The sequence below is a fragment of the Harmonia axyridis genome, chromosome 2, assembly GCF_914767665.1.
Source record: "Harmonia axyridis chromosome 2, icHarAxyr1.1, whole genome shotgun sequence".
Taxonomy (NCBI): domain Eukaryota; kingdom Metazoa; phylum Arthropoda; class Insecta; order Coleoptera; family Coccinellidae; genus Harmonia; species Harmonia axyridis.
The window spans coordinates 28,560,320-28,795,980 of NC_059502.1; the positions used below are offsets into that span (position 1 = coordinate 28,560,320).

At 34.0% G+C, this 235,661-nt stretch overlaps 14 protein-coding genes and 4 long non-coding RNA genes across 27 annotated transcripts; 8 read left to right on the forward strand and 10 right to left on the reverse strand.

Moving 5' to 3' along the window:
- Positions 1 to 945: 945 nt before the first annotated feature.
- Positions 946 to 8,541, reverse strand: LOC123672836 (probable medium-chain specific acyl-CoA dehydrogenase, mitochondrial). Its single transcript, XM_045607145.1, has 9 exons — positions 8,324 to 8,541; positions 8,187 to 8,268; positions 7,693 to 7,860; positions 7,432 to 7,532; positions 6,001 to 6,081; positions 5,263 to 5,393; positions 4,006 to 4,255; positions 2,285 to 2,474; positions 946 to 1,352 (listed from the first exon to the last, which is right to left on the reverse strand). Exons 1-9 carry the CDS (start codon positions 8,339 to 8,341, stop codon positions 1,120 to 1,122), a joined length of 1,254 nt encoding a protein of 417 aa, XP_045463101.1. The 5' UTR covers positions 8,342 to 8,541; the 3' UTR covers positions 946 to 1,119.
- Positions 8,542 to 15,869: 7,328 nt separating this feature from the next.
- On the reverse strand, positions 15,870 to 16,675 carry LOC123673187. The gene is made up of 2 exons (XR_006746437.1): positions 16,049 to 16,675; positions 15,870 to 15,989 (listed from the first exon to the last, which is right to left on the reverse strand). It is a non-coding gene; the product is annotated as an uncharacterized LOC123673187 (long non-coding RNA).
- Positions 16,676 to 16,804: 129 nt separating this feature from the next.
- LOC123673186 (probable H/ACA ribonucleoprotein complex subunit 1) lies at positions 16,805 to 19,208 on the forward strand. The gene is made up of 3 exons (XM_045607644.1): positions 16,805 to 16,958; positions 17,111 to 17,439; positions 18,648 to 19,208. Exons 2-3 carry the CDS (start codon positions 17,119 to 17,121, stop codon positions 19,017 to 19,019), a joined length of 693 nt encoding a protein of 230 aa, XP_045463600.1. The 5' UTR covers positions 16,805 to 16,958; positions 17,111 to 17,118; the 3' UTR covers positions 19,020 to 19,208.
- A 3,372-nt stretch (positions 19,209 to 22,580) lies between these two features.
- On the reverse strand, positions 22,581 to 32,811 carry LOC123672972 (la-related protein 7). The gene is made up of 4 exons (XM_045607339.1): positions 32,531 to 32,811; positions 31,841 to 32,465; positions 25,687 to 25,930; positions 22,581 to 22,997 (listed from the first exon to the last, which is right to left on the reverse strand). Exons 1-4 carry the CDS (start codon positions 32,682 to 32,684, stop codon positions 22,695 to 22,697), a joined length of 1,326 nt encoding a protein of 441 aa, XP_045463295.1. The 5' UTR covers positions 32,685 to 32,811; the 3' UTR covers positions 22,581 to 22,694.
- Positions 32,812 to 32,817: 6 nt separating this feature from the next.
- LOC123672973 lies at positions 32,818 to 34,656 on the forward strand. 2 transcript variants are annotated; one of them, XR_006746397.1, is made up of 2 exons: positions 32,818 to 32,906; positions 34,224 to 34,656. It is a non-coding gene; the product is annotated as an uncharacterized LOC123672973 (long non-coding RNA). The 2 variants fall into 2 exon arrangements; XR_006746398.1 differs by lacking the exon at positions 32,818 to 32,906 and adding an exon at positions 33,754 to 34,167.
- Positions 34,657 to 35,371: 715 nt separating this feature from the next.
- On the forward strand, positions 35,372 to 60,012 carry LOC123672189 (glutathione S-transferase). 2 transcript variants are annotated; one of them, XM_045606202.1, is made up of 5 exons: positions 35,372 to 35,528; positions 43,446 to 43,583; positions 55,310 to 55,477; positions 57,263 to 57,405; positions 59,729 to 60,012. In XM_045606202.1, the coding sequence occupies exons 2-5, from the start codon at positions 43,448 to 43,450 to the stop codon at positions 59,894 to 59,896; spliced, it is 615 nt and encodes a 204-aa protein (XP_045462158.1). In that variant the 5' UTR covers positions 35,372 to 35,528; positions 43,446 to 43,447; the 3' UTR covers positions 59,897 to 60,012. The 2 variants fall into 2 exon arrangements, with proteins under 2 accessions (XP_045462158.1, XP_045462157.1); XM_045606201.1 differs by lacking the exon at positions 35,372 to 35,528 and adding an exon at positions 35,990 to 36,128.
- A 5,353-nt stretch (positions 60,013 to 65,365) lies between these two features.
- On the forward strand, positions 65,366 to 115,402 carry LOC123673892 (NFX1-type zinc finger-containing protein 1). The gene is made up of 11 exons (XM_045608639.1): positions 65,366 to 65,522; positions 65,922 to 65,993; positions 66,097 to 68,063; positions 72,645 to 72,923; positions 72,978 to 74,000; positions 83,071 to 83,315; positions 85,485 to 85,800; positions 93,605 to 93,877; positions 98,356 to 98,602; positions 112,946 to 113,713; positions 114,371 to 115,402. The coding sequence occupies exons 2-11, from the start codon at positions 65,930 to 65,932 to the stop codon at positions 115,129 to 115,131; spliced, it is 5,943 nt and encodes a 1,980-aa protein (XP_045464595.1). The 5' UTR covers positions 65,366 to 65,522; positions 65,922 to 65,929; the 3' UTR covers positions 115,132 to 115,402.
- Positions 115,403 to 117,546: 2,144 nt separating this feature from the next.
- Positions 117,547 to 118,318, reverse strand: LOC123673893 (mpv17-like protein 2). The gene has a single exon (XM_045608640.1). The coding sequence runs from the start codon at positions 118,242 to 118,244 to the stop codon at positions 117,672 to 117,674; it is 573 nt and encodes a 190-aa protein (XP_045464596.1). The 5' UTR covers positions 118,245 to 118,318; the 3' UTR covers positions 117,547 to 117,671.
- An 816-nt stretch (positions 118,319 to 119,134) lies between these two features.
- On the reverse strand, positions 119,135 to 120,001 carry LOC123672465. The gene is made up of 2 exons (XM_045606561.1): positions 119,945 to 120,001; positions 119,135 to 119,845 (listed from the first exon to the last, which is right to left on the reverse strand). Exons 1-2 carry the CDS (start codon positions 119,999 to 120,001, stop codon positions 119,135 to 119,137), a joined length of 768 nt encoding a protein of 255 aa, XP_045462517.1.
- Positions 120,002 to 120,074: 73 nt separating this feature from the next.
- On the reverse strand, positions 120,075 to 120,527 carry LOC123672466. Its single transcript, XM_045606562.1, has one exon. It carries the CDS (start codon positions 120,525 to 120,527, stop codon positions 120,075 to 120,077), a length of 453 nt encoding a protein of 150 aa, XP_045462518.1.
- An 8,053-nt stretch (positions 120,528 to 128,580) lies between these two features.
- Positions 128,581 to 133,007, reverse strand: LOC123672343 (putative inositol monophosphatase 3). 2 transcript variants are annotated; one of them, XR_006746253.1, is made up of 5 exons: positions 132,311 to 133,007; positions 132,086 to 132,234; positions 131,600 to 131,711; positions 129,374 to 129,577; positions 128,789 to 128,842 (listed from the first exon to the last, which is right to left on the reverse strand). XR_006746253.1 is itself a non-coding variant. In XM_045606419.1 (4 exons), the coding sequence occupies exons 1-4, from the start codon at positions 132,762 to 132,764 to the stop codon at positions 128,613 to 128,615; spliced, it is 945 nt and encodes a 314-aa protein (XP_045462375.1). In that variant the 5' UTR covers positions 132,765 to 133,004; the 3' UTR covers positions 128,581 to 128,612. The 2 variants fall into 2 exon arrangements, 1 of the variants encoding a protein (XP_045462375.1); XM_045606419.1 differs by lacking the exon at positions 129,374 to 129,577 and having other exon boundaries at positions 128,581 to 128,842; positions 132,311 to 133,004.
- A 10,760-nt stretch (positions 133,008 to 143,767) lies between these two features.
- Positions 143,768 to 148,114, forward strand: LOC123674166 (splicing factor YJU2-like). 3 transcript variants are annotated; one of them, XM_045609089.1, is made up of 5 exons: positions 143,768 to 143,859; positions 144,031 to 144,309; positions 144,373 to 144,585; positions 145,274 to 145,629; positions 147,482 to 148,114. In XM_045609089.1, the coding sequence occupies exons 2-5, from the start codon at positions 144,286 to 144,288 to the stop codon at positions 147,798 to 147,800; spliced, it is 912 nt and encodes a 303-aa protein (XP_045465045.1). In that variant the 5' UTR covers positions 143,768 to 143,859; positions 144,031 to 144,285; the 3' UTR covers positions 147,801 to 148,114. The 3 variants fall into 3 exon arrangements, with proteins under 3 accessions (XP_045465045.1, XP_045465044.1, XP_045465043.1); XM_045609088.1 differs by having other exon boundaries at positions 143,770 to 143,961; XM_045609087.1 differs by having other exon boundaries at positions 143,779 to 143,859; positions 144,069 to 144,309.
- A 2,380-nt stretch (positions 148,115 to 150,494) lies between these two features.
- Positions 150,495 to 152,076, reverse strand: LOC123674167. 4 transcript variants are annotated; one of them, XR_006746593.1, is made up of 5 exons: positions 151,789 to 152,076; positions 151,596 to 151,733; positions 151,053 to 151,538; positions 150,822 to 150,993; positions 150,495 to 150,762 (listed from the first exon to the last, which is right to left on the reverse strand). It is a non-coding gene; the product is annotated as an uncharacterized LOC123674167 (long non-coding RNA). The 4 variants fall into 4 exon arrangements; XR_006746594.1 differs by having other exon boundaries at positions 151,053 to 151,181; positions 151,272 to 151,538; positions 151,596 to 152,075; XR_006746592.1 differs by having other exon boundaries at positions 151,053 to 151,181; positions 151,382 to 151,538; positions 151,596 to 152,068.
- Positions 152,077 to 164,514: 12,438 nt separating this feature from the next.
- LOC123674168 (gamma-glutamyl hydrolase-like) lies at positions 164,515 to 172,606 on the forward strand. Its single transcript, XM_045609090.1, has 4 exons — positions 164,515 to 164,987; positions 168,796 to 168,846; positions 171,546 to 171,775; positions 172,048 to 172,606. The coding sequence occupies exons 1-4, from the start codon at positions 164,788 to 164,790 to the stop codon at positions 172,533 to 172,535; spliced, it is 969 nt and encodes a 322-aa protein (XP_045465046.1). The 5' UTR covers positions 164,515 to 164,787; the 3' UTR covers positions 172,536 to 172,606.
- A 1,073-nt stretch (positions 172,607 to 173,679) lies between these two features.
- LOC123674169 (carbonic anhydrase) lies at positions 173,680 to 228,696 on the reverse strand. 2 transcript variants are annotated; one of them, XM_045609092.1, is made up of 7 exons: positions 228,573 to 228,696; positions 196,274 to 196,308; positions 182,177 to 182,368; positions 176,101 to 176,219; positions 175,940 to 176,035; positions 175,210 to 175,428; positions 173,680 to 174,036 (listed from the first exon to the last, which is right to left on the reverse strand). In XM_045609092.1, exons 2-7 carry the CDS (start codon positions 196,305 to 196,307, stop codon positions 173,902 to 173,904), a joined length of 795 nt encoding a protein of 264 aa, XP_045465048.1. In that variant the 5' UTR covers position 196,308; positions 228,573 to 228,696; the 3' UTR covers positions 173,680 to 173,901. The 2 variants fall into 2 exon arrangements, with proteins under 2 accessions (XP_045465048.1, XP_045465047.1); XM_045609091.1 differs by lacking the exon at positions 228,573 to 228,696 and adding an exon at positions 210,804 to 210,987.
- LOC123673254 lies at positions 212,333 to 212,743 on the reverse strand. The gene has a single exon (XM_045607726.1). It carries the CDS (start codon positions 212,741 to 212,743, stop codon positions 212,333 to 212,335), a length of 411 nt encoding a protein of 136 aa, XP_045463682.1.
- Positions 227,382 to 228,066, forward strand: LOC123674170. Its single transcript, XR_006746595.1, has 2 exons — positions 227,382 to 227,801; positions 227,882 to 228,066. It is a non-coding gene; the product is annotated as an uncharacterized LOC123674170 (long non-coding RNA).
- Positions 228,697 to 232,441: 3,745 nt separating the features above from the next.
- LOC123674172 (glycine-rich selenoprotein-like) lies at positions 232,442 to 233,771 on the forward strand. Its single transcript, XM_045609093.1, has 4 exons — positions 232,442 to 232,607; positions 232,713 to 232,797; positions 233,269 to 233,385; positions 233,471 to 233,771. Exons 1-4 carry the CDS (start codon positions 232,589 to 232,591, stop codon positions 233,571 to 233,573), a joined length of 324 nt encoding a protein of 107 aa, XP_045465049.1. The 5' UTR covers positions 232,442 to 232,588; the 3' UTR covers positions 233,574 to 233,771.
- The last annotated feature ends 1,890 nt before the right edge of the window (positions 233,772 to 235,661 follow it).

The window sequence follows — 235,661 nt, forward strand, 5'->3', positions numbered from 1 at the left end:
TTTCAAGATATCATAAAATATCAAAAAAATAAATATTCATAACACAAGTGCAGAAGGCATTAATATTTCACAAGATCAAAATTCAAAAGCAAGCCATGAATTGGCAAATTTTCGAATGAGCCTTCTGTACCAGTATCATACATTATTTTGTCTAATTCACTGAATTTCATTGAAGCTAATGGAATATTTCGATAAGTATTGTTTAGCAGTTTTTTTAATTGAAAAATGTTGGTTGGCAGAACATTTTTCTGTATCACAAACGTGACAGATACTAGATAAATCTGTGACAAGAGAGTTCCTTGTACCAACATATAATAATGTAATGTAACCATGAAATCTGTATTTAATTGAAATACAGATATCTACAAGATATGGCAGATAAAAAGAATTAGGGGGAATGTATTCTGATTCCTATTTGTTTCATCCCAACTCTTTTTTTATCAACTTTCAGCTTCTATAGATTAATAGTTTTGTTGTTTCTAGTTTTGAATATAGTGTTCTTTTTTCAAAGTTATATTTAGAAATAATAAAAATCTGTTCACTATATTTGGTATTTCTTTTATACAAATCTTTCCTGAAAATTACCAAACAATTTATGAATGAGTTGGGTTAGCTCTTGTAAATCGGTATTAATACGGTAGGGTTCTACTACCCAAAGTCATAAGATGTTGAAATGGTTTGATTGTGGAGAGCTACATCTTGTTGTCTATTCTTTGTTGTTCTTAATTATCACTGAATTTATACTGTTATAATATAAATTAAGTGAATAAGATCAAATATTATTACACCAAAAATATTTGTACTTCCCTCAGTTGGTATGATAGTTAAATTCGTTAAAACTATTTGATGTAATACCTATATCTAAATGCAAAATAATTTTTTTCCTATACATCAAAAAAATTCAACAATTACAGCCATTACAGGGAAAATTAAAAAGGCAACAAGTAACATATATAATCATTTATTCAATTTAACAGTTTCACTTGAAATGTATAAAAAGTAGAATATTTTCTGTATATAAAAATTCTTTCAAAAATTATGTTGTAAATGATCATCTATTATTGTATATCAAATTTGTTTTCCAAATATGGAAATCGCAACCCCTCCCCAAATATGTAATTAATTCAATTCTTTAGCTCTGTCGATTATTTGTCTAGATAAAATTATTCTCTGAATTTGAGCAGTTCCCTCATAAATTTGATAAATTTTTGCATCTCTCATCAGTTTTTCAACTGGATATTCGGTGTTAAATCCATTGCCTCCGAAAATTTGTACAGCATCTGTAGCATTCTTGTTGGCAACATCAGCAGCAAAACATTTAGCAATCGAAGCAGAATAAGTGTTCCTCTTACCTGTAAATAAATATCAATCAATATTTTTACTCAACAATGTTTCGATTTATTGAATAATATCATTTTTGTAATATTCTTTAAATTTCTAATTGATCCATCACATAAACCGAAGGACCCCACAAATTCCAAATGGAAGATGGATCTTGGCTAAATTGGCTGAAAATTTCCAAAAAGATAGTATTCAGTATGCTGATCTAAAGCTTTTATGGTCACAATCCTCCATTTTCAACCCCAGACCCCCTATAGCCCCCGAAGTATAAAGGTCTTTATACAAGATGCAGACATTGAACTTTCTAGAGGAATGGTCAAAAGGTCAAATATTCCCAATATAATACAAGCAAAAGTTGAGGCAGGTAGTATAAGTGCATTGTATTTTAATTATTCACCTATTATTTCGATTCCAAGATTTAGTACTACACGATTTGCAGTTGCACAATATACATATAATAATATATTGCTAGTGGTACATTAAGTAGAGAATCATCAGAGTATTTAATATTTTTTTGATGTCTTGCTTTCCCTAGATATCATAAGACACCAGCAACATGCGCACATGTCCCTACTGTGAGGTCTCCACTTGGGCAGATACAATAGTAGACCTAAATTATGTCGTCGTCATTATAGCCACGATTTTAGATATATTCATCATCAACTCTGTATGCTATAAATATGTTATGCTTAGTGGTATTACAAAATCTTGCTCTTGAGAATTCCGGCTCATTTACATGATTATCAAGTTGGAGTTGTTGTCGATATCTATAGAAAAGGCTATAGAATATGAAGAGCCTGCATTTATGTGCCTAATGGACCTATCATTCGAACAACGGAAATGAAAATACTCAGGCTCTTCTACGTAAATTGACTATGTGATAAAGAAGAAATAACCTAAATACAATTTAGGACAATTGAAATTTAATTCAATTCAAACTCACCGTTATCAACTTCCCAAGCAGCTTTCATCCATGCCAATCTTGCTAGTTCAACGCCAATACCCATATCAGCCAAAATGAAAGCTACAGCTTGATGATGTGATATTGGTACTCCAAAAGTTTTACGTTCATTTGCATATTTAGAAGCTTCATCTAAGCATCTTTGTGCTAAGCCTGTAGCTGCTGATGCAACCTGAAATTATTAACTTAATATTAATGTAGAATAGATAGCATTTATAAACAGATTTGTAGATATACCAATTAATTTGAATTCAATTAATATCGAATTAAGTTATCAAAATATCAACTTTTAGTTTCTTTCTATATTTTCCAGAAGTCAAAGACTAATCAACTCGATTAGAAATTGGGGTTTTTCCTTAGTTCATGATCTTCCCATAAACACCCTGTACATTTTTGGTCCAAACCACAAAAAGTCTTATAATACTACATATAGGCAGAATAGAATATGAAAAAGTTTTTTTCAAAAAAATCTTTTTCAGGAGAAATATTCAAAAAAATTCGAGTCCTCATTGCAACCATTTTTTTCATAAGAATCTCATTAACTCATGAACCGTTGAGTTTATACCCAAGTTATGGCATAATACTGAAATTACCATCTAATGATGCAATAATATACTGGGTGTGCCATTTGGAATAAGAAAGTAGTAGTCTGTTTCCAGTGTAACTGGAAGTTGTAGAGATCTGAAAATATTGTAGGGAGAAAGATCATTTTCTCAAACCCCAATATGCAAATTTTCAGCACAAAATTTTGATTCGTATTCCATAATGGTCTAGTAGGCCATTGCGGTGAATCGATGTATTTATCAAAATTTTTATTACCCTGTCCTTTTTTCTGTCGGAGAAAACTACTATGATTTTCCGCTTTTTTCGAATTTAATCTTTGTATCCTTGTGTGTTTCATCTATCGTGATTCTGTCCTTTTTGGATTTTTGCTTGTATGAGGTAGCAGGCTCATCACTCCAATTCTCCTCCTTGACACAGGTTTGAGACTGGCAACGAACAACTTAGCTACTCATTCCACAAAGCAGCACTTAGGCAAAAAAATATCAAAATGCAAGATACTTTGAAAGTATTTATATGCTTTAAAAGATCACTTGTCAAGAACAGGGTCCCAGTGCAGTACTCATTTTTTCATAGCTAATTTTATTCGTCCCTGACTTCAGGTCTTGCTAGTATGAATACTATTATTCAAATATGTGATGGGAGTATTTTTGTCTGTCAGCCATTTGATTTCTTTTATTTCGCTGAAACATCTTGCTACAAGTTATAAGGAATTGGTGAACAACTTGTCATCTAAGCAGTATTTCAATTTTAATCGACAGAACTTGAATTATTTATGAAATATGACTTTGGTGAGAGCTTTTGTAATTACACATTTTTCAACATGAATGTTCAATGGAATGAAGGATCATCAAGAATAGTACTTTGAAAATCCATTTGTTTCTAAAATTTGTATGTCAAAAAGTTCACTCCTAAAAAATAGGGTCCCTAGTGAGTTTTTCAAATTTTTTAACCACAACCAAACACCTCATAACCCTATTTTTGTTGGAAGTTATCCATTTTGCTTATCAATAGAGATTCCACCTCAAAACTGTGAAAGCAAAACATTATTTGATTGAAAATTATCTCTTTCTCCCTGTACAAAAAAATTGGACGGACTCCTCTTAATCCGCCAACAATATAACAAGAGAATAGATACTTACTGGTGGTCTAGTTTTGTCAAAGGTGCCCATAGCAATCTTGAATCCAGCACCTTCTCCAATTAGAACATTTTCCTTTGGAATTCGAACATCTTCAAATGTAATACCTCTCGTATCACTGGCCCTCTGACCCATATTTTGTTCCTTCCTTCCTGGAGTTACTCCAGGCCACTCCCTTTCTACTATGAAACCAGTAAAAGCTTTACTTGCAGGAGCTTTTGGATCTGGATTGGTACGAGCCAATACAAAATACCTGAGAAATCATTTGTAATCAATAGTTACAGATTTAAACCACAATAATCATAGAAAACTATGGGAGAGAGAATAATTGGTAAGTCAATTAATTTTAAAGATTTTATTAGTTTCAGTGAATACAGGGTGTATCAGCTTTAATCGTTAAAAATTTAATGGGATATTCTCCTTGTTTTCCTGATTCGGAAAAATGTATATTATATACCTCTATCTCGATCCCTAAGAAAGATACAGGGTGTTGAAGTTCACAAGAAAAAATCTTTGTTATGTTATAGCTTCCATAAAAAAGCTTGGATTCAAACGAAACTTTGTATGCCTACCCTACTCCCTAAGGGCCATTTTATGAAGATATTTTCGATTTTGGGGGACACCAGATATGCTGTGATATCATATTTAGTTTTCGTTATCTTTTGATTTTTAATAGATTTCCTATTTAATTTGTAGCCAATTTCTAGTCAGCACGTCTTTCAAAAATCTAATTTACTCTGAAACAGAAACTTTGAATTTTGTTTCAGTAAAAATTTCACTCAAAATCAAACCAGCAATTCGAAATAGCCTTATTTATTCCTTAAAAATAACAGTGACAAACTTTTTTCTTCGAAATAATTGAGATGTGACCGAATTGCACGCCACTAGTGTTCCCTCAAAATCGAATGTATCTTCATAAAATGGCCCTTAGGGAGTAGGGTAGGCATACAAAGTTTCGTTTGAATCCAAGCTTTTTTATGGAAGCTATAACATAACAAAGATTTTTTCTTGTGAACTTCAACACCCTGTATCTTTCTTAGGGATCGAGATAGAGGTATATAATATACATTTTTCCAAATGAGGACAACAAGGAGAATATCCCATTAAATTTTTAAAGATTAAAACTGATACACCTTGTATAGAGGTCTCTATAAAAGAGATATAAAAAGGCTTTTAATCTCAGTGATATATATTATCTTAGATAACTATTCTTGTCTTTGATCATCTCGCCATTGAATAAAGTATAAATAAATATCTCACCAGTTTGCAACACCTCCATTTGTAATCCACATTTTTTGTCCATTAAGAATGTATTCATCACCCTTCTTTTCAGCTTTTGTTTTGATACCTGCCACATCTGATCCAGCAACTGGTTCAGTTACACAATAAGCCTGTAAAAAGTAAACTTAGAAGTCTAACTTGAAAATCCAATGAAACATTTTGAATAATAAATAAAAAATATTGGACACGATTTTATTCTATTGTTTAATTTGTAACAACGCCGACGTTTCGAAACAGTTCTTTCTTTTTCAAGGCTAGTTACGACAAACAATATCATACGCTTATTAAAATCATTAAGACAATTTTCAAGGAATCAAAATTCTTTCACAGGGCAGATAATCAACATAAAAAAAAATGTTAAAATCAACATAAACATTTTTTTTATGTTGATTATCTGCGGTGTGAAAGAATTTTGATTCCTTGAAAATTGTCTTAATGATTTTAATAAGCGTATGATATTGTTTGTCGTAACTAGCCTTGAAAAACAAACGAACTGTTTCGAAACGTCGGCGTTGTTACAAATTAAACAACAGAATAAAATCGTGTCCAATATTCCCAATATTTTTTATTTATCAAACAACAATGGATGATAACCAAGTAATAATTTTGAATAATATATATTTTTGAGAACCGAAACTAATTAATAAAACACTTTCCAAGAATCTTGATTCATTTCACTTTTGTACAATAAGTTTCTATATGATTGACAAAACTCACAGCAAGAAGAGGTTCCTCCAGTAGGCGCCCAAGATATTTTTTCTGTTGCTCTTTGTTACCACCAATAATAACAGGTGTTTGCTGTAAATAACATTTATATCACTCTCAAATTCATTGAAATTTAATGGAATAAAATAAATAATATAGTTATAACCTTCAGGATATTGCTGAACAGAGATTAATCAAAAATTGAAATAATAAACATAACAAATTTCTAACTAAGTTTGAAAAAAAGACAGTTCTTTACTTATAACTATAGTATTTTCATTGTTTGAATTTTTAGGTATTGAAATCTTGATAATGTAAAGTTTTGAATTAGGTAAGTGTTTCCTGCCAAAATTATCCAGTGGCGTAGATATAAGGGTGCGATGAGCCTCTTCTTTTTGAAAATCTACACCACTGTCTTTTTCTTGAAAAAATTGTTTCATTTCTGAAATCAAGAGAGCTTCATTGAAAAAAAAGGTCTCTTCAAATTTTTCATAGAATGTACCATATTCGAAAAAATCGAGTATGAAGCAAACACTATCCACAAAAATCTACAAAAATAAATATTTCAAATTTTTCCATAAGTGATCAACGAAAGTACAAAAAAATGTAGTATATCATAAAGCTTTCAGGAGGCATTTAATTCGATTATTTTGAAAAAGGTACAATCTATGAAAAAAATTCAAGAAACCTGTTGATTTCAGAAATGAAACAATTTTTTCGAAAAAAGACTGGTGAGATTTTCAATAAGAAAAGTATCTTGGCAACCCTATATCTACTCCACTGGATAATTTTGACAGGAGACACTTACCTTATTCGAAGCATTACATTATCAAGACTCAAATACCTAAAAATTATAATGAATGTAATAATACTAGTTATAAGTAAAAAACTGGCTTTTCAAATTTTAACACCCTGAATCTCGAAAACGAATCTTGTTAGGATATATGTTCATAGGGAATTTTTTTCCTAAAAAGAGATGTTCCATTTGACGCCAAAGTGTGTACACTAAAATCTGGACTACCCTGTATACTTAATACATATTTAAACTTCTAATGAACCAGGCGGGGAACTGGGGGAACGTTCCCCCCCCAAATTGCCCGGGCACCTCTTAAATTTTGCTGACCCTCCTAGAATTTGACATACTAAGGCTCAAATAATTAATATTTTTCTATGAATACAGTTCTTATACTTTTGCAATGGTGTTTTACCATTCTCCAAAATTCCAGTATCTTTTAGCTTTTGAGTATCTTAAAGTTCCCCCCCCAAAGTGGGGCCTGGATCCGCGCCTGTAATGAACAATATTCAAATAGTTGCAAATAACTAAGATAACAAAAAAGAAAGCTAGAAATTCTTCACTTAAGGATACAGTATAAGAAGAAGTTTGTTTCTGAAAAATGTTTTACTCAATTCAAAATTAAATCTCAACAAAATAAAAAGCATTACCCCTAATCCTGTCGCTTCTAATGCTGTAGCTATACCTGTGCAACCATAACCAAGTTCCTCAGCTACTAAACATCCAGTAAACACACTATTACCCATTCCTCCTGTGAATCAAATGAACTAAATTAAATGAATTCATACAATGAGAAAAAATCAGCTTGTTTAAACATACTGCCTTCAATTCCTTCACAATACACATTCGTTATTGAAATGAAATGAACATATTTTTCTATGTAGAAACACCTCAATTCAAACTCAACTTACCGATATCTTCCGGTATGTGACCATTAATAAGTCCCAAATCCCAAGCTTTCTTGACAATTTGATGAGGGTACTCTCCAGTTTTATCATGTTGAGCAGCAATTGGTAAAATTTCTTCCCGAGCAAATTTTCTCGCAACATCTTGAATTTCTTTTTGAGTATCACTCAAAGCTGGAATATATAATTACATAGGAGTGATTGTTGAATTAATTATTAATTGAAAGTCACATGTATCTTGATTTAGATTATTACTTCAAACATAGCCTTCTAAGCAATTAAAATCATTTTCAGAAAATGTTTTTCAATGAACATAATTTCTAATTAAACAAACAAATAAATTAGCTCTCCTCAATACTATTCAAATAAAATTGTGGAAGTAACTTCCTTTATTACTTTACATTAACTATAAAGAAAATTACGGTATACTTATGTAGGTGCAAGGAAAATTGCATTGAGAAAATCAAAATTTCATGTTTCTAATAATAAATAATACTCACCAAATGAATATCCACTTGAATTATTCAATTTGGAGGACAGAAATAATCTCCTTTGCTTTGAACAAAGTAAATTTCTTGAGAGCTGTAAGAAATAATTTTTTATTATTTTCAAAACTATTAGTTACAACAAGAACTACCTTCTGAAGAGTGGCCATTTTTCGTGAAAATTTGAAAGATATACTCTTACTTGAGTTGCCAGACAAAAAATGATTCTAATTAAAACAACTCAGAAGTTCTGAACTTTGGAGTAACCTTCTATTTGGACTCTCACTCCTCAATCCTTATGATTTAATTTTTTTGAGATTAATTTTAAGATTATATTCATAAAAATAGCGTTATCTCTTAGAACATATTCTCATCTCTTTTATTCTATGATATTTGATGAAATTACTCAAATAATATCTAAATTTAATTTTTATGGATAATCATGTGCTTCATCCACATTGGAAATAAAACAGTTATTATTTTTAATTATAATTATGGATATATGTTATAAATATACATGTATGTGATTCTTCATTCAATGGAAGTGAGGATATTTTAATTTTTATTAATAATTTTAGTTTTAATTAATAATAATAACATTTATTATGATATATAATTCGGTTAAACGAGTTATTTAAATTAAAAATCTAAATTATGGATGAATCATAAAATGTTCTGGAGCTAAACCACAGAATAGAGAGGTATTACCACAGACTAGTAATCTGTGGTATTACACACAGAACACTAAATATATAGAAGCGCATAGACCTAATGGAGAGTTATTGCAACGCACAAATAAGCGATCTTTTATTACAGGATCTCTTATTTTGACATGTACGCATGCGCATAGAGTCAGATATTAAGGATTGTCTAAATCTAAAATACAGGCTAAGATGTCTAAAAACAGAGAGTTATTGCAACGCACAAATAAGCGATCTTTTATTAAAGGATCCTCTATCGTGGACGTTAAAAGTGAACTATTGCAAGGTGCTTTTAACGAAAGTCAGTAAAGTGACAGATCTTTAAATTTGACATATTTATATTTTGTCACCTTTATTTTGTATTCTGATAAATAAAATAATTCATTTGGTAAAAGTTCAAAATCGAAAATGAAAGAACAAATAGCGTTAGCAATTTTAGCTGGGACCATTATTGAGGAATTGATTTTTCATAATAGATACAGTTGGTGTAGAAAATATATCAAAACCAATTCAAACAAATCGACTAGTTGACTTGGAAAATTTTTACTACAAGTATCGCAATCATTATCGAAGTTTATTTTTATAACTGCAATCTTCATTGTGGAAAATCATGGACACTTCTAAGATAATTTGAATGCACTTAAGTGGCTTTATAGAAATAGTTATCAGCTATATGTACAGGTAAGCTATTAGCTGAATTAAACTTAAATTATTATATATTATATTACCTTAATTCGTTTTTAGTCTACCAATTCGTAATATGGAAGGAGCTGTACCAAACTACTGGGGTTTTATCGATGAAACTATTAGAGAAATTTGTTGACGAAGTATCATCAAGTTTGAATGGAAGTCAATCAAGTATTTCTTTTTATTTGAAACCACCAGTATTGGAAGATTATTTTGTTTAACAGAATTATGTTATGTATTTTTGTACTTTTTCCTACAATAATTTTGAAAAAAGTGTACTTAACGTATAATTTTATAATAGCATTACTGATAATTAATTTGGTTCTGCATTGTTATTTGCTTTTTTTATGCTATGTTGATTCAATATATAAAAAAGTACTTAAGTAACAAATTTATTATTTTTCTTCCAAAACAATCCCATTGGTGTGTCCATATTACAGAATGAATTATTTATATTCAATATAAAAAAAATAATATTCAGTATGCAGTAGCATTCTTTAACCATAGTATAAGGAATGCGCTCAACATCAACAAAATCAAAAAAAGCACTACACTGGCTTACTATCCTTTCCTTATACACTATGCTTTAACAATACTACATTACACATAGGTATAGGAAAATTCTTATTTCTAATAAAATTCAGGATTTATCAGTATTATTTTTAATTCTTTTAGTAGGTTCAAATTAAATATGTTTCGTTGAGAATCGTATAAGTTCTTGAAAAATTCGTTATTGAGAGCACATTTTTTTTCTCGAATGAAATGGTTCCCACAGATGCCCAAAATCAAGAAATGAAATGCAAATTTCTCAAAAAGTTTACTTCATTACTTTGTTTACCTAAACAGCTACAAATATTTATAGGTTAGTTCTTGTTGAATAACGACGGCAAATATTCGACATAAACAGATATCTGTCAAAATAAAGGATCCTTAAATAAAAGTTGGTCGCCTGTATTTAAATAAAGTAAGGGAGGCCTGTATTTAGATTTAAACAATCCTTAAGAGTCCGTTCACGCGGCGCAAATTCAGGCGTTTTCTTAACTAATTCGGTCTTGATTTTCTCAGGAACGGTAAACGCTATCGAGATGATTCAAAACAATATTGGAAGGTCTTAATCCCTTGTATGTTCGTTAGGTAATAATTTCACTTTAAGTTGCAAATTAATTGTTTTATTGAAGTAGAAAGTACGATTTTCAATACCAATTTTGAATGATTTATTGTCGCTTCAGTTGACCTAAATTCGAAAATCTAATACAAATTGGTCATAGCCTATTTCTTCTTCTTTCCAATGATACCAATTAGAAATATATTACATCATAGTTACTCAAAATTCTCTGAGACGTTGTAAATCTATTTCGAGTGCCAGAATTGTGAACTAAAAATCGTTGCTCCTCCCTGAGGGGCGTGGCTTGTAGCTATCAGGACCGTCTCTTAGGAAATATATTCTTGAAAACCTGAATTATTTGTCGCGAACAAAAAAAAATATTTTGTCGTTTAAAAAAAGCCATACGACCGATTTTCATGTTACTTTTTCGAATGAAAAAATTTATTCCTCGTGGAAGATTTTAGATCCAATAGTCAACTTATTACTTCGGACCGAAGGTTTCGTAAGTTTGAGAAAAAGGAAATGTTTGTTATTGAAGGAAAGCGATCTGGATTTAATGATGTCAGGCAAATAATCTTGTGTTTACCATATTTCATATAATACAGAATTGAGGTAGTTTTGAACCTCTCTCAGATTAGGTATTGTACTTTGAAAGTAAACAAGAAGTGATTTCGTGTAAATTTATTTGATTTATATCAAGATTTTATTGACCCATTAGATAAACATCAGTTGTAAATAAGGGTTATTCGGTACTCTTTTGTGTACGTATTATTTCAATGCTAGACAATTTGACAGTTTCTAGGTCGGTTCAGCATTGCATAGGTACCTGAAAGAATTCAATTTCGAAGTAAATAAACATCAGTTGTAAATAAAGGTTATTCGGTACTCGGTATTATTTCATTGCTGGACAATTTGACAATTTCTAGGTAGGTTCAGCATTGCATAGGTACCTGAAAGAAGGCCATTTCGGAGTAAAGATTGGTCTATTGTTGTACCGATACATATATTTCTACTTACTCAATGATTTTATGTAGAAATGAAGAATATCAACTATACCTGACATTAAAATAACGCATTTTCAAACTGAAATTTCGAGAATGGTACCTATTTTCAATTTGGGGTTGAGCTATTACTAGAAGTTTTCATATCTATTTGGCCTGTGCAGTTCTTCTTATAATTTTGTTAATGTGTATTGAATCGAACCTTTTTCGCTGGGAAATATCTTTGGATGAATTCCGAATTGTTTATATTCTGCAATTCATAGATTATCTGAAAAAACTTTCTAATCACTCCGTTTTTTTTTAATCAAATTTATCTAATATGCGTTTGGTGAAGGAAATGAAAATTGGGTTTCAGTCGAAATTAGTTTTTATACGTGATATGTGTAAAATTTCGAAAACAATATTTACTTGTCCAGAACATCCAGAAATACTTGATATAAGCACATCCGCCTTCAGTAGTGTCATGAATCCTGGTGATGGTTATGCACAGCTGAAGAAAATAGAAATGATATGAATTTCCCTTGTTTTTCATTTTCACTGTAATAAAGAAAGAAGAAGAAAGAAAGTTCATTCAGAAGTAGGTAACAGAAAATCATTCAAAATTTTTTACAATGATCATAACTATAATAATTTCAAAATAAAAGAGTACACAATGAAGTATGTAATGCCTGGGAACAGATAGCGTTGAAATCCATGGAAGAAGCCGTAGCAGAAGAAGTGAAATAAGCGATCGAATGTGGAAGTATCGACATAAATGGTACACCTTCAATAACGGTATTTTGTGATGGTAGTTGGGCTAAACGATCTTATCGAAACTGGGGAAATTATAATTAACTCCCGGAGTTCCTACAATTGTTGGGATGCAAACTGGAAAAATTTTATACTTGGGTGTGAAAATAGTAATTTACGTAACAAGTCCGGAAAATAGGGTTTTTTTGGACGAATAGACAAAATTCCAGGACGAGCGTAAGCGAGTCCTGGAAGTCTGTGAGTCCAAAAAAACCATTTTCGGGCGTGTTGCGTACAATATTTTTTCGGCAACCATGTAAAATAACACTATCGCTGCTGCTTTCCATATTTTATTGCGATTGCGATCAAAAAACATGCAAATTTTTGACAACTAATTTCATATGAACTGTCAGCCGTTATCTCGGTTGCTATGGATTCTATGATTCTTTTCCGGCCTAGTCCGGGAAGTACGTACTTTCCGGACTAGGCCAGGAAATGCTACTTTCTCAGAGAAAAAGCGTCCGGGAAGTGAGCACTTCTCGGACGGTTTCCGAAAAAAAGTATTGCATAATATGTCAAAGAGTTCAAACTAACAATGACACACCAACAGAGCATACATGCTATAAAAATTGGAATTCATCTTCGACCGCCATGGCAGCTGAAGGATTTTGTTTTTTATTTGTGTAAAATGCCTCCTATGTCAAGTTATTGCTCAACAGTTGAAAGCATTTTATATAAACATTTTTCTGCAAAAGCTATAGATTGGGGAAAAATAATGAAGATCGAGCGAAGCGTCTATTAGAGAATGAATTGTGCTCGAAGATCACAAACAGTGGCCTTTTTATTAATAAAAAAAAGTCTAGGTCCTTCTCGAGATGGCATTTTTGAAAAAAGTAATCATTCAATTAAAATCGAATGCCCTTTTTCAGCAAGAAAAAATATGATAAAAGATGCTATTAAAAGGAAACAAATCACATATTTGGAAAAAATGATGATCAGGAATATCGATTGAAACAAAGTCAGAATTATTATTTTCAAGTTCAGGGACAATTAAATATAGCTGAAAGAGAAAAATGCTTTTGTCGTGTAAACTTTGAAGGACACTTTATTCATCGAAGTCAACATCGATGAAGAGTTTTTCGAAGGAAAATTTCATTAGAACTGTGTTTTACCTGTAATAATTGACCTAAGACATAGAGGCTTAAAAATATGGATCCTCAATACAAACTAGATCTTCAGGATGAGAAAAATTGAAGAAAACAGAAGGCAATTAGAAATATATCATTATGAACCAAGCTGATTTTTTTTTAATTATAACAAAGTACTATTCCTGTAGATATTTATAGAATGAGTTCATCAAAATTCTCAATGAAACTTTTTTATTTCGGATTAGATATTCAAAATTCATTCCATTTAATTCATAAGGGTTTTTAACAATTCAAAAAATGAGGATAATGGTATATCAAAGCGTATTTGAATTCTCAATTCGATATCAAGTAATTATGGAAAGTAGAGTCTTTTTCAAAACCTAAAAGACAGTTCTTGTTTCTAAACTCTGTTCTTATTAACCGTCTTTACAACCATAATCGTAGGTGACCATTTGACAATCATTTCATTTCATCAAAATGTCGAAAATGCGGCTGCATATTCCGACACGCACTAGTAGAACTCGAGAAAGAAACGAGATCATCCCAATGCGTTACAAATTCATTCAAATTGGGCTGAGGGCCTAATACGTTCTCTATATTTTTACTACGATAGACCACGCCCACCCGCTCTTGCCCCTTCACGTTGCGACCCCTGTGCTTCCCAAGCAGTGTGGTGTAAACAGACTCTTAATATCTGACTCAATGCGCATGAGTACATGTCAAAATAAGAGATCCTGTAATAAAAGATCGCTTATTTGTGCGTTGCAATAACTCTCTAACATGGTGAATGCACTCGTCAATTTTTGAATGGAATGACATTCGACCAAATTGAAAATATTAGTTTTAGTTCGTGGCGGCGCCGCAATGTCATACTTGTCATTTCCGTTGATTTTGATTGGATACATTAATTAAAACCCTAACCCGATACTGACCAATCAAAAGCGACGTGTAACCGAGTATGATCGTGCAAAGTCGTGAAACAAAACACGAAACGTTCACTTCACTGGAATGAATTCAAATATTTGTAATAGAGAGAGTTTATTGGTATTTCAATTACAAGAATTACTTCCATAGATCATTTCTATAATGAAAGATATACATATAGGTATATAATGGCACAATTGAATAGGGAAGATGGGGTGAGTGATACCTCATTTGATAGGTATTTTTATACTGATTCCACCACAGTAATTGTTTTTTCATTTCATGCATTAGTTCTCGAAATATTCTTAACTAAGTATTTGAAAATGAAGTGGTGTTTTCATGGCACTTGTAGTGTTTTGTGAAAAATCGACATTTTGAGCTTCAAAACAACCATGACTGTGGCTTCCTTCCTAACTAACTAACGCATGAATATTTCGACAACTAATGCATAAAATGAAAAAACAATTATTGTGCTGAAATCAGTATAAAAATACCTTTAAATTGAGGTATCACTCACCCCATCTTCCCTATTCAAAAATGGGGGGTGGGGGTTGAAGCGCTATGCGTCTGTAACCTACATCTTAAGTTGTCCCCCTCGAAACAGAAATCGACCTGTCCGAGTATTTCTATCGAAGAACTTTATTTCGTCTGTTTCGTTTTCAAATGGCCACCCTGTGTATTTGAAATCCAAATGATACTTTTCGGTGTTTGGCTAATACTAATATGTTATGTTCAGAAAATTGGTTCAATGGTATCGCTAAAAAATTATTAACAATTAAATTCAATTTATTTACAGATAATATACATTTTCAAATATAATAAACAACTCAGATACATTAAATTTTCCATATATCTTACACTATGCACTTTGGTGAAAACACCTGTGTGTGCAATTTCATCAGAAATATACAATAAATCAAAAGAAAAAAAAGGTATTGTTGACATGGTGTTACAAAACAAAAACAATGACATAAGCCACAGCTGTGGAAAATAACCCCAAAAAATCCTCACAATAACACATGAATTTGAATGCTCCCAAAAAAAATCTACAAACAATCTTGATTAACTCGTCTGGTGAAAAGATATTTGAAACCAGATGAATGTGTGACTTGCCACAACTGTTTTATTCCATTTATGGTGATGAGCCAACATTTTAGGCATTTAATTATTGATGTAACATCTTTACCTTGAGTATTAAATACCTATATAGATTTGATAAATACCATAATTTCATTAAGGTATTCAATTTGATGATCTTTCAGGAGTAACACCCAATTTATTGGCCAATTCAATAAAATTACTTACCCTGTCATTCACAGTACCATCCACAATTAAACCAACTTCTTCCAATTTTTCAATAGGAAAAAATGGTTGGAACTGCTTCAGGAAGAAGACGTTTTTTCAAGAAATTAGTATACATGTTGTCCTCGAAATGTGCAGCACATATCCTATATCCTTTCAACTGGACAGAAGATTTTTCAAAGAGATCCTCCCGGGAACAAATGGTTAACCATTGATTAATTCTGGAAAAATAATAGTAATAAGATTTCGAAATCGACCCTAACATGAAAAACCTTCCTACCTTTCAGTTTCCTTTGGTAAATTGAAGAATGACAATTAACCGTCTCTCGTGCGATTCAGACATCCACGTACCAAACAATAAAATCCACCTTTTTTATTTCCACTCATTGTAAAAAGTTTTTGAAACGAATCAAAGAACACAACCGAACAGTACTTGTGTCAAACGGGCAATGAACTCGAACACCGAAACACGTGGAAAGATGTAAACATAAACAAACTACTAAAAATATGGCGGTTGGGTACCATGAAAAAGAGTGTCGCTTCTGTAATACCTCTCTATTCTGTGGCTAAACAAAACAGATAGAAAAATAAAATGTATGATTGACTTATTGTTCAAGGAGAACAAAATATAGAAAAAGAAAATAATCTATGATTGAGTCTATTCATAGAGAAGAGTTACAACCACAGAACACTAAATATATACAACTCAGTGGTAAAATAAATAATCGTGATTGAGGCGCTCTTATGGGCAGGGTATGGAACTAATGATGCTGATTCTGCGCATTTGGTGTCTTAAATTATAATTCGAAACAATTTCCCAATTTGAATGAAAACCTATACTGAAGAAACTGTAATTTCAGTTCATAGAACCATATATTATCTGAAAAAACTCAAAAAATTGGATATTTTTCATGAGCTCAAGTTGAAGAAAACATTGGCAACACTGGTCGTCAGTCTTCTCCTTTCTTTTGTTCAAGTAGAACAAAAGACAGAAAAAGAAGAAAAGTTATATTCAGTTACAATTTGATGGTTGAAGATAAATGAGGTTATAATCATCAACAGAAACAAAATATAAGAAGCATGGTTTATTGAATAGCGATTATTCAAATATACAAGTGCAGTTTATTGTATCGTTCCAGTGACACCAGTGAGTCTTCGTTTCTAGTTTCAGTTTACATTTATTGTATCAGGTAATAACACATTTATTTCGTAAATAACCTCTTATTTATAACATTTAAGGTTAAGTTATACTTAACCGTCTTAACCTTAAATGAATATATTTATTTTAGCTATTTATGTAAGTTAGATACATTATATTTATATTTATCTGTTTGTTTTCTAGCAGTTAAAATGTCTTTCCGAGGAAGAGGTGGCGGCGGTTTTCGTGGGGGTCGTGGTGGACGTGGAGGAGGCGGAGGTGGACGTGACAGATTTCCACAAGGTCCGCCAGAAAGAGTTGTTCCATTTGGATACCTCGATTACACGTGTCAAGATGACTTGGTCGTTAAATCCGAAATAAAGGATATACCATTTTTCAATGCTCCCATTTATTTAGAAAATATGGAACAAATAGGAAAAATCGACGAAATATTTGGAAACACAGAAGATTATTCTGTTACAATACGATTATCAGATAATATATATAGCTCCAGTTTCGAGAAAAATCAGAAGGTAAGGAATTTGTTGTTGTATTGACTTTTAACTTATCATTGGTAAAACAAGAATTCAGTTACAACTTTGAAATTTTATCAATTAAGGACTAGACAGAATGGAAAATTACATTATAGATTCCGTCTTTTTGGAATTCGTATTATCTCTATTGTGAAGATGAACATTTTTGAATATCAATAACAGTGAACAGTTCATAAAACATAGAATTCAATACTGCAGAACATTTAATTTTCTGATTAATTTACTCCAAGTTGTTCCATAACAGATAGTATAATAAATGTAGCAAGTAGAATGAATGGGTGCAATTTTCATGTTAGCTCACTCATTCCAGAGAAACAACAGGCTAATAATTCATAATTTTGATAATAGAATTAGAATTTATTAATTTTGTGGTGAAAAGTAGGAACTTGAAGTCCTTAAATGTTGCTTATTACCAGTTTTTCAAACCAACCTAATTCGTCGATAAAAATCGTTAATGATTGTTAATGCAATGATTTTTATTGTTTATATATTGAACATTTTTCATAATTGAATTGGCTGGTTGTATTTATCAAATTTTGAATTGAGAGTGGTTGAATGATTGGGTTAAATTTGCTGATGAAGAATTGGAGATGAAAATCAAGTAGTCCAGTGTACACAATAACTGTCAAACAAAATATTCTAGAGACTTGTAGTTTTCGGATCAGAATACCTCGATTAGATTAAGACTTCAGATTTATAGTTAGAAAACTGAATGAATTGAATGGTATGTAACTTTTTGCTTCAATATAATGTTCCTCCCTTTTAGTTCGTGGTCAAGAGTGCTGTGGATAAATTAGAGTGGATTTTCTGTGATTACAAGTAACGCTTAGCTTGTACCATATATGGTTCCCAGATTCGAATTATTTGAACACATGTTAGTGACTCATACAAGCTATGTGCTACTTGTAATCGCATAAAATCCACTCTAACTTCTCCGCAGCACTCTTGACCACGAATTGAAATGAACGCTCGTTACTTATTGAAGCAAAAAGATATATACCAAATTTTGTAAAACAATTAAATACATATGAATTTGTACGAGCGCCCTTTATTGCCTTGGTATAGAAAGAGGGAAGAGGCCATTTTTACACTCCAGACAATCTTGATAAAATATGTATTATTATTTATATTAGTTTGGTTTTGTGTAATTTAATTAGTGCTTTGATATTAATGTTTTTTCTTTGCAGTTATTCATTGATCCTGCCAAACTTCTTCCACTTCAAAGGTTCCTTCCAAAACCCCCAGGTGCACCAACTGTCAAAAGATTAGGTGGTGGTCGAGGCGGATTTGGAGGTAGAGGAGGCTCTGGGGGAAGAGGAGGCAGAGGAGGTTTTGGTGGCGGAGGCAGAGGAGGTTTTGGTGGCGGAGGAAGAGGAGGAGGAGGAAGAGGCGGTTTTGGTGGCGGAGGAAGAGGAGGATTTGGCGGCGGAAGAGGAGGTGGTGGTAGAGGAGGTTTCGGAGGTGGTAATAGAGGTTTTGGAGGAGGCGGTAGAGGAAATTTTGGTGGTGGCAGCAATTGGAACAGCTCAGGAGGAGTCAAGAGGAAATTCAATGAATAATTCAAATTGTTTTGAAAATTAGGTGTACAGATTTTTACTTTTAGTTTTAATGATTTCCATGAATACTGACAATATCTTTTTTTATTCCAAATCATTTTATTCTACCAAATGTTGAGTGATATGAAAGTTCTAAACAATTAAATATCTATAATTTATATGGAAGAGATCAAAATAAATAATTGACTTCAATTTCAAAATATTTTATTTGACATTCTTTTTTCCTAATTCCCTTAATTTGGTTCATAAACCTGCAAAATGATAGAAACAAAAGAAATTTTTTAACACTATCATCAAAACCCTAGTGTTTGAAGGAAGTGATTGACGCCATGTTTTATCTTTTTATGATAAAGAGTTCGGAATTTGGACTTCATGCCATCAAAAAAATTATCTAGTGATCAGTTTTGTTCCTGAAATAACGATGGAAAAAAACCTATACGCCTATGTTTGACAAAAATTGATTCACTTCAGCACTAGTTTTCATGAAATGATTTTTTTTTCAAATATTAAAGAAAACTTCCAGTATTAACGTGGGTGAAAGTTCCTAAAATATCATTTTAAGGATAAGTGTTAACATTGAAAAAACTTCAATTAATGTCATATTGTGTTCTTCAAATAGAAACAGCTGTCGAAATGGAAAGCATTTACTTTTTGAGTGCCCTTCCTCCTAACCGATCTTTCAATTAATTCATCCCTACGTTTAAGCCAGAAATAGTCTGAAACGAGTGAATTTTTCAAGATCCTTCAATAAATGATTCATCATCTGCCAACTGCGTAAAAAACTTAGACCCTTGAGAATCAAATCAATATGTAACCTACAGCCGGTTTCTATTACCCATGAATCTGATATAAACATAAATAGATAAAAATATGATGTTTATATATAGTATTTCGAAACCCAAGCATGTATCCATTTTCGCAAACGGCGCGAATGAATATCTGAAGATCATGGATGAATCTACAAGTAATCGAATAAATTTGATTACTCGGGATAGATGGGTTTTAGAAAACGGCAGCTAGTCTTTAGTAAACAAATTTTATTCAGTACTATGTAACATCAGTAACCGATCAAATTAAAAAACATCTAATAGTGAAATTAAGAATTATTAACATTGTCCTAAACTATTTATGGTTTATTGTACAATTCTTTTTGCTAGAAGGAGCAACGATTTTTATACAGGGTGTTCATTGGGAAACGGAAATACTTCACAGATGCATAGGTGGCACCAAGGCGGTTCTGGAGATACCCCATTTATGGGTCTCACTGTCTTCGTAGTCGAGATACAGGGTGTTTTATGAATTTTGCCAGTTTAAATTCATAAAACACCCTGTATCTCTGCTACGGATTCAAACGATTCATAATTTTTTGTTAACCCGGACCTGGATTTTCCAGGACGTAATTTCATGATACGTTTGGGCTCTCAATTAGGAACATATTTGCCAAATATGAAGAAAATATACTGGGTGCTTCGTTTGATATGGCCTCAGAAAGAATTCTATCTAATTATTTTGTTATTATGTTTTTTTGTTCATAATTGTTTCAAAATATACGATATCAACCTAATGCAACTCAATTCTCAATAAATAGAAACTGAAATAGTAAACAGCTATAAAAAGGAAAACCAATGTAAAAATGAATTACAAAGAAATGTTGAAATAATTATGGATTCAATATTTTTGATAATTCATTGTTAAAAGTCACTTCAAACCACTTTCTGGTATACAAGATCTCAAAAACTTCACTTCAGATTTTCAAAATTCCGATGTACAGGGTGTTGTTTCGAGGATTCAAACGATTCATAATTTTTTGTTAACCCGGACCTGGATTTTCAAGGCGGTTATTGCATGATACGTTTGGGCTCTCAATTAGGAATATATTTGGCAAATATGAAGAAAATATACCGGGTGGTTCGTTTGATATGGCATCAGAAAGAAACGGGCAAAATTCATAAAACACCCTGTATCTCGGCTACGAAGACAGTAAGACCCAATAAATGGGGTATCTCCAGAACCGCCTTGGTGCCACCTATGAAGTATTTCCGTTTCCCAATGAAACACCCTGTATAGTCATAGAAATTACAGTGAAATTCTTTTTGTGATAATTTTATATTATCATCTGAAATATTTCGACAAACTAATTTCGAAATTTTTGCCCTCAGCCCAACCAGTTGTTTTATTTCAATTTTGTTAGAGGACCGAAAGAGAAATTTGGGTGGCCATAATGAAGGAACCGTTTGATATTTTTCGATTCTGTTTTCATATTCATGTTAGATATGAAAAAAGTATAATTGAGAAAAATTTCGTCAATTTCAGGTGAAATTTTTATTTCGCTATAGGCATGTAAAAAAAAATTTTATTCGATTTATGAAGAAATTTTTTCACAAAAATTCTTAGACAACTAAGTTCATTCAGAAAATGAATTTCAATTTGCCAACCGAGAAAAAATCTCGAACGATGCAGATTTTCGCGATTTTTATGATCAAATTTTGTAACTTCAAAGGTTATACACAAGCACAACTGACCACACTCGCAATAGAAAATAGCTCAGAAAAGACGTTGCACACCCTGTATCCATAGACATAATAACATTGATCCTTGAAAATCCACATATGTGTTACAATTTCTGTGGAATTCATTTGAAGACTTATCATCTTATAGAATTTGATCCATAAGCCTAACAATGAAAGGATTAAATTAAAATTTGCTGCCAAAGAATGTGGTAATATGCTTCCTCATACTTTGCTGCTGAAAAATCGCTCCCCTTCCCCACACTATTATTATCAGTGTTATAAAATTATTATCTCCAGCAAAGTTAGAATTAACGTATGCATAACTTACATTAGAAAGAGTTATTGGTTCCTATGAAGCTATTAATATCCCAACCCGAATAACCATATCAAATCTCATCGAAATCGGTCAAGTAGAACCCAAAAGAGCAAGGTAATTGAATTTATCCAATGATTGAGGTCCGGATAATCACATTTGCTCATGGAAAAGGCTGAAAAGCTCCAATTTCCCTCACAATCCAATCTGAATATCCAAATTAAATTTAATCAAAATCAGACAACATAGAAGATTGCAAACCAAAAAAGATGTGGGAAGACCAAGGAAAAGGTGCTCGGAAAGCTAAAGCTCCACTTCAACAGAGATACCGTGAAGAAGAACAGGTTATGATCTTAATGAAAGAGGAAGAAGATTTTTTCAAAAATTTGCAGACACATAGATTTACACGAAACCAAAGTTGTTGCAGAATGTTTTGGAATGTATTTTGCAAGCGAAAATGTTGAAATCAGAGGCCAAAAATATTTTGTTTCCCCAAAATGGACTACAAATCTTCTTCTACCTTCAGTAGAGTTGGGAGCAAAATAAGTATCTAAAAGGGAAAAAAATTTAAAAATTTGTATCTGTATTTATATGTATATTTGAAAATGAAACAAAAAAAAATTAATAGTTATGAACTCTGTAGCTTCATGTTTTATAGCTGATTCGAGGATTGAATACATTTTCAAAATAAGGACACCTAGTCTTGATAGTATTCAAGAGGTTAAAAAATGAATAAATCGATATGTATAAACTTTGATGTAATTTTTGACAATTTTCATATATTTTGTTGATTAATGATCATAGGCTACAATTAATTATTATCATTTAGGACAACTGATGATATTTACAAAACATTCATTCATTCTCATCAAATCGTGTATGTTTGGCTAAATGCTTTTCAGTTCTCTTCAATAGTTTGTCTTTTCCTCTCTGTTTCTTTTTTGATTTCTGAAATTTATTAATTCGATCAATTTCTATTTTCTTCCAATACATTTGCTCTTCTTCTCCTTGTAAAATATTCCTAAATGCTCCTATTTCTTCAGTACAGAACTTTTCAGCAGCTTCATTAGATGGAAATCTGACAAAAATTTCTTCACTTCCAGAAGAAAATGGTACATCTACATAAAGAGCATCTTTTGTGATAGCTTTAACTTCCATCTGAAAAATATAAAATTCAATAATAAACATTTTATTACTCGATTGCCTCTGTGAGATGCACATCATTGTTTTGTGTATTTTTGATCAATAAAAAAATAAATAAATAAACATATTATTCATTTTTCTATTTATTTATTCCAGGTCCTGAATAAGTAGTTTGAGTGTTTTTATTCTGAATTTGAGCTATCACTAAATTAAGATATTCTTTAAATAAACATTACGATCCATACAATGTCGCTTTATAACATAGCACATACAGCCATTGGAAGAAAGACTAACAAAATAACATAAAACTTATTCAATTGATTCATCAATAAATCTCAGAACCTGGAATCTATTTCAGCAAGATATTAAACTTGAAACCAGAAAATACCCATTGAAATCACTTGTACAAACACTAAAATTAAAATATGGTGAATAGAAAATGGAACCTGCATAATATGTTAGCGATTTTTTTTTTTTGGTATGCATATTGTTGTGAAATTATTAAGCGGATGAAGGACTTAGGGTCGATGGTCTTTTGTATGTTTATAGATGGGAAACGTAAAAACTTAAAAGGCGAATACAAAGGGCACCGAAGTGGTTCTAGATATATGTACCAAATTTATTGACTCTGGTTGTTTCTTTATTTTTGTAACTGAGTTTTTATCAATTTTACTCATTACTTCCTGGGTCATAAGAAGCGAATCACCCTGTATATTTTTTCATATTTGGCATTCATTTAATGCACAAATTAATAACTCAATAGCCACAAGGAAATCCAGGTCCGAGTTAACAAAAAATTACAAAACGATTGCATCCTTTATATCGGAATTTTGAAAATCCATTTGCATATTTGGAAAGAGCACAAAAACTAAACTGAAATGTGGGCCTCACTATTTACAATAAATACTTCATAAATTATAACTCAAAAGTGGAATTTTTAAAAACGAATATACCAAAAAGTGTTCATAAAAGTGACATCGAATAATAAACTATTGGGACTATTGAATTGTTAGTTTGTCTTGCTATATTTGAGTTTCAATCATAAATATCATCTGAATCTGAGACGATCTCATGTTCAGAGAGACATTTTCTATAATTTGCTGATTGAACTCGTCTCAGGTTCAGAGTGTTTGCGATCGTTTCAAAGAATGTCCTTTTTATAACCAATTATACGGGGTGACTATGGTGACTTAAGGGACAACGGATCATTGGGGATAGAGGACACGTAAATGTTGAGAATATTAAAGTAAATCGATTAGGACACCGCCAGCCTAATTAGTCCACTTAAAGTACGTTTTTTGAGAACTGATTGCGTTCCTCTTATGCTGAAGAACAAAAAGGAACTTGCGAACTATGAAAGATACAAAAATGTAAAAATTCGAGCGCACTTGACTGTACACCAGAGAGAGCATCACCGACAAGTTTGGAATAATTACAAAGTACGATAGAACAATGGAGAACAACATATTATTTTAGGCTTTCTGAATGGTCTTCCTATAATACGTGAAAAAACAAGAACAAAGTATTTGAATGACGGTCTATCTGTGTATTATCAGAACTGTAGGTGACTGAATACTAAGACTCACAAATTGTTTAGCGAACATAAAATTATTGCAGTTTTCGAATCATGGTTAAGAGAAGACTTATTGATTTCAAAACTATTTCCAGAGAATTATTGTGGTAAGGATAGATCATGCAGCTGTCGAGGGGGTGATGGTTTGTTTTACTTGCCATAGAGCATAGACAGTAATTATTATATGAGTATTGAAACTTTGCGACTTTGAATACCCTTCGTAATCCGTTAATGTACTTAATGTTAAGTGAGATTACCACCACGTGGCTTTCAGCGTATCAGTCTAACTTTGTTATCCATTCTTTTCTCCTCTGGCGGCCTGCGTTTTCAGGAAGTCATAGACAACTCTAATCAGTTAGAGATTGCGGTTTTTCCTTAGTTCAAGTACAGGTTCTAATTTGAAATTCATGATCATCTCATAAGCACCCTATAAATTTTTGGTCCGAATCAAAAACAGTCTTATAATACTACATATTGGCAGATTCAAAAAATGAAAAAGTTTTTTTCGAAAAAAACTTTTTCTACAGAAATTTTAAACAAAATGTGAGACTCCTTCGCAACCATTTTTTCATTAGAATCATTAACTCATGAACCGTTGCGTTTATACACAAAGTATAGCATATTGCTCAAATTGTCATCAAGTAAGCTATCTAATCATTTAATCATATACCATGATTTGAATTTTTGAATTATGAAAATATATAGTTTTATTAGGAAAGTTTTTCCTTTTTTTGTTATTATATTTGTATCATTAACACAACTTCATTCCTTTCATTTCACTTCTGCTGTATGTAGTGTGTGAGTAGTGACTTCCATTAAATGAAGCTTATTAATATTACTGGGTGTGCTATTTGAAATAAGAAAGTAGTAGTCTGTTTCCGGTATAACCAGAAAATATTTTATGGAGAACGATCATAATCTCAAAGCCCAGTATGCAAATACATAAAATTATGATTAGTTTTCCATGAACGTCTAATAAGCCATCGCAGTCAATTAAAAAATTGCGAAAAAAAGGTGAATATGTATATGAAATTTAAAATAGTAGTAATCTTATTCGTCTTAGAAAATATGAATAATTAATTTCAATTTTTCATTGACAATGGTGTAGCAATATAGAGATAATTTTCATACCTTAATTTTTTTATCACTTTGACAAGGTTCTGAAAGTTTCACTTTCACAATAGTACCAGGAACATATTCTAACTTTGGAGGAGCCTCCTCCACATTTTCAGAGTCTGAAATTTTAGTATTGCCTTGTTCAATTTTATCTGAGGTTGTTTTTACATTCTTAAAACTATTGAGATGCATTTTAACTTCCTTCATCTTCTTCCTTTGTAAATTCAAATAGCCATTTCGCATCTTCTTCCATTCTTGCCTAAAATTAAGAATAATTCATAATTTATAAAGAGAAACAAGAGCAATGGCATAAAATTTTACTTAACATTTAGAGTTACAACCTAGTACTAGGGTTATTGTAGAATTCGTATTTTTTTGAGCGCTCTGTCATTTCTTCACGATTTTCATTTATTTAACTTATTATTATAAGAATTACTTTTGGGTAGAAATGTATTATAATCACGATGTATCTATTGAATATTATTTTGAATATTATTTGAAACTTGAGAGCGGAAAATACAGAACATACAAAAAAAAATATGAATAACAAATTCGATTAATTACACAGCATGCTCCCATCAGGTAAACCCAGTGTTGTTCAAAATTTAAATTTGAATATTTCGAAAACCAATGGATCAAATTTGAAAAAATGCAATATGCTAAATTCAGGATAGAAAGACCTTTCAAATGAGGTATCACCTACCCATCTCCCTATTCGAAATTTAGGGGTTGGGGTTGTAACACTAAGGGCTGAAACGATATGGATATAAATTTGATCTGAAAAATTGTCTCCTTCGAATCAAAAATCAACGTCTCCGAGCATTTTTTTTTAATCAGTTAATTCCGCTTGTTATCTCTTCTGTTTCGTTTTCAAAAGCTCACCCTGTATAATACATATAACAGTTCTGTGGCTCATGATTGAACGAGCGCTCAAAATCTCCTGACACCAGTGCTATTCTTGAATTTTCATCTCTAGTAGTCAACAATTGAATGAACAGTACCAAAAAACTGCTTCATAGATAGAATAAACATTTTCAGATAACTATATCAATATTAAAAACACCAGGCAGGAATTAAGGTTCAAGAAGTTTAGAAGCCTAAGGCTTAGACCATACAGAAAGGATTATCTAACTCAGGCGGACAGATAGTATTTTAAATATGAATGTGTTGCAAAATATATGATCCCCCTGCCAAACATAATGAGAGATTTCACAGAAAAATTCAATACTGAATTATTTCAAAATAAAACTATAAATACAAAAGCAATAATGACAAAGCTGAAAAAGTACTCAACTAAACAAATCAGAATATGATTTTTTTTGATTTGATTCAACATTTCATTCAGTTATTGAATAATAGTTCATGTTTCACAGCATACAAACATACTTGAAAATAGATCTTCATTGGGGTCCAGTTGGATAGAGAAATAGTAATATTCCCATAATTTATCCCTTCTTTTGATAATATTATAAATAAGACCCCTTCCAACAGATTGCTTTTTGTCTGGCCAGGCTCAAGATATTTGAGTTGATAATCATTAAATGTTTATACAGTTCTAAGTTCGACTGGCTATTAGATGTTTCTGGAGAACTATTTGAAATCTGAAAAATCGGAATATGATATTGTTTGTAATTTCCTATTCTGCGAAAATATTTCCGAAGCTCCGGCAGTTTTCAAAATATCAAAAAAAACTGAAAAAAAAATAGAAATTCCATAGTTTCTATTATGTGAATTATTTTTACTATAAATATCCTATGCATAAACTTGATTCATTTTTCTGAAGTAGAATTATGTAGGAATATCGTGCATCTCTTGAACTTGAGAAATATCATCATTGGGTGTTTCAAATATTGTGCCAAAGATTGTGAAAATAATTTGATCTTAATATTTGATTTTTAAAGTAGAACCCTATTTTTTTATGATTGCAGGGATTCTAGGGAGAAAAATAAGGGTAGTGATAAAACAAGACTGTAACCCTAAATTCAATAATTCAAGAGTTATTCGAAATTTTCTTAATTTATGAATATTTCACCAATCTGTTTTTAGGGTGTATTTCAAAGAAATGTTCTATGAACATAGAAATTAAAATATCTAATCATGTCAGAAAAGTTACAGCACAGCCTGGTGGAGTGACAACTTGAAGAGACAAATTAAAATGAAGAAAATATTATGGCAGGAATATCTAAAGAATAGAAATGCATGTAATTATTGGAAATATAAGGAACAAAGAAAGAGAGTTAAGCAAGTAACATTGGAAGAAAAGGAGAAAAGTTGGAGAAAGAATGGAGAAAAATTACACGGAAAATAGAAAGCTTTTTTACAGTCATGAAAAATATGAGGAAGGGGGAAAAGATTGACAATACATCGATTAAGTGTAAAAGAAACAGATTGCTTGTGGGAGAAAAGAAATAATGAAGAGATGGAAGGACCACTTCATTGAATTACTGAAGGGAAATAAAGTCAAGAATGAAGAAACACAAAAAAGAGATAAGCAATGGGAGGGAGACGTAGAAGACTCGATAAGCATTGAAGAGGTTAAGGCAGCTCTGAGAAGAGTCAAGAATGGAAAAGGTGCAGGATACGATAGAATTACACCGGAAATGATGAAGAACATGGGAGAAAAAGGTGTAAATATATTCAGGAAAATATTTCAGAAAGCATGGAATTCAAAGGAAATACCGCAAGATTGGAAAATGGCGATGATAGTACAAGCCTACAAGAATGGGGACAGAAAGAAATGTGATAATTATAGAGGTATAAACTTGCTAAGTACAGCACTCAAGTATACGAAGCGATATTGGAGAATAAACTAAGAATAAGTATAGAGGACACACTAGATAAAGCTCAGAGTGGGTTTATGAGAGGGAGAAGTGTACAAGACCACATTTTCACCCTGAAACAGACATTTATAAGATCAAAATAGTGGAAGAAAGGCTTATTTTATATTTGTAGATCTGGTGAAAGCTTTTGAAAGAGTTGAGTTGGTAAATCGAAAATGTGGGAGATATTGGAAACAAGAGGGGTAAATAAAAATTTAGTGGAGTCGATTAAAAGTATATATTGTGAAAGCTTGAACTGTGTTATTTTCCGAAATATGAAGTTGGAATTATTTGAGACAAAGGAGGGACTAAGACAGGGTGGAGTGCTAAGTCCGACACTATTTTTGTTTTTGGATGAAATAATCAGAGAGGCAAAGGAGAGAACGGAGAAGCTTACAGTTGGTTAGAAGAACTTGAGAAGAATTGAAATATCAGAATGTGCTTTTGCGGATGACATCGTATTGGTGGCGGGAACAAGGAGGAGTATACAAGGAAATTTGGATATATGGAATGGAGTACTGAGAAAATAGTAGAAAGCAGTAGAAATGAAATTTTTGAGAGGAGTGAAGGATGGACAGATGGAGAAATGAGGACATAAGAAGTGAATTAGGGATAAAATCATTGAAAAGGTTTGTGGGTGAGAGACAGTTGGGATGGTGGGGACACCTACATCGTATGGGGGAGGAGAGGCCAATCAAACCAATATGGGAGGCAAAAGCAAAAAGGGGGAGACCGCAACAAACATGGGAGGATATGGTGGAGGAAGAAATAAAGAAGAGAGGGAAAAGCGTCAGAGAAGCTAAGATGATGACATCAAATAGGCCAGAATGGAAGAAATTTATTAGATCAAATTAGAATTATTCTTAAGTTATTGTTAAGTTAGAGAATGTAGACAATGAAACCCATACACCGAAAGGTAACAAATGGGATACAGATTATATAAATATATATTATTTCACATGTGACAGGTGTATTCCTATTAAAGGTAGTAGAATATAATTTCACAAAATGAATCTCCGCTATTCAAATAATGAAATTTTGGACCTACATATTCCATATGCTTAGTGGATGCAACAAAATTCTTGGTAAACCTCCTAGAAATTATGAAAAGAAGATATATAGTTGATGATGTAGATAACCAGATAAATGTGCGTATTTCGAAAATTCATAGATTCGGTGTTCTGTAATTGAAGTAAATTCGAGCAATCTTCTACAACAAATTTTGGAAAAACACAAAATGCATAATTTTAAATTCGAAAAAGTGCAAGCTCTCGAAGCGAATGACTCCATAATCAGAATTAATGTCTTCAATATCGTTTGCCGAATTGAAATTGACAGAAATTTCTTGGAAAAGATCATTTGGACCTACAAAGCAAAATTTAGCAATGAAGGATTATTCAATAGAAGAAATACTCACGTTTGGAAAAATGAAAATCCCTATTTGATAAGAGAAACCAAATTTCAGAAAATATTCATCAGAAATGTTTTTGCGCTTTTGATTGCTGATAAAGACCGCAAAATTTGAGTTCTAGAAAATATTGAGAGATTTTTAAGAGAAAAAATAATTGATAATGTTTCAATATTTAACAGTAATTTGAAACAAAAAGAAAAACATAATTGTAATTTTTCAATATTTTGTATACCCACCTCTAGCGGAAATAAGTGTACGCAATGGCCGAGATATCGAATTGATAAGAAGAATAATGCAATTATGTGGAATTGCGTCATATGCATATCAAGTGTTTCAGATAGTAAAGGACGACGACGAATGTATTTTTGAATTTCATCCTAGAGATATTCAATCAGATTCAGATCCGGGCTACATACAAGCCATTCTAAGCGTTGGAGATCAACCCATCCATATTGGTTAAAAATATTTGCTACATGTGGTCTTGCATCAAACAAATCCAACAAATGGAGAATAGGGAACTACAGCTTTCTAAAGAACGTCTTGTATGTAACATTGAGTATTTAGAGCTCCATTTTCAATAAATAATAATTTGGTGCGTATCGGTCTTGATATACCGGCCTATACCATAACAAAACCTCCTTGATATAAGACTTATTTTTTGTTCAGCTTGGCGTGATCATAAAATCCCAGGCTTTTATTTGAATACATGTATCTCTGAAAGAAATCGAGATATCAAGGTAAAATAAAAAAGGAGAGATTGCGAGAAGAATGGTACTTGTAATAAACTGAGCGTAAACTTTACAAATTTCCCGAACTGTTCCACTGGGTGTTAAGAAATTGGACTACAAGTACATGTTTTTTTCCCCTGTATAAGTAAGCTATCAACATTTTTGGAAAACTTTTCTGGAGTTTGTTTCAATACCAAAGAATTTATCTTCAATTTGGCGTAAAAACAATTGAAATCGATGAAAAATAGCCGAGTTTTTTTCTGCTGAGTGTATTTTCAATCTGCGACTTTGTTCGCGTGAAATATTGTCTTCAAGAGACTTCTAACTCTTTTTCTCTATTCAATTTCAATTTGTGTGCAGAAACTATATCAATACTTCCATTCATTCAGTTGTTAAAAAAAAATTAATGTGGTTTTGATAATGTATACACCTGTCACATGTGAAGGAATCACAGAGTATTGCTCTATAAGTCTGTCTGGAAACAGATGGAGTGAAATTGACTCTACGTATAACATAAATTCATAAAATCTTGAACAACTCTTGAATTATTGAATTTAGGGTCATAGTCTTGTTTTAACACTACCCTCATTTTTCTCCCTAGAATCCAATGCAATCATAGAAAATAGGGTTCTTAATTGAAAATCAAACATTAAGATTATTATTATTATTAAGATCAAATTTTCTCACAATCTTTGGCACAATATTCAATATATGTACGATATTCCTAAATCATTCTAGTTCGAAAAAGGGAATGGTGTTTATGGATAGGTCATTCCCAGTAAGAATAATTCACATATACCTAAGTGATTATGAGAATTTACTCTTTTTTTTTTCGTTTTTTTTTTGATATTTTGAAAACTATTAGGACTTACGCAATAATTTTAGAAAATAATAATAGAGAATAAACAATTTCACAATAACTAAGGAATAAAATGACAAAAAAAGTTTTTTTTGAATTAAATATTTTTCATTTTTTGGATAACTGCAAAAGCCCGAGCTTCAGAAATATTTCAGCTGAATAGGTAATTGCGAATAGTATCATATTCCGAATTTTCCTATAAACATCTAATAGGCAGTCGAACTTGAAACACTGTATAATGTTCAATTGTTGAAACATTTTTCTAAAAATTAATTATAATGAACATAAAAGTGGTTTCAGTACTTAACTCAATATTGAAAAAAAAAGTGAAAAAATTTACATATTAACTTACTTAGATAAAATCTGTAAGCCTAATTCTTTGATCAACATTTTCTTCTTATGTTCCTTCTTTCTTTTTTTTTTCAGATCTTCTTCAACTGGTATATTTTCATTCTGTTCAATTTCTTTTTTAATCCTCTTACAATCACTGCCTTCATCATCAGATAGTTTCCTTTTAGTTCCCCTATTATCTTCTTCATTTAGTTCATGTTCTTTTACATATGATGATATGCTATACAAATCCTCCGGATTAATATTTGAAGACATTTTACATCCTATACTCTCAAAGTAATTTAGTGCATTCTGAACAGCATCCTCAGAATCAAATTCTACAAAAGCAAACCCTTTATTCATATTATTATGTTTATATTTAGGTATTGACACATATGTTACAAGCCCATAATCAGAGAAAGTATTTGTGAGAAAATCATGAGTACAATCTGCAGCAATCCTTTCTACATAAATAGTGCAATCATCAACATTTTCTTTTACTTTAATTTCTGTCTTTCTTTTTACTTTCTCTAAATCTTCAGATAATTCCAATATGTCTGATTTCTTGATAGCTTTCCTCAGATCATCAATACTTAGGGTCAACTTTCTGATTTTGTTGAATTTCAAAAACTCATTGAGATTCACAACTGCAAAAAAAATGTTAAGACGCTGTTGAGATTAGATAACGTATATTCAGTTATTTTTTTCTTACATGGCTCTTCTTGAATCAATTGTGATAGATATCTATCTTTCGACAAATTGGAATCACTAAAATAAAATTCCATTTGTTGTAGAATGGATTTATATAACTGCTTTTTACGATGCCTTCCTTTTTTAGATATGGAATCTTCATTTGTCACGTCCATTTTATTCAATAAGTTTGTTTTATTTATAATAAATGGGTTTTCGAAATTCGAATCGTTAAACTATTAGAGAAATAAACATACATGCATTATTCTATGGTTCAATTCTATTATTGGAGGTTAAATCATAGAAATATAATATATACATTGACCTATGATTCTCAGTCAAATTTAGCGTTTCGTGCTGTCAAAGTTAACCAACAAATGCCATAGGCGTATCATAGGGTAAGACAAGGATTTCTTTTTGTTATTACATTTTCAGAATTCAGTGGCGTTTATGCACTCTCTTGTTATGGTGGATTTATGCACCAGTCCTAAGAACTAAGACTAAACCTAAGAACTATGAATTGAACGCTAACAAATCAATGAGGGCGTTTATGCACATTTCGAATAGCATAGATAAGCTGCAGAAAATATTGAATCGGGGTATGAGAATGGTTTTGAGGTGTAATAGAAGAACTCCAATTAGGTTGATGTTAGAAGTGTTGAATTTGATGAATGTAAGGCAAAGGATTAGATTCAGAACATTAGAAATGATATATAAGATTGGAAATTCTTTATTCGTGTTTATCGATGAAAAGTATTAGGTGTATTTGAAAAATTAAATTTGATTCTTTCACAATAAATATCAATGTCAAACATCAAAGTATAGAACAAATAGAAAGTAGTTCGAGCACGTGCGCATGCCTTAACTAAGAACTAACTAGAGAGTGCATAAACGCCACTGAATTCTTAGGTTTAGTTCTTAGGTACGGTGCATAAATCCACCATTAGTTATTAGTTAAGGCATGCGTACGTGCTCGAACTACTTTCTATTTGTTCTATACTTTGATGTTTGACATTGATGTTGATTGTGAAAAAATTAAATTAATTTTTTTCAGATACACCTTATACTTTTCATCGATAAACTCGAATAACGAAACATAAAATGAGAGAGCTGGTACTCGTTAATATTGAAATTCTATGAGGTGCACGCGCACTTATATATTTTACCTGAGCCCTTAGTTCTTAGTTGAAAATTGGTCAACTTTCTAGTGCTAGTGTTAGTTCTTAGGTAAAATGCATAAACGCCCTCATTGATTTGTTAGCGTTTAATTCTTAGTTCTTAGGTTAAATCTTAGTTCTTAGGAATGGTGCATAAACCCACCATTAAATGTATACCATAGAGTAATAAACTTATTGCTCTGAGTCTTATATAAAGTATATACATATACATTACATCATACCACATCACGTTGTTATAAAGGATAAAAGGAACGGAAATAAACATTTAATTGTGCTCGATCCCTAACGACCCGAATACAAGAGAGATGGAAGTTTAGTGTCGCCAATCACAATCGAGCTAACTTCGGCTAGCTCGAATTCATAGCCGTGCAGAATCCTGATTTGATCGTTGAATGTTTCATCAGGAATCCTTTTTTCATAACTTCACAATAACCTAATCAATGAACTGAAGAAAACAATGACCTTTTTAATACATCACCCTGTAAACAACTGTTTTTTATTTTAATTTCACCACGTTTATATTTATCTTCATTCCAGATTTCCTGAAGAAGTAAAAAGGAGAAAAGTATGGGTTCAGTTTGCGAATAAACTTGTCTTTGTCCTTGAAATTAATATGTTTCTTATGCTCATCATTTTTCTGAAGATTATTCACCATGTGCACCTTTTTCTGAACGAATTTGTTTTTTTATATTCAACTGAATTTAAATGCTGCAAATGTAATATGCACCCCCACAAAGAATATTATCGTTTTAATATTACACTTACTAACCCCACTATGAACAAAGTGATTCTCAACAAGTGAATTTGAAGAAGTATTAACAAATGCTTTATGCTACTGCTCCTTTCTGAACTGCGCTAAGCGCATGCAAAACCTGTTTGCAGTTCTTGGGATCAGTTGAATGTTCATTAGTTTATCACATTTTAATCAACGATCATTGTAAATTGTTATTTAATATAAAATTGATTATTATCTATGCTTTTCCTTTAAATTTTTCATTTCAATTCCAGTTAAAAGCAGACTTCTGCATGCTAATAAATATACGCCAAAAAAAAGCAAATGCAATAATTGTTCGATATATAAAATTTCATTAACTTAGGGAAAATTTATACAGCCCAAAAATGACAATTTCACGTAAAATAACACGATATGAACTTTCATTCATTCATTTCAAAAATCATTCACAAGTTCAGTGATCGCCAATTCATTCTACTTGTATTTTAATTCATATTATTGATTGTTTTTCTGGACTGTATAAAGTCGCTTTCATTACATCAGCCCAATCTCATCTTCCTTAGCCATTATAAACATGTTGTTGACATTCGTTATTGAAAATGAAGTTTCTCACTTCCCTGCTTACGGAAACTGGAGTCGGCCATATGCGGAAACCTTTTTGGTCCTCTTGTCTTGGTTTTATGCTCCCTCCTGATATTCTATACTCAAAGGCGGTGGTAAGTAATTTTCTTTGACTAAACCTAGACGTTTGTTTAGTTTAGACCATAGATACCAGAAGGTATAATTTGCACATTTGCATTGAAAGAAAATTCCTACGAATTCCCTTTTGGGACGCTTATGTGCATCAATACAAGAGTACCGTTTTTCATTCCAAGGTTCCATTTTCCTTTTTAGTAATTCCTTCTCTTTCTACAACACTGAACAATTTAAAACCTGTGTTATTAGTCTATGGTGTAGATAGATAGACATTCAAAGAAATCAAGGCCAAACTGAGTCACGTGATTAATTTTATCTGTTCTAACATAATCATAAATTTCCATGAGTTGAGATTGAACGTTTACGTTGATATTCAAGTAACAAGTTCAAGTTAGCTGCACTTCTTGGATTTGGTAACAATTATTTTCTCATTTATTGATATTCTGAATAATTGAAACTTTTGTGATAAGTTGTTTTTCAAATAATTAGCCCTTTTCAAGACATTGATCTGAAATATTCAAGAGAATCGAATTTTTCAATGTACTTATTCCGATTTTCAAGTCAGTCTAGAGAAACATGAACTTTATTATGAATTTCTTTCAAATTTCAGTTCAGATCAGAATGAAATTTGAGATTAGACACCTTCATTCCGATTTTTAAAACATTTTTAAAAATATTTCTCTTACAAATGATCATGATTGAAAAAAAATATTTATTCATACTTGTTCTCCTTAACAAAAATTATCGTTTGATATCATTTATTGGATATATTATATATAAGTATGTAGAGCCGTTTGATTCGTCATCAAAAAGTTTCTAGGGAGTATTTATCTGAAACCCGCAAACGGCCACTATTTCTATTTATTTTACTGTACAATTATGTTACAACGTAAACTTGATTATATCTTTCAATTTTATTGACATAATGTCGATGTCATTTGAAGAAATTTCGACTGAAAAAGAGGGAGAAATAAAAAGAATTCCTAAAACTATTGATATATTCAACGTACCAGGTTAGTTTCAGCATACCATTTATTATTCTAAAAAAATTGTAATTGAGCTATTATGTACATTTTTTATGCTTCAAAATGGAAAATATTTTCATTTGAACAGTTTTTCCAATTTAGAAATAATAAATCCGATGTTCACTTCTCTACGAAAGAAAAATCAAATATTGAGCCCAGTAAAAATTCATTATTTTCGATAATAACTTTACTTGCTTTATATAGTTAATAATTCGTGAATATTAGCGAATAGTACTTCGAAAAATTGAGAGATGGGGAGAAAAAATATTAAAAAACCCAGGTATTATAGTTTTATATAAATTCTATGGAAAAAATTCGTAGCACACGGAAAAAAATCGTAATCTACATTCAAGTATAAGGATAATCTTGAACAAATATTCTAAATCTAAGTTGTTTTAATATTGCGTTGAAACTATTTTACTTGAAACAAAAATATCATTCTTTCATTTCAAGAACACACATATACTTGTTTACCAAGATTACAATATATTTAACTGAAGATTTCGTGTTCTCGATTCAACAAGATCACTAGTATAAAAGCAAGAATAGCTATCAAGATCCATTGAAAATCATTTTGTTTCATCTAGAGAAAATGTAATACATGAGTCAAAATTATTAGAAGTCGATCGAAGTCTAGTTTTGATATTGTCTTGAAAGAAAACCATTCTTATAACTAGAATATTAATCCTCAATTGTAGTAAAAATTGTTTTGATGGAAGAGTTGCACTGATTATATTAAGAATAGCTATCTTGGTTGAAATCTTAAATATCTTCCGCGAATTCAACTACTGCTCTTCTGAAGCATACACTATTCTTAATCCAAATACTAATATACGCAAGTCAAATACAGATACGCTCTACTACGGCTGGCCGTTTGTTCCCGCGCAGATTGTGGTTGGTCGGAGCGAATGATAGGGCTTGCGCATGATGCTAGTCTAGACAGTTGGAACTAGTGGAAAGTGGAAAGTTTATTGGCAGACATTTTCGAAGAACAGTCGAAAGAGAGCAGGAACAGTTTTTTATAGTTTAGTGTTCATAATATTTTTAGTGATTTATTATTATGGAGAAAATTCCAGACGAATGGGAATTGGCCGATTTGATTCCAATATTCAAGGGTGAGTACCTATATTTACAGATATTCTGAGAAATTGTTTTATGCACTTCGTTGGTGTGAATGAAAAAATTAACAGATTGATTATTGGCCAGGTATCATTAGATTTTATACTGAAATTCACGCTTTGGGTTTTCAGAGCATGGAATAACACCTGATAATATAACAAAACTAAAAGAAAGCCTAATTAAGGAATTGATCCCTAATATCGGAAAAAGGATGAAATTCACTGAGAAGTGGATTAAGATAGTAGAGTCGTCGGTATGTACTCAAGTATGTTTTCTTTTCATTCATTATTTTTGTGATGTGAAATTTTTTTAATTTTTGTTATACGTTTTTTTTATGATAATATATTATATATTTTTGACCAATGTTATATGTTTATGTTGAGAAAATAAAATGTGTTCAATTTTTTCCCTTGTAAATTCTGTTATCACCCAAAATTCCATTTTCAGGTACCTCATAAGAAAAATATGGAATGTTCAGTGATCCTTCGGAGAAAATAATTATTATTGTTATCCCTCCATCAGCTATCCGTTGTTTAACGATGTGATATTAGACCTTCCATATTTAATCATTAAAAAAAAACTCGATCTTCTCTCCAAAATAATCTGTTACCTGAGAGAGGATGTCATTTATTTCAAAAACCAATATTGAGGGATTATACGATATATGCCCAATATGATTTGTCGAGATAAATAATATCGTGATACCTAATATGTTAACACTATGCCTGAAAGGTACAAGTTTCTCTATATTTGAAGAGATAATAGATGCTTTCCAAAATAAATTCAACTTCATTTCACGTAACTCAAGTATAATACAATTCGAAACTCGGTGGTTTACAATTCTTCGGGTATATTAATCGCTAGAGGTAACATTACCTCCGAGATTTAGGGTACTTCATAATGTACGATTACTGTACCAAGAACCTTATATTCCTTACAATTCGTACAACTCTACAGTAATCGTACACAATGAAGTACCCTAAATCTCGGACGTAATGTTACCTCTAGCGATTAATATACCCAAAGAATTGTAAACCACCGAGTTTTATTTATTCTTATTTGGAAACTAAGAAAGTTCTGCCAGAAGATTGTTCTATGTTCGATCCAAGAAGTCTTATTCTTATTCGAAGTTTTGGGTAGGTTTACTCGAAGAATGTTCTATACTCATTCCAAGAAGCCTTATTCTTAATCGGAAACTAAGAAAGTTTTGCCAGAAGATTGTTCTATGTTCGATCCAAGTGGGCTTATTCTTGGTTGAAGTAATCCTTCATCTTGATATAAAAGTTATTATAGTATTCTCAAGTTTACTTTTCCTCATATGAAGTGTAGTGAACATTTACGTTTAAGAATAACGTGCATCTTGCATTGAGTCAAGTTATGCTTGCGGATATATGAGTCTAATATTGCTTCCAGTCAAGACTACTAGTCTTGGATATAGCATATATTTTTTTCAGTGCATTAGTTACGTAGGAGACAACAGTAGCAGGTCTTGTTCCTCGACAATCGGTTTCAATATAATTTTGTTTATGAAATATGGGCTATGACAGATTTGAAGTTACGACAATTTGCGCTTTAATGTCCATTTAAAAAATTGTGATATTGCCATCCATCATCATCACAATAAATTCGTCAGACAGAACTTAATATAGGAAGGAAATATACCCAGTTGTTGTTTAATAATTTATCAAACAAAATATTTAGATGTATATAAAGAATAATAAGATAATGTACGGCATTAGATGTAACACTTCACTCAGTAAGACCTATGCCTAGCGCACAAATGGCATCCCGTACCATACCACTTTTTTCTCGTTAGTACTAATGATTTTCAAAATGTCGAAACATGGAGTTAAGTCTGGTTCGAGACTTTTGTTGTTTGAAAAATGGGTGAAGACGAGTTTTGTGTATGAATTTAAGAATGCTCCTTGTCACAACCGAAGAAAACCATAGTTGCGCTTAAAACTGCTTGACCACCAAGCTTATTCTCGAAATTTGGTCCCCAGTGATTACTGCCTTTTAAAAAAACTTCGAAAGAATGCTCCATAGAAAGAAATTTGGCTCTAATGAAAACAGAGACGAATCTTTCTACAGTATAAAGGTATTGAAAAGTTGAGGAACTTTGGATTAAGTACATTCATTACTTTTGGAGGTGACTATACAGGGTAATTCATTGGTAAATGGGCGGAAGTTAGGAGTAGTTAGAGGACATCGAGGCGAGTCAGAATAACCTTCATTTGACGGGTCTTTCTCTCTTTATAATCAAGATACAGAGTGTTTTATTGATTTTGTCAATTTTTTCAATTACCCGGCCATAACTTTCGAAGAACCCTATATATTTTTATGATATATGGTACGTTTTTTCTCTGCAACAACTACTTCATACATACATAGCAACTGATTTTTTTTCAGGTCCGCCCTAGGAAAAATTGATGAGATTCATCAAAAAAAACACCCTCTGTAATCAAATTTCTAGAATTCGATAGGCTATTCGAATAAAGGAGAAAAAACTTAAAGGGGCTTGGTATTTCTCGAACTTCCGCATGCGATTTTAATACTCAATAAATCTAGTTGTACTAGGAAAAGTTCAGAAGTAAGAGTTTAGCCATTAAATCGCTCAACTAATTTTCAGGTGGATATTGCGAAATCAAAGAATTTTATACAGATATTTATTCAGCGATGAAGCACAATTTACCAGAGATGGTATTAATTATTTAGAAAAATAACGTCTGCGCCGGACCAAATCATTTTGTTACAGAACAAGCCCATTCCCAATGAGTACAGGTTTTCATTTAATGCTTCAATCATAGATTGATTGTTACGTAAGTGTTACCATCATTTGTAACTGGCGAAGTTTATTTTGATTTTCTTCAAAATATTTCTTATTTGGCTTGAGGCATGTATTTTTAACACGATGGGGCTGCACTTCTTTTCATGGTCATTGTGACTAATTTCTTGAACGAAAATTTTCCGAATTGTTGGATAGTAAGGGCTTGACCTTATAACTGGTCTGCAAGGAGCCCGGACTTGAATCCTATCAATTATGTTGTTTGGGGTTACTTAAAATCAGAATGCAATAATTCTTCGGAGAATCGTGGAAGTTTGAGAAATGCTTTGCTTCTTTTAAATTTTTTCTCCTTCCTTCGAATACGAACGGTTGTTGGCACGAAATCGTGGAGGAAAAACTACTCTTATCAATTAATCTTCAAATTAATTTAAATGAGATATGATAACTTCAAACTTAATATCCTATCAAATTCTGAAATTTTGATATACAGGGTGTTTTTTTTTTGTGAATCTTATTTATCAATTTTACCTAGAACGGATCTGAGAAAGAAATTCAGTTGCTATGTCTGTATGAAGTTGTTGTTACAGAGAATAAACGTACCAAATATCATGAAAATATATAGGATGTTTCGAAAGTGATGGGTAATTGAAGAATTTGACAAAGTCAATAAAACACTCTGTATCTTGATTATAAAGAGAGATAGACCCTTCAAATAAGTTATTCTGATTCGTCTCAGTGTCTTCTTTATACCTACCCTTAGTTTTCGCCCATTTACCAATGAATCATCCAGTATATTGACCAGAAATTCGGATTTAAAAAAAAATGTGTTTTTACTGGTTAGGCCTGTTACATATTGAGAAAAGTGTTATGCTTATTTCGTCTTTCTTCTTCCGATCGAGCAAGAATATCGTTTCCATCAGCGACATCCGAGAGAGAGAGACAGAGCGATTCTATATTTTCTGCAGTTTCAGAGGAAATTCAATAAATTTTCTGCACTTTTAGAGGAAATCCGTGTTTTTCTTCTGAGTTTGCTGCGAGTAAACGACTGACAAATGTAGTTTTTCGTTTTTCTAAACGTATCCGTGAGTGAGTTTATCTTTTCCTTATTGTCAATGGACGAGAAAAAATCGGGGAAAAACGAAAAACCTTTCTATGCCACTTGAGTATTGCCAAGGCAAGAGAGCGGAATTTTCTCTCCTACGCCGATAGACTACAGTTTGGGATAAAAATAAAATGTACGGCATTAGGTACTTATACAAGGTGTTTTATTTTAAACTGGACAAACATATATATAGTCGTCAATATGACACCGGGAGAATCATTTATGCCTTATATCATTTCTAAGCAATAATCGTAGGTAATTGCACAAGTGCATCAAAATTATCTGGTCATTTTGATGCACGAGTGTAATTCGGGGGAATATTTCCCGAATAAACTGTTACATCACTTGTCAAACTGATGTAGAATGGAATTGCCATAGATTCGAACTGTGTAAGATACATAGAAACTATGCATCTATGAACAGAACAATTATCACAGTGCAGTTTCGCTTCCTACAATGCAATTATCGCTGTAATTTTCGATAATTGTTCTCCATATACATAGAATGTTTGACAGGAGGGAAATATTCGCTGTAATTTTCGATAATTGTTCTCCATACACATAGAATTTTTGACAGGAGGGAAATATTCTATTGAAGTGGTCAGTTATACATTACCTTTGAAGTTATATTAAGCATGATCGTTTCGTCATTTACTATAATTTCCACAAATACGGAATATGTATGAAAAAAAATGGTGAAACTTTTCTGTGAAATGAATTTTTCAATAACATACCCCTGATATTATCTTTTCCACAACAATATTTGGAGTAGGTATTTAAAAATTCGATATTGAAAGAACTGATGTACAGCGGTTTGAAACAATTCATTTCTTAATGAAACGTCATAGTTCTCGAAGATAATCATTATAATTCCAATTTCACACTTCCGGATATCATTGAATTTCATTAGGCTCCATATCACCATCAATCAAGAGAACAAATTACTGAATTAGAGAAGGAACGAAGAATCGAGAAAAATTAATATTTCTACTCTTCAGTTTTACTGCGTTGCCGGTGCAACGCAAGTGAATGCACCGTGGCAAGTGTTTTTCAGTCGCACCGTGTATAGAGCCCTACTTTTTTAGTAGTGCTGACTTTTTCAAAGGGGAAAAATGCTAAAAATTATTACATTTTATTATAGGCAAGGATGAATTTATCAACATAAAAAATATAAGGAAAATATTAATAATAATAAAGGGTTTTCGCATTTTCATTTCGAATAGCCAACAAGACGGCGCTTCATACCACGCTAGAAACGAAATAATCGCAATTTCGCTAGAAAAGTCCATAGCCGTGTAATTTCAGTTAGAGGTGATCTTAACTGGTCACCGAGATCTTGTGATTTAACACCTCCATGCTTTTTCTTTTGCGACCACGTGAAGAGAAGTTCTATGCCAATGTTCCACAATCGATTCAAGCCGCAATGGATATGCTGCTGCAACCGTATCCGCGGCGACCATTTTCCTTCGTTAATGGCATACCTTCCTCTTCAAAGGCATACCTTCCTCTTCACAGTGAAATAAACACCCCTCTTACGATTACTCGTTTTTTTTAATATCAAAATGAAACCTCTTATTGATGGAAAAACCCTGTATAATGAAAATGCGATTTGGATAGCTGAGGTTTGAGTTTGAAGAAACAGAAAAAGTTTTTAGAAGAGAAAAATTGTGTAAAAATTCAAATATTACGAAAAGTAAGTCATTTGGTATGCTAATAGGTACGTACATATGTATATTTATTCGGTGTTTTAGATGTTTGTTGGAACTTATAGTTTTAAATAATTTTGTTTTCTCTTACGGTTGATTTAATAATTCTTTCATTTTTGAAATAATTTCATATTATATTGAACATTTTTATCGAGTATAAAACTATTTAAAATTTATAATCGCCGTACTCGTAGGAATTCAGACCTGAACAATAAAGTCTATAAATGACTTGGACCAGAACAATGCTACTGCACTGAGTCAGTGATAACATTATTCGCTGTTTGTTGGAAGTACAAAACTGATTCGTTACCCACTGATTATGTATATAAATAAATAAATGAAAAGCGAGAATGCAAGCTGAAATTATCGTCGTGAATTATTCACATTGATTTGAAATGATCAATAAGGAAATTCTCATGAAAGATTTATATATAGGTATATATAGATTAGAGCTGCTATTAAGCTGGATAACTCATAAAGTGCAATATAGTTTATTTGACCAACTTACTTTGAGCAACTTGCTTATAAAGAATGGTTCTGATCTATTCAATCTCGATAAATACAAAATATTGATCCAACATAAATTTATTTCAGAAATGGCTCCTTCTTATAAAGTAACTTACTTCAATATAACTGCTCTTGGTGAACCAATCAGGTTTTTGCTCAGTTATGGGGGTATAGAATTTGAAGATTGCAGGGTAGAAATGGAACAATGGCCACAAATCAAACCAAGTAAGTTTTCTCATGTAATTGTTCAAAGGAGAATATCTGAATATGTTTTGTAGATTGGAAATAAAAACTTATTTATTCAAATTTGAAGATATATGTTTATACTCCTTCAAATTTGAGTAAATAAATATTATTGTACCTATATATTTATGATTAAAATATTTACATTGATGTTCTATAAAATGTGTGTCATTTTTTCCTAGTATATTTACATAAATCTTCTGCACTTGAGAAATGAAAATTGCAAACTCCTCCATAGTAGATACAAATATCAAAAATATATTTTCCCACAACTGCTATGGAACGTAGCGTAAACTTCATAGCTTACTCAATTTCAAAACTATGTATTGCCATAGTATAAGTAATTCTCTATAGTCTATACTATGGTATTGCTCATACTGCGAGAAATATTATTCCACACGGCACTTTGCCCACACCTCGCTTGGTAGACCAATGAAATTGGGGTTTTGAGAAGTCGTTTTTATGGAAACGCAATAAATAAACAGATACTGTCAACGAAGGCCGTTTTGAATTGAATTAGGTACATTACTTGAATAATTTAAATTTGTGCAGTTGTAGGAAATGTACTTTTCCTACAACTGCTATGAAAAGTAGCGTATTCTGCCTAGTTTACTCAATTGCAAAACTATGTATTGCGCATACAGTGGGAAATATTATTCCCCACGGCACTTTGCCCACACCTCCCTTGGTAGACCAATGAAATTGGGTTTTTGAGTCGTTTCTATGGAAACGCAATAAATTAGCACATACTGTCAACGAACGTCATTTTGATTTAAATCAAGTCCATTACTTGAATTATTGAAATTTGTGCAGTTGTAGGAAAAGTATAGTGTGCAACATGTGGAGAAAGTCCTTTTCTCGCTCGTGTGTTTGCGGCACTCGCCTTTCAGGCTCGTGCCACAAACTTCCACACTCGCGAGAAAAGTGTAATAATAATAATAATTATTATTATTATTAAAAGTTGGACTTTCCCCACTTGTTGCACAATACAGGGTGAGTCTTTGACTTGTACATATTTTTTAACCGAAGATTCTTGAGGTCAAAAGAAACACTTTTTTCATTTACCATTTTTTCCGATTCGGCCCTGTTAAAAAGATATAGCCATTTTAAAATTTCATAATGAGCTAATTCACCCCTGGTAACCGGAACACTGAAGTTTTCGCAAGTATAAGATATACAATTTGAACCTTGGAAATAAGCTACTATATTGGAAAAGCATCATAAACTCACTTTAACATTCCATTTGTTGAACAAAGTAGTATTTATAATACAATAAACGAGTTATCCCAATTTCATTGACGATAAAGATTAAATGTTTTTCTATTGATCTTCTATTTCATTTTCGATAATCACAACGAATTGAGCTCGCTACCACCCATATTTGCTTAGCTCTGATATTCATAATTTATATCCATTCATTTATTATATCGCATTTATAATATATCGTTGTATTCATTTCGTACAATTTAACCTCACATTCTCAAATAAATAATATTCATCTGAGTTCTAACACAGACTAACTAGTATAGTCTGTGCTAGTAGTCTGTGGTTTTAAGTTTGAACCTCAAATTTCGAGTGTTGCAAATTTAAACACAGCAGTTCGAATAATCTATGTTCTAACCTAAAATATTTATTTACAGTGAGATTACACTGTTGTTGTTATTATGATATTTGATATTACAAAAAAAAAATATGTTATCATGAAATGAAAATCATCGAAGATTTGAAGAATCCCAACAGAATATTGAAGTTCCATACATATTTTCGAGAAATTTAAAAACAATTTCCAAAATAATTGTGTGGATACAAAATAAATAAGTGTGCATTCTGATAGAAAGTAATTCCTTTATGAAATGAAGCATTTGATTTGCTCCAACTATCTCATAAAAATAAAAATAATGATCTGCTTCAATATTTTTGGAGCCATCAGTGTGAAAATATGGAAATGAAGTTTTATGGCTCTGTAATCAATGGAAAATGTTAGACTCCACTTGTAATAATAATAATAATAATAATAATATATACTTTATTTCCAACAATACTTTTCATAACAATAATCATACAAAAATACATTATATATAAACAGCTGTTGGAAATTGGTGAGAATATCGAAGAGAGTTTTGAAACAAAACTCCCACCGGTTTTCAATTCCGACCAAACAAAAAAAATAGTAAAATAACTAGTCTACAATACCAAATTGGGAAAAATATATCCAACAAAAATAATCCCTGTAATAATCTTTCATTATAAACATTTCATGGGGAGGTGCATAAAATGAAAACTCAACAGTCCAGTACAACCCTGATAATCAAAAATAAAGTAAAATGAAGTGTAATGGGAATAATCTATATCTTATAATTGAAATAAAACAAACAAAAATAAATAAGTAAATATGTATATAAATATACGGATATCTAAACAGGGTGAAAAAATCTTACATAATCTGCTTTGAAACGATGAATGGATGTGCTCTTCAGGAAATTTGGCAAGTTGTTGTATACCTTAGATATTTTATATGAAAACCCCTTTTTGAAAAATTGAGTACGATGTGACGGAATCATCACCACCCCTCTATGTCTCAGGTTCAAATTATGAACGTCAGTCCTAAATGTTATCTTGTTATATAGATATGCAGGGGTTTTATTAAGTACTACCTTATGGAACATGCACGCACAGTGGAGCTTTCTGCGAGCATCCATGTCCAACCAGCCAATCTCTTTTATTCTATGAGAGATCCGTTCTCGTCTTCTGATACCACAAATAAAACGAAGACACGAATTTTGAACCATTTGAATTCTTTTTACATTTCTATATGATAAAAATGAGCCATATAATACGTCACAAAAGTTGAATTGAGATAACACTAATGTATCACATAAGAGAGTCTTCGTTTTGGTAGTAAGAAAGTGTCTATTCCTATAAATCAACTTCAACGCACTGAAAGAACGTCGGAGCAATAGTCTCACATGATCATCAAATGAGAGACGATCATCGAGCATCACACCAAGGTTTCTAGCCACATGAACAAATTCCAAACGATCACCATCAATAAATAAATCAAGGCAGGGAAGACTCGTTCGAAGATGGTTTGGTGCAAATAACATAGCCTTTGATTTTTTGGCATTCAAGTATAAAGAATGGTTCCTAGCAAATTCATGTATTGAAGATAGGTCATCATTGATTTTCTCAACTGCACATTGAAAATCAGAGACCGGAAAGGAGAAGTATAACTGGGTATCATCAGCATAAAGGTGAACTTTACAGGATTTTAAAAGTGATGGCAACCTCGCAGTGTAAAGAGAATAGAGCAGGGGCCCCAAGATGCTACCCTGGGGCACGCCAGAAGTGATTGGTAGTGGTGCAGAGGTCGTGCCATCGAACGAAACAAGCTGAGATCTATTGAATAGATACTGACAAATCAACGAAAGTGAACCAGAACCGAAACCTGTATACCGCAGAACAGAAAGTAATGTCTGATGATTTATAGAATCGAACGCTTTAGAGTAATCTAATAAAATCAAGATGGTCACATGGTTTTTATCTAGAGCAGAAACGATATCATCTACAACATGCAAAAGCGCAGTCTCACAACTATGCCGTGGGCGAAATGCAGATTGAACAACCGGAATCAATGAAAATTTGTTGATAAATTCATTTATTTGATCCTTCAGGATCTTCTCGAGGAGCTTGGATAGAACACAAAGAACACTGATCGGACGCAGATCACCCTTATGTTTGGGAACTTTCACCTTAGGAATAGGAGTTACCAAAGCCTTCCTCCACTCAGATGGAAATACAGAGTTTTCAATACAAAAGTTGATTATATGAGATACATAAGGAATGATATGGGGATAACAATATTCGAGCATTCTGTAACTCAAACCATCAGAACCGGCTGAACTGCCCCTCAAACTCCTAAAGGCTTTATCAATGATATCTTGCGATACACAGTAGAAGGAAAACTGTTCATCATCCAATACCCTACAGTTACCGTTGTAAAATGCTAGTGTATCAAGATCAGGATCCAATCTTGGCACAGACTTCACAAAGTAGTCGTTAATATCATCTGCGTCCGCCAAGTAGTTAGGAATCCCAGTAGTTCTTCCCACCACACCAAGCCGCCTCAACCGGGTCCAAACATTTCCACCATCTGCACCCACCCCATGCGCACCATTCAAATATGCTCGCTTTTCCGTCTTAATAACCCGAGCTGTGAAATTTCTTAAGTTCTTGTACTCATCATAGTCAATCGGGCTCCTTGAACATTTCCACTTCACTCTTGCTTCATCGCGAATGGACATTAATAATCTGGTGTTTGAAGTTAACCAGGGTGAAAACTTTTTTCGAGATCTTACTTTTTTAAACGGTGCATGAACTTCGAATAGATATAATATATGTTTAGTGAAGAAGTCAACCTTGGTATCAACATCATTGAAATAAAACAGCTTATGAAACGGAACAGCGAAAAAATCCGACAAGAACAAGTCTATATCAAAATTTCTGAAGTCCCGTATTATTTTGAAAGTCTCCTTATCCGAAATTGGGCGCAGATTGAGGTTACAAAAAATCAATTCATGATCAGAAACATTGTCAGCATTCATTGTGTCCCAATCAGCAACTAGATCAGTATTTGTAGTTAAAATGAGATCTATTGCAGTCGCAGAACTTCGGGTCAGCCGAGTCGGCTTATCCACTATTTGCTTTATAGAATAAGCATCGCACATTTCAGAAAATCTGGCACAACTTCCGCTGGCCAAATCGAGTACATCTATGTTAAAATCGCCTAAACAGAATAATTCATCACAGACTGGCAAATATTGTGAAAAATCCATCTCAAGGTCATCAATGAAGTCAGCCACGCTAGTACTCGGTGGTCTATAAGCAACCCCTACCACAACACACAATCCATTTAATTTAACATTTACCCATAGTCTTTCACCAACACTCAAACTTGGAACAATTTTACAACACAAATTCTCCCTCAAATAGAAAGCTACCCCTCCTCCCCGGGACCCACGATCCTTTCTCAACAAGACATAACCATCAATGTGTAAATCAGCATCATCAACATCTTCATTCAGCCACGTTTCTGTTAGAGCTAATATTGTGAAGTTATGTTGATTCAAGAGATCTCTAACATCATCGAAGCTAGGAAGCAAAGAACGGCAATTCAGATGCGCAAAAACGTACCGCATAGTTTTATTAAAAATTTAAATCAATGTAAATAAAACAAAACATCAAAAAAAAAATAATAAAATAAAAACGAAACTTACCAAGGTTGTACTTAAGGACAGAAAAAAAAAAAAATCCTCTATTTTCAATCCTCTAAGAGCTCTATAAAGCAAATTATCAGGCTAATAGGATTTACTCTGAAAACAATAATATATCCACATATACAAGTTTATACTCAAGATATTCTGAGGAAAGACAACTTTTTTTACATATACCCAGAGAAAAAAAACAAGACTGCTCCCTCAACCTCACTTCCACCTATCCCACCTTTTCAATACTAACAACCAGAAATATTTTGTGAACAGAGAATATTTCCCTATTTTAAAACAAGAAAAAAATGAATGAACAAAAAATGAACAATAAATAATAAAATATAATAACAACAATAAAAGAAAATAATATAAAGTATGCAGCAAGGCCCCTTAATTACTTTAGGTATGAGTATGTACCATTTGCAAGCCGATCCTCGACATAATCATAACATTATCCACCCTTTTGACTTACAGATGTTTGAGATCTAGTTACCTTCTTCAAATTTGGTTGTGTATTCCTCAAATTTAACTCCTTCAATTGATCCATGAACTGAACTTTAACAACCTTTCCATTCTTCATTCTCACAAAAATATTACAATCAAAGGTCCAAGTATTTGGCACACCAAACGTCAGTCTAGCCTCCTTGAAGACCATCAAACGAATCCTTGAAAGTGACTCAGTAATCATAACCTTGGTACCCTTCAAGTTTTTCTTAAATTTCCATATCTCCCGTTTCGAATTATACATTACAAACCTAACAATAATAGGTCGATTTCTATGTTCATCGCTCCTTTGCTTACCCAATCGGTGACACCAATCGATCAAGTGATCTTTAGCCTCCCAATTTGGGATTTTCAATTTCTCAATTTCATCTAAGATCTTATCTTTCACCTCATCAACATTTTCATTTTCAGTCTCAACAATCCCATGAAATAAGAGGCAATTTCTTCTAGAATAGTTTTCGAGATTATCTATCTGCTTAGAATTATTTTCAACCATTCTTTTTAAATTCTCCACAAATAACAGTGTATCTGATCTAAACTTACTGAACTGTTCAGATATTGTCTCCAGAGATGATTTTCCTGTAGAATTGGATCGCGATTTATTCATTTTTATCGCCTCGTCCAGACGAACATTGAAATCAGAAATCGCCTGATTAATATGTTCCGACTTCAACAACAACAAGTTATAATCGTTGCTCGCCATATTTGTTTACAAACAAAACAAACACCAAATATAGTTATTTATTCAGAACAAACCGCCGAATCACACTCAGATCGATCACTGCACAGTGGCAAATAACAACAAATTGCAGTTTATAATTTCTTGGCGAATTTTTATACAAGAATTTCAAATTTTTAGAGGACCGACCGAATAACACGTCAGGCGTACATGCGTACAGGAATATCGATCAAAGTTGTTCTATAATATGTACCTACATTATAGTCAACTCTACTACTTGATTCATCTTGATTTTGCCATTGAAAATAAATGAGAACTATTCAATATAAATATCCACAGTTGAATATCCTGTTTCTTTAAACTCACCTATTTGTTTTCATATTAAAACAATTATGGCACTCTTGGAAGTATGTCAATCATATGCTCTAGGATGAATTTATGGAATAGCAAAAGAATAAAAGTATTTAATCTCAATCACATGAAAATTTGTCTAGTATGTACTTAGTGGTATGTTTCGGTGTGAGTTTGAATGACCCTCGAAGAATACAGTATTGTTCGATAGCAGCAGTCTTTAGTGGGATATTGACTGTTGTCATTATAATGGGACTATTTTGTGAAAACTCTTTTAAACATGGGCTTTATGGGAAATCTGGACTTTTCAAAATAGAATGTTGATTTTAATGAAGTATCTTCTTATTATAAGAGCTGTGTCAAAGCTCAGTAATTTGTAATCAAATAGAAGAGTTGAGGTGAGCTCATTCAAATAACTTCATTTTCAAACTAAGTTGGCTAGTACTTCAATTCTAAAATCTGAGACATGACATCATAGTAAATTCATTTCTGTGGATTTTTTCCACAACAGAACAGAGTTGCATTTAGCCAAAGTACCCAATTTTTCGAATTTCACAGATAATTTTTTTTTTTTAAGATCAAGTTACTCGAAAACGGCGCTTTGTAGGAGAAAATATGAAGAATACTTTTATTTTTCAAATTAGCCAAATATTGTTCAATGAACGTTCAAATTGTTTTTAAGAGTTGGGTTCTTCGAATTTCTGGTATTTTTATGTGATATAATGTTCATAATGAAGAAACTGAAAGATGTGTAGGGAATCTTGTGTTTGGAGAAGATGTATCACATCAAGGAAAAGCTATATTCCAAAAATCATTTCCTTCAATAGAACCATTTACGAGATATAGCTGAAAATCACATTTTTTTATCGATTTTCAACAGCCTGTATCTTTGTAACCGGGCCGAATCGGAAAAAACTGTAAAGGAAAAAAGTGTTTCTTTTGACCTCAGGAATCTTCGGTTGAAATATATGTACAAGTCAAAGACTCACCCTGTATACTATTGTGGCAACAAGTGGGGAAAGTCCAACTTTTCTCACGAGTGTGCAAGTGTGAGAAAAGGACTTTCTCTAATTCTGTGGTTATTCCGTTCATTCTTTCACATCTTGTAGAACAAAATCGTGCGAGAATATATCAGAAACGCACAGTTTTCATGGTTATATTTTATTATTCTATGTTGGCATTCCAAACTTTCCGCCACGGCTTTATCTGTCAATTCATCAATTTTCCTTAAAGAAATCAGTTCTGCCAACCAACATTTTTCAATGCAAAAATCACTAAATTATATTTATGGAAATATTTCATTAATTTCAATGAAAATGCAATGAATTAGAGAAAATAATGTATAATACTCGTACAGAAGGCTCATTCTACCACTCGTTCATTCCAAAACTCGCCACTTCGTGGCTCGTTTTTGAATTTTGAACACGTGGAAGAATATCAATGCCTTCTGCACTTGTATTATAAATAACTATTCTCCACATGTTGTACACTATACTTTTCCTACAACTGCATGTACCTAATTTGATTGAAAATGACCTTCGTTGACAGTATATATTCATTTCTTGCGTTTCCACAGAAACGACTTCAAAAGTCCAATTTCATTGGTCTACCTAGCAAGGTGTGGGCAAAGTGCCGTGTGGAATAATATTTCTCACATTATGAGCAATACATAGCTTTAAAATTGAGTAAGCTATGAATAATACCCTACTTTCCATAGCAGTTGTAGGAAAAGTATAGTGTGCAACATGTGGAGAAAGTCCTTTACTCACTCGTGTGTTTGCTGTTCCACACTCGTGAGAAAAATTGTAATTTCCCCACTTGTTGCATAATATACTATTGCAGAAGAGAAGGAGTCCTTTGTTTTGGAGAGTTATTAAAGGATTTCCTCTTATTTCAGATAACATGTGTATAATACTGAAGAATTCCAAAAATTATAAAGTTTATTTTTTTCACATGTCCAAATCTGACATTTTGGTGGTAAAAGCAATGCATTATTCTAGCCAATCACTCAGGATTATACTGATAACACTGCTTCCTCATCGATAATACCTTGTTAACATTGAAACTTCGAGGTTTATTGAAAAATGAACACAAACCGATTCAGTGCCATCACATAAGAGAATATTGAACATTTAAATTGTTGAAAAAATAGTTCCCAAATACAACTCGTTCTTCAAATTTTATCAGATAATTTTTTATTTATATCACTCAAACTTATTTATTCCAGGCGAAAACATTCAAACGAACCGAATTTAGATAAAATCACTCGTCCTAATAACGGACTCGTGATTTTATCAATCGGTTTGTTTCATATTTTTGCCAAATAAACAAGTTTTCGTGGTAAAGGAAAAATTATCGATAAAATTTCAAGCACTTGTGTTATTACCTCTCGAAATTCTGCATAATCATTGTTTCCCTTTCGTAACTTTGAAATGGAGGAGCACTTCTTGCTTCTATTTCTGTCTAATGCTACGAATTACTGGTCAACGCATCTACAGGGTGTTCCGTAAAAACCACGTCAAACCGAGGGAGCAAAGGATAACCCACCTGCTGTACCCATGCTTGGTACAGGGAGACTCTTCGCTCCAAATGATCTTATTGAAAAAATCTGGATCTGCATGATGTTTTCGCAAAATTTGCCGGCAAAATTGAATTTCGTTGAGGTGAATAATTATGCGAGTAATATTTTCGCACGTAAACAATTGCCATTGTTCACTAAGTAATGCAATATCGAAGATTTCTTAACAGAATTGACAAACTTGATTCTGTTAGAAACGTACCCATTTGGATAAAAACAGCCATATCTTTTTTCTTTGAATAACAAATGATTTGTGTGATACCTCTTTGAAATCGCCATAAAATAGACAATTTATTGGTCTAATGTGCAGCAGTAGCTCGGTACATTTTTTTTCACTACGTTGGGCTAAACTTCATAAACAAAATAATCCACTACCAAAATTTCCAATAAAAATATTTCTCATAGCCCCCCTTCAAAATGTTCGGAGGATGTTTTTTAACGTAAACGTTAAAATCATTCTTCAGCAATATTTTACTGAAAAAATTAACCAAAAAGATGTAAAATTGTACCAAACGTAAGGACAAAACTATTGAAAGGGGCAAACATTCATTATTTTCAAAAAAAAAAATATCTCGAAAACGGTAAGACTTTTATAATGGGAATTTTGTCATAGCAGGTGGGTTATCCTTTGATCTACATTTTCCCTCGGTTTGACGTGGTCTTTACGGGACACCCTGTATAAGTTTTATCAAACTTGATTATGTCCATGTCGTACATATGTATACACGAAAATTTTCGGAAAGCACCTTATAAACTTGAAATTTGCAGGATAGGTTCGGATCTCGAATGTCCAGGTTAAGTTCATTAATGAGCAAAATCTGACTATAGAGGTTCCACAAAAATGTTGGTTCGAAATTTTGTATATCTGTAAATTTCAAAACTGCAAATTAGGTCGATGAAAATTCGTATTTGGATGTAAAATATCAATTTAAAGCCTTGTGCAAAATTTCATTTTGATCACATAACTAAAACTCAATGAAATTGAAAAAAAAAAAAGTTCAATATCTTCCTTACCACGAAACAGCGCTAGTTTATATTTTGGATTATCACATGAAATAACAATTTCAAGCTCCGCACATAATTTCAAACTGTTCAAATCATCAGAAAATTCAAAAAGAATATTTGAAAATAAATACCCAATCTTTCCGTGATCAATTCCGATCAGGTTAACATTTTGCTTGTAGGAATATAAAGAATAATCATTTCAGGCTTCTTGCGAAATTTCGTGTTGATAGCGACATTAGAACCATAGCAAACTCAAGTAGAATAAAAAAAAATAACCAATAGTTCCGTAACAAAATATCCCGATCAAGCTGAGATTTTGCAACTAGATAGAATCATAGAAAATAAGAAGAATATCGGGAAAAATACCCAATATTTCTGTGATTATAGATCCGATCGGGTTGCGAGTTTGTATGCCTATATGGAATAATCATTTCAAGGTTCGTGTAAAATTTCGTGTTGATAGTCTTTAGAACCATAGCGGCATATCGAATATCTAGAAAAAAGAGGAAAGCACTGACGTGAGGTCCGGAGCTATTAAGCGCTCGTTAATTCATGCGCCAATTGCACCTTTAAGGCTACTAACATGCACAGAATCCGTGGTGTGTGTACTGATTCGATTTTGTTTCAGAATTTTTGAGATATCCACCTATTGCTTTGGTGTTCTGCTTCACCAGAGTTTTGTAATGTGGCGCTCTTCAGAAATTTTGCATGGAGTTTTAATCAAGTATACAATTTAACTGAAAAATTAAATGGAACTACAAGTTAAATAACAAATTAACTTATCTTGAACAACAAGCGCAGCTTCACCTCAAGAGTTACTGTTCGGCACTCAGTTCGGACTCGACCCGTAGTTCGGACTCGACCCGTTTGAGTCATTCGAGATATCTACCTTTTTTTCTAACATACGAAAATCTTAGTGTCCGCCATTACCCGCCGTCCGTGATTACCCCACTCTCCCCTATAGAAGATTGTTACGAGCATAGAATATAAAATATTATTGTTCTATACACAAAGGTCACGAGAGCCGAGAATCAAGAGAAATGTCAAATATAAACGATGTATGCGCCATCTGAAACAGACGCGATCCCTCGCAATCAAGTAGGTATAAATCTGAAAAATCTACCGTTTTGTCTGAAAGTTTTACAGGTAGACACACCAGGTTTTCTATGCATCTTAGAGGCTACACATATACCTAAATATACTGCCTTCACGTCAGTGCTTCCCTCATTTTTTGTACATAGTAGTAGATCTTATTATTTCATATATATTCCAAATTATAAAAACAAAGCAGATAAAAGTTAAAATACTTTCAAATTTAATTTTACAGACATGCCCTTTGGCCAACTTCCTATTCTGGAACACAATGGAAAAAAGATACCTCAAAGTTTAGCCATTTGTAGATATCTGGCTAAGCAGGTAAAATTGGCTGGAAACGATGACTGGGAAAATTTAGAAATTGATTCTATTGTTGAAACCATAAATGATTTACGTCAGTGTAAGTACCAGGCTTCATTCAAATTAATAAATGCAGCAGGAATATCTTTGTTTTTCGTCATAGCATATGCTTCTGAAAAAGAAGTACATGAGATAACAGACGAAATAAATTTATTTCGAAAAAATACTCGGACACGTCGATTTTTTATTCAAGGCAGATGATACCTCATTTGGAAGGTCTTTGTATCCTGATTTCAGCATCTACATTTTTTCATTTAATCCATTTGTCTTTGAGATATTCAAATTCAATAGTCAGAGCCAGTGCACGGCAGACCACACATATTTTAGGAAAGCCTAACATTTCTTCAATGAGTCTGTTGTACCTACGGGCCATGCTAAGCGCGGTTGCGGTGGCCTCCAGCTACCATCAGGAGCGACAGGTGTGAAAATTTTATAAACTAAAAAAGTATTATAGGAAAGTGCCTATTTTATATGTCAAAATACACTCTCATAGCTTTTCAAAAACGAAACGGCAGACGATTATCGCGGTAGTGAAGTGGTGGCAGAAATTTTCAAAATTAAAGAAAAATTTATGTATTTTGACATATAAAATCGGCAGCTTTCCTAAAATACTTTTTTAGTTCATAAAATTTCCAAGATCAAGAGATCAAGATAATTTGTTATGCCGATGATGCAGTGATTGTAGCTGAGAGCGAGGACGATTTACAACGGCTCCTATTTAAATTTTACACAAAAGCCAAAACATTGAACATGGAAATATCGACTGCGAAAACGAAATCACTCGTGGCTTCAAAAGAACCAATAAGATGTAAACTTGTGTTGGAGGGTCGACCAATTGAACAGGTGATGTCGGTTGCTTACTTGGGCGTGCAAATAACAGCTAATCAGGACAGAACCAAAGAAATTAAAGACCAAACAAACAAGGCGGCAAGGATATCAGGTGCTCTCAGAGACATTGTATGGAACAACAAACACATGCGGAAAGATTCTAAATCCAGAATATATAAAACTATTTCATAAAATTTTCACCTGATGTCGCTCCTGATGGTAGCTGAGGCCAACGCAACCGCGCTTAGCTAGCCCAAATATCATGGCCGGTAGGTACAACAGACTCGCTGAGGAAATTTTAGGCTTTCCTAAAATATGTGTGGTCTGCCGTCCACTGGCTCTCAGACTATAAATTTTGTACCGTTACTGGTCATTCCGTTAAGCACACGTGAATTTTCATTAATTTATTCTGTCATACATTAGACACCAGAATAATTACTATTTATAACTTTCATCAACAATTAAGGTAAAATTAGTACATTCCTTAGCAGAAAGACTTGAAAGGATTTATTTATTTTGAAAAAAAAATGAATGTTTAAATCGTACAGTAGATTTATAAACGATGAGCACCCAGAAAAGCACGTCAATAGAAATTACGTTCAAGATCTTGTACAAAAATTTCACCGCTCAATTTTTCCTCTAAAGTCATCTAAAGGGCAGAATCTACGTTATGCAACTAGTATCATTGGAATAGTTGAGGCGAAGAATTGTAGAAAACTTATTGTGAATCTGCATGGTTCAAATCGAACATTTTTGAAATCAGTTCATGAAGTTTTCGTTAGTTAGTAAACTTTAAAATTCTTTTTTTTTTTCGAAATCGACTTTGAGTCAATGACGGGGTTCATCATATATTTTTTATGATGACAAACCAATGCGACTTTCAACGGATCGACAGTCAAGAAACGAAAAAAAAATAATGCAAATCTCTGTTCTGCTCATCTAAACATAATAATAAGATTGTGTATATAAGATGTGTATTAATTTTCACTATATTTAGGTATTGGTAAATATCATTATGAGTCAGACGAAAAAGTGAAAGAGAGAGAGCGGGCTATTCTCTTCAATGAAAAAATGCCATTCCTATTAGACCGACTGGAAAATGTAGCAAAAGATAACAATGGACATTTTGCTTTGGGACGTGTAAGTATTTTTAAAAAAACTTTTATATGGATTGAAAATTGGTTGAAATCAGCTGAATAAAATATTATCCTCTCTCTATCGACGATGCTATTTACATTCTGAAAATTTTTTCCCCATTTTATATCATACATCGTTTTCACAGAAGTTGAGGATACTGTAGTATGAATTGTCAGTTGAATTGCTTCAAATTTATTAATTGTGGAGTTTATAAGGAAAAGTTCTGAAAGTAGCAAAGATAAAGGTGGCTAGAGTGTGGCAAAAGTGGGTACGATTTTTCAAAATGTATCGTTATTATGAATTTCCCGAAGTTAACCTTTTATTTTACAGTTGTATTAAAGCTTAGTTGTTAATTATAAGTGGTGTATGTGAATAGGGCAATGAAAATTTTGCACAATGACTCAGTGACATTATTCAGGTTTATGTTGCAAAGCCATGTTAATAATAATGCAATTAGTGTTCTTCTTCATTGAAGCCATCCAACATTTTAGTATAAAAGCTACCGGTTCATCCGTTTTCCATAAAGCGACAATATTTTCAAATGATGTTTTATTGATCAATTTGCAGGCATCTCGCGGTTGCGTCATCATCTCATAAAGTTTAGAAAAAAATTAGATTTGCATTCAAAATTAGGATATTATATGATGAAAACTTCAAATTGGAATATCTATGCCAATTCAAGTTGAATATCTTGTGAAGGGAAGGTGCTATGAGAGAAAAACTAGAACTTTAACACCTGTATCACAAAAACAAAGCATTTGTGGACTCATGTTATTGGACTTTTTTTCTTTAAAAGATCCGAGAATTCTGTCATTTTCATTTGTACCTCCAATTTAGGAACACCCTGTAGATATGGTCAATTCAAAACTGATGACTTCACAAATAAATTGAAATTTGAATGAAACACAATAAATTGTACAACACAGCCCAGACAATTTTTCGATGCTAATTACTCAGTTCAGTTCTTTTATAACTACATACTGAAATTTTGTGACGAGAATGATACAAAAAAACCGAAAACAACGGGTAAATGTATAACGATGACGAATACAAAAATCACAGATGCCAAATAAGGGGCGATGCCGAGAAAGTGGATAGATAAAGGAAAATAATAAGCCTCGGACAAAGACGAGCTCGTAGTGCAAGTACTCATCAAGAAAGCGATAATAAACTCCTAAACCGTAAAGGGGTCCGATTTTTTACTAACGTGTCGATTTCAAAGGATAGTAAAATGATTATTATTGGTTCATTTTATGGAGAAATTTTCGTTCTTCGTCTTTGCGAGATTTATTAAATTTTATATTTTGAAAACCTTGGAGGGGGGGGCTAATTACCCCCAGTAACCCCTATTTCTACGCCCTTGGAGCAATCGTATAGCAACTGTTTTTTTTTACCAAATTTCATTCGAATAGCCCCAAATATATTTTTTGAATGAACAGATTCTAAAGTCAACCCTCATTGTAATACCAGTGAAAAATATATTGTAAATAATACTATTAAAAATTACCAGTGGATTTTATTGAACGATCCACGGAACAATTTAAAACATTTTTTTTAATAGAAAAACTCTTTATTTGAAATTGGTAAGGTGTTCTGAACATGTTCAATATTTTATTCTATATTTTGTTCGCCCTGTATTAATCAAATAATCTTTTTTAATAAGCAACATTGGTGAAAGAAACATCTTAACCTACCATCAGTTTAATAAAATCTAAACACAAATTCGTAAAAAAAATGAACATTAGTGGAAAACAAGGTCAATAAAATGTAGGAAGACCTTAAAATGTAGGGTAAACCATGTAGAGCCGAAATTGGTAATTGAAATATGATTATTTCGATAATTCTTTTCATATTGAACCATTATATTGGGCATTAGTAAAATTACATACATACATAAATTCAAAGAAGGAGAGAATGTTCAGGGATAAATTCTTAGTTTGATATAATTTGTGTTAACGTTAAATTTATGATTAGATGGGTACTTTTTTCAGTTCTTTTTAATTTAGTAATATAGTTCATACTAGAACTTCAAATTAGTACATGTAATATTGAATTTTTTGTAAACTAAGAATGCTTTTTGGGCTTCGACATGTTGCATTCCATTTTTCTTTTAAATAAATTCAAAATGGTGATTGAGCACTTTATTGGATAATGCCCCATTTACTTGGTTCATATAATAGGTTTGTCTCATAATTTTCCAAAAATTGGCATCACACATGATGTCTGAATGTTTCACAACATATCTTGGTTTATTTAGTTAGTATGTTATTTTGATTACCCTATACTGCCTTATGAATATTTAAAGGAACTTATATTCTTGTTTCAGCTCACCTGGGCAGATTTGTACTTTGTATCTCTGCTAGAGTACATAAATTTCATGCTCAAAAAAGATCTCATTGAAAATCGTCCAAATTTGATTGCAGTGAAAAACAACGTCTTGAATGTGCCTGCTATAAAGGAATGGATAGAAAAGCGTCCAAAAACCAATATGTAATATGTGTTATTTCAGCATGTAATATTCTTATTTGTTTGATGAATTTGTTATTGAACTGCATCAAAGTCTTTGTCAACATTGGAGTATAATAATATCTTTTTTCTGTTCTTATCTTATTGGCCTTTTTTGTTTTCAATAGTATTCAATTGCTGTATATTTCATTTTGAATATACACAACTTTCCATACAAGAAGGTTTTCAAGTTAATATAGGTATAAAATCCTTCCTATTTCCCATATGAATAAATATTTTTGAAGAGGAAGAAAATTTACCCCAAAAAATCGGATTCTAAATAGAAGAGTGTTTAACCTCAACACTAGTATTTTATTCATTATCATCACACATTCTTGACATGTTGGAAGTTTAAAGAATTATTTGAGATTAACCCATAGAGCTAATGATTCAACAGAAGAACATAAGAGTGACCAATGACCATGAAGTAGGTAATGAGGTCGGAAGAGCTTAGTGAGGTTCATAGCCTCCTCAAAGTAATCCGGCACATCCCTCCAAAAGTCCAGCATATATACCGCCTATACTGGAAAAAGATTCGGCCTTGCAAGCACATCGAAGCAAGGAATGATTCCTTCAAACCTCAGCTGACATCTATCACAAGTGTTCGTTTCACTTAAGTGACATTTTAGTATTTACAGTTTTTCTTGCGCTGATTATGATCGTTAATTTATTGAAATAGTCATATTCATCTAAGAAAATATTCTTTCTTCTTCGTCAGGAACCATTAAAGTTCTATATCGTCATCTTATATAGACCAAGTATAAAGACATTGTGAGTGAATTTTTGTTCGGAGCATTTTATCATCTTCTGAATTGGATCAGAAGTAATATTCTTATCCTTTAACCCTTCATCCCTGATAGGTATTACTTCTGAAGCATCATCTGCAACATCGAAGAGCACCAGGGGCGGATACAGGGGGAGGGGGGGGCATGCCCCCCCCTCGCGGACCTTATAAATATAAAAATGTATCCTGAAAAATCGAAAAATATGCGTGGGCACTCACAAGGGTGAAAGATTGCATATGAACTAGAATGGTTGAAGACAGGTTGAATGTATTGGCATTAATGCATATACATAGAACCATTTGCAGCAGTCTTAATGTTGAAAGATACGATAGTCAAAAAAATACGAGACTAGAATTTGTTATTAAATTTTTAATATTTGATCATATGTCTTAATTTAATAGGTGTAGTAAAAAGGAATTCATTATTTGTCCAATAGATCTGTATCTTGCGTTGTACAAGTCCGATCGGGTTGCACTATATGTCGTTAAAAAGGTGAGATTTCGTATTACAAAAACATTCTGACAGTTTTGTGATGAGTTGACTCAGTTAAGTTTGAGCGCGCCACAATGATGGACACTAGTAAAAAGAAAATATACCCTATATTTTATAATTTTTCTTAGATAAAGACAAAAATACCAGTCAGGCGGGTGAAAATGTAAATAGTGTTTTTGCCCTTATACTGTAATAGGCAATCACGTGCAGTTTTGGTTTCGTCGATTCCGTTCCAGTAATTTCGATATCAAAGATGCACCACGCACTGAAAGGCCACTGACCAATTGTCGAAAATATCGATAAAAGCATGGATATTGTCGAGTCCTGTTTCGATTGCTCAAGAGTCCACAATAAACCGTTTGGAACACTATTTGCATAAGGCTGATCTCAAGAAGGTGCTTGATGTATGGATATCACATGAGCTAACCAAAAAATCGCATGGACCGAATTTCCACTGCGAATCACTGGAGAATCGCAACAAAATCGTACCTGGCGATGAAAAGTGGATCATTTATGACAACGTCAAGCAAAAACGGTAGTGGTCGAAACGCGGTGAGCCTTCGGAAACGGGCAGGAAGGTTTTGCTGTGTGTTTAGTGAGATTGGCAGGGAATTATCTACCAAGAGCTGTTCACCTAAAGCACAACTGTGTTAACTATGGTAATTGAAGCCTTGTTCTTTATTCAATAATAATGGTTTTCTTTTTACTACATCTTATACTTTCTTGCGCCCTGGGTTTTCTTATGAAATAAATTTACGGAATATATTTATAGAATATGTGAAATTTTTCCTTGTTTTTGTCCTACAAAAATTTTGGAAACTGAAATATGATATGATTTACTAAAATCCATTTTTCTATAAGAAAACACTTGACCCGGTAGGTACCAACAAAAAATTCCGCTATTTTGCTAACCTATATGAGCCGTGACTTTCTATGGCCCCCCCTCAAACATCGTTTGGATCCGCCCCTGAAGAGCACAACATTAAGGTAGGAATTTCCAAACAACTGTTTCTTTGTCTAATTAAATCTTATTGTAAATCATCATCATTTTCATTTCCTGAAAAAGATTAGTGGTGAAAATCCGATCACGGATTTTCATTCTGGTCCATCACTTCCTTTGATCAGTGATGTAATTTTAGTCAAAATTTCTTATTATTGGAGGGCACACTCTTAATATCGAATAGTATTTTGGCATCATCAAACCTGTTGACAGATGGTTGGAGTATCTTTGTGAGTGAAAATGTTGAGGCAGTGAGTAAATGGACTTTAAAGTGTCGACAAAGGCATAATTAGACCTAATATATATTTTATTTACTTAAGAATCCTAAAAAATTGGAGAAATTGCTATCAGGGGTGCCGCCGATTCAATTCGAGTAGTTCGGAACTTTTACTCGATTGTTTATCATCAAATTGGCATTTAGATATTATAGCCAGTATGTAAATAATGATTGTTCCGACGACAGTTGGATCAGTACGAGCCCTTTGATATATCGGGTGTCCCAAGGTGAGTGGCCTATTAGATTATTATAGAAACTATTGATGGTAAAGATTTCAAATTTTGTGGATAGATATTTGGCCATGTAAGGTACATTTTTGAAATAATTTCACATTTCCAGTGTTGCCGGATGTACAACAATTTGGCAACAACTTTGTTATTTTGAATGGGACATCCGGTATTTCTATTTTTTTTATGATACTCCATAAGATATTAAATCTATTCACTCTTACTTTTCCATCCCTATCTTTGACGGTTTTTGAGTTATTAATTATTTTTCTAAATTTTAGGTCAAATTGGCGTATTACGAAAATGACTCTAGCTCGCTCAATATTTGAGATTTAAGTCAGAAATTTTGCAAGTCGTTAGATATTGATCTGATCTGTGTCACTGCTTTTGAATTATGGTTGTCAATAATACAGGACGCACCAAAAAAAATCATCAATTGCCAAGTTACAAAATTGTAAAAAAGTCTATTTTTTCAAATTAGACCCCTAGTATATTTTTCAATTTTTGGAATCAGTTCAACACATTCTACAATTCTTCTATTCACTTACACAGACTTTTTTACAATTTTGTGACTTGGCAAATGATGATTTTTTTTGGTCCGTCCTGTATTATTGACAACCATAATTCAGAAGCAGTGACACAGATCAGATCAATATCTAACGACATACAAAATTTCTGACTTAAATCTCAAATATTGAGCGAACTAGGGTCATTTTCGTAATACGCCAATTTGACCTAAAATTTCGAAAAATAATTAATAACTCAAAAACCGTTGAAGATAGAGATGAAAAAGTAAGAGTGAATAGATTCAATATTTTATGGAGTATCATAAAAAAAATAGAAATACCGGATGTCTCATTCAAAATAACAAAGTTGTTGCCAAATTGTCGTACATCCGGCAACACTGGAAATGTGAAATTATTTTAAAAATGTACCTTACATGGCCAAATATCTATCCACAAAATTTGAAATCTTTACCATCAATAGTTTCCATAATAATCTAATAGGCCACTCACCTTGGGACACCCGATATAACCGCTGGTTGATGAATTCGTGGATTCAATTTTTGCACGATTAAATGAATGAGCGTTGTGAGTTGTGACTTACAATGGATATTCCTCTTGGGAGGTTTTATCCCCCCTCTTGAGTAAGCCACTGGCCACGAATACCCTACACTATTTCTGTTTGCAAGCTTAAGATATTCAAAAAAGCAGAATCACCAACACATGCACGTGAGCAGTAAATGCAAATATAAATAATCTAGGCTAGGATGAGTGACGATATATGTAAGAAGTTAAAATGGTGTATGTTATTACTACTATTCCGTTTTAAACCGGATGATTTTTTAAGTTGAATCAAATCTCGAAAAAATACGAAATAAATTAATTCGAATAAAAATTTGATGGTTTTGATGAGGAAGTCCACTTATGCTACAACCTTTTCCATTTCCTTCACCCTTGGGTGAAGGGGGGCAACAACTCTGAAATTTCAAATGGGAACCCCTGTTTTTTATTGCAGATTCGTATTCTACGACAAAAAAAAAACAAGAGTTTAGTACGAAGAATTTTTCACGATTCGTCACAAATCGCTCTGTAATCTTATTTCAATTTTCAGTCTGAATAACCTCTGTATCCGTTCCAAAATAAATAAATCTGACTATGTTGAAATTTAGTTTCTCTATTTCAGTATCGTAATGAGCATAGACAAACTAATCTTAGTATCTAGTTTATATATGGTAATTACATAATAAAAACAGTGCTGTAATTAACTAATTACAGCATTGTTTTCAGTTATATTTTTCGTTTTGTGGTTGTCTGTATTGACTTCCGATCCTATCAAATTTCAACACACTTCAATTGTCAATATAATATAATTTGGACATGGTGAAATGATTTGCAACTTCTCTTTGATTCTCTTGATTCTGGTGGTGTTAAATCGATTTCGTCAGACATAATTGACGAATTTAATGCGTTATTATAAATTATTTCAAAATTCGAAACGTACGATCCAAATTTCGTAATCTGTCAATTTTCCTAACAGTCACACCAACTGCCAAGATACAATACAAAAGTCACTAGGATGTACAATCTGAATTTTTCATTGAATTTCGACCATATTTGACAAAACTCGACTGAAATAGAGAAAATATCGTCTAATACTCGTTGCAGAAGGCAATTCCAACACTCATGCGCATTTCGCATTCGTGTTGGAATAGAAGTCCATTCTGCAACTTGTTTTAGAATATACTATTACTGAACTATAAACAAGTGGAGCACCATCAACGATGTTCTCTATTTCCACAAAGAAATCCCTTTTTTGGCCAAAATATGGAGTACGAAACTTTTGAATGCTGTTATTTCATCATGTTAGCTGTGATTGCGCTTGTCACATGATGAAAAATACTTATTGTGGGCAGCACAGAACACTATAAATAGCTGACAGTGTGTCCAACACAAACTTCATTAATCTAGGGGCAAAAAGTGTATGAGTGAGATAGGGCAATGTGGGCAGTGTACAACAATTGTTCAATTGTTAACTTCAAGTATCCAAAGATGTTTCACTACAACATCTTTGGTTGTCTATGATATTATATTGATTCACTGATATTCAGTTTTTCATGATTTGTAGACAGTTGGCATTTTTGTGGTTAGGAAATTCTGTAGTCTTCTATTTAACCAGAAATAATTCTGGCTAATCTATGTTTGGGTAAATTACCGAAGGTAATAATATATAAATTGGTATGCTGCAAAATATTTTTTAATTGAAAAATAACCAAGGTTTTTCAAACCTTTGATTTTACAATAGTGAAGCTTGTTTGTGGTGTTATATTGAATGTAAGTTCTTATATTCAAATTAAATTGTTTTCCCTATGAATTAATATTAATACTCCAGGAAAATAAGAAATTTCATACATCTTAACTCAAGCGTATTAGGATTCATTACATTAATAGTGTAACTTTGGGATTAATAATTCAGCTTTCTGTAAAACTAATATCTCTAAACTGTTGTAATTTGGAACTACCTATGAAAGCAGAAAAAACATTTTTAGTGTCAGATAATCGTTAAATCTTGCATTTGAAAATATTGCTCATTTAAAATATAGACAATTTTTTCTTTTCCTGTACTTTAAATGCTGCGTAGCCTTAAGCTCTAATAATGAAATTTATCATTTGAATTTTTCAATAATTTTATGTAGCCAAAATTTCAAGACATTCAAATTCTGATTCTGCTAGGTACAAATATGCAGGGGAACAATAACACAAGGAAGAAATTCAGAACTTCTTCGGTCAATGCAAAAAGTCATGGTAAGCTAAATATTATTTGATTATTTTCAAGATATACTAAATCTTAGAGTATACCAATCTTGGAAGCCAGGTATCTCCAATTAAGAAAACAAATTCTTTTTAGATTTTAGATTTTTAGACCCTTCTACTAGTTCAAGACCAAAAAGATCACAATCACAATTAGAAGGTGGCAGAAAAAACAACCCACTTCAAAATCAACCAAAAAAAAACATTTCAAATAGAAGTAGGGAATTATCCCATTTTTCCTTCAAATATCTGGAATCTTTGTTAGAGAAGCCATTAGAAGAGGTCATCCAAAAATTAACACAAAACGAACACTTTTTCAGGTACATTGGAAATGAATTAAGTCCAGATAATACTGTGCTGATTGTGAGATTATTGAGCAAATTTTGTGATTGTTGTTTTTCTAAAATTAGAATAGAACTCTTACATAAAAGTTTGACTTCTGGGTTTGCAAATCGTTTACAGAATTACATTGTGTCTATTGCTGTTCAAAATCATGTGGAGAAGAAAATGAATTCATATTACTGGAAAGATCCAGATCATTTCTGGAATTCATTTTTGAAACTTTGTACTGTTTCCTTGAATGAAAGCCCCCATTTTTTTATAGATAATTTATTGAGAGTAGTTAAAATTTCTCAATTGCAAATAACAGTAATTGAAACTGAACATGAAGTACATATTTGTGATGAAATTAAGAATAACTTAAAGTATATTATTGATAGAGCTCAGGACATTAAATCTCGGTCTGAGTTAAAGCAGTCTTCACAAAAAAAAGATATTATAAATGATGTTGAAGAGGACCCACCTGAAGATTTTCATGAAATCAGCATTTTCCCTACAACAGATGAATTAGTGGATATGAAAAAACCTTTTCTCAGAAAAAATGTTGTTATTGGTTCATACAAGGATGTTAATCATTATCTAGATGTCCAATTCAGATTATTACGGGAGGATTTTGTGGGACCTTTAAGACTGGGAATACAAGGATTTTTATCTGGAAAAGAGCTTCGCGATATACAAGATATCAAGATACATCGTAGGGTCCAGTTTTTGAATCCTGTAACAGCCACAGAAGATTTTTGTGTCTTACTTAGGTTTCACTTTGGCGGTAAAAAAAGTAGCTTCAAATATGAAGAATCTAAAAAATTTATGTTTGGCTCTTTGGTGTGTTTCACAAGGGATAATTTTCAGTCCATTCTATTTGGTAGGATTGCAGACCGTAAAATGGAATATTTGAAAAATGGGCAATTTGTAGTAGGGTTCAACGATAAAACTGAAGTGCTTTACAACACTGACTATACAATGGTTGAATGCAGCATTTATTTTGAACCATATTATCATGTGTTAAAAGTATTGCAACAAATTAATGAAGACAACTTCCCAATGAAGAATTACATAGTAGATGTTGAAAAAAATGTATTGCACCCTAATTATGGAGATCGCCTAACTCCATATAAGATAAAAAGCAATGAGATAGTTAAATTATATTATCCTTTTCATCCAGAAGTTAGCCTTACTTTTGATGACCTGAATGAATCCCAAAATGAAGCATTTTTAGCTGCTTTGACAAGAAAATTTTCTATAATTCAAGGACCTCCTGGAACCGGTAAAACCTATGTGGGTTTGAAAGTAGCAAAAACATTGCTTGACAACTACAGAAATTGGTGGAGAAATTCACCTATGTTGGTTATTTGTTTCACAAATCATGCTCTTGATCAATTTCTGGAAGGATTAATTGGCACTACTGATAAGATTATAAGAATTGGAGGTCAATCAAAAAATGAGAAACTAGGAGGATTCAATTTAAAAGAATATGCAAGAAAAATAAATCCTGGTGTGTGGAGGGCAAGAGATCAACTTAATAGTTATTTAATGAAAATTAATAATATATCTAAGACTTTAAAAAACATCACAGGTTTTGTTTGTATCCTAGATTTCAGAAAGTTTGACAGTGTTATTCCACATTTTCATGATAGCTGGCTTGCTGCTGCTACAAATGAAGATTTACTCAATTGGTTATTACCAGAAAGATTTCCTGATTATGAAGAGGAGTTTTCACTTATTCAGGTGAATTTTATTTTTTGGTTTTTCAAGTTTGAACATCTATCAAAGGATCACGCATTGCATCAAAGGGTAATTGACTCTCCGTTCATTTTCTCTAATTTTTTATATGTTGCAGATCTCTTGATGCTGATCAAATGTTTTCATTGCATCACCATTCTAAAATCAACCAGATTATATGGGGTGCAAAAAATAACTTTTCTAAAATTACAAATGGCAATTGTGAAGATTCGTTTTGGAATATTTAAACCAAATCAAGTTTGCATTGATTGATCATCCATCTGATCAAAGTCCACTATAGGGAAGAATGATTTCTGCATGCACAGAAGATGTACAGGGTGGGCAAATTTCGATGTTTAATCACTACAACTTTTAAACCAGAGGAGATAGACAAAATCTGATACCCCATTCTCGTTCCCTTTTTCTGAGGAACTTAGAAGAGTAGTATTAATTTTTGGCCACCTTTTTTTGTTTTCGAGTTATAAGCGAAAATTGGAAAAATTGCGATATCGAAAAACATTTATATATTCGCTAATACTGATGATAAAGCTCTGAAATTAAAACATCATACAGGCACTTTACGTAGAATCCAGTAGCTTGCTCTTCTTTTTTACAGGGTTTTTAATTACAAAGCTAGGATTCAAAGTTATGTTTTTTCTAACAGGAACACTAGATTTCTGTGCCATTTTTTGAAAGCTTAATTTTTCCTGATTTCAAGAATATTTCATCAAAAATATATAACATCGTATGGTTTGAATCAGATTTTGTCTATCTCTGGTTTAAATTTACCCACCCTGTACAGGATAAGTCCACAGATATCAAGTTCTACGGTGATTTCCAAAAAATTTAGCGGTGGAATTTAATTCATTTTCAGATATTTTGTGGATATCAATATCAATTGCAATTGATGATGTTAACTTCTCGTGTATTAAATATAAAAAAATTCAAGCAAATCCACCCAAAGCCAATTTTCCTTTAATCTGGTGCGTGATCCATCATTTCTGTAATTTTCGAATTTTTAAACAATAATGATCTCAAACAATTGGTTTTGGATCACTCATGAACAATTTGAGGTCAAAATAAATTTTTTCTGTTCGCCCGCCGTGTACACAATAACTCTCGAACAGAATATACTTGAGTTTTGAAAATATCAGTATAGGTTCAAGGTCCAAATCTCCACTAAGTTCGTTAATGGGCAATATTTGTTCATTGCTTCTGGAGTTATACCCATATGGAAATTTTTTTCTCAATAATTGATTGAACACTTGTCCAATCAAACTAAAGTTTTGAAATCAGTTGCATAGTGAAGATAATTTTCATGTGAAATTCATCTTAAGATCTCTGTCTGATTTCACTGATATTTTGTTTTCATATGAAGTTCATTGATGAATTGAGGTACCAGAAATTTTCTCTACTCTATAATTATTTAACAATAGGGTGGGGTGCTATTCTTCTGCATATACATACATGCAAAATTTCAAATCAGTCGGATATGTTATTAATGAAATATTAGGTTTTTGTTTTTCGATATTCTGCTTGTGTTTCCTATGGTTTTGATGGCACTATCCACACAAAATTTTGCACGAAGCTTGAAATAGTTAATATTTATTATAATCGCAGAATTTAACCCGATTGGATCTGTTATCGAGGAAATATTGGGAATTTATTCTCCGATATTGGTAGGGGAGTAGGGTATGTAGTCCAATATGATTTTGAGAGGAAATCTTCTTCTTTGGGGGTATCAGTCATACTCTGGGGGGGGGGGGATAATACCCTCCGGGCACACCCTGAATTCAAAACAGTGATCAGCGTAACATTTCACCCGCAACTTGAAATCGATTTTCATATCAATACCCCAACTTCTTTGGTTTTGTGATCCCAGAAAGTAATTTTTTCTCTATATTTTTCTTGAATTTTTTACGTTTTTGATATGATCAGCTTGAAATTTTGCACGGAGTTTGCAATCGTCAGAAATGGTTTGGGTTTGCAATCAAAATCTTCTCCTTCAATCGCCTGTTTGCATCCACTCCTGGTCATTGGCCTCCCCTTGAATTCTCAAATTGATACAATCTTGAGCCAACTGGTGCCAAGCTCGTCCGACCCTAGCTTTGATATCATCTAACCAGCGGTTTGGTGTTCTTTCTACACCTCGTTTATATTGTCTTGGTCCCCATTGTACAGGGTGGGCAAATAAGCGAGGTAAGCGGCCATATCTCAGGATCCACTCATCGTAGAAACTTGCGGTAAATTTTTTTACCACTAAATAGTACAAGAAAACACACTGGAAATTTTTTTGAAATTCATACCTCTTCCGCTAGGGGCGTAATAGCTATCGTCGAGTAGAAAAATAAATTTTACTCGAAAATGTTTCATATGAAGTTGAAGAAATAATATCATCACTGTAATCCTTGGAAAATTCTCTATCTTTTTGAATTGTCACTTTCGATTTTACGACATTAAATAAGGGTAGGTGAAAGGGAGAAATCTGACTGATTGAAATGCCTGTAACTTCAGTTTGGCTCAACATTTTTGAGCAAACTAGATCTCGTCTGAAAGATAATATCTTGTTGATTGAGGACAAAATATACTCATGATAAATTTGTTTTTGCTAGTTTCGATAGGGAGCGCTAAGTCAGAAGTTCATTGTTTTGTTTATTTTACTCCGAAATTTCAAATGTAATGATAGGATTTTCTCAGCAGAAACAGAAATTCCATCAAATTTGCATGAAAAAACCTGAAGTTCGCAAAGCGATAGTTTCAGGCGTTATGAAGTTATGGCCGAAAGAAGATATTCTTCACCTGATGCACTGCAAAAAACCAAATTGTGTCTTTAAGTTCTAACAGAAACAGAAATCCTATCAAATTTGTATGAAAAACCAAAAGGTCGCAAAGCGATAGCTTCAGGCGTTCTGGAGTTATGGCCGAAAGAAGACACAATTTAGTTTCTCAGTGCATCAGTTGAAGAATATCTTTTCTCTAATTCTGTGGTTATTCCGTTCATTCTTCCACGTCTTGTAGAACAAAATCGTGCGAGAATATATCAGAAACGCACAGTTTTCATGGTTATATTTTATTATTCTATGTTGGTACTCCGAACTTTCCGCGACGGCTTTATCTGTCAATTCATCAATTTGCCTTGAAGAAATCAGTTCTGCCAACCAACATTTTTCAATGCAAAAATCACTAAAATATATTTATGGAAATATTTCATTAATTTCAATGAAAATGCAATGAATTAGAGAAAATAATGTATAATACTCGTACAGAAGGCTCATTCTACCACTCGTTCATTCCAAAACTCGCCACTTCGTGGCTCGTTTTTGAATTTTGAACTCGTGGAAGAATATCAATGCCTTCTGCACTTGTATCATAAATAACTATTTTCGGTCATAACTCCAGAAAGCTATCGCTTTGCAAACTTTTGGTTTTTTCATACAAAAATGATTGGATTTCTGTTTCTGTCAGAATTTAAAGACACAATTTGGTTTTTCGCAGTGCATCAGTTGAAGAATATCTTCTTTCGGCCATAACTTCAGAACGCCTGAAACTATCTCTTTGCGAACTTCAGGTTTTTTCATGAAAATTTGATGGAATTTCTGTTTCTGTTAAGAAAATCCTATCATTACATTTGAAATTTCGGAGTAAAATGAACAAAACAATGAACTTCTGACTTAGCGCCCCCTATCGAAACCAGCAAAAACAAATTTATCATGAGTATATTATGTCCTCAATCAACAAGATATTTTCTTTCAGACGAGATCTAATTCGCTCAAAAATGTTGAGCCAAATTGAAGTTACAGGCATTTCAATCAGTCAGATTTCTCCCTTTCACCTATCCTTATTTGATGTCGTAAAATCGAAAGTGACAATTCAAAATGATAGAAAATTTTCCAAGGATTACAGTGATGATATTTTTTCTTTAACTTCATTTGACACATTTTCGAGTAAAATTCATTTTTCTACCCGACGGTATCTATTACGCCCCCTAGCGGAAGAGGTATGAACTTAAGAACAATTTCCAGTGTGTTTTCTTGAATACTTTAGTGGTGAAATTTTTAACCGCAAGTCTCTACGATGAGTGGATCCTGAGATAAAGCCGCTTACCTCGCTTATTTGCCCACCCTGTACAATTCATCTAGTCCGCGAGCAACATGCATACATTCAAATGCAAATTTTTGTCTCTATTGAATCTGCAGTTTTTAAATTTACAGAAAAACTAAATTTCGAACGCTATATTGTAAGAACCTCTAGTCGGTTTTTTCCCATTAACGAAATTAACGGCGTCATTCGAAATCTGAACCTACCCTATGAATTTTAAGTTTCTAGGTCTTCCTAGAATACTACTACTAGAATAATAGTGTATACGACCAGACAGAGGGATATAAACTAATTTAAGGATGGATTTGTCATCAGTTAGAGAGTTAGAACTTATCCTTTGAGACTATTCCGGGCTCAAAATTCGAAAATTATAGACAGTAAGAGAAAATGGTAGAACAATCAGTTCGAAGAACAAGCTATCAAAAATGGATAGTGCATCTTTTACATAAATCGAATTTAAATTTGAACAATGTTGAATTTTTTTGATAGGGATTCAAAAAAGTCACTTTGGATGACTCTGAAACAGAAGATTCTGATGTGGACAATGAAGCAGCAGAAGTGAACAAATTAGATGAATTTTTAACAGCTATAAATTCGAGTCACACTCAAGATTCATTACTCGATTTAAAAACATTGAAGGAACATATTTTTAACAATGATCAATATTTGATAGATTTGGAATCCAAAATGGAGGAGGAATTATATTTTGAATTTATAACTCTAAAAATGAAAAATGAGAAGTTAAAAGCTGCATATGAATTTGTGAGGGTGAGTTAGTTTTCTTTTGTCAGTCACTGAAAAATATCAATTTCACTATTTCAGGAACAATTATCGATGGCTTCTACAAGGATAGCCGAAGAGGAGCTGATTGATGTTAGAACCAGTCAATATATTTCTTTAGAAGATAGGTGGAAATTATATTTCTGTTGGTTGGACTTATATAAAAAACATTTGTTGGAGCAGTATGACCAAAACTATCTTGCATATAGAAGAAGATTTGAAATATACAATGAGTTGAAGGAAATGGCAAATATTGAAATTCTGAAAGATATGAAAGTAATTGGAATGACTACCACTGGTGCTGCACGTCTCCATTCAACCCTGCAAGTACTGAAATGTCCTATTGTTATAGTGGAGGAGGCAGCTGAAGTTTTGGAAGCACATATTGTTTCTGCTTTAACTCAAAATTGCCAACAGCTGATACTGATTGGAGATCATCAACAATTGAGGCCCAGTACAGCCAATTATAAAATAGAAACATTTTATAAATTGGGTATTAGTTTATTTGAAAGGATGATAATGAATAAAGTTCAATGTTTTACTCTTGATATTCAACACAGAATGAGGCCAGAAATTTCGGCATTAATAAAACCAACCATATACCCAAATTTGAAAGATCATGAATCTGTTAAATTGAGACCACTCATCAAAGGAGTGGATAAATGTTTGTATTTTGTTGATCATAAGATTCGAGAGGAATCACATTCAGATAATTCAAAGAAAAACTTGCATGAAGCAAGATTCTTGATTCAGTTGGCCAGATATCTTATACTTAATGGATATCATTCTGAACAAATTACAATTCTAGCAGCATATTTGGGACAAATGTTTGAACTACAAAAAGAGAAAAAGAAAATGGACCTTCTCAAAAATGTTAGGATTTCCGTACTTGATAATTATCAAGGAGAAGAAAGTGATATTATTTTGTTATCCCTAGTAAGAAATAATGATGAGAACAGTATTGGATTTCTATCTATTGAAAACAGAGTATGTGTAGCCTTGTCTCGTGCCCGCAATGGGTTCTATATTATGGGTAATATGACTCTTCTTTGCAATAAGTCACCGGTGAGTATTTTTCTTCAATATTTTCCTCTTTGACACTCCAAAGCCTTTCAGAATCTCAAAGCTTATTCGGGACAACTGATGTTATTCTGTGTAGGTTCGTTTGTGTTCTTTTAAAATCTTTTAATCTAACTATAAGCAGAAACTAATGCAGTATTAATAATACATATAATGAAACTGAAGCAAACCAAACATGAATTATCTTTTTAAAAACTCTTTCTATTAACTGATGGCTGTATAATTTTATCACTATGTCTATCCTTTTTCAATTTTGAGCTCGGACTTTTTCGACTCTCCGATGGCGAATCTGTTCTCAAATTCAATTTTGTCTGCCCGTCAGTGTACACCAGTGGCGTACCCAAGGGTGGCAATTTCTCCAATTTTATTGGACCCTAAAGTAAATAATCTAATAATCCCCTATGTCGCAAAAAATTTCTTTGTCTGAAGTTTGGATTCCATTAGTCACTGCATTAACATTTTTTCTCACAAAGATAGGTTAGTAGGTTTAGTATATTTTGTTGATTAGTTTGAGGTGGATGACGTGAAATTATTCTATTCTCTATTATATTCTATGTTTAACTTTTAATGTTAACTAATCAAAATCTTATTATGTGCAAGCAAACTTCTTTGTGAGACTTCTTCAAAAGAAGGAAAATTAATGCAGGAGAAGTTTTTCGCGTTTGAATACAACAGCTGACAGGGGAAAATCAATCTCTGGATGTGTTGTAAATTCAAAGGACACTATTCCCCCAAGGCTTATTTATTTCTGGCTCTGTTATCAGTGTACACATTAACTTTCGAACGAAAGGAACTAGAAAATTAAAATTTTCAGGTTAGGTTTGGATCCCGAATGCCGCAGTTAATTGCATTTTTCGTCGAAGTGAAATAAGAAATTTTTTAAATCTGAAATAATCGTTCACTTACTTTTTATTGGAAATGTATTTTTATCCAAGGTCTGCGTAATAATCGAATTTGAATTTCGCGCCAATTGTCATTTCTATGTCGATAATGTAGGATTCCATCAAGGTTTATAGATTTAGACAGGTTGTCTTGTAACTTTCAACCAATCAGCGTCAACCATTCGTGACGTCACTCGGTTTACACATTCAAATAAATAACATTTGATTGTAATGAAATCGTGGGTTTTCACTGATTTTCTTATTAGTATGATCGCGCATATCTTTGTAGCCTCTCCTAAATAGTCTTCAATATCTTCAATCATAAAATAGCTACGATAAAATGTCTGTCAATGATGGCCAATGGCGATGCAGACACTCTATAGACCTTGTCAGACATTGGATGACGCGTTACCCCACTCTTCACTGTTTTATAGAAGTCGCAGACAACTCCATTCAATGAGAAATTGCTGTTTTTCCTTAGTTCAAGTTTATCCTCGATAACTCTTAAAGTTTTTGTTAGATATTTGAGTTGCAATGGATATGAAGAATTATTCAACAGTAAGAACAATTTCATATATTAAAAACTGACAATCAATCAATCAAATGACGAAAGGCAACTATTCAGTTCATACAATAAAATACTTCTGAATTGATGTATTACAATATTTCTTTTCAACACTCTTAATTAGTGATAGAACGATATCACTTTTTTTTGCCGATACGATATATCGGCCGATACCGATATTTACGTGCCGATATACCGATATATCGTATCGGCAAACCTAACTACCGAAGCGAAATCCGGGGAAGTCCCGTTTCATAATACATATAATTCCGTTGCGAGGAAACAGTTGCGATTGCGCCATCTATTCATACACGTCCCAAGGAAAAACCGGGGAAGTCCCGTTTTATGATTCCGTCGCGGGGGAACGTTAGTAATTCGTAGTGAGGGACGTTTCGGATTTCCCCTAACATTCTGTATTCTGATTCTGTAGTGCTAACATGGCGTTTTTAACTGACCTATGTTTGTTAGTATAGTTGTTTAATGTTGATTTGTTTTCCTTTTTTAATAAAAAATATTTCCCTTAGAATGAAAAATCTTATTTTGTTTGATAAAGTATTCCATTTTTGCACTGAGGAGGCAAAAAAAATTTGCCGATATTTTTGCCGATATTCTTTGCCGATACGATACGATACGATATATCGGCAACAACTGCCGATATGCCGATATACCGATATCAATATCGGTATCGTTCTATCCCTACTATTAATACAGCAATCTTGAGAAGTTAACAAATTAAGACAAACTCATAGCTTCAACACAAAACTCCAGTTTTGGTTTTGGTAATGGCTTTGTACAAATGTCAGCTATCATTTTACTGGATGGTAAATATGCTAACTCAACTTCTCCATTGGCTATCTTTTCTCTTATGAAATGAAAACGAACATCAATGTGCTTGGTTCTCCTATTCAAAATGGGATTATTGGAAATCTTTTGTGCACTTTGATTGGCGTTATAAATTTTTATAGGTTTTGAGGAATTCACAAGTTCTGACAGTAATCCTCTTAGATGAACAGCTACTTTAGCAGATTCGCTGAGTGCCATGTATTCTGCTTCACATGAAGACATTGCAATAGTGGTCTGCTTGCGACATTCCCAAGAAACTATTGCAATCGCATATATGAAACAATAACCTGCATACGATTTTCGGCTAGTTGCATCACTGGCATAATCTGCATCAGTATAGCCAGTTATTTCTTCATTTCACTACTGATAAATTAAAGCAGCTCCTTCCATCCTTAACAATAATCCTTCATCATAAACAAATCATTTAAGGAAAGTGTCCTACCAGAATCTTTAAAAATAGCTGTTGTCAGAACGATCTATTAGAAAGGAAATGTCGAGGATCCTAGTAACTATCGGCCAATAAGCCTCCTCACATCATTCTCCAAGATTTTTGAAAAAATATTGGTGAATTGATTTTTAAGTTTTTTCCATAAATCCCAGATTTTTTCCAAATGTCAACATGGATTTGTGAAGTCCAAAAGCACAGAGACGGCGCTTTTTGAGTTGACACGATTAATTCTTGAAGTACTTGAAAGAGGAGAAGTACCAATAGGCCTCTTCATTGATCTCTCCAAGGCCTTTGATAGCGTTGACCACACTAGGTTACTATATAAACTTTTCTGTTGCGCAGTGCGGGGTCAGCAGTTGAACTTAGTGCGGAGTTATCTGGAAAATCGAGTACAACTAGTCAGTATTGAAGTTAATGGGAAGAATTATGTATCTTCCGATATGCAGATACAGGTTGGTGTACCGCAGGGAGGTATTGTCGCACCGATACTTTTTTGGTATATGTCAATGACTTGCCAGATATCGTTCCTGGTCTAGTAGAGGTGTTTATTATTATTATTATTATTATTACAAAATGGATAAGAGAGGAGGCAAACAAGCCTATAACTCTCAGGAAAAAAAATACAGAAAAATTTACATAACACCAATACCCTAAAATAAAGAAAATGCTAAAACGACATTAAAGTGCATCCAACAGATTTTTAAAAGTATTCACACTTGGGGCGTCCGCTATCCAGCCTGGTAATGAATTCCACTTATCAAACACCCTGTTGCAGAGGAAATGTTGCCTTTGAGATGTCCGATAGTTTTCGTGGTACAATTTCAGCTGGTGGCCACGAAGATTGTTGGTATTGAGGGCAAACAAGTTGCTCAGATCACAACCGAACAGACCGTGTAACGCTCTATAGGTCACTATCAAATCGCCACGTTCACGGCGCTCACGGAAAGAACGAAGACCGAACAAGCGCAATCTTTCGCTATAGCTTGGGCGAATCGCACCATACGGCACACGCGTTGCATACCGCTGAACCTTCTCGAGCCTCTCCCGATCACCCGCGAGTGCCGCCGCCCAAACAGGACCGGCGAACTCCATGATGGGCCGCACGTAAGTGGTATACAGAGTCTTAGCTGTACTCACAGAACACCTGGGGAAGGTCCTTCTTATTAGATACACCATTCTCTTCGCCTTTGACACAACACTATCGACATGAGCCGACCAAGATAAATCAGATGACATGATCACTCCTAAATCGCCATGTTGTTCGGCAGATTGAAGTGGAACACCATCAATGTTGTACTGTCTCCTCGGATTATTCCTGCCCAAATGTAAAACCCTGCACTTTTGAACATTCAGGGGAAGAAGCCATTCCTGACACCACTCAGAGATACGATTCAGATCACTCTGGATTGTAGAGGAGAAAGCATTGGCGAACAATTTAAAGTCATCTGCATAAGCTGAACACTCAGAGGATACCAGTTGTGGAAGATCAGCCACATAAATCAGAAATAGCAGTGGGCCGAGCATGTATGCGGATGATGCAAATACTTTGGTCTCTGCCTCCGATATACCCAAGGGAACCAAGATGACACAAAATACCCTGTCTACTATTGCCAACTGGTGTTCACAAAATAAATTATCGATAAACGTGGACAATACTGAATGTGTGTTCTTTTCTACATCGCATTCAAAATGGTCGAAACCTGAAACGATCACTCTTCTTCATAAAAACGTAGATATAGGAGATAATACAAAATTTTTAGGAGTGGTATTGGATCAGCTTCTATGTTGGTCTGATCATATCGAAATATTACAGCGCAGATTGAATTCTGTACTATATACTCTACGAGTTTTATTTCAGCAAACTGACTTGAACCCGTCTAAGACGGTATATTTTTCCAACTTCCACTCTATTCTGTCTTACGGTATTATTATTTGGGGAAATAGCTCTGATATCAAGAGGCTATTTATCATACAAAAACGCGCATTGAGAGTGATGCTCCGACTATCTTTTAGAGCCTCGTGTCGTGGGATGTTCAGAGCTCAGGGAATAGTGAATAGTAATAACAGTGGGACTTTACATATTGAAATGTCTAGTTTTTCTCCGAAAGAATAATCATTACTTCGAACAGTATTAGAACATGAATAACACTAGAAGAATTAATTTCTTTCATCTTCCGAAACATTCTCTCACGCTGTCTCAGAGAAATGTAGAGTATATGTGCCTCAAGCTACAATCTACCAAGAGATATCCAGTTGATATCTGATATGAAGAAGTACAAAGATGCTGTAAGAACTTTCTTGATAAGAATTGAACCATACTGGATAACTGGATATTTTAACTGCGATTTCCAAGTCTGATCGGTCTCTTTTGGTAATTTCTCATTTTCATATCTGTATTTAGTTTGACTTGTTTTCTTTTCGAATTGTATTTAGATTGGGAAAATAAAATTATATTATTATTATTAATATCTAAGAACACGTTTAGCAGCTTGCCAGTGGTCTTCATTATGTTTCGAATTGAACTGACTTAGATAAGAACATGCATACGATATGTCAGGTCTAGAAGTGACACTCAAGTACATTAAACATCCTATTAGTTGCTGGTACGACAATTCTATACATTTTTTGCTTTCTTCTGGTGAAAGTTTTTCTGCATCATTGGCGTAGATAATGGTTTATAGCCGAACATGCCAAATTTGCTTAGAACGTCGTAAATGTACTTTTTTTGTCAAATAGTAGCACCTCCATCTAAATTTTTCTGTATTTTCATGCCCAAACCTTATGTGTTGCTCCGAGATCTTTTATTTTAAAGTGTTGGGATAACTGTTTCTTTAGTTTCGCAATCTCAGTCAAATTGTTGTGAAATAAAAAGAAATCGCCGACGTAAAGAGCAATTATAACAATACTATCCTTCTTTTCTAGAATGTAAATGCAACTTTCATGTTTTGACTGCTTGAAGTTCAGTTCTTTCAACACTTCATCAACCTTTTTATTCCATGATCTTGCAGCTTGTTTAAAACCATATAAGGCTTTGTGAAGAAGGCATACTTTATTTACGATACTTATGGCCATTTTATCACGAAGAAGTCTCATAGTGATACGGTTCAAATATCCAAGTCTTTTGTGCCAAACTTCTTGAGACATTTTTGTGCTTTAAAAAAAGGTTTGCTGAGTGTTGACATCTAGGCAATAGACTCAACCAATTTGAGTTTCTGTAGCCACTGTATCACCTTCAACTACACAGTTTTCAAGCATTTTGCATCCATTTTCATCAAATATATAGCTACTTACCCCTTAGAAACCATTTGACTTACAGATAGTAAGTTAGAGGCTAGGAACATAGGTGACGTCTGATATAAGGTCAATTCCAGAATTTCCTTTTATGTTGACAGGTATATCACCAATCCCTTCACTATATAAAACTTGATTGTTTGCAATGGATACTTCTAAGCCAACATTTCTCTCATTTGAATAATTGATGAGCCATTCCTTATTAGAAGTCATATGCGATGATGCACCAGAATCAATGTACCATTTTTTGTTGATTCACTTGACAGCCTAAGGCAGTCAAAAATGCTTTTTTCTGATTATTTTGCGTATTCTGTTCATTTCTCTCATTTGATTTAGAGAATGAAGGATCACTAGACTTTTTGTTAGGACAATCTTGTTTATAGTGCCCCACAGAACGGCATCCCCAGCACCAAGGCTTCTTACCTCTAGCATTTTTGATATTCTGTTGCTTGGACTATAAAACTTTATTAGAGTTATGTCAGTCGTTTTTCGTCTTTGTGTCTTGGAATAACTTTGATTTGATTAAATCACTCGTAATATTAGCACATGAATGTTCAATTGCCATTATAATCGGATTATATTTTTCTGGTAACCCTTGAAGCATCATCGCTCCTAGCAATTCATCATCAACAGGCTTGCTTATTGCACTTAGCTTTTGTGAGACAGTCATACATTCATTAACATAATCTTCCATTTTCGAAAAAAGTTCTAACCTAATGCTGCATAAGGTTCTTGGTGAAGTAATTCGACGATTAAGTCCTCGTAAGTCGCTTTTAAATTATTCCATGCATCAATAGCATTGTCACACTGTCTTACGTGCGGATAACATCAAGTTTGAATCATATTTTAGTTAATGCCTTTTGGTCTTTCTTGTTCTTTACTGTTTCGGTCGTAGTATCACTTTCGTGATAAGCATCAATTGATAGCCAAAGATCTTCATGACGAAGTAACATCTTCATGGCTAATGACCAATCACAATAATTTTCACTTCCTCTCAGTTTTTCGAATGACGGAGTTGAACTAGAGCTTTCTGAATAACTCAACCCTCGTTTCTTTAGAAATAATTGAATATGAGCTCAAAAATGCCTTTTGGTTCGAAAAAATTTCTTCAATCTGACAGGAAAGATTTTTACAGCTTCATAGTGAAAAATTCTTCTTGTGATTATTCTGGGCCCATAACCATTGTTAGATATTTGAGTTGCAATGGATATGAAGAATTATTCAACAGTAAAAACAATTAGTCCGGGAGCCAGTAACAGATATACATGACCAAGTTCCTCTCCAACGGTAATTAGTAGAATGCGTCAGATAATAGTAATAAAAAGCCTCGTGAACGTCAGCTACGACTCTGCTGGGGGAAAGAGCGGCGGCAGCACCCCAAACACGAAGAAAAAAAAAATACATTCAGTCATTCCCTCCCAACTGAAAATTTGTCAAATTGTAGCTAACCCAATATCTAGACGAAAAAATACAATCAGCTGGCTATAGCATAGTGTATTATACGTCAGCTAGTGCCTCAAACTTAAAAAAAAAAAATTTTCAATGACAGCTCTGACAGCGACTCTGATAATGAATCAGAGAGTGCCACACTCGCGAGAAAAGGACTTTCTCCACATGTCGCACAATAATATTTATTTACTTCCACTCTCTGATTCAGTATCAGAGTCGCTATCATTGAAAATATAATTTTTTTTCATGTTTGAGGCACCAGCTATGCTATAGCCAGCTGATTGTATTTTTTCGTCTAGATATTGGGTTAGCTACAATTTGACAAATTTTCAGTTTGGGGGAAATTACTGAATGTATTTTTTTTTCTTCGTGTTTGGGGGGTTGCCGCCGCTCTCCCCCCCAGCCGAGTCGTAGCTGACGTTCAGGGGGCTTTTTATTACTATTATCTGATGCATCTCACCAAGTATCTCTCGAGAGGAAATAATCAACCAAATTTGCACCTGGCTCCCGGACTAAATTTCAATATTTCAGATATTAAAAACTGACAATCAATCAATCAAAATGACGAAAGGCAACTTTTCAGTTCATACAATCAAATACTTCTGAATTGATGTATTTATTTCAACAGTTTTGAACTGTTTCAGCCTTTACTCTTAAAGTAGGGTTTGCTTGAGATTCCCCCTTTTTATAAGTAAAATTGACTGAAAGAATAAATATATAGGTTTTTTCCAAAAAACCTTTTCATAAGATTTTTTATAAGAATCTCATTAACTCGTAAACCATTTAGCTTATACCCAAATATCAGTCCGGTCAATTTAGACAAAAAATGAGAGTGAAGGTACATAAATTCCCAAGCTGAAAATGAGTAAAATTGTTCAAAACATAATTATAAGCAATACCTGAAAGTTTCCCATCATTCCCGTGTAAGGAAAAAATTTTATTCAAGGAGTAGGCCTAATGGAGTAACCACATTTAAAAAAACGCGCTAAGTACACTTCCTCATAGGTGACGTGAGAACGTGTACATATTATGACGATAACAACTTTCATAACTTTTTGAATTGGTATATCTCAGAAACGGTGGCTCGTAGGAAATAAACTATTGATACATTTTTTATAGATAATAATTTAATCTACAATTTTTGTCTGAGGTATTTTAATGATAAAACTTACCGTTTTGCTGAAAATCGTGAAAAACTCATTTTCAGCTCATTGGGAATTCATGTACCTTCGAATGCCTAAATTGACCGGACAACATACCCTTGGTTGCGCTAGTCCTATAGGAAACGTAAAAATGCCACCAGGACAGACTGCACGAAAGCGGGACGTATGCAGCGCGACCAGAATGGCGGTTGGTAAAACTACTGAATTTGCCTCAGAAATCAATCAACATCGTTCTGAAAACTACCAAATATCTACTGACATACTTTTTGACCAAAGGACCCGACCTTATAGCATCAACTTCGTTCATATACCATACACAGCTCCACATATATTTTAGTAATTCCATTTAAGAAGATTATGTTAATTCATTTGAACAAAATGTATTCAGAAAAAAATCTGGAATTTAATATTTCAGTTGTGGATAAAAATCAATGATACACTCCTCAGTCAAGAAGCTATTGGATCTAGTCTGGTTTTGAAGTGTCAAAACCATAATAAAATGACTAACGTTTCCACTGCAGATCATTTCTCACTGGTATCAGAGGGAGGGTGTGATCAGATTTGCAATTATTTATTAGTGTGCGGTCACAAATGTAAAATGCAATGCCATATTTTAGATCCAGATCATGAAAATTACATTTGTACAGAGAAATGTGAAAAGTGAGTATAATTTATTTTTCAATAAAAAATATTCAGAAATGTAGTAAGTCAAATATAAAAATCGAAATATTCTGGATATTGCAAGATTCCTACCATTTGAGTAGGACCAGTTGGGATTAAAAATATCTTAATAATATTATGAAAATCAAAAAATGTATTGCCTTTTTGAAAAGACTTGAAGAGCAAATTTCACTAGATAGTTATTTGGCTGTTTCCATCATCTGTGCGCTTGGTTGTCTCCGACGTTTCGGCAAGCGTTCGCCTGCCGTCTTCTGGGTGTTGGTCCTGAGAAGGACCGATTGTTTGGCTCTGAGAAGAACCGTTTGTCGGTTTGGACTTGTACGCACCATACTTATTTCGAGCTCATATGAGGGTATCGGAGTTTGAACTTTAAACGTATCGGTTGCAATCCCTTCACTCTCACCACTAGTCTACAGAAGCAGGTAGTAATCTCTACGCATTAAGCTTATGGTGGATTTATGAACCGTACCTAAGAACTAAGGACTAATGGTGGATTTATGCACCAGTCCTAAGAACTAACACTAAACCTAAGAACTTAGAACTAAGAATTGAACGCTAACAAATCAATGGGGTCGTTTATGCTCGTTCCTAAGAACTAACACTAGCAGGCATACTGTTAACTAAGAACTAAGGGCTCAGGTAAATTATAGAAGTGCGCGTGTGCCGCATAGAATTTCAATATTAACGAGTACCAGTTTCTATCATTTTATGTTCTTTATTCGTGTTTATCGATGAAAAGTAATAGGTGTATCTGAAAAAATTGAATTTAATTTTTTCACAATAAATATCAATGTCAAACATCAAAGTACAGAACAAATAGAAAGTAGTTCGAGCACGTGCGTATGCCTTAACTAAGAACTAACAAGAGAGTGCATAAACGCCACTGAATTCTTAGGTTTAGTTCTTAGTTCATAGTTCTTAGGTACGGTGCATAAATCCACCATAAGAACTATGAACCTATGCACTCTCTTGTTAGTTCTTAGTTAAGGCATGCGCTCGTGCTCGAACTACTTTCTATTTGTTCTGTACTTTGATGTTTGACATTGATATTTATTGTGAAAAAATTAAATTAAATTTTTCAAATACACCTATTACTTTTCATCGATAAACATGAATAAATAACATAAAATGATAGAAACTGGTACGCGTTAATTTTGAAATTCTATGCGGCGCACGCGCACTTCTATATTTTACCTGAACCCTTAGTTCTTAGTTAACAGTTGACCTGCTAGTGTTAGTTCTTAGGAAACATGCATAAACGCCCTCATTGATTTGTTAGCGCTCAATTCTTGTTCTTGGGTTTAGTCATAGTTCTTAGGGCTGGTGTATAAATCCACCATTAATATAAGTTACACCTCATTTTCAGTATACGCACAAGTCGAATTTTCGGGTTGCGTGGATGGTGTGCGCAGTTATTCGTTCGAATTCCGACTCCTTTTTTAATTTGGTGGTGTCGAGATGATTCCGACCTGAACAGGGTTCAACTTTGGATTGGATCTTATGATTGGTGCCCAGACTTCCTTGATTTCCTCCAGAGACGGCATGCTTATGGAATTCGGAGTGATGGCCATGAAGGCTGCTTTTTTAAGTTTCCTTTGTTTTGATCTTTCTTCCTTCGATATTATGGAAGCTTCATCCCATTTGATCATATGGTCTTCATCACAAGCATGTTGGACTAGCCTGGATTTATATGTTTCCCATAGTTGAGCTAATTTTTAGTGCTCTTTGACTCTTGTGTTCAGGGGGTGTTCAGTCTCTCTAATGTAAGTTCTGCCGCACTCGCATGGTATTTCGTATACGCAATTCAATATTAAGCTTAATGTATAATAATAAAAGATTACTACCTATTTCTGTAGACTAGTGGTGAGAGTGAAGGGATTGCAACCGATACGACTAAAATTCTTCTCAGAACCAAAAAATCGGTCCTTCTCAGGACCAACACCCTGAAGACGGCAGGCCTAAGCTTGCCGAAACGTCAGGGACAACTAACCGCACAGATGATGGAAATAGCCAAAATAACTATCTAATATCATCATCAATATCGAGACAACAATTAACAAATTTCTAGATATTAATGATCGCAATTTTTAATTCAAAGTGTACAGAAATTAGTGTGTACGTAAATTAATTAATTAATTTTTATTTCAGGCTTTTGTGTGATTCAGATTTGAGACATCTATGTAGGAAGATGTGCAGTGAAGAGTGTGGACCTTGTGATTATCCTAAAAATTTAACTCTGTTGTCATGTGGTCATGATGCTGTAATGCCATGTCATATGGAGCCTGAAGACTATAAATGTGTTAAGGAACTACAAGTTACTCTCCCTTGTGGTCACAATGCAACTAAATTTTGTTACTTGGAGACTGAAAAATGTAAATGTCGAATTCCATGTGATGCTAGACTTGATTGTGGTCATTCTTGTGAGAAATTATGCCATGTTTTTGACGACCCGGATCATTTGAACGTAAGATACATTCTTCTTTAATCGATGTGATATTCAGCAGTTTTTTCTTTGATGAGGTGGACTAACTAATGATAAAATATTTTCTGTCTGCTCTAATCAAAATTTCTCAAATTTTGAGCCATAAATGGCTTGAAATAAGTCGAAAGGTTCGACTCTGATGCCAAATCCGTCCTCTATTCCTCTATTCTGTCTTGTCGTGCGTAAAAACGATAATTTACGAAAGTAGACTTGAAAATTTTTCAGGGTAGGTTCGGTTCTCGCATGCAGCACCTAGGTTCGTTAATGGAAAAAGTCCTTGGGACCACAGAACAGATAGGTATATGTGGTTTCCAAGGGAATGAACGAGCGCTCAAAAGCTCCTTTCTTCACGTCAGTACTTTCCTAATTTTTTTATTTATTTGAGAGTTCCCCGATGTATACAGTGCTGGCAAGTCAGTATCTTGGGCTGTATTTGTTAGAAAGGAATGCCGAAAGTCAAACGCAGAGCGACATCGTTTTTCTTTGTTTCCACAAATAGTGAAAGTTATTACAGCATCATAATATCTTTATTTAAATAAAGGGGTTTCATCCGTTCCTCTATTGGATATCTACGAGAGGAAGACCTATCGTGACCAATACTGTATATTGAAGTAAGTAACGATATGAAAAGGTATCAAAGCCCTATTTTCCATAAAATACTTCTGAAAGCCATTAATTCACTCTTCAATGTATATGTTACCTGCAATGTGTTTAATTCAAAAATTCTATATAATGCGTAGGTAATATGTATATGGAATTCCTGGATCTTCTAGGCAATATATGTCATTGAGAAAAATAATTACCCTGCAGAAATCTATGACATTTTATACAATGCCTAGGCCGAGGCCTAGGCTTTGTATGGAATGCCAGATTATACACATTGCCGGTAACATCTATGTATAATGAGTTCTATTTCAATTGAATCAAAGACTAATTGCGTTTCTCAGTCAAAAATAGAGAGATTTAGTAACAATAACAACATTAATGATACTACAACAAACTTGCAAAAAATAGAGGGAATCTAAAATTTAAAACCTCTAATTCGATTTTCCTCTTCACAATTGTCAAATGCAACCAAATTTATTTTGACAATTCTAAAAATTCTGAGATTCCAGGTAGGTAACTTCAATGAAAAAACTTAAGAAGAGTTGTTGAAAATATTCAGCTATTTGTACTCACCTGAAATGATGCGAGTATATTAGGGGGAGAGAAAATACCGATATAACCGACGGTTCAATCGTTGCGTCAACTACCAAATTCCTTGCTAGAAGTAGAATTTTGTTGTTGACGCACGGCTCGACCATCAGTTATCCTTTTATAATACCGTCCCAAAGCAAGTTGAGGATAATCTCGAAATCCAACAATTCCGATCCCAAAGAATTTGATAATTTATGGCATTCAAATTGTCGAAGTATCAAAACGAATGCCAAAAAGCTCTCGCAGTAAGCTAGCATTCGCATCGAGGATGTGTACGTTTGAAAGTTCACGAGTAAAGAATACCAAAACGTGTGACATTCGGAGAGTACTTCAGAGAAATAAACATAGATAGATGGAGTATATGTCATTTTCAGTAAGCAAATTTTGTCCCCAACATGAACTATCAAATTCGACATGAAGCGCGCGGAAATGAAAACATCAGTGATAAGATATTTCACTCAATTCCATAGACATATACTGCTCCGTAAAAGTTGAGGAAGTTCAGGGTTTTGTGGACTATTTCTGAAGTTTTCAATTTTTTTAACTAATCTCAAGCTCTTTGTAGCTGATCCCAAGCATGTCTAGTGGAATTGAAGTCTGGCGACAGAGAGGGCAAGAAATTTGGCCTTTAATAGTAGCATTAAACAATAAAATAATGTTGTCATCAACTTGGTCTAGGTAAATATGTAAATTTGCACATTTGTGGTAGCATCAATCACCAACAATTCTGTACGTCCATTCAAACAGATGTTTCTCCTAACAGTAACTGTACTATCTCTGGACGAATGAATTTCCTGAACCAATATGCGATTTCTGGGCACCAGAGGATGGGTCCATACCTGAACACGCCGACTACCCAAAAACCGTCCATATCTCGACTTATCTGTGGACAATGCAGACCTCCAATGATTCGTCGTTAATGTAGATTGTCTCGACGAGCTGTTTCAATCGAAAACACAAACATACCAGAAGCGTTCAAAAGTCGTTGTTACTTGATTCGATAAGGCCCTCTACGGCTGGTTTCAGAGTCACGGTGACCGTCGGCGCTGAAGTCTACGCGCGTAGCTCTCAGCTCGTAGCAACTCGTTTCAGAGTCATGCTGAACGTCGCGTCGTGGAGTACAGTCATGCCCAACCAAATGAGTGTTCGAGTTGCTGCCGACCAGTATCAATAGCTGCTTTCCAGTCAGGTGCGTGTCACCCCAGGACTCGGCGCACTAGAGCTTCGAGCCCTTGCTATGAGTGGAACGCGCCAAAACGAAACTGTCAAATTCAACGTAAACAAACCAGCGTTCTACAGCTGTCTCGTACTTTAGCTGCTTTCCAGTCAGGTGTGTGTCACCCCTGGGCTCGGCGCACTAGAGCTTCGAGCCCTTGCTATGAGTGGAACGCGCCAAAACGAAACTGTCAAATTCAACGTAAACAAACCAGCGTTCTACAGCTGTCTCGTACTTTATGCGAAGTAACGGTCTTCTTTCTCTCTCACACCTGTCAGGGCTCGAAGCCCCGTAAATGCGGGGGGTGCTTCAGGGGAAAGGAGAAGGTAACGCGAGGGCTCGACGCCCTGTTTACTGGAACACTACAAGTGCGCTTCGGTACGCTTCGGAACTGTACCGAGGAGCTCCTGACGTTGGCTGGAAAGCACCTTTTATTCGAAGTAACGGTCTTCTTTCTCTCTCACACCTGTCAGGGCTCGAGGTCCCGCAAATGCGGGGGGTGCTTCAGGGGAAAGGGGAAGGTAACGCGAGGGCTCGACGCCCTGTTTACTGGAACACTACAAGTGCGCTTCGGTACGCTTCGGAACTGTACCGTTGGCTGGAAAGCACCTTTTATTCGAAGTAACGGTCTTCTTTCTCTCTCACACCTGTCAGGGCTCGAGGTCCCGCAAATGCGGGGGGTGCTTCAGGGGAAAGGGGAAGGTAACGCGAGGGCTCGACGCCCTGTTTACTGGAACACTACAAGTGCGCTTCGGTACGCTTCGGAACTGTACCGTTGGCTGGAAAGCACCTTTTATTCGAAGTAACGGTCTTCTTTCTCTCTCACACCTGTCAGGGCTCGAGGTCCCGCAAATGCGGGGGGTGCTTCAGGGGAAAGGGGAAGGTAACGCGAGGGCTCGACGCCCTGTTTACTGGAACACTACAAGTGCGCTTCGGTAGGCTTCGGAGCTGTACCTACCGAGGAGCTCCTGACGTTGGCTGGAAAGCACCTTTTATTCGAAGTAACGGTCTTCTTTCTCTCTCACACCTGTCAGGGCTCGAGGTCCCGCAAATGCGGGGGGTGCTTTAGGGCAAAGGGGAAGGTAACGCGAGGGCTCGACGCCCTGTTTACTGGAACACTACAAGTGCGCTTCGGTACGCTTCGGAGCTGTACCTACCGAGGAGCTCCTGACGTTGGCTGGAAAGCACCTAATATCGCGATTCATTGTTGCGCCTGACTGTCCCCGTCAGCGCGCCTAAGTTTCAAGTAACATAGTAACGGTAACTGAGCTCGGTAGCGCGTCGGCGCCGCGTGGTCAGCGGCGCTGACTCGTTTCGGGTACGCGCTCGATGCCTCAGCGCTGACGGTGATCAGCGCTGAGCCGTCGGCGTTATTCTAAAACGCTTCATAAGTAATCATACATAATGGCCTGTCAGCGCCGACGGTCAGCGTGACTCTAAAACCAGCCCACGTGTAGACACAGTCAGAAGCCGATCTTGTGCATGAATGGTAGATCTTGGGCGTCTACTTCTTGGTCTTTCGGTCACGTTTCCAGTTTCTCGATATCGATGGTTGAGTCGGAAAACTACGCTTTCAATAACTTGAAAGAAATTCGCAATATCTCTTAGCCCTATTTGCTTCAACCGCACTGAGTTCAAGTCGAGGCATTATTGCAAAACAAATTTTCAGATTTTAAATCAAAGTTGATTGTAAGAACGTAAAACAACAAATGATCCGTAATAATTTTTAGAAACGCAAACGACAAAAACATGCCTGAAACTGAGAAAATTATCAAACTGGGTGCAAAAAAACTATTCAGATATAAGAAAGTAAATATTTTATTTCTAATAGATGAACATTTCGTGGACAAGAATAGGCAACACTTGAAACGGTCACAAGAGTTGCCAAACCTTTGATTTCAACAGGTTTATACTGAAAATAATAAGTATTCTCCTTACTAAAAATTTGACAATTAGGAAAAATATTGGATTCCAAATATTCAAATTTGCATATATAATCGAGAATCACTCAAACAAATATATTTCATTCAATATAGAATACATTAATAACGATATAGTAAAATTGTGGTTTTGAAAATATATCACAATCCGACAACGTAATCTAACCATGTTGGGGGACATGTAAAAATTGCGTATACTCCCTCTATCTTTGTTAATTACTCTATGGAAAGTACGTATACGTTTTGATAGATTACTTGTCGAGAATAGGGTCCCAGATCTAGGAGTGAAAAACAGTCAGTAAGAGAAAATCCATACAGGGCCCCCGCAACCGCGCGTTCAACGCGTGCACCGCACGCGGGCGCCACTCTATAGGGGCGCCAAAATCTCTTATAGACCACATGAAAAACCGAAAGACCAAAGGTTTTTGAGAATTTTTTTTTATTTTTTCAACAATTTTGAACGTGCAAAGACATCTTTTACACATCCAAACAAGTTCCCGAACGTCGCAATCCCCATAAAATAACCTCGGCCACAGATTGCAATCATACGATTCTTTTCGAGTAAACAAATCATAAATAATCATCTCTTTGTCGGTACGGGATTTTTTTATGGACCACCTGCACCGGACGGCGGGCACCATTTCTTCGATCATCACTAAAACGCATATGGTACACATAAACAATCATAAATACCGAAGCAATAGCTTTTAGCCAGGGGAATTACTGAAACTTTCGCCACCATCTGTAGGAAAAATACTACAGGTTACAGAGAATTTCTGAAACTACCAAAATCTGCTTGCTGTGCTATAACAGCAGAAACCTATCCAAAGAATAGTTATTTTGTTTCGAAACGTTTAGGGGTTGAGGTCAAGACGCAAAAAATTCTACTAGTTTTTCTGATTGGCAACATTTATCCTCAGCCATTACAAGACATGAAACATCAATTGCACATAAAGTTCACATGAATAAATGGATGAATTTAAAAAAAATGTTAAAATTGTCCACAACGGTGAACGATCATCACTTACGGGTTTTAGAAACTGAAAAAAAATATTGGCATTACGTTCTAGGAAGAATTGTTTCAATTGTTAAATGTTTATCCAGACAGTGTCTAGCTTTTCAAGGTTCTTCTAAAAAACTTTTTGAAAATGATAATGGGAACTTCCTCAAAACTGTCGAACTGATTTCATCTTTTGATCCTGTGATGAGAGAGCACATTAGTGCAAAACTCACAAACAAATTCTTGATGACCCATTATTTAGGCTACCAGATACAAAATGAAATTATTGAATTGATGGCTTCTAAAGTAAAAAATAATATTTTGGATATGGTTCGAAGTTCCAAATATTATTCAATAATTTTAGATTGCAAGCCATACAGAGCAAATAAGCCTCGTTTTGCGTTATGTTGTTCTAAATGACAGTTCTAAAATGGTTCAAATACAAGAAAGTTTTATAGCGTTTAGTCCAATATTCGACTCTACAGGGGAAGGGCTATTCAATTTTGTTATGGGATTTTTGGAAAATTTAAATTTAGATATTAAATACATGAGAGGTCAAGGGTATGATAATGGGGCGAATATGCGCGGAAAACATATTGGTTTACAAAAACGCATACTCGATGCTAATTCTAGGGCTTTTTTTGTGCCATGTGCTGCACACAGCTTAAATTTAACTGTAAATGATGCTGCTAAGGTTTCAAATGAAACACTGAATTTTTTTAATATTGTACAAGAACTATATACATTTTTCTCCTCATCCACAAAAAGATGGGATGTTATAAAAAAGCATGTTCCTCAGTTACATCTAAAACCCCTAAGTGTTACTAGATGGTCAAGTAGGATTGATGCTATAAAACCACTAAAATTTCATTTAATTCAAATATGTGATAGCCTTTTAGAATTAGCTGAAAATGATACTTTCACCATAGAAACTAGACATAAAGCAAATTCTCTTTTATCAAATATTCAAACTTTCAAATTTATTTGTAGTGTAATAATTTGGTATGATGTTTTATTCCAAATTAATATTGTAAGCAAAATGATGCAGAGTGTAGCGATTGACATTAAAGTGTGCCAAAACTATTTAAAGAATTTAGTTGATCATTTTAAAAATTATAGAGATGATAATGTTTTTGAGGAAAAACTTTCTGAAGCTGGAAAACTAGCGGCTGCTCTTGAGATAGAGCAAAGTTTTCCTCCATTATATAGTGTAAGACGAAAGTATAAACCAAAATTGTTCGATTATGAACACACAGATGAGGCACCTCAAGATCCAAAAATCGCTTTCAAAATTAATTTCTCTTTGAAAATAATTGATCAAACGCTAAGTTCTTTAAATAGTAGGTTCGATATGATATCTGAATACGATAACGTTTTTGGTTTTATTTGTGATATTCTTAAATTAAATGACGAAGATCTATTAAAATGCTGTCATGCTCTTCAACAAAAGCTTACTGATCAGGAAAAGAAGGAGGCTGACGTGGAAGAAAATTATTTATTCAACGAGATAAAAGCCCTAAGATTGTTTTCATTACCTGAAGCGTCAAATCCTCTCGAAATCCTACAATATATTTTTGAAAATAATCTAACTTCTTCTCTACCGAATCTTAGTATTGCCTTAAGAATCCTTCTGACTTTACCTGTGTCTGTTGCTTCTGGTGAGAGATCATTCTCTAAATTAAAAATAATTAAAAATTATTTGAGGTCTACTATGTCACAAGAAAGATTATCTGGATTGGCCATCTTAGCTATAGAGCAAGAGATACTCGATAAAATTGATTTTGATGATATAATAAAAGAATTCGCAGCAGCCAAATCTAGAAAAACATCCATTTAATTTTATCCTTTAATTGAATATTTTATTTTTTATTCGTTTATTGTTTGGTTTATATATTTATGAATAGATTAAAGAAGAATAAAGCTCAGGTTTTGAAAACTCTGCAGTTTCATTACAAATTTAAAATAAAATGCGGTTTTGATCGAATGCTTGAATAAAATAATGAAAAATTAAAAAAATGTATTATGCAACAACTGACAGCATAAAGTTCTTAAGGCATCCAATAAAGGTTGCTGATAGTTTTTTTAACCCTTCTACAAATAAATTCCTAACGAAAACTGAAACATTTTTTGCCGATTATCCTGCGACGTTTTTCTCCACTTCCCCCCTTTAAGGGGCGCCAAAATATTTTCGGCACGCGGGCGTTGATGACCCTTGCGGGGGCCCTGAATCCATATAGTGACCCAATCTGGTTCGAGATCACTCTGGAATACACGCCAATGAAAAGGGTGATATCTAATAGGGGAATTTGGGTAACACCTCTTTTAATGGGCCAAAACTATTCGGCGATATTAAAAAAAGTATTCGCAATAGTAGTAATCGTTAAATTTTTTCAATTTCAGGATAACCTCATTTAATATTACTTATTTTTTCAGTATAAATGTCTCAAACGTTGTGATAAGTTTAGAGTTGGGTGTACAAATGGTGAAGACGATTCTCACAAGTGTTCAAAGCTGTGTTATGATGAATGTGAACCATGTATGAAACTTGTCAGGAAAGCTAGGACTGTGTGTCCTCATTATTACGATGTACCTTGTTGTGAAAATGTAGATGATATTCAATGCTCCAAACCATGCAAGAAAAAATTCGCTTGTGGACACTCATGTCAAAATATGTGCGGAGTGCAATGCGGCACATGTAAAAAGATGGTAATAAAAATTTTTGATTTTATCATCCAACTGCTATTGTAAAAAAATTATTAAAATCAAAGAATGTGTCTAATGAAACCTTCATTTTACATTGACTGGAGCAGAATACTGATCATCTTGGCTTTTTGTTTTCGAAAATAAAACTGAAGTATTGGTTGAAATGAAATCATTTTAGATATACTAGTGGAATAAATTAAAGGATCAAAATAAAATTCGAGATTTTTAGCGTTTTTTCAAATGGCTGTATTTTCTATAACGAAGTTCGTATCTCAATAAAAAAAAAATTTTTGAAGCTTGAAGTTTATAGTTTAGAGATCTCATGATGAAAAAATTTTTTAAGCAACGTGTACCGCTCAATCCTAATGAATACAGTATCTAAAATTTCTGAGAAAGGACTCCGCACGTTTTATATGGGAAATAGCTTTCCGTGAATTTGGCTAAATTTTCGATATGTTGTAGTTCTTGGTAAACTGATCAGAAGTTTCCATAGCCACAAAGCTCAAAAATGGACAGTTTTTTTATTTTTGGCCTCCAGACTTGGGAATTTTTTCCTAGTTAACCACTATATGGATGAGATAACTTGTTCATTCAGCTTCAATACCCTTCTTTCAAAATTTCGATGCGAGCACTTCTCGCTGAAAAATCGAATTTTGAATTGAAAAGGAACTTTTTGTCTTTTACCATCAATATCTCGCCAATCAATGATTGCACAGAAAATTTGAGGGATATTTTGAAATCTTGAAAGAATTCTCTAAAAGAAGTAGCTATTGGATTTTCGGACAAAAATATTTTACGTTCTCTACATGAATTTGAAAAGTTGATAAAAAAAAGGGCTTTTGAAGGCTTTTTGAATAATTAAGCGCTGAATTGTAAATATCGAAAGAACCATCAATGTTTAGTATGCGTTTAACAGTTCAATATCACCACAAAAATCCCAGAGAATTTCAATTCAATCCATGGAGAAGTTTTTTTGTTTGTACACGTTGCTTGAAAAATGTTTTCATCATGAGATCTTCAAACTATAAACTTCAAGCTTCAAAAAGCTTTTTTTCAGATTGAGATAAGTCCATTGTGCAGCCCTTTGAAAAACCGCTAAAAATTTCGAATTTTATTTTGATCCTTTAATTTATTCCCCTAGTGTATTATTCTGCTTCCGAGTCTACCTGAGACCTAGTGCATATAAACCGCAAAGTAATCAGGAAGCCGCGAAGTTTTCAAGCCAGATACATAGAGATAACTTTGGCAGTAATGGAACGCAGACAGCTATCGGGTACTCACCACGAGAGGATAGATAGCCCAGGAAAATCCAACGTTGCCAAATGTAATCTAATGTAGGTTATGGCGCGAAATACAAATTAATTTGAACTTGAATCAGTTAATTCTGTTTGATAGATGATATCTTAAAATGTCTTATATGTGCATATATTGTGGAAGATTGCTGAATCGATCGTCAAATCAAAATCAACAGCAAAAAATCGAAATATTTTTACTCTCGCCCGGTAAATTAATTTTGATTGTGAAAAATTTCCCATATAAATGTTTTAATTTTTGGGACTAATATATGAATCAATGTTCATTTTGTGAATAAAATGCTTGCATTATCCTTTTTTATTACTTCTCAAAATAATATTTTGGTTATTTTGACTGTTCTTCATGGTTGTAGAAAAATACATAAATGTGATTACATATTGAGGAATAACGCCTACCATAAAATAAGTAATGAATAAAAACAGCAAAATATATTAAAAAAATATGTTTCTGATTGATAGTAGTCATGGACAATTTAATAACAGAGATGTAGGTTATATGAAATTGTTTATAAGTAGTTAAAAAAAAAGGGATGCAAATCACAAATAGTATTTATTTAAAAAAATGTCAGACTGAAAACATTACATATCCAATCCAGTAATTCAACAATATTGATGGTCATTCAATGGTTCTACCGATTTATAGAGAAATTAATCTTCAGAGGCACGGCTTAAATTTTCTGCAATGTTAATAGCTTCCTGTAATGTTGGTCTTTTGAAACTGGTCTTTGATTTTATGCATTATTTTTTGGGGAAGTCAATCTTATATGGGATTCTATTAACCTTTTATTAGATTCATTTCTTAATTGAAACTTGGTATTGTCATTAATGTCATTTGGAAAATTAGAACAACTCGTTATATTTTTTGCAATTATTAGGTGGTGATGAATTTTGTTGATAGTTTCATCATCAAACTTTTCAAAGTCTAAACTCTCAAATTTGGAAGCTAAATCTTTTATATCCTTAATTTTTTTATTAGAGGAATTTGGTTTTTCAGACAACGCTAACAGTTCTGTGGATATATTATCTACTCTGAAGTCAGGAACAGTTTCCAATTTATTTTCAGTTTGAAGCTTATTTATTAGCATATGAATGTGTTTACACATAGTCCTGTTTTCCAAATAAAATTTGCATTCACATGAAAACATGCGAGTACATACTTCACAAAACAAGCATATTTGCTCACAACACTTTATATCTAATAATCGGTAAATAGTATATGAAGTTTGTTCATTTTTCTTAATAGTCCAACTAATATTGTAATTATTTGTTTCAATAATATAATTATCAATGTGTTTGAGAACTTCCTTGTGATTCTGAGATAAAAATCTTGTCTGCTTCGTATGTTCACCTTTAGTCAATCTAATTATTCTTTCAACACTTTTATCTCTCACATACTTCAACACAGCAATCAATCCCTCATCAAGTCGTTTTACTGTCTTCCTTTCCAGGTAAAAGTATTTTATGACTTTATGCATTGACTCCAAGTGCATATTTGTATTGATTTCTGCTTCAACCCTGAAACAATAAGCCCACTTCCTGAAATTATAAGCATAATTCTTTTTAAAATATTCTCCAAAATTTCTCGTTTTTTCATTATTGCAAATGTAAGTTAAAGCATTAGTCAAAGCAGAAGTGAATTGTAACAATGGTGTTTCTCGTTGCAAAGTTTTCAAAATTTTATAAATTTCTGAACGCTTCTCTCTGTCAGAAATTTTAGTTAAATTACTTTGCCATGCACGATCAACATGCCATGAGCAAAACAAATGTTGTGGATAAGATGCATTCCCTTCACCCATCACCTCAAGCCAATCATTAAAAAAGCATTCAGCCATATCTGACATGAAAAACTTACAAAACACAACACCTGAAATAAAATAATGTCAATATTCATACAAAATAATAGAAAGAAGCACCATTCTCATTATAAATAAAACCTAATAAGTGATATATACTTTTGAATATAATGAAAAAATTATATTTCTTCACTCTTAGACAAAATTTTACTCCATTACCAAATAAATCTGAAGCATGCATGTCCTGAATGTTTGCAAAAATTGAATACTGAACTATTATTATACATAGGTATTTAGAATTGTAATTTGAGTTTCAATCCCTCACCATAATTTGAAAGTTTTATGATCAATTGGTATTCTTGAATATATAAGACTCTGTCACAAAGTTCATTGAGTGATCATTATGTAAATGTTGCATTAGATTTTTGTTGTTAGAAAACGATCTATTGTGTTTGGTTCAAGACAATGGCTACTCCAAACAGTATTCCTTTCATAAGATATTGGCTCTGCAACTTCATTATGCACTTCGTTAATATTTCTATTGTGGTTAGATTGATTGCTGAAGACTTTTTCACAAAATTTGCATATAACAGGCATTTTGAGAAATGAACTTGCGAATTACTAACGACTAACAAATAAATGTTCTAAGCCAACGATCAGTTCTTAGCAGCCAAGTACTCAACAGAGACAAATGACAAACTTCAAAACTTGTATTTCGCGCCATAACCTAAAATAATTGTATTTCGTACATTTGGCAACGTTGGATTTTTCTGGGCTATCTATCCTCTCGTGTACTCACCAACATATTTCTACCATCTGGAGTGTAAGCTTTCGCGGCGGCCCGATTACATTGCAGCTCTTGTGAACCAAAACTAAAATAGTGGAAGAAGCATTGTGATCACATTTGGGATGAAAAAATTTTAATCTCCGATTTACACTTGCGAAACGAATTTCTGACCTTGGTATGGTTTTAATAGTTTTTACAATTATTTTTCGATTTTAGTAAAATTTGGTATGATCATATACAAGATATATAAAGTTTTTTCAGATAAAAGGTGCGCGTCGAGAATGTGTAAACGGTACATTCCCAACTTTTCCATATCGCGTATTCTACTTGCCGTATACAATAATGAAAATGTTTATGAACATTTTCACTCTAAATGTGATCACTAGGCTTCACTTTCATTTGATTAACTCCGAAGCAATACCTGAAATTTTTTTTTAATAGAAATCTTAGCTATTATGATCACTGACAAAAAAATAATTACCAACAAAATTCAAAATGGTTCACCATCTAAATAAATTTTCTGGCAATTTTTAATAGTGAATCATAAAACTTTGAGCAAGATTATTTTGCTACTAACTTTTTTTTAAGGTTCAAAAGAAAATACCTGGTTGCAATCATACTCAATTAATATCTTGTGATGAGGAAGCAGATAGAAAATATTGTAACAAAAAATGTCCCAGAGTCATGGTATGTGGACATATATGTGGAGGAATATGCAAGATTGAGTGTGACCCTAAAAAATGCAAGGAAATTGTAAAAGTTTCTATCTTAGCAAAATGTGGACACATTGTTAAGGAAGTTCCATGTTTCGTTAAAACATCTTACAATGAAGAAGGTAAATGAAAAATAATGAAAGATTACATACAATCACGGGCGTAGCCAGGTTTCAGTTTCGGGGGGGTTTCAAGACAAAGGCGTATACAGAAAGGATAATGGGAGAAATAAGAATTTTTTTCATAGAAATAAATGAGTGTGCGTATTGTGCCTGCACGTACATCATATAGCAAAAATATCAAACTCGTTCTCTGTATATGCCACTGGTTCAAGAAAATAATGCGAATAAAAGTGCTTGACATAACCATAATCATATTTATTATAAAATATATATTCAACCATATAAAAAAACAGAAAAGAACAAGTACATTTGATTTTATTTACATATTATAAAAAAAGTCTCCTGTTTTTCTTTTTAAATAACGGGTGTTTTTTTCGAGGTATATAACTTTGAGTTGGCATTACTGTTCAAGATGGCAACCGATTCAACAGCTGTCAAGTGATTTATTTTCAGTTTGGTTTGGCAATTCATCATGAATAAACTCACGCCGGAACAACGCTTTCAAATGGTGCAATTTTATTTCGAAAATAAGGGTTCTGTAAGGAATACGTATCGCGCACTACGTCCATTTTATTTTGTTTAGCGATGAAGCGCACTTCTGGTTGAATGGCTACGTCAACAAACAAAACTGCCGCATTTGGAGTGAAGCTAATCCTCAAGTGTATGTCGAAACACCGTTACATCCAGAAAAGCTGACTATTTGGTGCGCTTTATGGGCTGGTGAAATCATTGGTCCGTACTTCTTCAAAAACGATGATGGCCAGAACGTTACAGTCAATGGTGATCGGTATAGAGCCATGATTACTAACTTTTTCATTTCTAAATTGAACAATCATGATGTCCAAGAGCTGTGGTTCCAACAAGACGGCACAACATGTCACACAGCTTGTGCCACAATCGATTTATTGAAAGACACGTTTGGGGACCGCCTAATTTCACGTTTTGGACCTGTGAATTGGCCTCCAAGATCTTGTGATTTAACACCGCTAGACTCCTTTCTGTGGGGCTATGTAAAGTCATTGATCTATGCGGATAAGCCACAAACCCTTGACCATTTGGAAGACAACATTCGCCGTGTTATTGCCGATATACGGCCACAAATGTTGGAAAAAGTCATCGAAAATTGGACGTCCAGATTGGACTACATCCGAGCCAGCCGTGGCGGTCATATGCCAGAAATCATATTTAAAATGTAATGCCACTAGATTATTTTGCGGATAAATAAAATTTATGTCAATCGAATAATCCATCGTTGTTTTATTGCAATTTAAAGTTCTATAGCTCTAAAAAAAATACCCTTTATATCAACTTCATGAGAGCCAACCCATTCAGTCTATTTTTACTAGTTTTATTTCTCAAGTATGTTTTGAAAAAAAAAGCATTTTCACTTTTTGAAATTTAGTTTATTTATTTACATCGATTCGTATGAATATATTCAAGAAATAAATATCGTCGTTGTATTTATACAACAGAGTAGTCAAATTCAAATTTAGGTGTAGAAAGTTTATATACAAAATACCGGCGTTTTATCATGAAATTTTGGTTGCAAACCTCAGATTCTAATTCTGCACCCCAAAAACAAAGGAAATAAATTGAAACTACCCCATCAACTGGGTGTTAGCAGAGATAGATATAATACGCCAATTTTGAACTATCGTTTGAGCCAGGTTTATCGGACAAAAAGCTTGATGGAAGAAAACGCCAGAAGATGAAATTTTTTTTTATTTTTTTTTGATGTTCTGTCACGAAATTTTGGTGCCAAACTTCAGATTGGGATTCAGCACCCAAAAAAAAAAAAATACATACGATCGAGGAAATCAAAACTACCCCATAACTTTCCCTTAAGGGGCACATGTGAGCAGAAATTGACTGGATTACGTGGAGGTAATTTAATTCAGATTTCAGATTACAAATGAATTAAACTGAGAGTGATAATTTCATTCACTTCTTACAAATTCCATTAAAAAAATATTTTCGAGATTTTGAAAAAAAAATATGTTTCAAAGTGAACGATCTGAAGTTACTACTTCAGATTCAGATAATTCAACATACTGAATTAGATCGAATGAAATTCTTTAAATTGTGGGGTCCTCAATGCATGTTTAGAATTGATAAAAAATCTCATTACTATCTACTTACGACTATATCTCCTGTTAACTTAATGTTTCGTTTTAATAAATTTTGACATCTTAAACATTTCGGGGGGGGTTTGAACCCCCAAACCACCCCCCCCCCCTGGCTACGCCCGTGCATACAATACTGTGGACTCTATTATAGTTAAGTTAGTATGTAGTATTATTTTTGTCTATAAAACAAGGCTCTAATTAACATAGTTACAATCAACCGATTTAGGTCAAATATGCGCGCCGTTTTGTTCAATAACTTGTTGCCATTTTGAGGGTAATATCATTAAGCCTCTCTCATAGAACCCCTCGTCCCTATTGAAAAAAAAATTGAGACAGTCAATTTTCACATGCCTCTGTTGAAGCGAATTTTTCACCTGCAAAATTGTTCACCATGGACGGGAACAGATGTTAATCACTTGGGGCCAGGTTCGGACTATAAGGTGGATACATAACAACCTCCCAACCTAGCTCCAGGACCTTCTGGCGAGTCACTATCGATGTGTGTGGACTGGCATTGTCCTGATGGAACACAATTCCTCGCCTATTGGCCAAAGCTAGCAAATGAGTTCCAAATTAAAAGTTGTTCCATAGGGGAGCAGCTCATAATAGATTATCCCCTGCCAATCCCACCATGTTTGGTGGGAGCTTTCCTTGAGACCGGCCGTATGCAAATGGTTCCCAACGGTTTTTTTTTTTTTGCAATCTTTATATCTTGGGCAATTGAACATTTGCGCCTTTATCGAAGAAAAACTGTATTTTCTCTTTGCTAGTGCCCATATTAGACTCGCGCTCAAACTACACTGAGTCAAATACAGCGTTGCCAGGTCGACAAGCCTAAAATATCTCACCGCGTGTTTAAAATTATCGTATTTTATGGTACATATTATCGTATCCCACTGATTTTTATCGTACACATTCGAAATAAAGGAAATTTTTGCGAGAATATGACAATTTGTGGAAAAGGATGAAAAAACAAGCAATGTATCGAATAAGTAATATATTTTTTATTTATACGAAACGGTTAATGAATAATTAATTATCAGACAAGATCAGAGAACCTGTATTTTTCTATTCACAGATTGTCGGTATTATTCAGAATACACCTTATTCTAATGTCTCTTATGGTTAAATTTTACTTCATGAATAGGATAGATAGTAGAGATGCGTATACATTCGAAAATAAAACAAGAAATTTTTTAAGGAAATCGTGAAAGAATGGATCGAATTTTACTTATAACATTGTGAAAATTGTTTCTGTTATTTTTGTTTTTTTTTCAGAAATTACTCATTTCCATACAAGTTCTTTTCCCAAATAACTTAGAATATTGCAAAAAACATGCAATCGTCGACAAAGATGTAAAAGAAACCGAATAAAAAACACCCAAATACAAAATTCTTTGAATATGGGTGTTCGAGGTACTAGATACGTTTCGAAATTGAATCTGAAATACTAATGAAAAATACGTTTTTCGGAAATAATTCAAAGATCCTATTATTTAATGATACCTATACAAATACTTAGGGTTGAAGTTTGTAAGTACGATTTAATTCAAGTAACAAATTTATTTTGATAATTATATTTGACTTCAATAGTCTTTCTGAATTAAAATTAATGAATTTAATTAACATGCATTGTCATGTATTTCTTTTTCATATTAATTCAATTAAATATCTCTAGTGTGCATTTTTGCAGATACGCCCTTTTCAATTGAAATGGCAGTATATTTTTGATGGTCTTTGTTATGTGCTTTCAACAATTGAACATTTGCTCCCATATCCACATATAATAAAATAATATGAATCTAAATACTTGAATTGATTGAAAATACGAAGAAATATCTTCGTAAAAATTCTCTATAAAATAAGGGTAATCAAAAAAACGATTTTGTTGTGTGAAATGAATATATTCAAATCTGAAATATTCAGCCACTCAAATATGTCAATGAAATACCTGTTACAACAATTTTTTTTCACTAAATAGAATACCAAATATGAGATAATGGTATATTTTCAACTGAAGTTTGAACACCATCTGTTTTCAATGAGGCACCTACCCTTCGGATATTCCATGATTCTTTGTATTTATTTTCAGCCGACAGCCAGCAAAGAAGTTTTATGATTTTATTATGTTAAAGTTGGTTCGTTCTTCTAGATCCACGTAGAACGTAGAAGCCCAATGAACTATGAATTGATTCATCGGAACATTCTAAAGTCTAGACATTCCCAACCGTCTCGGTTAGATTTTTTAAAACTACTAAAATCTACCAAATGATTTCTTCCTACTAAAAACTTCATGAAAATGCGAAAAATCTACTGAAAAAGAAGATTTCTACTAAATCTGGCCATACTCAGTTCCATTATATTTTTAGTATCTATGGGAATTTCAACTCAAATGATAGGTACACTGAAATTATCGTACAAAACGCTATTAAAATAAAAGTAAGTGATATACAACTCTTCAATTTATTTTTACCCCACTAAGAGTGTACGAAGAAGATGATAATTTTTTCTTATCGTTTTTGATGGACGCTGGTCCCTTGGGGCGTTGCGGCTCGGTTGCAGGTACTTTTCGTCCGTCTCGGGAACAGATGTGGGAATCTTTGCTCTTCTCTTTCGGTGCAAGTGTTGCACATATGTTGTAGATTCTCGGAGACTGGACTGAACTCAATTGAAGTTTTAGAGAACGTAGAACTTCTTTCTCTTTTGCAGTCAGGCTATTAGCCTTTTACTGCTCCATCTCAATATAATTCACCTCTGGTGAGCTATTTTGATCTGCTCTAGCAGGTGGTAATATGCCACTCAAAAAGTTTGTGTAATCATTACACAATCTCTGTGCCGGTAAGGGTTCGGCTGTATTAACACACACTTCCTAGGGAAGTGCCATCTTCTGTCGTTTGTGTTTCCTAGGAACTTTTTCATCGTAGTCGCAAGCTTTCCTTATAAGAGGGTTTTCGTGATTTTCCATTTTAATGAAGGTCTTCACGCTCAGATCTTTTAGATGGTCGTCTAAGAATGGTATTTGCAGGTCTTCATGTATCCGTACGTTGCTGACAAACCATGGTGTATTCTGCATGACTTGAAGTCTCTGGAGATGCGTCTTTGCGGTGTATCCTCAAGCCGGACATGCGTAAGACATGACCGGCCGAATGGTGGACTCATAAAGAAGAAGCTTGTTGGAAAGAGACATTTTGCTGCTTTTGCAAAGTAGCGGTTGCAACGCTGCCGCTGCTGTTTTTCCCTTCGTCACAGCTGATGTGACGTGGTTTTCTCACATGCTAATAAATAAATTTATATGATACTCATAATAGAAAATATCAATTACCGTTATACAGATGTAGAGGAGAGTTGGTGTTTCATAAATAGGAGACATAATTTTTTTAGAGCTGTTTTCTACCCCAGATTTTTCGAAAAGCATCGGTTTTTCAAAAATATCAACCGTTCCAGAGATATTGAGTTCTCTCCTTAATTTTTTGATGGGACGCCTTATATATAAATATTTTTCATTTTGATATTATACGATCTAAATTGAAAAATTGAATAAAATCCAACTAAAATAAGCCTGATATAAAAAAAAAAAAATTAATTTCTATTTTAAACATAAATATTATAGAGTTTCGCTAGCCACATAGCGAACGGAGTTGTCTCGCCCTTCTTCATTCCTAATGGATTAGAGCAACTGGTTGCGCTAGCCACATAGAAACGGAAAAATGCCACCGGGGCTCCCTATCTGCTGGGGATGCGGTCAGTAGCAGGGACGGCTCGTCAGGGTCGGCAGGGTCGGCCGGGCCGACCCAAAAATTATCGGGAAATAGAAAATAATTCTAGATATTCAATTCATTCAAACTCAATCGGAGTTATCGATTTCGATATCCAAATTCCCTCGGTAATGAATATTTCCACTCAGAACAGGAAAATATAACTTATACCGACCAATATTTTCTTTCGGACCCACCTAATATTCGATTTCCCAAGCATCCAGCGTTGTTATTCCCTTTCATAAATTGTAACAAACCACAATCGTAAATGGTTACTTTTCGTAACATCACCCCAAACAGGTTATTCCAGAATTGTACGTAACACCGTAACATTAGGTCTGAAATGTAACACAAATGTTACAATTATACAATTGCAATTCCTGGAATGTCACTGAAAGCATCTCATCACGTTAGGTCGGCCAAGAGCCGATGGCGGAACCAGCGCTACCGAGAGCGCGACGTAAAGGGAAAGATACTACGACATACGCCCAGAATACGACCACTCAGTAGAACGGCACAACAACTCGATGTTAGGTCGCTTCCCAATACACAGGGTCGGCCGGCCGGTTATCCTATTGCAGAGCGTCAAGCAGCAACTTTTCACAGTTTATTTCAAATATTTGATAATTAAATGAATGGTTAATTATGAGACATTATGTCTTAATCAGAAAAGAACTTATTTATGCCGTTCGATAGTAGCTATTGATTTTCAGATCATGAAAATATAATTAATATATTCAAATGAATGGTTAATTATGGGATATTACGTCTTAATCAGAAAAGAACTTATTTATGTCGTTCGACAGTAGTTAGGTATTGATTTTCTGATCATGAAAATATAATAAATATATTCCTATCTTTGAAAACATCCTGATTTCAAAAGTTCTGTAATTCGCGCCTCGCGGTAAGATCGGCCAGCCGTACTTCAGTAGGGCGAATAATTGCATGCACATGGCTTCGCAGTTCTCCTTCGCAGATTTCGAGGGAGAAAATTCGCGAGGAAATAAATAATTCTGCGTGCTTTTCTTGGGAAATAGACGAGACAACGGATGTTAAATGTTTTTGTCAGATGTCAGTAATTTTCCGCTTCGTTCGAGACGGTAAAATATCCGAACGATTTTGGGGTTTTTTCGATGTTAGTAAAGGCCGAACCGCGAATGATATTTTCAATACCTTGTTGGATAATTTTAAAGATTTCAATTTAGCGACTAAATTAGTAGGTCAAACATAAGACGGGGCAGCTGTGATGGCGGGGGAAATCAATGGGTTACAAGCGCGAATAAAAACAATTGCTCCTCAAGCAGTATTCACGCACTGTTATGCACATAAATTGAATTTAGTGTTACAAGATTCGACCAAGAAAATCAATGAGTGTCGCGTGTTTTTTTTCGACTCTTTTAGGATTTTCGTCGTTTTTCACTAAATCAAGTAAACGCACTAATATTCTAGACGAAATTTGCAAAAAAAGATTACCCTCTAGCTCGGAAACTCGTTGGAGTTTCAAATCTCGCGCTGTAAAAACAATATTCGATAAGAGCGAAGAATTAATTGAAGTTTTTGATCATATCAGCGACAATTTGGATGAATGGGATGATATTACAATACGTGAAGCTACCGGTCTGAAGAAAATGTTGAATGATTTCGAATTTTCATTCATTCTCCACTCTTTTAATTTGATTTTTACATACATTGATCCCGTTTTTTTTTATAATCCAGCATAAGTTATCAGATATAACTTATTGCAACGCCAGAATCACTTCTTTATTATCGACTCTGAAAAAATTTCGCACAGAAGATGAGTATTTAATTCGCTTATATTCAGAAGAAGAAAACTCCCAGAAGTAATGCCACCGAGTACTAGACGTCGAAAACGTAAAATAGATTCCGAAATTCAGCTCACGGATATTTACTCAATGAAACGGCTTTTTTGTGAAATTCTGGATGTAATTATAACTTAAATTGAAATAAGGTTTAAAGACATTTCATCACTTCATTTTTTGGAACTAGTGAATTTTAATAAATTTGATATATACGTTCGTAATTTTCCGGAAATACCTTTCAAATTTTTAATCGATAATTACAAAAACTTTTTCGATAAGGATGAACTCAAACGTGAATTACAAATTTTGTACTCGGACAATGCTATCTTCGGCAATTCAAATACGCTGAATGGTATTACGGAATTCATTTTCTCAAATAATATTGTGTCCAATGTTCCTGAATTATATAAGTTATTTTGTATGATTTTGTCCCTGCCACCAACATCCGCGTCAGTAGAAAGAAGTTTTTCAGCGCTCAAAAGAATAAAATCTTTCAGTAGGAACACGATGTCTCAAGACTGTTTAAATAACCTGGAACTGATATCAATGGAAAGAGGTTTAGTTAAAGAACTAGCCAGAGGAAACATTTTTTTCGAGAAAATAATTGATGACTTCGCGACAAAGAAAGATCGTCGAATTGATTTGATCTATAAAAATGAATAAAGGTTACGCAAGCTCATACATTTTGACCAGAATACATGCGGTCATTTCCACAATATTTTTTGTGGTCTTTATAAGATTTTTTTATATTTTATACATTTATTTATATGTATTCATGAGAGGTTTTCTCTATGTTCATTCAAATGTGTGGCCGACCCACATCTCGAGGGCACGAGCCGTCACTGGTCAGTAGGCAAATATTCAAACACCGAGAAGTTTGAAATGACCATAGTATTGTTCACTGAAATTTTTCTTATCCCATCTACCACTTTTGACCTTACCTGCCTTCACTCTTAAAATTATCAGAGGATCATTGATATGGCTTAGGTTGTAATTGGGCTTTTTTTTTATACATTTTACTCTTTAGATAATCTTCAAAGTTTCAATGACCGTTCAGGAATATCATAAAAACATGAGTAGCAATAGCAAACTTACTAGTAGGTTTCACAAAACTTTAATTGTGGTGATTGTCGCAATAAAACTATTTTTGGGTTCAGTTTCGGTTCATTTTTGTATCCACCATAAAGGACCCCGCACGTTTAGTATGGGAAATGGCTTTCCGTGAATTTGGCTGAATTTTTGATATGTTGTAGTTTTTGATGAACTGATGAGAAAAGTCCTTAGCCACAAAGCTCAAAAATGGACAGTTTTCGAGATATAGAGCTTTGAAAATGGATTTTTGCAATTTTTGGGGTTTTTGCTCATCAATCGGGGAGCTCTCATTTCTGGTTTTGAAGGAATTTGGATGTTCGGCGGCCAGAAACCGACTGAGAAATGATCTTCCTTGGTTATATTAGGCACCGCCATCGATAATTTTTTATACACTGCTCCACATTGGCTATGAAATGAGATACAAAATCCAAGATCTTCCATACATCTTTTCATGCCACAAGATGACGCCAGAATAATTCACATGACCGAGAAACGACATATTGTGAGATTTGTTTAAGAGAGACCATAATAACTGAATCCCCATATATCTGATGTCCAATAATATCAAATATGTTAGCCGAAATGTTCATAACCAGGCATCGCGAGCTGTAATAGGGGAAAATGGGAAAATCATAATCATATATCCTCAGGGATAACAATTGTGATCACTGTTGATGTCTTTTACATATGATATGTGATTTGTTTCTCACAAACCTCGATAATCTGACAATGGGGTGCCAAGACATTTTCCTTAGAATGTCTCGAAATTGATGATAGCATCTCACAGACAAACGAATCCGTGAAAATGTCTGCAGTTTTGATACAATATAGTACTATCCGGGTAGAATATAGAAGTCCAAGTGTTGGAAGCTAACTATGAATGGAACTTCCGATATTAACCCACGAATTCTTGAAAATAATTTTTTTTTTCTATGAACTTTTTGAACTTCACACATACGAATGAATACTATCTAATAATATGATCGTTGGCAAAATGAATGAGTAGATCAATCAAAAACAATATAATAATGAGAGTGACATTCATAATAATAATAACAATAAATAAACAATTTAAAATTATATTAGCAATCGCAAGAAATCATTTAGAATATTATGAATCGAATCGAGGGCAAAATTATCATCATTGTTATTATTATTATGAATGTTATTCTCATTATTATATTGTTTTTGATTGATATACTCATTCATTTTGCCAACGATCATATTATTAGAAAGTATTCATTCGTATGTGTGAAGTTAAAAAAGTTCATAGAAAAAAAAAATTATTTTCAAGAATTCGTGGGTTAATATCGGAAGTTCCATTCATAGTTAGCTTCCAACACTTGGACTTCTATATTCTACCCGGATAGTACTATATTGTATCAAAACTGCAGACATTTTCACGGATTCGTTTGTCTGTGAGATGCTATCATCAATTTCGAGACATTCTAAGGAAAATGTCTTGGCACCCCATTGTCAGATTATCGAGGTTTGTGAGAAACAAATCACATATCATATGTAAATGACATCAATAGTGATCACAATTGTTATCCCTGAGGATATATGATTATGATTTTCCCATTTTCCCCTATTACAGCTCGCGATGCCTGGTTATGAACATTTCGGCTAACATATTTGATATTATTGGACATCAGATATTTGGGGATTCAGTTATTATGGTCTCTCTTAAACAAATCTCACAATATGTCGTTTCTCGGTCATGTGAATTATTCTGGAGTCATCTTGTGGCATGAAAAGATGTATGGAAGATCTTGGATTTTTTATCTCATTTCATAGCCAATGTGGAGCAGTGTATAAAAAATTATCGATGGCGGTGCCTAATATAACCAAGGAAGATCATTTCTCAGTCGGTTTCTGGCCGCCGAACATCCAAATTCCTTCAAAACCAGAAATGAGAGCTCCCCGATTGATGAGCAAAAACCCCGAAAATTGCAAAAAATCCATTTTCAAAGCTCTATATCTCGAAAACTGTCCATTTTCTGATCAGTTCATCAAGAACTACAACATATCAAAAATTCAGCCAAATTCACGGAAAGCCATTTCCCATACTAAACGTGCAGGGTCCTTTCAAACTACAATCAACGAGTTGATCAGACAAACTAAGTTTTGTTAAACCCCAGGTTAGTGTAAAATTTGTAAACAAACATAAACACAAAATATTTATAAATAACATTTGTGAGAAATTCCGATATAAATATAATAATTGGTTTCAGCCCAGCGAGCATAAAACATCTCAAAGATGTTATACACTTTTTGCACAAAAACGCATAAGAAACTAAGAAATATTTTTGATATGGTCAACATAAAACTAATTCTTAAAACTTTAAAGTAAGCAATTTTTACTTTTTAATCATTGAAAATGAGTTGAAATTGGTCAAATAAGAAATTAAATATTTTCAATGCGATAAATTATACATATGACAAACGACAGGAAATACTCTCACTAGATAGAAGGAGCATAATGGCCATATAAAATTTGTTGTCTCTGATATAAATATTATATATATATATATATATATATATATATATATATATATATATATATAATAGATAAGAATGTTAGGATGTTTCGGTCTAGGAAATTCAGTGATACACTTTTATATCAATAATTTTCTTACGAATTATATATATATATATATATCGGGTGTCCCAAGGTGAGTGGCCTATTAGATTATTATGGAAACTATTGATGGTAAAGATTTCAAATTTTGAGGATAGATATTTGGCCATGTAAGGTACATTTTTAAAATAATTTCACATTTCCAGTGTTGCCGGATGTACGACAATTTGGCAACAACTTTGTTATTTTAAATGGGACATCAGGTATTTCTATTTTTTTTATGATACTCCATAAAATATTAAATCTATTCACTCTTACTTTTCCATCCCTATCTTTAACGGTTTTTGAGTTATTAATTATTTTTCGAAATTTTAGATCAAATTGGCGTATTACAAAAATAACTCTAGTTCGCTCAATATTTGAGATTTAAGTCAGAAATTTTGCAAGTCGCTAGATATTGATCTGATCTGTGTCACTGCTTTTGAATTATGGTTGTCAATAATACAGGACGGACCAAAAAAAATCATCATTTGCCAAATTACAAAATTGTAAAAAAGTCTATTTCTTCAAATTAGACACCTAGTATATTTTTCAATTTTTGGAATCAATACAACACACTCTACAATTTTTCTATTCATGTCCCTATACCTATCTCAACTGGAGTCCGAGTTATATGCGTTATATGTGTATATCTTTCTTGAGCCATTATTTATAGAAAAACCTCGGAACAAAACACCTGTTAGGCAATAATTGTTTATTTTGACACTTATGGATTGAACTGATTCATTGATACATCCATCTATGAACGACATAAAGAAAATAACAATACAAAAGAAATTAACGCTTATTGAATCAATGTGAAATCTAATAAACGCATATAACTCGGAATCCAGTTGGGATAGGTATAGGGACATGAATAGAAAAATTGTAGAGTGTGTTGTATTGATTCCAAAAATTGAAAAATATACAAGGTGTCTAATTTGAAGAAATAGACTTTTTTACAATTTTGTAACTTGGCAAATGATGATTTTTTTTGGTCCGTCCTGTATTATTGACAACCATAATTCAAAAGCAGTGACACAGATCAGATCAATATCTAGCGACTTGCAAAATTTCTGACTTAAATCTCAAATATTGAGCGAACTAGAGTCATTTTTGTAATACGCCAATTTGATCTAAAATTTCGAAAAATAATTAAAAACTCAAAAACCGTTAAAGATAGGGATGGAAAAGTAAGAGTGAATAGATTTAATATTTTATGGAGTATCATAAAAAAAATAGAAATACCTGATGTCCCATTTAAAATAACAAAGTTGTTGCCAAATTGTCGTACTTCCGGCAACACTGGAAATGTGAAATTATTTTAAAAATGTACCTTACATGGTCAAATATCTATCTACAAAATTTGAAATCTTTACCATCAATAGTTCCCATAATAATCTAATAGGCCACTCACCTTGGGACACCCGATATATATCGGGTGTCCCAAACTCGATGGCCTATTAGACGTTTCTGGAAAACTAATCTTAATTTTGAGCTGAAAATTTGCATATTGGGGTTTGAGACAATGATCTTTCTCGCTAAAATATTTTCAGATCTCTACAATTTCCGGTTATACCGGAAACAGACTACTACTTCCTTATTTCAAATGGCACACCCAGTATATTATTGCATCATTAGATAGCTTTTTTGATGGCAATTTCGGCAATGTGCCATACCTTGGGTAAAAATTCAACGGTTCATGAGTTATTGGGATTCTTATGAAAAAAAAGGTGGCGATGAGGACTCACATCTTTTTGAATATTTCAGCAGAAAAAGCCTTTTTCGAAATAAATTTGTTTTGTTTCGTTTACGCAAACACGTAGTATTATAAGACTGTTTTCGGCTTGGACCAAAAATGTACAGGGTATTTATAAGAGGATCATGAACTTGGACAACTCAAATTCATCAAAACTCAAGATTTTCAAATTAGAACCGATATTTTTTATTATTTCAGTCGATTCTACGTACAAAAATAGTGGGGGTTACTCCAGCAAACCCTATACCTAAAATGAATACTTCAAGAGTTATCGGGGAAGAACTTCAATGAGGAAAAACCGCTATTTATAACTGTGGGAATAACTGTCTGTTACTTCCGTAAAACACAGAAAGAAAATAAAATTCGATGTTTGGATAACTAAATTTTACATTTCATGAATTTTAATTAATTTTTCGTTGGTATTGTTGAGAAATCCATAAATCAATACAATTTTCAATTACGAATAATTCATTACAATTCTTAATTTGTCAAATTTAGTTATGGAAACATCGAATTTTAGTTTCTTTCTGTATTTTTCGGAAATCGCAGATTACTCCACAAAGTTATAAATAGCGGTTTTTCCACATTTAAAGTTCTTCCTCGATAACTCTTAAAGTATTCATTTTAGGTATAGGGTTTGCTGGAGTAACCCCCACAATAATATATATATATATATATATATATATATATATATATATATATATATATATATATATATATATATATATATATATATATATATATATATATATATATATATATATTATTCAAAATAAACATAAAGAATTACAGAGGTATTTATTTCGCGAGAAAAAAATACCTGTGCGTAATTTGAAATATTGATATAAGGATCATTAATGTGGATAAATCTGGTGTTGCTTATTATGTCTTAACAAGTGGTCATGTTATTTTCAAACAATCACTTAAACTTTTGAAATGTTTAATAAAATGTTATTATAAACAACAGAAGGTAATGAAATGTATTGAGAGAGATATTTTTTGCCTATGAGTGAACAAAATGCAGGACAAAATGATGTGGAGTAACAAGCATTTGCACTCTAGTTCAAATTTGTGTTGCAGTTTTGAATGCTCCTGTTCATTTTAATTATTGTCTCCACAATTCCACTACTTTGAATTGATATAATAAATATGATGTAATGTTTTGTTCTAGGCGCATCAGCAATCAAAAACTTGGAATCTTATTGTAATGAACCTTGTACAGTTATATTAAATTGTAGTCCTGAAGATAAACACCTCTGTAGTGGTTCATGTGGATCGTGTTACCAAGGGAGGATACATAGGAGGTGCAAAAATAAATGCAGTAGAATATTACTCTGTAATCATACATGCACTGGATTTTGTCGAGAATCCTGTTTGCCTTGTTCGAAGAAATGTTCATACAAATGTAAACATAGCGTTTGTCAGAATCGTTGTGGTGATGCATGTATCATGTGTAAAGAACCATGTAATAGAAATTGTCCTCATCAGAAATGTAAAAAGAAGTGTGGAGAAATTTGTAGTGTACCTCCATGTGAAGAGCCATGCAATAAAAATCTTAAATGTGGTCATCCTTGCATTGGCTTCTGTAGTGAGCCTTGCCCACCTCTGTGTCGAATTTGTAATAAAGAGGAAGTTGAAGAATTTTTCTTTGGGACAGAAGATGAAGAAAATGCAAGGTTCGTTTTATTGAATGATTGTGGTCATATACTTGAAAATAATGGCATGCAAAACTGGCTATGCCAAGATGAAAAACAAATCAAATTCAAAGAATGTCCGAAATGCAAGACGAAAATATTTACTACTGAGAGATACAGTGATTATATCAAGAGGGCTATAGATGATATTTCAAAGGCTAAAATAGCAGGGATTGGAACGAGAGAAAGTATTACTGAAAAACGTTCAGAATTAATAATTAAAATTCAAAATCTTGCCTTTCCAAGTAAGTAACTCTGAGAATCTCTTTAGCACAAAAGCAATTTACACTATGCTTTATCATTTCTCCTTCTTTCACAGAATTTACCAAGTCATATTGTAAGTCGTCAAATTTCTCAGAATACATTTTTTCAACTAAACCTATCATTTGATAGGTTTTAAAATTAAAAAATTGGAATCCCCAGTCCCCAGAAGGTCAATCAATTTTTGTACCAAATTTTGTGTAATTGGAATGGCTCCTCAATTGTTCCGACGACTTTATATAACCAATCTAGTAGTTCTACCCAGCTGCGCAATTGTAGCAATCGCGTAGCTGGGCGGCGGAGGTACGAGATTGCTAGAATTGTGATTGGTTAGGTAAAGTTGTCGAAATCTGCAGTCGTCAGAGACTGTCCGAGGAAAACGTACCTTAAGGTAGACTCATTTTTAAAATTTTTTCGGATTTGCAGATTCTGAAAAATGTTTCTGATTCCCCATATTCTTAAACGTGAATTGCAATTTTTTTTTATCGAAGCATTTCAAAGGTTTATAACTGAAAATTTCGAGCTTAAAATTGTGCAAAAAAGTGCACCTAAAGCTCACTTTGTGTTATCACAATTATAGTAAATGTTGAAATGAACATCTCATATTTTTTTTAATATAAAAAATTGTTAATTTCTTATAGGTACTTTGGTTGTTTCTGTTGTATTATTGAAATATAAGAAAAGTTTATTATCTCGTTTGGAAGATGTTACTGAGTTGAAACGACGTCAAGTGTTCACTTTGATAGAATTGAATGTTATTGAAATAAAATATCAGCTTATGGAGCAAGTTTTTAAAATAATGAAAATGCACCAATTTGAAAGTATATCAACTTCTTTGATACCCCATGTGAAAGCCCAAATTGAATTTATTTTTGATAATTTATTAAGAGAAATGGATGATATAACAACAACTGAAATTGAAGATATCCAAAGAGAAATCAACAGATTGCATAGAATGATTGAAATATTACCATTATTGAGGATATGTCAAAATGCAAATCAGAGCACTAGACAAGAAATTTTGAATGTTGACAACCTAATCAATACATTACACAAGTTTGATGATGAGAAGAATAACACTGTAAAGATAGAGTTAAAATCTCTTGCAAAGAAGCACTCTTTGCTAGCTGTAAGTGAAGAGGAAAAACAACAAATTGTGAAACTTATAGGGCTAAGCAAAGGTCACTGGTATAAATGTCCCAATGGACATCCTTATGCTATAGGTGAATGTGGTGGTGCTATGGAAGAAAGTATATGTGTAGAATGCAAAGTACCTATTGGAGGCCGCTCTCATAGACTACTACCAACAAATAGTGTAGCAACTTTTATGGATGGAGCTACTTATTCAGCTTATTCAGATCAGCAAAACATGGCAAATTATAATTTAAATGATATCCTTTGAAATCTATAAAAAAACATTATATCTATTACATTATTAGTTTTGGTGTTGGTAGTACAATTTAAATTCATATGAATATTATGTTTTGTTCAGATATAGTATTTTGCTTTTAGTTTTTTTTTTTAATAGTTATTTTGGCATGTTACTGATTAATTGATGAATTCTTATTCGGACACATTATTATACTATTTAACTATATACTATATAAAATTTATATGTCTTGTTAATCCCAGTTTGTATTCTGATTTACTAGATTAAATTCAACTGAAATGACCTTGACATTTTCAGTGTTGACGAAAATTTTCCTTTGTGTGATTGTAAATATGGCTTGGAATTTTTTGTTGTTTGTTTCCACCTTTTTTGAGGCGAGTTAAATTCCAATATTCAACTTATAATGGATTAGAAAAACCTATTTACTTTGATCTAACGGCCTTTGGGTCATTATGCACTGAAATACTTTCCACTAATGAAAGTGAGAGGGTGAAAGAAAGAGTATGGTATTCACAGGTGCCAAGAATATACAGATTAGGACCAATCAAAAGAGAATGCTCTGCTCCAATGCAGAACTGGCATATCGGACATTTTGCCGGTTTGCAAAGTCAGTTGAAACAAGACATGCATGGGCGAGTTCTGAAAGTCAGCACTGTTTAATGCCTTTAATACCATTCCTTATACTATGGTACGGCTTACTGTCACACGCATTGCAGTGGAAGGTTGTTTCCTTTCTCTTCTTATTGTTTTGTAACACCAGAAATATCTTCTGGACAAAATTCTTACATTATTCCCTGTCAGTGGTGATAGGGGCTTTTGAGGCATTAGGCTCTCGATTATACTGATTCTAAAATCATACATAGTCATTTTACTTTTTGTTAGTTTTTTGAATAATGAGTAGGAATTGAGCAACAACATTTGAAGAATGAGCAAGCCAAGCTTTTTATACCATCTTATACATTTCCTTTCACAAGGGTAATACACCATCAGCTGGTCTTGTCGATCCACCCCACTCATAACCTATTGTATTGATACACTGGATTGGGTTTTTCTTTTTCGCCGTTCAATTTATCTATATAATTCATCATTTCATTTTTAAATTCGGTGGTAATGTAGAGGACGTCCCGCTTGTCACGCCATTTTCCTATCAGTACTCCGTTTTGACTACATCGTTATATTGTTTCTCCTTTTTTTTTTAATTTTATTTTTGATCTCGACTGGAACATTTTTTCTGTCAATTCTCATTGTACCTGTGCAGTATGTTTTACGTGTGGATAGTTTGAGCGCAAAGTCGTAACCATTGTAATAATTATCCATAAATATTGCCCGGAATCTAGAAACTCTTCCATCAAATCAAGTACTACATTGGAAGCATGGTTTTTGCCTCCAAAATCATCCAGTTGTCCTGTGAAAAAACTGAACGCCCCAATAGGGTCAAAGAATTATTTCAAGGAAACATTTAGTTACGCACAGGTAGTTAATTTTAGAATTGAAAACCTCTGTAACTCACCATGTTTATTTATGTTGAATAAACATTATTATTATTATTATTTCCGACCTGAAAACTTTGGATTAACAGATTTGCCAAAAAATATACATGGAGAATTCTTCAAAATCACAGAGCTGAGAATATTCAGAGTGGAAAAAACCCAGACTGTATTTCGTATAAAAACTCCTATGATGAAGAAGACTTCAGTGAAGTTTCACTGTAAACCCGCCGAAAGAAAAACCCTCTTGACATGAACTTGAAAATAGCCTATCAGAAAAAAGTTGGATTTCCAGAAAACAAAAAGAAGACACTGTTGAACCTTTTTGAAAAAAGAATAATTCCCTTTTACTACACGGATTATATGAATCAGTAAAAGCTTGTTAACGTTACTGTTGTGTTAGATGTTCCTGAAATGAACAATGCCAAAAAATAAATGACTAATATCAAGAGAAAAATATCAATTTTTTAACTAGGTTCCTCCCCTAATGAAAGTACCTTTGTATTGTGTGTAATAGTGCAAAACTAGATGTTTTAGATTTATTCAATCAGCTAGAATTTAATCATTGAAAAAAAAGAATTACAATTTATGGAAAAACACATTTCAAAATGAATTACCAAACTGAAAAAGCCATCATGCAGACACAAATATGTTTCAGTTATTCATTACTATAACCTCATAGTATTAAACAGTGTTGAATGATGGATTGGAATCCATTACTTTTCTCAATATCAAGATATTTCTAATGATGGAAATTACAACGGCTCTTCCTGAAAGTTATGCATTTTCTAGTTGTGACAGATTTCTTTTAGATGATCGATATGTTATCGAATAATTCTAAGATTATGATCATTTCTGTGAAGAAAATATTCACATTTCATAGTTATTCAATTATTAATTTTCAACATCCCAATAAATTAGTTAAAATCAAGGAATAAAATAGTTTTTTATCATAACTTTTAATGTTCAAATATAAAAACATTCTTATCACAGTGGGAAGTTGTTTTTTGCTTTAATGAACACAAATTAGCTTCAGCCTATGTAATCAAGATCACATAGGATTTATTATCTGTACTTAATACTTGAATAATATATATCATATCCAAATGAAATGATGTTATCATATAATATTCGAAACCTACCAGGAATCAAATAAAAATTTATAAATTGAGCAGGAGGCCAAACTATCCATTCAGCAATATATAAAGTGATAGATTTATTTTTTATTTCATTAAAAATTTCTTTACCCGTTTTTTTTTCTAAAAAACCAACTATAACAAACATATTTACAATCACAAAAGGCGAGCATATCAATTGGTCTAAAATTAATTTCTTTACAACTATAGGAAAAGAAGCACCTGGGATAATCTTGTCCAAATATATATACCAAAAATGGGTCAAAGCACCTGCACTCCCACCAGAAATTGACATGTTTTTGGTTCTCGTTAAGTTGTACTCCGTTGTTGTACCCTTTGTTTTTTCATATTGCTGCTCTACGAAGTCTCCAGCACCAGAAAGAGTGAAAGAGATGAACACATTTGTATAAAATAAATACTTTTTAGAAAATGCTTTTCTTGCGGTACTTTTAACATTTTTCAATTCAAATGCTTTGAAAAAATGCCTGTAATTGGGAGGCATTACCCGTATAAAATTTTAAAGGTTAGATCATATTAGAATTTTGATTATGTCACTATGTCCATAACCTTCTACATTTATCTAGGCTCCGGCTATGCTCATAGACCATAGACTTATAATAACAATAATAATTATTATTCTATGCTTTTTTCTTCTTCATTTACTTCTCCATTTCGGAGAATGGCTTTGGCTATCATTGCTACATTGCATCTGAAAATAAGAATGCAGCGCCAACGTGAGCAGACGTAGAACTATAAATGTTGACATTGGAGTGTTTTGTTGTATTAGTTGTGTGTGTATTTGCTCTATTTAAATTTGAATTCACAATAAATATTAAAACTTTTCAGACTTCTATAGTGAACAAGTGTGTTACTGTGTATATAATATTTTCATTTTAGGTAAAGGCGGTAGGTATCATCATTTGTTTCAGTTTAGTCTAGTGATATTGAAAGTTATGCAAGGTTGGAAGACTGAAAAATGACGAATAACAACCGTGTGCATATAATATGTGAACGGTTCAATCAACATTATTATACTACAGGATTCTAATAGTACCTTTTTTAGGTCCAAATGGCAAGACTGAGTTTAGTAGAATACTTGGGGTATCTTAAAGGTACAAACACTTCTAGAAGTGTTTATGAAGGTGAAGAAGTTTTAAATGTTGGTCACATAATAAAAATGTTAGATGTTATTTGCATGACTAATAAACTTTAGTTGAAAGTTTTTTTACTTATCCGAATTGATCATTTCACATTACCCTTCAATTATACAGTCCCAACAAAATATTACAAATGCTAATGTATTGAATATTTTTAGGAATATTACAGAAATTCTATTTTTATTTATTTATTAAGAGATAACTCAATTTACATAAAATGTTTCTAAAAATAAATTTATATAACTAACTTCCTGGGTATCCTGCTCTCAACATCAGCTGAAGCAGTTGCTTCAACGTTGAATTCTATTGCCATATGGTCTGACATGGATGGCTCTTCTGAGACCCTCCGGGGATGGTTCTTGACCATCCCCGCAATAAAAGGTGTCGCCAGTGTAAGGTCAATTACTTCCCTTCTGATCGCATTCATGAAGGTTGGACTATTACCCACATTTACTATCTCTATGTTAGTAGAAAACAGAGAATCAAGCAAATCCTCACCTCTATGATTTATATCTGTGCTGCCCCATACTTTGTGGTGTGCGTTCGCATCGCAGCCCAGAATCAGTTGTTTCTTCCCCATGCGGCACCATTCGATGAGGCGTTGTACTTCCTCCGGTGGTGGGCTGATGGCGTCTCCTGGAAAATATCCTGAGGCGATAACCAGCTGCCTCTTGATGTTCTCAGTTCGCACCTCAACCAGTGCCGCAGCAAGATCCCTTGTCAGGAACTCTGTAAGTGGAAGACAGGTTAGTCCCCTTCTGAGTATTATTAGGGCTCTTGGACTTACTGCCTTATCACAGTATATCGTCTGATATACTTTGTTTGGTAGGCATCTTACTTGGCCTCCATTGATCCAGGGCTCTTGTATCAGCCCTATATCAACATGCCTTCTAGATGTTCTCCAGCATAAGGCACTAGAGGTTGCCTTCGAGTGCTGGAGGTTTATCTGAAGGCATGTAAGACATCTGCTCCTTATGAGGTTGGATGTCCGCTAGGCTTTTCGGAAGGGACCGCAGGTTTTTTTCGTCGGACCCCCCCTTATCACGCCTTTGCGGATCAGCCCTCCCCCCAGAGCTGGTGGTCGGTTTTGTGGCCTCTTCATTTCCTGGAGGCTTCACCACCTTCTTCTTTACCTCCCCTTTGGGCCTTTTCGACGCCGGACCAGAGGTTGAGGCCTAAGGTGCTCCTCTCCTCTCGGTCATTGTCTTTGGTCCCTTAAGGCGAAGATTTGTTTGGCCGAAAAAGTAATTTATCCGACAACTCTTCGCTCTAAGTCCCTCGACCGATGTTCTATCAGCCGAGATGACAATCTCGAGCATGGGTCCTGATGGTCCCCTTCGAAGGACTCTCCAGCTGGAGGTTTTGAGCCCTGCGTTCTGATTCTCTACCGCCTTGAGAATTTTCTCATTGGAGAGATCATGGCTGTCGGGGAGATATCCGACCAGGATCTCCGGGTGAGGCAGTTCTGCCTCTTCGGCTATCCTCAGATCAGCTCCCTCCCAGGGTTTGAGTTTTGGCTGTATGCTCTTCAGCCACTCCACAGTGGCTTTGTCAGAGCATGTCAGCCCAAGCCAGCTTGGCCTCATATGCAGTTGCTGGAACGTAGGCGTTATGGCGAAAAAGTACATGCGACCGAGCTGCAGAGACCTAAGTGACCAGCGACCCTTAAAAATGATTAGGTCTAAATATCATCTTCTTCATACTCTTTTAATGGGTTGGAAATAAATTGAATAAGTATTTCTATCCCGTTCTTTTATTTCCCTAATTTGTCCTTGGCTGTGAACTATTTTAGTCACAGTATAAGGACCACAACCCACAAATTGGTGACCCTGAAGTGATTTGAAGAAGAAGAGAATCCCGAAGAAAATTGTCACAAGAAGCCCAGGTATCAAGAGTCGCCGTCCGGATGCCAGAATTTGTCGCCACCGATCCCGAGTTATGGTTCGCCATGGCTGAAGGAAGTATCCACAGCGCAGGGGTGACACAGGACTGGACTATCCCCGACCAGTATCCTGTGAGGCACATACAGGACTACGCTCACATCCTCCAAGTGAAGAAAATCTTCTCTTCTCTCGATCTAGTGCGAGCGTACAACCAGATTCCTCTAGCCGAAGAAGACATACTTAAGACCGCCATCACGATTCCATTTGGGTTATTCGAGTTCCCATTCATGACGTTTGGACTCAGGAACGCTGCCCAGACCTTCCAGGGATTCATCGATGAAATTCTAGAGGACTAGACTTCTACTTCAGCTACATCAATGACGTGCTGATCGTCCTCAATCCAGCGAAGTGTATTTTCGGACAATCAGAGGTGAAGTTCCTAGGCTACTTCGTCTCTGCTGAAGGTCCGATAGAGTCCAAGATATTCTGGAGTACAGCCAACCGTCAACCGCCAAAGACCTTCGAAGATTTTTGGGTATGTTAAACTTCTATCGTCGTTTCATACCCAGAGCATCACAGACATTGGGGCCGCTCAACGACCTTCTAGTTCCCACATTAAAAGGGAAGGCGAGTATCCAGTGGACCCCAGAAGCCACTACAGCCTTTGCAGAAGGGAAGAAGATGCTAGCCTCAGCAACATTGCTGGCGCACCCCAAGGATGGTGCACCTTCAGCCCTGGTGACCGACGCATCAGACACTGCAGTCGGAGCGACCCTTCAGCAAATGGTCAACAGCGAATGGCAACCACTGGCATTTTTCTCGAAGAAGCTGTTACCACCAAAAACCCGATATGGAGCCTACGACCGAGAACTGCTAGCAATTTACCTAGCTATCAAACATTTCAGGCATAAGGTAGAAGCCCGAAACTTCGCGATCTTCACGTATCACAAGCCCCTAATATTTTCCTTCAAGCAGAAGCCAGAGAAATGCTCGCCCAGACAGTTCAGACATCTGGACTACATCTCCCAGTTCTCCACCGACATACGCTACCTCCCAGGAGATCAGAACGTTGTCGCTGATGCCCTTTCGAGAGTGGACGAAATTACTTCTATGCAGCATTGGCCAGATCACAAGAGAACGACAACGAGCTACGGAGATATCTGCAAGGCGATACAGGTGTGCTGATCCGGAAGATGGGGCCGCATGGATCAACCACCTTGGTGTACTGCGATACGTCGACCCCCCAAGCACGTCCATTCCTGACGAAGCCATTCGACACAATCCACAGATTGGCACACCCTAGTACCAATGCCACAACGAAGATGGTGAAACAACGTTTCGTTTGGCCTTCAATTAACGCAGATTGCAGGAAATGGTCCCGCACCTGCTTAGAATGTCAGCGATCCAAAGTTACTCGTCACGTCATCACTCCACCAGGGACATTCACGCAACCAGTACGTCGATTTGATCATGTACACATAGACATTATCACCATGCCGTACGCCGAGGACTACCGATACTGCCTCACCTGTGTCGACCGATTTACCAGAAGGCCAGAAGCTATTCCAATGCAGAACCAGGAAGCATCCACTATCGCTAAGGAGTTGGTGGAAAGAATCCATCGACAGCTCAAGGCAGCAATCAAATGCCACAGCAACGAACGATGGACCGAAACGCTTCCCAGTGTCATTCTGGGAATGAGAGCAGCCTGGCGGGAAGACATGAAAGCAACCGCTGCAGAAATGGTATACGGAGAGCCATTAAGATTGCCCGGAGAATTTTTATCTACAAGTACGGATGACAATGCAGACACAGCCGACTTCGTATAGTGGATCTGAGGCAACAAATAAGAAGAATAAGACCCATCAACGCCAACCACCACGGAGAACGACCCAGCTTCGTGTTCAAAGAATTGGAAACGTCACCATTCGTTTTCGTCCGACATGAGGGCCCAAAATTAGGCCTGCACCCTACGACGGTGTCAATCGACCGATTGAAACCAGTTTACATATTCGGCAATCTCGAAAAGGAAGAGCATGAAGAGATCAGAAGGAAGATCCAGTAGAAAACGAAGCCAATAATCAAGCAGGGTCCCCGGAAACGAGAAAAACCAGATCCGGTAGGAAGATACACTTCCCAAAGAAGTACCTAACAATGATTTCGTAACTTCGTTACTAGTGGGTGACTGTGTAAGGAATCTATCGATTCCCTCGAAAATATTCGACTTAAGTTAAATTTCGAACCAAAATGCTAAAAACAGAAGAACTCGGTGTAAAAACTTGGAATGATCGAAGCCACACCCCCTAAGGGATCTGTAGAAAGGCTCTGCTAACGGTCGAATGGAAAAGGGCCTGAATACCCTTAAAACTCGGCATTTCAGGGCGAATAATTCAATTGAGTTCAGACCAGTCTACGAGAAACTACATCTTCAACATATGTGCAACACTTGCACCGACAACGAGAAGAGTAAAGATTTTCACATCTGTTCCGGACACCGGCGAAAAAGTAGATGCGACCGACCGCAACGACCCAAGTGACCAGCGACCCTCAAAAACGATTAGATCTAAAAATCATCTTCTTCATATTCTTTTAGTGGGTTGGAAATAAATTGAATAAGTATTTCTATCCCGTTCTTTTATTTCCCTAATTTGTCCTTGGCCGTGAACTATTTTAGTCACATTATAAGGACCACAACGCACAATGTGTTACTACAATAATAATGAATACTATACAGCAAATTCCTGCCCTTCATAGATACGGAGATATGAATTTTTGACCATGTTATTCCAGTTTCTAATCCCTGATTCGGATCTCTTCGTCGGACGTTAATCATCATTTTTTTATATTGATATTTATTATATGTTTTTTCAGAGCCGTATCTAGGTACTATTGCGCCTGTGGCAATATATTAGACAGCGCCCGCCCCTCATTTTCAAAGACTTTTTTTTCATCCATTATATTTTCTTATAGCATTTTCATGTTTATAACTTAAGTCATATATTTTCGTTTTACTGATTATTTTAGGCTTAGTACGCAAATTCTAGGGAAGCCTAGCAATATTTTCAATATTTCCAGATTCCTCGGCATCGTTCTTTGCGAGGCGTATACATTAGGGATTCACGACTTGACTTGATATTCAAGCTAATTGGCTTGGCTTGACTTGAAATCAAGTCAAGTTCAAGTCAACTAATAGTTTTTCAATCTCAAGTCAATTAAAGTATTTATTTATGAAGTACTTGAATTCTATCAAGCTACTTGGTTTTTAGCATTCTGTATAGTGCCACATCAAAAATAAAATAATGAAATGAGAAGGAACCTTGCAAAAAGCACTTTCATTTTTCGAACTATTTTGTATAAAAAAACAAGAAATATCAACTATTTTAAAATGAGATCCAAAATTTAATCACTATAAATAATAATATAATATTAAAAAATAGTTTCTTAATATTTAGAAACCTTCAAGCACTGTTTGATTACATGATTAGGCTATTAGGTTTTGCTAGCTCAACGTTGAGCTAGCGCTAAAAGAAGTCGCGATTTCTCCGACAATAGAGAGGAAAAAAAATTTCAATAAGATAATATATTAGCCTAAAATTATGGCCAAAAATAAATCTAAAGTTCCAAAAGTGGTTCTGCTAGATTTATTGGGGTACAGTTCTCTCCCTCTGAACATGCCCAAAAGCAAGTTATCGCTAGAAAAGATGTACGGTAAAATAATCAAATTAAGAATTCTTTGAACATAAGTGTTCAAGGTATAAGATACAAGATGGTTTTCGCAACTGGATCTTAAATACCAAATAAAAATACTTGTCTTATGAAAACGTTTTATCAATTTTCATATTCAGAATTAATCAATTCGATTCACGATTATCAATATTTTTGATGTTTTTTTGAGATTATTTCTTCCCTATAAATTCAGTAATTGAACATATGCGCTTATAGTCTCATATAACAGTATCATATGAATCAAACTCATAAATAATTGAATTGATTGGGAATGCAAAGGTACGTAAAAATTCTCTGTAAAATAGAGGTCATGAGAAAAAAAACTATTCTCTTAGAGTTTATTGAATGTATTTTCATGAATTATTATTATCATTATTATTATATTTATGTGGAATTAATTGAAGAGTGAGAATATTTTAGATTTATAGATAAATTTGAAATTTTCTGCCACTTTAATTTGTCAAAGAAATTCCAGTAACATTTTTTTCATGTTATAAAATACCCGACGATGGAATATTTTCAACTGAAATTTACACCATCTGTTTTGAATGCCATACCCTTCGTAGATTCGCCGTTTGCGGTTGTTCTCAGCCGACGGCCACCGAAGGAGTTTTATGTTTTTATTATAGTTGCATAGATTCTTCTAGAATCACGCAGAACCTCAATGAACAATGAATTGATTCTGGAGGACAGTCTAGCCATCCCACTTCCCAACCAAATTAAAAAAAGAATATGAAAATTGAAAGATTGTGCTTTTCCAAAGTGGGGGTAAATGCCCCCCATGAGTCAATTCTAGTTACGCCACTGCTGGCGATCGCTTCAGTCATCTCGGAGCTCGGGGAACCCCCTTATTTTGTCTAAGCGCCCACGATTAGAGTAGAAGATGTATACTTTTGGAACGTAAGGCTGAATTGTCTTTTGATAGGAGAAATATAGCACTTTCAGTTCCAATAACACTCACTATTTCTAAAAATATTTGGGCTATTTTTCCGGAAGACAAAAGATATAAAATTTTAGAAATTTCATAAATTTTCTTTTGTGTTTTTACTTATCACAAATTTTGAATTTCCTAAACGTTAGTTACATTTGTAGCTACATTATATCGAATATAAATAAATAACATGTAATGTTATTATAGGTCTATATTAAGATGCATAGAATACCTGGTGTGTCTACTTATACCTGTAAAACTTTCAGACAAAACGGGAGATTTTTCGGATTTATACCTACTTGATTTCGAGGGATCGCGGGCTTTTCAGATGGCGCATACATCGTTTACATTTGACATTTCTCTCAATTCTCGACTCTTGTGAACCAAGGGCGTAGATCTTTTTTTTTCTTGGGGAGGGATAATCGAAAAAAAAATTTTTGACGACAACTTTTATTCATATCTGCAATGTTAGAAGAAGAAGTTTGATAATGAAGTTTGAACCAAATTACTCGAAATAATTTTTGTTGTTACTAATTCGATTGTTCTTACCTTGTTATCAAATAAGAGTTACGAAGGAAAATGAGAAATTACTTGGATAATTTTGAGAAAAAAAAGTTTCATGAATATGAGCCCACAAACGCTTTGCTTTCAATATACAGGTTGTTTCTAGTGTGTAGTACAGTTTATCAAATATTTATTAATCTTCGCTAGAGATTTGGTAAATAAATACCAAAACTTAAAATTAATGTATTGATTAGAGCTTACTAGCTGGATCTTTATAATAATTTGGATTTTCCTGAGGATTACTAGAGATTTTTTCTTGAAATCGATAGCAGATACGACAAAACTATAACAAACCAAAAAGTGTAGTACTGGACCAGAATTTTTTTCTACATTTTTCTAAACTAACAGCCATTCACTAAAATATAGTTATATATAGGAAGGAAGCAGGCATCTTTCCAGAAAATATATCACCCTGTAGATTTGCATTCAAAATTAGCATATCACATGGTGAAAACTTTAAACTGGAATATCTATGGCCAATTCATATTAAATATCTTGTGAAGGGAAGGTTATACGAGAAAAAAACTTAAACTTTAACACATGTATCTCAAAACAAAATGTTTGGGGACTCATGTTATAGGACTTTTTTTCTTAAAATGATCCGGAAATCTGTCATTTTCATTTGTATCTCCAATTTAGGAACAGCGTGTAATTACCCCCAGTATCCCCCTATTTCTACGCTCTTGTCGTGAATTTTGAGTATAGAACTATAATATTTTATATTCTATGGTCTGTCATTATATTCCATTAATTTGAGTAAAAATTCGATATGAACTGAATTGTAATTTATTGTGAATGTTTGCAGTGTCTAAAATCAGTATTTCCTTTTTAAACGGCACCAGGCAGATGCGGGAATTCGAAAAATTTTAAAGAGCGCCACCTTACAGCACTCTGGTGAAGCAGACCACCAAAGCAACAGGTGGGTCTCTCGAAAAGTATGAAACAAAATCGAATCAGTAAACACACCAGGTATTCTATGCATCTTAGTCTATATCCACAATCCACCTAAATGTATTGCAGGAACCTAAAGGTATTTATCGATGAAAAGTATTAGGTGTATCTGAAAAAATTGAATTTAATTTTTTCACAATCAATATCAATGTCAAACATCAAAGTATAGAATAAATAGAAAGTAGTCCGAGAACGTGCGCAACAAGAGAATGCATAAACGCCACTGAATTCTTATGTTTATTTCTTAGGAATGGTGCATAAACCCACCGTAAGAACTACGAACTAAAAACTAAACCTAAGAATTCAGTGGCGTTTATGCACTCTCTTGTTTGTGATAAATGTTCCTAATACTGTTTGTTAAAAATAACATTTTTCTTTTAATAGAAATTATACAATCAATTAGAACATCTCTGTTTCATTCAGTTTTATCGGTACTATAATTCCATAACAAACACCCTGTAACTTTGTGAATATTCTCTCTATAGAACACAAACTGCAGGTTCATACAAATTTGAATCCATGCGTACATTTGTGCTTCAAAACTACCCACTTTCCCTATTCAAATTCCTGAAGGGTTGCAACTTCTTCTAGGGGGTTGCTAGTAGAAACAAGCTTTGTATCTTGATTTCGTCAGACATAAGTCACGAATTCAATGCGCAATTATATTTTATTTCAAAATTCTGTAATCTGTCAATTTTTGTAACAGTCACACCAACTGCCAAGATACAATACAAAAGTCACTAGGATGTATAATCTGAATTTTTCATTGAATTTCGACGATATTTCACAAACTTGACTTAAATAGAAAAATATCTTCTAATACTCATTCCAGAAGGTAATTCCAACACTCGTGCGTTCGAAATTTCTAATTTCACGTTGAAATAGGAGCCCATTTTGCAACTTGTTTTAAAATATACTATTCAGATAATCTTTGTCATTTTTCGCTCTTCAAGCACTTTCACCTTCTTCTATTCTTTTAAAAAAATATATTTTTTTCTTTTTTGGATTTTATATTTCCTTTTTTCTGTGAGTTTATAGGCATTGCTTGAACTTGAATCAATGTTTAATAATAATAATATATTGACTATATCAGGTACACGGTTGGGAACTGTACCAAGATGGTGCTGGAAAATACTTATAGATATGCGGGATATGGTTAATCCAATGCTCTAATAATTTAGATTATTGGATTAATTATATCCTGATTTTCATCATTGACCAGAGACAATACCATAGACTATTTCGTGTACGTGTCGACTTTATTCCAATTTGAACTTGAAGTTCATAGCTTATTCGACCGGTTGCACCAGTTCGAATGAATTCGAGCTGATTATGTCATTTAGCTCTACAAAAATTCGAATTTATTCGCACTGGTGCTGCCAGTCGAATACGCTATAAAAAATTGTCACTTGTTCCAGGTTAGTAGGTATTAGCTGTATATTTTATTGAGAACTATAAGGATCATCTAGGAGAAGAACAGAATCTATTGATCAAAGGAGATAAGCTAAGTATATTATTTGCTATCGAATATCATTTAAGAATCAATAATTTTAAATTACCTACAGCTCAATGCGAAAAGTTTGTTTAAATTATATATGTGTTAAAGGGTTGAATGAAAAAATTAAAGCTTCTTCACTTGTTATCTAATAAACACTATTTCACAATAATCCCAAAAATTTTTCATGATTGTCTAAGGTTGCTATCAATCCATTTTCATTTATTGCATTGGAATCTTTAGAGAAATCAATTATTTGATTTTCTTTGTCAGTCATCTGTCCACCCACTGCAGCTAGGATTGCATTTCCAGCACAAATATCCCATTTTTTTATGGCAGTAATATGAAGGTATGCGTCCACTTCTCTATATGCTACCTGAAGAGATTTATAGCCTGAAATAAAAATATCCATATCAGATATTGGTATGGGCAAAATCCAATCAGGGGTTCCGCAAATGTGGCCATTCATTCAATTTTGCTTTCCTGATCATTTCAAAGTACAGATTCGATTGAAACTTAACCAGAATCCGAGAAAACTCAAGAAGAATATGGAAAAAATTATCCATTTTTTCCATAAAACTGACGGAGTTGAGATTTTTGATGTTAAATATCAATTTCAAGCTTAGTAGGTAGTTGATCACATCACCAGAACAATAGGAGTGTCCAAGAAGAATATTAGAAAAGAAATATTCAATACTTCTTTGATTACAGTTCCGATCGAATTGAGATTCTGCGTGAAAATGAAGAATAACAATTCCAAGCTTCGTGCAAAATTTCTCAGAACCAAAGACAATTCAAACAGGATATCGAAAAAAAAACCTACATTTCAGTAATAACAGTTCCGACCAAGCTGAGAATTCGCGTGTATATGCATAAAGGTTTTCCAATAATAGTTTTAATTTTGATATTAAAAAGAACGAGTACCTATATTTTAGAAGGAATCAATGGATGTCCACTTCATGGAAAAGAGGAAGGTATGCCACACCATATCCTTTTCATGAAATTTTTTATGACCAATTCGAACATTTGCGGCTGTATGTCCTCAATGTCTTCAAGAATTCTTCCTTTAAGGTCTCAATTGTGGAACATTGACAAATACCTTATTTTTCACGTGGTCCAAAAAAATTGCTAAATAATAATAATAATAATGAAGTTTATTCACAAAAATTCAATAACAAAGAGGATTTTTGAAAAATACGGAATAAACAACTAATCATCAAAACGGCAATTGACGCTATCTGTTGACGATACGAAAAAATGTATAAAGATTCAACTCCCAGGTAAATTAAACATCATATTTCTTATGCTCTGTGAACAATCCAATGAAAAAAAAAACATAAAGATCAGATTGTCCCTTTACAATGAGTAAATCATTATCTACAATAATTGATACAATGATCCTACTCGGTATACAGATAAAGTCAAAAATCAGTGATATTAGTTATCGTGCCATTTTTTCATCTACATATATCGGTGGGAATTTAAAACTTTTTTGTTGTTATTTATATATTATTTCACCCCTCTTCAAACCACTGTTCATTAATTCTTGCATTGAGTTTCTTTTTTCTTTCAAAAACCTCACAGAAATCCTGAATTTTTTGTAAGTTTTGATTTGTTTTATTTCATTTACACACTACGGGCTACAAAAGCAATATTCTCAGTTTTTCTATTGATGATAAATGGTTGAGGTCAGGAATGAAGGAAATCAATTAGATGAAAATTCTGCCCACGTTTCGATTCTATTCAAATCATCTTCTCAGTTGTTCTTGAGCGACGAACACGGTTTCGATTTTTCACACCACTAACTTGCCCCGGCAGTACAAATGTTTCTACCAGTTTCACTATTGCCAACCGAGAATGTGCTTCACGACGACCTAAATGTGTTTTAGTTTTGCGAACTTTGACTGCAAAATTTTACCATTTTTGTAGTGAATCTTAAAAATTTCAAAGTGTTTTTGAAGCGTGTATCGTTCCATTTTTAGTAATGACGTAGTTTTAACTGTCAAATATCAGAAGATGCAGAAGTGAGAGCTGTCCAGATAGCGGGCTATTCAAAATTTAACCTATTTTTGGAAACTCCTTTATAGAATAACAATTTCAAGTCTCTGCAAAATTTCGTGTCGATAGCGTCATCAGAATTCGAAAAGAATATTGAGAAATAAAAAGGAAATCACTGAATTGAAATAATTCTCGCAGAGCGCATTTTTTACGAACTCATATTGTTCAGCATAATAATATAATAAAAACTGTCTTAAATTATGAGTATACATTATTCAACATACAAGGTGATTATTGGATTTAATATTCACTAGGCATGAATTCTAAAAATAAAACTTAAAATTTAAAAAAGCTACATTTGTTTTTATTGTCATAAATGATTAATAGCCAGATAAAGGAATACCAATGAATAGAATTCTGTTTCTCCTTTTCGAGCGCTTGTTGCCCGAATAGGGCGTAATATTATTTCGTCACGTTGACTGTCTTTTTTTTATTTTGAGCCTTTAATGGGCGAAATCCGATTAGGAATTCGGTAAATACTTAGAATATAGATAGTTATTAATGTTTTAATGGTAAATATGACCTTTTGAATTTTTCTTATCTTTATATTGTCGTAACTATGGACTGAATCGAGATGTGCATAGCAAATTTTTTTTTTTTGAGAACAAAAAAAATTCAAGTAGAATATCGAGGACCAAGTTAATATTTTGCATGTATGTATAGATATTTAATAAAATCTAGAAAATAACTGATATTTCTGTGGGAACTGAGTTAAGATTTTGCAAGTAGATATATGCAATTCAATATAATAACATTTAGGTTGATTCACCTGACAAAAAACAACCATAATTTTTGTAACAACCTAAAATGAAATTTAGTTTTTATATGTATAATTATCACTTGAATGCTCATACCAAATTTCAATAGGATACTATCATCAAAACCTCTCATCTAGATAAACTAATTAACAATAATGACATAATAATAAATCACTTGTTTCCTACATATACATATATAGTTCTATTATCTCCAAGGGCATAATAGACTCATGAACGAACAATCGCTCAAAAGGTCCTATATATAAGTTGAAGCATTTCTTGAATGTTTTTATAACTACATATAATCATATTCTGAATGAAAAACTAATCTTACCAGCCCCAGCAGCTTCAACAATTTCGTAATTTTTGAGTTTATCATCAAGAATTTCTTTAATTCGTCCACTATGAGACCTCGATATGGATATTTTTAGATTTTTATTGTCTACCTTGAAGAATAAGAATTAATAATTATCATCTGAGAAAATGGAAATGACTTGACTGCAATAATGAGAATAGAATTAAGTACTTCTTATTTGAAATGAACCTTAATGTCCAATTTTTTTTGTTTCAATGACTTTCACATAAAAAGTTGGGAAATATTTGATCAGAACAAAATGAAAAGATTCATTTGGTATATAATAAACAAATACTTTTGAGTTTGAAATTCATAACTTTCAGTTGTTAACTAATTGTATTTTACAAAGAATATCAAATTAATAACAAATTTCAAACTTTGAAAATTCCATATCGATTGTGTCAACACACTCTTATGAAATGAATTTAAGTTGTGATCAAACAAATGCAGTTGAAAACTTTATACCTTTCCCTTGTAATCTAGATCAGTAGATTTAGCCTTTCCTATCCATGCCCAAGAAGTAATGTTCTCAAATGGCTTATGTATAACTCCAATTATAGGTTTACCATGAACAACAACACACACCATGGTGGTAACATACTGGTATAATTTTTCTAAAATTTTAAATCCGCATTAGTCTCTATAGACACATTTTTCTTTTTTAGATATTTTCTAATAATAATTTGAAACCTGTAAATTCATGAGTTGCATCCAAGGGATCAATCCAAACAGTTAGATCTTCTGATTTCACCCATTCTTCATCTACATAATCCAAATCATATAAATAACCTTCACTAACTTTTTCAACTTCGTCATTCACCGAGCACAATGTATCTGATTCTTCTGATATGATATTTAAACTTGGAAAATTATGTTTCAACGTTTTTACCATTGTGCAATGAGATAAATAATCAGCACTTGTTACTTTATCTGCAAGACCTTCCTTTGTTAATCCTTTATTCTTTATCACAAGATTATTTTTATTTTGAATTATAACATTTCCTCCTCTTCGAGAAGCATATATTGCAAAATTTAGGAGTTCTTTTAGATTAATTTTAGTAGCCGTTTTCTTATTACGATGAATTAGGTATATTATGATAACACAACTGAATAACACAGTAACAGTAGTTTTATTGATTCGCATTATAATATACTAGTGAATTATAAATTTTTAAATATTGGATATAATCCGATAATTGAGGTGTAAACTTGTTCGATTAGGAAAGTGAATTGTAAACATATAATGAGAATTGTAATTCGTTATAAAAAAATTTCTACTCTATTAATTATTAACTTCAATATTAAAGATCTCTGTCTTGTTTTTTTATTTATAATTTCCTATAATAAACCATTGGCAAATAACAATAGGAATTTTAGCTATAGGTTATGTTATGATTAAGATCATAGATTAACTTCTTCTTCTTCTTCAATCCTTTACTATGTGCTGGGTTTGTCACCATCTACACATCGAACAATTTGGACCATCGAGTGGGGTTCAAGTTTTCTAAATTCCAAAAATATTGGCCCCAATTCAAGGTGTTAAATACTGAGCTATTATTGGAGATCAACTTTCTCACGTTACATTTATCTCTCTCTCCCTTTTTTTTTTTTTTTTTTTTTTTTTTTTTTTTTTATTATTATAATTTTTAATGCAAGGTTTCCGTGGCGCATGTGAAGGTAGGGAAGGGTTCCCTCATGCACACAAAATACAACAAGGAAAGTATCATGAGGGGAAAACCAATTAGGGAACAGATGATACACATAACACATTTATTTTTATTTTATTTATTTTTTTTTTTTTTCTTTCCTTTATTTTTATAAATGGATTCCTGAGGCCACCAGGAAGTTGTACAATAACCTATAAACGAGAACATTTTCAGAAAAGATCAAATCATAGATGTTAATAGGGTAGGATTTTATGGATCTAACCTCATACAGGTCACTGCAAAACTTCAAACAATTCGACAAGTTTACCCGACAATTGAAGAATATGTGAGGGATATCACCCCTGTCTCCGCAAGCACACAAATCGGTCTGAGCAACATGTATCCTATAAAGATGACAAGGAGAAGAACAGTGGTTAGAGCGCAATCTATTTATAGTGACCACATTGCCTCTAGAGAGCTCCGCATCCAGAAACCAAGGGCGATTGCCTAAGGATCTGGGGTATACATATTGCGAAAAGGTACGGTTTCCCATCAATTCCCCCCATTCACGCTTCCACCTTTCCCAAATGATTCGCTTGAAAGAAGGCCAGAACTCACTAACATGAGCCCTCCTAATAACAGAGTTTTCTGAAGCTGTTTTTGCAAGATTGTCCGCTTTATCATTACCATCTATATTAGTGTGACTTGGAACCCAAACTAGTTTTACATTACAGGAATTATTGCAGAGGTACAGAATATTGTCTCTAATCGCTAGTGTAATATGATCATTACTAGCGGAAATCTTCCACTTAGTAATTTTCTCCAACGCACTCATGGAGTCCGTGATAATAAGAACCTTTTTAAAATTTCTTCTTTTGATTTCCCAGGTCGCCTCAAGGATTGCAATCAGTTCAGCGGAGCAGATGGAAAAGTGATTTGGAAGTCTTTTCGATATTGAGATACCCGTAGGGCTATAAATTCCTATGCCTGTATGAGAAGGGGACTTGGAAGCATCAGTGTAAACTCTGTCGAAATTGGGGAATTTTTCCAGACAAGCAACCTCAAAGGATAAAGCGTTGTCCTGTGAAGACTTTGAGAGCCCAAGGGAGTAGTAGCCAATATGGGTGGTATGGACTTTTAAATCTCTGTCAAAGCAGGGCAGATGAGAGGAGGAGTAAAAGTCTTCGGAGTTAGACAGGAGCGAATGGACCTCTACTATGGGAGGGGGATTACCCAGAGTTGACCAGTGTTTAATTGAAGACACCTTTGATAGAACAGGGTCATTATGAAGTCTATACAGCTTGGATAGAAACTTTAACGCAAGGAACTGACGACGAAACTTAAGAGGGAGCTCGTTGCTTTCGGCAAGTATGATTGGGATAGGAGTGGACTTCATGTAGCCCATAGCCACTCTCAAAGCGGCATACTGGATCCTGTCCAATTTCTTCAGAAGAACTTTGGAACATTTTCCGTAGAAAAGGCTGCCATAGTCGAGGAAGGGTCGAATTGTGGCCCTGTATAACAATAGCTGAGTTGCTGGATGACAGCCCCACCAGGTTCTGCACAATGCTCTCATAACATTTATACCCTGAAGAGATTTCGAGCACATATCGGAGATATGTAAAGACCAATTCAAATTCTGATGAATCGAAACGCCCAGGTATTTCACGGAATCAGCCCATGGAATGGCAGTTTTAAAAAGGCGAAGAGGAGGCTTAAGTGGAAGGACCTTATTTTTATGGCAGCATAATGCCTTGGATTTTTCCGGAGATAACTGGAGGGATTTTGCCATTGACCATTTTTCTACCAATACCAAGGCTTTGGACATTTTTTCAAATGCAGAATCAAAGGTAGGACCAGAAGCAATTATTGCCTTATCATCTGCAAATTTCAGAGTTGTAACTCCTGGAACATTCACAACATTTGGGAGATCACTGACGAATATGTTAAAAAGTATTGGAGCCTTTGGGGAGCCCTGAGCCAACCCTATATTCGATTGCTCTGGACCAATAAGTTCCTTTGTAAGGGGATCAACCAGGAATATGTTTCTCTGGACTACAAGAGATCTGATAAGTTCAATAACCGAGAGTGGGAGATCCATAGAAAGTAAAGTACGTTCGAGAAGATCAAACTGAACCGAATCATAGGCCTGTCTGACGTCCAGAAACACCACTATCACGAACTCGTTTCTGAGGAAGGAGGCATAAATCGTTGAAATCAAGAATGAAAGGGCATCATTAACGGACTTTCCCTTACGGAATCCAAACTGTAGTTCACGATCGTCTATCGATTTCTGATACACTCTCTCTAATCTGGTTGCTAACAAAGATTCAAGAACTTTAAGGAGACAGGAGGTGAGAGCAATGGGACGAAAACTCAAGGGGTCCTCTGGGGATTTTCCCGGCTTGCATATGGGAATGATGATAGTATCCTTCAGAGATAATGGAATCTGAGGTGATGAAAGCTGATCATTAAATAACTCAGCTAGCACCTGTTTGGAATGGATTGGGAGAGACTTCAACATATTGTATGTTATACCGTCCTTGCCTGGAGCTGACTCCTTCTTGGACTTAATACACAAGGACAGTTCATCGAGGGTGATAGGGGGAAAAGGAGCAGGAGAGTAGTTAGTGGGAGCTGATGACTGAACTGAAGCAGGGGTTGAAAGAGGGCACAGGCGAGAGAGGATTTCTTGACCACAAGTGGGAGAGGAAGTTCGAGGAGCAGAGGGTTTACAACCATATTTGAATCTGGATATATCTGACCACAATTTTCTGCCATTACAAGGCGACAGACCTTCGCAGAAACTTCTGAATGATTCTCTTTTGGCCTTTCTGATCTTAGCTTTGACTGCTGATTGGATGCTTTTAGCTGAGAGAAAGTGCTCCATTGAAGGATTACGAAGGTAAGCTCTGAAAGCATCAGATCTTCTCTTAACAGCTAAAGAGAGATCATCATTCCACCACGATTTCCTATATGTTGGTGAAGAAGGTTGGAAAGGTCTCCTCAAGGGAATGCAGAATTCAGCAGCCTCAACAACTAGATCTCTAAATTCTAGAATGGAATTAGGGCGATTATTCCTAATATTATTGTCAATTACCTCCTGAAATCTGAACCAATCTGCCTGGGCGGTGTTGAACCTTCTGGAGGAAAATCGGGAATGAGAGGGAGGGGACGAGAGAGGGAAAAAACAGAGAGAGATCATAAGTGGAAAATGATCACTTCCTCCAGGGTCAGAAATTACTTCCCATTGGGAGTTAACTCTAAGACAGCTAGAACATAATGTGATATCTGGGGCACTAGGATTTTCGCCTGGTGGGGAGATTCTGGTAGGAGAGCCATTGTTTAGGATACATATATCCTCACCTAGAATAAAATCCTCAAGGACTTTACCACTGGGATTCCGAAAACCAGAACCCCAGATAGGGTTCTGGGCATTAAAATCACCACCAATCATAAATGGGGTAGTTATACTATCCATCAGGTTGCTCCAAAAAGAAATGGGAAGATTGATGTTGGGGGGACAGTACACATTAATGATAGAAAGCAGAGGAGAGGCTACTTTGATACCTTGGAGCTGAACTCTATCAGGAACAAGAAGGTTGGAAAAATCAATTGGAACAAATGGTAGGTCAAGTTTGACTAGAAGGGCAATACCACCACCTCTATCGCTTCGATCCTGTCTGAGCGAGTAGAATCCTGCTACCCTGAGATTATGGGATTCATTAAGCCACGTTTCCTGAAGCATGACTACACTGGGGGAGTTCTCTTCTATTAGCAATTTCAGGTTGTCAATGTTAGAGTGAATTGATCTTATGTTCCACTGTATAATGTCTAACATGGTAAGGCCGAGGGAGGTAAGGGAGACTGAGATAAAAGAAGAGAACAGTCGAACAAATTTTAGAACTATATGGACTCTTCAACAGTGGGAATGGGAATGCTATCTTCTAGAACATTTGTAGGATAATTGTTTTTAAATAATACAGAAAGACTCTTTATAAACTCGGAATTTTCTTTATTTTGAAGACGCTTGGAAACAATTTCAAATATTAATTCATCTGAGAGAGGGGAACCAGAAAAGGAAGGTATTTGATCACTCTGAGAATGAGAAGGGCTCCCAAGTATTGGGGATAAGGGAAGGGAAGTGTTGTATAACTGAGATTCATGAAGATCTCGGTCATATCCTGGAGATTGCGGATTTTTCTTCCTTTTCTTATTCAGGGCTGTGGAATAAGAAAGAGGGGTGGAAGTCCCATTGTCAAGGAGATTTCTTCTGTCATGGACGGAAATAACAGCAGAATCCCTAACCGAGTTAGTGAGTCTTGAGGGTAGCTGTGGAAACAGCTGAGGCCTCAGATCAAAAGAGAATTGGTCATTACGCAAGAGGGGAGAAGTTGCATTATAATTTTTCGGGATCATTTTAACAGCCTCAAAATATGAAATGTTCTCTACCGCTATTAATCTATTAATTTGTTTCTGGCGTAGAAACTCTGGGCAGGAGCGATCAGTAGAGGCATGTTCTCCAGAGCAGAAAACACACTTCGGATGGGAGGGGTCAGGACATTCTTGTTCCTCATGATTCTCAGCGCAGTTCCTGCAACGTTTAGATTTGGATGGATTGTTACAATTGGCCTTGGTATGTCCATACCTCAGACAATTGTAGCATTGGATAACTGGTCCAACATATAGAGAAACGTGCCTTAAGCAGCCCCAAAGGGCAATCTTTTCTGGGAGATTTTTGCCCTGGAAAGTAAGAATCCAAGTAGAAGAGGGGACGTAGGAAACTATGCCATCAGTGACAGTTCTTCGATTGAGTTGTCGGGCATCTAATATTTTTACTTTGGAGTGGGCATGAAGCTCAATGTCTTCCTTAGTAATTTCTGAACCAACATTTCTAATGATACCTTTGCTTGTAACCATTCTTGAAGGAATAAACACGTCTATTGCAGGGTCACCAGAGAAGGGATTCTCAGTGACAAAATTGTTCGCCCTATCAGGGAGATCAAATTCAATAGATATTCTTTTTTTACCTCTTTTAGCTATATTTTTAATTCCTTTGACATTTGAGGCGGCTAATTTCTTGGCAAAATTCATAGGATGGATATTACCGATATTACCAACAGCATTAGATTCAATTATCACCATAAATGGTCCAAAGTCATTCAAACTGTATTTCAATTCAAGTTTAGATTTTTTGGGGGCATTAGCATTCGATCTAATTAAACGAGAAATTGACTGGGAGAGCTCTTCAGCCTCATTGAGAACTTCCAAGTCATCGGTAAAAATTGCTCTAACCGACTGAATTTCCCTTGAAAGGATAGTTAAGTCAGCTAGGGAGTGATAGTCCTTATTAGAACCATCATTACCTAGGTTCAAATTGTTGAGTATTTTTTGAGATGTAGGTGTTAGTGCATTAAACGCTTTGGGAGACAAAGGCGATCTAGGGGGGTCATCAGACCCCCCCGGGTTCCAATCCATTAAAAAAGGGAACTCTTATCAGTAGGTAGAGATGACACCAGAGTTAATATAACTGACCCCAGAAAGTCCTACCTTGAAAATTCAATATACCACAAATAATTAGTGGGAATTAAGAAATTTACTCACACAAATATCAATATATGTTAAGATTATTTAATCAATTTAAAGGAAAATTTATAGGAAGCACGCGCTTATGTCAACGGTTAACCTCCGAATAATCATAGATTAACGAAGTATATTGAAATGCATAGATAAACTGGTGTATGCCCCAGTGTTGCCAGTCGGCGGATTTTAATCCGATTTGCTGATATTTTTGTGTATGACGGATTTTTTTCGGATTTTAAAATATTTCGGATTTTTTTCGATTCACTGGTTGAGGCAATAGATGTCGGGCCGGTTAGAAAGATATGGATTTCTTCAAATATGGTTATCATAAGTTACTCACTGAGATACTAGGCTCTGAGGCATGTTGTTTTCAGGGGATATTGAGAATGCTTTAATGTGATTAAATATGTTGTGATGTTGATTCGTTATGAATCAAGAAATGTTTTCAATCTGGATTTTATAATGTGCATTCACATTTTCATTTCAACTCTTCAAAGAGTGCAATCCTACAAATATTTTGTTTTTATTGTTATAAACTGTTAATAATTGTTATAAAATGTAATTTTTTTTCCTGCATCAGAAAAAAGTCTGTTCAGGACAAGGATTCCAATATTTTATATCTTTTCGAATTGATATTCTTCGCTATTGATATTCTAGATTCAAAATCCTGTAACTCACAATCCACCTACATGTAATCCAGTAACATATAGGCAAACTTTTTCGTTAAATATTAACGAATTAGAAGAGAGTAAAAGGAATTTTATAATGTATTCTTTGAACATGGATGAAAGATTTCTTCGCTGAGATACAATTATGTATTTCGTAAAATAAAACTTTATTTTTAATAATAATATTCATTTCCTTATTGCTTTCAACATATACAAGCATAAGAAAAAGCTCTAAATATATAAATAGATTTTGCATAATAAGCTTTTAATTCACAATTATTGTTTTTCCAAAACTCTCAGATTCGTGCATGATGCTCAAAGATAACCAATACATGTACCTATTTTTAAACCGATCCTTAATTTCAAATTTTTAGGTTCAAAACTTAATACGATCTACCGGATTTCAAGAGAAATTTAATATAATCAAAAGAGGCATCAATTTTAATATTTGGAATGCCCGGTTTAGTCTCCTCTATAAAGATCTATGTATTCCTTATTGAGAAGCCTCCAATTTTCATAAAACTTATTTGTGTTCAATATAACCTCTTAAAATAAAAAATTCCTATCCCACAGAATTTGGCGTACTTCTTTTCTTCATTTTTATGTTAATATTATTGTAATCTATGGTGCACAGTTCGCACCCTTTTCTCTATCTACCTAGGCGGTGCGGTGCACCGGTGTATCCTGTTGACATTTACCGAACGCAGAAAAGTGGAGACGGTGCGAAAGGTGTAATTTGCCGAACGCTTAGGGAGCTTACGGTGGGGAAAGTGCGAACAGTGTGGTATATACCGACCGCAGTAAATAAAACGTAAATCTGCTGGACCAATCAGAATTCAGAAACTACTTCATCCGGAGTTGTCCGAATGATCGTTGACTCTCATTTCCGAACTTAGAATCAGGAGGATGAAACCACAGAACACTAAATATTTTAAACTGTGGGTTCTATGATCATGTTCCAACCAAAAATGGACGATTTCTGTTTACTGGTTGGACAGCCGGAAATTATGAATGACATAAAGATATGAACAGACCGACGCGGTACTGTGAGAACAGGAGCGGGAAGATTCATCACATACATGAAAAACTATATCCCGAAATTCATTTTTTTCTATACAACCATTTCCGAGAAATAACGGAAAATGGCAGTTTTTTATCGATTTTCAACAGCCTGTATCTTTTTAACCGGGCCGAATCGGAAAAAATGGTAAATGAAAAAAGGGTTTCTATTGACCTCAGGAATCTTCGGTTGAAATATATGTACAAGTCAAAGACTCACCCTGTATAGTCTAAGAGCCAGTATGGACGGCAGGCCACACATATTTTAGGAAAGCCCAAAATTTCGTCAGTGAGTCTACCTACCGATCATGAAATGGGGGTTAGCTAAGCGCGGTTGCGGTGGCCGCAGCTGTAGTGAAGAGCAACAGGTGAGAACATTTCATGAACATGAACAAAAACATATTTCAGGAAAGCTGCCGATTTAATATGTCAAAATACTCTCTTATAGCTATTCAAAAACAAAACGGCAGACGATTATCGCGGTGGCGAAGAGGTGGCAGCAATTTTCAAAATAAAAAAAAACTTAAGTATATCTCAGGACACTTGAAATTTAGGTATATTATTCTTTGAAGTTTGTAGTATTTTATTGTTTCTTGGCCTCTCTCCTTCCCCAAGCTAACTCCTGCTAATCTTCCATTCAATTTCCTTTCAACTTTAGCAATCTACAAGTAGTGGTCACTCGATATATCAAACCCCCTGTATACTCTCAAATTTTGTATTAGACTTCGACTTGTTTCCTCTACCAGTCCATAATCTATTATTAATTTTTCTTCTCTCGATACAACCTCTCTTGTATAGGCACTTGATGTGTATGTCCTTATGTTCAAAGAAAGTATTGCTCACGATGAATCCGTGTATCCTGCGAATTCTATCAATCTCTCGCCAATATTATTCAACAGGTCTTCACCATGTAGTCCGAGACATCCTGGCTGTTGGTTTTTTCCTTTCCCCACCTTTCCATTGAAGTTTCCTACAATATAAATCCTTCCCCTAGCTTCCTTTACCACCAGAGTTAATTCATTCCAAAAATGATCCTTTTCATCCTTCTTTTCGTCTTCGTTTGGTCCGTGAATACCTATTCTGTAGTACAGAAGGGGTGACTAATTTTCACAATTAACCTACATTATTGGTCGAATGTAAATCCGCATTTGATAAAGGAAGCATCATTCCAAAGGAGAGCGTTGATGTTTGTATAGTAGCAATAGCTATTTTTTTGATAGGTCCTTATGTTATCTACCTGATAACTTAACGGATAAAATTATGAAGAATTTTTGAGAACGAATATGGACAGCTTTTTGGACGAGGTTCCTTTGATTGACAGAAGTGAAATTATTTTCCAAACAACGCACAACATAGGCTAAACGTTTGTATGTTTTTAAACGAATTGTTTCCTCTTCGGTGGATAGGTAGGGGAATACCTATTTGGTCAGCGAGAAGTCCAGATCTAACACTGTTAGATTTTCATGTTTGAAGCAGTTTAAAAGATATAGTACATGAAAGGGAAATATATACACATGCACAAATTTAGAAATGAATATTGGAGAGGGATAAAAGAAGAATTGGCCGATGAGAAAAAGAATCGGAGTTATCGCGCGGCATTTGAATTTCACGATAACGAAAGATACCGATTGAAGAAGAGCGTTTGGATGAAGTAGTTTCTGATTGGCCCGTCAGATTTACGTTTAATTCTAAAACCTTAGACTATTTGTACATAAAATATAGATAGATAGATTAATTAGATTATTATGTTCTAAGTCTAAAACGATGCACCCTTTTTAACCTTGTCAAAGTAGGGATGGGCAAGGGACAAAAAACTATCGATATATATTGTATCGATATTTTCTTACACTATCGAAATATGTAAGAGTAAAAATATCGATATACCGATATTTATCGATATATCGCTGTAATATTTTGCCGTGGGAAAATTCTGTTGAATTCAATAAAGTTTTTCATTTTCTCATAAAGGAGAATAATAAGATTCAGATGACGAGATTCAGTTGAAAACGACATATTAAGTAGTTTGCTCCCATTTTTATGGAGTATTTTCGTTAAGCAGAATTTCAGTTTTGCAATTGTAGATATCGATATTTATTTTAGAGCATCAAATTCGATATTTTTTAATATTTCGCATTATGATTTGGATCACACGAAACGTATTTTGATCTGGTTCCATTAGTCGAAAATCCAGATTTGATGTGACCAGATTCAGTTGAAAACTACATTTTCAGTAGTTCGCTCCCATTTTCATGGAATATTTTCGATATGCAGAATTTCAGTTTTGCGATTCTACATTTCGATATTTAGGTATTTCAGAGTATCAAATTCCATATTTTTCAATATTTCGCATTATCATTTCGACCACGCGAAACATATTATGATTTAGTTACATTCGTCAAAAATTCTGATTTATCGTGACCAGATTCAGTTGAAAACATATATTTAGTAGTTTGCTTCCATTTTTATGGAATATTTTCAAAATGAAGTAGGTACTTCTATTCTGAAATTCTACATATCGAAAATACTCGTTATTTATTTGAAAGTGCCAATTTCGATATTTTTTAATATTTTGCATTATGATTTCGACCACACAAAACATTATTCTCTAGTTCAATTAGTTGAAAATCCAGATTCATCGCGACCAGATTCAATTGAAAACGACATATTTGGTAGTTGGCATATTTTCAATATGTAGAATTTCAAAACTGAGAATACTTCTTATTGTATGGGATGGGTTAGTAATCATAATTTCATAATCATAATATGGGGTAGGTATAAGGGATCTTGGGAATTCCAGCAATAACCAATAAATGGTTCTGGACGTTTATGTAAGATATTTAACAACAGCCGTTGAATTTTATTACAATTTTATTATGTCTATTTATTTCTTGAGCTTTCAGCAAGATTGAGTCATAACTTTTTATTTTCGATGTTTACAATTTGAAAACTGATTCATATATCGAAAATATTCGATATTTATTTTATAGTCCGCTAAATCAGGTTTTTCGACTAATGGAACTAGAGTATAATATGTTTCGTGAGGTCGAAATATGAAAAAAAAATATCGAATTTGATACTCTGAAATCGATATAAATATATCAAATATATCGACAATCGATAGTATCGGAATTAAAAATATCGATGTTAGTTATCGAAAATTTTCTGGAAAATATCGATTTTTCGATATTATTGCCCATCCCTATGTCAAAGTCAAAATGTCATAACAAAAGTGAATTGATGTTTAATATTCGAGGGAATTAATCGAAGATTTATTATTTGGAAAGTAAAGAATTTCTTTAAGAATATTTTAATGTAAATTTTCAATACGAAATTGGGTAACTGTTGTTACCAAACTAGGACTCATAAAAACTAATTATCTTAGATTGTGCGTCTGTATTTTTTTTTCTTACTACCCACTTGATTTCCATTCATTCACGTAGATTTCTCTGTTCAGGATGATGTTTTTGATATTAACTAATAAAATATTCCCAGCAAATTGGGATGAGAATTCCAAAACTACTGAAGTCTCAGGGTCAAGTGTTGATTTTTACACAGAACATGTTACACAGACACAGTGCCCCTATCTGAGCACATACTGAGATAAGTCTAATCATTCAGAAGGGTTTATTTGGGTAGGAAGCAGAAAAGGGAGGCACATTGGACAGTATAGTTATTCAATTTTAATAAAATTTTGCTTTACTAAGTCAAAATGTCTGAAAGAAAAGTTTTGAATGTAAGTATTTTATGTAGTAATAATGATATGAACAACAGTACTATGAATTCCTTTAATTTTTAGAAATATTATCCACCAGATTTTGATCCTAGTAAAATACCTCGTATGAAATTACCCAAAAATAGACAGTATACTGTCCGCTTGATGGCTCCTTTTAATATGCGGTGTGAAACTTGCGGTGAATATATTTATAAAGGAAAAAAATTTAACGCTCGAAAAGAAGATGTGGAAAATGAGGATTACCTAGGAATAAGGATATATCGCTTTTATATTAAAGTAAGTACATATTACAAATTGTTGCACTAGTGTTTGCTGTTTCAGGGAAATGCACTAGAAAATTATAACCTAGTCCCAGGTGTATTTTAATCCACCAAATCAATGCGGAATTCCCAAGTACAACCAATGTATGCATGCACATCAAGCTCATATCATTGAGGATTTACTATTTCACCTTTGAAAAATGTCTTTGCTTCACAAATTTCAAGGCCCTCTATGTTCTGGTAGGAAAGTAAATTAAAAATTGTATGACCTTGAAAGTGTTTTTATGTATACTAGTAGCATTTTTTTGAACTAATCTAAAACTTCAAAGTATTGTTGGATAACTTCAACTCATCTAATATAACTCAACTACCTCAAGAACTATGTTAGTTTGTATAAGAAAAATGAGTGAATGAAAGTGGGGAAACTGATCTCAAACTACAGAAAATTAAAGAACGGTGACATAAGTTTAGCTTAATTAGATGACTTAGATTGGTTCGAAAGAAGTCTACTATTATTGATGATGGTCTTAAAGATTCATTTCCAAATAGATAATCAGCCTTCAATATAGTTGACACTTTATCTAAATTCATAACAAATATCGATAAACTAATAAAGAAATAACAAAAATATAGGTAATTGATAAAATCCATCCTATATCAAATAATTCACTAAAACAAATGAATCTTATTTTCATAAATTTAAGTGCACAAGATGCCTCCAGGAGATCTCCTTCAAAACTGATCCCAAATCAACAGATTATGTGATTGAAGCTGGTGCAACCAGAAATTTTATGGCTCTCAAACTAGCAGAAGAGCAGGCTTTGAGGGAGGAAGAAGAGGCTAAAGAAGAAGAGGCCAATAATCCTATGAAATTATTAGAAAACAGAACAAAACAATCTAAAAATGAAATTGATTTATTAGAGTCACTAGAAGAAATCAAAGATATAAATAGAAGGCAAGAAGACATTGATTATAATGCAATGTTATCACAATATGATAGTAAATTGACAGAAAGAGAAAAGGAAGAAAAAATGCAACAACTGGATGAAGAATATATCAAGTAAGTATGTAGCATGTAACTTTCCTTGATAACAAAAATATAGTGACTAAGTTTATGTATTCATTTACCGATTATCATTAACAGATTTACAATTATTTATTAACAAATATGTGATAAATGAGAAGAGTGAAAATTTTCGATCTCACAGTAATATTTTATTGAACTTGTAGTGATCACACTCTACTACAGAATCTTTACAAGTGTATAAGGAACATTTCACAAGGATATTGTTATCTTCTGATTCAAAAAGTTACTGTTTTTTGATTCTGAAGATGACGTCTGAACATTGTTAAACGCTTATAAAAATTCTGTAGATATTAATATTATTGCAACTCCATTTATGAGCTGATCTTGGTACCTAACCAAATTTCATAAACATTGGACTAGTAGAACATGAAATATTATTTGAGATTCCAGGAATTTGATGTTTGCACATGAACAATCCGATAAAGCTTAAATTCCTATGAATCATTTTGACTCAATCCAAACATAAGTAAAAAATTTTATCAAGTTGAATCCAAGAATTTCATGTTTATGCACAGTCCACACTATATTTGGAAAAATTTAATTCATATAGGGTTATCAACACCACAAGCAGGATACCCACATCCTATTCCATTACAATTAGATGAGTATTATAAAACTTTGTATGGCCCACTAATTTTGTATCGAAAAACAAACAGGCCTTCTCGATTGATAATGGAATTGTTGAAATAGAAACAAATCCAGCCATGAATTTAACCGACCACTGAAAACAAAAAAGTGTGATTCAAAAAAGTAATTATTCCATTAAATTGCAAAAAATAAAAAACTGTAATGATCTGTAACTTTTCCTCTTTTTGACCCAGGGCGCTCAATAAAGGTTTATGGACGCACAGATAGACAAAAACTAAAGTTGTTAGAATAGTTTGAAATACATTTTGCGAACGGATAATTGAAGACCAAATATTTATTTTGTCTCAAAAGTGCTTCCTCTATCTTCAGTAGGCCCAAAAGTAAAATAAAATTATTCTGAAAGCTTAGTGTAATCGATCCAGAGACTTTTGACTTATCAAACCAAGATGTCAAATTGCCAAAAAGGGACATGCTGTAAATACATGTTATAAAAATTGATGCAATTAAAATGATAGTTTTAATATTGGAAAATTCAGAAATAAAGAACTATTCAGGTTATGATGTTGTGATGAAAAACTCCCAAACAATATTTAATTATTTCTCCTCATGTCATTGAATATTTCAAATAATTAGTTTGACAAAAAAAATGTCTTTTTTGTTACGATATTCGTATTATATATTCTTTTGAGATAGAACAATACAAAAAATTATCAACTTCAAACAACAAAGCATGTGTATATGTAATCTCAGTATCAGCAGAGGAAATGTAAACAAGGCATCATACATTTCAACGTATGACACAAGAGAACAGATAAAAAACTCTGTCTCCCTGTATAGGTGTAGTAACAGGTTTGTGTATTTGTTTTAAGAACAAGGTATTTTCAATAATTTTTAGTATGTATTGATGATATCGTTGTTAAAATGCGTAAAACACTACTAAATATTACCTGGTTAAGAGTAGTTAGATCAATTTGAATTTTCATAAAGTATACTGTTCATCGACTCAAAAAAATTTACAAAATTTCTTCCTTGGTGTTCTTTCAAGTTTTTTCTTGCTATTTTTCCCTCAAATATATTTTCCACACTAGTATAAATGAGAAATCATTTGTGTTATGTAAAAATTAGGTTGATGAGTCAGAATTCAAAATTTGCTGCTTCATACCTTTTAAAATGATTTCGATTATTTGAAATAATAATTTGCATATTCCAAAAATATTGATATTTATTTTGATTTCAGGACTATCAAGTTTGGGCAGGAAGGTCGAAAGAGAATTGTAGTTGAAGAAGAAATTATTGAAGTATCTCCTGAAAAAATTGCAAAAACTTCAGTTTCAGGTCTCATGCTCAGTTCACATAATCCAAATAGTAAAATTAAATTTAAGAAAAACTTACTTTTAGTTAAACCCAAGAACCTGAATCAGCATTCAAATATCTCTGTTGAAAAGTTGCAAAATGCTATGGGGAATGAAACTGCAGTAACTAAGGATAATAAAATGTCAACTATGAGTAAATCATCTTTACTTGTTGAATATTCAGATAGCGACGAAAGTGACTAATGAATATTTATATCGATATATAAATGTTTTCTATTATAAATTACGAACTGAGGAAATGTGACTAGAGCATTCAAAAAATTCAACATCTTTTGAGAATTGGATCATCTCTTCATTCACTGCTATTGGGAAATGTTGAATAATTATTTTTGGTACAATCAAATGACTTGAATACTTTTAACTATTGAAATCATTGAATTGTTAATATTTCAGTTTATAGTTATCTACTGATAAAATCATGATGACAACGAGCTAACCTGGTTAGTGTGCAAAATTTAAATGTATAAAGCATTAAAATAAAGACTATTCCATTGCAAGTTTCAGTGAAATACCATCCACAAAGCCAAACTCTGCATTACTTCCACAAAGCAATTAATTTATTTAAGTTAACATTAATAAGGAATTATTCTCATCAACAGAGTTAGACAATTTCTTCTGAGCTTTTTAGCCCTATTCCAGAAAGTTTTTTACCTACAGCTGCACTGAGCATTTTGTTGTAACTCGACACTCGAATTTGTATTCAAAGATTTAGTGTGGAAAATTTCACATTTTTTTCATAAAAAGTATTTTAGGAAAGAAAAAATGTATTAAGTGTAATTATTTTTTATGGATTCAAATTTAAATCGAATAGATGATTTTAAGAAACGTGGAATGTAATAAACAATAAACGTGCTCTACCGAATTTTCATGAATAAATGATGAAATATATGAATAGAATTCAGGTTTCAGATTCTTCTGCCTAGTTTCGACGTTATGAAATGCTAGAACATTTCGTTTTTTTTTTCTTTAAGATGATTACGTAAAACAAATGTATGATGTGGATGTACCATAATTTTTTATTTGAATGCGCCCACGCCACGCCCAACACTAGGTATAACAATAAACAAATAGATGTTGCAAACATTCTTGATGCAAAGATGCTCAAGATTAGTGAATTTGATAAAAAAAATCATGTTTGAAATTTGTTGGAATTAAAGAAATTCATTTGATACATTCTTTTTGAAATCCAAATTTCTCGGAAAAAGAAAATGCCACCCTCCAATATTTGTCGCGCCTCAAGAGGGCAGCTGTGTGAAGCTGGCACCCCCAAATGCGAATTTTGAGATGAAAATTTCAGGATGGTTTGTCCACCCTTTTTTTTTCATTTTTTCAGGCACTGTTCGAGAGATATGAGAAAAGACATCTTTTCCGTTCATTTTCTGAGCAGAACCCCCAAATTGCAAAAAATGTTTAAAATGGCACAGATCGTTTGTCCAACGTTTACCAATTTTGTCCATCCACAGAAACCAAAATATAGATCATTTGAAATTTCGGAAAATGTGAAGTTGGCACCACCAAATGCGAATTTTGAGATTAAAATTTCATTTGTCCACCCCCAGAAACCAAAATAATCGACCATTCGAAGTAGGATAAGCTAAAACGGACCAAATATTTGGACCCGAAGCTCATGAGTTACGGGTACTCCCAAAGATCCTAAATGAAAAGTAACTGTCATGCGCGAGAATGCTGAGAATTCCCTTCAAATACGATTTTGACGTTGATGTTATTTTGTTCCAAACAACAACAAAATTTACATTTTCTGTTGTTTCCCATTTTAATTGCGGAGTGGAATGAAACAGTATATATGTAGAATTTTCCAAAATTCGTCTTTAATTGAGCTTTCTTTGTAGATGAAATTTGGTATTATTATGTCAACAGCTACAAAAATATACAAAATCTTCTGCAGACCAATTTTTGAATATAAACACACTATACAGAACTGAACTAGTGTCAATAAGGGAAAGACTGCAAAAATTTCCAAGGAAACTTTTCTAAAGGCTACACAACATAGAACTAAAGTGACCATTGATGCGAATATGATAGAAGTTGTTTATTATTATTATATTTATTTGTAGGTTGATCAATTAATGTGATTTGATAATATGAAAGAGAAGTTTGTATGATGAGATTGAATTGAAAGTGCCCTTTTGTTACTATGAATAAGTATTCAAATTAAAGCTTCTTATAATTATTTTATGTGAATTGAGAAATTTATTGTTTGTAATAATGAATTGAACTTTAAGAAATTACATTAAAATATCTAGAAATGGATTTTCAAAAGTACTACTAGCTTGTTTCATATCAAGATTAGTTTCACATTTCACCTTGATAATAATTTCAAACTTTAAATCAATGTGTTATGTGAAGGATCAGGGCAAGAAAAAGATTATTTCAGATTGTAGCATCCCTTATACTATTATATATAGATCATTCAGAAACCACTCATGAATCTCAAAAAAGATTTCTCTTGGGGTTTCAATACAGAAGGGTAATATCATTCAGTGATTATGGTTAAGTAAACACTCGGACAATAATAAGTAAATGATTGATAAAAAAATTGGAGGACCAATTTTGTCACTTGTATCATAATAAATATGAATTAAATATTTCTTTTTTTTTAATAAGAAATCCAAATTGTTAATTTTTAGGTTTTCTTGCACTCTATAATAATATACTGAATAATTTAACGATATTACTGGGCAGACGCTCCATTACTAAAAATGCTAATGAGGTAATTTTATTTTCAGATTAGGATATAATGCATATAATGGAAATATAATAAAATCTGTATCAAATTCTTTACAGCATAGAGTATTTGGCTGTTCAATACAGTTGAGAATACACTTTCATTGAGTTATGGGAAATGAAATCGTATAATCAATACAGGAAGTAGTTTATTGTAAGAAAATTTACAGTTGTTCAAAATTATATATAATTATATTATATTAATTATAATTGATTTCATTGATTCATGTAAAGGATGTATGTCATATTTTATTTTGATATTGACTGGTTCTTCTATCCACATTTGAACATTGTACGTCTCTTATATGTGCTGGTTCAGTTAGAATTTATTACCTCGATTTTTTTGTCAATCTCATTTCAATGTTCTAAATTATTTGCTATGAAGTTCTGGTAGTCTCTGCTAAAAATGAAAAAAGAATATGAATTTAGAGAAAAGTCATTTTCATAGAAGATGCATACTATTCATTTTTTTCTTGGGAAATAGATTTGCTTCTCAATTTTCACTTCTTAGATGTTAGTTCTTCTTGGCATTGACCCTATGTTTGGAAAATTTTCCATTGATAGTTGCAAATAATCTCCTCTTTCCTTCTGCATTGAGAGTCTTCAATTGTTTTACACATTGCACCAAATCCTAAAACAGTTGAAATAATGAATTATACAAAAACTTGAATTGAGCTTGCTTTAACTTACATTTTCTGTGTCATTGCTTATAGATGTGAAATTTTGTGAACTAGAAATGGTTTCATCTATAAAATGTCCCACATCTTCATTATAGTTAACTTGTTGATGGCTCATTAATTTCTAAATTGTTGTCGTCATCTTAAACAGAATTTATTCTTTGTCCGAACATAGTAACAGCATGCAAATGCTTGCACAATATAACTTTGATGCTATTAGTGGAACACTCACATTTATATTTGTGCAAACATATTTAATAATGACTACAATATCCTAAACCACAATCTGGATCACATGATGATATAAATTGTGTATTATAATATTTATCATCATATACAGACCTCCTCTATTAAGTCTTTCATTGTTTCTGCTTTTTTATGAGATTCTACAGAAATTTTTTGTTGATAGTTGTTGGAGTTAGGTCTTTCATTTCTCATAATTTTCATCCACATCTTTTAATCAACTATTTTTTCCAACAAATCTGATAGCTTGTCAACTCTAAAACAATGAATACTCGTAAATTGATAATTGCAAGAATAGAATTATGTATAATACCTTATTTTCTTTTCCTTCTATTTTATTAGATTTCGGATATTTATTCAAGCTCTCTATCGCCATATTTGTGTGAATACCTGCTCATATTCTTTAACAATAGGCCACATCATTATTCTCTGTTGGTTTTGAAAGTGATGACTTAAAAATATCCATGATTAGTTTCGTTAGAAACAATCTGCCAAATTCTGCTCACTTTTTCAGATAATTTAGGAATTTGGGTAAAATTTGTTCTTCCTCATTAACCAATATATTTGTATGAATTAAGCAATAAAATTGCTCTTCAACACTTTTTCACTTGAAAAATTCGAATATACCCAAATAGAGGCAAATGTATTGTCACTGTGTCTATTCATGACAGTTGACAAGTGTCAAGTAATGATTTTAGTTGCAGATCCTCGGGAACTCGAGGATTTACGACACAGCCGATTCACGAAGAAACCCGAATCATCGATCGGGTCCAAATATTTGGTCCGTTTTAGCTTATCCTGTGAAGTTGGCACACCCAAATGCGAATTTTGAGCTCAAAATTTCAGGATCGTAGGTTTGTCTATCTTATTTTTTTTATTTTCGTCCTCGAAAAAGGCAACAACTCAAAATTCGCAATTGCTGGGAAATCACGCTTGAAGTTTCTGGTTTGTTCTCCTCTACCTCCAACCATAGTATAAGGATAGTAAGCCAGTGTAGTGCTTTTTTCGATTTTGTTGATGTTGAGCGCCATCTAGTTGTACTCACGTTTTACTCGAATTTTACTGTAAAAAATTGGTCCGTAAAGTGGAGCCCTCTGAAAAAATCGGTGTTATTTTGAAGAACTAAAATATTTGAAATAGAGTGGTCAGAAGATTTCTATATTTTGATAATTTTTCTGCTCTGTAATAAGCATTTACGCCAGTGGCGTGTATTTGAGATAACTTAATAATATCATAAAAATTGTTGGCAATGTCATGCGACCCCTTTTCAACCACGCCACGTATTATTTCTGCGCCATCTATAGCTCATGATTCAGTGCCATCTATTATCGAGTTAGTTATCCAAATCCAACTACAGTAGCGACCCCTGGTGACTATTTCCTTGCCGTCAAACGGCGGTTGGCTTACTATCCTTTCCTTATACTATGCTCCAACTCATTGAACACCCTCCAATATTGTTATTACTACTTAAATCGATGAAGATAAATGATGAACAAACTATCCGTTCAACGTTTCGTGGTCTGGAACGAAGTTTTTGGGCTGGTGGAAAGAGAGTGGGGATATATTTTTGTTGAATTTCGATGATTTGTTTAGTTGTTACCTTCTTCTACGACAATCTTCACAGTTTTTTGAGATGTCCCTTTTTTCAATAGACCACTCATTCACTTTAGTTCAACCCACTAATGTATGAAGAAGATGATAATTTTGTTTTATCGTTTCTAAGGGTCGCTGGGCACTTGGGTCGTTGCGGCTCGGTTGGAGGTACTTTTTCCGCCGATCTCAGGAATAGATGTTGGAATTTTCGCTCTCCTCGTTGTCAGAAGTATTTCGGTGCAAGTGTTGCACATATGTTGTAGATTCTCGGACACTGGACTAAACTCAATTGAATTCTTCTTAGAACTTATTAGAACTTCTTTCTCTTTTGCAGTCAGGCTAATAGCCTTTTACTGCTCCATCTCAATATAATTCACCTCTTGTGAGCTATTTTGATTCTGCTCTAGCAGGTTGCAATATGCCACTCAGAAAGTTTGTGTAATCATTACACAATCTCTGTGCCAGTAAGGTTTTGGCTTTAACACACACTTCCTAGGGAAGTGCCATCTTCGGTCGTTTGTGTTTTCTAGGAGCTTTTTCATCGTAGTCGTAAGCCTTCCTTATTAGAGGAAGGGTTTACTTCAATTCTTCATCGAGCAAACCAAGATTGAAGTCTACAGACGGCTTCTTGTAGCATAGATTTGCCATTTTGGGACACCAAGAACTGGCAAGAATGGTGGGGTCGTCAGCGTACAGTGCCATGGAGGTTTTCACCGTTTTTGGCATGTCGGATACATATATTATTGTAAATAATATTGGAGACAGCAGAGATTCTTGCGGAACTCCGGCTGAAAGAGACCTCTTGTTGCAGAGTGGAATTTTGGCTTTGGAAACCGAACTGTTCCAACTGTATGATCTTCTTTTCTTCCGTTATTGTCTTCAATCTTTTCAGAATGACCGCTTCCGTTATCTTCCCTATGCATGAGAGAAGACTGATCGGACGGTAGTTCTGCGGAAATTTAGCATCTTTGCCGGCCTTGTGGATTGATAGCGTGGCATTGACTATATTCGTCAGTGCTACTAAGGCTTTTCGAGGGAGGTTTCGCAACGTCATCGTCCTGGTGTCGTTTTCACTTTACTCGACATAATAATGTTTTGGGTTTCTTGAACGGTTGCGAAACCAATAGCTTCGTTGATTCATTTTTCAAGTCTCTTATCACTTTGCGGTTGACGTCCTCAATGTGATCCAAATCCGCATAGTTGTAAGTTCAGCTGCATTGGCTTTCGAGGTTATCTACGAAAGCTTCAGCCTTTTCTTCTGGACTGTATACCATTCCTTGTAAACCGTGAATCGGTGGGGTTGGTTTCCTATCTGAGCGCAGTACTTTAGCCATCCGCCAAACACTGTTGTCTTCTGTGGAAAGAGAAATTAGTTTCTCTTCCCAACGATCATTCCGGACCTTCTGAGAGCCTCCTTGACTCTAGCGTTGAGCTGATTGAACACTCGATGGTCCTCAGGGCTGAGTGTGTTCTGAGCTCTACGCCTCGCTCTATGCTTCTCCCTGATAAGCTCCTTGATATCTTCTGGGATCGAGTTCTTCTGACTAGGCAAAGGAGAAATTCGTGTTGAAGCGTCTAATGACGTTTTGATATTCTTCGTGAAGGACTCGACGGCTAAGTCCAGTTCCTTGGAGTCATATATGAGTTCAATCGGGCCCATATTTGTCGTCATTTTGTCCTTGAAAACTTGCCAATCTGTCCATGACTTGGATTTCGGCGGATCCTCATCGAATTCATCTCCAAGATGAACCAAAAAAGGATTATGATCGGAACTCAGCTCAGATACTGTTAAAGTTCACCCTGTGTACTCTTTTTAAACATGCCTACAACAAATCAAATCGATTAGTCCATCTAGCGGCAGCTAGATGAACTTGATTATAGGGGACAATTGGTCCATCTAGCGGTGAATAGACGAACTCGCGTATGAAGGACGATGAGTCCTTCTAGCGGCCTATAGACAAACTCTTATAGAGGACAATTAGTCCATCTGGTGGTCAAGGGAGGTAAAGGAACGGTTGTCGACCGTTACATGAATTCCAGACTGCATTCGATGACTGATAGTGGTGGATGTACACTAACGTGGTTTTTCGAAAGATCCCGCTAATAAGAAGATATAGTCTATTATTTATAATACATTTTGTAGTACTGGCTATGATCCGATGAACTTATGAGATGTTCTTAAACATCGCGATGTCCAATATCCGGGCGACATATCGGCCCGTAGTGAGTTGGCTCATTCGCACGCATCCATAACGATTTCTTGGTTGTTATCCGCAAAATCGTTCAGAGTTCTTCCATTAGTATTGGTGATTCTGCTTGGCATTCAGATCACCTGTCATCATTGTTGGAGTTCTGGGTTCGAAAACACGACTCAAGTCCTCTTTGAGTAGTTTTTGACCTGGTCTATTATAATAAGCGACAATCAGTCTTATGTCATCGGAGTTGGTGTACACAGTAATTGCGTTAGCTTCCTGCTCAAGATCGGGTAGATCTATTTCCGCGTGAGCAATGGACTTCTTGATCAAGATGACTGTTCCACCTTTTCTCTCGTCATTCCTGTCCCTACGATAGGTCTGGTAATTTCGGATTTTGAGAGAGAGGCATGGTTCGAAGTGGGTTTCACACACCAGTGCTACGTCCTCATCATGTCTATTCAAGAAGTCCTCGAACTCTTCTTTTTTGTTGGTGATGCTGTCTGCATTCTAGTTATTTGGGGTTTCTTCTTCCCTCCATTTCTATTCCAGAAATTTAATCATCTGGGACATCATGGTCTGGAATGTGGCCATAATTTTCTGGATTTCCGCCTTTTTGGGGATTCCTTCTTGGGCACTTTCTTCGCTGTCTTCTTCGTTTTGACCGCTACCGGATTTTTTTTCTTCGGGGTCCTTTTAGTGGATTTCTGCTCTTCTGTGGCAGGAACCATCTTTTTCGGTGCCGAAACGGGTTTGGCCTGTTCCTTTTGAGAGACGGCAGGCTTCGGAAAGGAAACCGTCGGTTTTCCCTTGGAGGGATTGTGGGGGCATCCCTTATAATTGGCCGGATGAGGGCCGTTGCATAGAGAGCATTTCGGCGGGCTCCTTTTGTCCTCGGGGCACTTGTGATCCTCTGCGCAGGCCACGCAATTTCTTGGTGCGTTGCATTTATTTGCCGCATGCCCGAATATCTGGCACCTATGGCATTGGCGCAGACTGGGTTTTCTGCGTAAGGTTTCCACCTCAACGCAAACATCAGCAGCGGATTTTATGTCGAAAATACGACTTTCGTCTCTGGGCAGGTGGATGAGAACCAGGGGGGGTGGCTTTCTCTCTTTGCCACTTTTCATTCTGAAGGCTCCCGTTGGGTGGAACCCTTGTTTCTTTACAGCATCCTGGACGGTTGACATTTCAACCGTTTCCGGGATTCCCCTCAACACCACTTTTAAAACTTTCTCCTTTGGGAGGGAGAAAGAGTGGTATGGAAGATCCTTCTGATCGAAGATTTTAATTAGTTAGTATTATCTGCGACCAGTTTTCCTTGGTCCGCAAGATAATTGGCGGAACACTCGGTTTTTTTGTCATCCGTTGCCGCCGGTATGGATGATACCAGCATCTCGGTTTTCCTTCTCTTCTTCCTTGAGACGAGTTGAAATTCCTCGTCATTTGAGACAATCTCATCTATTTCACTTTTCCCCCGAGTCGGTTGGTCGACTTCCATATCAATGGACGTGGCCTATTTTTGTCGATTGCGTGAGCAACGCTTCGAGCTTCGCATTTCTACTGCTGAGGGCCGCTACTGTCTCCCTTAGCTCCCTGATTTCAGCCATAAATCCTAAAATGTCTTGGTTTGTAATGGGTCTGGTGACCTTTTTCTCCATTTTTAATTAGTTTATTCCACGAATAACCGAAAAATCTACTTTTTATTTCAAGCTGTAATGGAACATTGGGAACCACTACACTCAAAAAACAAACTTATCTCTACTACTACAGTACTCAAAAGTACTAAAAAGCTATCATTACTAAGAAGAAAAGCCGTATCGGAATACTACATTCACAATACGTCTCACTTACCAAGTATTAACCACGGGTTTCACCACGTGTTCTCCCTCTCACACATTGCGCACCTCGCTGCGCAACCTTCACTTCACAAGGTCCACCACTCCTTGAATTCTTCGCCCTGAAATGCCGATTTTTAAGGACATTCAGGCCGTTTTTGATTCGACCATTTGCAAAGCCTTTCTACAGATCCCTTAGGGTGTGGTTTTGATAATTCTAAGTTTGTCCGCCGAATTCTTCCGTTAATAGGATTTCCGTTCGAAATTCAACTTTTGGAGATAATATAGATAACAATAGATTCCCCCTACAGGTTTAATAGGTAAGCGATCATCTTCAGAAACACAATTGTAACTCAATAATCAGGTGGTATCAAATTCTGGAAGAACTGCGCAATTTTCAAATGTCATTCTGGATGAAAATTGATAACGATATTTTAAACCTTTATTCAGAAAAGTTGGTAAAAAAATTGTTCTACCTTTGAAATACTAAAAATTATTCAAGGACTGAGATATTGAGGAACTGATTTTCAAATAGGTACCTAATCTCATCTTAAGAGTATTTATGTAAGAATTCACAAAATAATCCCAAGTCTTGTTCCAGTAATCATTCTTTTGCTCAACTAAACGAAGTTTTAGTGGGCTTTCACACCAAAGTAGCAAGCGACCTGAGTTTTGCTGCCAGGAAGAAGGAAGCTTGCTACCATAGAGAAATGTGCAACCTACTTATTTTAAAACCCATATAAATATATGCAAGGTTTCACACCGGCGTGGCGCCGCAAAAATGCGACGTGGCAACATGCGACGTGTGATTTGAATATAAAACGGGTCCTATAATTTGCTACTTTGCCACGTGTTATTACCAATCTGCGTAGACGTGATTTGAATTGTTTTGTGAAAGATCGCGCGTTATTAATTATTGTTTATTTATAAGTGTGTTTCGTTTTACCTACCTGGAAAGAAATGTTTACTGGACGATGAACAGTTTGATTCCTTCGTTCAGAATGTCGAGAAGTACTAGTGTCTTTATGATCACACTTTTAAGGCATACAGCAACAGAAGTGAACAAGATAAGGTTTGGAACCAAATAGCTGGGATAACTGTAACTGCATTGATGGTTTAAGTCAGTGTGTTTTTCAATCTGTGGGTCGCGACCCCTAGGGGGGTCGTGAGGTTCTTACACAATAAAAACGCAATTTTAGTGAGAAGGCGATGTGCTTGTATCTTTCAGAAGTTTATCAAATTGTGGTGCTATTTTTGAAACGTTAATATTCAAATCATTTTCTAATTGCAGTCTATTTCTCTTTTTAGTTTTAATGTCTACCATTGAAGAAAATGTCAATTCACACAAGTATGAAGTGGCGAACAGCACTAATAATTTAAGAGCTTCTTTTGCCAAAAATCCAAAATACGTCGACACTTTGCGAATAAAATTCTATTTTAAGCATGCCATCAGCAGCTAAATCTGGAAGACATTCTTTCATTTTTGTTGGGACATCAGCCAGATCTATTGATTTGTCCAAAAAAGGGTTAAAATCCATCTACGCCCATTGTCAGCTTCAGAGTGCAATTCTGGAAAGTATGTCAAAAGTTTCTCTTATAAATTATGAAAGCTCAGTATCATGCAAGGAATATGGCCGATAATGCAAAACTTTGGTCTGTTGCATTATCTTCAATTATCTTCTGAACACATGGAAAACACTCGAACATTTTGTTTTGCAGAGAGGTTGACCACAAACGAAGTTTTGCGTGAAATGCTTTAATTTTATCTTTGGCTGTTAAAATATTTTCTTCTCTTCCTTGAAGGTTGTTGTTCAAATTGTTAAGGTGGCTAAAAAGATCTGCCAAAAATGCTAATTTCAAGGGCCAAAAAAACGAGAAGCATATTCAGATTTTGCATCTCGTAAGAACATTAACAATTCAGATCTCAGTTCCAGAACTCTTGTTAATACCTTTCCTTTGGATAGCCATGATAAAGGAGATTTTGATGAAGCGAGCCCAAATCTTCACAAACGTTTCTGAATAGCCGGGTTTGCAAAGCTTTACCTTTGATAGAATTCACAATTTTCATGACCTCCGTGAGCGCGTCATTCAAATCAGAAGATACTACCTTAGCAGCTAGAGCCTGTCGATGAAGAAAACAGTGTGTCCAGGATATGTTTGGCATTATCGCTTTTAATCTTGCAGTCCGCTATTTTTTCCAGTCATAGTTTTAGCGCCATCGCTACAAATAGTGATACATTTTTTCCAATCAATATGGAAGTCGCAAGTGCTTTCTAAAAAAAATCGTACAAACACTGGCCAGTAGTGTTAACAGGAAGTGCTTTGCAAAATAAGATTTTTTCCATGATACTGTCATCTGCTTCAAAGCGCACAAATACTACAAACTGTGCACATTCGGAAACATCTGTAGATACGTCAAACTGCAAAGCAAAATGTTGGCTGTTCTTTAATTTTTCGACTACTTGTTCTTGAATATCCTTGGCCATATCGTTTATTCTGCGTGAAATAATATTGTCAGAAAATGGTATGTTTTCTAATTTGTTAGCCACCTGCTTACTGACCATAATTTCAACCATATCAAGTGCTGCTGGCGAAATAAGTCGCCTACGCAGTTTGGCCCGCGTGAATTTAGGTAATGTTTTTCGTTAGGTCCTAACGTATGTAAAAACTGTACGTCACAAGGGGGGTCGCCAGAATATTTCAACCTGTAAAGGGGTAGCGAAGTCAAAAAGATTAAAAAACACTGGTTTAAGTAAATCAACAAGCTTCTTGCATGTTTTTTCCAAATTGTAGAATTTTTGGAGATGTAATTGTAGTTGTTGAGATACAATAAACGCGCTATGTGTATCAGCAATATCTATAATAAGTACGGATGAATCCAGAATTTTCTTCTTGTCTTCGTCCTCCTATTTGCAATCACATCAGCAATCGTCGCTATATTTTCTTCTTCCGTAGGTAAAACTTCTATTTTTATTTATTGTTTACCAAAGCGGAGGTCTGATGATAAATGTCCCACTATGCGACTTTGCTATGAAAATAAACTAAAGTCGCAGTTTGCGACGTGCTTCCAACTTCCTGTCAGCAGGTCGCACGTCGCATGCTACTTTAGTGTGAAAATCCACTTACGATTTGAAATCATATGAATTTTCTATCGAATCACAAGCTTCCAGAGGTCAAAAAAAGCTCTAGTTCTTTAAAATAAACGAACAAAATCAAAATAAGCTAAAGTGAGTGTTAAAAAAATGTTTATCGCATTATTTGGTAACTATGTTACATCAGATCCATCAAATTATTGTATGTATGCTACTAAAGAAGATTATTTTAGAAATCAAAGTAGAATATGGTTTGATGTATTTGTTATCTACCAAATATTTAGGTCCTTTCCTTGTTTTTTGCGATCGGTGTTAGTCGGTTGTAATTTTTTGACGGTCCAGTTATTCAGATTCTCTTTACCTTCCTCCACGTTTAGATCGTTCAAAGCTCACGAGTTTCTCTTGATTTTTTTTCGGCCTACTGAAGCAGGTATGTAATATTTTAAAGTTTTCAGCTCGGTAGGGGGTAAACCGAAAGACGAACAGGTTATTTTGGCACTCGCGAATTGAGTGAAATATCGTATCACTGATATGTTTTCATTTCCGCGTGTTTCTTGTCAACTTGGATAGTTGATTTGTTGGGGACAAAATTTGCTTACTGAAATTGACATATGCTCCCTCTATCTATGTTTATTATTCTGAGGAATAGTCTAGTATCTAGGCGCATTCAACAAATTCTCCGATTCCGACTTCTAACGACGAAAAATGAAATATTCATATAGGTACCTACTAATTTCTATTCATCTTGGTTAAGTTGTTTGAAAACATGGTGTATGCACTCGTCAATTTTTGAATGCAATAACATTCGACCAAATTGAGAATATTTTAGTTTTATTTCGTGGCGGCGCAGCAATGTCATACTTATCATTTTATCTTTTTTTCATTGATTTTGATTTAAATTTGATGTATCTGTTGAAGTTTGGACTTGAAGGAAATATTTCTAAAACTGTTAAACAGGATTATCTTTAGCTTTCAGAAAGAAAAATATCTTATGAAAAACACGTTTATCAAACGCAACTTTTTAATAACGACTTGTCTATCTGAAATAACACACCTACTTAGTATATTATTATTTAATATATCAAACAAATTTCCTCATTGACTGATTTGTTGGATTTTCTGGTCTACACCCATACTTTTGCGAAGAGTTTGAAGTCTTGGTTTGAATAACGGCTTTGTCATGATATCCGCTATCTGAAATTCGGATGCAACCTTCCCGATTTCGATAGAACCATCTGTGACAAATTCTTTAACAAAAAAATATCTTATTTTAATGTGCTTCGTGCGACGGTGGTATTCAGGATTCTGTGCCAACCTGATTGCAGCCTCGTTATCAACCATTAATTGAGGAACGCTTTTCAGCTCGATAATATCACAGTAGAGACGATTTAACCATACTAACTCTCTAGCCGCTTCGCTTGCAGCAACAACTTCGGCTTCATGGTTGATATGGCAACTGATGACTGTCTCTGACTTAGCCACGACACCGCTCCACCAGCATACATACATACTACAACTGTAGTAGAATGCCCTGTTGTCTCGTCACCACCATGGTCTGCATCGCTAAAATTTTCTATACCATAATGCTTATGATGAGGTATACAGGGTGGCCACTTTTTCAATGGGATTGTATTGGTAACTTTTAAACCATAAGAGTTAGAAGGTCGGTCAAATGGAGAAAAAGTTGCAACAATAGTGATTTCTCGCGAGAAGATTGAGAATGTATTGGAAGGTATTCAAGAAGACGAAATAAGCAAATGTATAAGAAGTATGGGTTCCAGAACCGTTAAGTGCATTTTACAAAATGATGGAAATTTCGGACACTTACTTCATTCATTTTCATTTACTTTCGAATAATCATTCGATTTTTCTTTCATTAAGTGATAATTCGTTTAATTATTATGAATTGAAATACGTAAATAATTATTAATTGTTTCTTGATTTGATTCTGATATGTTTCATATAGTTCAAGATGAGTAAGTTGATTTTCTCATCGAAATGTTGTTAATTAAACTAAAGGTACCGAAATGTAAAACAGATCCGACCCAAAGAAATTTGGATAAGGGTCAAAATCACCTGAAAATCAACTTTGCATGACATTGTATGATATATCGTTGAATTCAGCGTTAAAAATTATTTCGAAAAGTGTCATAAAATATACAGGTCCGTATTGAAAAAAATGAGGTTGAGGGTGGCCCAGAGAGCACGAAACGTTGGATACGAACTCTGATTACGTCAAATTGAGAACAATACACTGTCGAATAAAAAATTCCTGTAACATTTTTTGATAATATTTGAAATAAAGTGGGAAAAAAAGAAAAATCAAAATGACAGAATTTACTTTTCTTATGATATCTCAATAACGGGCCCTGATAATCTCGATTTGTTTGAACTGCTTGATAATGCTTCTATGCATGCAACTTTTTCTCCATTTGACCGACCTTCTAACTCTTATGGTTTAAAAGTTACCAATACAATCCCATTGAAAAAGTGGCCACCCTGTATAGGTGATTCCATAGTTGATGGTGCCTCAGCCTTGAAGGTAACGGAATATTCGTTTGACTCGGATCCAATCAGCAAAATTTGGATTTTCGAGAGTTCTCGATACAACCAAACCAAACCGACTGCATAAGCGATATCGGGTCTAGTACCAGTCATGAGATACATCAACGCCCCTATCGCTTGCCTATATGGAAAATCCATTTCTGAACTAGTTTCCTCTTCCTTCCCTTGTTGACTACGTTCATTTATTATAGGAGTAGAAACTGGCCTACAGTCTCCCATTCCAAAACGTTCTAACACTTTTCTTGTATAGTTTTGCTTGGCTCACTCGAATTGATCCATCTTCTTGTCTCTCTATTTCCAACCCAAGGAAATAGAAAGCTGGTTTCATTATGATTTTGAACTCACTTTTCAGATTTCTCAGGAAATCTTCTTTCAGTGATTCATTTTTTGAAGCCATAATCTACGTAAAGTTCTAGGATCTGTGGCGGCTTCTCAATTATATCTTTTCCTTGTCTCTTTACGAAAAGAGAGGGGTCAGCATCACTCGTATCGAAATTTAGTTTGGCCAAAAATTTCCGAATCTCTTGTTCCATCATCTAGGTGCTTGCCTGAGACCGTAGATGGCTACGCTTGAGATGGCATGCACTATCTGAACCATCTTTATATCCCTCTGGCTGTTTCATGAAGATGTCTTCTTCTAATTTTCCATAAAGGAAGGCGGTTGAAACATCAAATTGAGTCAGAGACATATTTTCGTTAGCTGCGATACTCAATAATGCCCTAATTGTAAAAATGCAAGGAATGATCATCTTGCGAACATTCGTATTTCCTAGGAATTTCAAGAAGAAAACAGTGAAAAGCCATCCCCATTCGGAACATCTGCAGTGAAATATCCACAAATCGTTTACTAGAATAATTTAAAATATTTGATATAACAAAGGAATCTGTCATAATTACAGTGACTTTATTTATTATTTAATTAAGTCACTATAATCATAATTACAGTGACTTAATGAACTAAAGTGGCGACAAGCATGGTCTCGTTTTTGATTGACTGAGCCTAAATATGGCGGCTTTTTGTTTACATTCTCCATTCACCTGATTTTTGGGATTTATTCAAAATGTTAGGCCCATTTTATTTAGTCACTGTAGTTTTCTTCAGTCGAATAAATAAGTTCTATATACAATCAAATACCTACTATCAGACCCAATAATTTTTATTTTGTCGTGTGTCAGTTCAGTTCAGTCAGTGTTTTGGTTCTATGTCCCAATTTGCCAATTTTAGGCTCAATTTGAACGAATTGTAGTCATAATTTGTTAATAGCGCTACCTACAGTTGACAAAACAAAGCTTAACTAATTTATTAAAATTGGCAAAACAAAATCTAATCACTGCATTCACCAGGTTTTTAGACATCTCAATCTTGGTCTATGTTAAGATGTCTAAAAACCAGGTGTATGAACTGATTAGCTTTTGTTTTGCCAATTTTGAGAATATTAGTTAAGCTTCGTTATGTCAACTGTAGGTAACGCTATCAACAAATTAAGATTCTTGTTATTTATTATTTACGAGTCCGGAAAATAGGGTTTTTTTGGACTCACAGACTTCCAGGACTCGCTTACGCTCGTCCTGGAATTTTGTCTATTCGTCCAAAAAAACCCTATTTTCCGGACTTGTTACGTAAATTACTATTATTACAAATATTTGAATTAATTCCAGTAAACGTTTCATGTTTTGTTTCACGACTTTGCACGATCATACTCGGTTACACGTCGCTTTTGATTGGTCAGTATCGGGTTTTAATTAATGTATCCAATCAAAATCAACGGAAATGACAAGTATGACATTGCGGCGCCGCCAGGAACTACAACTAATATTTTCAATTTGGTCGAATGTCATTGCATTCAAAATTTGACGAGTGCATTCACCATGTTTTTAGACATCTTAGTCTATGTTATGCATTCTATGTCTATTTCTATTACCATGGATATCATTCTGAAATCACTGAGTTGATCTTCCGATTAAAGTTCTTTGAAAACTTCAGGGAGAAGTCAAAAATCTCCCATGATATTCTCAGCGCTATTTGAACGAAATTATCTAAGGTTTTGGAAGCAAATCTCTCAAAATCTTGATAGAATTATCAATGGAAAAGCACCCAAGCCCGACTCCATGACTTATAGCGTACAGACGAAAATATCTAGTAATCGATATTGCAAGCAGCTCCGTATCTATTCCTGTCAAACACCGCGTTGAGAATAGAATGTGAATTTGCGTTGCAAGTGAAGATGAAAAATTTGATATGTTTTTTATGCCTAGTTTTACAAATAACTTTTGTAATATCAATAGATACGCCTATTATTGGTATTCTATCTCTGGAGCCCTATGCTATCAAGAAATTTTACCCTCATCTTCACATAAACAGTTACATAGCAGCATCATATGTGAAATTCCTTGAGAGTGCTGGTGCTAGAATTATTCCTGTTTGGTGAGTCGGAATGATCATTTGATTCGTCGAGCAGAAAGTATTTTTTTAGTGGTGTTATGTTGATTTCATTCCATTAAATTTCAAATGAGAAATATCTGTCAATATACCTAACAATTTGAGAGACAACGTATATTCTTGATGCAGATCGTTATCTACCCGGAAACTAATCAAGAAATTGGACTCAATGAGGTTTATTATTTCAAATTCAATCGAACTAATATTTATACAATACCTCATGAAGAAATGTTGATAGTTTCTGATGTTAATCTTTACTTTACTTTACTTTACTTTACTTTGGGGATTTGAGGTACTATAATTCTATTCGAGGGAAACCGGCTGATGCTATCCAAGGTGAGTAGCGATAGACTTCCTCTGTTTTTTGACATATTATCCGGACGTCTTCTACCGGTGAAAATCATTTACATTTTTGCAATTGCCGCGAATAAAAAAAAGCGTACATAGATATCTAGTTTTTGAGTCACTCTTGTGGAGAAAATTTAGGTTTTTGTACTTTAGCTGTCACATCAATGCATACAACGCTGAACACTATACTGCTGGCTTTTTAATTCAATAGCCTTTGTTTTCATTTAGTTATCATTGATGTTGGATTATGCGATACTAATGACTCTAAAAAGATCGAAACTATAGTCTCTCGCTACTCATCTTCTATCGCATCACATTTCCCTGTGACTAACCTTTAACCTAGATACTGCTAGTATTTTCTTATTTGTTTACAGGATAGATTGCGTTTAGTGGGCAAAACCCGACTAGGGGTTCCGTAAATTAGGACCCTCCGAAATTTAGCTTTCAGAAAAGAAATATATTCTTGAATTTGAATTCTTGACTTCGTCTTTTCAAGCAGATGGGTATCTTAGATCCTAGATTCTAGAAAATAAAATATATTATTCGTATCTAAATTCTGTTGAGAAGTTGAAGCATTAAAGTTGTTTTCAAAACGCTCCCACGCCATTATAACGATAAAAATAGCTTTTCATATTATGGAACAATGTCCTCAAATATTTTTGTCCCCCATTGAAAAGATAATGTGTTTCCCTTTATCATCAGAATTTCTCACCAACGCGATAATATTGAAATCGAGTGTTCATTCAATTAGGCTATCTCATATATTATAATCTTTATGATGATGGAACCTCAGTCCATTTATATTGCCCCAGAATTATTCGCATTACCAAAGTAATGAAACATTGAAACTATATAGTTTTCAAGAATTATATGAATGAATCACGATGGGGTTTGGATGATAGCCCTTTTCAGACACATTGAAAGTTGTTAATACTTTTTGATATAGGTAAGCGACAATACCGAAGCACTGAAAATTTTTTATATCATTTTGGATTCCTATCCAAGAAACCACATTTCCAATAAAATCGTACTTTCTGTTGTCCATTAAAGCCCAGGGTACGATGATGAATTTCACGAGCGAATCAATTACCTCGTGGTATCAATAAAAAACATTATGAAAAATAGTGAAGATTTATCGGGATATAACTTTTGTCTTCTTATATTTCTGGTGAATTAAACAAGGATTTTTTATAATTTATAGGGAATTCTCAATATTTCATAGAATACATCATACACTGATCAACAATTGCTAGGGATCACTTATGAACTTCTCTTCATTTGTATTTTTTTCAAGTTATCTCGTGAATATCTGTACATTATATGTTCTCTTAGGGAAAAGTAAGATGTTTTGAGTTGATTATATCAAAGTCTTCCTCACTTCATCGGCTCTTGTTCACAAAATCGATTATTATCTGTAGGCTGTTACAGGTGGAGTGAAAAGCAATGTGGTATTTGTTATTAAAGCTGTTTTTTTCTCTCGTTCAAACACATAAGGTGACAATAATTGAAGAGATGAGAACAATATCAGCTTATCAGTCATACCGAGAAGACGTTTGGCTCCTGTGCAACTGGACCAAATCATACGGTGGATACAGGAAGGTTTGTCCCAGCGAGAAGTGTCCCGGCGGTTGAATGTTTCGCAAAGTGTCGTGAGTCGGGCTTGGAATAGGTTCATCCAAAACGACTCAGTAGCTTATGTTCATAGGGGAGGTCGGCAGCGTAGTACAACAGCTGCCCAAGATCGTCTTTTGATCCTCAATGCTAGGAAAAATCCCACTTACCCGGCGTCGCGGCTCAATAGATCACTGAGTGTTACAACAGGAGTTCTAATTTCGAACCAGACTGTAAGACGACGACTACAAATTCGTGGTTTGAGAGCACGTAGGAGGGTACAACATCCCCGTTTGAATAGGGAACACCGGGTTCATCGACGGCAATGGGCTGAGGAGCACCGCAATTGGACACTTGAAGATTGGAGCCGATGTTGATTTACGGATGAGTCTAGATTTCGTTTAGTCAACTCCGATGGACGTATTCTTGCTTGGAGGGAAAGAGGTCGAAGGTATGCAGAACAGTTTATGGTACCCACAACAGCTTTTGGCGGAGGTTCTATATGTTTATGGGAAGGCATTTGTTTGAACCAACGCACAGAGTTGGTTGTTCTGCAGAACACCACCATGACCAGCCAGAGATATCACGATATGATTATCGAACCCATAATTGTTCCGTTTGCGGCTGCCGTGGGCGAGAATTTCATTTTAATTGACGATAATGCCCGTCCACACCGTAGTCGTCTGGTTAATGAAGCGCTAGAAACTCATGCTATTGATAGGATGGACTGGTCAGCACGCTCTCCAGACATGAATTGCATCGAACATGTCTGGTCTGAGATGTCTAGACAATTGTCAACCTTAGAACAACCGATCCATAACCTGGAGGACCTTCCTAACGCTTTACGGTATATTTGGACGAATTTTCCCCAAAATTTTATAAATCGTTTGATCGAAAGTATGCCTCGTAGGGTAGAATGCTTGAGACGAGCTCGTGTGGGACCAACTAGGTACTAGCTTAACCGAAACTTCAGCCTTCTTGTGGTGTCATCATAAAATTTTTATGTAATTCAAACACAGAATTTTGAGTGTTCCTAATAAAGTCTTTTTTTCTCTCCAACTTTCCATTTTTTCATTCTTTTCTCAAGTGAACCATATTATCAACTGAAAATACTCTCATATCTGACTAAATTTATAATCTTGGAGCGAATTTTTCAGAAATAAATTTAGAACAAGTAAGTGATCCCTATCAATTGTTGAGCATCAGCATATAACATCAAACTCATGTTATTAGGCTTGATATTTAGAACGTTGCCAAACATAAACGTACTTCGCAAAACATTAATTTCACTTCTTATGACACATTGGGGGCATTGAGGCAAGTAAGTCTCGAGTACTGAAATAATCACAAATTCATCCTATAAAGACCACCTCAAATTTTTATTTGAGGTGAGTGAGAACCAAAGCAGTCGTAAGAACTTTGAGAATGCTGGACCAAGTTCTTTGAATAAAAAAGAGGAATAAGAGTAGGACTCACTTACCTCACGATATGGGGCAAGTGAGGCATTCGTAGTTTTTTTTTCAAGTCAGAAATTCTCACCTTAGAATAATTATTTTGTTAAGTTTGTGTGTTGGTTTATTGAATAAATATCTAGTTGTGTCTCAATCAACAAACATTGTTTTATTCGCATTTTCGAGGAAGTTATAACTCGTTAAACCTTAAGGTATCTCAGTTGCCCCACCCTCCCCTACATATAGAGAAACATGCTGAAATGCGCAATACATCAATTAGGGTTCGTTGAAACTTGTGAATCATAAATTCTTCCACTGAGGAAAATACACCTTCAAACAGAATTGCCAGAATTTTTTTCATCTAATACAATTAATTATTTCAGGATAGGACAGGATCAACAGTATTATGAACGTGCAGTAAGGTATACTAATGGGTGAGTTCATCATGCCTTTATGATTGCTCTGAAGATGCTACCACTTTGCTTTTGTCACCTGCTGTTGCGAATTTTGAGCCAAAAATTAGTTAACGAAACTTTCGAAAGAAAAGAGAGACCTATTCGATCCATAATAGTTGTAGAAAAGGAACATAAGTCTTTAGAATAATTTACATTGAGCACATGTAAAATTTCGGGAGTTTCATGTTACAAGGACATATAATAATTCCTCTTGAGCCTGAAATTCCGGGAGTGCATATAGGACTAGGGGAACAATAAAATGAGATATTTAAAAATTGGGTTCCTTGAGGAGAAAGTTAGATTTTTCTGATATGAAAGCCAAGCGGCATATAACGGGTGTTATGTATGTAAAGGGTGTTTTTTTTCGAGGTATATAACTTTAAGTTGGCATTACTGTTCAAGATGGCGACAGATTTAACAGCTGTCAAGTGATTTATTCTCAGTTTGGTTTGACAATTCATCATGAATAGACTCACGCCTGAACAACGCTTGCACAACGCTTGCAAATAGTGCAATTTTATTTCGAAAATCATGGTTCTGTGTGGAATACGTATCGCGCACTATGTCCCTTTTATCGTCGGCAAATTCGTCCATCAGAGCAGTTAATTCGATTAACCATGGAACGTTTTCCCACCACGTTTACTCTTATTGATAACTAGCATCCCCAGAGACGCCGTACGGTGCGTACAGAAGAAGCTATTGCTGCTGTAGAGCATAGCATTGAGGAAGACCCGAATGAGTCTATCCGCCATCGAGCACAGGAATTGGATCTGTGTCCATCCACTTTATGGAAGATTTTGCGGAAGGATCTTGTTTTGCGTGCTTACAAAATCCAACTCGTGCAAGAATTGAAGCCAAACGATCATCAAGTAAGGCGTAGATTCGTCGAATGGGCCCAAAATGAGATTGCCGTTGTTCCCGATTTTCATAAGCGAATTTTGTTTAGCGATGAAGCGCACTTCTGGTTGAATGGCTACATCAACAAACAAAACTGCCGCATTTGGAGTGGAGCTAATCCTCAAGTGTATGTCGAAACACCGTTACATCCAGAAAAACTGACTGTTTGGTGCGCTTTATGGGCTGGTGGAATCATTGGTCCGTACTTCTTCCAAAACGATGATGGCCAGAACGTTACAGTCAATGGTGATCGATATAGAGCCATGATTACTAACTTTTTCATTCCTGAATTGAACAACCAGCTCGTGCCACAATCGATTTATTGAAAGACACGTTTGGTGACCTCCTAATTTCACGTTTTGGTCCTGTGAATTGGCCTCCAAGATCTTGTGATTAACACCGCTAGACTACTTTCTGTGGGGCTATGTTAAGTCATTGGTCTATGCGGATAAGCCACAAACCCTTGACCATTTGGAAGACAACATTTGCCGTGTTATTGCCGATATACGGCCACAAATGTTGGAAAAAGTCATCGAAAATTGGACGTCCAGATTGGACTACATCCGAGCCAGCCGTGGCGGTCATATGCCAGAAATCATATTTGAAATGTAATGCCATAAGATTATCTTGTGGATAAATAAAATTCATGTCAATCGAATAATCCATCGTTGTTTTATTGCAATTTAAAGTTCTATAGCTCTAAAAAAACACCCTTTATAAACGAGGGCAGTACTGAATGGCTCTATCATATACATACATGAATCTGAACGGATATGAAATAACTCAAGAAACTTGAGCTTTTCGTTGAAGATTTCAGAGAGAATGAGAGTTTTCTGTTTTTTATATGACCTTGCTGTCTCATCAAATTGGATTATACAGGGTGTTTCCTAAACATGCGGCAAAAATTCAGGGGGTTGTTCCTTGGACTATTCTAAGAATATTTTGTCCCTTGATGATTTTTGAAAAACCTCTTTGTTTCGAAGATACAGGGCGAACAACATTTTTCATATTTTCAAAATTAATAATAGTTTAAATAAAAATGCGTACCGCACTGTGTTTACTAAGTAGGTACAATTTATTTTTAAATTTGTTTAACAAAATTCCAATTACTAAAAACGGCCAGTTTTTTGACTAAAAATTGCTAATACATCACAAAACGAATTCAAATGAAAACCGTGTTTAATCTGTATTCCTTTACCATCTGCACTTATCAATTTTTAGTCAAAAAACTGGCCGTTTTTAGTAATTGGAATGTTGTTAAACAAATTTAAAAATAAATTGTACCTACTTAGTAAACACAGTGCGGTACGCATTTTTATTTAAACTATTATTAATTTTAAAAATATGAAAAATGTTGTTCGCCCTGTATCTTCGATATCTTCGATAACAAAGAGGTTTTTCAAAAATCATCAAAGGACAAAATATTCTTAGAATAGTCCAAGGAACAACCCCCTGAATTTTTGCCGCATGTTTAGGAAACACCCTGTATATCTAGTTGAAGCAATAAATAATTTTCAAAATGTGAATTCCAATAAAAATTAAAATATTATTCCAAAAATGTCTATGAATGCTCACAGAGCTTACTCGGAGTAATACGAGTTTAATCGAGTAAGTTCATGAACGCAACCCAATGGTTCTACGCGAAACACCCAAACCATGGGATTGATATAATTGTCTTTTTAGCTCGTCACACGCCAGAGATAGGAATTATTGTAAAAAATAAGGATTGATATCTTTCATGGGATACATCCATATTCTAGACAAAAATATTTTTTTTCCAGCATCCTTTTCCCCGGAGGAGCAACGTATTTCAATGAGTCCAAAGGCTATGCAGAAGCAGCACAAATTATTTTCGATATCGTCAAAAAGCTGAATGATATGGGAGTGTATTATCCGCTTGTAGGTATATGTTTGGGAATGCAAGTATTGGCGTATACTTCAAACGACAGCAAGGATATTCGAGTTAATTGCAGTGCCATGAAAATAACCCTTCCATTGGAATTCGAAGAAGGTATGATTCTTAGGTTTTGAATACATATGTAACTATTTTTAATTATTATTCAAATTATCTTAAATCTCAGAGAATAATTTCAAGTTTGTAGTAGGTCGAGAATAAAAATTCGAGTATTTTTACGATAAATTCATTTTGAAACTCATCTCAGATTTCAATATGTATTTCAAAAATGGATTTTTTTAGTTAAAATCGGTTATCCGATTTCAGATTTCTTCTGTATGTGTATATTTTTACTTTATTGAATGAGCTTCAGATCTTCTCATTTTCAGATTTCAAAGAAAGCAGAATCTTCAGAGAGATACCAAACGACATTTTGTCCGATATGAAGGATAAAGACGTGACTTATAATTACCACGAGTATTGCCTGACTCGTGAAGGTTTCGAAGAGAACAATCTAACACATATTTGGAGGGTGGTTACTGAAAACGTGGATAAAAATGGAAAAAGATTCATATCACTAATGGAACACAAAAAATATCCATTTTATGGGTTTCAGTTCCATCCAGAAAAAGTTAAGTTCGAATTTAAAGAATCTTTAAAAATTCCACATGACGTTTTCAGCGGTAGAGTGACGCAGTATTTCGCAGACTTCTTCGTAGGAGAATGTAGAAAAAACAATAATTCGTTTCCCGCTAAAGACATTGAACATAAATCGCTGATATATAATTTTAACCCTGTATTTGGTAGTTCAAATTGTACCTATTTTCAACTCTACTTATTCACCGAAGTCGATACAAAAGATTACCAACTCACCTGAATTTTATCATAGAATAATATTTTGACCAGAAAGTGAATCCCTGTTGGAAAATAAAAAATGTTTTTAAAAGATATGTGGTTTTCGAAAGTATTTCCCAAATTACACGCATCTTTTTAGAAATCTTCGGACAATTCTTGTAGCCCCTAGTATGGCTTAATTTTGAGATTTGCTGCTATTGTACAGGTTGAGTGTTGATGTTGGACATCAAAGTCCACCGTGAATTCGTCTCATCAAATAAATCGGTGTACAACTTTGTTTTCGCCGTTTTTTTCAAAAATTCGAGGCTATACATTTATGATATGGCAAATCGTTTGAAAATCACAAGAGCTCAAATATCTCGGAAACTGTTGATTTTCGGATATCAATAAATATGGTTCAAATGACAGCAAATGAGTCATATTAACACGTCCTTTAAGGTTCACGACAATTTTGGAAACACCCTGTATACTGATTATTTCTGATGAACCACAGCAATTTTTAGTGATATTTTAGTAACCAAAAATAAAGCCGCGATTAGACGTTCAAGGCCTATTTCGATGTCAATAATTCCTGAATGGACTATACTATATAGGTTAGTAGATATCAGTTGTAGGCCCCCGTGATTTTTTGGCCCCCCTCAAAAATTCCTGGCCTCTCCTTGGTACCCCTATTCTTGAAAGCTGGCGTCTCCAATAGATATAAACATTTGTAAGCAAAAATATTGAAGACGTTTTATGAAATGAATGCAAAACTTAGAACCAATTTATTTTTCAAATGAACTATTCTCCTCCTTTTGATTTGTTTATTCTTTGAGATACGAGGAAATAATGAACCATGAATCTTAGTGCAAAATTAGCAATGTTTTTTCGTTTTATCCGATTTTTTTCTCGACTTCTCTGCAATCTCTGTTTATTCAGTAATGCACCATTTTGGGTAGACCAATTTTTTTCATTTCACTATAGAAAATCTAGAATAGTTTCAGCATTGGTTTTTTGTCACTCACGAAGTTTTGGTTGATTGTGGGACATTATATTTGTCTTACCCTTATGACTAGAGATTGATGGAAGAACGCTAAGTGGGGATTTAAAAACCCTACTCACTTATTATTTTATATTATCTATATCTTGGACCAAAAATTTTAGGAAATGTAAATTTTCTGACAAAGGTATTTGAAAACTTTTATTCATTATGTCACATTGTTGATCTATAGGTAACTCTTCTATTGTACTCTCAAGTAATAAATTATAAACTGTCATGGAGATTGCTCTCAGAATTATACATCTTCAATAAAACATTTAATTATGTGTATCAAAATAATCAGTGCTTCTCCAAACACGGTGCTATTTCTGAAACTGTATATTTTCAGTTTTCAATTATTTCAAACATATCAGCACCCCTCAAGAACTTCTCGTGGGCCCAAAGGTAGGGTTGGCCTCGAGTTAGCCTTGATTGACCCATCGCAGTCTTTACAGGGACAGTCCTCTTCTTGTGGATGGAACTTCAGATTTCTGAAGGCTGCTAACTGTAAAAATAATTTCGATCATCATTTAAATATTGAAAGGCTTTTTTAATTAGCCTCTTAATAGGAGTTCCCAAATAATGCGAACAATTCTATTTTCAAGGTATAAATTTATTGAACTCATCAATTGTGATTAACTAATATCAACTATCTATCAGTGAATATCTGAAAAATATCAGACTTTTCGACAAAAATGCAGGGCTTTCATAAGTGCAGGAAGTGGTGCTTGCACCTGTACCTACAGCGGTATAATCATAAAGCAGATCATTCATATCTCGATTCGATCTCGAGTGAGAGGGCGTTTCTGAAAATGACTGTTTCCAATATTTGGAGGCTTTTATGCCTTCGCAAATTGGTGTTATTCATAACGGAATGTGTTGTTTTCAGTACTTCGCATTCAAGAATTAATAAACCAGAAAATATTGTTCTCTCTGGACAAGCTGTGAAGGTTTCCGCCAGTACTAGCTTCCTGGGTGTTCTAATTGATCATCAGCTGAATTGGTCGGAACATATCAACTCATTGCGTAGTAAATTGAACTCTGTTCTCTACACACTCCGTGTTTTGGCATTGCAGTCCGACTCTGAGGTTATGAGGACAGTGTACTTCTCTAATTTTCATTCGATCATGTCCTATGGAATCATAGCTTGGGGTAACGGTTCGGATGTTGGGAGGATTTTTGTGGTCCAAAAAAGAGCACTCAGAACCATGCTTGGTTTCACTGCGAGAACATCTTGTCGCGGACATTTTAAAAGTCAGGGAATACTTACTACTGCCAGGACTTATATTCTCAAATGCTTATTATTTTTTAAGAACAACCATGATCTGTTTCGGGAATATGATAATTCCAATGGAACAAGGCTCATCCACCCGTTTCACTTTCCCAGATATTCACTTTCACTGACGCAGAGAAATGTGGAATATATGTGCTTGAAGCTGTTTGATAAGCTCCCGAGGAGTTATCGAATACTAAAAGGAAACCTTTACAACAATCAAATCAAAAAATTATTGAATCACAGGCTTCAACGACAATACTAAAATGATGAAAAATGAATGATCTTCATATCATAAGATGTATGGAAATAAATGAAATTTCCTTTCATACGATATAACATGTTCCTATACCAAAATTGTAAGTGCGCAAGAAGTAAGTGTATGTGTATTTCTTTTCTAGTCACCTGTTCTTGTGAAACTTCGATGGGTTCCTTGAATACAATCCATATTACGCATTCTAAGCAGGGTGGAGTGGTAAGCGATCCACAGTACGTGTAGTAGCTCATATCTTTTGGTAACAAATTAGCAGGATTTAGAGCTGGGCATTCTGCTCTTTGACCTTTGAATTGAATTTTTGGTAGTTGGGCTACTATCTTATCAAGTTCTTCATGTTTTGCCCCAGGCTGAAAATAATGAGTATTTAAAACTAAAAACCTTTTTGAAAGATGGGTTGATGTCGTTCAGGATATATCTAAAACAGATGATAGGCCAGTAAAAAAAATCTTACTTAAAAGTACCGTTTGATTATTTCTGTTGTGTAAACTGTAATAACTAGGTTTGGTTAGGTGTCAAAAACCAAGGATAATCAAAATTAACAAATTTTTCACAATTCATGTCATGGGTTAACCGAAAAACAAAATAACAATACATTTTCAATTTCTTTTTGACGAGATAAAAATTTTTCATCAAAACGCCAAAAACAAATAAATAAAAATAAATAAATAAAACAACATTAATAATATTGAAGTCTTTCAAACGGAAACGGAGGCTTTCAGGATATAGGCTCATATGGAGTTTTCATTCTATTTTTGGACGTAGAAGGTACCAATGCATTTTCAACCCGATTTCGGGAAACCTTGTATATATAATACCTAAATTTTGATATCACATTGGTCTATAATTTATTATATTTACCTTCAAGAATACTCCAAACACGCAAAATCCATCAGGATGTTCTGCAGCCTCTTCTAAAGAAGAGTATTTTGAGGAATTCCAGTGAACCATGTGCAACTAAATGAAAATAACAATGTGTTGTTAATCATCTAAGGCTTACCATACTCGGGGAAAATGCTCACCTCTGCAGCAAATTTTTTTCCTTCTATAGAGTGCTCTGAACCTTCATCATCCTTTTCACCCCAGTGGCAATGAATTTGGGCCAGTTCATATTTTCCTTTCATAGGTCCCCCGGATAGAGCTGTTCAAAATGTAATTGGAGAATGAATTGATCTTGATAAGAATTTTCATATGCTAATTGAATTTGGTGTCGATAGAAGATAGACGATAAGAAATCAAAATGGACGTTTGTTCTATTATTTGATGTAGCTTTTGGCGTTATTAAGTTTTCAAACATTGAAATGAAGAATGATGTCATATCACCAAGCAGGCGTAAATGTGTAAGAAAAGAGGAAAGTTGTAAACCTGTATCTAACTTCATTAAAAGCTTTTTTCTACATTCATGCAAAAAGCAAAACTTTATTGAACTATATTTAGTGGAAAAAGAAGTTCTTTATTGCACTAGTGCAATAAAGTTTTTATTGCACTCATCTGTCATTCTACTTCAACGTGCTGTCATCATGACAAACTTAAACGTTCAAACCCACTACATATTTATTAGATATGCTGTGAGATTGGCAATACGTTTTAAACAGTTACATATTTTATATTATTTTGTATTAATGTTAGCAGCCAGAGATAAACAAACAATGCCTTCCCGAGAATAACTCCTTAATCAAAACTGATCCGATTTGTAACCGTCTACCTCCATAGAGCAAACTGTCTGTACTATGACAAGTTGCGCTTTTCAATTTCACGTCGAGTGCAATAAACATTCACTTTTTGCATTTGTTGCATAAATAAATATTTAGCCAAATATGCCGTTAATTTGGGATACAGAATAAAACTTGGCCCAATATTCTTAAGAGGGAACACCACTACGTGACATTCTCATAATATGTCCATATTTGCCAGGAAGTGTAAGGACAAAGATAATGAACTGAGTTGCCAGAACGATTGAATGATCAGTAGAAGTTAAGAATAATACGAAAATTCCAACTTTTGTCTAAAAGATGCACTTAACGAGTGTTTTTATAAATTTCTACAAATCAGAGATTTGCCTTTTTTGTAATAATGTTTTGAAGGATTCTCTTTACGAATATTTTTTAAATACATCAGTGAATTGTAGGGATACCATATCATCATTATTTTTTTGCGAAAAACGAAAAGTTACCAAAATTATTATTTTTTTTCGTCCGCAAGTTAAAATTATTGAAATACTGCAGTGTAGATTATCGTCTAAAAAAACATATGAAAACCAAAACCCCATAATAATCAATGGTTTGTAAGAAAATTCCGTTTGGAACTGTGCAGTCACGTGGTGGAGCTCCCTCTTAACAGTGAAATTTGGCCTACTATTGCCATAGGACTGCTTTTTTTCTCTTGAATATTGATGAAATTGATTGGAGTGATAGATAATATTATTGAACTTAATCTAAAATTCTAATCTTATCCCTTCTCCTGTAATGAAGGTAGTCAATTTGAAGCAATTTCAAGTCGAGAATTCATCTAAATTCGATCTATACCATTTCACTTGGTTTTCTCTATTTTTTGTATATTCATGTCATTAGTCCCTCATATAAATCGATAGTTTAATTTGAGGGAGTACTTTTTGTTTAATTCAAGTATCTGTAAACTTTGATGATGAATATATGTTATTATTATTATTATTATTATCATATAAATGTGGTTACTTTGAATGCCAAATGCTGGAACCATCAGAGACACAATTTATTATCTTATTATTTTGGAATGTTTAGAAATATGCTACAGAGAATATTATATTATGCGTTGTATTTTTTCACAATTACTCGTAACTAATGAAGTTGCTTCAGCAGAGAGCTGAAAATTAATCATTCGCTCTGGAGTTCACAGCCATAATTCTGAGAAATCAGAAAATATAAAACACAGAATGTAGTGAAAAGGATGATAAAAGAGGGTCACTAAGTAAGTACATATTATTAATTTATACAGGAAAGAAGAGGAGAACATTTCTAGAACACCATTTGAGGAGAATATTACCTACTTCTATGTTCTGAAAAAGTTGTAGAGCGTGCTGGTACTCACATCATCAGTGAAAATTAACTATGAGACTTCCTGTATTTGTACAGGGTGAGCCATATTGAACACTTTTGAATGGGAAGTCCTACTTCTAAACTAGATGACGGTGTCTGAGGGCCAATTTTCATGAGAATTAACTCATTGGCGAAAACCGCAACTCCATAGCTATCAGCTATTAGTTACCGTTACTTAGTTATAGAGTGTTTTACGAAAATGTTTATTTTCGAAATATTGCTGTAACTTTTTTCCTGTTCAAAGTTTTTTATTTCTGTGAAAAAATTCTCGAGGCATCTGTTACCGTAAAATTCAAAGAAGTTAATTGATTTTCCGCAAACTGATATTTCATGAGATATCACTATGAAATTTTTTTTCGAATGGAACATCCCGTATATTTCTACTTACATATTTTGATAGTAATGAAAATTACCATTCCAAAAATACAGCATTTTCAGAGAAATGAAAAAGTTTCAACAAAAGAAAAGTTATAGCAATATTTCTACAATAAACATTTTCGAAAAACACCCTATACCTATGTAACCATAATATGTAGTTATGAAGTCGTTGTTTTCGCCAATTAATTGGCCCTCAGACACTGACATCATTTTTCCTCTATCTAGAATAGAATAACTACTTCTCATTCAAGTGTCCAATTTGGCTCACCCTGTAAATTAATATGAAATTTCGAAAAAACATAGGATTTACAATGCAATTCAAATTCAACGCCCTGTAGAACCTAGATACAATATCTGGTTAAAGTATGTATACTTAATCTTGAAGAAACCTGTACAATAATGTCTTCATTGTCCCTTGATATTTGTGCACGATACTAGTTGACACAAATGAAAAATTACGCGTGAAATGGGAAGGGTCAGTTTTCTTGATCGTCACATAGGAACAGGACTTTATGAGGATCCTGAACTTTAACAGTCCCGAAATACTTTTTCATTGTACTACTGATATTCGTCGCTCACACATAAGTTTGTTTGGTTTACCAAAGGTGAACAGCATTTGTATTCACAACTGTACATTGAAAACGACTGAGTAACAAAACTAGTTTCCTCTTTCCTCTGCTTCTTCTGAAAATTCGATTCGGACAATTTAAACTACCCTTCAACCTACGAACAACACAATTCGGTTAAACAAACTAGGGTATTATTTTTTCTTCCAACACGAGAGGATCTGAAAATTGCAGAACAACATAGTCCTCCTTTGAATATATTGACAAGAATTGTAAATTACCCATTTGTTACTGCAATCCTACAAATGTTTATTTTTTTGAGCTCTCGTCGAAGAAAAGATCACTCCATTATTTCGTCGGAATGATGTGTATTTTCCGAATTTTGATTTGAGAATGGTCTCAAGCGACAAGGTTCGATAAACTGATGAAGAATCCGTGGCCAAATTATACAGCGTGATTTACCACGGGGGCGTATTAGACGATGTGCCGAAAATTTACATGTTAGGGTTTGAGGCAATGATCTTTCTCCCTAAAATTTTTTCAGATCTCTACAGCTTCCGGCTATACCGAAAAGAGACTACTATTTCCTTATTTCAAATGGTACATCCGGTATATTATTGCATCATTAGTAGCTTTTTTGATGGCAATTTCAGCAATATGCCATATCTTGGGTATGAACTCAACGGTTCATGAGTTAATGGGATTCTTATGAAAAAAATGATGGCAACGAGGACTGACTTTTTTTAAATTTCTGCAGAAAAAGGTTTTTTCCAGAAAACTTTCATTTTTGATCATGCAAATAAGTACTATTATAAAATTGTTTGCAATTTGGAATCAAAAAAATAAAGGGTGTTTATTAGAAGATCATTAAGTTGGACAACTCAAATTCATCAAAACTCAAGATTTTCAAATTAGAGCCTATATTTTTTATTATTTCAGTCAATTCTACGTATAAAAAGAGGGGGGGGGGTTACTTAAACATACCCTATACCAAAAATGAATACTTTAAAAATTTTCGAGAAAGAAATTTAAATGAGGAAAAACCGCAATATCTAACTGTGGTCAGTAGTCTGTGACTTGCGGAAAACACAGAAAGTTACAAAAATTCGATGTTTTGATATAAAAAATATAGGTTCTGATTTGAAAATCTTGAGTTTTGATGAATTTGAGTTGTCCAACTACATGATATTCTGATAAACACCCTGTACATTTTTGGTCCAAATCGCAAACAGTCTTATAGTAGTACGTATTTGTAGAATTGAAAATGAAAAAGGTTTTTTCGAAAAACTTTTTCTACAGAAATATAAAAAAAAAGTGAGTCCTCGTTGCCACAATTTTTTCCATAAGAATCTCATTATAACTCATAAACTGTTGAGTTTATACCAAGGTAAGGCATATTGCTGAAATTGACTTCAAAAAGCTATCTAATGAAGCAATAATCTACTGGGTGTGCCATTTGAAAGGAGGGAGTATCTGTTTCTGGTATAACCGGAAGTTGAAGACATCTGAAAATAATTTAGGGAAAAAGATCATTACCTCAAACCCCAACATGCAAATTTTCAGTACAAAATTATTGGTAGTTTTCCATGAACGTCTATAGGCCATCGCGGTGAATCCCCCTGTATTCTGTCCGTCTGGCAGTGTACACAGTATTCACGATCCTGAATGACGCAGATAATGCCGTTAATGGGCTAAATCCGACTAGGGGTTCCGTAAATATGACCCTACAAAATTAACATGAGGAATGATGATTGCATTTCAGAAGAAAATTTTATGACAGGGAAATTCACCAGAATGAAACGAATAAAATCATGGGAGAAATGAAAGATGGTGTATTCAAAGGGATTAAAAAAACCGAAAAATATGATGATATGGAATATTTTTTGTGGTTTGGTCCATCCGATCCTGTCAATATAGCAGACACTATTTCAAGGTACGGTATAATACTCTGGGAGCAAGCAATGGAGGACGAACTGACACCATTAGCTGATAATGGGACTTGGAAGCTAGTTGATCATCCTGAAGGAAAAGTATGTTGAAATGTTTTCAAGTTGAAGAAATCTACCGATGTTAATACACCACGTCAGGAGGCTAGACTGGTGTAGTCCATCCGATCCTGTCGATATAGCAGACGCTTTTTCAAGGTAAGTATGGAATAATACTTTGGAAGCAAGCAATAGGAACAGAGGATGAACTGATAATGACACATGGAAGCTAGTTAATCATCCTGAAGGAGTATGATGAAATGTTTTCAAAATAAAGAAATCTGCTGATGCCCAAATGGGCAGGTGATTATGTAGAAATAATTGAACCCGTGGTCAGACTTTCAAATATAAAACTGTTCTTTGTGCTAGACGCAGAAAACAATTGGTAGATTGATCATATTGACATCTAGACTCCATTATTGAATGGAAATTAGCTGGAAGAAATATATATTAGTCAACCTCCAGAATTTAGTGAGCCAAAAAGGCTGAGAAAATAAATTGAAGAAAGCTATTCAGATAAAGGATCTTGGTGGAATGAAATATTTTTTTGGGAATGAAGATCACACATGAAAAACAATTATTTGTCTTGTCAAGAAGAAGTATATAGAACAAATTTTAAAGAGATTTGCGATGAAAGACACAAAATAGCAGCAGTGTTTTCAAGAAATATTATAATAAGTAATAAGTTAGGCATTCCCCAAGGATCAGTCGTGAGAACACTACTTTTCATATTATTTGTCAATGACTTGCCATATTGTGTTGTTGAGTGTATTGCAATTCTGTTTGTATACACTGTAGTAACAAAATATTATTATGGAACGACGATTTCACATTTCTAGGGAATGATCTAGTATTCGAGCATTACGAACGGTTATTAGATTGAATAATCAATGAAACATTTAACCCCATATTTTTAAAGTTATTATTATAATTTGGAATGTTATAGATAGCTGTTATTCCGATTGATTTCCATACTTTGATTATTTTCCAAAGGGAAGCCAAGTGCTCAAAATAAGCCAAATTCGTCACTGACAATATCTGATTATAATTTAATAAAAAACCATCTCTCAGTATATTACTTTATCGCGAACTTACATGATCCTCCTTGTATTATATCCACTTGCCAAGCATGACCGGTATTCCGTATATCCTTCACTTTTTCGGGTGTATACTGCCATTCTAACTTCTTATTGCTATCCAACAATTTGAGATCTACTGGTTTGATGTCAACAGGACTCTGATGTTCACCTCTTGCTGCAGGATATAGATCCAACCAAGTTTCTGGTCCTAGAAGTGAAAAAAAATAAAAATAATAAAAATATTATTTGAGGTGCAAGCGGTATGATTGAATGTTTTCATCTTATTTTTTTTCAATTAGTGCATGGAATTATGGGGGAACTTTTTTTTTATTTTTTTTTTCATGTTACTAGTGGAACAAACAGTTTGTGTGAATTTGGAGCTTAATTTCATATCAGTTTTTACTGCCTTAAGCTCCGGTTTGCAGACGTTATTTTTTTTCTGGTGTTATATTTTCTTTAAGCATTATCTGTTATGTCATACTTCTGCAAATAAAGAAATTTATTATTATTATTATTATATTTATCATATTATATGCGAAGTTCTAATAAAAAGTTCATTGTTTATTTTCACAATCTACGTTTATTGCGTAAATAGTTAATACCACATTCAAATCTTAGTCTATTTTCAAATTTTACGACAATGTATTTCATTGGTATAAGCGTGATGTTGATGTGTTCGTTTCCTTATATTCACAAATTTGAAAAAATCTTCGTTTGAGTTAGTTAGAACTGAGATCCAGTATACAGCTATCGGATTTTCGGAATAAGTGGATTCTGAACAGACCGATGTTTTTATAAATTAGTTATTAACTTGTAGTTCCTGATGATATGAACTTAGTTAACGAAATTTGCGTCAAACGCTTAGCCAAAATCCTGTGGACAAAAGTGTGATCACTTCAGCTTTCAATAAAATGTTGTCATCTTTTATCATTTGACGAGTAAAAACTACGCTATCACTAAAAATATAACGATGCACGCTTCAACAAAGCATTGAAATTGTTAAAATTTACTACAAAAATGCAGGGCCGTCGCTAGCTAAACTGCCTCTCTAGGCAGAGACCTAATTTGCCTCCCTAACAGAAGCTTACTCTGCAGAATGCTAAGACTGAATTCTAATGAATAAATGATGAAATATATCAATTGAATTTAGATTTCAGATTCTTCTGCTGAGTTTCGAACATTGCGTTTTTCTTTAATATGATTAAATGAAACAACCGAATGTTGCGGATAACCATTATTTTTAATCGAATATAGAATGTATATTGCAGACATTCTCAATTGAAAAATGATTATTGAATTAGTGAAATTCGATTAAATTTGAGAAAAATCTTTTAATTCATTAGGGCCCTGCCCCTAGGGTTTCTTCTGCTCAGTTTCAACTTCATAAAAAGCTTGAACATTTTTTTTTTCTTTGAGGTTATAGAACAAAACAATCGGATGAACCAATATTTTTAATTCGAATGCACCCACACCCAACACTTGTTAATTTGATTAAAAAAATCAACTGGGAAATTGGTTTGAATTGAAAAAAAATTATTGAATACATTTTTCTAGGAATCCAGAATTTTCTAAAAAAGTAGATAAAGCCGCCCTCCATTAGTTGCAGTCCCTCTGAGCAGGCCCTGTGGTTTCAGGTTCTTCTCCAAGTTTCCATAATAAAAATCTTGAATATTTTTTCTTTTTTTTATTATTTCGTTTTTCTTTAAGATTATCGAGAGGAAGAATCGCATGAATCGGATAAAATTTTCTTAAATTCGAATGCCCCACGCCCAACACTAGTTATTGTATATTGTTATATACTATTATATAAAAAATGGAAAATATTATGATATAATGCAATGTGGTATGAAATAAAAAACTTCTAATATTTCTCAAGAAGGATAAGTTCTGCATTCCATTCTGAGGAATTAACATTATGATTATTGGAGAATTGAAAACAAAAATATTCCAGAAACCGCCCCAAGTGGTAACAAACTTCGGCAAAGTTTTGCATAGCGAACGCCGACAAGCCTGATTAATTTATATGTTTTTTTAGCGTCAATAACTTGAAAACAGATTAATTTATGAGTATAATGTTTTTGATGTTGATTAAATCACTCGATATTCCTTCCTGTTGTTGCTGAAGGAATTAAATCTCATTCGGTACTTTCCATTTCTACATATGTGATTTTTGTTGATCAAGCTTGAAATGCCGCCCTTGAATTTTGGCGCCCTAGGTGATCGCCTACTCTGCCTCCCCTCTAGGGACGGCCCCGCAAAAATGATGAAAAATTTGCAATCACAGCTGGCAAAACTAAAAAATTTTTGGGTCGTTAAGAAGCACCTTCTATGTCGGCAATAGTAAAACTGGTGGAAAAATTTGAGTTGTTGGGACAAGTAAGGATGTGAAGAATCGAAACCTTCTCAAGAACAACTGAGAATATTGCTGGTGTAGTCCTTAGTGTTGTCGTAGGGCGATACAACCGTTACGGTGATGGATGAATTGCGCTACCAAGCTATGATTATGATTTTTTATTGCCGAAATTGGAAGATATTGATATGGACGAAGTTCATTTTCAACAAGATGGTGCTACATGCCACACACAATCGAAACAATCGCAATTTTTCAAGAAAAAATTCCTGGTCGTGTTATTTCCCCCAACGGTGAGCACAATTGGTCACCGAGATCTTGTTATTTAACACCTTTAGACTTTTTTCTTTGGGACCACGTGGAAGATAAGGTCTATGCCAACGCTACACAATCGATTCAAGACCAAGAAGAAAGAATTCGTGAAGTTATTGAGGACATACAGCCGCAAATGTGCGAATTAGTCATAGAATATTTAATGAAAAGGATATGATGGTGCTGCAACCGTAGCCCTGGCGGTCATTTGGCTTATATTGTTTTCTATCGTTAATGGCATACATTCTTCTTCTAAATGAAATATTATCTTGAAATGTACTCGTTTTCTTTTAATATTAAAATTTAATTTAACTATAGTCACATACTTCACTTCGACATTTGTTAAGGGGTTTTGGCCATGACTTGCCACGCTGGCCAAACGTGTTGGCAAGTTGGATAGGACATGGGTCAGGAATTTCAAGATGTGGATGGGATTTATTAGGATTGGACATGATTTCCTCTCTGACAAAGGGTATAAGAGAAAAAATCAAGGCTCACGCAGGCAGGGTCGCTTCCCTGAAGTAGATCAATCTCCTGACGGAATCACAGAGGATTATCTACCCGAGATGGACAAAACTTAGGGAGGGTTAATCCGACAATGGGTTGTTAGCTGAGAATTATGATGATGACATACTTCACTTATGTAAAGCACCTATTTCGTGGACTTAAAAACTCTAAAACATTTTAGGTCTGAACCCATCTGTTTCTGAGATACAAGGAGATTTTTCCTTCTGAGAATACAATTGCCGATAACTTCTGACTGGATTATTTTTCAATAAAATTTTGTAAAGGTGGTCAACTCTAGTATTCAAATTCCAGAATTATTTGTAGTTAATGTTTTAATATTAATTATGATCCCTCCAAATTTTAAATTTTTCGTCATTTTCTCGTAAATGGTGCTTCTAAGGTATACATAAAGAAACTAATAATTATTTGAGTTACCTATTGTATTCATACGTAGGATGTTACATTTTGTCTATATATTTAATGTCGAACACCCTGTACACATATATAATTTTATATTGTGCTTACATTAATTGATTATCGATCATATGTCTTTGAATTCCGCTGAAAAAAAACCTCCTGTATTCTTTAGTACTTTTGAATTTGCATACAAAGATACAAAACCAACCGATATGGAGTGTCGCGCCTAACCAGCGAATAGATAATGGAATAAAAACGTCCTAAAATGAATGAGAAGCAGACGCGTCAACATAATTCATTATCATAGCTTTTAGATTCAGTTCACATAACGAAAGCTTACACAATGAAAAAGATTATTCAGACCTTATTGTTTTCGCTTATTTGTTGATATGTAATGCATAATTCATAGACTGAAGCAGTGAAGCTACTACCCTAAAATAAGCGATTTCCAAGCTCCACAACTCAATGTATAGATTATACGTTGAGTTTATTGCTACTGAATAATCAAATACATATCTGGTACAATGATAATTGATGAATGCACAGGGCAAGCACTCCAGTTGATCGTTGTTATTATTTCACTTACTGAGGATATCCTTATCAATTATTTGAGAATGTATTCGTTCATATATGGTTCGTTCAATTTAAAAGTGTTATTTGAAATGTTAGATTTTTAATCTATGCATTACATACAGGTTGTCCCTCAACTAGCCAGCTATACTCAGCTCATTTGAAGTACCTATCCTATAAACGTAATCACCTTCAACATTTTAGGCCTAAACTCCAATGTTTTTTAGATATCGACTCGGATACCGATAAGATTAAATTGTTCCTGCTGAGAATACACTTGCCGATAGCTCCTGACTGGGTTATTATTTTTGTACAAGTGGTCATTGTCAACATTAAGAATTTGCATGATGGCGAAAAATGTATTGCTCAGCAGTATGAACAGAGTCTTGTTAGGTTATTCTCTTCAAAATCAAATTCGTTTAAACAAATCTCATAACGACTTTTTGGCTTTGGGGTGTCGAATTTCAATATTATTGTTTTATAAAGGCTGGCTCCAACCCAATAAGTTTGTTGTCGAAAATGTAAGTATATATAGAATTTATATTTTCAACTACAGAATTAATAAGCATTGGGTCTTTCTTTTGCTCTAGGCTTTTGTAGTTTTTTTTTGTTTTGTCCAGTCAACTTAGTAGTTGATCTCCGATTTTGAAATAGCCACAACTAGCAAAAACTTGTGTTTTAACATCCTAAAAGTTGTCTCAGAACCTACATATGATAGGTAGGGTGTCCGCGACTGTTAAAATCTAAGGTCAAAGGTCACCAAATCGTTTTTTTTTGACATTTTTTGCATATATCACGTTCCCTATAGGTCTTTCGCTATTTGTTGGCAGTATCATTATTGTAGAGGATAAAATTCCATACAACTTTTGTTTCGAAAGTTTTTCTATACATTTGAATCGTTTTCAAGATAGAGGGCAGAGAGTATCATTCATCATACAGGGTGTTTCATTGATAAATGTACATAAGTTAACCTGAGGTAGAGCTACCCTAGACGAGTCCAAAAAACCAGATATGATAGGTCTAATCTTCCCCATAGCCGAGATACAGGGTGGTTTATGAATTCACCTATATTTTCAATTCCTTATAACTTTTGAACCACCCAGTATATTTGATTCATATTTGAAACGAACAATTCGCTCCATTAGGTCCTTCGATTGGTCTTCAAACTATTTGAAAAAATCAGGTCCGTATTAGAAAAATATAATAAAAAAATTATATATAAAATAATTCCCATTCCTCATTAACTTTTACATTCACCTGTCAACAGAACGGTGAATGTAAAAGTTAACACACAATTTTTTTATTCACAATGCTCATGTAGTTTATACCAATAACTTTTTACAAAAAATAAAAACATTGTGTTTTTATTGAAAAATATAATTCCATACATTCATAAAAAAATATTAAGTATGAACTAATACTCAATAAGAAATTAAAATTAGAAATCAATAATTAAGTATTTATCAATATCAATAATTAACAAACTTATATGGCGTATTTTTGACTGTACTACCGGTTGACCTTAAATGATGCTTTCTGCTCTCTATCTCAAAAAATATTTGACGTATAGAAAAACATCCAGAAAAAAAGTTGAAGGGAATTTTATGGTCTACAATATCGATGACAGTAAATGGCGAAAAACTCATAGAAATCGAGATATATGCAAAAATTAATAAATACCCAAAAAATTTGATGATTTTTGACAGATATTAATAGTCGCAGACACCTTACCAAATGTAGGTTTTGAAACAACTTTTAAGATGTTAAAATATACAGGGTGTTCTGATTTGTTTCCGACAAACTGCAACGGGTGATAGATCACATGTTTTAAGCAAAAAGGTTCCTATGAACATGGGTCCGGAAATGCTTCGTTTCCGAGATACAGGGTGTTAAAGTTGAAAAAATAATTCGCGTTTTCTTAAATATCTTTCGACTGATTCCAAATAATTGCATGAAAGTTGGTACATAGGGTTTTTTGAGGTGAGAAATTCAAATTTGTGGTCGATTTGGTTGTATTTTCTAGAGGGCGCCACTGGCAATCATTTCGTCCCCTTTAAACCGTAGCAACTTTTCTATGCTACCCTGTACGTCATTCTGGACTAAAAAAATCGATTCCCCTGACTTTTCTAGTTAAAAAAGGTATAACTCATTCAAGTTGCTAGGGTCAACCGTTTCAGAGAAAAACGCATTTAAAGCCAAATCCATATTTTTGTAATCTCTAAAACAGGTAGAAACAAATTTGTAATAATTTTAAATTAAATATTTTTTAGAAGTAACAATTCAGAACAAAACAAAATAACATAATAATTTTTAAAGAAGGTGTTCGAAATGTCCACCGTTCAATGACATCTTCGAATGATTGATTGTTTTACATTCAACAATTGTTGCGGCAATAGATTTAAAATGTGTGTTAGGTTCAGATGTCATTAATTATAATTATAGTTAACTAAGTTAATAGCTTATTAACAAATACAGGAAAATGGTATTGGTTACCAAAGGCCCGAACGAAGCATACAAAGAAGAAATCATCTACAGAGAAATAGGATTTTACAGACCTTCGAAGAAAATAAAAACTCAGTATTCGTAAAGCATCCCAACAACGCAATATTTCAGGAAACAGAATATTCAGAACACTTAAAAACAACAATTACATAGCATACCACTTCTACTTATTAGTGGGCAATAGAAAATCCGCATGCATTTCGCCTTAGAAATTTTCAAAATGAATTTAAATTTAATATTTGAATAGGAACAATTTCATGAAAGGATTTCGAAGCAGTCAAAACATATTAAAGAAAACGCGAATTATTTTTTCAACTTTAACACCCTGTATCTCGGAAACAAAGCATTTCCGGACCCATGTTCATAGGAACTTTTTTGCTTAAAATGATGTGATCTATCACCCATTTCAGTTTGTCGGAAACAAATCAGAACACCCTGTATATTTATACTAGTTCATAACTGGGTATCTCAAATTACTTTTCAGTGCTTTTACTGAGATAACTGGACTATTAATATAAATTGTGTATGATGTAACAATGACAAAAAACAAAGTTCATCACATATAAAAAAAAAGATTTGTTAAAAATAAATCCCAATCGCAAAGATAGTTTTTTATTTTATCTGGACCTACCCCAACGACGGTTGCCCATCGCTGGTCGAGAGGGTCCTTTGACTTCAATTTTAATTGCAACTATCTCGTGAGCATATCGGATGTAGGTGTTGATTTTGCCATCTAAATCGGTCCAGATGTTCTATATTTACAATCACTGATTTGTTTTCGTCTTGCCTGATTTATTTGATCTTTGACATTTTTCGATTTCGAATCTCTACGTCTTACCGACAGAATAATATAAACATTTCATCAGTTGAAATGTCGGGCGATAATGGGAAACCGCAATAAAATAAAATTTGAAACGATGTTTCGAGAGTTTTCTGGATTAACATCACGCGTTTCAACTAGCGCGAATTACCTACATTTACTTCAATAGGATAATCCACTACACTTTTTCAATAAACAGAATTATTCTACCATTATTATCAACTCTCTATTCATATCGTGTTTCTACAAATTAGTGAAGTAGATACTATTATATACCTACGGTTTTATTGCTATAAAAATATGATCAAAACTCACAATGATCAGCAATAAGAACCTTGAATATGAATGATGAAAAAAAAATCAAACACGAAAGTAGACTTTGTTATATTGTTATGGAGCTAACGAAAATTATTCATAAAATTAGAAAAAAAAGGGAACAGAAGAATGGCGTAACAGGATAACAATTCTCGGACAATATCACGGATAAGGAAAAAGCTGAAAAACTTGAGCAGTCCCTTCTCACAGGTCTCCAAGTGAAAGAAGTTGAAATATCGATATTCAAAAAGAGCGACAAAAAAAAAAGTCAGATCACTTGGTTTTATCAACAAAAATACAATTTTTTTCTTTCCTCAAAAATGAAGTCCGAAACTAAAACTTGCAAAATTGTGAGATACCAGAGTATTAATGAAATATTTTTCAAAACAGACTGGGATGATGTAATGGGCACTGGGGACGGCGAGTCGAGATGGAGTAAATTTCACGCATATGTCACCGGAACTGTTGAGGACCACACTTTCATACGAACTGTAAGGGTCAATAGCAGTAAGCCTTGGATTGATAATCATATTTTCGGGATGATTAAGTTCAAGAAATTGTTGTGGCGGAGGTATGTCCGTGGCAGGCAGGTTTGTGACTTTCGGAGGCATAGAGCATTCTCCAATCGTCTTTCAAGCCGATTACGTGAGGCCAAATCCAAATTTGAGAGTGATCTAGCTACTTCGAATGACAAGAAGAAATTCTTCAAATACACACGACGCTTTTTCAATACCGTACCATCTTTGCCGCTTGTTAAGGACAAGGATGGATTAGTTGCAGATGACCATAAGTGTTCAGCTGAAATTCTGGCTGATACCTTCTCAATGGCATTCACATCCGAGCCCGGAGCACCTATACCTTCAACTGCTTCTCTTCGAAACCATTCTTCTCTGGCTTTTATTGACATCAATCCCTTGATGGTTGAAAAGAAATTACGGTCTCGTCGTCAGCTGGTCCGGATCGTTTTTCTGCCAGGTTGCTCAAAGAGTGTTCTCAGTCTCTTAGTCTACCCATATCCAAAATTTTCTCAGTATCATTGACCTCTGGTATACTGCCGAAATCATGGAAGAGTGCACTTGTATCACCGATACATAAAAAAGGCGACAAGCAAGATCCTAATAATTTCAGACCAATAAGCCTCACTTCCATTCTATGTGAGATTCTGGAAAGGTTAATGTACGACAGGATGCTTTCGTTTTTTTTGGAACATAACATCATACCAGATACCCAGCATGGTTTCATCAGGGGAAGATCAATTATCACCTGCCTCCTCAACTGTCTCAACAAGTGGACCCATTCTTTGGATAATAGACTTCCGGTAGATGTTGTCTATCTGGATTTCGCAAGGGCCTTCGATAGGGTACCAATAAATAGGTTTTTGTACAAGTTGGAGCACTTTGGAATCCGAGGATTGATCTTGAAGTGGATTGAGAGCTTCTTAACTGACAGATCGTTTGTGGTAAAAGTTGGTGGGCCAGATCGGAACCAAGATGCGTGCTCAGTGGAGTTCCTCAGGGCTCAGTTCTGGGACCGTTGCTGTTTCTGGTGTATGTGAGCGATCTAGCTGTTGAGTTCAAGTCGGGCAGTGCTTCATTTGCCGATGATATTAAATTTTTCAATTGCCCTCTCAACAACTATAAAACCCTGCAGGAAGACTTGGACAGGGTCGTTTATTGGTGCGACAAATGGTTGATTCCTCTAAACCCTTCAAAGTGTCGAATACTACATTTGGGTAAAAACAATCCAGGTTTGACTTATTACATTGACGGCGTTGAAGTTGTTGGATGTTCATCTCATGTGGACCTGGGTGTGGTGATTTCAAGTGATCTTTCGTGGACTGAACATGTATTGCATATCACAAAAAAGGTAAAACGTCTTATATATGTTGTCCAGAACGTTTATCTCGGCTATCTCCCAAATATATAAAAGTTATATTCGACCAATACTTGAATTTGCCGTTCCGGTTTGGCATCCGTGGTTGGCGGGTGATGCTGCATTGCTGGAGAACTTACAGCGTCGTGTCACTCGCATTCCCTTTGGATGGAATCGCCCTTGTTATCAGGAACGGCTACGGATGATGGGTCTTTCTTACTTTGCTGATCGTCGTTTGAGGGGAGACCCGATAGTCACATATCGAGCATTGCACGGCTTATTCGGCGTCGATATGTCCCACCTGTATGAGTTGAATTCGAATCAACTTCGTGGACATGATTACAAGTTGAATAGAGAAGTATTTCGAACGAGGTGCCGAGAAAATTTCCTTTGTAATCGGGTGTTTAACCATTGGAACGGCCTGCCCAGTGAAATTGTAGAAGCAGTATCAGTCAATGCGTTCAAGAATAAATTTGACACCTGGAAAAGTAATTGAAGTGTGTACATTGTTAGTTTTTGGTTGTTGATAATATCATTCTTGTAGCTTTTTGCAAATTTCTGGTGATGGTTGACCTTACTTTACTCGTTTCACTTATCTCTGTTTTTTTTTCTTTCTCTATAGTTGTATTATGGATAATTTTCAGTTAGAGTTTATAGGTTTAATGTACCTCAACTCTGTAATTTTGTTTAATAATAATAATAATAATAATAAAAATACCAAAGAATTACAGAGAGATAACTCTACTGATGAAAGCGGCTTTTAAAGTATTCTCAAAAATATTTATAATCATTATAAAAACTTATTATTTTGATGAAAGAATACATTAAAACAGAAGTTCCTGTTTTCATTGGAATAATCAACAAAAATATAAAAAATTGCAAGTAATTCAATTATTTCGTCTTGAATCATAATTATACTCCCAAATATCTTGCAGTTTAACTTGATTCTTCTTTGAATTTCAAGGTCTACTCGAAAAATTTACGTTTGAAATTGAAGTCGAGGAATAATACCCTTATTATTATTAGCTAGTTGTTTATGGAGTGTTGATGCCAGCACTCTTCGTACGGCAGCTTTGGCCTTCGTTTTTTCTGCTGCTGAATATTGTTGTTCTGTTTGGTTCAATAGTGCTCATGTTCATGATATTGATACATACATTAACGTTTCGATGAGAATTATCAGTGGAACTATTAAATATGCACCTTTACTTTGGTTACCAGTATATACTTCCGCCTCATATTCGTAGACAGGTCCCATTCAAGAAATCTTGGGAAAAAAAATCATTTCTACCCGAACTTATTTCCTATTGTATCTTACCTTCCAGATACTAGAACTGCCAGATTAAAATCTCGTAAACCTTTATGGATTGATACCTTCCTTCAATCTAATGAAAGTGACAAGGAAATTTGACGTTAGAAATGGAGTTCTTGTAATATCTTCAACAAAAGTCTAATCGTTGACCTTTCAGAGAAAGTTCTAGGTTTCAATCTGCCAAGGAAAGTTTGGTGTATTTTCAATCGACTTAGAATTGGCCTTGATCGTTCCAATAGTATGCTCTTCAAATGGCGTTCTGTTGAAAGACCACTATGTGAGTGTGATGTAGAAGAAACCATTGACTACTTGTAAATACTTGTCTAATTTATAAATTTCATGGTGGTTTCCAAGCTATCTTCAGTTTCAGATTCTTCTTTAGAATGGGTCGCTAACTTAACTTCAAATCAATATAATGGAAACTAACATTTGTTACTCTTTTCTGGTTCTTTTCTTTTTTTGTTAGTTTCATAAACGCCTTATTAGACGCCATCGTGGTGAAACACCCTGTATACTTGGAATTTTAAAGGAAGTTTTGGATCTGCAATGTCGCAGTCAAGTACATTAATGGGCAAAATCCGACAAGGGTTTCCGTAATTACGGCCGTTCGAAGTTATGTTTTTCTAATAATGGACTTATATATACGCCGTTGATTATATTTCACTTTTGGTTTTAAGTTCAAAAAACGAGTCAATTTAAGTAGAAGTTAAGGTACCTAAAAATTCTAAAAAAATGAATTTTCTATTTCGTTACGTTTGATTTTAATAGTCATTAAAAAATTTATATACCTACAACTATAGACAGCGTGCCAGAAAAATGCAACTCGTCAATAATTATTGTACGAAGAATTAAAAAGGAAAATCCTCGCACCCGCCGATTTTTGATTTCAAAAGCAATTTATCCTGTGATTTTTTAAATTTGATATTTTTCACCCCCTATTCTTTCAAACGGGAATATATGGATTGTGATACATCAAATGAAAAGTAGTTTGATTACCTATTCAGCGATGTGGCTAGAAGTAAAATTGGTTTTGCCGTTTTTTATTAAAAAATTAGGAAATAATTTATAAGTCCCAGAAATATCAAGATTTCTATTCTCTGCTTTTCACTCAATTGATTCATATCGAATGGAAAAAGCAGGTCACCCTATGCTTTTTTGAATTTACGCTCCACACCCTTTACGCTCCACATCCCTCTACTTTTTTCTTCTTCAAATAGGATGATATGGATTGTGATATATCGAATGAAAAGGATTCCTTAGGTATAGGATTTCTTTCTTGATAACGCTCATTAAAAATTTCAGACACTTGTTCATAGGTCTGCTTACGATCCCCATGTCCCAGAAATATCAAGATTTCTATTCGCTGCTTTTCACTCAATTGATTCATATCGAATGGAAAATTTCGGGAAATATGATATTATTCGCCTTGAAGAAAGCAGTTAACAACTGATTTCCATAAACGTCTAATAGGCCATCGTATTTCAGTTATTGAGTCAGAGTAGTCAATCAGAAATTGCGAAAATATTCAAAATATTAGGAAATAAGCGCCAGTGCCATTGAATAGTTGGTTTCGCAGATAATCTACGATAAAATAAATTATTACCGTAGACCCGATTTGAATTAAAACTTACATATAAACCTTCAAATATATCGAAAGGACAATTCAATATATTCTCACGAATAAGCGACCTAATACAAATTAAGGGGGTATCATAAATTTTGAAAAAATTGCAATTTTCCCGACGAATGAATATGAGCTCTGGGTTTGTCAATTTTAGGTGAATTGGAAGTACCATAAAAGAGGCTCATGGAGGGGGATTTTTGGAGAATCGAAAAAAAAGAATTACTTAGGGACTCAGATCGGGAAAGTCAATATTTTGCCGAGAGCGAGAACTTGATTTGAAGAAAAAAATTTTTTGAGATTAATTAAGAGTGCCAATTAAATAGGTTTATATTTTCAAGTGACTCATAGTCCAGTTGATTTGTGCTTACAGGTGCGCCTCACGGAGAAGTTTTGTGGTAGTTTTGATTTTTTCGAGTTTATATTTTTTTGGAGTGCTAAATCCGAATCTGAGGTTTGCCACCAAAATTTCTTAGCGGAACATATTTTTTTGCTTGAAACTCGGAAATATCAATTTTTCATGAAGGAACTTTCCATACAAAAACAAAGTAAAGAAATTTTTTTCCAATGAGTTTTTTTCTATGATAAACCGTTCTGGATCAAACGATAGTTGAAAATTGGCTTATTTGATCTGTCCCTACAAAACTCACTTTTTTCACTCCAAAACTTCAATTTATAATTAATGGCGTCTTTTCTATTCAATATAATTTTTTCTAATACAATCCAGATTGGTTTGAACAATAAACCTAAAAACAGTTTAGACAAAAACATTTCCACTTTTTGAAATATAGTTTATTTCTTTAAAGCGATTTCAATGAACATCTTGAGGAGAAAAAACCGTCGTAGTAGTTATACAATAGAGTACGTAAATTCTAATTTTTTTCAAGAGGATCATTCACGAAAAATTGAAATTTTCTGAGTTATATGCAAAAAACCGCCTAAAAATAAAAAAATTATAACTTTTTCTGCATTTTTTCAATATTCCGTCAAGAAATTTTGATGGCAAACTCCAGATTCAGAACCCCAAAAAACATATGAAAAAAAAACATTTGTGTTTGAACCAATGCTTGTAGAATATGATTGTGCAAAAAGTATTTCTCAGAAATTGTTGTTGCTATTACTGTAAATTATTTTGTGTCAAATGGGGTCCTGGGAACAGTTGAAACACATTTTGTGGGACGATTGAAATACCTAAATATAAAATACATTTTTAAACAAACCAAGAATAGAAACTAAAGTTACGGAAGAAGATAAAAGAAGAAGATTTAGAAATTTTTGAAAGATTATATTTTTTGTTTGAATTTTCATTCATTTCAGTTATTGTTGGATATGTCTCAGGAAGTGGTGGTAATTACTTCGTATAGATCCACTCTTGATCTTTATTGAAATAGCTTTTATCACATATTGATATTTCTGCACTACATCCATGGAATTTTATAAGCACATAAATCTGTGAAGTTTCATTTTAAAAGTTTAAAATAGTTGGCCTTCAAAATGAAGTTGAACGTGAGAACTTACCATTTTCGTTGCAGTATCCCCAATGATGTGACATCCTAAAAACAGATAACAACAATCATTGATGAATTCAATTCCTTCATGCAAGGTAATGAGTTCAGTAGATCGAACAATTATAATAAAAAAAAATAGTAAAGCTTATTGTGGAAAAAAATACTTCTTGATTGGTTTTTAGTAGTTTGAATATTACTTGTTTCAAAATGCAGAAATTTATTCTGTAATTACCGGACTCGCGACGTTGTAGTAAGGCAGGTAGCAATTTCTTCGGAGGAGAGACAATAGGTACTGTGAATTTTTTTCACCTATATAATTTTCTCCTGTCTGATGGTATTGGTAATTCACTCGAGTGGTAAAATACTGAATATTTAAAACTGACATAACGTTCCCATCTATCCATTTAATTTGCCATTAATCTAATTAATGAGACTTTAATAATTTGTAAATGAACGAGTTCTTCACGGTATCATTTTGAGTTTACCACTCCCAATGATTTGACAGCTTCACATTTCCACTTATTTTAATTTCGCATTGATATTATTGATTATTAAATTATTGAGCATAAAGAGGAAAAATCTCACCTTACAACGAGTCTAGCAATGTTGTAGACGAAACTTGCGTCAAGATTATGAAGCGTCAGTGAAAATAACTAAACGAAATGCATAATTATCATCCTTTTTATTTGGGGATGTTTAAGTAACGATGTCATGCCTAAATGAATTCACCCCATTTATAATAACCTTGAAATATATTAATGAATTATATCCATTAGCTCAAATTCTATTTGATCATTCATCAATGCCTGAATTTAATTGAATTATGAAAAATAGGTATATACATCACCCTTTCATTTTTAACATTCTTTTATAATTGCAATTTTTGTTACATTACTGATTCATTTTTTATTTGCGTGTTTGAGGTATATACCAAACCAATTTTTATCTTAGAATTTCCACATTCACATTATCTATCGAAAGTTATAAAACTATTATACAGGGTGTACACTTTTAAAACGGCCCAACTTCGAGGGGATATTATACAAGTGATTTGCAACAAAAATGTCATATATCACATGGTCGAAATATTGGTGGTTATTCTTCAGTAGAACATTTCTTGATTTCGCGGAATTTATCACTCTTTTCCATAAAACCAATTATATCTTATTCATTTCTGCATCCTCATCGAATTTGATCATATATTCCGAAAAAGCATTAAATTTGCATTAATATGAGAAGTCATGAGTGAGCAAAAGAGTTTTACTGACGAGTGTGGTGGGGTGGTGAATATAAATATTCTGAAGAGAGCGAAATAAATATGTTTTTCTCTAATTCTGTGGTTATTCCGTTCATTCTTCCACATCTTGTAGAACAAAATCGTGCGAGAATATATCAGAAACGCACAGTTTTCATGGTTATATTTTATTATTATATGTTGGTACTCCGAACTTTCTGCCACGGCTTTATGTGTCAATTCATCAATTTGCCTTAAAGAAATCAGTTTTGCCAACCAACATTTTTCAATGCAAAAATCACTAAATGATATTTATGAAACTATTTCATTAATTTCAATAAAAATGCAATGAATTAGAGAAAATAATGTATAATACTCGTACAGAAGGTGTTCATTAAAAAACTCGCCACTTAGTGGCTCGTTTTTGAATTTTGAACACGTGGAAGAATATCAATGCCTTCTGCACTTGTATTATAAATAACTATTTTTGCAGTAAAAACTTCTCCATTTTGCAGGCTTTCTAACGACATATCAAGTTTTGGGCTAGCTACTCTCCTTCTTCTGTAATATCATGGCTAACGTGATGACAATGAAAAAGAAGAAAATACTCAAACTTTCCTTTGCTCTCTTTCGGAGCTGCTTTTGATTGGATATTGAAATAATTCTCATGAAAATACTTATTGTTATTAAACTCAATATTTCATAAATAAATTAATTAAATTCTACTTATTTTTACCGAATAAAATGATTAAACTAAATAAGTTCAATTGTCACCTGCTGAATTGGGTTGTTAGTGGCAACAAATTTTGAATTTGAAATATAACAGCTTCAGTCCTTCGTTGCAGTCCTCATTAGTGCATTTGTTCTCAATTAAAGGAATTGAGTCATTTCATCCGTGTTACAATTAAAAAGAGAAGAAATCATACCTGCTTTTTCAATCATTGAATATCGCGATATGGTATTTATTTATGTACATGCAAATGGAAATACCAACGAAGCGGTTCGAGAGCATGGTTTGCGTTTTTCGAACACACAAAAACCAAACAGAAAGACCTTTGCAGAAGTGTTCAGGCGATTAGGTGAAACAGGTTCATTTCGTGGTTTAAGAATCAGAGAGGGTGGTCGAAATACTGAGCAACGGCAGCAAGCACCTGCTATACTCCAAGCAAGGCCAAAGAGTCCAAGCAGTCCAAGAGGATCTGACAACGAGAACTCGTCGCATTGGCACCTCATTGAGGCTTCCGCATATCACAGTTCGCAGGGTACTCAGAAAAAATAAATTACATCCCTATCATTTGAAGAAGGTACAGAATCTGCTAGCTCCAGATGCTGAGAGGAGGCTCGTGTTTTGTAGGTGGTACCTTAACAAGTTGGCATAGTGGAGTGGCGATAGAATAATAAGGACAGATGAAGCCACGTTCACAAGATCAGGTGTGATAAATAATCCAAATAGCCATTAATGGAAAAGGAAAAAGCCACATGCGACTGTTGTTACCCATTTCCAACATGAGTTAAGGGTAAATGTATAGTTGGGACTGATGAGGGGCGAACTTTTTGGTCCAGTAATTCTTCCAGATCGTTTCAATTCTGAAGAATTCAAAAATATCATCATAGAGAAACATATTCTCATTTATAGTTTTTCATTCATAGAAATATTGGAAAGATACGACTTATTTCGCTCTCTTCAGAATATTTATATTCACCAATTCACCATAGTTGTCGATAAAACTCTTTTGCCACTCATGACTTCTCATATTGAGGCAAATTTAATGCTTTTTCGGAATATATGGTCAAATTCGATGAGGATGCAGAAATGAATAAGATATCATTGGTTTTATGGAAAAAAGTGATGAATTCCGTGAAATCAAAAAATATTCAATTGAAGAATAACCACCAACATTTCGACCATGTGATATATAACATTTTTTTGTTGCAAATCACTTGTATAATCTACCCTTGAAGTTAGGCCGTTTCAAAAGTGTACACCCTGTATTTTATCATAAAATTCATCAGAAATGAGTTCAACTTTACAGTTGAAGATAATTCCCCGCATAATATTCGAAAAAAATTAGAAATCGTTACGAAATAATACAGCGTTCATGGAACAAGCGCTCAAGAACTGGTACCTATATCAGTTAGTGCTGATTCAGTATGACTCTTGGAATATACACCTCGTCCGTAAAGTATGGAACAAATTCATTTTTAGCTAAACAGACCATTTTGAGAAATAATCCTGAAACACGTCGATTTTTTATTTTAATTTACCGTATTTTAAAATAATAATCTAATATACAGGGTGAGTTACTTTCGAGTAATGACGTCTCCGTCATTTTTTTTAAATGGAACACCCCCATTTTGTCTCAATTTTCTAAGATATGACTCAATAGTATTACATTCACATAGGTATGTATGAGTGAAATTATAACATGAATTTTCATAACATTAATTAAAACTATAGCCTCTGCCGTAGTGAAGACTTTAAACTAAGATATTTTTTTAATAATCAACTTTGTACTTTGAACATTATTTCATGCTGAGACCATTGATAAAATATTGAAAATTCCAAAGTTGTTAAGAGAAGGACACAACAGAAATTAATATTCTTAGATAATAAGGGCATTTCAGGTTGTGTGATCATCGTACAGTTGTTGTGATCTACGAAACTCAATAGGGCATTTTGCGACTGCCTATTAGACGTTTCTGGAAAACGGGGCCTATTTGAAATCTGAAAATTCGGAATATGATATTGTTCATCATCTCTATTCAGCTGGAATATTTCCGAAGCACCGACAGTTCCGGTTATACAAGAAATAAAAAAAATGTTTCAAAATTTTTTTTTTCATTTTATTTCCAGGTATTACAATCATTCCTTCCTCAAGTTATTTTTTAGTCCTGATGGTTATCAAAATGATAAAAAAAGAAAATATCCATAGTCACAATCATATGAATTATTTTTACTGTAAATATCCTATGCATAAACTCGTTTCATTTTCGAAGTAGAATGATCTTACATCTCTTGAATTTGAGAAATATCATCACAGAGTGTTTCAAATACGTCACAAATTGTGAACACAGTTTTATCATAACTATCTATCAAAAATGAATAATACTCTTGTTAGTTTCTCAGGAAAAAAGAAAGTGAATGGGTATCAGATTTTGTCTATATCTTCTGATTCAAAAGTTGTAGTGCTAAAACATCGAAATTTGCCCACCCTATACATAATCAATGGTTGCTTCAATTTAATGACTTACCTTGCCGAGTTTGACCAGACCGAAGATGAAATACTCTAGAGGACAGATAATAGGAGCGAAGGACGAGGAAGGCGATTGGCAAGAGTTTTTATTGGTTCACATTCGTATAGTTGGTTTGAATTGATTTTTTTGATGAGCTTTCCAATTTCTAATCAAGAGACATAACAAAAATTTCAAAAAAAAATTACCAAATGGGTAATTTCAATTAATTGAAATAATTCTTGAAATTTTGGTATTTTCAAATTGATTTTCTCCACGAAATCATTCAAAAAAGTATTTTAAAATTTGTGCAAAACATGTCTCCCAAAATTGTCGTAAAATATATGACTGTAATTCATTTCCAATCCAAATTCATTATTTTGTTGAAACTGAAATAACATAATACATCTGAGTTACTTTGTGGCTCTCCGCCAAACACAATCCAGAATAATTCAACCAAATAGTTCTAAATATAATATTCAAAAGTCGAGTTAATCGTTAAAAAAATAAAATTCTCTTCTAAACGTTATGAGGTGAATAGTCTATCAACAGAATATGTGTATTCACAATATGCATATTATGTCTGTATACAATGAGGATGATATAACCACTCATTTTTGAATTAACTGGGTCGATTCGGATATTTTATGTTGAAAAAATCGATCAATTTATGTATATCGTATACAAAACAATATACATGCTTAAAATCGAGGAATATTATGAATAGGTACTATGAAATAATCAATTGTTTGAAAATCAAACAAAGCTGAAGAGTATTTTATAAATATGTATCTATACTATTTAAACTTCATGCCCATGTTATGAAGAGAAATTTCATCTGCGAGCCGTATATCAAAAAGAGATTTTTCCAAAATCGTTTATGACCCTTCCTAAACACTCTTTCATATTTCCATTATTATAATACCGTACGCAAACGTGGAGGTCTCGGAATGTTATACTTTTGCGCTTCATGAATATATTGGAACTACAGTTTTTTCAATGTATATCAGATTACAATCGATAACAATCAGAGAAGCCTGATTTCAAAACTAAAATTTGAATTTACTCTTGAAGTATGTAAATATGGGCTTTGCCGTGCGCCAAACGTGGAGGTCTCGGAATGTTACTTTTGCGCTTCATGAATATATTGGAACTATAATTTTTTTAATGTTTATCAGATTACAATAGATAACAATTAGAGAAGCCTGATTTCAAAACTAACATGGATCAACTTTTGAAATATGTGAATATGGGCTTCTCAATAATTCATATAAAGAATCGAAGAAGCTTAAAAATCACATTCAACACATCCGTCATACAGAGCGTTAGCTGTGAAAATTTGCATTTTTCAAAATATTTCGTTTGACGATTTTCCTAAGTTTAGTTTTTCAGATAAAGCTTTGTGGTCATTTCGGAATAAGAATATTAATTTTGGCTCGCAAAATGCATTTCAAACTTTTTTTTCAATTTTGGTTTCCTGTATGTCTGTCGATCTCTATGACCATGACTGGAAATCCTTCTAACAACCTTTAATTCTTCAAGTCTTTCCGATTTTGATGAAATTTGGTATGAGTATCATCTTCCTCAGGAAGAGATTCGTTCGTCATAGTAACGTTCATTCGAGAGTTACAAGATTTCAGGATAAATTTGTAGTGCCGAGACATAAAACGGCTTTATTTCAGAGAAGTTTCATCTTTCAGTCAATAACATTTTACAACTCCCTACCGAATGAGTTCAAATTGTTGAATATCAATAAGTTCAAGTATAAAGTTAAAAAGTATTTGTTGTGTGAGCAATAATTGATGTATATTATTTCAAGGGTGTGTATGGTTGTAATCTTCATGCTGTGGATTTCGGGTGCTCATTGGGTATACATTTCATATTTTGTTTTATATGTAGGTATATATTGCTGACTTGTTAATTATTATGTACTTGTTGGATGCTAGCTCATTGCCGGTTTGGGGAGGGTTGAGTTTGAATAGCAGTCTGCAAGACTTCGCCTTCCGCTGCTAGGTGATGGGTTCATGTATTTCTCTATTTTCTTTTGTGAAATGAAGACGTCATTTATTTATTTATTTTATTTATTTATGTTTAGGTCGCAGATGGTTCCATAAATAAATAAATAAATACGAATATTAGATTTGTGCATGATGGATATGAGCAAATGTGAAATTTCCGGGATATCCATATCACCCTTTGTACTAATCCGATGAAATTTGGTATGGACATTCGAAGTGGTTCAATTTTAATGAAATTCGTTGTGGGAATTCTGGTCGGTTCATTCAAATAGAAGTTGAGCTCTTTTTGATTGCGTGAAATTCCCAAACCTAAATAGTTCGCGGTAATTTTGATCGTGATCTAGTCGGTTTTTCAGCTGCGAAAAATTGCTGTAGGCTTCTTCAAAGGTTTCTAGATCGAAGATGGAATCTTCCAAACAGACTAACTACATTTTATGGGAAATATTTGTATATCTACTGAAAGAAATCCAGAGTCACTTACTCATCTAGAATTTTATGAAACAAATGTTCTTATCTATATTCTGAAAAGCCCGGAATTTTTTCACTTTGTTGAACAAACCGACCGTGGAAGCATTCAGCATTATACAATAAAAAACTTTCAAACTAATATTCGTTTCTCCTGAGGAGTTGTACGTTGTACTCTTTCAGGCGCAGACTCTAAGCCTCATTCGAAGAAAAATATCATTAATCCCCTCAGTGCGTTATTTTTTATTTTTTTTCACACAGAAGAACGCTAACAGGTGAGAACACCCAAAAGAAGCGCCCACTAATAATATAAAATAGACAATGCGCTAAAAATCAGAAATAAATGAAACAATGTTCAAGAACAATGTATAGAATTACCCAAATATCCTCTAAACAGTCTTTTCGAAAAAACTTAAACTATCCCCCGAATATAAATCAACACTATGTACATAAGAATTTCATAGATCTAACATTCTCAATATAGGTGAGTACTTGGCGCTGTTGGTTCTACACATTCAGATTGAATAGAGAGGAGACGACATCACGTGACTTAAAGCGGTACCACTTCGCCATTTTGGATGTAGATCTCAGTCAACTTTTGACCAATAACATTTCATAGTAGGGAACAGATCCATATTCACAATTTTTGCATATCTGCCTATCCATCTTCACCATATTCTAAATATATTAAAATTTATATAGCAGCATATGTTGTACATTATTTATGCAATATATAATCTATATCAAAAGTCACCGTGATGATGCAGAAAAAGTAGCTAAGGAAATAATGAAAGATGCCTTTACAAACGCCGAAAAGCTTGGACTAGAAAAATAATTAGTCACTGCCCGGAGTGCCGAAAGACAAATTCACAGGAGCAACCAACCAGCCACTAGCCCATCTGAGTACTGGAGAAGGTCTATAATTATTCCTTGCTTGGATTCGCCAGCGTATACATAAGGCAGACCACACCCTGCTCAAATGCAAGAAAATTCATTCCATTTCCAATGCTTGTGACACTTTTTCCAAGTAAGCAAAGTATATGGCTGGACAAACCTGAACCCAATTCCAAGGAGCTTTTAATTTTTAATTTATTCAATGAAAGAAACACTGGACCTTTTTCCTGAGACGGAAAAGGCTTTGGAAATTTTGACCGCTCTACTTGCACTGTGGAGCGATCATTCAGCACCCTGCGAAGAATTAAGACTTGTCTGAGGAGTTCGATGGTTGAGAGTCGACTTAGTGAAAACTTCACAACAGGGTAGTTAAATAATGTTCAAAAAATCCGAGAAGGTTGTGTTTAGGTTAGGTGGTAGTTTTATGATTTTGATATATGTATTCAAAATTGGAGTTCATTGATATCAAGAGAGAGAGAATGATTTTGTTTTGTTTGGCCTACTCTTGCCCAACGGCTGACGACGCCCTTGTATAACGAATTTACAAAACAAAACGAAAATTGTATTTCCCATTAATACGATTCTTAAGAAATTGAATGAACAATCTTAAGTAAAACGCAATTGTTTGTAATTTGAAAATTACAGGCAATATGCTAACCGATGAAGGTTCGCCGATATGCGATGATTGCTATTATTATTGTTCGATGGTCCGCTTAGGAAAATGTTTATAATTTTGCAAATGTTTTCAAGGGCAAGGTATTATGAGTATTTGAAGCAATACTCCTTTCGAATTTTCGATTCATCCGTTTTCTGGGCATAATTCCTAATATTTGTTATTCATTCGATCAAGGGCGTAGATCTCTTTTTTTTCTTAGGGGGTAATCAACAAAAATTGTTGAAGACATTGTTTACTCATATCTATAATGTGAGAAAAAGAGGTTTGATAACAAAGTTTGAACCAAATTACTCGAAATAATTTTTTTTATTACCAATTCGAGTTGATCAATCCGACGCCAAAGTTATTGAACTAAAATCTGGACCAACCTGAATTTTTATACTCGCGGTGAAGAAAGATTTTACTGTCTGCCAGGTTGAAGGAACAGGTCTGCCTTCAGAAATTAAAACCTCTGAAACTTGAAAGAATAATATCATATATATGAATTTCAAGTTTCCTAAAATACTTTCGAAAAAAATTTTTTTTTTCATTTTGAAAATTTCTGCCAACACTTCACTAGCGCGCTAACAAGGGCGTAGATCTTTTTTTTTTTGGGAGGCTAATCGAAAATAAGTTTTTTGATGACATTGTTTACTCATATCTTCAATGTGGGAAAAAGAAGTTTGAACCAAATTACTCGAAATAATTTATTTATTACCAATTCGATTGTTCTTATCTTATACTAGGAGTTACGAAGGAAAATGAGAGATTCCTTGGATAATTTTAAAACTAAAATGGCCCATAAAAATGAGCCCGCAAACGCTTTGTTTTCGAGATACAGGGTGGTTCTTGTAGTCCTACTTTTTTGTGATGCTTAACAAGTTTATCGAATCGTTATTAATCTTCGCTACAGAGTTGGTAAATATGTACCAAAACTTATGATTAATTTATTTATAACAGCTTCCAAACTGGATCTTTATAATAATTTCGATTCTCCTGAGAATTATTATAGAGAGCTGTTTGTATTTGTTTCTCGAAATCGATTGCAGATATGAAAAAATTACAACGAACCAAAAAGTGTAGGACTGAACCAGAGTTTCTTTTTGAATTTTTCTAAACTACCAGTGGTTCACCAAAAAATAGTTCTGGAGGAAAGAAGCGGACACCCTTCCAGAAAAATTCACCCTGTGGATTTGCATTCAAAATAAGGATATCACATGATGAAAACTTTAAATTGGAATATCTATGCCAATTCAAGTTAAATATCTTGTGAAGGGAAGGTGCTATGAGAGAAAAACTTAGGTAAACTTTAACACCTGTATCTCAAAAACAAAGCGTTTGCGTTATGTTATAGGACTTTTTTCTTGAAATGATGCTAGAAATCTGTCATTTTCATTTGTACCTCCAATTTAGGTACATTCTGTAGATATAGTCAATTCAAAACTGATGTCTTCACAAATAAATTGCAATTTGAATGAAACACAATAAATTGTACAGCACAACCCAGACAATTTCGATCCGAATTACTCAGTTCAGTTCTTTGATAACTAGATATTGAAATTTTGTGACGAGAATGATACAAAAAACCGAAAACAACGGGTAAGTGTATACCGATGACGAATGCAAAAATCACAGATAGCAAATAAGGAGCGATGACGAGAAATAGGTTAGATAAAGGTGTAGTGACTTGAAAATAATAAACCTCGGACAAAGACGAGCTCGTAGTGCCAAAAAAGTACTCATCTTGAAAGCGATAATAAAGTCATAAACCCTAAAGGGTCTGATTTTTTACTGACGTGTCGATTTCAAAGACATAACATTCAACTGAAATTTTATTTACCGTACTCTAATACACAGAATCTTTACAACTGTTCAACAAATATTTCGACAACTTTACTCACGCAGGAAATATTAATGAAAATATAATTTGTTTGTTGTAATGGAAAGGTACTATGTAGTTATAAATTATTATCTGCATATCGATTCGAACAATACAGGTAGCAGATACAGTAAAAAAATAATGATGATGATATTGTCATTGAAATTTCTGAATGAATACAGAAAAAACCTGAACACAATTCAGTATAATTTGATGTATTCGAAACGCATAACATCCATTAGAGAAATTCTATTTTGTTTTCCAATTCCAATCTCGTTTTCATGAAAGAATTGAATTTCTCCCAGAAAATTATCATTTCCTTCTCGTCTTCTCGTATTGTTTCAATTCTTCATAAGTTTCAGTTAAACGAGTACCACATATCTTTCCTATATTTCAACATATCTTCCTTTATAACCTATTATAACTTATTTTGTTATTATTAATAGTTGACCTTTGAATTTTTTCTATGAATAGAGAAATTCAACTTTTTCTGAAATTTTCATATTTTAATGTGTGAAGTTTTCACCTCACAATATTTAATTGATATTTTATCGTTCAATTTTGAATCAATATATGAATCAAAACTACTAATTATTCCAAAAACATGAAAGATATAGATCGCCTTCCTTTGGCTATCCCACATCTTTCAGATATAATTCATATCTTCATACAAAAATATATATTCTAATAACCTAACCTTTGACCTTCTCAGAAACAGACTTCCGCAGAAAAAACAGATAACAATGGATACATTAGATTGAATATCATTTTATATTTTATGTATCTTCTATAAATTGAGCTTTAAAGAGACAAAAGTTCGTATATTCTAAAAATAATTTAGGTAGGAACATTTGCTGAAAATTAAATTTCTTAATTCTTTTTGAATGAAAATTATTTTTTGAAGCAGTATTCGCGAAAAATGATAGATAGATAGTATGATATACATATGTATTCGTTGTCTAGTGAGTGGATCTCAGAATCCCTTCAAGCTAGACAATAAAAATGACACATTGTCGGGCTCTAGTTTTGGGAGAATTAATTTGATAAAAACCGCAAACTCATAAATTCAAATGTTTTCAAGTTATAAGAGAAATTTGAAAAATGACATGAAATGAAAAGTTCTCATAATTTGAGGATTACTAGAGACTTGTTTGAATTGCTTTCCTGAACTAGGTAACACGGTAGAACTGCAAGAAACCAAAAAGTGTATTAGGTAATGGACCAAATTTTCTTCTTATATTCTTCTAAACTATTGGTGGTCTATCAAAAAAAAAATCAGAGAAAAGAAGCGGAAACAAAAAATATATCACCTGTAGATTTGTAATCGAAATATAAACTCAAAATTGAAATAACTATGCCAAATATCAGTTATATATCTTCATACAAAAATATATATTCTAATAAACTAACCCTTGACTTTCTATGAAAAACACTTCCGAAGAAACAAACAAATAATACAATGGATTAAATATTATTTTATGTATTATGTATTTAATTGACAGTATTTCTTGAAAATTATTGTACTAAATTTGGTAAAATAAATCACATTGATTGATTGATTGATCTTGTAGAAATTGGAGCTTTTAGAAGACAAAAATTTGTATATCCTAAAAAATAATTTACATTCGATTAAAAATTAAATTTCTTAATGTTTTTTGAGATTGAAAAATGACTGTACTTCAAGTAAGATGAGTATTTCTCCGAAGACATTAAAGAAAGACACAGGAATCAGGATTTCCCATTTCGCTATAGGAGGAAAGTTCACTGTTTTTTTGCAGGAAGAACAGCAATTAAACCACTAAACACTAAATAACAAAGTACAGCTGTTTCAGTCTGAATGAATGATAGAATTTCTTGGAATATGAAGAAAATAGATTGGCAAAAACAACGAGTAATCTGAATTTTTTACTGTCTATCAAATTGTTGGAAATACTTCTGTCAAATCTGAATGGTAAATGACTTCAACCTCATTTCAAGTGCAATTTGCTTGAAAAAAATAAAAAAGGACTGGCTTGAAGCCAGTTGCCCATTTCTTTTTTCAGCTATTGAGCTGAAAAAAATATTGTAGGAGTCAGATAAGATTAACGTCATATGTTGAATAATCACAACATTTATAGCTTCAAACAATTCTCCAGAAGAAATGAATAATCGCGCAGCATTAAATTAAATGTGTGCTGAAGATTTTCAATCTTTCCTTTTTTTGGTCTGTAAGTACTAAGTATTATACAACATCGACAGCGAATCGAATTGAAATAAATAGATACTTTTCTCGAATACCAGATAACAAATACTTTCTTTTTTCACATAAAATGCAGAAATAGGTAGTTATCATTTGAGATAAGATCCTAAACCCTTAGTAGGAAAATAGATCCTTCACAACTAGACCAATTCCAAAATCAACATTTTTTCAAGTGAGAAAATTTATTTTTATCTGATCATATTCTAATTATAAGCCATCTATAATTGAGATATTTCAGATAATTTTTTCTTGAAAAACTTCGATAGCACAGAACCCGATAGAATAGTCCAATAATTTGAAAATTCGGAATTTAAAAATCAAAAAGAAACCAATTAAACAGCTTGAATTTCGAGTAATTAAAAGTAAATTAAAGACGAGTGGAATCGCACCTGAAATATTTATTATAGAACAAGGCATAGTCTAAACGCAAACAGAAATGATTGATAAAGTACAAGGTGTGGCCAACAATTCAATTCAATTCAACTAACTGAAAATTATATTTCGAAACAGTATTCACGAAAAATGATATGGGATAGATGATATACATGTATGATTAGATGATCTACTCATACATTACTTCATTTAATTGACAGATTACGTATTTGATCTTAATTTCATATACAGGATGTCCCCAAATTGGACTTACAAAGGAAAAAATAAGATATTCCTTGGCTAATTTAAAACAATCCTATAAACATGGGCCTCTAATGTTTTGTTTTTCGATACAGGGTGTTTCTCTTTCACCTTTTTATTGATGATTATACCAGTTTATCTAGTCTTCATCAATCTTCGGTACATATTAGATAAATAAGTACCAAACTTATAATTCACAGCTTACCAATGGAATCTTTATAATATTTGGATCTTCCTGGGATTACTAAAGAAAAGATTGAATTTTCTTCTCGAAACCGGTGTCTGTTACGATAAATCACAATAAACTAAAAAGTGTAGTACTGCAAATTTCTTTTTATATTCTTCTGAACTACCAGTGGACTACCAAAAAAAAATGTTTCACAGGATAGAAGACTGTTCCAGAAAGATATCATCCTGTAGATTTGCATTCAAAATTAGCATATCACATGAATGAATTTTCAATTAGAATATCTATACCAAATTTGAGTTGAATATCTTGTGGAGGGAAGTTGCATTGAGAAAAAACTTGGAAAATCTCCAAACTTCGGAAACAAAGCGTTTGCATGGAAAATTTTTTTCTTAAATTTTCCAAGGAATCTATCATTTTGTTTGTATTTCCATTTCAGGAACACTCTGTAGGTATAACAAAATGATGAGGAATATTTTTAATACAAAACAATTATTTCGTCATATTGTCGCGTTATCAGGTTCATCATAAGGCAATCATGACATAAATTAATTCATAGATTTCAGATTCATTATTTTTATTTAATTTTTAATTACCCTCGCAATGAAAATATTCAGATAAATATCCCATTAACGTAAGTAAATAATAATATGTAATATTGTTCATTAAAGAAAAATATAAGTCCAAGGATCAGTATTGAATTCGAAGTATTCGATTTTAATTTTTAGAAAAATTCTACAATTTCAAACTCAGAATTGGCATAATTGAATAATTTTTATTTAAAAAAAAAAGTGTGGAATTGATTTTTTTTTTTCAGTTTGTTATAAAATTTTTTGAGACTAGTTATCCAAAAATGTACATAAGAATCGATTGTTTACAGTCGGTCAAATCGAATACACTAAATAATACTCAGCATATATGCAACATTTATGGGCGTTATTATTTTGCTTGTTGTTATCTTATTGGATATAAATTAACGGTTTGCGCGTATTAACTATTTATATATTGAGATAAAGCGCATTTTTCTTCAATCAACTATTAATCACTCATAAACTCCTTCAACGAGAATACACCATCAATCGTAAATAAACCTAAGCATACTCACACAATTTCGAATTATCGGAGTGGGCTAAGTCAATTGAAAAAAAATTTTCTGATGATACTTCCAAGTCGCGGGCGCGTTATTGTCGGGTCAGTTAGCAATGGTGCGCGTCGATCACACTAATATCTTCTCGGTTCAACGTGGGCCAACTCACGCAAAAATACGCCGGACGACGCTTCGGGCCCCACTTTAAAAGCAATACCAATAGTACATGCATAAACAACTAACTCCAGGTTCCTATCCTCGAATACTAAGCGTGTTCATAAAATGGAATGAGGCTAATGGCCTAACCAGTTTTTAAAACCGAACTATGTATCTAATATGCCTATCTAAATCACATCTTCCGTATGACATTAAAGGTCGTCGCATACATCTCTAGTTATGCTCATCAACGCCTATGTCTTGTTTTGGTTTGTTATTTTCACTTGACTTTCACTTTGACTTGAAATGAAGTCAAGTTCAAGTCAAGTAGAAGTTCTTCAATGCCTTGTCAAGTTTGGAAAAACTTTTTGGTTCCTCTTCCATCATAGTCTAATGGTGGGTTTATGCACCGATCCTAAGAACTAAGGACTAAGAACTGCGAACTAAGAACTAAACCTAGGAATTCAGTTGCGTTTATGCACTCTCTTGTTAGTACTTAGTTTAGGCATGCACACGTGCTCGAACTACTTTCTATTTGTTCTATACTATGTTTGACATTGATATTGATTGTGAAAAAAATTCATTTAATTTTTTCAGATAAACCTAATACTTTTCATCGATAAACACGAAGAACGGAACATAAAATGATAGAAACTGGTACTCGTTAATATTGAAATTCTATGCGGTGCACGCGCACTTATATATTTTACCTAAGCCCATAGTTCTTAGTTAAAAGTTGGCCAACTTTCTAGTGCTAGTGTAAGTTCTTATGTTACGTGCATAAACGCCCTTTCTTAGCGTTCAATCCTTAGTTCTTATTTATTAGGTTTAGTCTTAGTTCTTAGGAATGGTGCATAAACCCACCATAAGAGTCAGTCGACGGCAGACCACACATATTTCAGGAAAGCCTGAAATTTCCTCAGTGAGTCTGTTGTTTCTACCGATCATTATATGGGAGCCAGCTAAGCGCAGTTGCGGTGGAATCAGCTACCATCAGGAGCGACAGGTGTGAAAATTTTATGAACTAAAAGAGTATAGTCAAACTACCACTCTTAAAGCTATTCAAAAACGAAACGGCAGACGATTAACGTGGTAGTGAAATGGTAACAGAATTTTCAAAATTAAAAAATAATAATTTTTTCAAAAGTATTTTAGGAAACTTGAAATTAATTTAGAAGTTTCAGAAGTTTAAACTTCTGTGGGCAAACCGGTACGTCGGTTCCTTTCGAACTAGCAGACAGATTTCAGTTCAATAACTTTGGCGTCGGATAGATCAACTTTTTCATGAAAAAAGTTCACATGAACATCTATCCCAACAAGCTTCGTTTTAGAGATACAGGGTGTTAATTTTAGGCTTTCCTAAATATGTGTGGTCTGTCCTCCACTGGCTCTTAGACTATCATACTGAAATATCTTGCAGTTCGGTAAAGAAAAGCCTTCTGATACACCGATGTCCTAGCTGTAGAAAGATGCACGACAAACTGGTGACTATTATCGGCTAGCCTTGTTCGTCGATCAAATTGAGCCCCTGGAGGAATCATGGAGGCAATGGCAGCAGAACACCTTCCGTGGTAGTATCTGTAAAAAAGGCATAAGTCTCCAACCTTCCTACGGTAATCGAGACTATGAAGGTTGGCAGTTAACGTTGGATCGTCTATTAGGCGCACTGCTCTTTTTTGAATGGAATCAAGTAGGAGTAACGAGTGCTTAGGAGCTGAACCCCAAGCATGAGAGCAATATTCCATAGCTGGACGCACTTGAGCCTTATAAAGTAATAAAAGCTGCTTTGGAGTATTCTTCATAGTTACTCAATTTCAAAATTATGTATTGCTCATACTGTGAAAAATATTATTCCACACGGCAATTTGCCCACACCTCGCTTGGTAGACCAATGAAATTGAGTTTTTGAGAAGTCGTTTCTATGGAAACGCAATACATGAACAGATACTGTCAACGAAGGCCATTTTGAATTGAATTAGGTATAGTAATATACCTAATTCAAAAATTTGAATAATTCAAGTAATTGAATTATTCAAATTTTTGCAGTTGTAGGAAAAGTATAGTATGCAACATGTGGAGAAAGTCTTTTTCTCGCCTTTCAGGCTCGTGCCACAAACTGCTACACTCGTGACGTGAGGAAAGTTGGACTTTCCCCACTTGTTGCACAATATACTATTCTGTAACCATTAATTGCGGGAATTTCCAAGATCCATTTTCAATACCTCGTATCTACCTAACTTACCTATATTTATCTATACAGGGAACAAGTTCACTTAAAAATATTAGGTATTCAAAAATGTAAAATATTGGAGGAAGCTACTGTGTAGCGAAACAATTGTAATATTTAAAAATTAAAAGTGAAAATAGAATATCTGTCATTTAATTTTTATTAATTTCCATCAAGTGAAAACCGAATCAATCCAATGAATCGAATATTTAGGATATATGGATAAAAAATAATTAATCTATACATATATGTACAAACTATATTTTTGAAGCTCTGATCTTTTCCTATTTATTACTTATCTATCAATTATGACTTCAATAATTGCAATTACCTATATTCTATTTGTTCTTGAATTTTCTACTGATCACAATAAAATGGATTGTTTAACTGTGTCGAATGCCTTCGACGAATCGATGAAGATTGCTATTAATTGTCAACCAATATTTATTATTTTTATATGAGATCAATCAATTGAGTGCGTTCTGCTCATCTATCTTCTCATATGCAATTCCTATTTACCAGCTCATTTCATTCATGAATCACATTCCTTAACGTTCCCTATACTAAAAAATAATAACTCCTCCATGAAATGGTCAACCCACCAACACCAACCATTGTCCATAAATGAAAATTCACATGATCATTATGCATGAATCAATTATGTGTTGAACTCCCTAGTATCAAAATTAACTTGAATAAATATGCATATCCATATTTAACAAGATCTCCACTACACTCCAGAATGGGTAAAGCAGACAACAACAATAAATTATCAACACTTCAGGAAATGACCTCGACAGAGATCTTTTCTCTTCCATCAGTTCATGTTATTCCTACTTATTACTGATAGTATCCCATCTGAACGAATAAGGTTATTCACTTTCAGATGTGTATATCCAAAATGTCATGATCTAACTGTCGTAAGACAAATATGCAGGACAAATCTGGAGACGAATAACCAACATAAGAGATAACAAACAACAATAACTCGCAGTACAAAATCTTTTTCGAACAATACTGCTCTTTTTTTTACACCACAAACAATCACTAAGTATGTCGTGATTTAAACAATCATGGTAAAATCAATGGCCAAGTAAGTCACAAAACTTGGCGATTAAATGTAATAACAATGTAAAAACATTGAAATAATACAGGGTTAGAACTATTTAGAGGGGCACTACAGGGATATCGAGAACCGTTAGAAATACAGGGTGGCTTGAAATACAAAACAGTTGCGTTATTTAGGGATGTGTATGTTGGTGTGAACAGATCTAAAATATCTTCAATGGTTCCCGAGATATCTCATACTCAAATAAAATTAAAATCGAGATTTTCTTTTTTTCTGTATAACTCATTTGTTTCTGGAGATAACTTCACGAAATTTGGTTTGTAGCCATCATCCACTATAAAGTCAGTAAATACAAAAATATCGAGTCTAGCTACCCAAATTTGAACTTCCTTTTTATTTATTTGTTTAAATAGTAGGCTGGTGCCAGAATTGTCGAATAACTTGTTACTTCGTTCAGTTGTTATGTGAAACAGTGAAACCATCACTTAATTTTGTAAAAACCTTAATCCTGTCAGAAGTAACAAGTTATTTGACAATTCTGGCACCAGCCTACTATTTAAACAAATAAATAAAAAAGGAGTTCAAATTTGGGTAGCTAGATTTGATATGTTTGAAGAGTGTGATACATTTTTGAACTCGTAATTTTTTTCTTTATCGCCTCATAAGGAGAATCAATATGGTGTCCATAAGAAAAAAAATTGACTATCGCGTCTCTGAAACAATGGAAAAAAGAAAAAATATGACGACACAATTAGAATCTCTATTTTGGACAATGACTACATAAAGAACTTCGTGAAGTTATCTTCAGAAACAAATGAGTTATACAGAAAGAAAAAATCTCGATTTTTAGTTTTTTCGGGAAATCTCGGGGACCATTGAAGATATTTAATATCTGTTCATACCAACACACTCATCCCTACACAACTTTTTTTAAATGTAAGCCCTCTAAATAGTTGTCACCCTGTATAACGTAATTATGTGATGCCGAATGAGAAAAAAAGAGAGACGATTATGTTATAATGCTTACAAAATTCATAGCAAATAAAGATCAACTACTAGCTACAATACTGAGTAAGTTGGTATCCTGAAATATTCGAGGAAGTCGAAACATAGCTTTTTCTCTATGTAACAAGAGTTGTAAGAATGGAGGTAAATAAAATCCAGCTGAAATTCTTTTCTTCTATCGGTCTTGAAATTCGGAATTTCTTATATTTCATAATTAGCTACAACCAAATAGAAAATATCTTGGGTTCGATACCGTTAGGTATTAGTTTAGTAACTCATCCTTCCTTGCGCACCTCAAAAAAAGTTATCTAAAGAAACAAATGAGCTAAATGACCAACCCTTGACAATTGAACTATGTATTTAATTATGATTGGTAATCGATAATTTTCAAGACTTTTGCTTAGGTTCCAATTATTTTGATAGACTTTCAGCAATACTCCTACAAAAAATGGAGTTTGTTCAATTCTATCTGAATTTCCTGAATCTGGGAATTCAAACCACTTGATTTTGACACCTACCTAATATATAAATATTTTCTATTTATTTCAAGATTTAATTAATTTTGTCTCCACTGTATAATTATAGTCAATTCATATAAAGGCTGTTCCATTCAATAAGAAATCAATTATCGTTTTGGTGAAAACCGTTACCTCTCAAATTCAACTGTTTTCAAGCTATAGGAGAAAATTTCAAAACGGCGTGAAATGAAAAGTACTCATAACTTCTTTATTATTGGTGCTATAGAAATGAAACAAAAATACCCTACCCTACAGGTACTCTTCTCAGTAGAATCCATTGGTGTAATAATTAATTTTTTATTGTCCTTAGTTTTGAAGTTATAATGCAACCTTATGTTTTTTAAATGTAAACCATAACAATTTCTATAACAAATGAAATCGCTTAATTTTTCCCTTTTCAAAAATATTGATTGAAATAATACTCCAAAGATATTAAACAAAAAACTAGAATTATTTGTAACATCGATTTACTCTGTTCAATATATACAATTAAGTAAATGTTTGATGGAATGTTCAAAATAGAAAAGATGGGTAGAAACTATTAAATTTCGTTAGAATTTCAGAGTTAAGAAATCTTGAAATAATTTAAATTTCTACACAATGGAAGAAGTAACGATGTTGATGTTATGTCGTTTCAACTAATTATCCCAAGAATAAACTTTTAGAAACTTTCTGGAAGCATATTCACTGTTCACACTGTTCATTAAATTTTCAAAATCGTCGTTTCAGAGTGTTTCTCTGCAGAATATTTCAAATTCAACCATTTCAATTCATGAAGTTATCGACTATATACTATATTCAGAACCTCATTGTTTGTTAGTGAATTCAGACTGTTCGTTCAATTCGCAGAATAGGAAGTAGGTACAGTACCCATGAACAATGAGAAAATTTATATTCAAAGAGTATCCTTTGAATGATACCTACTTCCACCTTACAGCCATTGTCGTTACCTTGTCTGCTAAATCAATGAAAATATTCCTCTACTGTCCCTCATCGTAAAATACTTACGGAACATGAGTCTAAAGAAATGTCGATCCTAATTCTCTCGTATTTTGATCATACATATTATAATACTTCAATATGGTTTGGCAACTGGCATACTCATAAATTGTGATAACAATTAACGAATAAATAATAATAACAACAATTTCAAGCAATTTTTTAAATTTTGAGCCGGGGACGGACTCAAACGGTCCTAGACCCAATCTTTCAGTGACAAAAAATTCAACCGATTCAAAATTTTTAGTGTAGGTACTCGTGTAGATTTATAATTTGAAGCTTGATGGTGCAGAATTTCATGATGCGCGTGACCCCAGAATTATAGAAACTTCAAGCAGATATGTACTAAATTTTTTATTATTATAATCTGGTAGACAATTCCATAGCATTTATTTATCAAATAGGATTTCCGGCATAAGTCTGCCGCGGCTACAATCCACTTTTTCCAATAAATCCTGGCCGTATGGTGTTAATGGTAGCTTAAATATTGGCTTCCAATGCTCCAAAAGTGCTGGTTTATCAGCATAAACCAATGACTTAACATAGCGCTCATAAAAGTAATCGAGTGTCTTCAAGTCGCTAGAACGAGGAGGCCAGTGAGTAGTTGAGAGGACCACTTTTGGAAATAAAGTTGTCACCATATTGATTTTGCTATAGATTGATGAATAAGCTCGTGGTATGGCAAGTTGTGCCGTTTTGTGGGATGCAAATGTTGTCGTATAGCAGATTAATTTTTGGAAACAAAAAAATCATGGCTCGATAGCGATCCCCATTCACCGTAACCGTAGATCCTTTGTTATTTCGGAAGAAATAACGACTGATGATGCTGCCAGCGTGTAACCCACACCAAAAAGTCAATTTTAATGGATGTAATGGTGATTCGTGTTTGATTTGGGGAGTCTATTTAACTAGAAATGATCTTTATCATTAAACCCACAATTCTTCGGTAAAAATTCTCATCTTCAGCCAGTTTTAAATAAGCCCAATCAGCAGAAATGCGACATAAATGATGTATGACTGTATTTTATAGGCAATATTCTTACATAAAATTTTTCACATAGTCGAAGAACAAAGGCCATCAAGTTGAGAACGGTGATGTATCGACATTTCGGCATCTTATTCAGCACTTTTCGTCTTGTTGATGGTTTTGAATAGAGAAGGGTGAAACTAGTGCGAAAACGGTCAGTAACTGCATGAATTACTTGCTCAATTGGTCTATTTTGTTGACTGTAAAATGGATAAAGTTCTCTATGAACTACGAGAATAGTTTTTTTTAAGTATATTTCCACAATTTGGAAGCTTTGTTCTGATGTTGAACGATTTATGATGAATTACCAAACATTACTGAACAATAATGTCAACATAGCTTGATATTCTCAACAGTCAAACCATCGACAACAATCATCGAAACTTCTCATACAGCTAAAAACCACTAGTTAGTGTAGTAAAATCATTTTTTTCAATAGATGACTTTTGTTATTTCTATCTCGCATTGAAAACGCCCGATTAGGTTCCACTAGATGGCGTTAGAAAGATGAGATTTCGTACTACAAAAACTTTCTTGACAGTTTTGTGATTAGTTGACTCAGTTATGTTTGAGTGCGCGTCAAAGACGTATATCAGCAAAGAAAAAATACGCTATATTTTACAGGTTTTGTTCGATAAAGACGAAAATGCAAGCCAGGCGGCTGAAAATGTGAATAATATTTATGGTCCTGATACTGTAACAGCGCAATTTTGGTTTTGTCGATTCCATTCCGGTTTTTTCGATGTCAAAAATGCACCACGCTGAAGGTCAATTGTCGAAATGGTCGATAAAATCATGGACATTGTTGAGTCCGACCGTCATGTAAGCACTGTTTCGATTGTCCAAGAGCTAAATGTTGCACAAAAAAAAACCGTTTGGATCCATTTGCATAAGGCTGGTCTTTAGAGGAAGCTCGATGTATGGATAGTAGGTACCAAATGAGTTATCGCAAAAAACAACAAAATCGACCCATTTTTGAGGCAGTTGCTGACTGATGAAAAAATGGATCACTAGAATTGACGGCGAGGAAGGTTTGGCTGTGTGTTTGTTGGGATTGGCAAGGAATTTTCTACTATAAGCTGATCCCCTATGGTAAAACTGTTAACTCGGAGCTGTACTGTCTGAAGGAAGCAATCGCCCAGAAGCGGTCAGCTTTGACCAATAGGAGAGGAATTGTGTTCCATCAGGACAACGCCAGGCCACACACATCGATAGTGAGTCGCCAGAAGCTCCAGGGGCTTGTTTGGGAGGTTCTTATATGCATCAAATCAAATCAAATTTATTTCACAAATAGTTACAAAGCCAAAGGTAACAATTAATAGTCAAAAATATATATATATATATACCAAAACATTTGAAACAGAATACAATATAAAAAATGAATACACATGTATTATTATATTCACTACTGAAGTGCATCGGACAGAAACTCCTCAATAGAATAATAGGCCTTCGAAATCATCAAATTTCGGAGGCGTCTCTTGAAACCATCTTGAGTTTTGAAGTCCACAGGAAGATGGTTATATAACTTTATGCCTAAATAGTTAGTGGCTTTTTGTGCATTTTTGATCCTATGATATGGAATACAGAGATCATTTCTATTGCGAGTAGCGTATTGATGGAATTCACCCGTAGTAAAATATTTGTGTTTATTTTAATGAATGTAATTTAGACATGAAAAAATAAACTGGGAATAAAGGGTGAGTATTCTTAATTTTTTGAAATATTCCCTGCAGGAAGTGGTGTTATTAATACCCGCAATTGTTCTTATGGATCTCTTCTGCTTTAGGAAAACCAGATCTGCCTCCGACGCATCGCCCCAGATAATTATTGCATAAGACATACAGCTATGGAATAGAGCGAAATAAGTATTTACCAAAATGTTCTCTTGGGTAATTTTTTTCAGCCTGGAGAGCAGAAATATTGTAGATGATAACTTTTTTACCACCTTTTCTATGTGACAACTGAATTTGAAGTTTTCTTGAATTTCTATTCCAAGAAATTTCGCGCTTGCGACACTCTGTGTAGTTCTCGGCCTCATGTCTATTTCCAATATTTTAGTTTTTTCTAGATTCAAGAGGAGACCGTTGGAATTGAACCAAGACTTAGCTTCTTGAAGAGTTTTATTTGTCTTTGTTCTGAGTGACTCTGAGTTTTTACAGGCGTTCAAGAATGATGTGTCATCCGCATAATTACAAACATTTTCACATGTTATATTGCAGGGTAGATCGTTCATATACAAAATGAAGAGGAGAGGCCCCAAAATAGAACCTTGGGGTACACCCTTGCTGATTTTCATACAAGTTGTTGATTTATTATTGACTAGAACATATTGTTGTCCATCCACCTTATAGTCCAGACTTGGCACTAAGTGATTACTCTCTTGTTGTTACAACTCTTTTGTTTAAGTATGCTACTTAACACAAAAAAATCTAAAATAACATCTTGTCCCATTGCACACTGCTACACGAGAAGCAGGGCGAATGCTCTGAGGGTACCTTTTTGTGGAAAAAATATAGGACTTTCTCGCAGAATATATATTCCGTCGTTGAGCATCACTTATCACATCTGCGTTGTTTTGTTCCTCAGAGTTCATTTGTGCATTGATGTTGTGTTCATTTTCAGCACAATTGTTAGTGAGGTTCCTATTCTGTAGCCTCAGATGGACTTCATTTTTTATGGTGTTAAGTCTCTCATCGGTTACAAGTTTATATCTCAATATGACCCGATATTGGTCTGCTACTCTTTGCTCAGAAACTTGAAGTTCGGGATAGTTTCTGTGGAATTCTGCGAATAATTTTTGCCGGTAGCTTATTTTATCTTCCTCCATATTAGTCACTTCATAATATATGCGCATGATCGTTTCATTTATCGAACTTGTCCATTTCATTCGTCTTCTTGGTAGACCTGCTTGGGTGAGTGCTGGTTGGGGATCCTGCGCAGCACCTTCAGCGGTCGGAGAAACTCGTATGTTATTCTTCTCCTAGAATATTGAGATTGTGGAGGCGTAGCATTTTGTTCGACAGACGCCCGTCTCCTTAGCACTCTGTCACCGATGTCCCGCATACTGTCATGTCCAGCGCTGGCTCCAGACACGCCCTGACGAAACTCAGGCAGCAGCTATAGAGCTGCTGATGGTGAATTTGAGGAATAGGAATATAGATCGTCCGTCCGTTACCCTGGACAGGAACCCTTCGACAGGTTTCAGCTTCCCGGGTCAGGGAGCTCCTGGAATCTGCGGTAGACAGGAGTCGATTCAACTATCCTGATAGGTGAATCGCTAGGGATCCACCTACCGCTACCGGTTTATTGTTATTATTATTATTCCTGTCCATGGGGAACAATTTTGCTGATGAAAAATTCGCTTCAACGGAGGGTTGTGAAAATTGATGGACTCAACTTTTTGCTTCTATGAGAGAGGCATAATAATATGACCTTCAAAATGGCAACAAATAAGCAACATCGGATCATTCTAACTATGGCAATTAAAGCCACATTTTTCATGTAAGAATGATGGATTTCTTCTTACTAAAACGAAGACAACAACTGTGGTCTCTAATAAGTATACTCAGTCAAAAGCTCCTGACCAGTGTCGACGCTTTCAAAAACTGGGGGGCCAAAGTAAATCGAAATAATACAAGAAAATTATAGTTCTGCTGATCTTGTGATTATTTTAGCTCTAGTATGTCAAATTGTAGGGGGGGCAGCAAAATTTAAGGGAGAGGCTGCCCCCCCCTCTAGCGTCGCCAGTGCTCCTGACATCAAGTCAGTACTTTTCCCGAATTTTTCTTTATACTATTATTGGGCAAGAGATAATTCTAGATAATTTTCTGAAATTATTTAATTCTATTGTAATATATGATTTGGTTGGTATACATATTGTAAATTCGATATACATAGGATTCAAGAAATGAAATGAAGTATATTGAAACGACATAATTACATATGAGTTCGTGAAAGCAGTGAGGCAAATGGATAAATAGGAAGCAGTAATAATTTTAATTAATGTTGACTGATAATCGAGCCGTGTACTCGTTTTTTATTATGTCGAGGGTCATTTCATTTGGTGAATGAAATACATTACAATTATTGAATAGGCTACATCGCTTCTGCTTTCACCGTGCTTTCGAGATAATAGAAATATCAAAATATTGTGCTAGTGAGTGTAGAAAGAAATATGCTTCCTCATCTCTAGCTCCGACCAAGGGGCGCTGAGTCTCATTACATAAAAGTGTCTATCATTCATGAAATCATATATCAGAAATATATTCCACACTAATCTATCAAATTTCATAAAATGATTAAAACATTGTTGATGTAGGGCTCTCTCATAGCTTTAGTCCTGTGGTTTTTTTGCTTCGAAATCTTTCAGTAGCATACTGAAGTTCTCCTGCCTCAGTAGTTCTGTGTAATGATCTCTTCTGAATCTGAATTGCTCAGGATCGTTTAGTTAGTTTGTTCTTACAATAATCACCCACACTATTTTTTCAAGTGCTGACAGTAGACTAAGTGACCTGTAGTTTTGGGACAGTTCCCTTTCCCTATATTTCTCAAACCCCATACGTTTTGGAATGTGTAGAATCCAAATTGGTATCCAATAAAAAACACGAGATACGAATTACAAAGACAATACAAATACAAGAAAACAATTAAAAAAAATTTTCTCAGAAACTTATCCACATACAGGGTGACTCACCGGGAAGGCCTATTAGACGTTTGTGGAAAATTAATCATAATTTTGTGCTGAAAATTTGCATGTCTGGGTTTGAGACAATGATCTTTCTAAATCAGATCTCTACAACTTCCAGTAATACCGAACACAGACTACTACTTCCTTATTTCAAATGGCACACCCAGTATATTAATGCATAATTAGATAGCTTTTTTGATGACAGGGTATTTATAAGAAGATCATGAACTTAGACAACTCAAATTCATCAAAACTCAACATTTTCAAATTAACTTTAAAGTATTCATTTTAGGTAACGGGTTTGCTTAAGTAATCCCCCTCTTTTTATACGTAGAATCGACTGAAATAATAAAAAATATAGGTTCATATTTGAAAATCTTGAGTTTTGATGAATTTAAGTTGTCCAAGTTCATGATCTTCTGATAAACACCATGTACATTTTTCGTCCAAATCGCGAACTGGTTTATAGATAATAATACGAATTTGCAGAATCGAAAATGATGAAGGTTTTTTTGAAAAAAACTTTTTCTGCAAGAATATTCAAAAAATGTCAGTCCTCGTCGCCACAATTTTTTTCATAAGAATCCCATTAACTAATGAACCATTGAGTATTTACCCAAGGTATGGCATATATCTGCAATTGTCACGAAAAAGTTATCTAATTATGCAATAATATACTGGGTGTGCCATTTGAAATGAGGAAGGAGTAGTCTGTTTCCGGTATAATCGGAAGTTGTAGAGATCTGAAAATATTTTAGGGAAAAAGATCATTATCTCAAATCCCAACATGCAAATTTTCAGCACAAAATTATGTTTATAGTTTTCCATAAACTCCTAATAGGCCATCGCAGTGAATCACCTTGTATAATCATGAAATTTAGATCAAATATAACTACGATGATATACAAAATTCAAATTTCTTTTATTGCAAAATCCTACCACAAAGTTAAGGAATTATGAGTATTTGAAATTTGAATTCGGATTTCCTAACGAATGACTTCCGGTTCGAATACCACTGCTGGATATTCATTAATAATTTAAATTTTTTTCCAGATAGAGACTAAATAATAAATTTTAGTGCAAAATTTGCTGTGTTTTTGGATTCTATACATTCCAAATTTTAAACTTTAAACTACGCAAATTCCAAAGGTTAATTATTGAATGAACTAAACCACAGTTTCTTATCACCGTGGCATATTGATTCAATGGTGAGAATAGCTTTGTTGGAGCGCACAAAAAACTCATAATAATAATGAATAATTTAGCCTGTTAAAACCATCGCATCTGCGATGGTTTTAATGAGGTTACATTCTCACTCCAGAAGTTTCTCGTCAAAGTATATTTTGCATTGACTTGCAGTCTTGCAATAGCGAGGCGAGGCATTCTGTTTCCAAATCGTCCTCCCCATAGAATGTGCACTCAACAGTTTCTCATAACCATATTCCCATTTGATGCTTCCTGAGGTTGCAATGTTCTGTAAAGATTGCAAGGAAGACAATGAGGTATATTATTTTATCTTTCTTATTGAGATCCCGCTATTTTCGCAAGCATTACAGTATCGAAGAAACTTTTAGGGGGGATCGATCTCTGGAGGATTCCGCGAGAGTATTACTCTTTCAGCTATCTCCTTCCTTCGAATCTCTTTCTAACAGGTGCAAGTGAATTAGTCTCTTCGTTTCCTTGGCTTCTGGAGTGCCCACGATCCAAGATTAAAGATATTTCATTATTCTTTTCTATTTCATTGATTTTTCCTAAGACATCTGTCGTCACTCTCCTAATATACATTTCAAATCGAAGACAAAGGACCTCAGGGCTTTTATAGCAGCTTGACTATCAGAATGGATCACTATTTCATATTTCTGACAGTTTCGTTCGTTTGCGAATGATCACAGAAAGAAACTGTCAGAAAGTTGAGTACATGCACTCAACTTCAGATTGCTAAAGTTAAAAGTTAATTCTAACCCCAAAAATTTCCGTGAAAGGAGAGGAAAGTATCTAATCATTCAAGTACCTCCTATCTTATCCAAAAAGCTATAGGCATTTCGCCATTTCAAAAGGGCCAAAAGTGAAGATTCATTCAAATAGGTTGATTAAATCTTTGATAGTATCTGTTATCTACCTCACTGTTAAGGATATTTTCGTTTTGCCTGAAATAAATATAAATGGTATTGCTGAAAGTGGAGGTAGTATCAAGGTATCAATTATCAGAATTACCCTACAATTCCACTCACGTATACCTAATAATCCCATTTGTGAATACAAAATCGTAGTTTACTATCGGCTAAATAGGAAGGAACAGAAATGCAAGTGGATAAAAAATCAGATGAATTACGTTACCATAACAACGCTAACCTTTTATTGTTCGAAATGGATTCCTCGCATATCCCGTGGTGAAACATTCTTTCAATATTAATAAAAGGAAATAAATAAAAACGCTCGACAATACGTTTCACAATTTATTAATAAAATATATAAAATCTTGTCATCCATGTTTCGGGTTTCATCCCATTCTCAAAACTGAGTTTGTTTTGAGTTTTGAGAATGGGATGTGGAATGAAACCCAAAACATGCATGTCAACAAGATTTTATATATTTTATCAATAAATTGTGAAACGTATTGTCGAGTGTTTTTATTTATTTTCTTTTATTAACTTTTATTTTTCGTATAGGAAGAGTTGTGTGTTTCATCATTTTGACAATTGTGAATCTCAAAAACAGAATTGAATAGCAAATAATATTCCAATAAGTATGTCAAGATTTGGAAATATTTGCGAGACAAAAATAATGAGGACAATTGAAATATCAACTCTAAAAAATACAAAAAAGTAATTCCTTCATTTAGAATCAATTTAACGAATTAAGTAAATAAGGAAACTGAACAGTCATCACAGTGGAAATGGCAGGAATATTGACTTATGAGAATTCAATATGAAGAAACAGAATGAAGAAGATTATAAAGAATATGTGGTGAAAATAATGTGACACACAACAGTGCGAAACTGTTGCGTCATATATTTTGATCAATTGAATGTTACTTTCAACCCTTCATTGATTTGAAATTTAAGAAATTCAGTAATGCACGTAATTATAAGCGACCAAACTTTCAAGGTAATTCAGAAAAAAGGTGAAAGTAGTTCAATAACATCAACTAGAAGTGAAATTGTTAAAATGGTATTAATAAAGGAGGAAAATAGCCCTATATAGCTCTTTAAAAAGAGTTTTTTCATATCGCTGCATATGAATTAGCTTGACGAGGAAGTGAAGCTTTCAATTGTGAAGTACAGGGTGGGCAAATTTTGATGTTTAACCACTACAACTTTTAAACCGGATGAGATAGACAAAATCTGATACCCCATTCTCGGTCTCTTTTTCTGAGAAACTAACAAGGGTAGTATTCATTTTTGGCCACCTTTTTTTTTGGCCATTTTCTATTATTTATATTGATCCGAATCATACGATGTTATATATTTTTTAAATCAGGAAAAATCAAGCTTTCAGAAAATGATACAAAAATCTAGTGTTCCCATTTGAAAAAACATAACTTTGGGTCATAGCTTCGTAATTAAAAACCCTTTTGACGAGCACGCCACTGGATTCTTCGTAAAAAAGTGCCTGAATAATGTTTCAATTTCAGAACTCTATCATCAGTATTAGCGAAGATATAAATGTTTTTCGATATCGCCATTTTTCCAATTTTCGCTTATAACTCGAAAACAAAAGAAGGTGGCCAAAAATGAATACTACCCTTGTTAGTTTCTCAGAAAAAGAGACAGAGAATGGGGTATCAGATTTTGTCTATCTCATCTGGTTTAAAAGTTGTAGTGCTAAAACATCGAAATTTGCCCACCCTGTACACTATATTAAAGAAGAAAAAATCAAATGATGGTGATTTAATTAGTCACATTGAATAAAATATAGTTCTTTTCCAATACATTTAAAGGTAGCCCAAGCAGTGCAACGGCAATTAATGGCTATAAAAATCATAGAAAACCCTTACATATGTCCACCCAACAAGAGCATTGGAGATCATTACAGATCTCACACATCTATAAGGCTACTTACTCTAAGAATTAAGAATAAGAGAACTTTGTTCCTTCCTGGCCATTACGATACTAAGTAGAAAAAAGATTGGGAAAAGGAGTCCACAAACCCAGTTCTTAAAAAAAATACCATCAAATGGTAGACAGATGCTCCCAAAACAACGACGGGGACTGACGCTAGAGTATTCGGGATTGGTTCCAAATGCTCAATATCGTTAGGCCGCTGTCTAAGTGTCTTTCAGGCAGAGATACTTGCAATAGAAAGATGTGTAGAAATTAACGTAGCAATAAACCATCAGGAATGTGATAAAGCAATACATTCTGATAGCCAGGCTGCAATGAAAGCACTGAGCTATTATATCATCGATTCTGAGATTCTGACAATTAGAGGGAATGAAGAGGCCAACACACTTGCCAGAAAAGAAGCACAAACTCCGTTCATCTGCCCGGAACCTTTCTGTGGCGTAGACAAGTGTACCTACAAGAAAGAGTTTTAGGAGAAGGAAAAAATCGAAAGAAAAACACTCTGGCGGAAACTGGATCTTAGCAAAAATACCTATACTACAATACTACACATCCTCACTGGATTCCTCACAGAATATTGTCGAAGAAAATGACGAGTGCAGATTCTGTATTAGGGAGGAGGAAGAAAGTCCGGATCATCTGGTGACGAAATGCTTCGCCATCACTAGCCAACGCAAAATCTTCTTTGGACACAAAACTTGTAGAGGTGAGGAATTAGCCTCCTTGAAGCCATCCCAGATACTGGAGTTCATTAGAACTCTGGAACTGGAAGGCGAGCTGTAGATCACGTTATGGAGAGAATAGCTCTGATGGGAGGCACAATAGACCATTAGGTCGCAGTGGAACGGAACCTCCTTAATTAAATCTTAATCATGATCTCACATATGTCCAGTAACATTGTAGAATATTATCACATAGACCGAACCATATTACAACTGATAAATTAATTAAAAAAATTAATCGAAAAGTTGGTACAAATTTGTTCCTATAGAAGTCAACGAACTCATAAATAGGTAAATTGGACTGAAATCAAATTTCTAATCATTTTCACCGCTCAAGTGCCGGTTCAACAAAGCAAGTACTACAAGACTTGAAGAAAGAATTTTCAAAGACCCCCCGATCTCTATGTCGAAATAATAAGATTTCATAGGCTGAAGGACCCTGAGTCGATGGCCATTTGTTTAACAATAAATAACAGTTATTACTACTGAGATTTCAGAAATCAGATCATGGATATTTTGCTTCATTCTAGAGTAACAGGGTATTTATTGGTCATCTTTTATGAACATTTCACCCTTTTCTTTATTGCGATATCTATCTCAACTTCAAATGAAATTACAGCACTTCATATGGTACCATTGTTAGACAAGAAATGAATGTTTTGAAGTACTGAAAGCATTCAAGGCTGCAGTTTTTCTCAAAATTGAAATTATTCAATTCTTAAAAAAAGGAAATATTCAGAAAAGATGAGAAAAAATGGTTATCTGTCCTCAGGACGTTCTGAATAAAAGCTTATTTTTCATTCATTTTGTTCACTTCTTGTTGTTGTTTGTAAACCTACATATATAACAAAAAACAAAGTAACCGAGGGAGGCATTCGAACAGTTATGTTCCCGAGGAATCAAGCTACAATTAAAAAAAATTGCTAAAATAGGACGAAAGCTTCAAGAAAAAATGAACTACAAACTTCGTTGAGATTTTGTCCGTTACCCGTTAATTTTGACGGTGTGTATATTTTCACGTTCATGCATAACACCCATCCGGCTACCCAAAAATACATGTGAAACTCAAAAACTGCAATCGTTATGCTAGATTAAAATTCCAAATCGATTAGGACATTTAAATCATTACTTTTTCTTACAGAAGAACCGAAAATAGCTGACAACGCAACTCAACTGAAAACGTAGCGAAATTTATTGTTATATTTATAGAAAAATTATCAATAGTAGAAGTTAAGTAAGTATTTATAGATCTAGATAAATTGAAGCTGTTATTATCGAAGAATTTTCTCATTGATTTCAATGAATTTTACCTTCAATTTCCTGCAGAAGCTGATACACTTCAAGGATGCACTGAATGTGAGTTATTTAATGTGAATGGGAATCTCATAATGATTACAGCAATTAAGGAAGTAAAACTTCCTACTTCCCTGTTGACAATTATTTTCAGATGAAACACATAATAATATAAAACATATATTTATCAGAATAATTATTGACAAAACGGTAATCAATTAATAATCCTAAGCCAGAGACGAATTTCCTTCTCGATTAGATATGAGCTTTCCTCATTGTTCCTAATCAAAAAGCTGAAATTTTCCGGAACTCTGCAATCAACTATTTCTTTCACTAACTAATGAACAGCGAAAATGGGTCCTTAAAGATCATAATCGAAAAAACTGTCAACAACTACTTTACATAAACCTTGGCGTGCTTTCAAGATTTTGGTGGAGGGTTGATTTCAAAGTAGGTACACAATATATTGAATGGTTTCCATGTCACACTAGTAAAATTATTTCTGATCACCAAATAGAATTCTTTTTTCAAATGTAGACTATGAAGTCGTATCTGCTTCGTCTTAACATATCTTCAGATTCAGATCACTCTCATCTTACGGCACAGTGCAAAGTGCAGTGAATGAATTGAGTAGGTACAGAACAGATGTCCCAAATTCGATGCTCACTGACGGCATCTCGAAAACTATAAGGCCCAGTTTCACCAAATGCTTTAATCTTGACTTGGCTCTTAAGTGAGGCCTCAGATCACGATTAATGTAATGTAGCGTTTCACCACATTCCAAAGCGCCATTTAATCGACCAATCGCGATTTAGCACTAATCGGCCATTTTTGGAGGATTACAACCTTTCAAGTTGAGATTAATAATTATTTATCAGTATGTCTATGTAATTATTTTTCCGGAAATTTCTAATTTTTGGGTCAATTTTATCAAAGGATGACTATATGTATAGGCTCAATATTTCCCATTTAAAATACACGTAAACTTTGTTTTTGTGTTTTATGAAATTTATTGCAAAGAATAATTTATTGATATGTTTGATTGAAATATTATTTAAGAAGCAGTTAAACTTGTTAATAAAAATAAATAAGTTAATAAAATTACTTATATAGTTTTTTTTCCAGAATGTGTGGTTTTGTGAAATGGGATAATTTCTTTTTAACTTCTGCAAGTTTCCGATATTTCGAAGCACATCACTCGACATTTTCGGCAAAAATTAACTTTGTTTTTTGTTTACAAGATGACAAATGTTTTGAAATGTTATGAGTTATGAATGAATGACACCTGACACCTAGCGCCAATGGTGGCCATCACTGCTAATACGATACAGAACACTATTATAACTCTTTGTTCACAACGTTGCCAAATGGTCAGACTATTTAATCGCGATTTGGTTAATCGCGATCATCTTCGGACGGGTTGATGCATGATGAAACAGAAAACACTGTTAAGCCTGCTTTAGTAACAAGCGGAGTTTAATCAATCTGGGATCAAGTGCTGTTTGGTGAAACTGGGCCTAAGACTTACAGATAAAATCTTGAAGAACCCGATCTCTATTTTCGAAATAATAAGATATCAGAAAGAAGATTATAGATCTCTTGATTCGTTCTCGAGTTATCTACAGGGCGTTTCTGAAAAATTACTGTTTCAAATATTTCCCTATATATCGCTATTTATATCTTGGTTTCTGTGAAGTCCGATCTGCTTCGTCTTGCACTCTAACATATCTTCAGATTCAGATTACCTTTATCTTACGGCATAATCAAACGGTGAAATTTCCAAATAAGCATTAGAAAAGATATAAAGTGTCCTATGATTCGAGTAGTACAGTGTATTCAAAAGCATTCGGGATGAAGTAAAAGATAAGCTCCGCTCTGGCTGGCCATCAACACCTTAAACTGCATGAATTGAGTAGAGGTGTCCCAAATTCGATGCTCACTGACGGCATCTCGAAAACTACAAATCTTGAAAAACCCGATTTCTTTTTTCGAAATAATAAGATATCAGAAAGCAGATTATATATATCTCGATTTATTCTCGAGATATCTACAGGGCGTTTCTAAAAAATGACTTTCAAATATTTCTCTTTATCTTGGTTTCTGTTCGAGATATTCGAAAAATTGTAAAACATTATTTTTGTTATTATTATGGTTTATATGATACTCATAACATATCATAAAAATTAATTACCGTTTTAGAGATATGGGGGAGAGTTGTTTTTTTTTTAATGGGACACCCTATATTTGTCAACGCAATTTTTTAGCCCCAGATTTGTCGAAAAGCATCCCGTTACCGCTTTTTCCAAAGTGTCATCCGTTTTAAAGATATTGAGTTTTTTGACTTTTTTCAATTATTTCGTGATTTGAATCATTTAATGTCTATTGAAAATGTAATCAAGTTATATATAGGGTGCCGTATTAAAAAAACCCAAACCATCCTCTCTATCTCTAAAACGGTAATTACGGTAAGACTTTTTTCCTAGAATCATCCAAGGAACTTCTCATTTTCCTTTGTATATCCAATTTAGGGACACCTGTATGTACTAGTAAGGAACATTATCAACTACTATGACATGATCGTTGCATAAAATTACCTTTTAGCGCATAAAAGTGTAAACTAGTAATAATATTTATAAAATTGAAAATCTAGTGGAAATTATATTGGTTAATCACACCTAGCGACTTTCAGATTCCATCAAAAATCTTTTTTTCAGTAGTATGACGGTCCTTAGAATGAGAAATCATTTACTTCAGAACTCGACGTATCATTAGACTTTGAAAGTAACTGGAGAAATAGAGTTAATCGCAAAATCTTCCATTTTTTTCAACATATTCCTCACTATTTTGCAAAAAGTCATTGTCGAAATCATTAAAAACCTCTCTCGTTTTCTAGAGACGATCCGCTAAATATCGAGGTTTATTTGAAAGTACTTTTAGGCAATACATTCCCTGGTCCAAAATGAATTGCTGAAAACTTGAACAACCCAAATATCCCTATATATATGACTTAATAAACCACAGTGGAGACAAGCGTGGACATATTTAGGCCAAGCCTAAATATGGCGGTTTTTGGTCTCCGTTCGCCATTTTTAGGCTGAATTTGAACGAATTGTCCCCACTGTGTTTTGTTGAGTCACTGTTGTCATAATTATAGTGACTTAATTGAACAAAGTGGTGACAACTCGTTCAAACTGAGCCTAAAAATGGCGAATGGGGAAATAGAATCATAGAACTTAAGAATACAATTGACTGAACTGAACTGACACACGTCAAAATCAAAATTATTGGGCCTAAGATGCATAGAATACCTGGTGTGTTTACTGATTCGATTTTGTTTCAGACTTTTTGGGAGACCCACCTGTTGCTTTGGTGGTCTGCTTCACCAGAGTTCTGTAAGGGGGCGCTCTTCAAAAAATTTCGAATTCCCGCTATCTGCCAGGTGCCGTTTAAAAAGGAAATACTGATTTTAGATACTGCAAACATTCACAATAAATTACAAAATCAAAATTATTGGATCTGATAGTTTTTGATTGTATATAGAACGAATCAATTCAACTGAAGAATACTACAGTCACTAAATAAAATGGGCCTTACATTTTGAATAAATCCCAAAAATCAGGTAAATAGAAAATATAAACGAAAAGCCGCCATATTTAGGCTCAGTCAATCAAAAACGAGACCACGCTTATCGCCACTGACCACTGTGGTTAATTGAGTCGCTGTAGTCATAATTTGTTAATAGCGCAATCTACAGTTGACTCAACGAAACTTAACTAATATTGTCAAAATTGGCAAATGAATTCTAATTAGTGCATACACCAGGTTTTTAGACATCTAGTGAAATCTCAGGTCTTCTTGAATTATGACATGTGACAAGTGACACGTATTAAGTGCTTTTTCAAATTCTGTCATTGTCATTAGCATATAGATATTAGTATTGTCAATATTTATTTCCACATAATTGCTGTTGTCAAGAGAAGAAAAGCAAATTAATTAATTCTTCAAAAACATTTCAGTGCAGAATTTAGAAAAAATGGTATATATTGCTAGAGGTAATTGTTTTTGGTTATAGTTTATTAAATTTCTCAGTTGAATTAACCCATCTGATTCATTGTTCTTCCACAGTGCCAATTTTAATAAGAATCCTTATATTTCAGATGGAACCGTTTGTGAAAACCCCCCTTGGGGCATCGATAGAATAGGTCAATTATTTTCTGGACTTATCAATTTTGTTGTCCTTTTGTGAGTATCTACACAATCCTTGAATTGACTCTCAATTATTTGTGCAAATAATCATATTGTATCCATCAATATATTAAAATTTTAGCTAAAAACAACTTAGGAATGATTCATGCAATAAATGCAATCTTTTATTGGTTCCTACTTTATGTCATGAGGTAGAGTCTAACTTCAGCCCTATATAAAGAGGGATGTATTTGAAGTATGAAAATAGCAAAAGTTGAAAATCACCCCCTAATAGCTGGATTAAATCCAGTTGTGGTATCTTTGGTTTGATCAAAAAGTAGAATGGTGTTTCAAAATTACATCACTCTATCTACTACTCATAATCAAAAAACCCATCAAAACCTATAAATATTATGAAAATATAGCTTACCATAAATTAGTCTCACAGACTCCACCTTGCCAGATACCAGTTCACAGATTAAAATTTAGTTCATTCCTAAACAACAATTATTTATGTGTAATTTACAGTTTTCAAACACTAGTTGGATTAGACACTTCACAAAAATCTACACAAAAATCTGGAGGTAGTTCATTCAGAAGTGGCGGAGGAGGAGGTGGTGGTGGTGGAGGAGGTAGACCATTTGGGTATGTATATAACTCTTACGTTTTCCTAAGTGTGATATAATGACTTGAAAAATTTTCATCATAATTTAATTTTAAATTTTTACAGACCTGGCGGTGGTGGTGGAAGTGGACCAAAAAAATTCATGACTCTGAGAGATGTTAATCCCCCAACAGTTGGAGGTTGTCCTGGAGGTGCATGCGGTAGATGAAATTATACTGCATTCATTAAAATTTATTTCTGGAAATTGTTTTTATAATATTATATGTAATATATGGTGTTAGCAATTAATTGCATTGAATATCATTATTCCAATTTTGAGTTTATTATCTAAATAATCTGTTACCTATAATTTCGAATTATATATTTATCAAGTTATATATGTGAATAAAAAAAATTTTTGAATCTTTATTCCATTTTATTTCAAGCTATTTTTTCTTAGTATATAAAAACTAGAGATTATGAATTAATAGACTCATGATAGGTTTCACTCCCATCGCTTGATCAACTTCTTTGTACAATGGAATCTTAGGTGGTTCTAAATAGGAAGTGAAATTATATATAGAAATTATTTTTTGGTGATAATCAATACAATATGAGTTTTGTTAGAATCTTTCTGAAGCATTGGTTATTTTTTTTATTGAATTGACTTCTATTTGATTCTCAAATTGGAAAATGATTCTATTTCTTAAAAGAGGTTACCCAGCTACATCTAACTTTTTTCACTCTATCCGAGATATCTTAGTGTGATATTGGACAGCAAATGATTGTGGAACAAACACATTGAAACTCGAAAGTAGAAGCACAGATTACTAGTCTGTGGTAGAAGGCCTATGTAGGACTATACGGAGAGTCCTGGGTATAGATGGAGCTTCAGACCACACTTTATACCTTAGAACATTAATAATATCTATATTCTAAGCTTTATACACCGCATGTGTTGGTGAGGCATAACCTAAGGCTGGTTTTAGAGTCACGCTGACCGTCGGCGCTGACAGGCCAATATGTATGATTACTTATGAAGCGTTTTAGAATAACGCCGACGGCTCAGCGCTGAGGAATCGCGTCGGCGCCGCTGACCACGACGCGCTACAGAGCTCAGGGAATTTTACTGTGTTACCCTATGTCCTACGTGAGCGACTAATGTTACGACGCGAGCGACGCCAATTTTATGTACTACGCGAGCGATGTGAGCAGCGCGACTTTTTTTGTCCTACGTTGAAATCTACAAACGCGACACGACGCGACATAAATATGGTTGGGTTGGGTTGGGATTGTGCATTGCGGAAGATCAGTCCGTTGTCATACGCTTGTAGAGAAACAGTTATAATGAGGTGGTCAAGAAAACGTAAATTATTCATATGTGAAAATGTGGCTTCAAAAATGCTAATTGTAAGACGCAGAAAAATGGGAAGAAAGAGAAATCCAACAAATTAAATTTTTTTGGAACGAATGAATTTTGGAGAGTTTCACCACTTATATAAACAATTAAGGACTTCTCCAAATTTATTCCACAGTTATTGTAGATTGCTTCCTACAACATTTGACTATATAGAAAAAACCAAAAAAAAAAATCTAAGAAATACGTAAACCATTACTGAATTGAAATATTTTTTTTTAATCTGCATGGATACCTACGTATTACATATAAATAAGGTTTATTTATTATTACTCAATGATATATTAACCTCAACTATATTTATTTCCTTCAAATGGATATTTCTTCAGCATTAGTAATATAAGTTATGCGTAAATAAATGAAGTGGAATAATAAATGATGATTATTGATGGGATTTCAAATAAATTATTTATTTCCATGAAACTAATATTTGTTTGACCATAGATCCAATAAATTATTCATTAACTATAATGCATTTTCGATAATATCAAATGAACACTCCTCTCAGTGTATATAATACTATAGTTAATTTGTCAATCATCAGTTCATCGGCAATTCTACTCCATTCTCTATCCACCAACAGTCGATTATGATATCTTTTATCAGTCTTGTCCCAGAGTATACTGGAATTTCTAACAGCCAGTATTAAAACTTCGTTTAAATCATTCATTGTAGAGCGGTCGAAGCAAACGTGCCTGCATCAACAAGAACTACTGAAGTTCGCGCGTATTCCGCTTGGAAATATCAAACAATTTGATCGCCGACAGAGCGCGAAATTCGGCTGAAACAGTTTTACGACCGATACGACTGCACGTAGGACAGCGCTATTATATTCCAATGTTTGATATATCGCGTTTGGTCGCGTCGCGCTAATCGCTCGCAATGATTCGCTCACGTAGG

Excerpts from the sequence above, each read along its gene's own strand:
- LOC123672343 (XM_045606419.1), bottom strand. The coding sequence starts at position 132,764 with ATGCGAATCAATAAAACTACTGTTACTGTGTTATTCAGTTGTGTTATC. Across the intron at positions 132,235-132,310 it reads TGCAACTCATGAATTTACAG|AAAAATTATACCAGTATGTT; the intron begins GTTTCAAATTAT and ends TTAAAATTTTAG. Across the intron at positions 128,843-131,599 it reads TGTTGAAGCTGCTGGGGCTG|GCTATAAATCTCTTCAGGTA; the intron begins GTAAGATTAGTT and ends TTTTTATTTCAG.
- LOC123672972 (XM_045607339.1), bottom strand. The coding sequence starts at position 32,684 with ATGGACGTGACAAATGAAGATTCCATATCTAAAAAAGGAAGGCATCGT. Across the intron at positions 32,466-32,530 it reads ATTGATTCAAGAAGAGCCAT|TTGTGAATCTCAATGAGTTT; the intron begins GTAAGAAAAAAA and ends TTTTTTTTGCAG. Across the intron at positions 25,931-31,840 it reads GGCTTACAGATTTTATCTAA|GCAAGAATGGAAGAAGATGC; the intron begins GTAAGTTAATAT and ends TCTTAATTTTAG.
- LOC123674169 (XM_045609092.1), bottom strand. The coding sequence starts at position 196,307 with ATGTCACATCATTGGGGATACTGCAACGAAAATG. Across the intron at positions 182,369-196,273 it reads GGGATACTGCAACGAAAATG|GACCAGAAACTTGGTTGGAT; the intron begins GTAAGTTCTCAC and ends TTTCACTTCTAG. Across the intron at positions 175,429-175,939 it reads TGTTTGGAGTATTCTTGAAG|CCTGGGGCAAAACATGAAGA; the intron begins GTAAATATAATA and ends CATTATTTTCAG.
- LOC123673254 (XM_045607726.1), bottom strand. The coding sequence starts at position 212,743 with ATGAAGAATACTCCAAAGCAGCTTTTATTACTTTATAAGGCTCAAGTG.
- LOC123673893 (XM_045608640.1), bottom strand. The coding sequence starts at position 118,244 with ATGCCTCCCAATTACAGGCATTTTTTCAAAGCATTTGAATTGAAAAAT.
- LOC123672466 (XM_045606562.1), bottom strand. The coding sequence starts at position 120,527 with ATGTACTTTTTCGCCATAACGCCTACGTTCCAGCAACTGCATATGAGG.
- LOC123674166 (XM_045609089.1), top strand. The coding sequence starts at position 144,286 with ATGTCTGAAAGAAAAGTTTTGAAT. Across the intron at positions 144,310-144,372 it reads CTGAAAGAAAAGTTTTGAAT|AAATATTATCCACCAGATTT; the intron begins GTAAGTATTTTA and ends TTTAATTTTTAG. Across the intron at positions 145,630-147,481 it reads CTGGATGAAGAATATATCAA|GACTATCAAGTTTGGGCAGG; the intron begins GTAAGTATGTAG and ends TTTTGATTTCAG.
- LOC123674168 (XM_045609090.1), top strand. The coding sequence starts at position 164,788 with ATGAAAAATTTGATATGTTTTTTATGCCTAGTTTTACAAATAACTTTT. Across the intron at positions 168,847-171,545 it reads GCAGTAAGGTATACTAATGG|CATCCTTTTCCCCGGAGGAG; the intron begins GTGAGTTCATCA and ends TTTTTTTTCCAG. Across the intron at positions 171,776-172,047 it reads TCCATTGGAATTCGAAGAAG|ATTTCAAAGAAAGCAGAATC; the intron begins GTATGATTCTTA and ends TCTCATTTTCAG.
- LOC123672189 (XM_045606201.1), top strand. The coding sequence starts at position 36,041 with ATGTCGATGTCATTTGAAGAAATTTCGACTGAAAAAGAGGGAGAAATA. Across the intron at positions 55,478-57,262 it reads CATAAATGATTTACGTCAGT|GTATTGGTAAATATCATTAT; the intron begins GTAAGTACCAGG and ends CACTATATTTAG. Across the intron at positions 57,406-59,728 it reads GACATTTTGCTTTGGGACGT|CTCACCTGGGCAGATTTGTA; the intron begins GTAAGTATTTTT and ends TTCTTGTTTCAG.
- LOC123672836 (XM_045607145.1), bottom strand. Across the intron at positions 7,861-8,186 it reads TTCAAGTGGATATTCATTTG|CTTTGAGTGATACTCAAAAA; the intron begins GTGAGTATTATT and ends TATATATTCCAG. Across the intron at positions 5,394-6,000 it reads TGGAGGAACCTCTTCTTGCT|GCTTATTGTGTAACTGAACC; the intron begins GTGAGTTTTGTC and ends TACTTTTTACAG.
- LOC123673186 (XM_045607644.1), top strand. The coding sequence starts at position 17,119 with ATGTCTTTCCGAGGAAGAGGTGGCGGCGGTTTTCGTGGGGGTCGTGGT. Across the intron at positions 17,440-18,647 it reads GTTTCGAGAAAAATCAGAAG|TTATTCATTGATCCTGCCAA; the intron begins GTAAGGAATTTG and ends TTTTCTTTGCAG.
- LOC123674172 (XM_045609093.1), top strand. Across the intron at positions 232,798-233,268 it reads ATCAATTTTGTTGTCCTTTT|TTTTCAAACACTAGTTGGAT; the intron begins GTGAGTATCTAC and ends TGTAATTTACAG. Across the intron at positions 233,386-233,470 it reads GGAGGAGGTAGACCATTTGG|ACCTGGCGGTGGTGGTGGAA; the intron begins GTATGTATATAA and ends AAATTTTTACAG.
- LOC123672465 (XM_045606561.1), bottom strand. The coding sequence starts at position 120,001 with ATGAAGAGGCCACAAAACCGACCACCAGCTCTGGGGGGAGGGCTGATC. Across the intron at positions 119,846-119,944 it reads GAGGGCTGATCCGCAAAGGC|ATAAACCTCCAGCACTCGAA; the intron begins GTGATAAGGGGG and ends ACATGCCTTCAG.
- LOC123673892 (XM_045608639.1), top strand. The coding sequence starts at position 65,930 with ATGCAGGGGAACAATAACACAAGGAAGAAATTCAGAACTTCTTCGGTC. Across the intron at positions 74,001-83,070 it reads TTCTTTGCAATAAGTCACCG|TTGTGGATAAAAATCAATGA; the intron begins GTGAGTATTTTT and ends TTAATATTTCAG. Across the intron at positions 85,801-93,604 it reads ACGACCCGGATCATTTGAAC|TATAAATGTCTCAAACGTTG; the intron begins GTAAGATACATT and ends TTATTTTTTCAG.